The following is a 241,524-nucleotide window of genomic DNA, read 5'->3' as shown; positions in this document are numbered from 1 at the left end:
GGAGACTCAGAGCCTCTGGGTCCCTAGAATGGCCGGGTAGAGGTAGCAGTTAATGCAAGGCCAGCCTGAGCCAGCCTTGAACTGCTCGTGTATCCTCTCCGCCCCCGCAGAAGGGCCTGCAGGTGTCGATGGCTGCCGGCACTCTCATCCCTCGCGCTTGGCCGCGGCCCCACCTCCCTCTTGCCGTCTGCCCTGCGTCCTCCTCTAACCTCCGGGCTGGACCAGCCAGCCGCCGGGCTGGGAAAGTTTGAGTCACGCCGCGGGGCTGCTGGGGAGGGGAAGGGGTGCGGAGGCGGGGTGGGCGTTAGGAACCGCCTCGGGCTCCCACCAGGGGGACTCCGCCGCGCCCCTGTCTGGTGAACCCACTGAAGCGAGACAGCATTGCTACCTCTCACTGCGACCTGCGCGTCCCATCGCTGCTGCAGCCTCCGGCTCAGCATGACGCCCGGCGCGCGGCTCCTGTCGCTGCTAGTGGAGGTCTCCACGGTAGTGGCGGTGGTCGCGTCTGTCGCGCCCACGACGGCGCTGTCCCCTGCCACAGGAGGCGCCACCCTGGCCTTCGTCTTCGATGTCACCGGCTCCATGTGGGATGATTTGATGCAGGTGATCGACGGCGCCTCGCGCATTCTGGAGCGCACCCTGAGCAGCAGCAACCGAGTCATCGCCAACTATGCGCTGGTGCCTTTCCACGATCCAGGTAGCTCCCTGTGCAGTCTTCGAGGTCGGCCCCCATCCCCCACCCTGCGCGCGCCCTGGTTTCCCGGTGCACCTGGCCCTCTGTGGGGAGCGCGATGGCAAAGCCTGAATGCCTTCTAGCACATTCCCGCTGCCTGGTTACGCCCTCTCCTGCATCCCCCAGGTTGGCACTGTCCAGGTTGAGAGTTTCTAGTAGGCGACCTCACCCTTCTGAGCATCACCCTCCGTCTGTGAAATGAGAAAATTTGTTGAGAGGTTGGCAGCATTTGCCAGGAGCCTGTGAGGTTTTCGTTTCTGGACTTTCCTTCCTTCCTTCCTTCCTTCCTTCCTTCCTTCCTTCCTTCCTTCCTTCCTTCCTTCCTTCCTTCCTTCCTTCCTTCCTCCCTCTCTTTCCTCTTTTTGAGGCAGGATCTCATAGAGCCCAGGTGGTCTCTAATTTGCTACCTAGTGGAGGAAGACCCTGAACTTCTGCTGCAGCTTCTAGAGAGCTGGGATCACAGACCTGCACCAACACATCCTCTTATCCAGCACTGGGGATGGACCCTGGGGCTCCATGCAGGCTAGGCAAGCACTCTGTGGGTGCTGAGAATTGAACCCAGGTCCTTTGGAAGAACAGGCAATGCTCCCAACTGTTGAGCCATCTCTCCAGTCCCAACACTTTTTTTTTTAATGAAAAAAATTTCAGACTTACACAGAAGTAGGAGAGAAGTAGGGATTTGAGCTCCTCTACACTCCTGCCAGGCTTCTGAGAGTTCTCTTTGTTCTCTTTAAAGCCAGTTGCTCTGTCTGTCCACATGTCTATCCAGGCTAACTCTAAAGACGGTTATCACCAAGACAGATTCCATGCAGCGCTGACAGCAGAGAGTGCCTGAGGAGGCACACCAAGCTGTGTCAAGCTTCTCAGGGGTACATTTGTCAATCACAGAATCTTCCAGGGGTTTGACTCCCCACTCCCCCAGTCTCGGGCTCTGGTGTCTGAAGTTTTGCCCTCTGCTCTGTGGGGCTCCCTAGCTGTAAGCCTAGGAACCAGGGCTCAAGGAAAAGCCTCCTGGGATCCCAAAACGGATAGTGAGTTTGGATGCTCTGAGAACCGTAGGCCAGCCTCTGTCTCCCCAACTCTCTGTCCCCCACTTTCTGTTTCTTGGTCTTCTAAAGGCATTACTACACTGCATGCGAGGGCTGGGGGTGCTTAGATATGATCTTCTAGATGGAGTGACTAAGACCCAGGGAACCAACAAGGTTTCCTGAAGCCACCTGTTGGATGGATGATGCTATTTAGAGACAGTGTTTGTCTCTAAAATGCTTGGCTCCCATTGCAGGATGGGACAAGCAGGTTTGTTTGTTTTGTTTTGTTTGTTTTTTGTTGCTTTTGTTTTTAGACAGGTAGTGTCTTGAGCCCAGAACAGGGCTTCTGAAGGTTATCCTTGCTGCACCTTCCTGGCCACTAATTTCAGATGCCCTCGGGGCACTGAGTGGGTATGTGGCCACCAACCTTCAAGGCTTAGCCCTTCCCTCCTTTTCTTCCATTCTCTGTTCTCTATCCCTTTCCTTCCATGTTTTTCTCTGTGCTTCCTTTTATTTCCTTATTTCTAATTTTAGATACTCATTTGTGTGTGCATATGCACTTGCCATGGCATGTATGTAGAGCTCAGAGGACAACTTGCAGGAAACAGTTTTCTTCCAGCGTATGAGTTCTAGAGCTGGAACTTAGGCTGCCTGGCTTGGTGGCAAGTACCTTATCTTGCCAGACCTCTGTACTTCACTTTAAAACCATTAATTTTTAAATGATGCTCATCTTTTTAAAAAATTGGCAGTAAAGTACAAGTCCAACTTCTCATCAAAATGAAGTTTATCTCAGATGTAAAGGAACTTTTCCAATTGAAAATGGCCCTCCAGCTGCCAGGAAATGAAAGCTTGCAATGCAACTTGCTTAAAAAAGAATAGTAGTCATCATTAAGAGCAAACATACATACAAAGCTCCACAGCCCTGTTCGTCCTGTTCCCACGGCTTTGAAGGGACTGGGATGCTCTAGAGAGGACCAGGGATGCTCCAGAGAGGACCAAGGATGCTCCAGAGAGGACCAGGGATGCTCCAGAGAGGACCAGGGATGCTCTAGAGAGGACCAGGGATGCTCTAGAGAGGACCAGGGATGCTCCAGAGAGGACCAGGGATGCTCCAGAGAGGACCAGGGATGCTCCAGAGAGGACCAGGGATGCTCCAGAGAGGACCAGGGATACTCCAGAGAGGACCAAGGATGCTCCAGAGAGGATCTGTATGCTCTAGAGAAGACCAGAGATGCTTTAGAGACTTCTAGCTGATTTTGAAAGAACATATGAAGTTTTTGTTTGTTTAACACCCTGGAAAGCTTTGCCATAGCGACTCCATTTCTGGTGCAGAGGGGGCGGGCATCTGTAAACACTGGGGTAGACAAGAGTGTAATTGGAAAGAAAGCTGAACTCCAAATTTGGATGTGTAGTTGCAATGTACTCTTCTTCATGAAACCTTGTGTTTCTTTGGAGCTCAGGTTTCTACCATGCATTAGAATGCACAAACATTTATCCTAACAATTTTATGTTCAGTTTTATAACAGGGAAATAATTTTAGGGAGGACATGACCTCAGGCGGTGAATAAGGGGGCTGTCTCTGTTTGAATCTGCCGAGCATGTGCCCTCATCTGGGCACCTCACTTTAAAAAGTTAAATGACACGTATTTGTTATTTGTATGCATGTGTGTGTATGGAGGTCAGAGAATAACTGACCGGAGTCAATGTTCTCTTCCACCGTGGGGTCCTCAGGATTGATGCAGGCACCTTCCCCTGCTGAGTCATCTCACTGGCCCGGCACAAACAAACAAACAACCCCCCAAACAACAGTAACAATAAGCAAACAAACAAATAAACAAACAACCCCCTCAAACCAAACCGTCCTCCCTAAAGCTACCCCTAGGACCTATACTGAGGAGGCTGCAGGCTAGTGAGGGCAGTTAGGGGGTGCAGAACATGACGTGTGCTGCTGGGCATGGTGGCTGAGGCAGGAGGATTGCCCAACTTCAAGATACTGTCTCAAAATGAGAAGTGGAGGGAGAGTCACTGAGGTATAGCGCCTGGCCATCTCTCAGGTCACAGGGGAGACACTGAGGTATAGCGTCTGGCCATCACTCAGGTCACAGGAAAGTCACTGAGGTATAGCGCCTGGCCATCATCACCCAGGTCACAGGGGAGACACTGAGGTATAGCGCCTGGCCATCTCTCAGGTCACAGGAGAGGACACTGAAAGACTGAGGGAGCAGTGTTATAGGAGGGAACATTGGATGCTCCTGCTAGGGACGCACTGGGAACAAATGATTTCCTGGGGTGAATGGCTGGCTGGGTGAAGGCTGGAGACATGTGGGGACAGGTGTGTGTGTGAGTTCTGCAGCTCTCCTGGTGGAAATGGGACGGAGTGGGTCTGGCTATAGCCAACCTTGCCTGCTGCCTGCTGCCTGTAGCTGCCAAGGACTAGGAGGCCCTGAATTTCCTTGTATGGGCTTGGAGCGCTGTGTCCTGAGCAGGCATTGCAGCTGGGTTCCTGTTGTGTCTGCTGAATCAGCAAATGGAATGCCCTTCAGTAGGAGATGAACTTGAGATACAGAGGTTTCTGATCTGCTCCCCCCACCCTGCCCCGTCTGTGGGAGACACGGGAGGGGGTGTGTAGGGGTGTAGGGGGCTGCAGGGGATGTGGAGGGGTGTGTGGAGAGGGTGTGGAGAGGTATGCAGGGCCTCATTGGTGCTTCTAGGGATGCACAGCCTTGGAAACAAAGGTCTTAAGCTTTGGAAATAGCTTTAGTATGTCTTTCATTGCAAAAAGCAGGGCCAAACTTGACGGCCTAAGTTTGATCCACAGAACCTGGATGTTGGAAGGAGAGAACTGACTCCCAAAAGTTGTCCTCTGACCTCCACGCCTGTGTCCTCCCCCAATAAGTTAATGAAGAAGGGGCTGAGAGATGGCTCAGCAGTTGAGAGTGGACCCAGGTTTAACTCTCAGCACTCACGTGGGGGCTCATAACTGGAGTCTGTAGCCCCAGAGGCCTGAAATCGAAGGTTTTAAAAGCCATAACCGGGTGTGGTTTAAATTCCTGTAGTCCCTAGGACCCGGAAGGCACCGAGGCAGAGGCAGGAGAATCACATTAGAGAGTGGCCAAGCTACATAGCGAGCCCTACTTCCAGTGAACAAACAAACAAATGAGGCACACTGGACAATTTCCAGAGAGAGTAGTGGCATATTTTCTGTCACATTTGACTGGAATGTAGATAGTTTTCTGATTCCCTCCAGTAAATGATACACCTCCCCCCCATTCCCAGGGTGACATTGTCTGTGGCTTTGACTAGCTTTGGTGCAGTGGAATTCCTAGGTCATTTTTTGCATTGGAGGTGGGTGGTGGCTCTTCAAGTCTATAGAACGTTCTGGGCATTTGAGAGGCCATTCTTACCACAGCTGCTCCCACCTCCTGGGGGAGGGGGGTAGGTTTTTGTTTGCATAGCTCACGAGGCTCAGGACAGTTTGAAGTGCTCATTAGCGTGCCTGTCCCTCCCTCCCTCTCTCCCTCCCTCCCTCCCTCTCTCCCTCCCTCCCCCTGTGATTTTCTTCTATGCATTGTCATTTCACTGTTGGTTCTTGTTGGGGTTGGGGAAGCAATTGGTTTTCTTCCTAATTCACTTGAGGACATTATGTTGGTGGCGTAAACAACTTGTTTAGTATTCAACTGCCCTGGGTGGGGGAAGCAATGGGTGGAGCCCATGCCACCAAAAAGTCCTTCCACTGAGCTGTGTCCCTGCCCACTGGTCAGTTACCTTTCCATGTTGTTTGTGAGTCCGGGTCTTCAATTTTTGTATAAAGAAATCTACTGACTTTTTTTCTTCTTTGTGTTTTTTTTTTTAAATTTCACTTGTAGACTTACAATGATGCTTTTTATTTTTCCATCATAAAATTAGACACAGATTTAATTGTTTTGTTCTTGTTTTCTTGGCGTTGAATCCCTTTACCTGTAATTAAAAATGAACTGGCCTGCAGTGTAAAATATCTAATACAGAACCAGGTGATGATGACACACGCCTTTAATCCCAGCACTCGGGAGGCAGAGGCAGGAGGATCTCTGTGAGTTCGAGGACAGCCTGGTCTACTGTTCAAGAGCAGCCAGAGTTGTTATTCAGAGAAACCCTGTCTCGAAAAACAAACAAAAACCCTAATATAATTTTATATTATAACTAAATATAATTATTAAAAGCAATTACCTATTTCAGTTCATCTTATAAAACTATCCTTGCTCTGTGCCCATGTGCAAACGGGGTCTGAACTCCGGCCCTCATACTTGGGAGGCAGGCATGTTACTGACTGAGCCTTCTCCCCACCCGTATCCTTTCTTTTTCATCTCTTGGCTCTTGCTTTGTTCCCAGATTACCTAACAGGGTAGGAATATGCCTGGTTTTCCATTCTTTCTGTCACACTGTGATTCTTGTGCCAAGAACACACTATTTTAATTATTAGTCTTAATAACAAATGTTAAGGGAGCTGCCCCTGTTCCCTGTTATTATGACAATGATTCTTTGTTTTCTGAGACAGAGTCTCACTATGTAGCTCAGGCTAGCCTGAAACTCAAGGTGATTGACCTGCCTCTGCCTCTGAGTGCTGGGATTAAAGGCGTGTACCATTATGTCTATCTTTTGTTTGTTGGTTTGTTTTGTTTTTTTGAGATGGTCCTTATGGAGCCCAGTTTGGCCTGTAACTTGCTATCCAGCCCAGGGTGGCCTAGCACTTGGCCTTTAACTGCTGACCCTCCTGGTTCCACCTCCCAGACGTTTGCCACTGTGCTCCACTACTTTTTTCTATTTTTGTTTTTGAGCTAGTTTTGCTATGCAGCCCAGGCCGGCCTTGAACTCACAATCCCTCTGCTCAGCTTCCCAATTGCTGGGATCACATACATTCATGCTCTCTTACCCAGTTTTATGTTCTCTTTTTTTAAAAAAATGACATATTTTTATTTTATGTGCATTGGTATTTTGCCTGCATGCGTGCATGCCTCTGGGTGTCTCTGTGTGTGTGTTTGTGCATCAGATTCCCAGAAACGGAGTTACAGACAGTTGTAAACTGCCATGTGGTTGCTGGGAATTGAACCCATGTCCTCTGGAAGAGCAGCCAGTGCTCTTAATCACTGAGCCATCTCTGCAGCCCCTTATTTACCTATTTAGTTATTATGAAGTTATGTATGTCGCTTGGCATGGAAGTGCAGGGTTGTTTTTTTTTTTTAAATCTTGGTTCTACTCCAAGACTACTTGGTTTGTTTCCTGGCTCAGCCCCTTCATGCTTTCTTCCTTGGAAGTTTATTTGCTTGACTTCTATGTTGCCAGCTATATTCCGATGGAGCACAGAAGAGGTTTTAAAACGTTGTTCTTATTTACTAATACATTTATAACTCTGATACAAAGTCTCAAACTTTGCTGTCTAGCTCCTGAGAGTGACCTTGAACATCTGATTCTCCTGCCTCCCTTCCCTGAGTTCTGGGATCACAGGTGTGCACCAAATTCCCTCATGCCACTCTGGCAAGGAACCCAGGGCTCAGTGCATGCTGGGCAGGTGGCTCTGCTAACCGAGCCACAGCCCCAAGCCCTACATTGTTAACTTTGAACACTCCTGGACACTGAAAGATGCTGCCGGCACCCATTGTACAGAACTAGCTCTTTTCCCGAGGATTCCTGGTCGCTTTTGTTGGGGAATGGTGTTAGCAGCCAGGCTTTGGTGCTAAATGTGGTGTGGCTGCTTAGAGGGCTCCACTTCTGAGCCCCCTTCATGACAGAGCGGGGAGGTCTGAGCATAGGGAACTTGCATGTGCTTCTTTTTTTTTTTTTTTTTTTTTTTTTTTTTTGGTTTTTCGAGACAGGGTTCCTCTGTGGCTTTGGAGGCTGTCCTGAAACTCACTTTGTAGACCAGGCTGGCCTCGAACTCACAGAGATCCGCCTGCCTCTGACTCCCAAGTGCTGGGATTAAAGGCGTGCGCCACCAACGCCCGGCTGCATGTGCTTCTATCAGTATTTCTAATTAAAAAAATTTTTTTAGTCAGCAGACATGTGTCATGCATGCTCATGGAGGTCAGAGGACAACGTGCAGAAGTCAGTTCTACCATGTGGGTCCCATGGGGTCCAGTTCTAAGCCTTGGCGGCAAGCACCCCTATCCGCTGAGCCATCCTGCTGGCCACAGTGTTTCTAGATATAATAATTTTGACTGTCAGTTTGATTGGATGAAGAAACACCTCAGGCATTAATGGGGCATACTCTTGGTTATGCTTATGAGGGGGTTTCCAGGGAGGATAGACTGGGGAAGGGGAGGATCACCCTAAATGCAGACATCAAACCCTTTCAGTGGAGGGTTCCAGCTGAGTAAAAAGGGGAGGAGTAGGAAGCCAGCGGACGCTGGTGGATCATGAGTGTTCCCTGCGGGGTAGGTACTTCCTGACCTGTAGACACAAGGCGTCCTAGTACACGCTCTCCACACCATCAACTTTACCATTTCCTCCCAGAACTATGGACCACAGCCTCTTAACCATGGGTGCCAATGCACACCCCCCACCCCTGCTTCTGCTCTGTATCTCATCACAGCAACAGGAAGGATGCCCAACACACAGCCATGTTCCTCCAAGCGGAGCAAGCCTCATACTGCTGTCTCCAGCGCAAAATCACTACCACATGAGTCCTAGTAGGCTCTTCCCATGTAGAGCCAGGCCGGACACATGTGGCTTATCTCTAACCTCCCGTTCCAATGCTGACAAACCTGGCTTCCCGCATCTGTCTGCCGTCCATTTACATCATTATTCCATTCCAGCATGGACAGGCATGGGTTCAGAATCGTTAACTCCTAGCCCTGTGGGAAATGGCCTTACTAACTAAGGCCTGATTTATTCTCCTTTGTTCTCTAGACCCCTTTGCTAAAGTGACTTAAACCAATTTCTTCCCCTATTTTTAAACTTCTTTTCATTTTGTTGTTTTTATGGTGCTAAAGATGGAACCCAGAACCAAGCTCTTGCTTCCTATTGTTTTGAAACAGAGTTTCATGTGGCCCAGGCTCCCTGTGTTCCCAAGGATGATCCTGAACTCCTGATTCCTCTGCCTTCACCTTCCAAGCACTGGGATTGCAGGGTGCACTACCGTGTTGATTCCTCGTGCATTCTAAGCATGTATTCTGTTGCTTAGCAACATTCCATCCCTGCATAGTCTTCATTTTCAAACTATGCTGAAGTATTTATTCTTTCAGATGAAATATTAGGTAACAGAAAACCCCTGTTAACTTCTTTAAAAAATTCTTAACAGCTGGAGAGATGGCTCAGCAGTTAAGAACACTAGACGCTCTTTCAGCTCAAGTTTGGTTCCAGCAGCTACTCTGGGTAACCGACAACTGCCTGTAAGTTCAGTTCTAGGGGACCTAGGGCCCTCTTCTGGACTCTGGGGCACCTACACTCAGGTGCACACAGCTATATATTCGAGCTCCCACTGCACATGGGTGTGCACCCCCCCTCACATATACAAGTCAGGTGTGGTGATGCACACTTTTAATCCCAGCGGGCAGGAGGCAGAGGCAGAGGGACATCTGTGGGTCTGAGGCCAGCCTGGTCTACATAGTGAGATCCTGCCACATAAATAAATTTAATTAAATTAAAATCCTCTGAAAATTTCATCAATTCTTGAATTTAGCTATAATTTTCATTTGAAGGGATCCACCTGTCCCCCAAGTCCTCGTCCTGCTTGTCCCCCTGCTTCCATTTGCCAGACTCTATGTGTTTCCTACAAATTCCTCCAATTCAGGTAAGATTTTTTTTGGTTTCTCTGTAGCTGTGAAGACTGTCCTGGAACTTGCTCTGTAGACCAGGCTGGCCTCAAACTCACAGAGATCCACCTGCCTCTGCCTCCCGAGTGCTGGGATTAAAGGCGTGCGCCACCAACGCCCGGCTAGTTAAGATCATTCTGAACTGCATCCTCTCCCGCTTGTTCCCATTTTGGCCAGGATGTTTCTATCCATATTTCATTTTGAAAGTCTGTATTTCTGGAGTGTTGGTGAGCAATTTATTTTTATACATTTATTACCTTTCAAACTTTTTTACTGAAGGCATGTGTGTGTGTGAGCATGTGTGTGTATGCCTGTGTTTGAATATGTGCATCTGTATGCATGTGTGTGTACATTCATGTGTGTGTGTGTACATTCATGTGTGTGTGTGTGTGTGTGTGTGTGTAGGTCAGAGGTCGATTCTGAGTATGTTCCTTGGTCTCCCTCCACCTTGTCATGTACAGGTCGACTCTTTTAGTAGTTGGTGGGTTGTTTCTTGGTGCCGGGGATCAAATCCAGGGCGTTATGTGCTAAACACATACTCAACCACCGAGATACAGCCTGAGCCCTGGGACGCTGGCTCTTGATTTGAAGGTTTTTGTTTTGTTGTTGTTGCTGTTTTATTTTTTAAATCATTAGGTGAAGGATGACAGTTTTATTTCTAACACCCCAAACCAAAAGGTAGAAAAACTTAACCAGAAGAAAAACCTAAATAAATAAGAAGCAAAAACAAACAGAAAGAAAAAAGTCCAATGATAGAGTGGAGGGTGCTGCTCAGTGGGTAGAGAGCTTGCCTAGCATGCACAGGGTGGTTTGGTCCTTGGCACCACGGAAAGCTGGGAGTGGAGATCCACAGCTCTGCAATCCCAGCACTTGGTAGCTGGAAGAGACAGGATTGGAGATTCCAGGTCATCCTCTACTATACAGGGAGTTTGAGGCCAGCCTGGGCTCAACACACAATAAAACACCCACATACACAAAAGAAAATCCTCCGTGGAGTTTGGGAGTGGGTACTGACTTACAGGTAAATTCCCAGCTTTTGTTGTGACATTGCTAGGTTCTGTTTCCCATTGACCCACATATACAATCTCTTCCTTGTGGCTGGTTCCCACATTCCTTGCTTTAGTCCTGTGGTCCGGGTGGCTATTCTCTTCAATGCTAAGCTGGCTTCTCACCCGAGTACACGTGCAGGAGTTTTGCATTTGGGTTAATCTGTGCAAACCATCCAGGAAGCTCTTCCTTTCTGCTCTTTCTCAAAGCTTTGGCTCAGCGTTCAACTCTTCCAGTTAATAATCTGTTTCCCTCAAACACTGCCAGACTGGGACTGGGGTTGGAGCGCAGCAGAGCAAGGCCCTGGGCTCCACTGCAGCACCCAACCCCAGCCCCAAAGAAGCAAAATGAATATACATTTATAAAACATTCTAATAACACAGTGTTCAAGAAATGCAAATTTTAACATTCCAGGCCGTGTGTGTGTGTGTGCTTGTGTGTATGTGATTATGTGTGCATGTATGTGTGCATGTAACACGTATATAGCCAACTTACACACAAATACCCCCTCTTTAAACATTTATTTGCGTGTGCAGTTCCATGAATGTGGAGGTCAGAGGAAAATCTTTGGGAGTCCATTTCCCCCTTCACCATGTGGGTCATGGGAGTTAAGTTCAGGTTGTCAGGCTTGGTGATAAACACCTTTACCCACTGAACCGTCTCAGCTGCTCTTGTATGCATACACAACCTTAATTTTTTCAAAGTGATCACTTTAAAGTATACCTATACTCATTTTTATTTTATGTGTGTACGTCTGCTTATCTATATGTGCAGTGCATACATGCAGTGCCCACAGAGGCCAGAAGAGGATGTCAGAACCCCCTGAACTGGAGTTTCCAGTGGTTGGGAGCCACCTAGGTCCCTGTAAAAGAAACAAGGGATCTTACTGCTGAGCCATCTCTCCAGCCCCTATAATCTTAACTTTTAAACTTACAGAAAATGGAGTGTTTAAAATACCCCCACCCTAGTGAGCGCCAGATTATGGCTACCTTTCCATGTTGAGACATTCATTTTTTTTCTGCCTTGTTTTTGATGGCTATAGAAGACACCTCAGGAGACATTATCTTAACTTTTTGCACATCCCCTACTGTGTGAAGCTGGTTGCTCCCTGCCTTGTAGCAGACGCACATCACTGGGATGTGTCTGCAGGATGCATTCCTGGAAATGAAACCGCTCTGGGAAGAAGTGGCCCCTGGGAAAACTTCCCCGAATACTGCCCTGCCTAAGACACATTGGGAGCCTGTGTTTATCACATCCTGACCTACATCTGTCTGTTCAGTGTGCTATAAGAAGTTGACAGATGACGTAGGGTGTCCTGTGTTAATTTGCATATGTCTCCCAGAGTCCCCCTTGCCTTTGGTCTCCAGGTAGGCTGCCATCCTGAAGGAGGGGGTTTCTGTTGGCTGCACTGGACTCACGCTGCAGTCCTCGGGACTCTCCTGGACAGCTTTTAGCATGCATGGCAGCTACCGGAATGCATGTGTGTGTGGAGGTCTTTACTGGCTCCCTCCACCCTGATTTTGCGATTAGCTCCCCAGCCTGAGGAGCTTCAGTCCCTCAGTCTGGCGGTTCTCCCTCATTTAATCTAAAGGCTTTTACCCCCTTGGCCCAGGAGTCCCCCTCCCTCAGCCTTGGGTTTCTTTCCCTTAGGCTGGAGGTCTTCACCCACTTAGCCCAGGGCTTTTCCCTGCTTAGCACAGGGGTCTTCATTCCCTTAGCTTTGGGCTCTTTCCCCTGTAGCAGGAGAGGCCCACGGGATTCCCGGCCCTTAGCCAGGGGCTCCTCCTCCCTTGGTGCCTCTCCAGGGAGACTGGAGACCAGGTATCTGTGAGGCATCAGCCACATCAGGCTGTTCCCCGTCATCCTGGGGAAGTGAATCCTGAATGTATCCTGGGGACCGGGCTGGCTCACATCACATCAGCGGCGGGACTGGGCCAGACATTTCCTTGTCAAGGGGTTTTCCGGCCCGAGTCTTTTCAGGGGAGGGAGGTTAGGAGAAGGTGGAGGGAAAGGGAGAGGTGGGGGCTGGATGCCTGGGGGGTGTCAGTGGAAAGGAGTGATGGATCTGACAGTGGAGGCCCCCAGAGAGGTGGGGTGTGGAGTGAGCTCAGCCTCCTTGGGCTAACCTTACACAATAGGTAAGGCTGGAAGGATTACCTTAGGCCAGGCAGGTGCCAGCAGGTCCTCAGTGAAGTCAGAAAGGCCCAGAGCCCCACACTCCTGGTGTCTAGTCCTGGTGGCAGTTGCTCCTGAAATTGCATTGCTGAGTCGAGGTGTCAGCTGGGCGGAGAAGGAGGATCAGACAGGACTGGGAACAGCATCCTGGGTAGAGGGAATAGCAAAAATAGACTAGAAGCTCTGAGGCCAGCAGGACCGTGGTCCAGCACACACTGAACAAACAGCAGCGACTGAGCCAGGATCCACTGAGTATCCAGGAAAAGAAGCCCTGGCAGGGTCTCTGAGGAGTTTCTGGACTCCTGGGGAGAGGGGAGGCTCTGGGACCATTTCTGCCACCAGTTTAGTGGCATTGTCTCATCGTGCCTGTCATTGGGGGTATCTTCAAAGGTGTCATCTTGACTCCGGCTCAGGAAATGTCATAATCCCAGCAGCCTACATGCCGCTTTCTGCAATCTCTGCCTCTTAGAGATGGGGCAGCTGAGACTTGACTATGGGGAAGGGAGGATCTGGGAAGAGTCCCTGATGAGAGGAGAGGTTGTTACAGATGAACTCTGGGGGCCCAGCCACAGCCCTGACTATCTGCACTGGCACCTGCAGGGCCAGACAAGGGCTGGAAAAACACCTGGACGTTTCCAACCTTGCATGCTCTACACATGCCCCAGAGAGTTCTGGGTTCGCTCTTCTTCATTTTCCTGTAGAGAAGAAACCCCCTCCTGCAGAAGGATGAGCCTGGCCCAGGCTTCTGGGACTGTATGCGGGAGGGAGGGTGGGTGAGGGGAGTCACGGTCTTAATCATTCCCACGGCCAGTGTGCCCAGCTTTAAGGGGTTGCATGCTACATCTGCCCAGCTGTTTGGCAAACATCCTCCTTCAGTCACGAAGCTCACTCCCCTACAGAAGCAATGAGGTCCAGGAAATGAGCAGGGAACATCTGCAGCTTCTATCTTGGTTGACAGCTTGGAGCTGGGGTCAGAATGACCCGCATTCCAGCCCCATCTCTACTGATGCCCGCTCATAATTCCTTGGTCAGTCCACTCCCTGGACTCAGTAGTAGATTTTATTGTGCTAGGGATGTGGCCCAGTGGGTAGGGTGCTTACCCAGCATGCACAAAGCCCTTGGTTCCACCCAACACTGAACAAACTGAGTGAGATGGTGCACACCTGTATCCCAGAAACTCAGGAGGTGGAAACAGCAGGACCAGGAATTCAAGGCCATTATTGGCTATATAAAAAGTTCTAGGGTAGCCTGGGCTACATGAGACTGTCTCAAAAAAAAACCCTCCTCCAATAACAATAGACTCATGCCTGTCAACACTATTTCCATAGCCTGTGTCACCCCAAAGCTGATTTATGGAAACTTTACTTCTTCCATGTGGTAATGTGGAGCCCAGGGGAGGGGCTTAGGTCATGAGGCTGCACCCTCAGGAATGGGTTGCTAGTGTTTTTTCCTGGACTGAGTCAGTTCTCCTGCGACGAGCCTGCCCTCATGCTCTCCAGTTTGCTGGCTTCCCCTTCTGCTGTAGGACATTCCCAGAGCCCCCTGCAGGTGCTGTGTCACAGTCTTGGACCCATTACCCTCCAGAACTGTGAGCAGAAACAAACCTTTCTTCTTGATAAACCAGCTAGAGTCAGGTGTTGTCAGGTGTTAGGTGACAGCAGCAGGGAGATGAACGGACACCAAGCAGCAGCAGCCTCACCGGGAGGCCCACTGTGTCAGGAAGGGCCACCTCTGTGTCACCATGGGGGTTTGTTTGTTTTTTGTTTGCTTATCCAGAGCCAGCTTTTCCAGATAGGGTAAACTAGGGAGAGGAGGGACCCAGTGACACACACACACACACACACACACACACAGAGAGAGAGAGAGAGAGAGAGAGAGAGAGAGAGAGAGAGAGAGAGAGAGAGAGAGAGAGAGAGAGGTAAGCCTCAGAGTGACAAACCTGATGTCCTGCTCTGTCTGGCCCTCTACTCAGTGTCCTGCTGGAAACTGGGTGTGGGCGTGGCCAACCTGCCCAGCGGAGGCACAGGCAGCCTTCACTGATAATGACCGCCAGACTTCCGCTCTCTGCCCCTCCTAAGCAGCTGGTGGGTGATCTCTGCGTCTTCAGCCTCTTCCTGGTGTCTTAGCTGATCTTGCCTTGGGACTGAGAACTAGGGAACGAGGTGTGGTATCTACTGAGATGCAGCCATACATTGCTCACCGGGGCAGGAGGGGGCCAGGCGCAAGAGGCAGCTGCTTTGGGGTGGCATGCTCTCCCAGGGGAGACTGTCCTTGCATTTCTACCTCTGTGAAGAGACACCACAACCACAGCAACTCTTATAAAGACACACATTTAATGGGGTGGCTCGCTTCCAGTTCAGAGGCTCAGTTCATGACCATCACGGTGGGACATGGTGATGTGCAGGCAAATATATGATACCTCAAAGCCTGCCTGCATAGTGATGCGCTTCCTACAACAAGACCATACCCATCCCACAAGGCCACATCTCTTAATAGTGCCTCTCCCTGTGGGGCCATTTTCTTTCAAACCACCACAGAGACCCTCTCTCCCAGGATGGACTTCCCAGAACCTGGGGGTGGGAGGCTGAGCCTTAGATGTTGGGTCCAGGAAGCTCACCCCCCCCCCAACCAGGGGCTGTCCAGGTTATCAGAGTCGTGTTCCAGTAACCTGGTTAAAAACAGCTGGAGCTGGAGCTACAGGTCACTGGTTAAGAGCACTTGATGTCTTGCAGAAGGATCAAGCTTGGCTTCCCGCATCACATGGTGACTCACAGCTGTCTGCAACTGCAGCTCTAGGGGATCTGACGCCCTCTTCTGGCTTCTGCAGGCACTTGCACACATGTGACACACACACACACACAGGCACACATACACGTAAATAACAGTGTCTTTAAATGGACTGAGAGGATGGCTCAGGAGATGGCAGTGCTTGCTATGCAGTGTGAGGGATGGAGTTCGGGTTCCCAGCGCCCAGGTGAATGCCAGGTGAGTGGCAGCCCACCTGCAGTCTCGGGACACAGGAGACAGAGGGGTCCCTGCAGCCAGCTGGCTAGACTAGCTGAGTTCAGCAGAGAGCCTACCTTGATATATAAGGTAGAGAGCAATTGAAGAATCCACCTGATGTCAACTTCTGACCTCCACATACATGTATACATATGAGTACCCACACACATGTGAACATGCTTATACATGCATGCACACCATACACACACACACAGGCAAAAAGAGAACATTATTTTTATAAAAACCAATGACATAAAATATTCAAAGAAAAAGAAAAGCAGAAGAGAAGAGCTTGAGTGTTTTGTGACTGACATTTGATCTTGCCTTGTAGAGCAATGAAAAAGCCAAACCCTTTAGCTATTTCTGTCCTTCCAAGGAAGGGAGGGTGATTATCCCCCACCTATCATCTTTATCTATTCACCCTCCATCATCCATCTCTCCCTTCATCTGCCATCTGTCTGTCCATCTATCCATCCATATATCTATTCATATCTAATATCCATCCATCCATCCATCCTTCCATCCATCCATCCATCCATCCATCCATCCATCCATCCATCTATCATCTATTTATCTACCTATCTATAATTTGTCCTTCTGTCTGCCTGTATTTAAATAGCGCGGGCTATTATCTGGCACAGAAACAACCAAGGTCTGGGCAATGGTTCAGGGGACAAAATGTCACCACACAAGCATGACCCCTGAGGCTGTTAAAATATATCAAATCCACAGATAGCAGAATGTGTGAATCTCAGCTGTGTGCTCTCAACAGACGACACACCATGGAACCCACACTCTTTTCAGGGTCCAAGCCACTGCCATCCCCCTCTGCCCTCTTCAAGTTCCTCTGCTCCTCAGGCAACTTCTCTTCATGATGCCCTCCCAAGTCTGGCTTCTTTCTCGTGCTTCCTTCATGCGAGCCCCTCCCACACTCTTACCTGATGGTTTCATCTGTTTCATTGCTGAGCTTGGGAACTGATCACAGTAGTTCCCCAGTATCGACACCTTCGCTTCCCACACTCCAGTTCCCAACAATCCACTAGGAGCCAAGAAAATTCTAGAAACCACCCCCTAGTTTTAGACACCATACTATCCTATGCAGAAGGATGGGGCCCCACACCACCCTTCTTCTTCCTCCCCAGGAAGTGAGAAATGCCTTCTACATAGTATCCACGTTGTATATGCTGCCTGCCTGCCTGTAAGTTACTTTTTAGCCATTAGACTCAGCACTCAACAAACGCTGTTTGTCTGGCAGTTACCAGGTTCACCGAACTCTGCCTCCAGCTTGGACTGTTGGTACCTGATCTCTGTGAGCACAAGTGTTTTCAGTTCACTTGCTTAAATGGCTATGAGCAGAAATTTAAACAGCTATTTAAGAAACGTGTGTTCTCTTCTGAGGCGCAGTGACTTCGAGTTCTTCAAGTTCCACCAGCCTTGGAGGGGCATCCCCCTGCCCCACATTCGGTCCATATATCCAGTGTGTGGTTCTGCAGCTTTCCCCAGAAAGATGGACTCTCTGGGGAGCTTCGAGCTTACTGCGTGGCTTGGGGCTTGCTGCTCGCTGTGTGCTCCAGAATGGAGCAACTGTTTCCTGTTGCATTTGTTTTCCCAGGATCCCTTTCCTGGGAAAGGGGTGGAATGGCAGGGTGGGGATTTCTTAGCGGGGGCTTGAGACCACTTTTGGAATGGGGAATGGATTCGCTGGGAAATACACCCGTGTCTCTTTCTTCCTACAGATATTGGTCCGGTGACCCTCACAGCAGATCCGGTGGTGTTCCAGAGAGAACTGAGAGAACTCTACGTTCAGGTGGGCTGTCCACCATCTTCAGGGTTCTTCCTCTTCCTTGACAGAGCCAAGATGGCCTCTTCCCTTCCTCCCTCCCTCCCTCCCTCCCTCCCTCCCTCCCTCCCTCCCTCCCTCCCTCCCTCCCTCCGTCCCTGCCTTGCCCCTCCCTCAGCCTGTGGCCCATACCCCAGGTTGGGTCCTGGAAGCCTGTCCCTCTTGGGCTCCTCTCCTCATTCCTTGGAACAAATACGTCGCAGAGCCCTGATGTAGTGGGTGCTATCTTAATGAATGAATGAGTGAGAGGGAGGTGCAGCTCCACCTGAGGGTGTGTGTGGAGGCTTAAGGGACAGCTCAGTCCAGACCCCTAAGTCGGCTCTGAGCCACCTGTATGTCTTTACGAAACACCCGTGTCCTGCATCCGTCCTTTTCCTGACCACCGAGGCCTCCATGCTTCCTGACAGCAGGGGCTTCATAGGTGGTGTCTGCTTCTCAGCCGGGTTCCCGAGCACCTGGAGCAGAGTCCAGACCACCAGAGGCTCAGGACGTCCTCCTGGGGTGAAAGTGAACCAAAGAAGTTGTGTGGTGGGGTCCGCGGCTGCAGCAGGCAGGGCTTGTCAACAATGTGTGCTCTCACCCCACAAAAGCTGCGGGTGCTGCCAGGCAGGGAGGGCGCCAGCGTTGTCCCCTTGAGGACCTGGGAAGGTGACAGAGTGGGCCTTGCTATTTGCGCTGCCCAGCTCCACTCCAGTCTTCACCCCGTAAACCTAGGCTGTCCCAGGGCTTCTTAAGCCTGTCACAGTGGCTCCCGTTCAGCCTTCCCCTGTCACATGGTAGCGTAATGTGCCTGCCACACAAACATGAAGCTCTGAGTTCAGATCCCCGGCGTCATGTGAAAAGCCAGATGTGGTTGGCTACGCTTGTAATCCCAAGCAGGAGGCGGCAGAGACAGGAGGACCACTGGGTCTGCTTGGCCAGTGTGCCGAACAGAATGAACGAGCTCAAGGCTTGCACGGCCTTGGCTGTTCCATCCCCGTAGTCCATACCTCCCACAGGGTGGGCCTGTCACTCATCCGGGCGAGAGAATGAGTGACACTTGTCTAAAGTCACAACTAGGGCAGCTGCTGGGAGGGACAAACAGAGACCCCAGCCTGACCCAGTGAGCCACACTGAGGTGGTCTGAGGTGACTCCCAACTCCACTGGTTTTAGAGGTTTGCCCAGGCTGCTCGCTTGCAGATGAGGTAGGTGGCGGCTGCCGACACACTTCAACCCCCCAGGGAGGCGGTGACTGCCCAGAGATGAGCGTGGGCGCCATCAAGGCTGCTGTGGAAGTTGCCAACCCTGGGTCCTTCATCTACGTCTTCTCCGATGCCCGTGCCAAGGACCACCACAAGAAGAATGAGCTCCTGCAGCTCCTGCAGCTGAAGCAGTCACAGGTGAGAGGCCAGCTTTAGGGACGGGATGGGCAGCCATGCAGGAGGCCAGAGAGGAGCCAGGCCTCTTTGGTAGCCCCAGAGCCTAGCCCGCAGTCGCAGTCGCAGTCAGGCCTCTCTAAAGGCTCGCTCTTGGTGCGGGCCTCACCCCTTCCTCCTCTCAGACCCCATCAAAGCCCGTGCGACACTTCTCCACTCTCACCCTCAGGCCTGTCCCCTAGTCCTGTGTCACGGCTCAGAAGACAGGTTGGGGCTTCTGCCTCTGGCTTTTGTACCGATGGCTGGTGAGGGGAGAAGGACCAGTCTGTCTTGGGGAAAGCCTCAAGGTTTAGGATGACATCACTGCTCTAGACTGTTCCAGAGTTCTTCAGGGTTCTCCTCACAGTGGCCTCCGGAGGCCACTCAAAGGGGAGTCCAATTAGGTACCCTTCCTTGTTGTAGATGTCACTCTACTCGGGAAACACCCGCCGTGTTCCTGGCTGTGGGAGCGCTTGCCCTGTATCAGCTCCTGGTCCCCACCCACAGGACACTGTGGTTGTTCCCATGTCTCCCATGGTGGGCTCCTGCCCTCCTGTATAGCAGGAAGCCACGGGCTCATTTGCCCATCTTCCAGGTGGTCTTCGTGCTGACCGGGGACTGTGGTGACCGCACCCATCCTGGCTACTTGGCCTACGAGGAGATCGCGTCCACCAGCTCTGGACAGGTGTTCCAGCTGGACAAGCAGCAGGTGACGGAGGTGAGCCGCCACAGGGTGTTTCTCCTGAGCCCGCTGCCCCTGTGGGTGAGGGGGTTGGGTCTTGCTTGGTGATGTGTGTGGGAGCTTTGCCTAGCAGTTGTCACTGAGTGCTGTCGAGTGCCCACCTCCAGTCTCTGCACGCGTTACCGAGTCTCCAAACCCCCAGGAACACTCTGAAAGTAAAGGGTTGGAGACTTGGAGAGCACCCTGGGGTGCTGCCTTATGTCCCATTCTGGTAGACAAATTCTGGTGTGACTGTGAGGTTGTTTCAGGCTCTGTCCCAGAGTCTGGGGCAAGAGAACCACAGATTGGGTCCAGAATCCTAGGGATTTAGCAAAGGAGGGATTTGCTTTAACCCTATGAAGCTGAAGCTTCCAGATTCATTAAGCCCAGAGCATACCAGGTATCTGTGCCCCTGTCCTGCTCCCTGGCCAAATACCAGCTATCCCCTCTTCAGAGTCCATTTCCCTCTAATGTGTCCATCCTTCTCTGCAGCACAGGGCCTAGCCACCGTCTCTAGCTGAGCCAAGAGGCCTAGCTCAGTGTTGCAAATCCTCCAGTGTTAGCTGAGTGCAGGCCGCGGTCATGGGCTCGCTGGGCAGAGCTGGAAGTACCGCTCAATGCTGACACCCAGCTTCCTTGAGCCTGTCTAGAATGACCCCTGAGTTCACAGGGCACTCCATCAAATCTGACCTGTATGTCCCTGCTGCATATCCAGACTGTTACCAGCCCTCTGCCTGTGTTTCCTCAGCCAGCCTCTCTCCTGCTCTTCTGGCCCCAGGGTCTTTGCTCAGGCCTCCTTCCCTCAGCTCCTCGTTCCTGATATATGTGCCCTCCCAGGAAGCCATCCACGACTCCCTGCCAAGGTCAAGTCTCTTTACACATCCCTTCCTGGCTCCCTGTACTGCTTTACATAATTGTCTTCTGTGCTTGTGTGATGATTTAATGCTGCTAGGTTGGGTGCCCTCAGGGCTGGGCTATGTAGGGCACTTCAGACAGACACCCAAGAGTGGTAACGGGCACTGCCCGAAAGTCGCTAGGGGACAGAGAGCTTGGGATTCCTGTGCCCGCTGCTCTGGGAAAGAAGGTGTCTCAGAGGCAGGCAGTGGCCTCCAGGACGGATTTTGTGAGCTGTGTATTTATGAACTGAGAGGATTGGTCTCTGGGGCCGTGTTTAGATTAGCGTGCCTCAGCTCCCTGTTGACAGATGGCGTTTATGTGTCTCTGTGACACAGCAAGCTTTCATTTCTGGCTCGTCAGCCTCTCCTGGCACTGAGCCCCACATGAGGGCGGGAGGCACTTCGGAGTGGAGGGACAGTTTTTTTGTCCCTGATTTTAGGGGAGACGCTTGCTTCCTTCCAGAGACAACTCAGACAGAGGCAAGGCAAGTTGCCGAGGACAGTGTGCCAGGCAGGACCCTGTCTCCAGGCACCCCAGGCGAGCCCATCGGCTTTTTGTGGTGGTAGTCTCACTTGGTAGGACCACTAAGGGCTGGGTTGGGCTCCTCCAAATGGTGGCACGGATGCTCCCGGGTGTGGAGAGCTGCACGCCTTGGATCTGGCTCCTTCTAGATGCTCCCAGACACTCAGCAAGCCTGGGAAAATGGCTGGGACAGCCAAGGCCATGATCATTCCCCAGGGAAGCCAGGCCAGTGGGGCTCTAGCTGGGAGAAGTCTTCAGACTGCTGAGGAGGCATGTGAAGCCAACACTTTGACCTTCACGGAGTATGTTCCGTGCAGCAGGGTTGATACACTCTGCACACGCCACCATGGCTGTTAATTAAGTACCTGCTGCATGTACAGTCAAGGAGGACACAGCCAATCTGAACAACCCGGGGTGCTCTGTCCTGGCACTCAGCTTGTTTTGGTTGTAAACTTGGCCTCACAGGCTGAAGGAGCCCCCTTTTGGATTTTATTCTAGAATATACAGGGGGATTGAAGAACCTCTCTCCCTGGCAAGGCAGTTTTGAGCTCTGATCATCCTGTATTGGAGGCAGGCAATGTGACCTTGGGTTTGTCCCAGGGTGTATGGTGTGTGTGACAATATGTGTTCATGTGTAAGTGCATTTCAAGGCTGGGGTCAGCACTGGTCATCTTCTCTATTTGCTCTCCACTTTACTTTCTGAGTCATGGTATTTCACTAACCCTGAAACTAACCAGGGCAGCTGGACTGCCTGGCCTAGTCAGGCCAGGATCGCCTGTCTGTGACCTCCCACACAGAGCTGGGTTACAGGCCCGCGCCTATACTCCCGGCCTCTATGTGGTCCTGAGAATCTGAGCTCATGCACATCATGCATGTTTGTCTACTGAGCCTTGGTCCCTGGCCCCAAGGTGGGCATTTTTTGAAATCAAGCTTTGGGTAGGACCATGGCCTCCTATATGTGGCACCCACAGGCTTTGCCCAGTCCACCCAGTCCACACTCAGCTACAAACCGTGATGACGCAGGAGGGAGACAGAGACCACGAAGGGACAGAAGAGCTGACACACCTCATTGCCTTGCCTAGGAGCCACCCTGTAATTTCCCAGGAGAGCCCTAAGCTTCCTTCCCCTGCTGGCTCGCTGCCCCCCCCACTCCACAGCCTACTCCTCGGCTGAGCCCGTTTTGGGGGTTGAGACTCATCTCTTGTTCAGCAGCGGCGGGCACACCTGACAAATTACCCAGATCCTGCAAACCCCTTCCAAGAGAGGTGACTTGCCTTCTACACCCATGGGGGTGAGGAGGCTCCTAACTGGGTGGTTCTGATGAATGGATCGGGAGGGGCCGAAGATGACCTCATCCTGGACCCCTCCCAGCAGCGTTCGAGGGAGTGGAGAGGGTGAGACCTGGGCTGCTGGAGGAAGACAGGGACCGCAGCAAATCACAGCTCTGTCGCCTTCGGCGGGGACCTCACGCCCCACACTTAGTCCCATGGGACAGGATGCTGCTGCCCTCTCCCGTGTGCACAGCTGTGCTGATGGGACCTCTGCCTCTTGAGGTGGTTGCTGGGGTGAAGGAAGAGCACTGGGCATGGCACTGGGCATAGAGAGACCCGACCGCAGCTGAACTCCCCCAGACTGCCGGAGGGGTAGAGGTTTCTCCCCTTCCCCACCCTATCGAAGCCCCCTGAAGAATAGGGGTACACTCTCTAGAGTGTCCTCAGCAAGGCAGAGCTGGGAAGAGAATCTGGGGTGCACAGCCGGCAAGTGGTGGAGCCTTGGGACTGGATGGGTACTGCCTCTGTGACTCCAGGCTGAACCCTCAGTTTCCTCATCTGTAACTGTGAGCCCCACTCCTCTTCCTGGTCCCCTCAGCTTCTTCAGCTGCCCTGGCTGACAAGCATCCTGGCAGCGCCTCTGGGGATGATTTATCAGCCATGAAGGACCCAGAAGCAGTCATCTGGCAGAGAGTAACAAGGCCAGATTCTTTCCTTCCTTCTCCATCAGCGGCCAGAGCTCAGGCCAGCACATGGCAGCCTCCCAGGCCCCACCCCATAGACATCTGGAAGCTATCACGCTCGCCAAATAAACCCTGTGCTTGCTTAATGAAGGCCCTCTGCTCGGAAGGCTCCCTGATTCCGCTCTGGAGCCCTGAGGGCATAGCCGGATCCAGGAGGCCTTGACCCTCGGCCTAACCCTACATGGTGGTCTGGATCTGCTGTGAGCACGAGAGTCACACTCCCCCAACCCTAGACAGGCTGCCTCATGCTGGGGTCACTAGGGTGCTGTCATGTCCCAGCCATCTTTGTGGCTTGGTACCCTGAATCGCTAAGCATCCTCTCTCCCCCAGAACATTCCACAACAGCTTGCAGTAGCCCTGGTGGTACAGTAGCTGATGTAACCTGTCTGGGAGATTGTCACCTGGGGCAGCTTTTTTTTTTTTTGGAGGGTCACATCCTCTGCCCCCCACTGCGTGACCTGAGGCACAGAGTTGCTCCTTTACCGTCTGGCGGTGGCGTCCTGGCATCGCTGATTGCTTGGCGCTGCCTTCCTTCCATCCTCCCCCATGTAGATGAGGACCCTCGCCCTGGTCCATCAGCCAAGAACACCAGGCAAAGGCAGGAGAATGAAGATGCTCAAATACGGGGAGAAGGGAAATGTGGAATTCTTCTTCTGTGATAGCTCAGGTCTCCGAGCACATGCTCTCAGTCTCAGCAAAACATGCTCGTTCTTGAACTCTCTCGGGCAGATCTTTCAATTCCCTACCCTTCTGTGGCAGAGTAGAAGGACTGCCAGCCAGGGCCAGAGCGACCTGCAGGTAGCAGGCAAGCCACTGTTTCCTAGTCTCATATCCGTGGCAGACACTGCTAATCAACCACAGAGCTTTTCCTCCTTCAGGCAGCATTCTAGGGAGACATTTGTAGTCAACTGACGTTGGCAAGCAAACATCATGCCCAGCTGTATGATAAACTCACCACAACATTATCCTTTTTAGAGGACTTTTAAGCTGGGCATGGTGGTACAGGCCTTTAATCTTAGCACTCAGAGATAGAGGGAAGTAGATCTCTGAGTTTGGGGCCAACCTGATCTACATAGAAAGTTCTAGACCAGCAAGGGTTACACAGACCCTGTCTCAAAAATCAAGCAAGCGTACAACTTCCCCAACCCTCGCAGTTACCGACACTTCAGCACTCCCCTGCGTTTTTCTCTCCTCATCCCTCTGGGTTTTGCTGACTTGTGATGCTTTATCCATAAATAATTTATAATTACTTATTTTTCATTGTGGCTGCTGTGACTGGAACCCAGGGTCCCATGTGTGCTATGAAAGTGCTCCTCGCCTGAGACTTATGTCACCCCACCCCTGCATAGCCTAGATTGTTCTAATAGAATTAATGAACTTTATTACTGTGATCTAGTACTAAGTCCTCGCTTGGTTTCCCCCAGTTGGCCTCAGCATGTCGTTTCTTTTGCATGTATGTACATGCACACATTTGAGGGTGCATGTTCTGGGCATGTGGAAGCATGAATTGACGTCAGGTGTGCTCCCCGACACTCTCCACTTAGTTTATTGGTGCGGGGTCTCTGACTGTGCCTGGAATTCCCAGTGTAGGCTGGTCTAGCTAGCCAGCTTGGTCTAGGGATCCCCTGTCTCTGCCTCCCAAGCACTAGGATTGCAGGTGGGCTGCCACACCCACCCGCCTTTTTGTCTTCGCACTGGCTATCTGCTCCTTATGCTTGCATGGCAAGTGCTTTACCTGCCAAGCTGTCTCCCTGGGCCCTCCCGGCGTTTTCTGAAGACACCTTTGAGGCTCAGGTTGGAATTATTGCTGCCTTCCCCACTTGGCTGTTCTGTCTCTTACGGCCTCTCCAGCCTGGAGCCGTCCACTCCTTTCCGTGACACCAGCCGAAGAGGCTCTGCCACATGTTCTAAATTCTAGTCTTTGTCCCGAGGTGTCACGAATGTATCCCCCTGCTTTCTAATTCTAACCTGAGTTTGTCCCAGGGTGGGTGGGGGCTGGTGTGTGTGTGGAGGGGTGTCTTGGGGTTGGTGCTGTGGTTTCTTTCTAATGGATGACATCAAGAGATAAACAGCTACAGTTTTACTGTAGCTGATGACAAATTGTGTCACTGGGTAGAGTGGTGACAGGCAGCTGTGTATGGCAAGGCCATGTCTCCCCACCCCACACTGACTTCAGTGCCTGTGGTGTGACACCCTGGCTCTGTGTGGATATTTAGTCTCCATCAATCTTACACCCTGTGCTTTTAGCATCTGAAGAGGATCCTTGCCCGAAACAATTATTTCATTATTAGTTGCAAGATGCTGGTTTCCTAATTGCGTCATTCCTTCCACATTTAGCAGAAGGCATTTTTCCAAAAGGGCTCTGAATCCTCGGAGAGGGACACTCTGACCTCTGAGCACCATTCCTATTGAAAGCAAAAGTTGTAGTCAGAGTTTTCCCTCCAATTGTTGTAGTACAAGGAAGTCTTCTTTTCCAGTGCCGGGGATCCAACCCAGGACCTCCTGCATGCTAGGCAAGCACTCCACACAGTGACCCCCCAGCCACACATTGCAGATTTTTAGCATATCTGATTGACGATGGGTCTCCACAGTACTGGTTAGATGATTCGTACCCCGTGAGAAGCCTGTGGCTCCAGGAACCACACAGATGGAGCCTCCGGATCTCCTAGGCACCCAGTATGCACCAGGGGCTTCCTCATGGGCACCAGAGACAGATGAGAGGCAGGGGCGTGGCCTGCAGAGAAGCCTGTGCTTGGTCCTTTCTGTTTCTGAGTCACCTGGTATCAACATACAGCCACTGTTTGGAAGCCATAGAAGCCAATCAGGCCAAGTGTAGGACAGTGATGAGTCTGTGGCCTTGGAGACTGAAGAGATTGTTTGTCACTCCAAAATCCACAGGGAGTGTGTGGATTCTGCACACAGCGGAAGCCTGTTAGAACTGTATCCGGTGGCCAGACATGTCAAAGCCCGGACACACCCACTAGTTCAACTTCTGTACCTTTCTCAGGTGCTGAAGTGGGTGGAGTCAGCGATCCAGGCCTCCAAAGTACATCTGCTGTCTGCAGACCACGAGGAGGGAGGGGAGCACACCTGGAGACTCCCTTTCGACCCCAGCCTGAAGGAGGTCACCATCTCACTGAGCGGACCAGGGCCTGAGATTGAAGTCCGGGACCCACTGGGTATGTGCTCCTGTTTGGATTCAAGACTGAGCTGGAATCCCAGGAAGAAACAGAAAAAGGCCATGGGAGGAGGGGGCTTGGGGGATGCTCAGTCAATAAAGTGCCCACCTCACAAACACGAGGACCCGAGTCTGGATACTCAGCACCCATGTTAAAATCGTGTGTGGCGACCATCCCGTACCCTCGGCACTGAGGGGAAGGGTGGAGGCAGGTGGGTCTCTGAGCTCCCTAACCAGACAAATGGATGAGCTCCAAGTGTAGCAAGACACCGTGTCTCAAAAAGAAAAAAATGGACCGGTGAGATGGCCCAGTGTGTAAAAATGCTTGCTGCCAATTCTGAAGACTTGGGTCCCACTTGACGAGAGGAGGAAACTGACTTATGTACATGTGCGCATGTGTGCACACGCTCACATGCACACACCCTCAACAGATATATACCACATATCCTCCCACACCCTGCAAAGAGGCAATGGTGCCAAGGGGTTCATACTTAAGGGTACGGAAATTAGGGAGGAGCGAGGGGACACCTGCAGAGGTGTCCCTGCAGGTGAAGAAGCTGGAAGGCTGGTGGCAGCTGACCAACGGGGACTTAAAGTGATGACAATCTTGTCAGTCCCGAGGACTCTTGAGGCTAGTGTTGGGGGACCGTGGGTTCCTGGAGACAGGGTGTGGAACCTGGGGACCCAGGGGAGAGAGAGAAGACTGAGTGGCATCTGGCACTTCCGCAGGAAGGGTCCTGCAGACGGACGAAGGTCTCAATGTGCTCCTCAACATTCCAGACTCAGCCAAGGTCGTAGCCTTTAAGCCTGAGCGCCCTGGGCTGTGGGCCATCAAGGTAGGGACACTGGGTTTTCAGGTGGAGAGGCTGGGGTGTGTGGACAGCGATGTGAGTCTGTCTACAGGAGAGCAGGGTCAAGAGCCAAGGAGCAACCGGCTTTGCAATTGCAAGGGAATGGAGTGGTTTGGGAGGATGTTAAGAGAGGCCAAGACAGAAACTTCAGTGTCTAGCTAAATTGGCACGTGGCTCACACTCCCGTCTTGTGTAGGGAGTGTAAACAGAGCAAGGCTGACTTTGGAGATGGAGCTTAGAGAGACAGGGCTGGCAGGAGACTGCTGTATCCGGAAGATGCTGGAAGCCGGGCAGGAGGACAGGCATGGCCTGCTGGAGGGGTGGGAGCCCCTGCTGACTGAACACTCACTGGGCTCCTGTGAGCTGCAGGGCATTGTGGCGGCTGCTGCAGGTGAAGGGGCCTTGCTGACAGCTCGATGTTCCAGATCTGCGTGTCTTTGAGACCAGAGCCACAGCGCCTCCAGGGAAGGTGCAGTAGGATGGCAGACAAGTAGGAGAACAGGCAGGGCCTGCAGGAGTTAGGAGAGAGCAGAAGCAGAAGCTTCCAGCAGAGTGGATAAGCTGGGCTTCTGTGTGTTCACGGAGCAGGCACGTTGCCCGTGTGTTCACAGAGGTGAGAGGGCTATAGCTGCAGGCGTGGGGCTTTACCAGCTGTGGCCAGTGGCTTCTGGGCTGGAGTCCTGAGTTCTGATGCTCTGGTGTTGTGGGTGGGGACCTGCTCTAGGTATACAGCAGTGGACGCCACTCCGTGAGAATATCAGGCATCAGCAACATCAACTTCCGAGCCGGCTTCTCCATGCAGCCTTCTCTGGACCTCAACCACACCATCGAGTGGCCTTTGCAAGGTACCTGTCCTGGGCCCTGAGGATGGTGATGGAAGGTGGTGGGAGGTCCCAGGCAGGCCTGGCTGTGTGAGCCCTTGTTACTGTGGAATGGGTCCTGCTGGGTTATTGTTCCAGACCACTGGGTGAAAAACCAACTCTGAGCCAGCTTCCTCTTCATCTGCCCAGGAGGTGATGTTTACCTTCAGAGCCTCCTTCCAGTCACTGAAGGGGTCCTGAGGATTCCTTTTCTTGCTTAGTCACTGTTTCTTCAGCCTTTTTATTTTCCTGTATGCATATGTGTTTGGGTACATGTGCATGTGTGTACATGTGTGTGGAGGTCAGAGGACTTCCTCTGGGGTCATTCCTCAGGCACTGGCTGCCTAATAACTTTTGTTGTTTCATTTTAAAATTTTATGTATATGGGTGTTTTGCCTGCATGTATGTGCACCATGTGGGTGCAGTGCCCACAGAGACCAGAAGAGGGCATCCGTTCCTCTGGAACTGGAGTTGCAAGCTGCCATGTGGGTGCTGAGAATTGAACCTGGGTCCTCTGGAAGAGAAACCAGAGCTCTTAACCGCTGAGCCATCTCTCCAGTCCCCAACCATCAATTTCTTTTTGAAACAGTCTTTCGCTGCCTCAGGCTTACCAAGTAGGCTAGGTTAGCTGTTCTTCGAGATCTAGGAGTCCGTGCATGTCTACTTCCCCAGCACTAGGCTTACACTGCCGCTATGTCCCCACTTTTCCATGTGGACTCTGGGTGTTGAACTCAGGTGCTCATGAGTGTAAGGTGAGCATTTTACCTTTTCTCTTGTTTTCCTTGTTGACGCCTGTATAGCTATAGTCCTGCTTCCTTAGACTTCTTGTATGCACCCTGCTAATTCAGAGGAGGGACAGGTGCAGTGAGCTGCTGGCTTACCAAAAGCGTCTTGGTGATCATGTGGTGGAGACTGAAATAGAGGGGTTGAAATTGGAGGTGAGGTCCCCTCACTGGAATGGGAGGAGCCCGTAGGCTTCATTTAGCATTTATTTTTCAGAAAAAAAGGCGAGGAAAATGGAGAAACCGAGGCCCTTCTGACAAACTAATTGAGACAAGATACTCTAAGCAGGGCCTGGTGGCACAGGCTTATGACCCATCTACCCAAGATCCAGAAGCAGGAGGATTGCAAGCTTAAGGCTTGCTGGGTAACTTGGCCAAGACCATGACTTAATAAAAAGTAAAGAAGTGGGCCAGTGAGTTGGCTCAGCGAATAAAGGCCTCACAGCCTGAGTTCAGTCCCTGGGACCCCACTGTGGAGGGAGAGAACCAATCCCCACAAGTTGTTCCCTGCCCATGTGTGTATGTGCGTGTTCTATGGCATATGTAGAATCGATGTTCTTTAAAAGCCATTGTAACTGCCTGGAAAGGTCGAGACACATGCAAAGTTAAGAAATCAGGCCAGGAATGTAGCTTAGTGGTAGAATGCTTGCAGTGTGTCAGCAAGGCTTTGGCTTAGTCACCAGGACTGAAAGGGGATGGATAGAATGAAGAAGAGGATGGAGGGAGAAACTGGAAATATTAACGAGTGCTTTGTATTTAGCCTTTATGATGGGAATATTAGGGCTTGGGGAGTCTGTGTCTAACTGAACATTGGATGCCTGGACCAGGGCAAGCAGCTACCACATGCCATTAGTATATGTAGGAGATCGTCCTTACAATCCAGTGATTGACCTTGGAGAGCTTCTACATACTATTGGCTGAACGCTGCAGTGTGGGCCTGACCCCGATACTTACAGGCTTGGCTATCCCTGGGAGTCACACTTAGATTCTTCCATGCCATGTGCAGACTCGGCATTTCTTTAAAAGCCATTGTAACTACCTGAGAGGGGAAGAAGGGACCTGACCTACGCTCCCAAATAAACTAAGGACATGGCAAAGGCTCAGTCCAGCTCTGTGCTTCTGGGAGAGGTTGGAAGAGAGTCCCCACGCTGGGCTGATCACAGCCAACGCTGTGGTAAATAGGGGTGGGGATGGGGGCTTTTGATGTGTCCCATCTCGCCAGGGTCTGGGTTTGCAGAAGCAGGGATACAGCTAATCCAGGCAGGGTGGAGAGACGGTGGTGTTTCAGGACCACGGACAGCGTCCCACCTTCAGCCTCCGCTCCCACAGGGGGAGGTAGAGAAGATGCAGGGTGGGTGAAGGAGGGCCAAGCAGGCTGGGTCCCAAAAACAGTCCCAGAGCCCAGTGCTCACTTCCACCTTTCTCTTTGCAGGCGTACCCATATCCGTGGTGATCAACTCTACGGGCCTGCAGGCACCTGGGCACCTTGAGTCCGTGGAGCTCTCACACAGCTCAGGGAAGTCCCTCCTCACTCTGCCCACACAGCTTCTCTCCAACGGGTCCACCCATCAGCTGTGGGCTGGGCCACCCTTCCACACACCAAAGGAGCGCTTTTATCTCAAGGTGAAGGGACAAGACCATGAGGGAAATCCCCTCCTCCGTGTCTCTGGAGTTTCCTACAGTGGGGTGGCCCCAGGTGAGTGCATATCTTCCTGGAGGCCTTTCATGGCTAGATTAGCTTGGGAAAGCTTCTGTGGACAGCTGTTCCTGGTTAGGCATCATGGTGAATCCTGGCACGATCCAGACATGTCCTTCAGCTTAATGAGTCAGGACAAAGCCATCCATCTACCTACTAACTTACCTACCTTCCCATCTGTGTACCCTCCTGCCCATTTTCCCACCCACCCATCCACTTACCCATCTACCCAGCTGTATATTCATCAGCAGCCCACTCCTCCTTACACTCACATCTATTTATCTATCCATCTGTCTACTCATCCATGTATCCATCCATCCATCCATCCATCCACCCCACCCACCCATCCACTCTGCTTCAACCAACCAACAGAATGTCTACCATTGATTTCCCCACCCATAATTCAACTCCCTCTCTGTCCATCATTTTATCCACCCACCCATCCACCATTTTACCCTTTCATGCTCTCACCCATCTATTCATCCAACCACCTGGCTGTCCATCATCCATCCATCATTCATTCTGAGGCCCGCAAAGCTGAGTGCAAGCCGGGTTGCAGGAAAGTGCTTGCCAACACTGGCCCACTGCCCACTTGCAGCAGTACTTGGGCGTGTGGTGTGTCCCACTTAAAAGTGGACAAAGGGGCTGCCCCTCACTGAGCGTCCCACAGGGAAGTTCTGGGGAGTCATAGGAGATAGAGTCTACCCACACGCTGGAGTTGTTCCAAGGGCTCCAGAATCCAGTGTGCACAGAGCTATGCAGGGGTACCTGAGGCCACACTCAGCAGCTGCTGAGGCCATTATGTCACCCTACCGGCTCCCACATGTGTAGCTTTTTCTTGTTCCTGTGTCCTGAAGGCAGGAAGTCCCTAGGACAGGACAAAGTCTTAGGTTTCCCAGCTCCACCTCTGCTCCTGGCAGGGGTGTCTGGGTTCGTGGGCCACCTGACCTCATTGCTGGACACTGTTGCCCTTCCTAGGCCCACTGTCCCCCTTCCCCTAGAAGTGCCTGAAGGAGTCCACAGACATAAATCTCACGTGCATTCTTTGTGGAGCAGCCCCCATCCGCTTCCAATAAGGTTCGGGGAGGGCAGAAGGGAGAGCAGGAGGGAGGGCTGGCTCTTGAGGCTATCCACAGTATCCACACAAGGACAGCCCTTGAAGACCTGGCTGAGGTTCCTTCCTCTTTCCCCTCCTCCTCTTTCCTCCTGACACCCAGCTTCTGGCATCTGGGCCTCTCCACCATGCTGCTGTTATTCCTGGGCCTCTCTGATTTGCCTTTGCAGTCTGAGGGGAGGCTTTCTAGAGGGATTTCGTCAGTGGAGACCTGTCTTGTCCCCTCTGTCCTCTCAGATGAAACCAGGACCTTGGGGTACAGCTGTGAGCTTTGGTCTTTATCGCCACTCTAATGTGAATAGGGAGGGATGGCCCAGGATATTTTTTTGCCTCCCTACTTTTCAGAGCTGAGGAGGCTGGGATTTGCCTCAGAGCAAGTTGGCTCTGGGTTTGAAGGTGTGTGGTAGGTCTGGGGTGCCTAGGCCCTTTCTGCCCAAAAGAGGGGTAAGCACTGTGTGGGAGGGGCTCCAGGGTTGTGGGGAGGGGAGTAGGGGCTGCACACACAGCCGAGGACGTGGCTGGAAGTCTGACACCCCTCTCCCTGGGGATGTGGCAGGCAGCCCAGGGCATGATGTCACCCACCATGCTCCCCACCCCCAGCCTGGCCTCTGAGGCTGTCTGGTGCATTGTCTCACCCCTGGAGCATCTTACTGGGCTCCTGTCCCCTCTGGCTAGGATGCAAAGAAGGCAGCCGCATGGGCTGAGTTCTCGTCAGCCCCGTGGGCTGCAGCTGACCCTGCTGGGGACTTTCTCAGAGACCTCCTGAAAACAACTCAAACAGGGAAAGAGACTTGCTCCCAGGAGAGGCCAGTAGTGTCCAGCAGGGCCCCCAAGGGGCTCATCACAAACTGTGAGAGCGTCCTTGAAGCTTTTTGCTTTATCTCAAAAATGTCATGAATCTCACAGTTACAGCCATCTTCCCACTGCCCTTGGTTTCTCACTGGAAGGGGTTCCCTCTGCACAAATATGGTGGACTGAACTCTCCAAAGAAGAACCATTGCACAGCCCCACCCACACAGTGGGTGGAGCCTGGTCAGACCCCAGAGCTGGTCCCAGGCAGGCCTGTCTGCTCACTGGCTTCCTGGGAAGCCGTGGTGAGGCTGTGGGGCACCCTCCACTGACACCGCCGCCAGCTCTCGGAACAGGGCATCATGACCCCATTTTCACATCATCGTACTGATGCTGCCAAACAGAGTCCATCTTGAAACTAATTTGTTTGACAGTCTCCTAGCCTTTGCTCAGTGGGTTTCATTATGTCATTTCATGCATGTATACAATGCAGTTTGATCACCCCACCATTTCAATCTCTTTCTCTTGCCCTCTCCCCACTCCCACCGGCCCCTCCCAACTGCTTCCTCTATGGCTTCAGGTCTTTTTTTTTTTTTTTTTTTGAGAACCTGATGAGTTTCCTTGGGTTGCTTACAGGAAGACGAGCGAGGGTTTGCTTACAGGAACATGGACATTTTACCAATGTCTACACCACCAGAGAAAATGTTTCTTCCCCATCCACTGACCCTTGACTATGTGTAAGTCCTCACAGAAGAGAGAGGTCCCACAAGGCCTTCTCCACTCTGTGACAGGATGCTTACAGGCCCAGCCTAGTGCAGATCTTGTGCGTTCGAGGGCAATGGTCACGACGTGCCTGGCAGCATTAAACATCTTTCCCCTGCTTCCTCTGGCTCTTAAGCTCTTTTCTCTGGTGTTCCCTGAACTTTGGAGGGATCATTCCCATTTTACAGGAGGTGAAAACTGAGGTTCAGAGAGGTAAGTGAGCTGCCTTGAGTGACACTGAATGGAACCACACATAGTCTCTGGGCTGGCCTCTGTGTGACTGAGGCACCGGGGGCAGGCTCCGTGATGGTAGGGCAGAACTCTGATCTGTGCTTGCCCACAGGTGTGCCGCTGGTCAGCATGGCCCCCAGGATCCATGGTTATCTGCAGCAGCCCGTGCTGGTGTCCTGTTCGGTGTATAGCACCCTCCCCTTCCGCCTGCAGCTGCAGCGAGAGGGAGTGAGGCTGGGAGAGGAGCGGCACTTTCAGTGAGTGACTGACTGATGCCCAGCAGTTGTCCCTGGCCCTGGGGCTCCTGTGCCCTGGACAGACATCAAACAGTGGGCATTAGGAGAGAGACTTGGGCTAAGTTTAATTGTCATCCTGGCCACCCTGGTTTGGAATGGGAAGAGTGAATCCCGTCCATGAATGGACCCAGAAGTGGGGATCAGGAGTGGAGGGCCCCTTTCCTTAGGATGGGAGTCCAGAGTTCAGAGAGGTCAAGGTATGGGCTGAGCTCACTCAGTCTGCTGCAGAATGTTCCTGGATGTTCTTACTGAGCCTCAGTGACGATTTGGGGTTCCCTCTGTGTAGGATTTGGGGTCTGAGCCTCCCCAAGACTGGGAAGCCCTGGCTGGGGTCAAAGTAACCACACTGCCTGTTGCTTTTGCAGGAGTTCGGGGAACAGCAGCTGGGAGATCCCGAGGGCCTCCAAGGCTGAGGAAGGGATGTACCAGTGCATAGCAGTCAGCAGAGCCGGGACAGGACAAGCCAAAGCCCAAATTGTCATCACAGGTCTACCCCTTCTCTCTGTGTTTTACTCCTTCCCTCCCTTTGGGGTTTCTTTCCAAACACTCTCCATCCTCGGGGCAGGGTAGTAGCCTGCTGGCACCTGGCGAGTCTCTCACTCAGAGCCTGGCTACCCACGTGACCTCCTGCTCACTGACCCCACTTGGGGCTTGTAGGATGTCAGTCGCCCTGCTTGCTGTCAGTCCCATGCCTGGTGTTCTTTCAAGGTGACTGTACTCCCTGCCATGATGCCACCACTGAGCTCTGGAACACTGGAGATGCCATAGGCAGTCCCAGAATGAGATTCGATTTCCTCATTAGAGACCCACATCATCTTGTAGAGAAGAAAGGAAATGCAGTTTAATGACCCCTGGCAGAAAGATGGGAAAACATAAGCCAGGACACCAAAACCATCTGCAGTCCCACCATGTAGCATTTGATGAGCTTCTTCTGTGTGCATTACATGCATGTGTGTACAGGGCTCAGAGGCTGACATCAGGTCCTCCCTCTATTGAGCCCCACCTGTTCTGGCTTTGAGACAGGATCTCTCATGGAACCTAGGAAAGCTTGCTAATTTCATGAGGCTGGTGGGGGGCAACGAACCCCAGGGATCTTCCCATCTCCAGCCCTGGTGCTGCCACACCTGGATCTCGAGGGACTGCTGGAGCTGTCTCCCCGGCTCCTCCAAGGAATGTCTTTTCAGACATTTTTTGGGGGGGTGAGACTACAGGAGATTTCAGCACCCTGATTCCACAACTCGACAGTGAGTCAGTCTGAGCAGGAAGGAAGGCGGGACCAAGGAGCTGGTCTGCCGTGTACTGATATTTGGCCGCACTAGCCTTTTTCATTCCTGTCCATCTATGTTAGACTAAGTTATAACCACCTTGACATTTCAGTATATATCCCTAAAAGCAGGGCATCACCCTGCAAATATGAGATCCCCTGGCCAGAGATGGGTATAATGGCCACACCTGTAATCCAGGCACAGGAGGCTGAGGTAGGAGGGTTGCTACAAGATTGAGGTCAGCCTGGGCTACATAATGAGTTACAGATCCATCAGGGCTACAGAGGGTGACATAGTCTAAAACACACACACACACACACACACACACACACACACACCAATGTATGAATATTTCAGTACTGCTTAATTTTTATCTGTTGTCCAGTTTCCCTGTTTGTCCCCAAATGTCACTTCGAAGCATTTTCAGTGGCATTATATTTTTCTTTCTTTTTGTAATTGAGACAGAGTCTCACTAGGTAGCTCTGGCTGTGGTGGACCTGGCCATGTGAAGCAGGCTGGTCTTAAATTCACAGCAATCCTGCCCCTCTTTCCAAGCACAGGGGACATTTTCATCTCTTGTAGGTGCATGTGGCCTGTTGGTCCTGCTCTTCTGGCGGGTGGTGGTCTCTGATCTTGTCACTTTGGTGTCTTGTGCTCCTGGAGAGCAGACTTAGTGATGTTTCCTTTATGGCCTTGTGTCCATCTCAGGCTGCTCGGAGGCCACCCTGCTGAAGGACAGAGATGTTCCCACAGTTTCTCCCTCTCCTGGCGGGTTTCTTCCTGGCTGAGATGTTTGGCTGGGAGGGTGTGAAGATCTGAGTAGGGCTTGTTGAATGTGCGCTGGCTGTGGCTCGTGAACACATCCATGCTGTGGAGAGATCCAGGGTTTGATAGCACCCTAGGGAGTGTGTGATGGGGGACACGCAATCTCCCCAGGGGCCAGCCATCCCCGAATGGAGAGCAGATGCAGGCCGAGTGCTCTGCTGGCTGACGTGTCCTGAGTCTCAGGGGACAGCTGTTCTCTACCCCAGCTTCAATCCCTCCCATACCACTGTCCTTGCAGACCCTCCGCCACAGCTGGTCCCCAGCCCCAATGTGACCGTGTCCCCTGGGGAGACTGCCACCCTGTCCTGCCAAGTCTTAGGTGACATTCCGTACAACCTCACGTGGGTCCGGGACTGGAGAGCCTTACCAGCCACAACAGGCCGAGTCACCCAGCTGCATGACCTATCTTTGGAGGTCAGCAACATCGTCCCCAGTGATGGTGGACAGTACCAGTGTGTGGCCAGCAATGCGAATGGGGTCACAAGGGCGTCCACCTGGCTCCTGGTTCGAGGTGAGGTACCTTCCACTCTTGCTGGTCCCCTAGCCCAGCATTCTACCTTGTAGGACAGCATAAACCCTTCCCTTTGCTTAACCTTAACCTTTGGAGATTCTGTCTCCTAGCTAAGTTATGTTTGCTACTGGAGGTTCATCATATACCATGTAGGGCTGGGCAGGGTGAGAACTCAGAGATCCAATGTGCCTGGGCACAGATTGGGAGCCAGGCGGTGGCTGGATGGTGGCAGAGGAGGAAGAGAAGAGGGCATCTGTGTAGGAGTGTCAGGATGGGGTGTGGTTTCAATCTCCCCAAGACTCTCCTCCCTGGAGTGCTGGTCCACCAAAGGTAAAAACCCAGCAACTTAGCAAGTGCTCTTTATTGAGCCAGCAACTCCTAATGGTACCGGGAGTGTTGAGAGGACCTGTCTGGGCTCCACAGGACAGAGACTGATTAGTTATGTCTTCTGTGTCATGGAAGTGGGTTCATTTGCTGAGAGCTTGGTTTGAGCCTTACTGGTCTGTGAACTGAGGATGCCCAATTAAAGGAACCTAACTTTGGGGCAGTTTTAGGGCAGGACACGGGGTTCACATCATGGTCTCAGAGGTGTACTGTCCCCATCCCTGGCTCCTGCTGGGTACCAGGTTCTAAACAATTCCCCAGGGAATGAGAGTTTCACACTGGGAGGCTCTAGTGGGTTCTGGTCAGTGTCCGCACCTCCAGGGGTACCATATGCAGTCTCTGACTCTGGGGCATGTGTTTCATCTCCACTGACATCCCTACTGTGACTGAGGGTCAGTCAGGGCCAGCATGGGGAACTCAGGCTGGTCAGATAGACTCTTCTCATCCACAGAGGCCCCTCAAGTCAGCATCAATGCCAGATCCCAGCGCTTCTCCCAGGGTGTGGAGGTGAGGGTCAGCTGCTCAGCATCGGGGTACCCCACACCCCACATCTCCTGGAGCCGTGAGGGCCTCACCCTCCCAGAGGACAGCAGGTGAGTTGGGTGGAATGAGAGCTCCGGGCCTGGTAGCAGCTGGACAGAGTGCTGGGAGGGACTCTCAGCCTGCATCTTCTCAGGGAGGGGTGTGGCATCTTCTCAGGAAGGGGTGTGGAATCTTCTCAGGAAGGGGTATGGAATCTTCTCAGGAAGGGGTGTGGCATCTTCTCAGGAAGGGGTGTGGAATCTTCTCAGGGAGGGGTGTGGCATCTTCTCAGGAAGGGGTGTGGCATCTTCTCAGGAAGGGGTGTGGAATCTTCTCAGGAAGGGGTATGGAATCTTCTCAGGAAGGGCTGTGGCATCTTTTCAGGGAGGGGTGTGGCATCTTCTCAGGAAGGGGTGTGGAATCTTCTCAGGAAGGGGTATGGAATCTTCTCAGGAAGGGGTGTGGCATCTTCTCAGGAAGGGGTGTGGCATCTTCTCAGGGAGGGGTGTGGCATCTTCTCAGGAAGGGGTGTGGCATCTTCTCAGGAAGGGGTGTGGAATCTTCTCAGGAAGGGGTATGGAATCTTCTCAGGAAGGGCTGTGGCATCTTTTCAGGAAGGGGTGTGGCATCTTCTCAGGGAGGGGTGTGGCATCTTCTCAGGAAGGGGTGTGGCATCTTCTCAGGGAGGGGTGTGGCATCTTCTCAGGAAGGGGTGTGGCATCTGCCTCGCTTCTGCTGGGCATTGGCTGGGTGCAGCGTGGCCTGGGTGGTCAGTCACTCAGACCTGGAAGAAGAGCCCTGTGAGCTAACAGTGACAGACCCAGAGAAACCTGCTGCTGTCTGAATGCCATTGACTAGTGACAATAACTTGATATTCATGATGACTGTGGAGCCACCATATGTCACATGTTTTACCGGCACAACTCCAGAATCCATGTGGATGCCCAAGGAACGCTCATCATCCGGGGAGTAGCCCCAGAGGATGCTGGGAACTACAGCTGCCAGGCTGCTAATGAAGTTGGCACAGATGAGGAAACAGTCACCCTGTACTACACAGGTACTTGGGCCTTACCGTCTCAGGACACTGTTCCCTCCCCCCTGCCCCAGGACACCCAGCATGTGTGATGTTCCAGGGCCTGTGGGTACAGCTGTGAGCACACAGCTCCTGATATAGGGCTTGTAGTCTGGTGGGGATACACAAAACACCCATGCAAGGGGTTGGTATTCCGGGTAGTGGGGCCAGGGAAATAAACATGGAGGCAGGGTGTGGGGGGGCAGGTGGAGAGGGCAAAGGGATCTCTGCCCATTGAAGCTAGGGAAGGTCTGGCCTCTGAGTAGCCATCCCCACCCCCCTCCTCTGGCCCACACAGACCCACCCTCTGTTTCTGCTGTCAACGCCCTGGTTCTCACAGCTGTGGGGGAAGAGGCTGTGCTAATGTGTGTGGCATCTGGGGTTCCCCCACCCCGAATCGTCTGGTATCGAGGTATGTTTGATGGGAAGAAGTCATCAGGGCTTCCAGAAAGGTCACTGGCAGGCAGGGACTCCAAACGGGGAGATGGTCGGGGGTAGGGGTAAGGGGTGGATCGTGGGCGCTGTCTCAGGAGAGACAACTGGTTCCAGCGCTCCCTACCCTGTCAACCTCATAGCCCCCAGTACCCAGTCAGATCTGAGTCAAGGTTTCCCCTACAGGGACCCTAAGCATGAACAATACCTAGCTGAACTTAATTGATGGATATGGCTGCCTCCCATGCCTGGCGTGGAAGTACTGTGTGGTGTACTTTTTAATTCAGTTGAAGAAGAATGTCAAGGCGGGGAATGGGAGAGACATGACAGGTTCCTAGAGAGATGTCAGGAAGGCAGGCCTGACTGAGCTGTCTTCCTCAGGCACCTTCCACATTTTCCTGGGCCCTAAAAGCAGATCCCAGCCTCAGTGGGACCTGGAGTTGAGAGATGAGAGGCAGTGAGGAGGCCCAGATGTGGAGACCTTGGGGGAAGAGCCTGTCAGAGTCTGAGTGAATCCCAGGTCTGCCCAACAAAGGGAGTTAGGAAAGCCCGGCACACTTTAGGACTGAGCCCAGGAACCATGACTTTGGGGGGGACCACCTCCAGCCACGCAATCATGGCCTGTGCTGACGCAGGAGCCTGAGACCCGGCTCCGGGGCAACCGAGGACCCCAGCTAATGCCTTTTCATCTTTGGTTTAGGGGGTCTGGAAGTGATTTTGGCTCCTGAAGGCTCCAAGTCTGGGACACTGCGGATCCCTGCGGCTCAGGAGAGAGATGCTGGCCTGTACACCTGCAGGGCTGTTAACGAGCTGGGAGATGCCTCTGCTGAAATCCAGCTGGTGGTTGGACGTGAGTGTGTGCTTGGCTTCACTCACCCTCGCATCTCTCCCTCCCCTGGCCTGCAAGGAAGCTGGTAACTGTAGCACAGACTGCAACTATGGCACTTTGGAGAACTAGAGGGAGTAAGTTCTTGCCGGGTTGCCAAGTTGTGTGGCTGTGGCTAAGTAATGAGAGTTTTAGAAAGATCTCCGGTATCCCAGGCTGGTGTGGAACTCCTCAAGGCAAGCCATCTGAAGCATGGTGGGAAATAGCTACCGCCCATTACAGGATACCCCAGCCTGAGGGAGCTCCCTGGCTTTGTCCTGGGGGCCCAGTGAGAGGTTACAGAAAGGAGACACTTCATGCTTAGGTCGTCACCACCATGGCTGGCCTTACAGTAGCTCTAGACAGACGGAGCTTTCTTAGTCCAATAATAAAAACAAGAGCTGTCCCATCTGCAGTATTTGCCTGTGTTAGCATGCTCCAGGATCACACTCATACACTCTCCACAACCCGAGTGGTGTGAGGGTCACTAATATCCCATTTATAGATGGGGAAAAGAGACAGACACAAAGAAGGCTTGCCCACAGCCACACAGCTAGGCACGACAGAGTTGAGAGCCGAGCTGTGGCTCTGAGCCCTTGACCCTGGTGTTCAGGGTCAGTATTGGACAGTGACCTGCAGGGTGGATGTTTCCTTCCTCTCTCTGAGCTCCAAGCTCCTCCTTGACAAAATGCCTGATAGCGTGCATGGGATGAGGGAGGCTCGGGACATGAAACGCTGTGGGCGTTAGCCATGGCTCCATATATGACTGCTTTCAGCAGAGCCCTATATCGTCGGGGCCGAGGCTGGGATCCCCTGTTCCTTTGACGATGTGTCAAAACTCCGAGGAGGAGGCAGTGTGGACGCGTCCCAGAAGCGGGGCAGGACAGCTGTGGGTCTTGGGCAAGCCAGCCTGGCAGTGTGAGTGGGAAATCAATTTCCTGCTCTCCCTGACAGCAGCTGTGGTGCAGTTGTCCTGGCCAAGCTGGCAGGCACTGGGAACAGGTGGGGGCTGCGCCCGCTTCCTACTGCAGCTCTTGTAGTGTGTAGGATGCAGGGAGGAAGGCGGCCTGCCAGTCGCTCCAGCCAGAGCCCGCAGTGGCACGGTAACCGGTGAGGCCCCTGAAACGCTTCTCTGTAGCCCTGATGGAGGAACCCACATCTTGAGCTAGGCAAGTGCTCTGCCCTGGAATGCATGACACTTGTCAATTAAGGGCCCTGGACCACTTGCTTGGCTAAGTGGCTTGCTCCCAAGAGCCCCACTTTGCCCTCTGAGGATGGTTGTCACAGGGCCTTGACATGGGGGCCTTGGCAGACTGAATCGAGGCTGTGTGCTTGACTCATGGACCCCTAAATCTACATGCTTGGGGAGCTGTCTCCTATGCCCAGGCCTGGCAGCTGACAAGGGCTCTAGAAGGCTAGTGTGCCCCTTCAGGCCACCAGCATCCCAGTCCCAAGTTTTGTGTCCTGAGCTAAGCCGTCCACACCACCGTTGTTCGTAGTTTGAGAATGGATCTCATGGGGTCCAGGTTGACCTCAAACTTGTGATGTAGCTGAGGATGGTCTTGAGTTTCTCTTACCTAAATGGCTAGGTTCTTGGCTTCTTCTTCAAGGAATTGAAATATAAGTTCACACAGATTTACAGAACTATCAAGGAAACTTTATTAAGAGCAAAGCAATAGAAATGACCAGAATATCCTGCAAGAGAGTTAGAGGGGGTTGCTCAGGGAGCCCTGTGATTATTTGAGGTTTCCTTTCATGGGGTTCAAGAAAAGAAGCTTGGCTACTAAAGGAGAGAGTGTAGTTAGTTCTGTTTTGATTGACAGATTAGGTCATGTAATTGTTTTTCTACTGTGTGTGTCCCTTCCCATAATGCATCTGGTTTTAATCATATGCATGTCCAGTTATGCATAAGCATAAGATGCTAAATAGGATAGCCCTTAGATAGTCTACCTGAGGGCTCAGTTTTGCTTTACTGAACATGTGTCCAGAAATGATCCAGACTGGACTGGTCCTCTACCACGCTATACCCAGACACAACTGTGAATGTGTTTGGATAGAAACCATTGATGACGCTTGGAAGGGGAGAAAAGGGGTGCACATGCAGCCTGCTGGAGAGGTGCAGAGGTGTGTGTGCACCTAATGCAGTAATGCATGCAGGTGAGGGAGCTAGGCTGCTGTGTGCATCGTTTAAAAATAGTTCTATGTTTATGTTATTTTATGTGTGTGTGGGTATTTTGCCTGCATGTGTGTGTGTGTGGTCCACGTATATGCCTGGTACCCACAGAGGCCAGAAGAGGAGATCAGATGCCCTGGAACGGGAGGTAATGGACAGTTGAAAGCTACCATGTGGGTGCTGGGAATTGAACCTGGGTCCTCTAGAATAGCAGCCAGTGCCCCCCAAGTGCACAACCAAACTGAGTAGAGTCCTGAGTTACCTATTGTCTGTGCCTCCCTCCCTCCCGGCCCTTTTCCCAGCATATGCTCAAGGCCAAGGTAGAGAGACGCTCCCGGAGAAACAAGATGGAGGTGAAGAGATCACAGGGTCCCCGCCTGAGCCTTTGCAAAGGGTCATGGGAGTCAGCGTAGAAGTGAGGCCTGAAGACAGAGAAAGCTGAGCCCACTGACCAGGACCCAAGGAAGGTCCTGGCTGAACATGGAGCCCCATGCTGACCCACCACGTTTGACTCAGCCACCGCTTGCCCAATGAGAGACCCAACTAGGGAAATTTAAGCTGTGACACAACGCTGGGTTCTGGGGGCCTCACCTTAGCTAGGGAGTTCTGGGAAGGGAAGGGCAAGGCACCTGACCCTCACGTGCCAGTTTTCTGTGTAAGACCTACAGCAGGCATCTCTCTGACTGACCCCTGCAAGAAGGCAGACGTGGTGTCTGCTATTCAGACAGCCACTGGGAAGGGAAGAGCCTGGGCCTCGGCACCTGCCAGACCTGAGTTCTGAGCCCAGCTCTGCCACTGACCTTGGGTGGCTTCCTTAATCTCTCTGACCCCCAGTCTTTCGTTTGTGATGCCACCTGTTGGACTTCATGGACTCTTAGTGAAATGGCCTTTCTGAGAGCATTTTCTCCCGGCAGTCACTTAGAGGGTGTCCAGTGCCACCGCTGCCCTCACATTCCGGAGGGTGTGAGCTATCCTCAGCGGGCCTGCGGTGGGACAGCAGGAAGAGTCCAAGGCAGAGCTGAGGAGGGAAGTGGGTGGACAGACAGAGTGCCTCCCGACTGAGGCCTGCTTGGAGGAGGCTGTAGTTGATCCCCGCCACGGTCAACACTGCAGAGGTTTCAGGGGACTCAGGCCAGGGGCTACACGGGGTGGGGGGAGGAGGGTGGGGGAGGCCGGGGCTCGGTTTCTGGGAACCAGAGCTCTGAGCTAGGTTCTGCACTTGGGTGGCCTCATACCCACTGAACAAGGGCCCTGTCTCAAACTGACTCACAGGCCAGTTTGAGTCTTGTGGTAATTTTCCAAGATGGGAAAGTATCCCCCTTTAATGTCCCTAATCCCGAGGCCAGGAAGGGAGCTCCGTGTTATGTGACTACGGCTGGCAGTTTCTGGAGAGATGGAAGAGGAAAGAAGAGGCCGCTCTCCCTCTAGATTCTCTTTGTTATTGAAAGCCCGGACCTCCCGGGTGGATGGCTTCGGGACGTGGGAGAGTACCAGGGCGGCCGGACTGTCTGGGTTGGGGCCAGATCTGGGTCTCCTGGAGGACAGGAGCTGGAGTTTCCATTGAGTGTGTGGGGGGACGGACAGTTTGATTCTTTTTCCCTCCCAGTGAAGGCAGCAACGTACGTTAGACTAAGCTATAACCACCTTGACATTTCAGTATATATCCCTAAAAGCAGGGCATCACCCTGCAAATATGAGTTCCCTTGGCCAGAGATGGGTATAATGGCCACACCTGTAATCCAGGCACACTGGGTCCCATGGCGATACAGCCCCTTGCAGGGGATAGGCTCCTAAGGAGGTGCTGCAGCCGGGATTGCAGTGTCTGCCCCGCGTGGCTACCGTAGAGCAAGCCCACCTCCACCCCAAGGCTCCTGCGGGGGACTGAGAGATGCGACTGCGGTCCCCACCCTTGCAAAACTGCCTTGCTTTGCTTCGTTTCTGGAACTCTCTAGAGGTGGGCTAAGCTAGCCTCAGGTTAGCCATGGAGCTGTGAGCAGGGGTGCCTTTAAGTTTGCGGGGTGAGCCCAGACGGTGTTCCTGGAGATGAAACGGAGTAGACAGACAGCTCACTGGACTCCTCACGGAGCAATTGTCTCCCGCAGATGCACCCAGGCTGACGGATCCTCCCCAGGATGTCACTGTGGAGCTGGGCAAGAGTGTCTTCCTCACCTGCGGGGCCACAGGGCGCCCACGCCCCACTGTCACCTGGCGGCGCAGAGATGGCCAGGCCCTGGAGCCTGGGAGGGGTAGCAGGACTGGGCAACGGGATTCAGGAGTCTTGGTCTTTGAAAGTAAGAGAAGGGAGCGGGGTGGGCTGGGCTGGGGGACAGGGCTGAGGAGGGCAGGACCCTGATCCCAGCACTAGCTGTGTTCTTTTCTGTTGCTGTGGTATAACATCATGACCACGGTAACTTACAGAAGGAAGGATTTCTTAGGGGACAGATGGTCCAGAGGGATAAGACCCTGTCACCATCATGGCAGGGATGCCTGGTAACAGACAGGCAGGCATGGTGCTGGAGTAGGAGCAGAGAGTTCACATGTTCATCCACAAACAGGAAATAGAAAGAGGCACACTGGGAACAGTACATGTCTTGAAACCTCAAAGCCGGCTCCCAGTAGCACACCTCCTCCAACAAGACCATGCCTCCTAATCCTTCCCATGCAGTTCCACCAACTGGGGACCAATTATTCAAACATTTGGGTCTGGGAGGGCCATTCTCACTCAGCCATGGGCAGGATGATGCTGGCTCGCACGGGCTGGTGGCTCTGGATGCGTCATTCCGTTGTGAGCTGGGCCACCGCCCTGATGATACCAAGGGCCTCCTCAGTAGCAGGTCACCCGCCCCTCACTGCCATGTGGGTTGCACACGTAAGCAGCTCAGCCACATATCTATCCCTGTCCCCATTCCACAAATGAGCAAGTTGAGGCCCAGCAGCCTCCTCCTCCTCCTCTCCTTTGATGCCCACGTCCTCCCTTGCATGCGTGCGGGACCTGACTGTGTACCTGAAGTGTTACGGTCTGTGGGTTCCCAACAGCCAGCCTCATTCCTCTCCCCAGGAGTAGCTCCCGAAGACCAAGCCCTGTATGTGTGTGAAGCTCGCAACGTGTTTGGAATGGCCCAGGCCGAGGCCCTGCTGGTGGTCACTGGACACGGTCTGTGGGTAATCTGGAAGCTGTGGGAAGAGGGAGGCAGGTGCTCCATCCAGGCTGTGGGCACCCCAGGGGAGCTCCTTGTAGCTACCACACTGGACCAGTGCATCCCCGCAATCGTGCCCTTGCTTCTTGGGCCGTATCCTAGGGGACACCTGAGCTTCTAGGCTCTCCGGTCTAGAGTCAGCCAAGGGCTTTGTAGGGAAGAAGCAAGGGGTGGGTGTGTGTCCGTCAGGCCTGCGTGACCGGCTGTTCTCCTCTTCCCACAGCACCCCCACAGATCGCCAGCAGTGCCTCCATCATTCGTGTCCTGGAGGGACAGCCTGTGTCCCTGCCCTGTGTCATCCTGGCCGGGAGGCCCCTCCCTGAGAGACGCTGGCTCAAGGCTGGCCGGCCTGTGAGTGCTGGGCTTCCCTGGAGGCTGTGGGCGACGGAGAGCAAGGGGACTGTCACAGCCACACCTCAGCGTTGGCCTCTCAGCTACCCTGCTTTGGAATGTTCCCTTCCTCCTTCCTCTCTGTCCTGTCGAATACCGGAATCACCTGTGTCCTGCATGACCGGCACCTGCCATCTCCCTACTTGCTGCCCAGTGAGAGGGTCTGAGGAGAGCAGATTCAGGATGGACCTGAGGAGAGAGGAGGGGGGTCTGAGCAGAGACAATGGGAGGTCTGAGGAGAGAGGAGGGGGGTCTGAGGAGAGAGGAGGGGGTCTGAGGAGAGAGGATGGGGGTGTGTCTGAGCAGAGATCATGGAGGTCTGAGGAGAGAGGATGTGCTGTGACATTTCCAGGGAACAGCTATGCTCTGTATGGTTTAGCTCATAGCACAGCATGCTGGGGCCATTTATTCAGTCCTGGCATAGGGCTGTCTACACTGTCACCCTGGCGCCTTTGCTCAGCCTTGCCTCTGTCCTCACTCTTGGAGCCTCTGTGCCCTTGAGACTGTAAGTGATCTCCTCACTCCGTGTTCACACAAAGCGTCAGCGGATGGGAAGCTTCGGGGAGATGCCAGTGCCTCGCTCCTGGCCTGACCCAGCCACCAGGCTGCAGGGACGCCTCCAGCAACCCTGTGGCTCCCACCAGGACCTCCTGCCACCTGCTGCCTCAAGCATTTCTAAGCATCTCACCACCCGGCCACCCCGCCTCCCCGCCATCTCCCCATCTCAACTGCTGTTCCTGCCATCTGACCGCCATTCCGGTCACCCGCTTATCCTTCTCTTCCCTGAGCACGTGGCACAGAGGTCCCTCCTGCCTACGGGTCTCACCTTCTACCCCCACCACACCTTGCTGGGGAGAAGGGCCTGCCATTTCCTCATTTTACAGATAGGGAAACTGAGGCTTAGAGAGGTTAAGCCGCATGCTTAAAATCAAATAGCTAGCAGGTGACCAAGCTAGGCTTGAACCCTATGGCCACACTTCAGAACTTCAGAGGCGTGAGCCTGTGGGCCATATGTGGTCCAAGGTCTGTTTAGTTCTAAATAAAGTTTTATTGAAACACAGTCCCTCATGATTAGTCTACATGTATTAAATCGGGCATTTGAAACAGAGATCACATAGCCTAAAATAGTCTACCTCTGACGCTTGACACAGAAAATTTGTCAGTCTCATTTCAAGTAGAGCGTCACCCCTCCCATGCCTTTGATCAGCAACTTGAGATGGTCTCCCATGGTATCCCTGTAGGGCAGATGTACTTTGGAGTTTCTTTGGGAGTTTGTTGTTTATCCAGACCTCAACTTTACCAATGAAATCAGAACCTCTGAGGATGGCGATCATGCCACCCTGTGTCTGCTTTAAAAACTCCCTACAGTTTTCAGTGTGCAGGCACGTTTGTGAGCCACACTGCAGAATGGCATTGAAGGCTTCCTCTGCCAACTTGAACTTGAGGCCAAAATGTATAGTACTGACCTCCCTGCCCTGACAGCCCTGTACAGGGAACACTGGTGTGACCTGCCTGCCTGAATATATACGCTTGCCTGCCTGCTTCCCTCCCTCCCTCCCTCCCTCCCTCCTTCCTTCCTTCCTGCTGGACTCTGAGCAGGTGCAGCACACAGAGTGTGCTCTAGAGGCAAATGGGCTTGGCCTAGGCAACCTTTACCTCCTCTGCAAGCTGCGCAGTTAAATATGACTATGCAGCTGCAAGGTGCTGTCTGAACATTGGAGCCCCAAGGTCAGTCTGCCAGGCGTATGGACAAGGTGGGGAGCACTGTGCGGAACCCCCTTCTCATTTGCCATGTAAGCAGAGCCTCCTTTGGGCTCACTCAGCTTGGAACCTAGACAGCCTAGGGGTTCAACGGGGGCGGTATAGAATGTACAGTTGGGAGCTGGGAGGTGCCCAGGGCAGTCCAAAGGGGTCAGGCCTGTTGGAAACATCTAGAACTTCTCGGCAGGATTTAGTAGATGGACATCTCCTGGGCTGCCAGGCCTGCCCCCAGCAGTATCCCACCCGCCCTGGTGGATCCCCTGGGGAAGTCCCCAGAAGCTGCACAAGCTCTCTGCATGTTTGCATGGCTGCAGTCTCTGCTTGAAGTTCATGTCTTCTCTCTCTGGGGCCTCGGTTGCATGGAAGGGGCCCCACAGCCTGAGATCTCTGCCCCAACTCTCCATTCTTCGTACTATCTCTCACAGGGCAGCTTTGGGCTAGACCTATGTACCTGACCAGCTGGCTGAGGGAAGGGGGACCACATGGGTGGGGGCCCACCTTACCCTGCTGAGCTCAGGAGATGGCGAGTCTCAGGGAAGGGAGGGCTGGGAAGCTACACTTTTACCCCACCAGGCTCTTCTAACAGATCTGGCCCCTGGCCTCTCAGTCCTGTGTACTCCACAGGCCTGGGGGTGGGCAGAAAAGCTCCTGGAGGTGGCTCCTGCCCACCTAGGTGCCGACCCCTCCATCCACGCTCCTGCCCCCCTGTCCTCCCCAGCTCCCTCCAGGAGCCCGGCATACTATTCGTGCTGATGGCAGCCTCCACCTTGACCGGGCCCTGCAGGAGGACGCTGGCAGATACAGCTGCGTGGCCACCAATGTGGCGGGCTCTCAGCACCGAGACGTGGAGCTGGTGGTCCAGGGTGAGTCCTGGGTCCCAAGATGGTGGCAACGGGCTGAGGGAAGGCACTCAAGTCAACTTGATCTCGAACACTTTTGTTTGGAAAATTTGTGAAAATAGCATGTCTTCACTGCAGAGAGATTAGGGTTGACATAGTCCCGTGCTGTGAGCAGATAAAATATCAGTTATATCTTTTCATACTTCATGTGCTCTCTGTCTGCAGCTATCCGTTGGTATCCATGGTGAAATGGTTTCCCAATACACTGCGCTTAACCAGTCTGGACACACTCAAGTCCGGCACTGGAATGAATGGTATCTGAGCCAGGCATGGGGCTCAGTTGGTAGAGAGCTCATCTGGTATGCACACGGCCCTAGGTTCCATTCCTAGCACCACATAAAGCCAGCGAGGTGCTGTGCACCTGTAACCCCAGATCTTGGAAGATGGGGGCAGGAGGGTCAGGGGCTCAAAGTCATACTCAGATACATAGTAAGTTGGAGGCTAGCCTGGGCTACCTGAAACCCTAGGTAGGATTTGCATAGGAACTGCACACATTCCCTATAGACTCTAGGTACCTATAGATTTCTAATGCCTAGTAGAATGGGGACATTGCAAATGATCATTATACTTTATTATATTATATATAGATAGATAGATAATGTGTGTTTAGAACAATCATTTATGCACATACTACCAGAGAATACAGTTCAGGCCATCAGGCATAGTGGCTGGCACCTTTATGCACTGAGCCGTTGAGCAGCCTACCCATCACATTGTTTTTTGAGACAGAGCCTCTAACTGATCCCAGAGCTCACTGATTGCCTAGGATCTACCTCCTCCACCACCCCCACCCCCACTCCACCAACTCCTGCCCCGTGTGGAATTATATATGTGTCCAGCTTTTATGTGGGGGCTAAGATCCTACCTCAGGGGGGCTTTAATGACCAAGCCATCTCCCCAGCCCCACAAATTCATTAGAATAAACAAATCCATGTCTACTGCTGTCACACGCTCCTGGGATCATGCATCATGGCTGTGTCCCTGTCACTCTTGGCTTCAGGGGAATGGGTGTAGAACCTGCAGATCCCTATTTGGGATGGTGGTCCTTCCCTGTCCTCATCTCCCTGTGGGCCTACGTCCCTGTACAGCATGGACATGACCAATGAATGCATTCTGTGTTGAGAGTCTCGGGGAGTGGCACATTTTAGAGCCTCAAACTTGTTTTAACCAGCTGTCCTTGACATGCTGGGGTCCTCAGCTCACCCAACCAAGCACCGCTGAGTCCAAGATGAGGAGGTAGATGGGGGTGTAGTTGTCATTCGCCTGGGATAGTCTCTTTCCATGACACTTCTTGTGTGGAACTGTGGAGGGGTGAGAAGGAAGAAGCAGACCTCCTCAGGTGAGAGAGGAGAGCCAGACCCATCAGGAGCTGGGGCGGGCAAGGCTCGGCACGGTGTCTCTGCGATCAGAGTCTGTAGACCAAAACCCTGCTGACTCTGAAACTGGAACCCATGGCAGGCCTCAGTTGGGAAACACACTAGGCTCACGTGTTTCCACGTCACACACACTGCCTAGGGGCGCTATCTGTGACACCGGTGTGGTCCAGCCTGGTCTCTTGGCTTCGTCATGCCCATTCCACACATACCACTCATCTGCTGGAGCACAGGAAAGGCTTTCTGACATCCTCCCTGGACCTCCAGGCTCCTGGCTCCTGGCTTCCCTCCCGACTTCTTTGTGAATCCAGAGGGCTCCCAGGATTCCTTTGGCACCTGTTTCTCCCTGTCCTGTGAATGTTGTTTTCTGCTGTTTCTCATCAGCCTGTCCCCGACACCATGAGCAGGGAATCAGAGTCAGTTAAGCTTTCTGGCACATCCGGGAACCCAGAGACTGGAAGATTAAGTGGTTTACACAAAGTTCTGAGCAGAGAGACTGCACAGCTGTTCCCAGCACAGGCAGCCTGTGTCTGCATGGGTTCAATGACTGGCAGCCATGTGGCTACAGATACTGAGCCAATTTTATTCTCCTGCTGAATTTCGTTTCGACGTTAGACCAACAGGAGGTTGGTCAATCCCAGTGTTTTCTAGTACTGAAAGTGGGGTAAAGCACATTCATGGACACTACCCACTCTAAAATGTTTTGTCTCTGTCTCACCCTCCCTGCCTTCTCTCTTTGACTCTTACTATGTATCCCTGGCTGACCGGTAACTATGCAGACAAGGCTGGCCTTGAACTCACAGAGACCCACCTACTTCTGCCTCCCAAATGCCGGAATTAAAGGTGTGCACCACCACGCCTGGCTTAGAGCTTTCTCTTTTCTTTTTTTTTCATCATGTGTACACTTGCGTGTTTACACTTGTGTGTGTACACTTAGAAGTCTGAGGGTAACGCTGGCCTCGCCCTCCATCTCTCCCCACCTTATGTTAGGACAGACTAGCTGCCCAGGGGACTCCAGGGACTGTCCCAGCTCCTCCCAAGCACGTCATGGGTGCTGGGGACTGAGCCTATGCAGCAAGCCCTGTACAGACTGACCATCTCCCCAGTCTCTTTCTTTTGTCTCCCTCTCTCCCTCTCTCCATCCTCCCCTCTCCCCTTTCTTCCTTTCTTTCCAGTGGTAAGGGTGGAACCCCACGGACGTGTCTGTCTGAAAAGCACTTTGCCACCAAGCTATATCCCTAACCTCTCACTTGTTTTAATTTTATTTTGAGACGGGGTCTCACCTTATTGCCCAGGCAGGCCCAGGACTTAGGCTCCTCCTGCCTCAGCATCTCCAAGGTAGCTGGGACTGCAAACCTATACACCAAACCTGGACAGACTAGGTTATTGTTTTGTTTGATTTTTTTTTTACGGATTTTATAGAAAACCCCCCACCTGAGCCTCTCTCATTATCAACAACCCCTTCACTACTCAGAGTAACCCATACCAACAGCTGGCAAGGGCTGGAGGTCCAGATTTACAGAAATCTGTCACAACATGTCCCCATGTTGCGGTCTCAACTTAAGGTTATCCCTGTCTTGAAAACCCTCTGTGCTTTGCACCCCCACTCCTAATACCCGCTGACCACCAATGGGGTTAGGGTCCAGTTCTGGCTTTTCTAAAATGTCAGAGTTAGAATCAGCCCACATCCCATCTGGTTACCCTGTCATTGCTGGTGGATGCTGGGGCTGCTTCTGGGCCTCGGCCGTTAGGAACACTGATGTATAACATTTTAAAAATTGGTCTATTTATAAAAGTGCCACCTAGGATCCATCCGACTGCCACCCACCATGTCACCAAGGAAGGGGTACCAGCCTCCCTCCCCTGCACGGCCTCAGGCGTTCCCACCCCCACCATCACCTGGACCAAGGTAGGCAGAGCCTGTAACCTTGAGGGGAAGTCAGAGATGCCAACCTGGTACATCCTGGGACAGAGTGTGAGCTCCGATGTTGTCACCATGGTTCTGCCCTAGGAAACCAACACCCTGACTACCAGGGGTCACTACAACGTGAGCAGGGATGGCACCCTGGTCATTATCCAGCCGTCTTCCCAGGATGCGGGCACCTATGTGTGCACAGCCATCAACAGCGTGGGCTTCTCCAGCCAGGAGATGCGGCTGTCTGTTAATAGTGAGTAGTAAAGAGTCCTGATGTGAGAGCGGGTTAGTGGGATTCCACAGGGGCTCATTCAGCCTTCTGTGACCATCTGAGTCACAGTGTCAAGTCCTCAAAAGGCACAGGACCCGTCCATCCTGGTAGCCCCTCATCTGCCTCCCTCATTGCCCTTCTCTGACCCCAGGCCCTCTTTTCTTTGGAAGATCTAACCTGCCTCGGGGCCTTTGCACGTGAGGCTCCCGCTAATGAACTTCTTCCTCTTGGACCAATCAGCTTCTCTCATGTGTCAAGGTGGATCAAACCACCTTGTTGTAAACTCTGGGTAGGCCACACCCTCAGTAGCATCCCTCGCAACTGGGATTAAGTAATCAGTTGCAGACTGGTCTGTTGGGTCCTAGTGTTTCCTTTGAACTCTAAATGCTGCTAGAACAGGGGAGAGACTCTTCCCCGTCATCCCTCAGACCTGGGCCTTCAGGGGCTGAGTCTGGAACAGAGAGGTGATGCACAAGCTGATGGCTTTTTGTTATATACTTATAGATCTAGCATTTGATGTCAAAAACTGGGAGTCTGAGGCACACTGGGCACAATGCTTGTCTAACATGCATGACGAGGCCTTGGACTCCATCTTCAGCAACACATAAAAAAATCTACCAGGTGAACTGGGCAGTGGTGGTGCACACCTTAAATCCCAGCACTTGGGAGGCAGAGGCAAGTGATCTCTGTGAGTTTGAGACCGACCTGATCAACAAGAGCTAGTTTCAGTATAGCCTCCAAAGCCACAGAGAAACCCTGTCTTGAAAAACAAAAAAGAAAAAAATCTACCAGGTGAACTGGGCAGTGGTGGTATACACCTTAAATCCCAGCACTCGGGAGGCAGAGGCAAGTGATCTCTGTGAGTTCAAGGCCAGCCTGGTCTACAAAGTGAGTTCCAGGACAGCCTGTCTTAAAAAAAACAAAACAAAACTGGGTGTGATGGTGCACACCTGTAATCCCAGTCTTCAGGAGGTAGAGGCTGGAGGGTCATGAGTTTAAGGTCATCTTTAGCTACGCAGAGTTTAAGTCCAGCCTAGGCGCCACAGGACCCTACCTCAAAAAGAATAATGACAAGGTGGATTTGCTGTCAGAACTACCAATGTCACACACACAGGAAGCCAAGGCGGTGCTCAGATGCCCCCACCATGTGACCTCTTTCCTACCAACTTCCTTTAGTGTGTATGCTCTGGGCAAGCTGTGGGGTGGCGGATGGGTACTGGGGTACCTCGTCCATGGGGGGGGGTTGGCCCAATAGAGAAATGATGTGCGTAGATCATCCTAAATCCCCCTCTGGTGAGGAGCTGGAGAGAGTTCGTGCTCCATTCTGTGACTCATGTCCTGGGAATGACAAGGCTGACCCATGGGGAGATGGCGGGGCAGAGCGATGGGCGGTCAAGCAGGTGACAACCCTGTGGTTTCACGTGTAGTGAACCTTGACTTCACCTGCTCTCTGGACCTCCCAAAGGTCAAGGTGACTTCACCCTCTGCTATCCTCTCCTCTTGCTTCTGTTCCCCGCTGTGTTTACTGCTCCCTACAGCCAAGCCCAGGATCAAGATGAATGAGTCCCAGTCTATGGACGCCCCCCTGCGAGTCACAGTCAAGGCTGGTGAAGAGGTGACCCTGGACTGTGAGGCCCAAGGCTCTCCGACCCCACTGGTCACCTGGACCAAGGACACTCACCCTCTGCTGTCTGCCACGGACAGGTACCCAGCCTTAGCATGTGGGGCTAGGAAGGGACCAGGCTTGGTTTGGAGGCAGACTGGTCTTAAAGTGGTTGTGACCCAAGTAGGTGCATGTGACCTTAAGGACACTCAGGGAAGCTTTGAGGGCTTCTGCAAGTATGCCTCGTGACCTAGCACACATCTTACACATCCATCCCACATCCTGAGCTGCAGGCTTGAGCTTGTACATCCCAGGTACCATGCATGGGTCACCTTGATTCTTATTTTCCCAGTGACCTTTGCTTTCTGAGCTACACCAAGATGCTAAGGGTCCCTGGGGTGGGGTGATACTCTCAGGGTCACTGGACTAAGAAAAGCCAGAACTAGGCTGGGAATACAGCCTGACCAAGACATGAGTTGGCTCCGCAGCTATTCTGTGGACTTGTAGCTACTCTGGTGGCTAGCCTATGCTTCCTCACTGGGGACCTTGCAAGGGACTGTTGGTGTCGCAGAATGCTGGTGCAGGAGGGGCTGTGGGGTGCTAGTTCCAGAGAGTAAGTGCGCCTCAAATTCCTGGAGTCCTTGACCCGGGGTTGGGGAGAGGCACCACAGCTCAGGCTGTGACATCAGTCCTGGCAAAATCTCCGAGACAGTTCAGACTGAGAAGGTCTCCAGCAGCCGGCTCCCACCCCCACCCCCCCTCGGTCCCTCAGAACATCTGCTTGCTGAGTTCTTCCAGAACTTGCAGTCGTGTGTGCCTGTGTACACTTGGAGCATAGAGAACTGGCCCTGGGTGGGCTCTGCAGTGTCCCCGAGCACTCCGTGGGATGAGATGGGGGCGGCCGCATGACGGGAGGGCGGATTGGGAGAGTCTCTCCCCCAGAAAAGCTAGTCTTTGCTCCTTTCGGGGTGGTGGCTGTGGCCTGTTTGTTTATGGCTCGTTACTGAAGTGGGAAGCACATTCCGTTGTCCACTCCTCCACCCTGATGCGCTAATGGATCAACAGGGAGCCGTAAATTTCCCAGAGCCTTGTGAGCAATAGCGATCACAGAGCATGTTTCTTTTCCTTTGCTTTTGCTGGCATCCTTCTGGAAGGTTCCCACTGCGTCTCCATGGATTTGGGGTGCTCTGGGGGGGGTTACTTCCAGGGGTACTCAGTGTGCCTAGGATTGGGGTGAGGAGGAGATCTCAGGCCTGGGGAGAAACTATAGGCGCTCCTGGTCCTGTACTGACTGGGGGAGCACAGGTGGCCACTGGCTGCTCTCAGCCGTCTGTGACATCTGCAAAGTGGACATTCTGTAGATCCTGCTCTCTTGTGTGATGGGTGTGGCATGCTTGGGTGTTGTAGGTGGTGAAAGCCATTTGTTTTATATCTTTTCCTGATGTTGCTGGTCACAGATGCCCTGAGCAGCAGTAGCAGCTTTTAAACAGTTGTCACCGTGGGGCTGGAAAGATGGTGTAGCAGTTTAGAGCACACACTGCTCTTCCAGAGGACCCAAGTTCAGTTCCCAGCACCCAGATTGGGCAACTCACAAGTGCCTGTGACTCCAGCTCCAGGGGATCTATGGCCTCTTCTGGCCTCTTTGGTCACTATACAGACACACATGGACACACATAATTGAAAGTAATAAAATTAATCTTCTAGAAAGTTACCATCCTGGATCCAAGGAGATGGCTCACTGAGTAAAGGAGCTTGCTGCCAGGTCTCATGCCTGAGCTCAATCCCCAGGACCCACATGGTGGAATCAGGGAACTAACTCTCTCTGACCTCCATACACGCACCACGACATGTACTTACAGAAATACCTGCATACACGCGTGTGCACACACAATAAATAAATACATAAATAAATAAATAAAAGTCATTTAAAAGTTGTTTTAAATTACACCATCCTGGGCCTACAGAGATGGGCCAGTGAGTAAAATGTGTGCATGAGGCCTGAATGGATCCTCGGCACCCATGGAAAAGCCAGGCATGGTGGCTGGAGACTGGGGCTGAGGCAGAGACAGGAAGATCTGTGGGGCTGGCTCACTAGCCACTCAAGCTGATTCAGTGGGCCAGGCTCAGAGACAGCCGATTCAAAACAAGGTGGAGTGTGACAAAGACACTGACCTCTGGCCTCCACGTGAGTGTGCACGTACTTGCACACACACCAGCACAACTCTGGTCTTACTGTGCCCGTAGTCTTTTGAATTGGCCCCTGACTAGCCTTTGGGAGTTCCCCACTAATACAGGACAGCTCATGTCTTCCACTTGCCCAATTCAGTGGGTTTTGTTTTTAGTAAACTCATGATCATGCAGTGATCGCCACAATCAGTTCTAGAACGTTTCTGCTACTGTCTCCACGAGCTGATGCCATGAAGGTGTTTGTATGTCTCTGGGCCTCTGTTCTTTTAATTGCATTCTAAACAAGCAAGACATGTGCATTTGGGGTTCTTTTGGGCTTTCTTGGAGCCCAAAGCTGAGCGTGAGTCCAAAGGGCAGACACTCACAGACACAGAGGACAAGCCCCCTGCTCCCACCTCACAGACATTCAACCACAAAACGGAGATTGGTAAGCCTCATGGGACGCACAGGGACAGAATCAAGAACCTGCTGTGTGGTCTACTCCAGGTCGCCCCCTCCTGCCAACTCCTTCTCTTTGGCCTCCTGCTCCTTCTCGGAGCCAAAGGGTTCTAGGAACCAAGGGGTTCATTCACTTCCTCCTGTGAGCTGGAGGTGTCTGGCTGCCTCAGGATCCAGACTGGTCCCACCATGCCTCAGGTGACTCCTCTGTTCTCCAGTGTCCTCCCTCCCCTGGCCTAAGGGTCTCCACCCCAGAGTACTTTTGTCTCGTCTCAGCATCCCTGGTAAACCTGGGAAAGAGGCTGGTTGGAGTTGGAGTTAGGATACGCTGGGCCTGAATGGCCTCTTCTATCCCAGTTTGGCCAAGAGTGGTAGGCCCAGCCAGCAGGCCACCCCAGAGCTGGGTGCGGTGTATGGTGTCATGCCGGGGCCGCAGAGGGGGAGAGGGAACCAGGGCTGGGGGAGGGGAGACTAGGATGAGATCCTCCTCTCAGGGCTGGACACAGAGGGACAGCATACGCAGATGAGCACACTCAGGTGCCCACGGAGAGACAAGACACACACGCATGCACACACATGTGCAGGCCAGGCCACTGTTTCTCCCAAGCACCTGGAAAATAATGTTCTGAATCTGGGGGTGTCTTCAACACCTCTCAAGTCAGAGAGATTCCCGGAGAAAGTGAGCTCCAGGGACCGGAGGAGCCAAGAGACCCCAGCCCCCCCAGCCCCCCTTCTTTCTGAGGGCCTCAAGCACACGACATGCTCCTATATGAATTTGGTGGTCTGGCTTCTGCCCGGGACACTGGGTTCTTTCTTGCATGGCCAAATGCCTGGTGCTTCCAGTCCACTCCTGCTGATGTGTCTATACGCTGACACAGAGGGCAAGTCTGCACCCGGGCTGCCTGGAGTTACTAAGCGCCCTTCCTCTGTCTGGGGCACACGCTTCCCCGCCAGTTTCACTGTTAGAAATGGGGCTGCTGGCTGTCTCTGTTCACATGCTCCTCTGTGTCTCCCGGGGCACCTCCTTGGGGGATTGGGGCCCTAGGGCAAGCAGCTAAGGACAGGATTAGGGAATGGTCTTTGGCTGTCTGATCTCACAGTCCTGGAACTGTTGTTTTTGCAGAAGCTTCCTAGTCACCAATGCAAAACTAAAATGGGCTGTGTAGATTGGGAACAGCTCACACCAGCTTTGTGACAGCTCAGACTAGACACTGAAGGGCCTGGAGGACCCTGCCCAGAGTTACCCAACTTGTTTGGTGAACTCAAACAAGATCCATCTCTTCCTCGGGCCTCAGTCTTCCCATCTGAGATGTGAAAGGGTCCGGCGGGTGATGGCGGCCAGAGAGCATCTCTCTCCTCAGCTGGGATGCTGGGTTGGGGTGTGTTGCTAGGCAACAATGTTTAATGTTTGTTTTGGGATTCTGCTGTGGAGTGGGGGCAGCTGGAAGTGCTCCTGGCTTCTGCTCCCGCTCCTGAGGCGTCAAGCCAGGGACCCACACAGGGCCAGATCCCCAATTCCAAAAGGGGAGTGGTGTCGAGGGGACACGGCAGCTCCAAGCTTCCAGTTGTCACGATCTTTTAGTTCTCTGCCCACTCCCTAGGACCCTGCAGGACAGCCAGCCCACCCACCGGTCTCCTTATGGGGGCAGACTAATGAGAACCAGTGGCTGAGCGCAGACGCCGAGGGGCCTGCTGTGGGGCCTCTGGGGTGGTGGAGCCTGGGAGCTAGTGCTGGTGGCCAGTCTGCGGGCTCCGAAGTCTGGCTGTCAACCCGCCATGACCAGTGGATCCCTTTGTCAACCAAGCACCAGACCCCAAAACTTCTGGTCACCATGCAGTGATGGGGACACAGGTGGCAGGATCTGAGGGCAGGCGCCACTGTTTCTGGCCAGCTGAGTGGCGTGGACAAACAGAGCTTGTCCCCTTGACCTCTGCTTTGCTAAACATGGCGGCGGTGCCTAAGAGAAGCTCTGCCCTCAGGCCCGGCTGGGGAGCATCACATAAGAAGGCACCCGGTGGATGCTCAGTGTGTTGGCACGGACAGGGAGCACACCATAGTTTGGCAGCCGTGGCTGACATCAGCACCATCCCTGTTAGCACCCTGAGCTGAGTTTTCATTATCCGCCTGCCTTTGTGCCTCCCCCTTCTCCCGTCACTCCCCTCCCCCTCTGACTCCAATCATCCCCCTTTCTTCAGTTTCTCCAGCTCAGGTTTTCCACTCGTGACTTCCTGATGAGGGATTGGTGTCACTAGGCTGAAAGGTTCTTCATCCTTGGCTTAGAGATGTCCTGGCCCAGTGGACACGGCTACACACACACACACACACACACACACACCGGCACACAGTAGGCACATGCCGGGAAGTGTGGACCCTGTAGCCTCTCCAGCCTCCAGCCCTACTGTGCGCTCCTTTAGAGAGGTAGAAAGTACTGCAGAATGACTGTTCATAGCCAGAGGCAGCAAGATGGCCCCTGTGGCTATGGGAGAGGCCAGAGCAGACAAGCACCAAGACTCTCAACAGCCCCAGCCACCAGGAGCCCAGGGATACTCCCACTGGATGAATAAATAACAAGTGAGAGGATCTAGGTTCTGAGGCTTTAGCCTGCTAAAATGCTATCCGGGGGGCAGCGCAGCCATATTGAGATTCTGGGAGAGGGGACTGCGGAGTGAAAGTGGGGAGGGAGTGTGTGTGTGGACAGGGGGCAGCTGTAGTTTGCTGCCAAATGTTCATGTGCACCTATTATGTGCCAGAGGCTGGGATACAGTAGAGACCTGGGCACACCTGATTCCATCCAGACTTTGTCGGTGACTGTATGTATGATAAACACTCTGGTGACTTTTGGGAGCCGGCTGCACAGAGGTGCAGGCGGACAAAGCAGGCAGGTGTGAGCTGTGGATAGTTCCCACCAGGTGTATCTTAGCCTGTCTGGGTAGACCAGGAAGCTATCGGCCAGCCCTCTGCCTGAGGGGGTGGAGGGTCAGTGGGCCCTTTGCAGGTCCCCCAGCCCAGCATTCTGATGTGTGTGTTTGCCCGGTCCTGGACTGCAAGGCCCCAGCCAGATGGACATAATAAACAGGAAACTCCCCTTGAATCCAAGTGCTCCCTTGGGTGCTGTGAGGAGCCATCTGGCTGCAGAGCGCTGGAGAAGCCCTCCTGTTGAGGGAGCCCCATCCCCAGCAGCTCATCCTGTCCTCCCTTCCCTGGCCAGGGCTTCCCTGCTGAGCCTCAGGGACGGTACAGGGACGCTGAGAGCGCGGGGAAGGGCAGGTGGAAGCTGCTTGGAGCGCCCCTCCTTAACCTCACAGTCATGTTCAGCCAGCTGCAGACTCTTTACCTTTCCTCTCAGCCTGGTTGGAAACTCAAACTGGGTTGCTGTAAAGACATTCCCCGTGCAGGGTCTGGTGATAAAGGGTCTCCCATTGGAACCCCTGGCAGACAGGCTCCTGGTGTCATGAGCCGGGTGGAGCCACGGGAGACCACAGAATGGGCTTGCCAGTCTAGGGCATGAAGGCCGCCTTCTTGGAGGAAGTGGTACCTGCGTAACGGAGGGAGAGCAGGTGCATCCCGGCAGGCACAGAGCAGCCATTGCGGGCTGAGCCTGCGCTCTGAGGGATTTGACACGGCCTGGGGTGCGGGTGGCGATGGGGAGGGGATGCGCGGCATAGATCACTCCAGGCCATGGCAGTGTGCTTAAGATTTGTCCCTGGAGCTTCATATGGTCACCTCGGCACTCAAGCAAGAGGCCACTCTTCTGGGCAGGTCCAGGTCCCTTCAGCCCCTGCAAGTGTCGGCTTGCTTATTTGAATCATGGATCCACAGTTCTTCATTCCTTACGATACAGAGAGCACCCCAGCCCCACCCCCACCCCAGCACACAAGCACCAACTTCTGCAGCAAGACAGGGTGCTGGGGCCTCGGAACACAGTTCAGTTGGCACAGTGCTTGCTGTCTGTTGCCTTACATGCCCCCAAAGCTGCGGACGATGCCTGCTGCATACTCGGAACAGCTACAATGGTTCTAGGTAGAGGGGCTATCACCTCAGTTTGCCAGTGGGCGGATAGAGACGAAGTCAGTGCTGACAGCCCTGGGTGTGGTTGGAAACCATGCGCCCTGGCAACTGCATGGAGGGAGGTGGGGACTCAGGGCTGGCTTCCAAGGATCCCACCAGGGGCCCTGTGATGCCATTTTGAAGAGGTAGATGCTTGGTCTTAGCAGCAAGGGGATGGGGGAGCAGGTTGAAGGCCATCTGAAGAGCTTGGGCTGGCTCTAGGTTGACAGTTGACCCTGGGGTCCTCCGCCCCTGTTCTGGACACTTGTTCCTAGGCTAGTCAGGGCCACAGGCTGCAGCCGCCGTCCCTTGGAGCCAACACATATGGAGTTGACATCATGTCTGCAGGGCCCCTTGGGGTCCCTCACAGCTGCTGGAGCCTGGCTATGGTCCTGTAACCTTGTGGGGGGGGGGCTGGTAAGGTGGCCCAGGTTGGGGGGGAAGGAGGGCCTGTAAAGTTTCTTCTCATGTGTCCTCAAGATGCCTCCAGACAGCAACTCCCCAAGAGGCCCTGGATGTGAGTTCAGGAGAGCCCTGGGACTCAGACACGGGGACTTAGGGCTGGTGGACTTTTCTCTAGAAGCAGAGGGACTGTAGCCTCCTGACAACCAGCTATGCTGAGGGCAAGGGACATTGCCACCCGCTGTAGTGCGGCATGGAGAGGGGTGTTGTGCCAGAGCCCCAGGGATGCAGGCCCATCTTATAGAGGGTGAGATGGAAACCCGGAGAAGTAACATTTGTGTTCCGGGTCACACAGCTAAGTGGGTTGGGAGCGTGGATCGGGACCCCCCTCTCCACAGGCACCACACTGAGAGGGCCTGGCCTTGGCTTTCGGAGGCAGGGCGGGGGGCTGGAGTCAAGGCCTGAAGGTCGATACTGCCTCGGTCTGAGAGGGCCGCCTCGGGGAGGCAGCTGGAGCCATGGAGGCGGATCTCCGGGCCTCTCTCTGGTCAGGGTGGAACGAGATCTCTCGGTGTTCCTCTCTGCCACAGGTATGACCTCCTCCCGTCAGGCTCCCTGCGCCTGGCACACACCCAGTTGAGTGACGACGGCCACTACGAGTGTACAGCCAGCAACCCCGCAGGGGTCACCTCTCGTCGCTACACCCTCAGGGTTCAAGGTAGGGCCCGCCGGCGGCTGTCTCCCACTCCACCCGTGGGCGAGCCACGCCTTGCCTTTCCCTCTGCCTTCCCTCAGGCTCCTCAGGGCCACGCTAGACGTCCCTCCTCCTCGCTCTAGGCCCGAGGAGACTGTTAAAGAGGCCCACCAAGGACAGGGCCCAGTGGGGACCAAGAGTAGGGATACATAAGGAGCAGTGGTTCCCAGGGCCTCTCTGTCCAGATGGAGTCGCACAACCCATGGGCCCAGCCCCGGCTCTGCAAAGACTCATGGAGTTTAAGGCTCTTCCTGCCAGGAGCACCTGAGACCCCCTAAAGAGACCCTTTCCAACCCTTTCCGTCCCCGCAACAGACCTGCTGATGTTTGTGTGGGCTCCCAGGCATCGCCGCCGCCCCTGCTTTGTGGCCAAGATCTAAATTTACACCCAATGTGGTACTGGTCCCCGGCACAGTCCCATTAGGGGTCCCTGGGACAGTCCCATTCTGAAGAAGTCATCCCATGCCAGTCACACACCAGGGCCCTGGGGAGACCCTAAGACAGGACCAAGCGTGGTCCAGTCTACCTGCTACTCTCACGGGGCCCACACGGGACGGATGGAAAGATAGTGGATGTTCCACATTGTTGACAATGACTTGAAATCCATGCTCAAAGTCTCTGGGTAATGGGGACCAGCTGCAAGTGTACATTTATCTGTGTCCTCCGCACTCCAGCTGGGTGGCTAGACACGTCATCTGCCCCGCCAGCCAAGCATCCCAACCCTTCACAAATGCATGCCAGCCCCGTCCAAGTAAGCATCCCATTTTACAGACAAACGGGCTGAGGCCTGGGCTGGGCACGGAAAGCAAAGATTTGCCCTGACACATGCGAGGCATGGGGATGCAAGTGAGAAGCAGATCTGGGACCGGCGTAGCTGGATTTGAAACCCAGTCAACATCGCCACCAGCTTTCTGCGTGGCCGTAGGCAACTCATTTGATCTCTCTGAGCTGCAGTAATGCCCAGCCTGTAGCAGTCAGAAGGGATACATAGCAGTCAGGTGCTGAGAACAGTGTAAACCGAGGTATGGCAAAGACGGTGGGCATGGGACATTTCCATGCTCCTGCACTCCTTCCAAGTGCTGCCAGGCAGCAGGGCGTGGCCTAGGTTCCCGTGTCTTAGAAACTGGGACAATGTTAGGGTTCCTCAGCTTCCCTGATGGCCAGAAGCAGCAGTGTGGCCTGGGCTCTACAGACACTCCTGGTCTGCACAGGCTGGGCCTTCTGGAGGCAGCCTGGACTCTCAGACTCACAGGCCCAGGGCAGTGGTCTCCAACTCCTTTCATTTGGAAGAAGAGGGAAACCTTTATAAGCCTCAGTGTCTCCATCTTCAGGCTGGGTGTGGCATTCTCCATCCTGCAGGAGGATTCCCAGGGTGGAGTGTGGGAAGATGGCTGGAAAATACAAACACCGCCCATAGATGTGGCCGGGGGACACTGGGAGTGGGTGCCATCTCACCCCTCACTCTTTCAGCAACAAGGGGAAACCGAGGCTCAGCTGGTGCCAAGTGCCACAGTATGGGAAGGGAACGGAGCTGGGATGGTGTGGTGTACTGCTCCAACCTGGCTGGGCCATTCTGAGTCAGTCCTCCTCTAGTGCCTCAGTTTCCCCATATGCCCACTACACTGAGGTAGACCAGATGGCGCCTCTCAGGTGGCACAGGGAGCAATGGCGGGGCTATGAGACAAATGAATTGAGTGCATTCAGGTGTCCAGGTGGAAGCTAGAGTCCACCCTTTTGGGGTGTGGGGAAATAAGGCCCTGTGGTCCACAGCTCTTCCTTGTGCAGTGAGGAGGGTATGCCTTAGGTCTCCGGACCCCCCTGTGATGACTTTGTTGCCTGCTGGTATCGGGGCTGTAGCATGGGCTGGGGCCCCTGCCCAGGTAGCCTAGCTTGACGCCTCTCCTTGGAACCCTGCCAGTCCCCCCTCAGGTACAGTCTGGCCCTCGGGTCCTGAAGGTGCTGGCGGGAGAAGCCCTTGATTTGAACTGTGTGGCTGAGGGCAACCCAGAGCCCCAGCTGGGCTGGTTCAAGGATGGCATGGCCCTGAGAGGTGAGGGACCCCAGGGCTCTGTCCACTTTGCTGCTGTCCAGACCTCTGATGCTGGCCTGTATCGCTGTGAGGCCTCCAGCAGCGCTGGCACCGACACCTGGAACCTGGAGCTCCACGTGCTGGGTGAGCCCCCAAGCCCCAGCAAGGGTCCGCCATACCTCACCTCCCGCCCACACCTCCGAGGTGCTCTGCTTGTCCTGTCCTGAGCAGTCGGTGCTCAGAGGCACCACGCAGGCTCCCTGATTTGCACAGATGACCTGTGGCCTGTGACCCTAGGGCCCTCGTGCAAAGTGCCCGTGGGACCATGGTCAGGGAATCAGCTGTCTGACTCTCTCGTTTACCGCATGGGCAACTCAGTTTTTCACCTGCAAGTTGGTCCAGTGATAGGCAAGGCCGCAGAATATTCTGGACCGATACTAGCGTTTTCACTGTTGGGAACTAGAAGCAAGGTGCGGTTGGAAGGACACTGACACGACCCTATTAGACCTCTTGTGTTTGAGGCACAGGCCCAGCCTCTGATGCTGGCCTAGGTTGGGGATTGGGGTTCTGGGTGGAGACACCCTCCTCCTAGCTCATGCTAGAAGGGAATACAAGACCTGAGTGCTATGGACATGCCTCGCTACCTCCCACAGAGCCACCACACTGGGGAGCCGACGAGACCAAGGGCCTGCTGGAGCGAGTGGCTGGGGAGAATGCCAGTCTGCCATGCCCTGCCCGAGGTGAGGCCCAGCCCAGGGTGGGCCTAGGAAAGCACGGACTGGCCTGGGTTCGTGGAGCTTGATTATAAGGGGACTTCCTTGGGTTGTAGTAGCTACGGAATCACACTGACAATTCTGTGGGAAAGGTTTTGCCATCCATTTCCTTCTATTAGGGCTATCCAGTCCCAGAGAGGTTAATGGAGTTGCATAAGGACACACAGCCAGTGTGTGACTCAGTATGGTCTGCCCTTGAACCCCCATAGTCTTCAGTGTCTAGGAAAGTGACAGGTGGGGCTAAGGACAGCTCTTGAGTCCTTCTGAATGAAGACTGTGGGATTACTGTATTTCCCCAAAGTTTCCCATAGTGGTTGCAAGCCAGCCAGCCTTTTCTGGGTTTGCTTTGGGATGGTGATAAGGTTGAGCGTCTAGCTTGCCACCTTAGGATCAGGCGTCCAGGCAGAGCCCAGCTTTGGCCCTTCCTGGAGCCACAGTCTCCTCATTTGCATGGTGGGGGCTCTTCAGTCCCTGAGTGTCACTGCTGTTAGGTCTCAAGGCAGGAGGTGTGAGTTGTGGCTCCCAGACCTGTGCCTGGCACTCAGGAGGGCAAACACGTTCCATAACATGCTCCCAAGACCTCACTGCCCCGGCGACCTGCCTCTTGGGCTTGTCTGTGGCTGGTTGGTCAGTGTTCCCACAGGCTGAGAATATGAGGAGCAAGAGATGGGTAGAGAAGCCAGCAGGAGTCCGCTCATCCCCTTGCTTCCACGGCAGGGCATCTGGGAGATCCCTGAACAGCACTAAGGAGGCAGGCAGGAGCAGGGGGCTCAGGAGCTGGAGCCTAAGGGGGAGCTGGAAGCCTTGATTGCAGTGCCACCTAGTGTTGCACTCTAGAAACACAGCTACCTTCCATCTGTCTCAGTGTGGTCCACTTGTAGCTCTCCCACATTCAGCATTCATCCTTGAACCATCAGAGCCAGACTTCAGCATCAGCATCCCCACCCAAGGCCCTTCTGTAATGCGTCCTCCCTGGCTGGTCCACCCCAGGCTGTATTTGGCCCTTTCCCCAAGGGTGGACAGCAGTGGGCTCTGGGTCTGAGTGCTAAAGAGCACAGCACCAGAGCCTATCACAAGGACGCCTTTGGGATACCCAGGGACATCATCACCTCTCCTCCATGGCTGGGGTGTGTGGCCAGGGTGTGGCTGTCCCAAGTTTGGTCATACTATGAAGGGAGGGACAGGACAGACAGAGTCAGCATCTCCCACTGCCCGCAGTGCAGCCTGCCGATCAGAGCAGGCTTGTTCATTCGCTCCCACCTACTGTGTGTGAGCTGTGCTGGTAGCTTGGGCACAGCAGGGAACAGTGAAGACCCTGAGCCCCCAGGGAAAAGACACCGAGCAATAAAAGCTAATTGACAGGAGTGTTCTGTGGAATGTTTGAAAGTCAGCTGGCGGGGAGAGGAGAGCTCAGAGATCTGGGAAGGACACCTGGGTCTCCCTGAGGGTCAGAAACATGGGTTTGTCCATGGACCTATGGATACTCGGTATTGTGTGGGGACAAGGGACAGATGCTGCTGATCTGAGAGAGCTCCTCCTCCCAGCCCGGGGCTGACACAGAGCCCGAGACCACACACAACATGTGCAGAGGGGCCACATGAGGGGACAGTGCTGGCGTGGAGGGGCGGCGTCCGATATCTTGACTGATGATTCCGCATACCTTGCCAGGGACACCAAAGCCACAAATCACATGGCGGAGGGGCCCATCCTCGGAGCCCCTGAGTGGCCGGGCAGATGTGACAGTGCAGGATGACGGGTCACTGTTCCTGTCCGCAGTCTCTCTAGCAGACAGCGGAGAGTACGAGTGCCAGGCCACCAATGAGGTGGGCTCTGCATCCAGGAGAGCCAAGCTGGTGGTCTACGGTAAGCTGAGCCCTAGAGATGGAGGCCGGGGACACGCTCGTATCCTCCGCCCTCATGGAGACCCAAAATGGTGCCTGGGTCCCAGAGCCCAAAAGATCCCTACAAAGGAGACTATGAACCCCTGATCTCCACCTTCCAGGAGCCAAGAAGGATTAGGGCTTGAGGGTATTGCGCAGGACACCCCCATTTCACCAGGCGCATCTACGGGGACAGTGTAGGCTTTTGAGATGAGTCATCAGGTCCAGATCTGAGGTGACAGCCCAGTCACTAAAGCACTTGCTGTGCAACCATGAAGACCCGAATTTGACCTAGATTCATTCGACATAGCATCTGTGTAAGATGCTGTGCGCTGCAGTGTGCACCTGTTCTGGGCAGAGATAGGAGATGCTTGGGAACTGGCTAGACAGTCAGTCTACCCTGTGTTGCATGCTCCTAATCCCAGGGAGTGATCCCATCTGAACACAGAAGGTGGGTGGCACCTGAGGAATGACATCCCTAGTTGTTCTGTGGCACACACACACACACACACACACACACACACACACGCACGCACACACGCACACATGCACACACAGAGTTAATAAATGAAATAGACCTGCATGATAGTGTGCAGAGCTCTAGTCTGCCAGGAGCTGAGGCTTGTGTACCATCCATCGCCAGCAACAAGCACTCCTACCCTTGCAGCCAGGGAGCCAAGTGCAGAGTTGGGGGCTTCCCATTTGCTGGGTCTCCACGTGGACAGGACAGGCTGGGAGCACTCCCTGCTGCTGCCGGGATGAGCTGGACCTCTCAGTCTGAACAGCATTCACAGCCGCCTCGTGCTCCCAGTTTGCCATAGAGAGACTTCCCTGAGAGGTTGGCTATAGGCACACCTGAGCCGAGTCTCACTCAGGCCTCCAGGTGTGACGCCTGGTTGCGGGTAGAACTAGACGTGTCCAGGGATCCCGCCTCTCAGACTGGGTGTCAGTATCTGTTCACAGTGGGGGAGGGGCTGTGCTGGCCCCGGGGCAAAGCTGCTGTGACCCCGTGAGACAGGCAGTGCCCTCGTGGTCAGATGAGGGACCAACGTAGATGAAAGCAGGTGGGTCTCCCGGGGTCTCGGTGACAGGCTGATGACAGGCCTGAGGACCTGGGGATGGAGCGGGACGTGGGTGGCCTGTCCTAGCTGACAAGCTTGGGCAACGTGGGAGCCTCTCTTTTGCTTCTCCTTGCTCCCCAAGTGCCCCCCAGCATCCGGGAAGAGGGGCGTGTGACCAACGTGTCGGGACTGTCTGGGCAGCCTCTGACGCTGGAGTGTGACACAAACGGCTCTCCAGCCCCCGAGATGGTGTGGCTCAAGGATGGGCAGCTGGTGGGTGTCTCTGGGGAAGGCTGGGACGGGGACGGGGGGTTCTATGTGTGCTGAGGTGGCGTAGGGATGTGACATGTCTTCAGGGATGCCCGGGTTCAGGGGCAGGGGAGCTGTGATGCTGAGAGGACCTCCTGGATTGAGGACTCTCTGGGCTCTGGTCACCAATCAGCCCCACTGGCTTCTGTCCCCTCATTGCTCACCCTTACTCCCTCTGGCCTCTTGTCCTCAGATCCCAGAGGCAGGTGGCCATCGCCTCCTGGATGGTGCTCGGTCCCTCCACTTTCCCAGGATCCAGGAGAGTGACTCTGGCCTCTATTCCTGCCGGGCTGAGAACCAGGCCGGGAGTGCCCAGAGAGACTTCAATCTTGCCGTGTTCAGTGAGTGAGGACCATGTCCCAAACTCCCAAGCGTATGTGTCAGCAGACAGCAAGGGTCACAGAGCGGCCACCACAGACCTAGACCCTGTCCTCAGGAGCCTACGAAGCATACCACAAGGGACGGTCATGTGGTTAACCACAGTGACTTCTTAGCTGCTGAAAAATCTGACAAAAGCAATTTAAGGGGTGAAGGGCTTACCTGGGCCCACAGTACAAAGGTACCGCCCACCACGATGACAGGGGTGTCACAGCTGGTCTGTCACATCCACAGTCAGGAAGCAGAGAGAGAGGAATGTTGGTCAGAGCTCACTTTCTCCTTTTTATCCAGTCAGGGACGCCTGAGGGAGGTGACACCCACACTTAGGGTGTGTCTTCGTTCCTCAGCCCAGTCCAGAAAGTCCCTCACAGACGGTCAGAGATTTGTTTCCAGATCCCTCAGTTCTACACACATTGTGCTGCGCAGTCCAGGCTGCTGCTAACTCAGGGAAAGGGCTCGTTCAGCAAAGTCTGGGGAGCCTCTGGGGGGGGTAGGCTGTGCAGGCCCCCGGGAAAAAGTACTGTGGTCGGCGGGTGTGTGTGTGGACCCTGAGCCTCCCCCTTTCCCTCCCTTCCATCGCCAGTCCCTCCTTCCTTGCTGGGAGCCGGGACGGCTCAGGAGGTGCTGGGCCTGGCTGGTGCTGATGTGGAACTGGAATGTCAGACCTCAGGGGTCCCCACACCCCAAGTGGAGTGGACCAAGGATGGGCAGTGAGTGAGCCTTGATTGATTGTGTGGGGCTGGGGGCAGGAGCTAAGAAGCCTGGGATGCCCAGTGGGTGTGGTGCGTGTTACCTAGCACTGGGGCGGGGGAGGGCAGCCTCTGGGGGCAGGGTGTCTCTCACCCCTGGGTGATTCCCAGGGGCCCCTATTCTCACTCTGGTCACATCTTGCCTCGGTTCTGTCAACTCTTTCGTTTTTCTAATTCTGGGGATCAGCGGCCTGTGGAAAAACTGTGTAGTGTACAATTAACTATTTAAATGCAGCTACTGACTCTACAGCACGATGCTGTTGTGGCCACCATCTAATTCCAGAACATTCTATCATTCCCAAAACCTGAAAAATCCTATGAGCAGAGTCAGCCGAAGCCCGGCCTTGCAGTCTGGCTCCCTCATTTAGCAGAGTGTTTGGGAGATGTGTTCTCTTTGCAGTCAGTGTCAGAAACTTGAATCTTTTCAGGGCTGAATAATAATCCACAGCATGGGAGGCCCACATCCTGTCTATCCTCTCATGGGCATCCAGGGAGTGCCATTCTTTTTTTTTTTTTAATTTAAATTTAGATTAGAAACAAGGTTGCTTCACAAGTCAGTTCCAGGTCCCTCTCCGTTTCCCTCCCCTCCTCCCGTGCCCTCCCCCCCAAACCCCCCAATATCCCCTCATTTCCCCAGGGAGGGTGAGGCCCTCTATGGGGGTGTCCACAGTCTGTCATTTCATCCAGGGCAGGGCCTAGACCCTCCCCCCAAGAGTTCAGGGTGAGAGTGCATCTCACATTGTTGGATGGGAGTCTAAAGTCCATGTGTATACTCAGGCTCAATAGATTACCTAGGCCTCCTCACTGACACCCACATTAAAGGGGTCTTGATTTGGGGAGTGCCATTCTTATAAAAAGCTGTAGTCCCTTTGAGCAGCTGCCCCGCAGACACCTGGCCTGATCAGTGGCTTCTCTCCAGGCCCATCCTTCCAGGGGACCCTCACACCCTACTCCAGGAGGATGGCCAGGTCCTCAGAATTATCAGCAGTCACCTGGGTGACGAAGGGCGGTACCAGTGTGTGGCCTTCAGCCCAGCAGGCCAGCAGGTCAAGGACTTTCAGCTGAGCATTCACTGTGAGTTCAGTCCCTCCCAAGCCCAGCTGCTCCAGAGCCACCCTCCCTGCTTTGGGCCCACAGCCCCACATTTCCCCAAACTGCCATTTCTCTCCCTACTTCTAGTGTGTGCTGGATGATGGTTTGTTTGGTTTTGCTTTATACCAGTTGCGTTTGTTTGCATGGGAATGATAATAAGGCAACTAAGTATTTCAAGTGTAAGTGGGAAGCCGGAATCAGCTGCATTAATGGAAGGAACAGAAAGAACTGGAAGACCCAGGGCCTGGGGCGTGGCTCAGAGGGGAAGCCCTTAGTAACACAGGACAGCACCAACAAACATATCCGAAGAGCTACCTTTCCAGGGGTAGCTAAGCAGTGGGCACTTAGCCTGCATCCATGCCCTGCGCTAACAATGGGAGTTGAGGACTTGGGGAGAAAGTTCAGTTGGTAAATCCCCAGTACTCACGTGAAAATCTAGACGTGGCAGTCACATGCCTGTGCTGTCCAGGACGGTCACCTCTCCTGGACAGTCCCTAGGGAGCACTGAGGAGCACTGAGGAGGCTGAGACTCTTGGGGCTCTCTGGCCAGCTAGTCTAGCCGAACTAATGAGTTCTAGATTGACAAAAAGTGAGGGTCAGAGTCTAGTAAAGGAAGCCATCAGATGTCAACCTCTGAACTTCGTGTGTGTGCACCCACGTGAACATGTTCACACCCATTAGAGCATGCATGAGTGTGTGTGTGTGTGTGTGTGTGTGTGTGTGTATTACATCTCCACATCCCCATACAAATAAGCAAGCAAAATCAATTTAAAAATGAGAGTTGAGTAGAAAGTGACAGACAGGTTAGTGACATAGTGGCCCCAGGTGGAGCCATCAGGGGCAGAGTTAGGAGGGGTTCTGGAAGGCAGAGTGATGTCACACTGTATCCATATGCCTCATCCATCATCCTGGGTACCAGTTGTAAGTGTCCTGCCCTAGGGGAAGCCCTGATCAAGTTCCTCCACAGATGGGGACCCCGAGGCCCAGAGAGGGGACAGGACCTACCCCAGGTCATACAGTGAGTTAGAGGCACTGTGGGCTCCAGAGCCCAAGCCTGTGTGGCCCCTCTCCCCACCTGCACCATCCCTACCCGAAGTGACTGGGTTTGCTTCCCACACTGGCATGTCCCTGAACTGGCCTCTTCTGTTTGTGTCCCAAGCCCTTCCCCTATCCCTCGTGCCTGCCGGTCCTTACAGTAGAAGCCTGTGATGCGTGCATGCTGTTCAAGGGGCATCAGGGACAGACTCAATCAATATGTGACCACCCGCATATGTCCTCTCTGTCCCCAGCACCTCCCACTATCTGGGGTTCTAATGAGACAGGTGAGGTGACTGTCCTGGCGGGCCACACAGCGCAGCTCCTATGTGAGGCCCGAGGAATACCAATCCCTGACATCACCTGGCACAAGGACGGGACCCTGCTGGCCCCCGGCTCGGAGGTGGTTTACAGCAAGGGCGGCCGGCAGCTGCAGCTGGTGAAGGCCCAGCGCTCCCGTGCTGGGCTCTATACGTGCCAGGCCAGCAACCCTGCAGGGGTCACCAGGAAGTCCACCAGGCTGGAGGTTTATGGTGAGCAGCCAGGGGGCTGGCAGCAGCGGGGCAGCTGGCGTGGGCAGAGAGAGGTGACCTCTGCCTGTCTCTGAAGATCAGCGAGGGGTGGCCACTTCGAGTGTTCAAAGTGACTGAGGGACAGGGTTCATTTCAGCCTGCTGCCTTGTCTCTCCTGTGCAGATGGGGAAACTGAGGGCTAGAGGCAGCACCCAGGTGGAAGTCCACGCAGAGTCTAGCTCCCCCTAGAGGACTGTGGGAGCCCCCTCCCCAGCAAACTTCCCAGGGTGGCATGAAGATCCCGCTTTAACTGTGTGTAGCTTAGGACTTCGAGCCAGACCCGGGGCCTGTGGCTGATGTGCAGCGGAAGAAGCTGCCGACAGCATTTGGCCTCTTGTGTTCCCATGGGATGAAGAAGCTTGCCTGGTTCATACCTCAGGGACTCATGGGCCCGGTCCCTCCCTGGGAGGGTCTGATGTCACCTCTATGGATGGGTCATCCTGAAAGTGGGCTCAGAAAAAAAACGGGGAGCCCTTGCTGGATGGTGGTGATGCACGCCTTTAATTCTAGCAACTGGGAGGCAGAGGCAGGTGGAGCTCTGTGAGCTCAAGGCCAGCCTGGTCTACAGAGTGAGTTCCAGGACAGCCAAGGCTATTAAACAGAGAAATCTTGTCTTGGGGGGAAAAAGAAAAGGAAAATGGGGAGCACCCTTAGGAAAGGATGAGGGTGGGCCTGGGTAGGCAGAGCAGGCACTCTGGGGAGTTGGGGAACAGCCTGAGGGTCAGTCAGCGGGAGTCATTTGTCCCCTGGTGAAGAGGAAGGGAGCTCTAACCACATAGGTGCAAAGGGCTTGGGCTCTAGGGGAAGCAGTGACAGAGGAAAGGGCAGGCCACCGCAGCACTTGCCACCAGGGACTCCCATGAGGCTCTGACATCTCTGCAGTAGAATGAAAACCGCATGTCACTGGACCTTCTCCAAGAGCCTCCGGGCCCTAAGAAGGTTTGAAGCATCTTGGGTCCCGGTTCATGATGGCACAGGGTTACCTGGTGGTGATTGTATCAGCTCTACAACTCAGGGCCTGAGGTACACCCGCTCCCCACCCCCACACACCCCTCGGGCTTGGTTGCAATGAGCTCTGAGTATCAGAAGTCCCCAGATCATGCTGTCTTCGCCATCTGCCATCTCACTCTAGGGGTGAGGAGCCTAGTCCAGAGTCCTGGTACCCATCTATGTTAGGAGACAGGCAGACTTCTGGTGACAAGCTTTCTGGGGGGTAGTGGGAACAGAAGAGATACAAGCAGGAACGGAGGCGCGGGGGGGGGGGGCCCTCCAGGAACTGAGAGGTGAGGCTCTTCTGGCAGGGTCTGAGAGAGAGGCTGGCTAGAAAGGGCTGGGTCTGAGTAAGGCCCAGCTAAGAGTGAGGCTGGGAGCATAGCTGCAGCTGTTGATCCCTGAGATGGCCCCGTCTCTCTCTTCCTTAGTTTCACCCACCATCGAGGGTGCTGAAGGAGGGCCGTACCTGGTGCAGGCTGTGGCTGGGAGGTCTGTGGCACTGGAGTGTGTGGCCAGAGGCTATCCACCCCCTACCATCTCCTGGCAGCATGAAGGGCTGCCAGTGGTGGACAGCAACGGGACATGGCTGGAGGCAGGCGGTACCCTGCAGCTGGAGAACCCAGGAGAGGCCTCTGGTGGCCTCTACAGCTGCGTGGCCAGCAGCCCCGCTGGAGAGGCTGTGCTGCAGTACTCGGTGGAGGTGCAGGGTGAGCCAGCCGTGGATAGGTCTCCTCCCCTACCCGCTCCATGCTTAGCCCCAGAGGAGGTGGAGGGTAGCAGGGAGGCCATACGTGCCCTCTTCCTGTACGCCACAGGTGAACAGTGATACCTGGGTTGGGAGGACGGGATGGGAGAGGCGTGGTTGAGTTATGGGGCTCTGATCCTCACTCCTGCCCATGGCTCTAGGCTAGGTATCCAGGAAAGGTGACGTTCCACCTTCTGTCCACAGAATGGGCACGTTCCAGGGCCTATGTGAGACCCGAAGCTACTTTCCCAGGCATGACTCTCTGTGACATAGAGAGGGAGAAGATTGCAAGGCAGACAGGAGCTCCAGGCCCTTAATCTGAGGACAGATGTGGGGAGGCCACAGAGAGCTCTCTTGTGGCCTTTAGTGGCCCTCGGAGGCCTCTGGGGGAGGAGACTGGAAGGCTGTGGTGAGACTGGGGTCTCGGGAGCTCTTAATGACAGGATGAACACCCACCATCTAACAGCATGTCCTGCCCACAGTACCCCCACAGCTGCTGGTGGCCAAAGGCATGGGCCAGGTGACTGCCGTCGTGGGACAGTCTCTGGATCTTCCGTGCCAGGCATCAGGCTCTCCGGTGCCCACCATCCAGTATGTATAGAGCTGGCCAGCGTGGGGGCAGGCAGAATGTGGGTGGCGGTGAAGGGAGGGTGACAGGGAAGCCATTCCTACTCCTAGGGATGTAAATACGGTCATGGAGCCATGGAAAGGAGGCTCCGAGGTGACTTGACCCCCCTCTGCCTATCAGGTGGCTACAGAATGGCCGCCCAGCTGAGGAGCTGGATGGAGTTGAGCTGGCCTCACAGGGGACTATACTGCGCATTGCCCATGTGGAACTGGACCACTCCGGCCTCTTTGCCTGCCAGGCCACCAATGAGGCAGGGACGTCCGGGGCTGAGGTGGAGGTCTCTGTGCATGGTGAGCGGGTCCCTGGAGTGGGGGATCTGGAGCGGAACTATGGGCAACCTGAAACGTTGGGTTAGTGGAGCTGGAAGCCTGGGAATGACTTGGTACCTGTCTCCTTTGTGTGACCTCCAGGCGGGACTTCCCAAAGACATGGGTGGGAGATGCTTGTCTCAGCCACTTATCACACTTGTCATCTATCCTTTCCAACTGCCTGGGGACGTCCCGGCCCCCACACGCTGTCACGCTGATGAGCACATCTAACTTCACACCGCATTGCCTCCAAGTTTGCTTAGTCCCTCTTTGTTTTTAGTCTGCCCTTTCCTCTGGGTGGAAGTCTTCTTGATCCCCCCACATGTTTCATCCTCACTGTCCAGTCTGTCATGGCTACTGCCTGCCACCCCACTTCTCTGGAGTGGCTTGTGCCCTTCTCTATGCCAGCTCTGCGACCTCCAAAATGGCAGCATAGTGGTCTCCTTTATTTTATGAGGGGCCTACAGTAGTTCTGGTCATAGAATGGACACTAAACACCCTTATGGTGGACACATGTGGTTAGATGGTTTGTTGAATAGAATGGGTAGCTGGGTGGATGGCCGATTGGATTATGGATAGTCAGATGGGTGGCAAGATGGATGGATGGATGGACGGATGGATGGATGGTTTAGTTGGTGAGTGCATGAGCTAAATGGATGGGGAGGTGGATGAGTGGGTGAGTAGGTGGATGGATAGACAGGTAGATGAGTGGGTATGTGAATGGATGTACCAATGGATGTGAGGATGGATAGATGAATGGACGGAAGGGTGGGGGATATGTAGATGGATGTGTGGATGGGTGAATGTATGGTTGGATGGATGGATGGATGGATACATGCATGCATGGATAGATGGATGGGTGGATATGTGGATGGATGGATGGATGGATGGATGGATGGATACATGGATAGATACATGGATGGATGGATGGTTAGACAAATCTGTGAATGCATGGATTTAGAGAACTTTTGAAGGGATAGCACTGTTAGGTTTGCTCTCTGTGGGAAGCCCCTTCCCTTACCCAGGTGTTTGAGGAGCGGTGGTTCTAGAAGCCACTCCTTTGACCAGGCCTTCAAAGCCACACTTTCCTTGTAGCCATTTAGGGAATTACACAGGCCTCTTGAGCCTGACTCAGGCTCTCTCCATCTCTCCTACCCAGAGCCTCCATCAGTGCACATCGTGGGGGGTGAGAACCTCACAGCCGCTTTCCTGCAGCCTGTAACCCTCCAGTGTGTAGGTACTGGAGTGCCTACCCCAAGCCTCCGCTGGTGGAAGGATGGCGTACCCATGGCAACTTCAGGGGGCAGACTTCAGGTACAGTTAGAGACCCAGGGCTGGCTGTCAGACAGCACTCTATAGAGGTTCCGAGACCCTGAGCAGAGTCTTTACAGACAGCTAGAACAACAGAGCCCCCTCTGCATGTGCCTACTGAACAGGCCCTTGGGTGCTATGCCTGGGGAATGGAGGAGTCCTTTGCCCAGTCCAGGCCCTGGAAGCTTAACTGACAGAGGAAAAAGACAGAGATGGTATCTTGGAGGAGAGAGGAGCCCGGGAATGTGGGTGCTGGGCCCGCGGCTCACTTGCAATGCTTTGACCCTGCCTGTGGGGCCATTCCCGCATCCTGCCCTCTCTGACTGTGGCTGGCCCTGGACTCTGTGGCTTCCTCTCATCCCAGACCTTTCTCTCCCAGATCGAGAAGGCAGACCTGAGAGATGAAGGTGTCTATACGTGTGCAGCCACCAACCTGGCAGGGGAGAGCAAGAAGGATGTAACACTGAGGGTTCTGGGTGAGAACTGCAGCTCGGTTGGGGACCAAAGCCTGGGGTGACTGGTGACACCTTACGGGACCTTGGCACTGGGAGTGGACATTTTAGACTCAGAGCTGTGTGCTTAGCCTTGCAAAGGAAGGACAATGCCGAGATGGAGCAGTAGCAGTAGCTGACGGTCACTTTGCTCCCTTGCTGGCTGAATTCATGTTTGGGGGTTCATATGTGTCCCCGGGAGTGTGGACAAGCCCTGCCGGGCTACACCAAGGCTGCCTAAGGTTCCAGCTTCTGCTGTGCCGGCTTTGGCTTCTTCATAAGTCTGGGTTCTGGGGCCTAGGGATCCTGTGTGACCTCAGAGAAGATCTCATACCCCCTGCTCAGGTTTGAGCCTTTTCTAAGGACAAGCTCCCTGGCCCATGGATGTGAGCCTTGTCACTAGAACCCTTTAGGAGAAGTGAGGGAAGACAGAAGAATGGCTGGGATTGGAACTGCCCCGAGACCACACCCTTCAAGAGTGGTTTCTCCTTGTAACCCCCTAGTTCCCCCCAACATTGAGCCAGGCCCCATCAACAAGGCGGTTCTGGAAAATGCCTCAGTGACCTTGGAGTGTCTGGCTTCAGGTGTGCCCCCTCCAGGTAAGACCCCTCTCCTTTGCCAGAAGTTACCTCTCTCCAGTTCCAGTTCCCTGTGGAAGGGAGCTGCAAGTGCCCAGAGCTTTGTATGAAGGTCAGGAACAAACCTGTCAGAAGTTCTAGCATCCTGGGCTGGTCCAGGCTGCGGATGAAGACCAGGACCCCCTCTAGCTGGTCCTCCCAGATCAGCATGGAGGAAAATAACCGGGCACTTGGGTGACTCATAGAGTGCCCACATCCAGGCTAGGGTGGGACTTACCCATATTCCAGGAGGGAGGCCCATTTCCCGTCCCCCTCATGAGTTGGGGACAGTCACTTGCATTGGGAGGGTGAGCCCAGGAAGTAATTGCCTCCTGTGGAGTCCCTGGGCTCTGGGTAGAGGTAAGGAAGCCCAGGGCACAGTGTGCCATCGTTGTCTTCTGTGCCAGTGGTTCTCAACCCGAGGGTCATGACCTTTCACAGGATCACATATCAGATATCCTGAATATCATATAGTTACGTTATGATTCGTAACAGTATCAAAATTACAGTTATGAAGCAGGAATGGATATAATTTTATGATTGGGGTCATCACAACATGAGGAACTTCATTAAAGGGTCTCAGCATTAGTAAGGTTGAGAACCACTGCTCTCCTGGGTAAGGGCGTTGGCTATGGGGAAAGAGAAGAGGGCCTGGCTGGCTTTGTCTCTTCCTTACCCTGACTGACTAGCCTCCACCCTGGGCCTCCTGCTGGTCCCTGGTGTTGTGTCCTGTGGTGTCGCTCTGTTCTGTCCTTTCTCCCCTTCCCAAGAACACTGATTGTCTCTAGCATTGGAAGAAGTGTGTGCACACTCTGGAAGTTTCTCTGGCTGTCCCTACAGTCAACAGTCAACAGCTGATAGGATGCTTGCACATGCCTTTTCTCTCCCAGATGTCTCCTGGTTCAAGGGCCGCCAGCCTATCTCTGCCCAGGGAGGGGTGGCAGTATCAACTGATGGGAGAGTTCTTCATATTGAGCGAGCCCAGCTTTCCGATGCGGGGAGCTACCACTGTGTGGCGACCAACGTGGTGGGCAGTGCAGGGCTTCAGTATGGCCTGCGGGTCAATGGTGAGTGCTCAGCGATGTAGGGCCTTTTCCAGAACGCTTGGGCTTCAGTATGGCCTGCGGGTCAATGGTGAGTGGTCAGGAATGTAGGGCCTTTTCCAGAACGCTTGTTTTCTTTCCATTCATCTAGTCTTCTGACCCTTGTCTACTTGTTTTTCATCTTTAACTTATCTACCCAGTCACTCATCTTGGTTTTTCAGGACAGGGTTCCTCTGTGTAGCAGTCCTGCCTGGTCCTGCAGCCATTCAGTCCCAAATAAACACACAGAGGCTTATATTAATTATAAACTGTTTGGCCTATTGCTCAGGCTTATTACTAACAAGCTCTTACAACCATGTTTAGCCCCGTGGCTTGGAACCTTTTCTCAGTAAGGCATTCTCATCTTTCTTCCTCTGTGTCTGGCTGACGACTCCTCTCTGCCTTCTTCTTCCCAGAATTCTCCTAGTCTGGCAGCCCTGCCTATGCTTCCTGCCTGGCTACTGGCCAATCAGTGTTTTGTTAAAACCAATACGAGTGACAAGTCTTTGCGGTGTGCAAGAGCATTGTTCCACATCACCATTCCACATCTGTACGTCCATCCATCTACCCATCTGTCATTCACGCTTATGTCTTCACATTTACCCATCTACTTACCTGCGTTTCCATCCACTCACCCATGTATCTACCATATACTTTTCCATCTGCTCAAATATTTGCTATCTGCCCACACACCATCCACCCCCTTATGTACCCATCCATTTACTCATACGCCTGCCTATCTACCCACCCACCTATCTACCCACCAATTAATCCTTCCATTTACCCATCCACCGTCCATATACCTACCCACTGAACCACCATTCACCCATCTGTCCATCCACTCATACATTCATTCATTCATCTACCTACACATTTACTAACCAGCAAGCCGGCCTCTGTTGTTCATTCATATAAACAATTAATTGTCCATTCATTATCTGGCCATCCATTATTCCAGCCATCCATTTACCCAGCCATCCAGTCTTCCGTCTGTGTATACAAATATCTGCCCATCCATCATTGATGTGATTTCTATCCATCAATCCTGTGCCCAATAGATCATTGATCTATACCCCCATCTAAGCTACAGAGAGGTAGGAAAGGAGGCTGGGTTTTGAGTGAATTTCCCTGGGTCCATGTGAACAAATATTAATACATCCCACATAGAGCCCCAACAGCAGACCAAAGGAGTGATTCCACCCAAGTCTAGGTTGGGGAAACAATGAGTTTATTGGGCTTGCTTACAGGAGTATGGGTGAGGGGTTTCTCACAGAAGTATGGATGACCCCCCAAACAAGGATATCAGCAAAAAGCCCCATCTCAAAGGTCGCATGTGGTCTCACTTATGTCAGTCTCTTACCTCCTACAGCACCTCTAGCACCCCCAGAGACCATGTGCAGCTGGAGGGGGGAGAGCAGCCTTTCCCACCTTCTCCTTTAGTGAGGGAACCCCAGAAGGCCCAGTCGTCTCAAACAGGAAGTCACAGCTGCTCTGGTGAGGATGGTAATGGTCATGGCATGCATGGAGGCCAACATTGCCCAACACCGGGCATATCTAAGAGGGGGATCGGGGTGATGGTAGCCAACTAGAGCTGGACCGCTTGGGTCTCCTGGGCCATGAGAGAGAATAGCTTTTCTCCCGAAAGCCTCCTGGATACAGTGGGAACGTTAGCTGTGGTTTTTTTCCAGGGTGACAGTGTTACACGTCTGAGACCTGAGTCAGGAAGACCCTCAGCTCTTGCTTCCCATGCAATCCCCATCCCAAGGCCTGAGTTCAAGTGTAGTGTTTGCCACATTCTAGCTGATGAGCCTTGGGCAGGCGACCTCCCTCCCCTCGCTGAGCCGCGGTTTCTCATTAGTAGAGGCCCCTGGCGTTGCTGACACAATGTCTACGGCACGCCCGCCTGGGTTGGAATGCTACACCCGTGCTTTGGTTTGTGACTTGTGTCCCTGAAGGTACACCACCCCGCGTCACCTGAAGTGGAGCTCAACTCTGTCCCTTGCTTCCCTGCCACCCATCTTTGCAGTGCCACCCCGAATCACCCTGCCACCTAGCCTGCTGGGCCCAGTACTACTTGGTACACCCTTCCGTCTAACCTGTAACGCCACGGGCACCCCCAGCCCCACGCTGATGTGGCTGAAGGATGGAAACCCTGTGTCCCCTGAAGGCACCCCTGGCCTCAAGGTCAGTAGCACTGGGTGGCCCCTGAGCAACCTCTTGCTGGCAGCAGAGGTCAGGCCCTGGGAGCCCAGGGTGAGAGAGAGGCAGGATCCCTACTCACTGAGATATGCTACATGCCACCAATGCAAGCCAAATAATGTAGCCTGGAGTGTCTTGTAGCCACACTGAAATGAGGAAAAATGTAGCTAGCTATGATGGTGCATACCCAAACCCCCAGCACTCAGGAGGCTGAGGCAGGTCATGACTTCAAGACCAGGCTGATCAACATGGTAAGTTCCAGGCCAGCGCGACTACACATCAGTCTGTCTCAGTCCTCCCTCAAGAAGAAGTAATGAAAAGGGCTGGCATGTAGCAGTAGGTAGAGCCCTTGCACGCCATGCAAGAAGCCCTGGCTCCCTCCCTTAGCACCGTATAAATTAGGCACACACTGGAGTCACAGCACTCAGGGGGTAGAAACTGGAGGATCAGGGTTATTCTCTGATATGTGAAAAGTTCAAGATCAGCCTGGACTATGTGTGATCTTCCCTCAGAAAGAAAGAAAGAAGCAAACCAATTTTTGTCTCATTTCTGAACCAGTGTCTCACGATGTAACCCTGGCTGTCCTGGCACCCATTATGTAGTATGTAGAGCAGACTGGCCTTGAACTCACAGCGATCGATCTGCCTGTCTCTGCTCCCCTAATGCTGGTTTTAAAGGTGTGCCATACCTAATGCATGGCAAAGGCAAACCAAATTTTTATATTATCAAATCCAATATCAGAAAAAGTTCTTTTTGTCACCTGACCAGTGTAAAAAAAAAACAATCACTCACGAGACATCCCGTACTCCTGTTTTCACACCAGTTCTGATTATGTGTTTGATAGCCTCCTGAGGTCTCTGGGCTTCACACGGCAAGCAGCCACTGGGGTGGACAAATGGCTCCAAGTGGCTCATCTAGAGACAGAACTGCCACCAGCCAGTGTGGTCTTGAGGTTCAGGGGTGCGGCTTACGGCTCCCCTGCCTTGGAGGACCCCCAGGGGGTCTGGGACAGGATTCAAGTGGGTGTGGTACCAGGCTTGCTTGTCAGGGCAGGAACTGCATTTGATATGGACTTCCCTCTGTGGGCACAGATCTTCCCTGGAGGCCAAGTCCTCACTGTGGCCAGTGCCCACACTTCTGATGCGGGCAGCTACTCCTGTGTAGCAGTAAGTGCTGTGGGCGAGGATCGTCGGGACATTGTCCTGCAAGTTCACAGTGAGTCTCTAGCCTGGAGATGGGGGGTCATGTGCCCGGTCAGGGCAGGGGAGCAGATGGAAGAAATGGGAGTTACCACCTGACCTGTGGTCACCTGTCCCGGGGCATGAGCGTCCCCGTGGGTGGGCAAGTGGCAGGCAGGTGACTCTGCTCTGCCAGGGGCTCTGTGGTTAGGGCAAGGGGCAAGAAGCATGGAGCTACAGGGTTGGGACACTATGCAGAGTCATGAAGGAAGTCCGGGGTTCTCTGGCGCCCACATTGGGGCTCAGCGGGTCAAGGCACCTGCCACCAAGCCTGTAAAGCAGGATTGAGGTGGTGGGCCTGGGTTGGATGTGACTCTTGTCCCCTGGAGTTTGCCCTTGGCCTCGGGAATTGGCCAGGCCACCTCGATTGTGGCCTTTCCTGGTGTCCTGTCACTCACCTTAGGGGTTCCTTTCTGTCTGCACCCACAGTGCCCCCCAGCATCCTTGGAGAAGAGCTGAACGTGTCTGTTGTGGTCAACGAGTCGGTGGCACTGGAGTGCCAGAGCCACGCTATGCCGCGCCCTGTGCTTAGATGGCAGAAGGATGGGCGGCCCCTGGAGCCTCACCCTGGCATCCGCCTCTCTGCAGACAAGGCCTTGCTGGAGGTGTGCAGCTGTGCAGCTGTGCAGCTGTGCAGCTGTGCAGCTGTGCAGCTGTGCAGCTGTGCAGCTGGCTGCCCTGGGGGCAGGGCTCATGGGTGTCCCAGGTCCCTGGGAGCAGTGCTCAGCTCAGTGTGAGCAATGAGCACCTATCAGGAGACAGAGCCCTCAGAGTATCCCCAGCATACTGGTCGCCCCCTCCTTGCTCCACCCTCCCCACCTGGTGATACGACCACTCCCATCTCCAAGAGCCACCCTTTGATCTCCTCTCCTTTCCCATCCTTCTTCAAAGCCACGGTGCAGCCTCGCTGGCCCCGGGTCGGAGTCTGACCCCCCTTACCCATCGCAGGGTGAAGGGCTGGGGTGACTGGCTCACCACGTGCCCAGCCTCGGCAGATCTGGTGTAGAGGAGCCGGGAGGGTGACTTCTAGGAACCTCTTGATGTCCCAGCCTCACATTCCATGGGGGAGATCGAGGCTCAGTGAGGTCACATGACACGATGGCAGTGACACAATCCGCCTAGGGGTGATGCCCGCCGTCTCTGCTCGGCTCACTGACAGCTGCCTTTGCTCTTGGCCAGGTGGACCGAGTGCAGATGCGGGATGCAGGCCACTACACCTGTGAGGCTCTGAACCAGGCGGGCCGCTCCGAGAAACACTTCCACTTGAATGTCTGGGGTAAGGGTCTCCAGGTCCCCTCCCCCAGGGCTGGCTTTCAGGTCCCGGGAAGAAGGGATACCCACCTGGGCCCCAGAACACAACCCTCCCTGCCCCTCCCTCAAGTTCTGTCTGCTCTGAACCAGTTCCTCCAGCATTCCCCTCAAAGGAGCCACACACGCTGACGGTGAGGGAGGGGCAGACTGCCAGACTGTCGTGTGACTGCCAGGGTGTTCCGTTCCCCAAGATCTCATGGAGGAAAGACGGTAGGACGGCTGCCCTTACCTCCCCCAGTGCCCCTCACCCGGTGCCCCTCACCTGGCGCCCCTCACCCAGCGCCCCTCACCCAGCACCCCTCACCCAGCGCCTCAGTGAGGTCATGGATTCCCAGACCTTAAATGGGAACCAGCCGGCTACAGAGGGCTGCTTTCTGTGGCCTCTCTGCTCTGTTCCCATCTGTAGACCCCTTCTAGCCTGTGACATCAGGCTGTTCTTCAGGCCCCAAATCCCTGTCACTTCTGCCAGAACGACCCTTCCCCAAGCCCTGGCTAGTCGGGGCCTCCCCCCATGGCTGTCTGTCTGTCTATCCTGTCCTGTCAGTCTGTGAGCCATATGAGGCAGTTTTGGCCACTGCTGAGTTCAAAGACCAGAGCCTAGTGCAGAATACTGTGAGGGTTTCCCTTAACCCACATATGGGAAGCAGGTCAGACAGGGTTTTTCCTGGGACCCAGGAAAAACAAGCAAAGTGAACCAAGTGCTACCCTCACCTGGGTGTTCAGGTGACAAACAGAAAGTGAGGGAGTGACTCTGGGCCTTAGGGATGGAGTTACAAAGGGAAAAGGCCTGTGTGGCCAGGATTTGGAATTTTAAGGTGTGTGGCTGGGATGTTTGACCCAAGATGAGGGAGAACCCTGAGGACAGAGCAAGGGGAAGCAGAGGCCTTGGTAGGTGCAAAGGCCCCGGGGCAGGAACAAGCCAAGCGTACTTTGTGAACAGTGGAAGGGTTCAGTATGGCACAGTGGGAAATGGTCCACAGAGTGATGGGGACTAAACTGGGGGTCATTGCAGGGTAGGTCATGCTCATAAGTCCAAAGTTGGGAGTATGGTGGCTCAGAGAGATGCCAGGATCCAGGGATGGTTTCCTGGAGGAGGTGTCATATATTGAGCACGTAGAGGATGGAGCTAGTGGTTGGGAGGACCACTGTTCCTCATGAAAGGACCTCAGGTCCCTGGATCAGAACTCTTTCTCGTTGCCCCAGGCCAACCCCTGCCTGGGGAGAGGGATGGCCTGGAACAGGTATTGGCAGTAGGGAGGCTGCTGTACCTGGGACAGGCCCAGTCATCCCAGGAGGGGACATACATCTGTGAATGCAGCAACGCCGCTGGGACCAGCAGCCAGGAGCAGCAGCTGGAAGTTCTGGGTGAGCCCTGCTGGGACTGGGGGGTAATCGGTGAGCCCTGCCGGGACTGGGGGGCACTGGGTGAGCCCTGCCAGGACTGGGGGTCACTGGGTGAGTCCTGCTGGGACTGGGGTCACTGGGTGAGCCCTGCCAGGACTGGGGGGCACTGGGTGAGTCCTGCCGGGACTGGGGGCACTGGATGAGTCCTGCCAGGACTGGGGAACCTGTACATGATGAATGGATAGAGCTGATGTCTAGACCACACACGGGTGGGAACAGCAAGGCTGGGCACTTGCTTGCTCTTCTAGTCCAGATTCTGCACAGGAGAGACAGCAGGCCCTGTGTGCCCCCATGGCCTAGCAGGAGGGAGCATGCCTTGACATGGTTGGTAACTAGTTTGCCCAAAGCTCCTATAGATTCCACGCTGGTGGCATGAATCCTGCTGGAGAGATGGCTCGGTAGTTACCGTGCTTGCCATGCAAGCATGAGAACCGTAGTTTGGATCCCAGAGCCCATGTGAATGGCAGGGAGGCATGGCAGTCCACTCGGGTCCTGGCTTGGAAGGCAGAGGTGGGATCCCCAGAGTGAGCTGGCTGGTGAGACAAGCTATGTCGGTGAGCTCCGGGTTTGATTGCGAGGACCCTGCTTCAATGCGTGAAGCGGAAGAACAACCCAGGATGATTTCGTATGCAGACCTCAGGCTCCCACATGCACACACATGTGGATGTACATAAGCAAACATGCTACATGCACACACACACACACACACACACACACACACACACACACACACACACATTATCCTGACCTTGTAAAAACCATGCTAGCGGGACTGGGGACATTGCCTAGTTGACAGAGCGCTTATCTAGCATGTGATCCCAACACTTGGGAAAGGAAGTTCAGTGTCATCCTCAGTCACATAATGAGTTCAAGGCCGGCCCTAAGCTACATGACACACCAGAAGTGCTAAAAAATGAATCCCAGAAAGGTCCTGAGCACTGTAGTCCCTATTTGCGAGGCCAAGTTCAAAGCCAGCATGGGTAACTAGGGACTCTCCAGCCTGTGAGACTGAAACCACACAGACTAGGAATGGTTAAGTCTGTTCCCCAGGGAGCAGCCCACCTAGGTCCCCAGTGTGTCTGAGAGGTTACTGGTGGATACAGCTGCCACTCTGCCACAGAGATGGAAAGGCCACGGTCACACAGCTTGTAGCACAAGGAGGAACATAGGCCTGAATGGCTGTGTCCACTGAGACCCTAGCACCAGTCACCCCGCTGCAGGAGGCCCTAACTACTTCTGCTGATACCCTCCCTCCCACCGCAGTTCCTCCTCAGGTCGCTGGCCCTCGGGAGCCGCTCACAACAGTCTCCGTGGTCCAGGGTGGAAACGCCACCCTTGACTGTAATGCCACAGGGAAGCCCCTGCCAGTGGTGGCATGGGAGAGGAACGGTCAACCTGTCCTGATGGGGCCTGGCCTGTGGCTTCAGAACCAGAACCGCAGCCTACACGTGGAGCAGGCACAGCCCTCCCAGGCTGGTGGCTACAGCTGCGTGGCTGAGAACACAGCTGGCCGTGTCGAGCGGAGGTTTGCACTGTCTGTGCTGGGTGAGGACCCGTGGCCTGTTGGGAGGATGGAGCTCTGGGCCGGGCGAGAGTAGGGTCGGGCAGTCTCCTAAAGCCATGCCACAGACAGCATGGTGCCTCTTCATTCCAGGCTCGGATGAGGGCTGCCACTGGGGACCGTGGCCAGCAGGGCCCTCCTGGGGGCCGTTCTCAAAACACACATGTCCTTCCATCTCTGCCGTGTAGGCTTTCCTCCGCCCTGTTCCTGGCAGCCCACGTTCTGTGTGGCTCATGTGATGTTCTTGGGGGATGGGGTAGGAAAACCAGGGAGACCGTACACATTACAGAAGAACCAAGATACCTGTTTTGGGGAGGTGGCCTTGGGGCTGCCGCTGAAATGCTGAATAGGAGTTGAGTGTCTGCTGGGGTTATGGGAAGAGTGGGGTGCTGGGGTCCATTATCACCCTTGCCATGTACCTGGATCTATTTCAGGCGGAGGGCGTGTAGCCCCGGAGAAGTCTGGGGAAGGGGTAAGCGTGGCGAGCTGGGAAGGCTCCTCCCATCAGGTCCCACTTCCCTGGGGTTTTAGGCTTCCTGTGCCTCATCACCCCAGTGATTGAAGGTGGTAGATCTTTCCAGAAAGGCAGTATTGCCGCTTCTTCCGGACCACAGATTGGAGGGTGGATGTGGGCTCACTTTTGCAGGCATTCACCCTGCTCAGCTCCTACCCCATAATGGGTGCTGGACTATGGGATTCTGTGCATTTGACCAGGTATATCCCAGTTGGAAGGGTATGTCTAGCATTCTACTGACAAAGTCCTGGGTTCCACGACCAGAACTGAATAAACCACGCACTGTGGCATACCCCTGTCACCCAAGCTTTCAGGAGGCGGGAGCAGGCAGATGAGGAATTCAAGATCATCCTTGGCTATATAGTGTTGTGGAATATTATTTTAAGATGTGTTACATTTGTTTATGCCTTGGAACATTTGTTTTAATTATGCAAAAGATGTGTTGCATTCTTTTATGTTGCATCTGTTTTAACTCTGTGAAGCTGTGCTACTTGGCCTGTCTAAAACACCTGACCGGTCTAATAAAGAGCTGAACAGACAATACCAAGGCAGGAGAAAGGATAGGCAAGGCTGGCAGGCAGAGAGAATAAATAGAAGGGGCTATAAAAGCTGGGCACTTACAAGAATTAAGTTTCCATGTGTGATTATTTGGGAGCCAGGTGGGCGGGCCTCCAAAAGAGTCAAAGAATAAAAACCAACCAATTACAACATAGCAAGTTGGAGGCCAGTTTGGGATACGTAAGACCCTATTTTAAAAAAAGGAATCCTGTCCATATCCCTCTGAAAGGGTAGGGAAACTGAGGCCTCAGATTCTGATCCCAAAGCCTACTGTGGCCACATCAAACCCCATGTAGGTATCACACCTTTGAGGGGAGCAGCTGGGACCCCCCTCCCAGTCCTTGATCCCTCCCAGTTCACGAGAGGAGTCCCTGGGCAGACAGAGTGGAGTAGAAAGGAGTGCCTGCCTACACTCTGAATGCTGCTCTTCCCTGTTTAGTACCTCCTCAACTCGCCGGAGACTCACTGACGAATGTCACCGCTACCTTGCACGGCTCCTTGACGCTGCTCTGTGAAGCTACAGGGGTCCCACCCCCCACAGTCCAGTGGTTTCAGGAGGGACAGCCAATCAGCCCTGGAGAGGACACCTACCTCTTGGCAGGTAAGGCACTAAGCAAGAGTTTGCTTCAGGATCAGTCTATCTGTTAGATGTCTGTGACCTCTGACCCTGAGCTGCCAGGCCTGAGTGACCCATTAATTGTGTGGTTGCAAACACATTTCCCACACACTTGGTAGAGGTCACCAGACGCATTGTAGAGACAGGAACACAGAGACTGGAACTAGGCTGAGCACAAAGGGGACTGGCAATCAATTAGTAATGTCTGCCATGAGTGTAGGAATAGTGGTGATGATATGTGTGCATGTTATCTGGTCTTACAAGATCTGTGGTTTCTCTTTGAGGAACTAGCTATGCTTCAAAGATCCCTGGGAGAAGAAGCATCTGTGTGTATATGGCAGGTGGGGGAGGCTCTTGGGACAAAATGAGCATCTGAAATAACCAGGACTGTGTACCTCACTGTTGTCTCTTAGCCCTAGCCCAGAGCCACTGAGAGCCAGAATGTCAGTTCCTTATTGCCATAGCAGGTCCTCAAGTTTCGTTAGATATTGTGCTCTGTCTTTCTGTCTGCTCTCACTGCTTCAGATGCCCTACTAGAGGAATGGAACTCTGGGAGGCAGATACTTGTATATTAATTACTTGTATGTTAACGTTTGATATCACGAGCTGGGAGAGGCTGCTGAGCTTATACCGTCTCTTCCTTCCGCAGGTGGCTGGATGCTGAAGATGACCCCAGCCCGGGAGCAGGACAGAGGCCTCTACTCCTGCCTGGCCAGCAACGAGGCTGGGGAGGCACAGAGGAGCTTCAGTGTGGAGGTTCTTGGTAGGACACAAGTCTTTGTTCTTAGGAGCATCAGGAGCCTCTTCCCGCCGGGGCGCTTCTGGAGAGGGCAGAGATAGAGGAGGCTGGGCCCTGTTTTCCTTGCATCATCAGAACCTGTGCTCTGGGGGTGGGGAGACAGTCAGTCAATCAAACCTCTGCTGTGGAAGTGTGAGGACCTGAGTTTGATCCACAAATGCCGAGTAAAGGAAAAAATGATCTGGGTGTGCTGGCACTCCCTCAGAATCCCAACACTTAGGGATGGAAATAGGAGGATGCCTTGGGTTCACTGGCTGGCAGGCACAGCCTGCTTGGCAAATTCTGGGCGAGAGAGTCAGAACATTTTGGGTTTTTAAGGTGAATGGTTGCTGAAGAATGACACTTGAGGGTTATCTTTGACCTCCTTATGCACATGCGTTCCTACACACATGTGAACACACCACACATTCACACAACATTCACACACACCATACACACCACAAACCACATGCACCACACACACATGCACACACACCATACACACATACACCACAGACAACATACATAGGCATACCACACATGTACCTCCACACACATACATACACCACACACACATACACACTCCACACATGCCACATACCATACACATACATATCACACACACATATACACACCCCACACACCCTACATACCTCATACATACACACCATGCACACATACATACACACACACACACACACACACACACACACACACACACACTATACTCAACCTGCCCTGATATTTTCCAGAAACAGTAAGGATTAACCCAAAATGAGGGGAGCAAATATCCTCAACCCCACGCTTACTTGTCTGCTCACAGTCTTCCCAGAGAAATTCATTAAACTGACTTCTGGGTAGGAGCAGGCATGGGGGAAATGGGGAAACTGAGGCACAGGAAGCTGAGCTTTCTGCTCCATGGATGGATAGCCTGAGTGGTCTATCCAATTGGAAACTGTTTGCCTTCCTCCTCCTCCTAGTTCCTCCCCGTATTGAAAATGAAGACCTAGAGGAGGTAATAAAGGTGCCCGAGGGACAGACTGCCCAGCTGGTGTGCAATGCCACAGGTGAGGGCCACTGGATGGCAAACCTGGCTTAGCCGATACCCAGCCCCAAGGCTGCCCACCAAGGATCTCTACATTTTTGCTCTCTACATCAAGACCCAATTGATGGGCACTTGCTGAACACAGTCACCTGCCAGAACCTTCCATGGGGCCTCTTTGTCTGCTTCCCGAGCCCCACTACACTAGGACTTCCCTGCCCCTGCACTGACCACGCAGGACCATACTGATCTGTGATGTCCCAGCTCCTCTAGGACCCAGACCCTTGAGTCCATGGCTGCCCCGCTGCCTGGAAGGCTAGGCTCCCTCCGATGCTTGAGGGTTGGAGGGTGGGTGGATGTGTGTCTGGATAAAGAGAAGGGCAGTGAATGAGTGGGTAGGGACACAGACAGATGGGTTTTTGAATAAAGATGATGGGTGAATGAAAGGATAGGTGGTAGGATGTGGCTAGTATGTGGGTGGAAGGATGGATGGATGGATGGATGGATGGATGGATGGATGGATGGATGGATGGATGGATGGGTGGGTGGGTGGATGGATGGGTGGATGGGTGGGTGGATGGATGGGTGGGTGGGTGGGTGGATGGGTGGGTGGATGGGTGGGTGGGTGGGTGGGTGGATGGATGGATGGATGGATGGATGGGTGAATGGAAGAGTGGATGAATGAGGAGATAGATGGATGAATGGATGGATAGGTGGATTGACAAGTGTGCCTTAAGTGGGTAGGAAGATGGATGGCTAGGATGGTTCATGGGTAGATGGACAGAAGGATCCAAGCGTGAGTGAGCAGTAAGGTAGGAAGACGGATAGATGGCTGGATAGAAGGGTGGACAGATGAAAGGAAAGGTAGATAGATGAATGGGTCTTGCCTGTCTGTACCAAACTGTCCCTGCCCAGTCCCCAGCAAGCAGCTGAGTTCCAGATGAAAGGCCCCGGGATTTCCTGCTGTGCACCCTGAATGGGAACAGAAATTCCACATCTGTCCTGGCTGGAGTCACCTCTCACCCCTGAGCCCATCTGGTCTGAGCTTGCTGAATGATCTGTCCCCTCTTCACATAGGCCACCCGCCACCAAAGATCACATGGTTCAAAGATGGCCAGTTCCTGGCTGTTGGAGACCCCTATGAGGTGTCCCCAGATGGGACCTTCCTGTGGGTCTCCCAGGCCAATCTGTCCAGTGCTGGCCACTACTCTTGCATCGCTGCCAATGCCGTGGGGGAGAAGACCAAACACGCGCAGCTCAGTGTCCTGGGTGAGTGCTAGGCTTCCCCCAGCCTTCCGGGGTTTCTGCAAGCAACCACTGTCATTCCTTTTGCTACTCCAATGGTGACAGAAAAATCAAACAAATAGCAACCAGGTGTCACATCTCCATGGCAATCCCAGCTGGGGACCAGGCTTTCAGCATAGCCTTTCCTGGGATAATTCATGACCAAACTATAACAGTACCCACTGCAGGAGCAGGAAAAGGAAGTTTTGAATCCAGGAAGCAGTTAGCCAAAAAGACCCCCTCCTCAGCAGAACCATGAAGGTTTAGGTTGAATATCGAGTCAACACTGAAAGGCACCCCAGAGACTGACTATTCATCTTGTAGTGTGGCTCTGGGGCGGAGGAGGGCGTGGCCTCCCTGAGCTTCCATTCCCCATCTTCAGCACACAACTGCAGCACCAAGGATAAGCCTGGGGTCCTAGCTGTCCTGGTCCTGGGGTCCTTGGGCCCAGGGCTAGACCAAGGCCTTTCTGCTGCCCCTCACAGTGGTTCCCACCATCCTGGGAGCACCCGAGAATGCCAACGAAGAAGTGACTGTCACCATCAACAATCCTATTTCCCTGATCTGTGAGGCACTGGCCTTTCCATCTCCCAACATCACCTGGATGAAGGATGGGGTGCCCTTCAAGGCCTCTAAGAACATTCAGCTCCTCCCAGGTGATGCCCCTGGGGTGGGCTTTGAGAAGGCAAACTGTGACCTGTCCCCAGGCTGGGTCAGTCTGAGCTCATGTGTGGGCTGAAGCCCTGTTTTGGGGTAACTCTGGCCACGGCTCCCCAAGCAGGTACCCACGGACTCCAGATCCTGAATGCTCAGAAGGAAGATGCTGGCCAGTACACCTGTATGGTCACCAACGAGCTGGGGGAGGCCACAAAGAACTACCATGTGGAAGTCCTCAGTGAGCTCCCTTCCGTCTCTGGGACAGCAGCTGGGCAGGCACAAGAGTCCTGGTCACACTGGGGACCTGGGGCACCTTCCTGTGGCTATTTTCCCTGAGAGTCATAGGCAGCTGGGGGTGGGGGTGGGGGAATCTGTCGCTCCCCATTCTTGCCTTGGTGATAGTGTTGAGACTCTGCTCATGTCGACCCCATGCTCCCCAAGCCCCGGCTTCCTGCCGCCACTTCTGGTGTGGAGACGCAACCTGGGGTCCCTCAGTTTGACACCTGGTCCTCTCCAGAGGCCACTCCAGGAATCCTCCGCTTCATAACCCCTGGCCCTTAGCCCTTCCTCACCCTAAGTGGGTACAGATGGGTTCCCACCCGGAACCCTATTCTACCAGCCTTGTTAATCATTAGGGAACCGCCCCGGGCCAGCGGGTCGGGGTCTCAGGCCCCTCCCCAGGCCTGCTCCTCACACATCCTGTGGCTTTCAGTTCCCCCTTCCATCTCCAAAGATGACCCTTCGGGGGACATCAGTGTGAAGGAAGTGAAGACGAGGGTCAACAGCACCCTGACCCTGGAGTGTGAATGCTGGGCTGTGCCCCCGCCCTCCATCAGCTGGTACAAGGACGGGAGGGTGAGTGTGCAGGACCCCACGCAGCCTTACACTCTCACCTTCCGAGGCCCGTCAGATCTTTCCAGAAAGAAGAGCCCTGAAGGCACCTAGTTTGGGCTTGACAAAGTCACTGAGTGGTCCCATCACTTTATATTATGGTCTGATTTTTATTTGTTAAAATGTGGAGTCAGAGGTGGCGCACGCCTTTAATCCCGGCACTCGGGAGGCAGAGGCAGGTGGATCTCTGTGAGTTCAGGGCCAGCCTGGTCTACAGAGTGAGTTCCAGGAGAGCCAGGGCTACACAGAGAAATCCTGTCTCAAAACACACACACACACACACACACACACACACACAGAGAGAGTAGGGTGTGCAGTGACACATGCTTGTAATCCCAGCACTTAGGTAGCTGAGGCAGGAGGGTTAGAGGAGGGTCAGGAGTTCAAGGTCATCCTTGGCTGCATAGTTGGAGGTGGGCTTGGACTACATGAGGCCCTATCTCAAAACAAATAAACCATCTCCATTCTCCCCCAGCCTGTGACCCCCAGCCAGCGGCTCCATGTCTTGGGGGATGGGCGGCTGCTCCAGATCCAGCCCACACAGGTCTCTGACTCTGGCCGGTACCTGTGTGTGGCCACCAATGTGGCTGGTGAAGATGACCAAGACTTCAACGTTCTCATCCAAGGTGCGTGCCACTGTAGGGTAGGCAGGGTGATAGCAACCAGTAGGCCCTAGGACAGGATACTGGGCATTTGTTAGTATTCAGGAATCTGTACTGGCCTGTCCTTGGGATTCTGACAGGATTCCCCCTCAGCTGCAGTCACTAAGAGCACCACCTGTGCACATTCACTATGTTCCCTTTTTAAAGGGCCCTGCCCACCTCCCATCCCTCTCTCTCTCTCTCTCTCTCTCTCTCTCTCTCTCTCTCTCTCTCTCTCTCTCTCTCTCTCTCTCTCTCTCTCTCTGCTCCTCTATCTCTCTCTCTCCCTTCTCCTCTCCCTCTCTCTCCTCTCTCCTGCTGCTCCTGTCTCTGGAGGCTGGACTCCTCCCTTCCCATTCCCCTTTTTATGATCTCTTTCCCTAATAAAAACCCCTCTGCTTGAACCCTGTCACATGGCGTCTTTCTCTCGCATTGGCACTGGCTGGGCATCAGGAGCCCTGCACCAGCTTTTGGCAATGAGACACACGGGCATTCCCGTAGACCATCTGTCTCAACGTCTCAGAGGCAGAACAGTTCTGTCTCCTGTGGTTAAGGAGTGAGTTTCAGAAGAGGGGGCTCCTGACCAAATCAAGATTGAGCGGTCAGGAGGCAGGTAGGGAAGGAAGCAGGGAAAGGGGGGACCGAGAAAGGGGCGCAAGGGACTGGGGGGAGGCAGGGAGGGAGCCTGGGGGGCTGGAAGACAAGTCGAGCGAAGGAAGGACAGGGTTTTACCACACAGTGCTCTGCAGTGGCCTGGTTAAAAAAGCATATTTTCTCCTCTGCCACCGGTGACCCTCAGCCTGACTCTGTCACTCACTACTGGGCTGCATGACCTGGAGATGTCTCTGGTCTCCTCTGGGCCCTGGCTTCATCCTTTGCAAAATAAAGGTGTTCTAAGTCAGGGTGGTGCACTCCTTTAACCCCAGCGCTGCAGGACAGAGGCAGGAGGATCTCCGTGAGTTTGAGGCCAGCCTGGTCTACTAGTGAGACCCTGTCTCAAAGAAAGAAAAAGAGAAGATACAGGAAATCTGACTAAAGCAGGTGACCTCGGCTCTTTTGGGTCCTAACTGCTGAGGGCATGATGCCTCTGTGTACCAACAAACAAATGTGGGCCGAGGCTTGGCACCTGCCTAGCGTCCTTCAGAAAGCATTCCGTGTCTCAGAGTCATTTTGCCTTACTGCCTTTGGTTCTTTTGAGCCAGTCCAGGCTGGCCTGGCGTTTGTGACCCTTTTGCCTCAGCCCCCTAAGTGCTAGGAGGACAGGTGTGACCACCACACCCAGCCACCAGGATTCTCTGAGGTCAGTTAGAGGTGAGCTCCTCAGGGCAGGGGGTGTCTCCTGATGCTTACATGGCAGCTTCATAGGCTGGGGAGTCAAGAAAAGAAATGCCTTGATGGCCTGCAGGGTGTAGCTTGTGTGGCAGGGTGTGGTAGGACCTCCCAGTAGTGAGCAGCTTTAAGCCTTTATTCCTAATGGCTTGGTCTCCCTCTACGCAGTGCCCCCCATGTTCCAGAAGGTGGGTGACGTTGATGCAGGCTTTGAACTCCTGCCCCGCGAGGAGGAAGCCCAGGGCAGGGTGACAGAATACCGGGAGATCGTGGAGAACAACCCAGCCTACCTGTATTGTGACACCAACGCTGTCCCACCACCAGAGCTCACCTGGTACAAGGAGGGTCAGCCACTATCAGCTGCAGATGGGGTCTCGGTGCTGCAAGGTAGGCTGGATGCTGCCTGCAATGTGACCTCAGGTGGCGTGTGTGACAACTCCAGACCTCCACCAGAACTTACAAACAGAGAGTAAAGGTTGTGTGGGGTTGCTAGTTTTTGAAACAAGCTTCCCAGCCCAGGCCAGAGCCTGTACCTGCTTGGGATCTGGCCTGGAACACTCAGGAAAATGGCACGAGCCTCTAGGGAGAGGTGAGTCTCTTTTTGTGAAGGACTAGCCAAGCATGAGAACCCAAGTTCAGTCCTCAGAACTCACAGCATAGCTAGGAGTGGTGATCCCAGCACTGGAGAGGCGGGCTTGCTGGAGGTGGGCAGGCAGGAACCTGGAGCTTGCTGGAGAGGCAGCCAGGCTGGCTTAGAGATGCCTGGCTTTCCTTGGCCTGCCCTGCCCCCGCCACAGACCACTGCTATTGCTGTTCAGGGCCCCACTGACTGCGCCAAGGAAGCTGGGTGGTCTCCTGGCCCAGCATATGCATGGTGGCCTGCCAGGTCCAAACCAGCGCTGGGGCTGGGTGGGGGGCCGGAGGTCAGTTATGACCGCCTCTGATAAGCTCACCTTCTGTTAATCTAGACTCAGACTCAGTCATGGGTAGAACCCTAATGCAGACCCCAAACACAAGCTGACCCCAGCTACCAGTTAATCTCTGATCCTGGCCCACATGTATTAGCATTGACCTCCAACCCCACTCCTGACCTCTAACCCTGGCTACCAACCCTGAGCATGTTAAAGATGTGGTCACAAGCTGGACGCTGATCTCACCTGAGTCTCACTGTGGCCTTGGCCTCCCCCCATGGCTTTGCATGTCAGTAGACCTTGTTTCTGACATGGTCAAGCCACCCACAGCCTTGGCTGATGACTCCCACCTGGAATCCTTAGCACACAGTGACCCTAGGTGGAGACCAGGCTCTGCTTTTGGCTGCCTCCTAGTCACGAAGGGCCCCAGGCAACTTCCCCTGCCCCCAGCTGCCATTGCCCTAGAAGCTACCCCTGCCTCTGAGAATACCTCCTCTTGGATTTGCCCAGCCAGCCGACTACACCCTCTTGTTAACCCTGCTGGGAGCTTCATTTTTCCTCATCTGTGAGGTGCGCTACCAACAGAACCCACACTGTAGGACCTGTACCTGAGACCTGGCACACAGCAGGCCATTAACTGCACACGGACTTGACCCTCCCTTGGTCTCTGATCTGGGTTAGACTGGATCTCTTCACTTCCCAGATGAGGCGGGTGACTTGGGGTCCCTTGCTCTAGATCCAGGGCTCTTGTCCCTGAGCTCAAGCCCCTGTCCCGTGTCCCTGCAGGAGGCCGAATCCTGCAGCTGCCCCTGGTGCAGGCAGAGGATGCGGGCAGGTACTCCTGCAAGGCTTCCAATGAGGTGGGCCAGGACTGGCTGCACTACGAGCTGCTGGTGCTGAGTGAGTAGCTCTGGCCAGGAGGGACAGGGAGGCTCTGGTCCCAGAGAGGCCTCCTTCTGAAGGCCCCCGGGGAGTGGGGAGTTCAGTTCCTCTCTTCTCCTTAGCTCTCTGTACTAGGATTGCAAGCCTGGTCTCTGACGCCAGGCAAATGTAGCTTTAAAGTCCTAGATACTCACTTTATTACTGTGTGACTTTGAACAAACTCCAAAGCCCAGAATTCTTAGCTGTTCCCAGGCCTGAGAGATTTAGTGAGGAGGGCCGGTACCAAAAGCTTCCCTCATTTCTACCATGTTCTCTCCTAGCCCGACACCTAAGCCATGTCTCACTCTCCTCTCACACACAGCACCCCCGGTGATCCTGGGGGACACACAGGAGCTGGTGGAGGAAGTAACCGTGAATGCAAGCAGTGCCGTCCGCCTGCAGTGCCCAGCTTTGGGGAACCCAACGCCCACTCTTTCATGGTTCCAGAATGGGCTGCCTGTGTCCCCCAGCCCACGACTGCAGGTCCTGGAGGAGGGACAAGTCTTACAGGTAGGAATAGACCCCTCTCGGGGTAAAGGCACAGGGAACTAAGCGACATCTGGTCCATCAAAGGCCTATTAGAATATGGGGGTGTATCCTGCACAGCAAATGGCCTCTGTGAGGAGCCCAGCTGGTCATGTAGGGCTGCCTAGTGTTGACAAATATCAGTCACTCCTGCCAAAGCAGGAGCACATGTGCCCCACCCAGAGCCACCATGCCATTCCTGACCACCAGGAGGAGCTAGACATACACTCCCGAGACCAGCCCCCACATGGCCTTCTTGTCCAGGTATCTACAACCAACCAATACCAGTCTCCCACCCCGAAACACCTCCCTCTGGACAGGCCTCAGAGGGACTGCTCCTGGTCACTGTGAGCACCCGTGGCCCACGTGGCTGCTCCTGTCAGTGTGGGGATGAGCGTGGAACCCCTGGATCCACTCAGAGCTGTCCGTCTTGGCCTTGGCACTGCTTTCTGTATCCTAAGGTTTCCACTGCGGAGGTGGCTGATGCAGCCAGCTACATGTGCGTGGCAGAGAACCAGGCGGGTTCTGCAGAGAAACTCTTTACCCTCAGGGTCCAAGGTGAGCTGGCTGGGAGGGGCCTCTGTGTGTCCCTCGCCTCTCCTGGAGGGTATCCACCACCTACACTCAGAGTGCAGGGGTTCCAGCTTGGCCCCAGCCACATACCAGGACAGAGAACATTTGGGAGACTTTAGTCACATTTGGACCAACCTCAAGTGGCCGGGAGCAGCTTTGGGGGGGAGGGATGTTGAGGCCTCAGTTTTGGGGGTACTCTTCCGAGGCCTCAGCTTTGAGGGGGTATTCTTCCGAGGCCTCAGCTTTGAGGGGGTACTCTTCTGAGGCCTCAGTTTTGGGGGTGCTCTTCTGAGGCCTCAACTTTCAGGGTACTCTTTTGAGGCCTCAGCTTTGGGGGGGTGCTCTTCCGAGGCCTCACAACATCATTAATGAGCACTCGCTCTGCACCTGACGTGTATCTAAGGGACTCCTTCCAGAAGGAGTTGGCCTGGCTTTACAACTGTAAGATTACTCCTAGGGATAATACAGGTGAGAGGGTCTTATCACCCCACATCTGCTGTTGACCTCTATGTCGCCATGAGCACAGATGTGGGAACAGCTGCATCCCCGAGTATGGATGGGACGGTGCCACATCCTCAAAGTCACAAACTGAAGCCCAAATAGCTATCTGCGTGCTGCCGCCAACAGCTGTGTGGCTTTGGGAGAATGCACTGCCCTGCTCAAGCCACTGTGCGCTCTTGTGCAAAGTAACTCTGGCTTGTGAAGCTTGCCCTCCGCGGGCTGTGTGGAGACCCTCCAGAGGTGGCTCTGGAAGCTTAGGCCAGTTCCTTGGTGTGTCTCCCCCACCACCCTGGGTCTGTGCTTCCCAGCGTAACCTCTCATTCCTGCCTTCATCCAGTCCCTCCACAAATCTCGGGCTGGCACGCTGACAAGCTCACCACCACCCTCAACAGCAGTGTCTCCCTCACCTGCGAAGTCCATGCTCACCCAAGCCCTGAGGTCACATGGTACAAGGATGGCCAGCCTCTCTCCCTGGGACAAGAGATTTTCTTCCTTCCTGGTTGGTAAACTGAGGCTATGGTGGGAAATTTGAGATGTTGTCCCAAACCTGGGATGGGGCTGTTCAAGTGAGAAGATTGGGGTCCTATGGCTGCTGGTGCAGGGGTCCTTGTTCCGCAGGTACCCACACGCTGCGGCTGGCACGGGTGCAGCTGGCTGACTCCGGAACATACCTATGTGAGGCCCTCAATGCTGCAGGCCGGGACCAGAAGGCTGTACAGCTCAATGTTCTGGGTGTGTGCCATCTTCTGCTCTTCCCATGAGGCCCCAGGGAAGCCCTTGTCCCCCTCACGGGATCCTGTTTAAGAAGCACAGTGTTGCATGGAGGTTCAATTACGGTCTCAAGAGTTGGATACACCGGGGTTTGATGCAGCCGTGCACGGGCTTGCTCGGTGACCTTGGGCTAAGTGTCTCCCCATCTCTGAGCTCCAGGCGTCCTGTCTTTAAGGTGACAATCCATATGAAGATGGCATGAAGGGAAATGCAGCCCTTGGCCCCCCTGTGTGGCTCACAGTCAGCTCCAGGGGTGGCCAAGTTGAGGGAGCAGAGCAGTGGCAAGCCCGAAGAGCTAGGCCAGGAAGGTCCAGGATTCTTGGCCTGTAGCCTGTGACGGCACTCTGGAACCCCTGGGGGAGAGCTGGCCTGCAGTGCCAGCAGCCAGGGCTCTCTGGAAGGCTCTTTTCCGTTCTGGGGCAGGTTCATTCATTTGTGAATGCGTAGCTGAGGGCTCACAGCTGGGTGTGGGTGCCTACATTAGTGTCAGGGCTGAGGGACCACCATGGGGGTGCATTGTCTAGTCAGGAGATGAAAAGGAAGCCTGCTGTCAGCATCTTTCCTGCCGTCTAGGCACCAGGCCATCCGTGGCCACCAGTACGCTCTGGTTGGCTTCCTCCAGAAACCCTGGGTCAGTACTCGTCACTGGGTCAGGACTGCCATTTGGTCCATTTATCCATGGTGGCTTTGGGGCTATGTGGGCCAGGCCATGGTGCCTCACTGAACTCTTCTGCCCTTAGTTCCTCCCAGCTTTAGACAGACTGGAAGCCCCCAGGAGGCCGTTGTGGTCAGAGCAGGAGACAGAGCCATACTGAGCTGTGAGACGGACTCACTTCCAGAGCCAGCTGTGACCTGGTTCAAGGACCAGCAGCCCCTAGCCCTGGGGCAGCGGATTCAGGGTCTGCAAGGTGGACAAAAGCTGGAAATCATGGACTCACAGGTCAGTGACCGTGGGCAGTCTTGACAGTGGACACGGAATTTCTTGACTCTAGAGGCCTGGGGAAGGAGGTGGGAGGTGTGTGGTAAAATTTGGGGGTATCATCTCCTTAACCCAAGTAGATGATGCACACCCCCTTGAAAGTGACCTGGGAAAGCCCGAGGCAACTGAGAGCTAGACCCCAGTCCCAGCTAAGGTCTGCCTCGCAGTGGCCTTGAACAGAGCCCTTCCTCACGGGTGCAGGTCAGCCTCTCAAGTGTTTGTTGAATGAATGTGTGTCTCTCCCCTGGATGTTCCCTCTGGGCTCTTACCTTCTGACCCAGCTCCAGGCCCACAGCAAAGGGCAGACTAGGGACTACTGGGCAATTCTGCACTCCTGACCTCCAGGGTCTCTGCTTCCTAAGACTGAGAGAGGCCAGCGGAGCCTGTCTTCCATAGCTCCCCAGACACAGCCACTCTGTCTGGGGGATCTGCTCCACACACCAACCCCATGTGCTCTTCTGTCCCAGGCATCAGATAAGGGAGTGTACAGCTGTAAAGTCAGCAACCCAGCTGGAGAGGCCACCCAGACCTTCGTCCTCGCCATCCAAGGTAAGCCCGGCCTAGACCCCAATATTGTAAGAACAGAGCCTTTCTTGGCTCTCGAGAGTTTATCTTGGGGAAGCTAGAGTCCTGGAAAAGCTAACAACCCCTGAAGTCACTCTAGAACAATAGTTTTAGTGTTCCTGTCTCATGAATTCAGAGTACAAACTTCACAGACTCTAGAAGGTGAGTTTTAGAGTTTATTTTACATTCACAGGTGGGAGAGACAGACAGACAGACAGATAGACAGACAAGGAAGCCAAGCTCCTGTGCAGTAAGAGTTCTTCCCAGGAAACAGAGTACCACTGAGGTGCTAGTATGGGTCTTTTTAAAGGACTATGGCAGAAATTGAATGAGACACAGGGAGGGGTGAGCTAGCTGGTCAGTCTGGTCCTTTCTCCGTTTTTGTTACGTCATCATGTACAGTTTCCAGGTAAGGGTGAGCGGTCATGAGGAGCCAGGACTCTCCTGGCATCCCTGGCCTCCAGCAGGGACATTCTTGGAATCTCTGCTCTGAGTGAGGTCCCTGTCTCTCCTTGTTAGTTCCTATCCTCTGTCAGTCACCACCAAGCAGCTCCCTCCCAGGGCTAAGTGTACAAGATCTGGGATTTTAAAAACCAAGAGGCAGATGGGAACATAGCCCAGAATCAGGGCCCGGTGCATGCCTGTAATTCTGCTACGTGGGAGGGAGGTGGAAATGGGGAGTCAGGAGTTAAAGGTATGTAAACTACATCCTTAGGTGGACCAGACTGGGCTACGTGGAATCTTGTCTCAAAAAACCAACCAAACAACAGCAAACACAGGATTCTTCCTGTGACATGCTTTGAAGGACTTGGTGGGACAATTCTGTTGCTCTGTCTACCCAATTTCACACACAAGTGGGGCCTTATCACTGGGCAGGCTGACGGCCCTAATCCGCCACATAGATCAGGCACTGGGCAGGCTGACGACCCTAATCTGCTGCAGAGATCAGGCACTGGGCACATGCCTTGCAGCCAGGTATTGGGGTGAGGGAAATCTAAAAGATCGGACGCCCCGAAGGATTGTTGGTCTGTGAGCCGTGTGTACTTACTGTCTGCAGGCTAAGGGAATCGTCTGAAGCTCTGCTTTGTAGATACTTTGAGATATTCAGCTGTGGCTTCTAGTCCCATCTGTGACTAAAAACAGCTCTTGCCTCTGTCAACAGCAGGGGGTAAAATAGAAACCCCCAATCTTCCTGAGAGGAAGAAGCTAGGGAGCAGGGAAGAGTGCCAAAACCTGCCTTCTTTTTCATGCAGTGCCCCCAACATTTGAGAAGCCTGAGACAGAGACAGTGAGCCAGGTAGCTGGGCGGCCCCTAGTCCTGGCCTGTGACGTGTCGGGGATCCCGGCTCCCACTGTGACTTGGCTGAAGGACAGAATGCCCGTGGGTGAGTATGTGTGTCCTGCTTGGCGTTTGAATGCGAAACGCGTCTTCATTCAACACAGCAGCAACGAAAAGGCCGGGAGGGTGCCGGTTATTAATGTTCCTGTCACAAACCAGGGGCTCAGGGACTGTGGTGGCTCACACTCGAAACCCCAGCACTGGGGAGGCAGCTGAAGGACGAGAGGGTTTACTTCTGCCAATGGTTCCAGAAGCAGAGTCCATCGTGGCGGGCGGGGGGGGGGGGAACCGCAAGCTGCAGGCATGGTGCTAGGAGCAGGAAGTCGAGAGACCGAATCTTCAGCTGCAAACAGGAAGCAGAGAGAGTGATCCAGAAGTGGGGCAAGGCTAGGAACTCTCAAAGACCACCCCCAGCGGTGGCTGCCTGTAGCCTTCCCAAATACCACCACTAACTTCTCAAATACCTGAGCCTGTGCCACATATCCCCAAGTTCTCAGCTAGACTGGACTACATGAGATTCTCTCTCTCTCTCTCTCTCTCTCTCTCTCTCTCTCTCTCTCTCTCTCTCTCTCTCTCTCTCTCTGTCTCTCTCTGTCTCTCTCTGTCTCTCTCTGTCTCTCTCTGTCTCTCTCTCTCCCTCTCCCTCTCCCTCTCCCTCTCCCTGTCCTTCTCCCTCTCTTTGTCCCCCTGCCTCTCCCTCTCCCTCTCCCTTTCCCTCTCCCTCTCCCTCTCCCTCTGCCTCTCCCTCTCCCTCTCTTCCCTCTAGCAAAGACTGGCAGTATGGTAGAAACCCCACGCCCATTTGCCTTCCAATGTTTTTTATTGGCCACTAGAATGAACTCTAGTGTGGAGTCCTCTGGTGTCTGTACCATCCACCTGGAAGACAGGAGGCTATTCAGGCCTGGTTATCCCGGGCTTGGGTCTGGCCTTGACCCCTGAGCTGCTCCTCCGTCCAGTCAGGCCAGAGCTGACTGGCGTGGGTATCCCTTCTAAGCTCCCTTCCTTATCCTTGCCCTCACTTGCTAGGTCAGTCTGTGGATAATAATCCTGTCAGCTGGTAACTCCTATGGTGCTGTCCACCACAGCCCACAGGTGCTCACCCAGGCTGAGCACCTCTGCCCCCTGCCAGCGCCTGGTGAGGGTAGCAGCCCCCACGCTTGCCTCAGGCCCCTGGGTTCCTCTAGGACAGGCTCCACAAGAGGCAGAAGGTTCTGGCAGAGGAGCTCTGAGGGGTTAGCGACAGCTGTGGGGACCTTGGGTGGTGTAGCTGGACAACTGGTCTCCCTCACTCGTGTGTAGTCTCTCCCTGCTCCTCAACAGCTTTATTGGGCTACAATTTCCATCTTATACAGTCCTCCCATTTAAAGAGATCATTCAGGGCTTTTCGGTAAATCCACAGAGGAGAGCCGCTCACAGCCACGATTAGTTTTAGAATGTCTTCATTGCCTAATAAGGAACCCCAAAGCCGTTAGCCGTCACTCCCCATGCCCTGCAACTTGGCATGCCACTCCTGGCCACCGCCGTCAGTCTCTGTGAAGTGCCTGTTCCGGACATTGCTTTCTGATGGCGTCACATCACATGTCCCCTTCTGCCTCCGCCTTGCAACACCTTAGCGTCAGACCTTGAAAGCTCACTGGGTGGCCCGGATGAGTATTGTTTTCTCAGAAATTCATTTAATGATGTGTCAGTGTTCCTTTATGTATGATACTCCATAAGGCTATGTAGCCCTGGCTGGTTTGGAACTTGCTGTGTAGGACGAGGCAGGCCTTGAACTCACAGAGATCGGCCTGCCTCTGCCTCCCAAAGGCTGGCGTTTAAAACGCGAACATGTAGCACTGTGTTTTGGAGCCAGCCTTTGGCCTGTACAGGTGAGGCTGCTGTGAGCTCGGTGTGCAAATGTGCATGGGTGTTTGTGTTTTTGTCTCTCGTAAGTGGACCCTTGAGTTAGTCTGGCAGCAAACCCTGTCTGTCACGCCTCCAGTCCTTCCCACATGCCGTTCCCTGCCTGGAATACCTCGTGCTCTTGTCTGTTCGCACCTGCCTGGTTCCTACTCAAGCTGTGTCCTAGCAGCCCCTGTTGAGGAGCCCTTCCTGGCCCCTGCTGCCCCTCCCGTCCTCCCTGCCCTCAAACACCCAGCTCCCTGACTGAGAGCTTCACAGCTGTCAGCCCTCAGCTGCACGGTGTCTTTGCGACATCACATCTCATGCTTCTTGGGGGACAGGGACTGTGGTGCTCACCTTTGCCTCCCAAGTTCCAGGTGCAACGGGTCCAGCCGAGTCCCCGTAGCAGAAAGGCTGGCTGGACAGGGGGCAGGGTGGGATAAAGGTAGGGTCGGTACAATTAGAAACTCCTTCAGGACAGACCTGCAAGGGAGGATTCCAAGCTGGCGACAGAGGCCCAGGAGCCCCAGGGGTGACTTGTATAGGGCCACAGAGTGACTGATTCCCTCGATCAGCAACCTTGACACATGTAGAAGACATGTATACAGGAGGGCTGTGTCTCAGAGCAGGCCTGGACCTAGAAGGTGTGGGGAGGGATGGCCTGCGTGGGAGGTGGGGGTCGTAAGAAGTGGAATTCCGGAGGTGGGCTGGGAAGGCTGGCTGTGACAGTTAATTTAATCGTCAACTTGACATAACCTAGGATCACCATTGAGAATTTCAAATTCGGGCTTTATCTAGGTCATGTTGGCTATGAGCTTGTCTGTTGGGAATTGCCTCATGTCAACTGGTGTGGGAAGACCCAACCAGAGAATACATGGCTCTACTCCTGGGGTTTGGGTCCTGAATTGTATACAGGTAGAGAAAGACAGCTGAATACAGGTGTGCATGCATTCATTTGTGTGTGTGTTTTGGTTTTTGGTTTTTTTGTTTGTTTTGTTTTTTTGGTTTTTTGAGACAGGGTTTCTCTGTGGCTTTGGAGGCTGTCCTGGAACTCCCTCAGTAGACCAGGCTGGCCTCGAATTCACAGAGATCCGCCTGCCTCTGCCTCCCGAGTGCTGAGATTAAAGGCGTGCGCCACCAATTCCTGGCTGTGTGCATTCATTTCTTTCTCTGCTGTGGATGTCAATAGCTTCTTCTAGTTCCTGCCACCTTGACCTCCTCAGTGGCTGTCACCTGAAACCACAGGCTTAATAAACCCCTTTCTCCTCTATGTTGTCTTTGTGGGATGATTTATCACAGTGGCAGAAATGAAACTAGGCCAGTGGGAATCTACAAAGGTGCCTCAGACTCACTGGGCCTCAGTTTCTCTATCAGTACAGGGAGCACAGGACTCAAGGGCTTCCCTCCGTCCCACAGAGAGCAGTCTGGAGCACGGCGTGGTTTCCCGAGGTGGCCGCCTCCAGCTGAGTCGCCTGCAGCCCGCCCAGGCTGGTGTTTACACTTGTGTGGCTGAGAACGCCCAAGCTGAGACCCGCAAAGACTTTGTGGTGTCTGTACTAGGTATGTCTTGCACCCTATACTCTGTCCTGTTTGCCGTATCCCGGCAGCCCCTGCTGCTGCCAGGACCTCACCATAGCCCATGTTACAGTGCCTCCCCAGATCCAGAACTCAGGCACGGCCCAAGAACATAGCGTGTTAGAGAGACAGGAGATACGACTGGACTGTGAGGCTGAGGGTCAGCCGCCACCAGAGATAGCCTGGCTGAAGGACAGCAGCCCATTGGACCAGCATGCGGGGCCTCACCTCCGGTGAGGCTGGGTCCCGTGCCTCTTGAGACACCAGAGCTGCCAGCCTGTGTGTGCCTGCCCTCAGTGACTCCTCCCCATGCAGGTTCTACCTGGATGGCAGCTCCCTGGTGCTGAAGGGCCTAAAAGCAGCAGACTCGGGTGCCTACACCTGTGTGGCCCACAACCCGGCTGGCGAGGACGCCAGGCTGCACACGGTGAACGTACTGGGTGAGGAACCGAGGCTGAGGAGAGGCAGGCAGCCTCTGTGGGGATGAGTAGGTGGAGTCGGGAACCTGGTGATGCCCACTCTCCCTGGGCCAAGAGTCACAAGCTTCCCAGCCCAAGGCTTAGCAGGCTGCCCAGATAGGGGGAGGTCATAAAAAGAGGGGGTGAATCTGGGCCCCAGACAGTGCACCTCTTCTCTCCAGGGGGTGGCCCAGACTCTAAGAACCTAATCGCAATGTCTGGCAGTGGCAGAGGTTTAGGACCGAGTGCTGCCCTCATCACTTTGTCATCTACCCCCCCCCCCCCCCCAGTTCCTCCCACCATCGAGCAACGAGCTGGTGACACGGGGACCCTGGTGAGCAAGACTGGAGAGCTGGTGACCATGATGTGCCCTGTCCGGGGATCCCCACCCATCCGTGTGAGCTGGCTCAAGGACGGCCTGCCCCTTCCGCTCTCCCAACGCACCCTCCTCCACAGCTCGGGTCGCACCCTCAGGTAGGTGAGCGGTCCTGCCTCTGGTCCCTGACAGCAGCTGCTGACACATTCCCCAAGTGGCTCAGGCTCCAAATGCTTCCATATGGGTATTAAAATATAAATAGTACAGACACAGAGAGGTTTATGGTACCTGAGGAAACCAAGCCTGAGTGGAACCCCAGAAATAACAGAGGCCTTATCCTAAGGCCTGGTGAAGAAGGCACAGCCCAAGAGGACACCTGAGTGCACTGGCTTGGCCTGCGGAAAGCAGGGAAGGCTAGCTGCTCAGTCTGTGAGGGAGCGTGGATGCTCGGCTGGAGGAAGGTGGAGCCCTGCCTGGGCCCCATGGGAACAGTACTCGGTCAGAGGGAGGAGCAAGGCCAAGGGCCCCCAAGGAGATGGCAGGACAGGAAGACAACAGGGACAGACAGATGCTATGGGTGATGCCTTGGGGCTCCTGTCATGAAAGGGTTCTCTCCTTCCACCTTTCCACGGGTTCTGGGAATCAGTCAGATCATCAGGGCTGCACAGCAAGAACTTCACACACTGAGTCGCCTTGTCAGCCCAGAAAGGGGAGTTTCTAAAGACAAAACCAGGGTTACACAAGACACCCTGAAACCACAGCCCTTAACCTCAAGTTACTGACAGGAGTGGCCCCTGTCTGAAGCTTCATAGACCACTCACTACGGGGCAGGTGGGCTCACAGCGTTCCTCACACGTGCTCAAAGGTCTGTCAGTGTTCAGCGACGGCCGCACTGGGTAGTCATGCACAAGAACCCTTCCTTAACTGACTGCCTTGGGTTCCATTTTGAATCTGACTGCTGACGCTGAGGTTCCCAGGCACCCGAGGGAGATGCACCGTCTGCTCGGAGCTTGGAGAAATAGATTTTCAGGGATCGTCAGCACATGGAAGGTTCTGGAAGCCAGCTGTGTGCACCATGCCCTGGCTGCTTGGACTTGGCAGGGCCGGGGTAGTGGGAAGCCTCTGTCCTGGAGGGGAGAGTGACCTGGCTTTGGCTTCACGATCCTCTTTGGCCCATAGCAAGAGCAGCCCAGGAGAAGCTGGGGGACCAGGAGAAAGGGGGACTGAGAGGAGGACACAACCCAGGGGGATCCTGAGGACCAAGTGTGATTGTCTGTAGGAAGGATGTCTGTCCCCGTGGTGGGACTGTGAGCTTCCCGAATTTGGGAGACAGCGGGAGTGGGGCTCGGGGAAGAGCAGCTTGGGACTCTACCCGGGGAGCACTAGGAGGCCAGGAAAGGGGCAGAACAGGGCTGGAGGGCTCCCACTTCAGAATTAGCCCTTGAGATATAAGAAAAGGAAGGGTAGTGGTGCCACTCAACCTCTTCCTCTCTCGCCCCTCCCCTCCCCCCCACCTTCTCCCACTTTGGGGAGTGGGTCCAGAATTTCTCAGGTGCAGCTGGCAGATTCAGGCATCTTCACCTGTGTGGCTGCAAGCCCAGCTGGTGTGGCTGGCCGGAACTTCACCGTGCTGGTACTCGGTATGGGGCGGGGTGATGCAGACGGTGCCATTGGCTGTGATGAGAATAAAGTCCCCGTTCCCTGCTCATCAGGGCATTCTAATCCGGTTTCTTCTATTGTCCATTCATTTGTTCCCCAAGCAGTGAGCAGGCACTCTAGTGTGCCAAGCACTGACAGGTATAGTTTATGGTAGTAGAGCAGTGGCTCTGGACCCCAGCTCCATCGGGGTGGGGGGGTGCTGTGGGGAGGACTCACCTATCATGGCAGTTCCAAAGGGCTTATCCATGAGGCCACAGTTGGTATAAAGATCCAGGATGAGGACCACCTGCTGTGGAGTAAAATGGACCCTGCCCTCACTTTTGTTCCCCGCCAGAACCCCCCACCCTGGAACCTGTAGAGTTTCAGAATGATGTGATGGCTGTCCAAGGCTCCGAAGTGGTCCTTCCGTGTGAGGCCCGGGGAAGCCCCCTGCCCCTTGTGTCGTGGATGAAAGATGGGAAGCCCTTGTTGCCCCAGATCCTTGAGCAGGGGCCTGGCCTGAAGCTGGAAGCAGTGAGCTTTGGTGACTCGGGGACCTACTCCTGCCTGGCAGCAAGCGAAGCAGGGGAGGCCAGGAGGAGCTTCCGACTGACAGTGATGGGTGGGTGCCCCGTCCTCAGCAGCTTCAGTGGCTGGAGGGTGAGGGGAACAAAAATGGGGTGAGGGAAGGCAAGGCCCCCGGAGGTTTGGGGTCAACACTGGGAAGCCTCACCGGCCTCGTCTTCCAAGCAACTGTGGCTGAGAAATACAGTCCTCCTCAGCTCTATTCCATCGTTTTTTACAAGCAAACCTTGGTGTCAGAAGCAAACGCTACAGCCACCAGCATCTCTAGGGACACAGCCTCGAAACGCAACCCAAGAGAGTGCAATGTTGGACCAAATGTTGAGACATTTGCCTTAATTCTGTCTGTTCCTCATATACTGAATCCTTGTTGTGTCAAAGTACAAATAACTGTCCTGAGGACATAGATTTGTGATTTCTATGTTAAGTGACCACCCAGCATCGTCCCCATATTCGAATGTTTCTTGGCCCCTCAGCTGTGAACCACTGGCTGTTGAGGGAGGGGAGAAATGTCTGACCCAAGGTGGACATCTTGCAGATCCCCCCCACATTGTGGAATCCGGCCAGACTGCAGAGCTGTCACTGACACCTGGTGCCCACCTGGAACTCCTGTGCGAGGCCCAAGGCATCCCCCCACCCAACATCACTTGGCATAAAGACGGGCAGGCCCTGAGGAGAGTAGAGAATGACAGCCAAGCTGGCCGCGTACTCCGTGTGAGGAACGTGCAGGTATTGGCACCTGCCCAGCTGAGTTAGGACTGGATGAGAAGCTGAAACTGTCCTGTGGGCAGCTGCCAAGCCTCTCTTGTGTGCCTTGTGGCTAGGGACATGATCTCGGGCCTATGTCCTATGGGCTCCTAGGCAGGCCAGAGCCAAGAACAGAAAAAGCTGATAGCTGGGGCAAGAGGGATTTTCCTCTTGCATGCCTGTCCTGGTCGCACCTCAAGAGCAAGATGGAGAAGAGAATTGCAGGGAGGGATAAGCTGGCTGGAAGGCGGGGTGGCAAGAGGCCAGAAGCAGCTGATCTCCTTGCTCTGTTTCCAGGTGGACAATGCTGGGCTGTACACCTGCCTGGCCGAGAGCCCTGCAGGTGAAGTTGAGAAGAGCTTCTGGGTCAGGGTCCAAGGTAGGGGCCAAGGGGACAGGGGAAGAAGGAGCACAATGGGACCTGCAGGGTGGGTCCATCTTTCATAGTCTCTCGTTTCCCCAGCCGCTCCAAATGTTGTTGGGCCCCGGGGTCCCCGCTCTGTGGTTGGCTTGGCTCCAGGGCAGCTGATCCTGGAGTGCTCGGTGGAGGCAGAGCCAGCACCAGAGATTGAGTGGCATCGAGGCGGCGTCCTGCTTCAGGTGGGCCCCTTCATCGCCAGCTCTGAGGCCTCTGAAGGTGCTGGGGGTTTGTCCTGGACATCACTCTTCATGTCTGCATTGGGCACACCTTCTACCTTGATGATTATTGTCACTCCATATCGTGTCTGGGCACTGCAGCAAGACCAGGATTCACACCTGGTGTTCTCTCCGTGGTACCTTCAGGTTACACTGAGGGCTCTGTGACCCAAATCTATGACAAGCTGTCTGTGCCCATCCTTCCCTAGGGACCAGTTTGTAGTTATGGACTATGGCGTTGCAGGTCTTTGGGTGGGGGTTTCATGACAGTGCTCAGCCCCTCTATGTTCCTGGGGCTCAGTAGAGTGACCCTGTGATACAGGTCTGTTGCTAGCCTATGATGAGGCAGAGGCCATTGCTGCCAAGCCTCATAGGTTCCTCAGACCTCCTGGCCTGGTGCTTATTTGGGCCAAGACTGGTTTGACCCATGGGATCCATCAAGCAGAAACTAGGGGAGGTACAGACCTGCAGGCGGGACTCTGAGACAAGAGCTTCCCTTCTGCGCCACCTTGCTTTCCCAGCAAGAGGATGCCAACTCAGTTCCGAATCCATGGGACCAAGGTCGGGGGTCATAGCCAAGTGCCAATAAAGATCCCTCCCCCCCCACTCCGGGGGCTCTGCAGGCAGATGCCCATACTCAGTTCCCAGAGCGGGGCAGGTTCCTCAAGCTGCAGGCGCTGAGCACGGCCGATGGCGGGGACTACAGCTGCACAGCCCGCAACACTGCAGGCAGCACCAGCGTGGCTTTCCACGTGGAGATCCACAGTGAGTGTCCCCCTCCCTACCCCCATCCCCTCGGAGCCACAGGCTCCCAGCCCTGCCCTCTGCCCCTCCCCAGCGGCACCCACCATCCAGCCAGGACCGAACGCCGTGGACACCCCGGTGAACCGCACAGCCCTGCTGCCCTGCCAGGCCCACGGTGTGCCCACGCCCCTCATGAGCTGGAGGAAGGATGGGATTCCTCTGGATCCTGGGAGCCCCAGGTGGGAGCCAAAAGGGGAGGGCTTCAGGAGGATCGTGGGTTTAGGGTCCTCTTTGTCAATCACAAAAGGAGCTCTCTTGAGCAGTTGGAGCAGAAAAGTGACTTTACACAGGATGCAGGCGGCTCTCAGATCAAAAGGACAGGCACACGCCATCGTGAACCTCTGTTTCTCTGTTCCTCTCTAGATACGGTGTTCACTCCTCTGCTTTCCCTTTCTCCTTGCCTACTCTCTCTCTCTCTCTCTCTCTGATCATGGCAGGTACCCTTTCCCCACCCCAAATGTACAGCTTCCCCAACTCACACAATCTGTGGAGGCAGCAAGCCCTCTGTGAATATCAAACCCAAATTCCCAAGGCATGCAATGCCGTTGGCCCAGCCTGTGTGATGGACCATCTGCTATCCAATCCACTGTGTCTAAGGGCAGGATTGCATAGTACTGTCTGGCCATTGTGGCCATCCTCAAAATAGTGAGCATGCTGCCACCTGGAGCAGCCCCTCTTGACCTGGAGTCAGGTCGTGTGTGGTAGCCTTCTTGGTCTCTTGTGTGCAGGAATGAGTTTTAATCCTTTTGTAGGGAGAGCTGGGGGCAGACGGGAGTGTCTTGCTGAAGACAGAGTCAGGAGTCCAGCCCCTCTCAGAATCCCATCTGCCTATCTCCATGGCCACCTGCTCTCTGTTTCCAGACTAGAGTTTCTGCCTGAGGGCTCACTGCGGATCCATCCAGTCCTGGCACAGGATGCCGGACACTACCTCTGCATGGCGTCCAACTCGGCTGGCTCTGACCGGCAAGGCCTAGACCTCAGAGTCTTTGGTAGGTGAACAGGAAAAGGTGTTCTTCCTGCCCTTCAGCATCCACTGCTAGTCCCGCTTGGTTTCTGAGTTGTTCCAGATGTCAGGGTCCAAAAGCAATGATCCTCAAGAGGTTTTAGCCATGAAACCCAGGAGTGAACAGTCTTAGCCCTGCATACCCAGAGGACACGTGTCATAGACCCTTCCTTAATTAAGTGAATGGCAAAGCACAGGGTGTTAGAGGTTCCAAAGGAGCTGGCTCAAAGTCAGTGAACCAGGTCCTGTGGTCAGCCTCCTTCAAGGATGGGGTGTCAGGAAGGCATCAAGTTCAGGGACTCAAAAGGCCCAAACAATCTAGCATAAAGGCCTGTTGTCAGTGCTCCCTGGAGAGCCCTCCTGACCCCAGCTCCAAGAGAGAGAAGCTGAGTGTGGCAGTGAGTGTCCCAAGCCTGAGCGCCTACTCTGGGCACAGTCACAGAAAGCCCCCATGTGCCCATCCCATGCCTGTCTCCTAATAACAAACCTCTCCCCAGAGCCCCCAACCATTGCCCCTGGCCCCTCCAACCTGACCCTGACCGCTCACAGTCCAGCCTCACTGCCCTGTGAAGCCAAAGGTTCTCCCAAGCCCCTGGTGAGCTGGTGGAAGGACGGGCAGAAGCTGGACTTCCGCACGCAGCAAGACGCCTACCGGTAATGGACAGTCATCTTATAGTGGCAAGATATGGGGGTTCATCACAGAGTGTAGCAGGGTCGGTGAGGCGGCCCCCAGACCTCAGGGTGCCAGGGGCAATTGTGACACTGAGGCAGATAGGATCACCTGGCCAGAGGTGCTTGAACACGTGGCCCCCACAGAAAAACATATGTGATGTATTCAGCACGTTGAAAACAGGACATGGGGTGCTGGGATTGTGTGGGGGGAGGCCCAATAGCAGGCCATGTGTTTGGCACGCGTGAAGGCTGAGGCTGCCTCCGAGGGCTGTCTCACGTGCAGCCATTGGTTAATGTCCACCAGGAGTGTTTGCTGTGTGTCTCGTCTCCTGGTTGGAGATCAATTGTCATGATCTGAATCATTGTCCCAAACATGCAGGAGACAGAGAAACATGGGTGGGGACGAAAGTGAATCACAAGTCCAATAGCTGAGACGTCGTAAGAGTAGAAGTTTCCAGAAGATACTTTTTTCCCCCACTGTGCGTGATGCTTGTCTGTGTTAAATATATGGATCCCACGTGTGTGCAGTAGCCCACGAGGCCTGAAGAGGGTCTTAGATTCCCTGGATCTGGAGTTACAACAGTTGTCATCACCTGACGTGGGTGATGGGAACAGAAGTTGAATTCTCTGGAAGAGTAGGCGATGCTCTCAGCCTCTGAGCCGTCTCTCCAGCCCTCAGAAGATACTTCAAGTGTCATGTCTAGGGATAGAAGCAGGGGAGACCGATTTAGCTCACCCCGGGCCACTCACTTCAGCCACCATCTGTCCATCCCAGGCTCCTGCCTTCCAATGCCCTGCTCCTGGCAGCTCCCAGCCCTCAGGACTCAGCCCAGTTTGAGTGTGTGGTGAGCAATGAGGTGGGCGAGTCTCGCAGGCGCTACCAGGTGACCGTCCACGGTGAGTCCTGGCACAGGTGGAAATGTGGGTACAACGCCCTCCCTCTCAGGAGCTCTCCTGCCAGCAGGGACCTGCGCTGGCTTCACCCAAGACATCTTGGGATGCCTCCTTCAGAAAACCTTCCTGACGTAACTGAGGTTGTGGTACAGTTCCTGAGAGTCTAGTCTGACCTTGTCGTCACCCAGGTTTAAATTGTTCCTTCCTCAGATGCCTGGGCCCTCAGGGCAGACTAAAATTTCAGCAGGACCTGCAAGGGCCTGCAACCCCACTGATGCTCCTGGTTTCAGCTTGCCCCATGGCTTGCTCTGGGACCAGCTATGGATGTTCCTTGCCTCAGGAACTCTTCACATGCTGTTCCCTCTGCCAGGAACATGCTCCCTTCACCCAGCCAAACGCCTGCTTTTCCTCCAGATTTCAACAGAGTGTCATCTCCAAAGTCACCAGGCTATTCACCAAAAAGCTATACATGACTATGTCTCTGGGCCCCAAAATATGTGTTGCGTATACTAGAGTGACTTTGCCATCCCATAACTTCAGCCTCTGGCCCGTCATTACTCAAGCCCCTTTATGGCAGCCCTGTCCCATGGTCCCATGGCCCCTGCCCCCCCTGCCCCTCAGCAGGGACTTACTTTGTGTTTCAGTACCGCCCACCATTGCGGACGACCAGACACATTTCACGGTAACCAGGATGGCACCTGTGGTCCTCACGTGTCACAGCACAGGGTCACCAGCCCCAGTCGTGTCCTGGAGCAAAGCAGGCACCCAGCTGGGAGCCAGGGGCAGCGGCTACCGAGTCTTGCCCTCGGGTGAGTGAGGGTGGGCAGCAGAGAAGCCTCTGAGGAGGGAGGAGGCTGCAGAAAGAGCCCTGGGCGGCAGGGAAGAAGGGATTCCCTCACTTTGCTGTGTGGCCTGAGGAGAGACCCTTGCCCTCTCTGAGCCTCGGTACCTCTTCCTGTGCGCTGTGCTGCTATCTGAGGCCCGTCAGAGGAGCTCTGGGATCCTGGGTAAATCAGTGCTTTTCTGGCGAAAGGAGAAAAACCCCTGGGAATGTTGGAAAAGCTAGTTTCATTCAAGGGTTTCAGCCTTCATTTTGAAATCATGCTTTTGACTATTGGTGTTTGAGGGTTCCTATATTTGATGGGGTTTGGATAATGGGGGTGGTGATTTGTAAATGCCATGGCTGTGCTGAGAATATGGCTCACTTGGTAGATGGGCAAAGACCTGGGTTCCATCCCCTGAGCCACATAAGGTCAGCTTGGTGGTCCACACCTGTAATTACAGTACTTGAGAGGTAGAGGCAGGAAGATTAAAGCTTCAAGGGCATTCTTAGCTATGTATTTCCTGGGCTACATGAAACTGTGTCTCAAAAAAATTGCAGCTGGGTGGTGGCCGTGCACATCTTTAATCCCAACACACCTGAGGCAGAGGCAGGCAGGTTTCTGTGAGTTTGAGGCCAGCTCAGTCTACAGAGTGAGTTCTAGGACAGTCAGAGCTACACAGAGTAACCCTGTCTCAAAAAAAAAAAGCAAAAAAAACTTGCATTTACTTGTCAAAATGATTAGGGTAATTTCCCGCTTGAGTGTTAGGAAACCCTGTTCTCAAGACCACTGGGCAGGGCAGCCCCCCCCCCCCGATTTCACACTGTCTGGGTGCAGTGGATCCCTCCTTCCAACCTGGGGTTACAAGCCAGTGACCTCTCTCTCTTCCCCCTCCCAGCAGGCCTCAGGGGACCCCAGGTGGCATCCCCAAACACTCTGCTGTGAGGTTGAGCTCACTGCTGCCCCAGGCTGTGAGAGGGAAGCTGGGAGTCCCGGAGGCTTCTGGGAGGAGCACATAGAGAAAGCTGGGTTTCCCAGTGCTGACCCTGGGTTCCCACAGCCGGGAGGCCCAGCAGCCCATCTCGTCTGATTTCGTTGTACACATTGAGAAACTGAGGCCCAGAGAGTAGAAGGAAGCTGTCATAGTCATGCCTGGTCCCCATGCCCTCCGCTCCCTGTGAGGTTTACCCATGGGCAGCAAAGGCAGTTTGAAAGGGTGTTGGCAACAGCCCTGCCGGCCCCATCACTAGGGATTCCTGTCCCCAGCCCCTCCCTCTCCCACCATGCCTGGCTCCTCCCCCACACACAGGTGCTCTGGAGATTGAGCAGGCCCTTCCCATCCACGCTGGCCGGTACACCTGCACAGCTCGCAACTCTGCCGGGGTGGCCCGCAAGCACATGGTCCTCACAGTGCAAGGTAAGTCCTCCACTGGGCCACCTGAGGCCCCTGGGTAAAGGGAGCAGGTGAGGGACTGGAGATAGGTAGAGCTGGAAGTATAGGGGAGGCCTCAGCTCCCCCAATCTCTCTCTCTCTCTCTCTCTCTCTCTCTCTCTCTCTCTCTCTCTCTCTCTCTCTCTCTCACACACACACACACACACACACACACACACACACACACACCAGCCTACCTGAGAGGAATCCCAAGTATGGAATCTTTGGGAAAGAACAGGTTCCCTGCAGCCTTGTTGCTGGTCTGCGACTCGGGGCCCCTCTTCCTTTAGAAGCCCCCCTCTTTGACACACATCCTGGTTGAGGGGCTCCTGTGGGAGGGACCTCTGTCTTCTGTGCCTGCAGCCTCCCCTGTGGTGAAGCCGCTGCCCAGCGTGGTTCAGGCTGTGGCGTCGGAGGAGGTGCTGCTACCCTGTGAGGCCTCTGGCATCCCCCAGCCAGTGATCGTCTGGCAGAAGGAGGGGCTCAGCATCCCTGAAGGTGAGACCTCGCAATGGCCAGTTGGAAGGGCAAGATGGTGCCCCTTCCTGCCCAGGAGACCCCTCCCACCACCACCCCTGGGAGAGGGCCCACACAGCCCAGCCTGGGCCCAAGACACAGTCCCACCTTCTGCTCTGGCGGCCCCCTCCTGCCCTCCTTCCTGGGAGTGTCCCGTCAGCTCCATCACTCTGTCACGCCAGCAAATCAGACAGATCATCTCAAGCCACATCCGGTTTCTCTAGGCCGGTGGATCCCAACCTTCCTAATGCCGCAACTCTTAATAACAGTTCCTCATGCTGTGGTGACCCCAAGCACAATATTATTTAATTGCTACTTTGTAACTGTGGTTTTGCCACTGTTATGAGTCGCAATGTAAATATCTGGTATGCAAGATATCTCATATGTGAGCCTCCCCAAAGGGGTCCTGGCCCACAGGTTGAGAACCACTGCTTTAGGCACTCCCCGCACCGCAAGTGCCAGCCATCATTTTATCCTTCCAAATCTAGGAACACGTATACAGGTCCTTGCCAGCGGCCAGCTGTGGATCACACACACCAGTCCAGAGGACGCTGGGAACTACTTCTGCATTGCACAGAACAGTGTGGGCAATGCCATGGCAAAGACCAGGCTGGTAGTACAAGGTGGGTCCAGGAGGGACCTGCAGGAGACGTGGTGACCCAGGACTTTGAGGCTCTCTATCTCTTCATCGTCTATTCTAGCCCTGGCCGACCAACATGCCTACCTCTTCCCTACCCAGCACTGCTGAAGGAACTAGAGAGAACCCTCGCTTCCCTCTTGTCCACAGCCTTGCTCCAGGCATATATACTTACCCTCTGCCTTCTCCAGCCCCTCCTGGGGTGCACGCCTGGCCTTCCTTCTTGCATTGTCACTTGGTGACCGTAGCTATTGCTCCTGCTCAAAAGCTTCTACATGGCTGTCCCGTAGCTCACCGTACAGAGAGCGTTCGGTGGGGCTCAGGGTCCTCTGGCCCCGTGGTTGTTGTCTGGATGGCCGTGGCTCTGCAGCTATGGTCAGGCTTTGCCATGAATCCAGTGGCTCCTGCCTCTATACCCCTGCTGAGCCTGCTGGCCCAGCATAAATGCATGACATCTGACAAATGACACCAAATACACCTACCTGTGACCTTCACTCTATCCCTAGCATAGTCCCTGTGGGAACGAGGTGTACAAGCTTAGCTGCACATGGTCTCTGAGGTTGCCACACATAGGGAGCCTGGGCTAATGGGGACCTCCACAGTCTCTGTCCCCACTATAGTGCTTTAAGGTGTGTGTGTGTGTGTGTGTGTGTGTGTGTGTGTGTGTGTGTGCATACACATGTGGGCACACAGGTGCAATCAGGTCACACTGACATGACATCAACAACAGAATCCTCCAGTCACTCTGACCTCAGGCAATGACCTATGGCTGGGCAGGTGGTAGAAGTTGATAGGGGCTGTGGGAACCACAAAGGGCAGTGTCACAGAGCAGCCCACCCCACCACGGCTTAACCCACCCTCAAATGGGCATCCATCTCCCACAGTCCCGCCTGTGATAGAGAATGGCCTCCCAGATTTGTCCACCACTGAGGGCTCTAATGCCCTCCTGCCCTGCAAAGCTAAGGGCAGCCCTGAGCCAGCCATCACCTGGGAAAAGGATGGCCAACTGGTGTCTGGAGCTGATGGCAGATTCGCCCTGCAACCTTCTGGGGAACTCTTGGTGAGGAACTCTGAGGTGAGTGTGGCCCTAGCGAAGCAGATATCTGTGGAGTACCACCTGTTTGCCAAGCCTGGCTAGGCCTGTTAGCCCCTGGGAACCTGGGAGGGTAGTGTTGGCATCCCACCCAATAAGATAAACCAAGTCTCAGAGCACAATTGGATATCCCAAGACAGCTCCTGTCCATGATCAGAACCCAGGTTTGAAACTGGACTCCACCACCACCTGCCAGGGTAGCGTAATGATATCTTTGTGTCTCCAGAGTAATCAGTTGTTCTCAGTCAACCTGCGTGTGTCCTCCAAGTTCAAGAGTTGCTGCTGGGCCAGGGCTATGGGGTACCAGCGCCCTTGATTATCAGTCCTGCAAAAGGAGCCACATTTTCAATGGCGTGGCAACTGTATGGTGACATAGAAATGTGACCCTGCCCCACAGCAGTGAGGAGCACTAGCTCCATCCCAGTGCTCTGAAGAACGTCTCCCCTCAGAACCTCACTAGGTTTTCTTCATGAAGTCCCCCAAGGGAGGAGCCACTTCTTGGATGTTTCTAACATGGATAAACTGGCGTGGGTCAGCTTGAGCACAAGGGCTGACCACTCAGTAAATCTCAGGAAACAGGACTGGGTCAAAGCCTGGGTGGTTAAGGGGGGGCACTTCTGCCTAGCCTCAGGGAAGTCAGTCTATTGCTGACTGTAAGATCTGGGGGGAAACACTCTACTGTCTGGGTTGGGTGTTCCGTAGGATCCTTGGAGAATAGGTCTTTTGCCCAAGCTAGGTGCAGAGGCAGTCTCCAGCCTGAACACCCGTCTGTCCACAGGGTCAGGACGCAGGCACATACATCTGCACCGCAGAGAATGCCGTGGGCCGTGCCCGCCGCCGTGTGCACCTCACTGTCCTGACACTGCCTGTCCTCACCACCCTCCCCGGGGACCGCAGCCTGCGCCTTGGGGACAGGCTATGGCTTCGCTGTGCAGCCCGGGGCAGCCCAACACCTCGCATTGGCTGGACCATCAACGACCAGCCCGTGACAGGTTTGGGTCTCCTGGAGTCCGGGGTGATGAAAGCTGGGATCTGGGAGGTGGAAGAGGGTGGCGGTGGGATCTGGGCGGTGGAAGAGGGATGCCCAGGCCACACAAGGAAACAGAGAGGCCTGCCTGTGGGTATACATCCTGAGCCATGTGTCAGAGCTGGCAACAAGCCATCTGAACAAGAGACCCAGCCCAGAGACCTTGGGTCAGCAGGGGCTGCCTGTGTTCTGTCCCTGAGATGCAACTCTCATAGGGGTAACTCTGTCCTCCCTTCTGAGGCCCAGGGGGAACATAGGGTTTCAGAGTACATAGTAGGCACTTGGCAAACGCTTGCTTCTCTAGCGACTCGCTGGGTACCTCTCCTGAAAATGGCATTTTCTACTGTGGAGCGCATCACTATACCCAAGTCTGAGACCAGGGCTGCTGAGCACCCGTGTGCAGCTGCACACAGGCAGACAAGGCTTCGCTGGGCTCCACCCTTTCCAAGGGAGTTGCAGTAGATGTCCCAGCAATGTCTTCTATGATGCAGAGAAAAGCTGGGCTGCCAAGGACAGGATGATTCAATGCAGAAATACACGTGGCATCCCACATAAATCCCCCATGATGGCAGCGTCTGTCCCTTCCCTGTCCTAGAGACCATATCTAGGGAAAGTCAGTATGTACGGGTACAAGTCCTCAGCACCCTCGGAAAAGGCTGGGTATAGCACTGTGTATCTGTAAGCCCAGTTCTGAGAAGGCAGAGACAGGCAAATTACTGGACCTTACTGGACAGCCAAGCTAGTTGAGTGGTTCTCAACCCGTGGGTCATGACCATTTCATAGGGGTCACGTATCAGATATCCTGCATATCAGGTATTTACATCACAACTCATAACAGTGGCAAAATTATACTTATGAAGTAACAACAGAAATAAGTTTATGGTTGGGGATCGCCACAGTACGAGGAATGGCATGGGAGAGTCACAGCATTAGCAAGACTGAGAACCACAGGATAGCCCATCAGAGAGCTCACAGGACTTCGTATAGCCCACACTGGCCTTGAGCTCCCGAACACTTGGATTGCAGGCCTGCGATTCTTTGTCTGGCACCCTTGACTTGGAAATTATAAAACAGGCAAATTCTCTGGCCACATCCTCTGTGACTTGTAGACCTGACCCAGTCAGCCTGCCACCCATGGAGAAGGGACCCCCCCCATCGGTTTCTGCATCCCTGTTGAGCACCTTCTGGATACACAGGCCTCAGCAGACTGTGCAGGGATGGAGGCCCTGGTCCCTGGAGTAAGAGTCACAGACATCTCCTCTCCCACCACAGAGGGGGTGTCTGAGCAGGATGGGGGCAGCACACTGCAGCGGGCAACCGTCGCCCGAGAAGACAGCGGGACGTACGTGTGCTGGGCTGAGAACAGAGTTGGCCGGGTGCAGGCTGTCAGCTTCGTCCACGTGAAGGGTAGGATGGGAGCCCCTGCCGCCCTTCCCCGTAGACCTCCTGTAACCCATTTCCTGCTGTTTAAGAAGCAAGCTTCCTGCCTTCTAACCAGTGACTCCTCAACCTGTGTGTGTTGGAACCCCCTGGGGGACTTCATAAACTGCTGGGACCTGGGTTCTACTGTGGACTCTGTAAACTCATCCCCAGGGAGTGGTACAGAAAGCAGTGTCCGTCCCCTGACACCCCCACCTGTAACTGGACAATGGGGGGCGGGCAAGGTATTCCCAGTCTGCTACTGTTGTCCCCTTGGCACATAGGGATTTTTTGCTTAGCTTTGGGTGGGCCTTGTTGGAGGCAGTGTAGCCCACGAGGCAGTGAGACTGTCTGACTTTGGATAGATTCGACCTCAGGAACACAGGAATTGTGAACTAGCCAGCAGCGCTTGCAGAGTAGCATGAATCCCTTAGCTTCTGTGTCCCCCGCATTCCGGCTCCTATGGTTCTTTTCCCACGTGTCCAATGTGATCTGCAGCTGGGGTAATCCATCTGTGCAGACCAGTACTGTAGACACATATAAGACAAGATTCCCTCCTGTGTCCGCTCAGACATCACTAATCAATCATAGCAAAATTCCCATTCAGCAGCAACTCCCTTCCAGCACAGTTTCTGGTGGTCACTGCCAGTTGCCCTGTGCACGCCATGCTAGGCCAGCAGGAGCTTCTTTAGGCCTCAGGAGAAAGGCGGGGGCTGAGCAGCATGTGGTGGTGAGTTAGTGAAATGCTGGCCTTCAGGGGGGCCTCCCTTCTGTTTTTGTGCTGGGTCTTACAGAGGCTCCAGTCCTACAAGGGGAAGCCTTCTCTTACCTGGTAGAACCTGTAGGGGGCAGCATCCAGCTAGACTGTGTGGTTCGTGGAGATCCAGCTCCAGACATCCGCTGGACCAAAGACAGCCTTCCACTGCCCGTCAGCCGCCTCTACCTCCAGCTGCAGAACGGCTCCCTGACCATCCTCAGGACCAAGGCAAGGCGGGGTCCAGGCCTACACTTTTTACAACTGTTAAGGGGGCTCTTTAGGTTAGCATCACCCTCTATAGAGTGTCTACACTTGCCTGCTCATTCGTTAGGTATCTCTCCACCCCCACTCACTGCGTCTGTGCCTTACCGCTGTCCAGGTTATATCTGCCTCGCAGGCTAACAGTGGGAAATCGTCAGTAGAGAGGACTTACGCCAGCTATTTAAGAGTGGCCTGTGATAGCCGGGCGGTGGTGGCGCACACCTTTAATCCCAGCACTCAGGAGGCAGAGGCAGGCGGATCTCTGTGAGCTCGAGGCCAGCCTGGTCTACAATGCTACATAGAGAGAGAGAGAGAGAGAGAGAGAGAGAGAGAGAGAGAGAGAGAGAGAGAGAGAGAGAGAGAGAGAAAAGAGTGACCTGTGAGAAAAGCTGCCTTAACATTATTTTCAATATGATTAGGCTAGGTAGGTAATAAGTAACTCCAACCCCTGTAAATGAAGACACTGGAGATCAGGGTCACAGTGCATGCAGGAAGCTGACTGCTCAGTCTCTGCTGCCCGTTCCCTATGGTCAGCTCCCCATCCAGCTTTCATCAGCACCCCACGTTCCAGAAGCTCACCAGTCTGTCCTGGAACCATGTCGTCCTGGGCTTTGAACCTGCCCACTTGGGAACCATGCCAATAGTGATTAAAAACGGGCCTAGTACAACAACAACAGCTTCAGTGACGGCCACCCTGCCTGAGCCAGCATGAGTGCCGTGAGGGTTAGCACCTGTGACGGTCCTATAACAGCTTTGGGGATACCAGAAACCATTCTAGGGACACCTGCAGTAGTTCTAGGGACACCTGCAGTAGTTCTAAGGATACCTGCAGTAGCTCTAGGGACACCTGCAGTAGTTCTAGGGACACCTGCAATAGTTCTAGGGACACCTGCAGTAGTTCTAGGGACACCTGCAGTAGTTCTAGGGACACCTGCAGTAGCTCTAGGGACACCTGCAATAGTTCTAGGGACACCTGCAATAGTTCTAGGGACACCTGCAGTAGCTCTAGGGACACCTGCAGTAGTTCTAGGGACACCTGCAGTAGCTCTAGGGACACCTGCAGTAGTTCTAGGGACACCTGCAATAGTTCTAGGGACACCTGCAGTAGTTCTAGGGACACCTGCAGTAGTTCTAGGGACACCTGCAGTAGCTCTAGGGACACCTGCAGTAGTTCTAGGGACACCTGCAATAGTTCTAGGGACACCTGCAGTAGTTCTAGGGACACCTGCAGTAGTTCTAGGGACACCTGCAGTAGCTCTAGGGACACCTGCATTAGTTCTAGGGACACCTGCAATAGTTCTAAGGACACCTGCAGTAGCTCTAGGGACACCTGCAGTAGTTCTAGGGACACCTGCAGTAGCTCTAGGGACACCTGCAATAGTTCTAGGGACACCTGCAATAGTTCTAGGGACACCTGCAGTAGCTCTAGGGACACCTGCAGTAGTTCTAGGGACACCTGCAGTAGTTCTAGGGACACCTGCATTAGTTCTAGGGACACCTGCAATAGTTCTAGGGACACCTGCAGTAGCTCTAGGGACACCTGCAGTAGCTCTAGGGACACCTGCAGTAGTTCTAGGGACACCTACAGTAGTTCTAGGGACCTAAGGCAACACCTGCGACAGTCTTGGGGGCGCCTGCATCAGTTGTAGCAGCTCTTATTCTTGGGAAGCCGAGTCTTCAGAGACAGGGTGCTGTGGTAGCTGTGGCACTCCAGCCACGTGGGTCTGGCCTCCACCCTCAGCTCTGCATCGTGCAGGCCCCTTGGAACGACCTCCTGGATGGTTGGGAGGGTTGTTTTTTGAATTTTTAAAATATTTCTTTTGGTTTGGTTTTAATTTTGTTTGGTTTGTTTGGGAATGGTATTTTGTTATTGGTTTTGTTTTGTTTTGTTTTGTTTTGATACAAGGGCTCACTGTGTAGTCTCAGGCTGGCCTTAAAGTCATAGAGATCTGCCTGCCTCTGCTTCCTGGGTGCTGGAATTAAAGGCGTGCGCTACCATGTTCTGCTTTTTAAAATAACATAAAAATCTAGCAGCAATAGCATGAAGAAAAAAGAATGAAGGTGTCTCCCTGAATCACCACAGACTGGAGTCATGGACATGACACCCTGTGAACAGTGTCCTTAGCCACCGAGTGAGTGGGCTGGAGACCCTGGACTGGAGTCATGGACATGACACCCTGTGAACAGTGTCCTTAGCCACCGAGTGAGTGGGCTGGATACCCCGTGTGCTTCACACTCTAGTGCAAGCATCCTGAGGAGCCTCAGGCTTTAGAATGGACCAGGCCAGGCTAGGGAGATGGCTCAGTCGGCAAAGTGTTCATCATGATGCATGAAGACTGGGGTTTGATCCCCAGAACCCACATTGTAAAAGCTGGGCCTGGTAACTCAAATAATCCAAACCCTGGGCAAATACTCAGGCTGACCTTTTGCCTCACTGGCCAGCCAAGCCCAGGCGAGTTCCAGGCCAGAGAGAACACAGTGGATAGATAGAAGCTGAGGAATGACACCCAAAGTTGACCACTGTCCTCCACGAATGTGCATGTGCGCACGACACACATACATACACACACACACACACACACACACACACACACACACACACTCCAAACAGCAAATACATAGATAATTTTTAAAGTGTGCTTGATAGCATTTAGCAAACATATTCCCAGGGCATCCAAATCCCACACACAATGCACAGCAGAGCAATAGTAGCTCACGTAGACTTCTGGAAGAATCAGAACCATGCTTTCTCCAGCAACAAAGCCCGCATTCCTCACCTCCTGGTTCTGAGTGCAGAGGGACTGGATTCTCCGCATAGCAGATGAGAGGCCTTGGGCTCCCTCGCTGCCTCCAGGACTCCTTTTTCCCTGTCCACCATCCACCCTACACCCTCCCAGCTAGCTGAGTCTCGGTACAGTCGCCCGTCTGTGCCCAGCTGCCCCTTGTCCTCACCTGAGCACCTGCACCCTCTCCTTGCCACCTGCAGATGGACGATGCGGGACGGTACCAGTGCCTGGCCACGAACGAGATGGGTGCTGTGAAGAAAGTGGTGACACTCGTGCTTCAGAGTGAGTTTCAGCTGTCCCTAGCAGGTGGAGGTCAGGTGACGTGGGCCCTCGGGGCCAGCTGTAGCTGGGTACAGTTAATTATGCAGGAGGTGTCATTGAAGCCCGTGAAACATTTCCCAAATGTAGGATGAAGGTGATTCAGGGTCGGGCTGAAAAGAAATGTTGCTATTACTTCTATTGTCATTTCTATTTAAGACTCAAAACTGCCTTTGAGGTTAAAGTGACAACTCCTGCATTGGACACGAAGCTCAGAGCTTTCGTAGCACTGTCTGAGCCTCAGGAAACCCAGTGAAGAAGTCTTGGGAGTGTAGCAGAGAGCGCGCGCCCATGGGTAGAGTGGCCCACAGAGTCAGAGCTACAGGCAGTTATGAGTCTTCTGACATGGATTTTGGAAACTAAATTCAGTTCTCTGCGAGAACAGTATGCAGTCTTTTTTTTTTTAAGATTTATTTATTTATTATGAATACAACATCTGGCCTCCATGTATGTCTGCAGGCCAGAAGAGGGCACCAGATCTCATTACGGATGGTTGTGAGCCACCATGTGGTTGCTGGGAATTGAACTCAGAACCTCTAGAAGAGCAGTCAGTGCTCTTAACCTCTGAGCCATCTCTCCAGCCCCAGTATGCAGTCTTGACCACTGAGCCATCTCTCCAGGTCTTAAATAAATACAATGTAATTTAAACTAAAGTTTTAAAATAGAAGAAACAAATGATGAGGCGGGTAAATAAATACAATGTAATTTAAACTAAAGTTTTAAAATAGAAGAAGCAAATGATGAGGCGGGTAAATAAATACAATGTAATTTAAATTAAAGTTTTAAAATAGAAGAAACAAATGATGAGGCGGGTAAATAAATACAATGTAATTTAAACTAAAGTTTTAAAATAGAAGAAACAAATGATGAGGCGGGAAGACTAAATTGCTAGGACAGTCACCTTGCTCTAATCACCATGGGAGTCACCTCGCACATGCCCTGTGCCATGCGTAGATAGCGTGCAGCCCACACTTCCTCCACACATCGTTCCCCATGTCAGGCCTAATGACACTTTTCTCATGAGGGAGCCTTCGCCACACATGGTTAGTGGGAGCACAGGAATTAGGAAGCCCCAGGCTGCCCGACAATGCTGAGCCCTCGGTGTTCTGTGGGGTCAGCAGAGACCACGGAGGAGCAGACCTGACAGTGATCCTGTGCCATCTCCCTTCCCTGTGAAGCAGGGAGGTTGGCTTGAGACCCCCATCCTTTATCACATTGCTTGCGACATTTGGATCCTCAGGCTCCTTCAGGAACCAGGAAATGCTCAGCCTGAAGGAGCAATGACAGCTGACCCACACAGGGGAAAGTGCAGATATGACTCACCAAAGATCCGAAAGTGGCCATCACAAAACTGCTTCAACCAGACATTGCGATCATAGTCTTCCTCTACCTGCATCTTCCAGTCCACCTGGGATATAGGGAAGTGACCAGTCCAGGCCATTCACACCTCCCTTCCCTTTTTAAAGTTCTGGCAGGTTCTACGGTTTCCTCGGCTAGGCTGCTGGAGGGGCTGTTATCTCCTCCAGTCCGTTTTCCCCTACGCACTTCAGCCTCTGGGTATGTTTCTGTCTCCACTGAAAATGCATCCAGGCCCTGGTGACAGAAAGCTACTGGTTTTCACGGTGGACGGCGGGGATGCCACGTGGAGCGGGATGATCAGGGTCCTAGGCAAAAGGCTGAAGGCTGCCGCTGCTCTCAGTTAAAGTACCAAAAAGCTTTCTGTGTATTGCGGGTCTTTGGCTGGTTTCTTAGGCGCTGAAATAATTTCGTCAATTTTGTTGAAGCTTTGTCCTTTTTGGAGGGGGGAGGACCACTTTGCTTAGCCATGGCTGCAGGACAACCCCCCCTTGTTGTTTTATTTTCATTTTTAAGACTTACAATTTTTATTTTATGTGTATGAGATATCTCCCCAGCCCTTATATTCAATGAAGTAGAATCCGGTGCTGGGCAGGCTTGGTTGTAGAGCATGTGTCTAGTGTGGATGCGGCCCAGAGTTCCACCTCCAGCCCCACCAAAACCAGAGAGAGGCTCTACCTGGGATCATGTCACAGGTCCGGCTTCCTTCACTCAGAACTGTGACACCATCCTTTGTAAATGCCCACGTTTACTTAATGGGTCAAGGTCACCCGATGTGGCCACGGGGAATTAAATCAGGCAGGTTGGGAGGGCCACAGCACAATTGAGGCTGTGACAATTCTATTGAGAGCAATCAGATTTTCTATACCTTTATTAGAAACAGAATATAATGGCAGTTGCCAGCATCAGTACAGTTGTAGTTGCCAGGATACAGTGAAGTATGCCAGTCATACAGAGTACACAAGATTAACGTCTAAGACCAATTGTCCTGTCAAATTTCTATGCTTCCTTGACCGCTAAGGGAACACACAGAGAAGCACAAAATGGCCTGAACCTTTCACTGCCTGAGGGAGTGCTTCATTCTCTCAGGAACCGGAAGGTACACTGTACCCCAGGAGCCATGGACTCTCACCTGAAAAGCTACGACACACCATGCCCCTCAAGGGAACTAGGCCAAGCCAACTCCCTGGTTCCCTGCAGTCGACGCTATTGGAATAATCTCTCCCTTCCTTTTTGTGGCTGTATGGCTTTCCACCATGTGGCCACCATTGCTTCTGCATCCCCCAGAGGATTCTTTCCAGTTTGGGGGATTTTGAGCAGCTCAGGAAGGAGATTCCCATCCGGTCTTTGGGGAACACACCTACATTTCTGTTGCGATAAGTGCCAGAGCTGAGTCCTGAGGTCACACAACACACACCAGTTCAGCTTTTATAGAAAGCTGTGGCGAGCTTAGACGTGGCTCCCCCAGACAGATCTACCTGTGTCGAGCACAGTGTGATCAGGCTAAAAGGGCTAGAAGCCGTCTTAGACAATCTCAGCAGGTTCCAGAGGAGTCATGAGATGGGGATTAGGTAGCTGCAGAGGCACAGCCAAAGGCACAGGAGGGCATGGTACAGTCAGTCACCAGCCAGGAGAGCCACATCCACCAGAGGCTGGGCAGGGCCAGTCTCTGCAGAGCCTCTGGAAGTAGCGCTACACATTGGCTTCAGTCTAGTGAGACTGATTTTGGAACTCTGGCCTGTACAACAGTGAGAAAATAAACTCCCACTGCATTTGGCCATCAGATGGATGGAGGTCAACCTCCTGGGGCCATACCCTTAAAGAAAACCTACTCTGAAAAGCCACCAGCTTCTCCAGAAGCCCCTCAGGGGCGGGGCTCATAAGCCCATCCCCGGCTATGTTGGAAAGTTGATTGCTTTGATCCTGCAAACCACAGCTGCGGAGAGCTCATGGCCTCAGCAGTCCCGTCATATCCAGACTCTCTTACCTGTCTCACAGACTCTCTGCCCTATCTTCCGTGGTAGTCCGTGAGCCTTGGCATGGGGGGTAGGGGGACAACATAGATGTCTCATTTGTGACTGAGCATTGCACTGACCATAGTATAGAGAATAAGTACCAGGGGAGTGCCCACTTGGCTTTTTAAACGTGGGTGCTGAGGATTTGAACTCAGGTCCTCATGCTTGCACAGTGAATGTTCTTACCCACTGAGCTGCACCCAAGCTCTTAGTGATGTAATCTCATGGGGAGGGGCACCATGAAATGTGTGATGGCATTATGGAGCAAAAGCAGCCGTGTGCACACAGGACAGGGTTTTCACAGAAAAGGGCACGTATGAGGCAGTGTAGAGGTTAAACAGCAGGGACGCGTGAGCCTCCGCATATCCCTCCCACCTTCTAGTGTTTTCTATCTAAATGAGCACGGGTCACCGGATCCTAAAACCTGCCCTGACCCCTCCCACAGGCGCCCCGGTGTTCCTGGTGGAGCCTCGGGACCTGACAGTCAGGCTGGGAGAGGATGTGGAGCTGCGGTGCCAGGCCACTGGAGAGCCTGTGCCCACAATCGAGTGGCTACGGGCCGGTCGACCACTACAGGCTGACCGGAGGCTCAGGACCCTGCCAGATGGGAGCCTATGGCTGGGGCGTGTGGAAGCTGGAGACGCTGGGGCGTACGAGTGTGTTGCACACAACCTTCTGGGCTCTGCCACAGCCCAGGCGTTGCTGGCTGTGAGAGGTAAGGAGGGTCCCTGCCTAGGCATTTCCCACACACCTTTGCCAGGGAATCTGGCTGTTCTGGGTCATCTGGCATCATCCTACACACTTCATTTGGATACCCCGAGGCCCCATGCAAAGGGAAGAATCAAATAAGATTCCTCATGATGTCCTCAGAGAGATTGCTATGAACACCTGTGAGTCAGTGCTTATCTCAAGGCTTACACACAGCCATAGTAGGTCATCAAATGGATGCTACTAACCCCTGTAACTTGCCGATGTTTCTGACCCCTGCCATCTGGAAATCCCTAATTCGGCTCCCTTCCCCTTAGGGTCAGACTAAACTTGAATTTTGAAAAGGGTTGGCTGGGCAGTGGTGGCACACACCTTTAAATCTAGCACTCATGAGGCAGAGGCAGGCGGATCTCTGTGAATTTGAGGCTAGCCTGGTTTACAGAGTGAATTCCAGAACAGCCAGGGCTACACAGAGAAACCCTGTCTCAAAAAACCAAAACCAAAACCCAAAACCAAAAACAAGCAAACAAACAAAGAACATTAGAAAGGGGTGTCCTGAGAAACCACAGTAAAACAATTCAGACCAACATAAAGAAAAGTCACAGAATATTGATTGTTTCTTGGTTGTCTGCCTCTGTACCAAATACCCCAGGTATGTAGGTTTGTATCTCTTCTCTGTTAATGGCAGACATCACCAATCTATCTGCACACGCGCACGCACACACACACACACACACACACACACACACACACCAGGGTCTCTTTCCATAGGACCCTTCTCTAACCCTGCTATGGCAGACATCACCAATCTATCTCCACCCAGTGTCACAATCTCTCTCCATAGATCCCTTCTCCAGCCAGGACCTCTTAAGAAATGGGGATTGGACATTTTTTCAAGCAAACATGGGAACCTTTATGGTCTCTAGTTTCCTCATCTGTAAGCAGGAGCAAGGTGTTAGCAAATGTATCTAGACATCTCAGTGGTTCTTGGACACCAGAGGAAGTTGCTGGCTCAGTGGTGACTTCAGGTCTGAAGGACTTCCCTCTATTTCAGAGCTTGGTCCCAACTCCTTCTGTCTCCTGGTGACAAGCTCCCAGTTCAACTCTGTTTATATTCTTTGTGTTGGTTTCCAAGGTGGACACAACAAAGTCCACAGACTGGGGCGTAACTAACAGACACTGTCACAGTTTTAGAGGTGAATGGTTCAAAATTGGAGCCTTGGAAGACCTACTTTGTCCTGAGCCTATGCAGGAGACACTGCCCCTAGCTTTTGGAATCTTCTGGCTAGCATTGGCATTCCTTGGCTGCTAGAAGGATTGCCCAATCTCTGCCTTTATTGGCGTGTGGCAGTCTCCCTGCGTCCACCTGTGTGGTGGTCTGAATGAGAATGGGCCCCATAGGCTCATGTTTGAATGCTCAGTCAATGAACTGTTGGAAGGATTAGGAGGCGGAGGCCTTGTTGGAGGAGGTGCATCATAGTCAGGCTTTGAGGTTTCAAAGGCCCACACCAGACCTAGTCTCTCTCTCCTCTCTCTCTCTCTCTCTCTCTCCCCCCCCTCTCCCTCCCCCTCTCCCCTCCCCCTCTCCCTCTCCCCCTCTTCCTCTCCCCCTCCCCCTCTCCCCCTCTCTCCCTCTCTCTCTCCCTCTCCCTCTCTCCCTTCCTCTCCCTCTCCCTCTCCCCCTCTCTCCCCCTCCCCCCTCTCTCCCCCTCTCCCTCCCTCTCCCCCTGTCCCTCCCCCTCTCCCTCTCCCTCTCCTTCCCTCTCTCCCTCTCCCTCTCTGCCTGCCTCCTAGATCAGGATATAGAGCTCACAGCTACTGCTCCACATGCTTCCAGCCATGCTAATGGTGACCTTAGCCTCTGAAGCTGTAATCCAGCCCCAAGTAAATGTTTTCTTTTGTTAGAGTTGCATTGGCCATGGTGTCTCTTCACGGCAGTAGAGCAGTGACTAAAGACAGCGTCTAATTTCCTAATTTTTATAAAGCCGCCAGGCATCCTGGACCAGGGCTCACCCTGATGTCCTCCTTTCCACGTGCTGTCCTCTGTGAAGACCCCATTTCTGAGAGAGGTCCCAGGGTTAGATCATCGAGATGTAAAAGGGGAGGTGGGGGGAGGGAGGACCCAAACCACCACAGCTGTTTATTTAGTGGAAATACCTAGTTTCCTTCATACACGCTAGCCTCAGAAAGGCCTGAAGATATAGAATCTGAAATCAGAAAGCAGTTATTATCCATAACTCATTTATCAGAAAGCGCTTACGTGATCCTCTTTAAATTTTTTGTGTATTTGTGTGGCAGATGGTATGTATGTCACAGCACATGGGCAGAGGTCACAGGACAATTTTGTGCAATTGGCTGCCCCCCACCCTCCCACCCCCCCTCCCCCGTGCTTAGGTAACTGTTGGTGATTTAGTTTAGCTTAGTTTTGTGACACTGTCACTCTGTAACCCAGGCTGGCCCTAGAACTCACAATCCTCCTGCCTCAGCCTCCCCCCCAGCGCAGGTATTACAGGCACAAGCCTGGCTCCAGGTTTTTTTTGTCGGTTTCTCTCCAGTTGTAAATTGATGCGCTCTTGCTTCCTATAAAATGTACAGGCTAGCTTTAAAGTTGCCCCTCTGTCTCGGATGACATTCCATGATGATCTGCCTGGAGATACATCTTTATTGGCTTCATCTCATTGCACAAGGCGTTTCCATGTACCCTTCTGACTGTGAGAGACAAGCTATGGCTTCCTGTCCCAGCCTCCCTCCTACCTTCTCCGTGTGGGGACCTCAGGGCTTTCCCGGGCTGTTTAAGTTCCTTCAAGGGGTTTGTTGTGCAAAGGATTTCCTCTGTTGCTCTCCAAACCTTTAGAAAGATTTTAAGTGTTTTTACTTATGTGTGTGTGGATGGTTGTGCCCCCATGTGAGCACAGGTGCCTGCAGGAGCCAAAAGAGGGTGTTGGGTTCCTTGGGACTGGAGTCACAGGTGACTGTGAGCCGCCGGGTGGGTGCCGGGAACCGAACCTGGGTCCTCCGGAAAAGAATAACATGTTCTACATAGCCACCTCTCTAGCCTTCCACCTCATTTTTTGTTTGAGACAAGGTCTCTCACTGACCCGGCATTCACCAGTTTCCTAGACTGTGTCTGGCCAGCAAGCTCCAGGAATCTGTCTTTCTTGCTCCTCTTTCTCCCCACAGCACAGGGCTACAGGCACGCGTCACTAAGCCAGGCAGCTGTGCATGTGCATCCTGGCTTACGTCACTATGCCAGGCAGCTGTGTGAGTGCATCCTGGCTTACGTCACTATGCCAGGCAGCTGTGTGTGTGATGCATCCTGGCTTACGTCACTGTGCCAGGCAGCTGTGTGTAAGTGCATCCTGGCTTACGTCACTATGCCAGGCAGCTGTGTGCATGCATCCTGGCTTATGTCACTATGCCAGGCAGCTGTGTGTGTGTGCATCCTGGCTTACGTCACTGTGCCAGGCAGCTGTGTGTGATGCATCCTGGCTTATGTCACTATGCCAGGCAGCTGTGTGAGTGCATCCTGGCTTACGTCACTAAGCCAGGCAGCTGTGTGCGTGTGTGCATCCTGGCTTACGTCACTGTGCCAGGCAGCTGTGTGTGTGTGCATCCTGGCTTACGTCACTGTGCCAGGCAGCTGTGTGTGTGTGCATCCTGGCTTACGTCACTGTGCCAGGCAGCTGTGTGCATGTACCCTGGCTTACGTCACTAAGCCAGACAGCTGTGTGCATGCATCCTAGCTTAGGTTTTCATCCTTTCCCATCAGGTACTTTGCCCACTGAGCCAACTCTCCAGCCCCTGTTTTGTTCGTTTGTTTGTTTGTTGTTTCATTTGTCTGATTGGTTTTAGTTTTGTAGTCCTGGGGGTGGAACCAGCTAGGCAAGCACTGAGTTGTCCCCGCCCCCAGATGTAGCTCGAGTCTTTGAGGCCCCCTGACTACAAACCTGCCTCTCCTCCCTGCTGCTTTATGGGGGTGGGCAGTGGGGGGGAGACCAGATGAGAAGAGGCTGCTGAGACTCCTTAAGTCTGAAAAGTGGCCTGTCCTTCCAGGGCTCCCAGCTTCTTGGCCTCCAGGGACCTGGGTCATGCTCCCATCTTCCTCCCTGCAGATGCCAGCTCTCCCCACCCCACTGCCCATTGCAAAACAGATACTGATGGGAAGTATTCCAGGTGGGCATCACCAGACCCCAGCCGAGGGCTGCACTTCCTAGAACTGGCATTAGCTCATCCTGATTGGCCATTTAAGATCCTGGCCATGGAATGTCCTGTGTTATTTTTTTTTTGACAGCTCATCTGCAATTTGTTGTTAATTTCCCCTGAGGGATGGTGAGTGGAGAGCCAGGCTCCCTCTGTCTTGTGCCCCCTGGAAGGCCATCTGCCCAAAGGAGGCAGCTGGTTCATTAGGCAGAGGAAGCAGGGGGCCCCATGGGCCTGTGTCATCCGTTGAATTTGTGCAGGAGAGCATCTGCTAGGACTGCCCGGCAGCCTCTGGGCAGCTGGCCCACTCCAGCTGGAACCAGGGCCACTGATGGAATGAGGATGCTCTGGTGATGGCACTCAGTTCTTGGCATAGTGCCCTGTCCTTACAGCGCGCCAATCTCTCTCATCGTAGTGCCTGGCAATCTTGAGACCAGTAGGCCTTCTGTGTTTCTGTGGACCCTCCTCATTTTATAGACAAACCAATTTAATACAGCTCAGGGACCTAACCTGCCTGGCGTTGTGTGTATGTGTGCAAGCATGCGTGCAGGTGCATGTGTGGGTGGTACGTGTGCATTCAGGTACAGATATAGGACAGATGACAACCAGTGTCACTTCCCAGGAGCTGTCCGCATTGTTTTTGAGACAGAATATTTCACTGAGCCCATTAGGCTAGGCCAGCTAGCCAGTGAGCCCAAGGGAGCCACCTCTGCCATCTCTGCCCCCCCCCAAGCACCAGGATTACAAATACATACCACGACGGCTGACATTTTTATGTGGTTTCTGGGGATCAAGCTCAGGTCCTCATGCTTGTGCGACAAGTACTTTACCAGCCGAGTCATCTCCCCAGACTCAGTCTCCTTTGTTTTAGAGCCAAAATCTTCTACGCCTTGAGTCTGTTTCTTATTAGCTGTGTGTCTTTGAACAAGTTACAGTACCTTTATGAACCTCAGTTTCCTCTTTAATGAGATGGGAACAGGGACTTTGCCTGGACAAGACTCAGAATAGATAGTATGAGTCACTATTGTTTGTCTCCTGACTTACAGGGGAGCCCCGGGGCAGCTGGGGCAGCATGACCGGGGTCATCAATGGTCAGGAATTTGGTATGGCTACTCTCAACACCAGTGTGAAACTGGAGAGAAGTTCTGGGGTCCCAACCATCTGGAGCAGCATCAGCCACGTCCCAGCAAGTGTGGGTATGTGGGGGCCCTGGGACACATGCTGGACCCACAGGGCAGGAATGGCTGTTCCAAGGCTTGTTCAAGGCCTGGTACCTGGAGATAGGACTGCCTCGAAGAGTCGAGTCCCTCTCCTGCTCACAGACACCCATCCCCTACCACTATCATGAAGCAAAGTCACTGCGTTTGAAATCACACAGGGAGAGAGTGGTAGGAGCAGAATACTGCCTCAGGAGCTCAGAGAAGGACAGGCCATGCCACTTACTCTTGGGGAGGGTTTTTTTTTACCCCCATGAAAGCTGGCAGAAAGGTGAAGAATCACCAGAAATTATTAACAGACATGAGCTGCAGGGGACAGACAGAGGGAAAGATGGAGCGATCCATCAACTAAAGAAACAGGAGGCATGAACTTGCTCATCGGTGCAGGAAGCAGGGTGTCCTGAGCAGAGAAAATCCAAGAGGCTCACATAGGAGACCCAAGGCCTCTTCTGGGGACCCAGTGCAGGGAAAGATAGAGCTAGGTTCTCAGTAGGTAGGAGCAGCTGTTCAGAAGCCTCAGTTATTGGTTTCGTTTTGGTTATTTATTTATTTATAGAGTCGTTTCTTTTTATTTTATGTATAGAGTGTTTTGCCTGTGTACATGTGTGTACAATCAATCATGTGCATGCTGGTGGTGCCTGCAGAGGCAAGACAAGGCCACCAGGTCCCCTGGAGCTGGAGTTACAGGTGGTTGTGAGCCACCATGTGGGTGCTGGGGATTGAACCCAGATTCTCTGCAAGAGCAACAAGTGCTCGTAACCGGAGACATCTCTCCAGCCCTTTAATGACCTGACTCTGAGCCACTGTCAGCAGAAACCAAATTAAGTCAGATGGCTGCCTAGGTATGGCCACTGTTTCCAGCTGCACAAGCTAGGGAGAAGCATCTAGGCCCAGGCCCAGTGAGCTTGCGATTAGTGGAAAGTAGTTGGAAAAGATCTAGCTCCCTCCTGCCACCCCATAACCTGCTGCCACTGTCCTTGACCCTGAGGAAGCTTGACTGGGCAATGCTCCCATGGCACAGCCTGTTGCCTCTCATTGCCCAAAAAGGTCCAAATGTCACATGAGGTTCTGACAATCCACACCCAACATTCCTTCCTCTCCCGGGCTCTTGTAGAAGTTGTCTACAACACAGGAAACTTGGTTGATCACCTACTGGTCCCAACCAAAAGCCATGGGGACTGTCAATCTGCATGTGCTGAACCTGGCTAAATATCATGTCCCATGCATTTCTTTATTATGTTTGCTTTTGTGCCTGCACCATAAAGTATATGTTTGATTTTGCTATCTCCCAGGGTCTGCTAAATACCTGGCATGAGTAGTCACTAGGCTGAGTATAAGCAGGGAGGGAGAGGCTACACCTTCCGAAGCAAAGGGGAGCCGCAGAGGGATCTTGATCAGGAGAGTGGCTGTCCCAAGGTTCCAGTCCTAACATAGCCTCTGCATTCTGCTGTATCCAGGGCCTCTAATGCGGGTGCTGGTGGTCACCATTGCCCCCATCTACTGGGCTCTGGCTAGAGAGAGCGGAGGGGCCTTAAATGGCTATTCCCTGACGGGTGGCAGCTTCCAGCAGGAGTCACACCTGGAATTTTCTACAGGTGAGCATAGTCTCCTTGAAGGTGGCTGGAGGCAGGGCCTGAGAGAGCTCAGGACTGCTTCTGAGATGACTCCAGGCTGGGTGGGGATGGCTTGCAGGGGAGCTGCTCACAATGACCCAGGTGGCTCGGGGCCTGGATCCTGATGGACTGCTGCTCCTGGAGGTGACAATCAATGGCATGATCCCGGAGAGCCTGGCCGACGCAGATCTGCACATGCAGGTACTAGCTCTGGGCTGCCCCACCCTCCCACCCGGAGCCGACGGGCCCTCTTTCCTTCCTCATACCCCAGAAGCGGGTTATGGCAGGTCTCAAGCAGGAACTGTCATCCAGGAGCCAGCATCCCTCCACTCCGCTGCCAAGAACATCACAGGCATGGTGCTGCCCCTGGCTGCCAGCTGCTTGGCGGAAGAGGCGAAGGAGGCTTGCCCAGTGCTCTCTATGCAGCACCCTAGCTACCTCCTGGCTGCTCTAAAGTGGAGCCCTCCCCCACCCCCTCCCCCAGGACTTCCAGGAGCACTACGTGCAGACGGGGCCTGGTCAGCTGTTCGTGGGCTCCACACAGCACTTCCTCCATGACAGTCTCCCAGCCTCTCTGCGTTGCAATCATAGCATCCAGTATGATAAGGCCCGGGGCCCCCAGCCCCAGCTGGTGCAGCACCTTCGGGCCTCATCTATCAGCTCAACCTTCGACCCTGAGGCAGAGGCCCTGCGCTTCCGGCTCACCACAGCCCTGCAAGCTGGTGAGGCCCAGCTGTCCCGCCTCCACTGGACCAGCTAAGACCTGCCAGAGCCCCAAATTCAAATGGCCGTTTGCACTAAGCACAGGCTGGGGACAGGGGCATGCTCATGAGGGGTTTACCACTGACCAGGGAATGCTGGGAAGAGCAGGGCTGTGAGGCCACATGTTCTGACTCAGATCCTATCGGCACTGCTTTCCAGCTGTGGGCGTGAGGGGATGCCCCGTTTCCAGCTGCACTGTGAGCATGGCACTGCTCACTTTCCAGGGGCTCTGCCCCTAAAGCCCTAACTGGCCCCCAGGAACCACCTTACTAAGGGTGACTGTCCCTGCAGTTGCCAAGGCAGTCCTGTCTGTCTCCTTGCTGGCTGTTGAAGGCTATGGCGACCCTCTGTGCATGGCTGTTGGCTTCTCCTGAGTAGTTTTGGACATGTGACCTTGAACGGTCTATGTTTCTTTAATGGTTTCTCTTGAGTTTGCCTGGATCTCTGCCTAACCTTCCTTGAGAGCCCCCAGGGCACATCTACAAGACCAGGCATGCCCCACACCCACCACTTCCAACAAACCTGGGCCAGGAGCCAGCTTGCTGTCCCAGGGTCACACGAGTGTTTCAAGGCTGGGGCTGAGCTCCCAGCCAGGGGCCACTGCCTAGACCGGCCCAAGGAGCAAGCCCAAGATGCCCCGGGATCTGGCTTCCTCAGGGCCCTCCCCTTTGCCTTACAGAAGAAAATGAGATTGGCTGTCCTGAGGGCTTTGAGATGGACACCCAGGGAGCATTTTGTGTGGGTGAGTCCTTCCAGCCCCTGGTATGGACAAAGGTGACCTCTCCTGGGGTGCACAGCCCCACCAGCCAGCTGTCAGGAGGGCCTGTGACCATAGTCGAATGTCTCCCAACCCAGACAGGAACGAATGCTCAGCGGGCCCCAGCCCCTGCTCACACGCCTGCCACAATGCTCCTGGCCATTTCTCCTGCTCCTGCCCCGCTGGCTTCACCCTGGCCTGGGACCACAGAAATTGTCGAGGTGAGCAGCCCCAGGGACAATGTACAGTAGGCTCCTCGGGGCCTGAACTCCAGAGGGAAGCAGATACTATGGAGGGAATATTTTCCAGAAGATATTGAAGCTCAGGTGGTGGGGTGGCGAGGAACCCCAGAGGCAAACACGTGGTCCCTGTGTGTTCGGGACACTCAAGTCCAGAAGGTCTCCCAACAGCCGCTTCAAGTCTTGGTAGCACCCGCACCCCTCCTAATTTTCTGAGTAGTGACTGAATAGCAGGTCATACTCTGACACCAACCTGTGTCTTACCTGTCACTCCCAGTATGGGGCCAGGCCCTAGCCGGGCCCCAAGGGGACATGGTTCACAACCTTCCATTGCAACTGGCATTGGGGAACCTTCATGCCAGGGACTTCTAGGCTGTGTGAGTAGGCTGGGCCTGGGTGTAAGGATGGCTTCGGGGAGGGCACGTGTTCACATGACCCCCACATGCCCTCCCCCCAGATGTGGACGAGTGTGTGGGAGACACCCACCTCTGCCAGGAGGGGCAGCGCTGTGTGAACCTGCTTGGAACCTATGGCTGCCTCCCTGACTGTAGGCCTGGCTTCCGGGTAACTGCTGATGGAAGCAGCTGTGAAGGTGACAGGGGTACAAGGCGGGGCCTGGTCACGCTCCCAAGAGCCCAGAGAGCGTTGCTGGGATTCGGGGCATCTAGAACTCTCTTGGCAGAAGCCCAAGATCTGGGGTCTTCCTGTCTTTCCCATTCTTGACCTCTGCCCACCTGTGCTTGATGAAGGAGGGAGTAAGCCAGAGGCAGCAATAGGCCATTTCCCTTAGCGCCTATCCCACGTTGTGGTCCAGACTAGACACAGTCTCTGAGTCCTTCTCAACGCAGCTTCCAGGCAGCCACTGGGCATCAGTTGCAACTGGCCTCTGCGTGGACACCCAAGTGCTGTCCCTGGGCGGGGGACCCCTATGCATTCTATGGTTTCACGGCACTGGGTCCCTCTGTGCCGTGTGATGTTTTCCTGGGCAGAGTGGAACAAACATCTGTTCCTCCCAGATCAGAACCAGAGACTGGGAACAATCCCATCAGGTCTAGCATAGTGAACCAGGGAGTTTAGGAGCTACTTCCAGAGTAAGGGTGGGAGGGTTACTCGCAAGAACACGGTGACTCACAGGCAGTAGCCTCACGGAGGAGCCCACCCCAGCCTGGGTGCCGCTTGAAGGGTCTCCTCTTCCTTGGTAACCACTACGGTTTATATGGCCCTGAAGATTCGTGAATCTTTAAGTTTCAGGAACTTTGTGGGTCTTAAGAGAGTCCTTCTCCCTCCCTCCTCCCTCCTTCCTCCTCCCTCCCTCCTCCCTCCTTCCTCCTCCCTCCCTCCTTCCTCCTCCCTCCCTCCCTTCATGTCTTCCTGTATACACCAGAACCTTCCGCACACATGGCTCCCTTGCCAACACGGCAGGAAGAGGGCCTCTTCTTACCCCTCACACATGAGGAAATTGAGACTCGGGGAAGGAGTGCTGTTCACGCAGGGCCTAGAATGTATCAGAGCTCAGCTGGAACCCAGTTCTAAGCCCCTTCCTTTCTTTGGCGCCTGGGCCCTGTTGGCTTCTAATCTGTGCCACCGCAGGCAGAATGTGAAGGGCCAGCATGCAGCCTGTGCAGTCAGAAACGGGGACAGACAAGGCCTTGCTGTGGAGGGGAGGGTACGTCCTTGGAGGAGGCCTCTGAGCCAAACCACCTCCATGGCCATGCCTGTGGCCACACCCCTGCCACCCCAGATGTGGATGAATGTCTGGAGCAGCTGGACGAGTGTCACTACAATCAACTCTGTGAGAACACTCCCGGTGGCCACCACTGCAGCTGCCCCAAGGGGTACCGCCAACAAGGCCATGGCCTTCCTTGCCTTGGTAAGGGGACAGCCAGCCCCTCCCTGGGCCCTCTGTCTCACTCAGCCCTGGCTTAGGACCAGGAATGTTTATGGTCTGGTGAGTCTTGGAATGATGGAAGCAGCTGAGGCCACTCACCAGAGACTGTGGACTCCACAAGGGGGGGGGGGTGAAGACCAGGGCAGGACCGCAGAGAGGCATAGGGGTTAGCATGCATACCTGTCACTAAGGGCTGTGGAACGCTGTAGCCTGTGGTGGTGCTCAGAGCTTGGAGCTTGGAGGTGTCAGAGAGGTATGCTGGTGGACGGATCCTCAGGAGGCCACCCCTGTGGAATGGGTAAGGCATTGAATTCTGGGAAGATGACAGGAAGAGGCAGCTGGAGCCAGGCATAGAAGCACGTGCCTCTCATCTCAAGACTCGGGAGACAGAGGCAGGAGGATCATGGGTTTGGGAGCACTCTGAGCAAGGCTCTCTCTCTGTGTATATATGGGGCTCTGAAGCAAAGGCAGGCCACGGAGCCCTGTGCCACCCTCACATCCGACCTGGCCTCCTCCACAGACATCAACGAGTGCCTACAGCTGCCCACACCCTGTGTCTACCAGTGTCACAACCTCCAGGGCAGCTACCAATGCCTGTGCCCACCTGGCCAGACCCTCCTACGGGACGGCAGGACCTGTACCCCCCTGGAACGAAACAGTCAAAACATTACCACTGTCAGCCTCCGGAACCCACTGGTGTCCTGGCTTCGGTCCCGGATACCCAGGCCCAGGGGCTCCTACCATGCCTGGGTCTCCCTCCAGCCTGGTTCTGGAGCCCTGAGCAGTGTGGGTCGAGCCTGGTGCCCACCTGGCTTCATAAGGCAGAACGGCATGTGTACAGGTAAGGCGAGCCTGGGCTCCTAGGCTGGTCATGGAGCTGGGCAAACTCAGAAACCCAGCATTTGTGGATAAAGTGAGATGGGGGAAATTCTGTGAGGGACAGAGCTGTGACTATACTGATGGACCAAAGAGACTGATTCCAAGGGGGGTACTGGGGTGGTCCTTGACTTTTGGGGTGCTTTGTCCGGAGGGAGGTCCCTCCTGAAAAGATGCCTGAGAAAAGTCCACTTTGAGAAGCACTCCTCTTGAGGGAGGGAGGTTTTGGGGAGTGAGTGTCCCAGTTAGCTGTAAAGCTATAAAGAGGGATTAGGGAGGGCAGAGGGCGCAGCCTGGAGTCCATGAACAATGTGCAAGGGGTCCTGGCTGCACAGAGGGCCTGTGTGCCTCGGACAGGACCCTCAATAGCATGGCCCCTCTCGTTGCCTCATTGAAGGAGACAGAGTGAGGCTTCCTCCCTTCACCAGCCTCCTGCAGCAAGCCTGGGTGGGGCAGGCAGGGGAGGGGTTGCCTGGAGCAGGGAGCTTCCCTGACTGGTCTCGGAGCACGTGGCCACCTGGTAATCTGATTCAGCATCTCTGCTCTCCGTCCCCACCTGGACCAGACCTTGATGAGTGCCGTGTAAGGAGCCTGTGCCAGCATGCCTGCCAAAACACGGAGGGCAGCTACTATTGCCTCTGCCCCTCGGGCTACCGCCTCCTCCCCAGCGGGAAGAACTGCCAGGGTGAGCTGGCCAGGGCCAGTCCACGCCCCTCCAGAAGCTGTGCCATGTGTCCCTGGGCTATTTTCCTCTCCTCTCTGAACCTCACCCTTCTGATGGCTGGGACGAGACAGGAAGAGGGTGGTACAACGGCCTCTAAAGTTAGCCCAAGTGGGGGCACACCTTCCAGGAGGCACAGAGCCTGGGGTTGGCGGTCCTCCCTGTTCACCCTTGCTCTCTCACGGGTGAGACAGCCACTGGCAAAGACACAGAGGGGAAGCCAGTGCCACAACCCCTCCAGGCTCTCCAGCATGATAGGAGGAAATCCCCACAAGCCATCAAGCCATGCCCCGTAAAGACATGGTCCTGGGGAGATGAGAGGTGGCGGGGAGGGGGCCCTATCCTCGGGGATCCGCCCACAGAAGGCTGGTCTCCCTGCCTCCTCTGCTCTCCCTCTCCCCTCCCATGTTCTGTCAACTTATCTCCCACCACACCCTCCTCCCCAGACATCAACGAGTGTGAGGAAGATGGCATCGAGTGTGGGCCTGGCCAGATGTGCTTCAACACCCGAGGCAGCTACCAGTGTGTAGACACACCCTGTCCTACAGCCTACCGGCAGGGCTCCAGCCCTGGGTAAGGAAGGGCCTCGCTGGCAGAGGTACAAGAGGCAGGGGACACGCATGATCACAGGGCTTCTTCTACAGTTTGCCTATGCTTGGACCCCCCACCTCCAAGAAGGCTTCTCGAGGGTAGGGTTAGATGCCATGACAGAAATCCTGAGCAGGGGCGGGGGTATTTGTAAATCCTGCACTCCTGGTGAACCTGTACCAGACAGAGAGACAAGCTTGCCTCCAAGTTGTGCTCCCTGCTGGGTGATCCAGACAGCCCTACATGGCATGCTCTCCGGAACAGAGAATGTACCCCTCCCCCTTTACACACATAGCCTGGGACAGAAAGCACCCCCAAACATAGAAATTAGAGAAATCTCATGAACTCCAGGACTCAGCTCACTAAGTTCAAAAAGAGACACCAAGACCCGAGGGCTGTGGATCAGGTGGCTTGTACCCCTGGAGCATGTGATTTGTTCTGGAGCCTCGGAAGGGGAAAGGAGGCAGGCTGTGGAGGAGGCTGCTACAAGGCTAACCACGTGTCTTTACGCCCCCACTATCCCAGACAAGTGATTCAACCCCAGGCTCCTCAGCCCTGGGGTCTCTGAGTGGACCTGGGCTGCTGAGTTTTACCACTACTGTATGCTCACTGAGCTGTCCTAGGCTTTGGGCCAGGAAGGAGAGATGGGGGAGGACATGCTAGAGGGGAGAAGGCCCCTATCTGACCTCTGGGTCTCAGTTTGCTAATATCTGAAATGAGCTAACAGTGGCATCTGTAGGCAAGGTATTAGGGGTACACTTGGGGATGGACTGAGCTGTGCTGGATGGCAGTCCAACGAGCATGTCTGTGTCACCTGTAGGACCTGCTTCCGCCGCTGCTCTCAGGACTGCAGCGCCAGTGGCCCGTCCACACTGCAGTACCGCCTGCTGCCGCTGCCCCTCGGCGTCCGCGCCCACCATGATGTGGCGCGCCTGGCCGCCTTCTCTGAGGCCGGCGTCCCCGCCAACCATACTGAGCTCACCGTGCTGGAGCCCGACCCGCGCAGCCCCTTTGCTCTGCGCCAGCTGCGTGCTGGGCAAGGCGCCATCTACACCCGCCGAGCGCTCACGCGTGCGGGGCTCTACCGCATGACCGTGCACGCAGCAGCACCTCGCCACCAGAGCGTCTACGTCCTGCTAATCGCGGTGTCACCCTACCCATACTGAGTGAGCAAGGCCAGAGTTGCAGGTCCACGGTGACCTCACAGGGAGGAACAGGGCGGCCCTTGCCCATGACACCTTCAGTGACAAGAGGAACATCCTCTTCTCCCGCCTTGTGCGTCAGCGAGACCTTCAGTAAACACTGCTGTGCGCTGTGCGCAGACCTTGACCCCAGGGCAGGGACAGCTACCCCTTGGTGGCATAGCCTTTTGGGAAGGTCTGAATCCTGCCTCAAATCTCGGGGGGGCTCGGCAAGGTCTCAGGGGTCCGGGACCCCAAGGAAGACAGATCCAGTAGGGGTGGCAGCGGCTGGCACTGACCTGACCACGGGAAGTGTGTATTCTATAAAAACATTTTTTATTGACTTGATATCTTTGTCGAGTTACTTTATCTTGCTGAGGAGGGTGTTGGGAGGGAGGTGACCAGCCAGCCCCTGCTGTGATCCTGGATGCCAGGTCCAGCCAATCAGGGTCCTTAGGAATTACATCAATCACTAGCTAGGATGTTTGCTTGCTATAAAACAGAGCAGTGCAGCAGGGTCTCCCCTCTCCCAGAGAGCTACACCAATCTGTGGAAGCAAAAGCATCATATATTAATTCTCAATAATTTTAAATCTCCATGGATGGTGGCATACACCCTAAGTCCCAGTACTAGGGAAGCAGAGGCAGGAGGATGGCGAGTCAAGGTCATCCTTATCTGTTTGATGAGCTCCAAGTTAGCCTGGACTATAGGAGAGACCCCGCCTCAAAGCAATGGCAGCAGGAAAACCTGCTCCTAGCAACCGCGGCCCTCTTGACTCTTCTCCCTAGTACCCGCGTCTAACTGGCAGGCACACACTTGGCTCCGTTCCTCTGTTGTTTGGGAATCTTGTCACTAGAACATCAGGCCCTGAGCATAGGGTTGGCTTTTTGTTTGTTTGTTTGTTTTGGGGTTTTTGAGACAGGGTTTCTCTGTATTGTTTTGGAGGCTGTCCTGGAACTCGCTCTGTAGACCAGGCTGGCCTCGATCTCACAGAGATCCGTCTGCCTCTGCCTCCCGAGGGCTGGGATTTAAGGCATGTGCCACCAACACCCGGCCCATAGGGTTGGTTTTACAATCACTTCTGGCACCTAAGCAGGCCAGTGAAATAGTATACTTGAAACAAGCCTGTTCAAACGTTAAGTAATTAACAAATCAGCTACAGAAAGAAAAAAAGACTACCTGATTTTGTGCATGTGGAATGTCTTGGGAGAAACAGGCTGAGGAGGCGGCAGCATTGGTAAAGATTTCTGGCAAGCACAAGGTTGATTCTTAGAAGCCCTGTACTGGCACAGCAGCACGAGCGTGTAGTCCCAGCACTGAGGAGGCAGAGGCAAGCGACTCCCTGCCAACCAGATGGGCTCTCAAAGCCTAGGAGAGGCTCAGCAGGCAAAAGTGTGTGCTATGCACGCCCGGTAGCCTGAGTTTGGTGTCTAGATCCCATGGTAGAAGGGTCTACCCCCAAGAGTCATCCCCTGAAAGCTATACCTGGACCGAGGCACCCAAGCACCACACATACAAATAACAAATTACTTTTAAAAGTGGTCAATGTGCCTGGGGAACAACACCCGTGTTTGCACACATACAAACATGTACATACACATGCAAGGCAAATACATGGAAATAGAGATGAGGAGGGGCAGGAAATATAGAGATATGGTTACCGCACATAAATGCCTGCAGAGCTAATGTAATATACAATAGGATTGGGACTGAATAGATTCCAGATGCTCTTGTCCCCGGAGAGAGAGACAGAGACAGACACAGAGACAGAGAGAGACTTCATTATGTGTAAGCCCAATCAGCCTCTATACCTGACTGGCTGAGCTACAGCCCCAACCTGTCTGAGGCAGTTCTTAATAGCCTGATGGGACAGACTTCACTGAACACTGACCTTTGAGCAGCTAGTGATAAAGGGAAGGAGCTATAGGAAAGTTGTACTGCCCAGGGAGCAGCAGGGGGTCCAGGTCCTGAAAGGGGAGGGTCTAGCAGTAGGGGTGGGGATTGCTGAGGAAAGGGGGAGAGGGGGGAAGGGAACTGGAGTCCAGGGGCTCTGGCAGGTCAGGAATGTGGCTTTGTGCCCTGGAGGGTCTGAGGGGCTTGCTCCTGTGTGCTGGCCCAGGCACTGATTTCTCTACAGCCCCTGCTCTTCTTTCTAGGTGGGCAAGCCCCTGCCTCAGTGGCCTGCCTTTTTGCCAGCTGCCCCCAGACATAGCTGTGCAAAGCTTGTCTTTGGTGCAGAGGTGTGAGGGATGACTTATGTCTCCCTGCCTCTCTGGGTTAAGTGGACAGCTGTCTCTCCTGGCACATTCTTTTTTTTCCCCATCTAGAACTCAGAGAAAACAGTAAGACAGGGCTTTATTCTATAGCCCAGGCTGGCCTTGAACTCACCACAATTCTCCCTCAGCCTTCCAAGTTAACTACAGAGGTGCCTCACTACTCCCAGATATCTAGGCTATAACCTGAGTTACAGGTAATTGTGAGCCACTGTGTGAGTTCCGGGATTCGAACTCAGGTCCTCTGCAAGAGCAGTCAGTGCTCTCAACCATGAGCAGCTCTCCAACCTCTAGACCAGAAGCTGTCACAAGAGCCAACAGAATTTCTCCAGAGCATGTCTACTTTCTTTTTGGTTTTCGGTTTTTATTTGTTTATTTTGGGTTTTTGTTTTATTTTGAAACAGTCTGATGTAGCTAGGTCTGACCCCAAACTCACTGTGTAGCTGACAATAACCCGGAGCGCTGGGATTGCAGGTACATGTCTCCGTTTGTCCTGTTTAGCTTTCTGCTTTCCAAACAGATTTATGCTAAACGGGGGCTCTGCACACTTCTCTAAAGGATGGAAGAGTAAATATTTTTGGCTTTTCAGGACATCTCATTTCTGTTGCAATTCACTCTCTGTGCCTTTTGGAGTGCCAAAGCAGCCAGAGACAACACAGACATCTATGTGTGTTTACTGCTCCACTGAAACTTCACTACCGGGGCTGAGTTAGCTCAGTGGTAAAATACCAGCAAGTCCAAGGCCCTGGGCTGGGTCCCCAGCCCGGCCCCTCAGGGGTGGGGTGGCACTTCCCGATACTTACATTTCAAGTTTCTTTTCTTCTTCTTCTTCTTTTTTTTTTTTTTTTTTTTTTTTTTGGTTTTTCCAGACAGGGTTTCTCTGTGGCTTTGGGGGCTGTCCTGGAACTCGCTCTGTAGACCAGGCTGGCCTCGAACTCACAGAGATCTGCCTGCCTCTGCCTCCTGAGTGCTGGGAATCAAAGACGTGCACCACCGTCGCGGGCTCAAGTTTATTTTCACACCATGAAATTTTCTTCTTTCAGACACTTCTTAGGGCACGAGAGCTGTAAAAATCCTGACCCCTGGGATTCCAGGCTGGAGAAGGGGCAAGGTGACCGAAGGCGCACTGAGGGAGGGTGTCCCAGGCTCACCGCGTTCCATTAATCTTAGGCCCACCCCAGAGAACCTCCTTGAGATGAACACCCCTCCTCCTCCCGCAAGCACAGGTCAGGAATCAGAGACCGAGCTGTCTTTCTGCCGGGCTGTTAATTCTTTATGGACTTTGTAGCCCTAAGGAGCGGGACAGGGCCTCACTCTGGGGCCCAGGACCAGCAGGTTCGTTCTTGCAAGCTGGGTACAGCTCCCTCTCCCTACTGCTCTCTTGTCCACCCTTCTGGAATCTCACCCACGTGCTGTGGATTGTAAAGCTACCGTCTGGTGAGTCTCCAGCCATCTCTTCCTGAACTTGTTTACTGTCCCCGAGGCTCTGGAGGCAAGAAGCGATCTCCCCATTTCACAGATGCAGGAATGGAGGTTCAGAGGAGAGCACTATGCCTAAACCCACACGACCTTCTGGCTCTTCCTACAAGGCTCTTAGCCGCTGTCGGTCTCCATGTTCTATGAATCAGTGAGGTTGAGGAGAGAGGCCAGAGTTAGATGGAAAGAAAGAGCTAGAGGAAGGGAGTGAGGAGTGTCCACTCCAGAACCCTCCCCACTCTTTCCCCTCTTGTCTGAGACTGAAACACGCTAATGAGAAAAGAAGAGTCTCCCAGAGCACTCTTGTCCCCGGGCACCCCCAGGGGTCTGACCATCCTTCAGCCAGTGAGCGGGGGACTAAGCTTGTACCAGGCACCCCCAGGGGTTGTTGGCTCATAAAGAAGCCTCCAGAGGTGTCTCTGCTGGAGCCGTATCTGGATCCAAACCCACAAGAGGTGTTTCTACTTCTGCCCTGTCACTACCAGCTGTCATTGGTCACAGCCCCATCTAGCCATCCAGCCCCTGGGACACCTGACCTCTGAGGCTCTTCCCACTCTCCGTGATGGAAAACAGCTCTGCCTGGCAGGTCATTCATTAAACTTCCTGATGCAGTGTTTCCAAGAAGCCAACAACTGGACGCTGTGTTCCTCTGGATAGGAGGGGCAAGCCGAGGTCTGGCCTGGAGGTCATTCTCTGCTGTGGCCATTCTGCCCAAATCGGGGCAGTGACACAGTGGCTTCTGGTGCCAATCGTAAGAAGCTACGGAGCAAGGACCTTGAATACACACTCAGGCTCCTCTGACACCAGCAGCTACAGAGCCCTTTGGCGATAGAGGACACAAGAGAGACAGCTATGTGCATAAGTTGCTGGGGAGAGTCTGTGAGATCGCATACATTGAGGTTGGCCTTCAGTGGTCACAACAACCTGAGCCTGCACCTCAAGAGACCACCTGACTGCAATGCACAGCATGCCTTGGAGGGCATGGTGAGCACAGGTGGGAGCCAGGGGTGAGCACAGGAGGTGATTGATGCTAGTGGAGGCTAAGATCACAGCAGAGGGACAAGGGGGAGGGGCCAGAGCCCCATGCTCTTTGAAACATGCTGGTAAAGACACCAGGCCTCTGCCACGTGCTAACTTGACAGGACGTGATGGGAGGGATCAGACAGGACCAAAGGCCCTCTGTCGTGTGCAAAGAACACTGCAGAAAAGGGTCTCACACACAACAACAAGCCCAGGGACATCCACAGGAGCACAACAGACGATGGCCAAGAGGAGGGTATAGGCATCTCTCACTCTGATCCTAGGAGAGACGGTGGCTGTCAGTCTTTTTAAGAAATCCTCCTATCCATTCAGGGGGTGGAGAGATGGCTCTGCACCTGCTGCATCACAGTCATGAGGATCAAAGTTCGGATCCCAGCACCCACATAGCAAGCCAAGTGTCCCCTGACTGTAGCCCCAGCTCCAAGACAGGGATGGAGAGTGACAAGAGGACACCCAATGATAGAGGGAGACACCCAACACTCTCTACTGGACTCTGTACCGGCACCCACAAGTGTACACATACTCACAGTGTGTGTGTGTGTGTGTGTGTGTGTGTGTGTGTGTCATAAGTGCCAGGCTAGCCTCAAGCACATTATAAACTGAGGATGACCTTAAACTGCTGATCCTCCTGCCTCCATCTCCCAAGAGCCAAGATTACAAGTATGCGCCACCATGCTTGGTTTTCGCAGTGCTGGGAACTGAACCCAGGGCTCCGTGCACGATGGTTGAGCACTCTGCCTGAGCTACACTCCTCAGGCCTGCAGCTGATGGAGTCTTATGAAACCCCGTCTCTTCCAGAATTGGATCTTGCTCTCTAGACAGCATTTCTTTGTGGGTTTTTTTTGTTGTTGTTGTTGTTTTGGGGGGTTTTTTTTTTTTTTGGTTTTTCGAGACAGGGTTTCTCTGTATCGTTTTCGAGGCTGTCGGTCCAGCCTGGCCTTGAACTCACAGAGATCCACCTGCCTCTGCCTCCCGAGTGCTGGGATTAAAGGCGTGCGCCACCACCGCCCGGCCCTCTCTTTGTGTTTTGAAATGGGGTTTCACTGTTGCCCAGCTGGCCTCAAACTCAACATTATCTAGTCTCCACTTCCCAAGAAAAGAAATGGGAATTGTAGACTGTGCCACAAATCCTACCTTAGTCTATATGTTTAAAATATTCTTGCCCAGGAGTCCACATCCAACAAGGGACAGTGCCCTGACTCTCATGAGTGAATACTTCAAGGCCTAAGCTATCATGTGCTTGCCCAGCGTGTCCAAAGCCTTGAGTTTAATCCCTGCCACTAGCAAATAAATAATAAACAAAAGAAGTATAGCTGGATGCATGGACTCAGGCTGTACCCCAACACTCAGAACAAAGGGAAGAGGATAAGTGCAAATTTGAGACCAGCCCGGGATCCAGGGAGAGTACCAGGCTAGCCCAGAGCTGTATAATAGGCTGTGTCTCAATCCCATCTCCCAAAAGAGTATATACACCCATTGTTTCTTGGACACATCTCTAGTTTAAACTAGGAACCTTAATTCCCCAGTGTGAAGGTCACATTGGGATGTCACCTCCCACAGATTGACCTAACTCTTTTCATACCTTTCTTGTTGCTCATATTACAGCAATTAACATTTTGTTAATATTTTTAGGGTTTCTTTATGCTAAGAAAAATTAAGAAATTAGAAAGAGATATAAAGATGTGCCATGTTCATGTCCTGGAAAATGCAGTATTGTCTGCCTTCCTAGGCTGATACATAGATGTATGTGTACAGATTTGTGGGGGCAGCCCTGGGTTTGATTGCCAGCACCACACACAAAACCCAACAGGTAGGGAGCAGGTTCTCACGTAGCCCAGGCTGGCCTCAAACTCACTATGTAACCAAGGATGACCTTGAACTTCTGATCTGCCTGCCTCTACCTCCCAAGTGCTGGATGGCAGGTGTGGGGCGGGGGCTGGCACCCAGGGCTTTGTACACGCTAGGTGAGGGCTCTACCAACCAAGACACAGACCCAGTCCCAGCCCCAGATCCCCTCAGCCCCAGGCCCAGCCCCAGTCCCAGGCCCAGGCCCAGGCCCAGCCCCAGTCCCAGCCCCAGACCCCCTCAGCCCCAGGCCCAGCCCCAGTCCCAGGCCCAGGCCCAGGCCCAGCCCCAGGCCCAGCCCCAGACCCCCTCAGCCCCAGGCCCAGCCCCAGTCCCAGCCCCAGGCCCAGCCCCAGCCCCAGCCCCAGCCCCAGGCCCAGCCCCAGGCCCAGCCCCAGGCCCAGCCCCAGCCCCAGTCCCAGCCCCAGGCCCAGGCCCAGCCCCAGGCCCAGCCCCAGGCCCAGCCCCCCCCAGCCCCAGCCCCAGCCCCAGCCCCAGCCCCAGCCCCAGCCCCAGCCCCAGCCCCAGCCCCAGCCCCCCCCGCAGCCCCAGGCCCAGCCCCAGCCCCCCCAGCCCCAGCCCCAGCCCCAAGAGGCTTTTTTAGCAGACACTGGCAGGTTGTTTCAGCTATTTTATGGAAATGTCAAGAACATGAAATATTTCCTATACTCCAAGACTCACTGTAAAGCTACAATCAAGGCAGTGTAGACTCAGCATGACAACAGACAAATAAACCCATGCAACAGAGCAAGGGTGCAAGAAACAGACCCACACGTACACAGTCGCCTAGAAACAGTCTAAAGCAACATGGAGGAGGGAGTGATGAAACACCAAAGAATTTGCTCTTTTCTTTTTAGTTCGTTTGTCTTCGGGGGCTCCGCACGAGTGGGTGTTAAAGGAGTCAGTTGGATCTGTCCTTCCTCTATGTGGATCCCTTGGGTCAAATTCAGGTCATTGGGCTTGGTAACAAGTGCCTTTCCCCGTTGAATCATCTTGGCTGGCCCATCAAAGAGCTCTAAGAAGCGTTTTCAGGAAGTCTCTGGCTGCTGGATGGAGAGGAAGGGCTGGGGGTCCATCTAGTCAAGCAGGGGGATGAGCATGGGGATCGGAGCAAGAAAAGTCCGGTGGTCTGAGTGTAACAAGGAGGTAGAGTGTGGAGGTACACAGGAGGCAGAAACTGGTTAGTCTCCACGAGTTCAAGGCCAGCCAGGGATACACAGTGAGGTCCTGTCTTTGTCTCTTTCCTTCCTTCCTTCCTTCCTTCCTTCCTTCCTTCCTTCCTTCCTTTCTTTCTTTATTACTTATGTAGATCCTTGAGGAGCCCTGACCTTGGTGTGGGAAGGGTAAAAGGTAAAGGTGAAAGGTCACGGCGACTCATTTCCACACCCAAATTCCAGAGCTGGTTTTGCAGAGCGAAGATGGGCTGTACTGAGTGTCCACCTCAAAAATGGAGGGGTGAAGAGAACCACGGCTCGTCCAGAAGCCAGCTAGGCCCCTGCACTTGACCTCTGCCTCTTGGTGCTCATACGCCAAACTGCTGGCCCTCTGGCCTCCTGTTTTCTTCTTGCTGCTCCAGGGCCTATGTGTTGGTCTCCTGGGCTGCAGTCGTTTCAGTAACAAACAGTTAAAGGTCCCTGTTGCCTGTGGCCAGGGGAATCACAGGTCCTACCTCTACCGGCTCTGCTCAAACCTTAGTTAGAGCAAAGGGTTTGGGCCAGAGCTTCCGTGACACTGGATTCTAATTATGTTGCACATGCTGTGTGGCCTTGGGAGAGACACACCCCCTCTCGGTGCTGCAGTTCCTGACTGGAATGCGGATACAAATTATATACTTAATAAAGGTAGAGGTGACCATGGAAGATGGAAACAGGAGATTAACAGACATTTGTCCTGCCCTGGGCCGCCTGTACGGAGAGCAGAAACTGAGTCTGCACGTGGGGAAGACGGCCTCAAAGTAGCTCAAAAGCTGCCGGTGTGGGTGTGTTCTCTTTGCCGTCTCCTGCCAGTGCGGAAGGCTGCTGGTCCAGTGAGCGCCCCCGGGTCAACTGTCTGCAACCCCCAGTTTCATTTTACAAGCCAGCGGCTTCACCCCTGTGAGCCCTCCCCATCTTCTGATGGGTCAGCAGGCAGCCAGGCTTTGATTCACCATTTACTGCGAGCTCAGGGCAACCTGGTCAGGCGCCAGGCTGAGGGGAGACAGCCAGGACCTTAAGCTGGCTTCCCCGCCTTCCTCCGCCAACTCCTTTGGGTTTTCTCCTACAGACCCTTGGCTCTGGCTTAGGGGGAGGGCTACCGTTAGGGGAAGCGAGGGACTCTGGGGGGCAGATGCTTCAGTCGCTAAACCAAGTGGGTACACACAGCCTCTGAGCCTAGGCAGCTTCACTTGAAGCGCTTTCAAGGGTTCTTGCAAGACGGCTGCTATCAGCCCGCTAGTTACGCGGGCTCCAGACTCTGCCGCCCTCCGAGGCGCCACTCGCCGGTCAGGATCTGGGGACCCAGGCTGCAAACGCCCACGCCCGTGCGCCCTCGGCAGGCTGTGCTGGCGCCGCGGGGAAGAGGGAGGGGCCCGAAGGGCGAGAACGGCGGGCCACGCCCACCCACAGGTGGCCACGAGCGCTGAGAGGCTCCCGGCGGGGGCCGGGCCCGAGGGCGGGGCCTGCCGCGCGCCCGTTCCCACGTGTCCCAGGTTCCTGCACCCCCGCCCCCTCCCCGGCCCTGTGCTTATAACCCGGGATGCGCGCCTGCCCCGGCCCTGCTCCGCAGTCTGCCTGCCACTGCTTCCTGGGCTCGCTCACTGGTAAGAAGTTCCGGGCCCCTCTCGCTGTCATGGATCACGTCCGAGGAATCCTAAAGGGAGCGAGCAGCTGCAGGGGGGGGTGGGCACAGGGCGGCCCCGGAGTGACCGCGCAGTCGGTGGAAAGGAGGCTGATGCCCGGATTCCTATGACGCACACGTTCCTCCTGCCTAGGGGAAGGGCACAAGTCACAGGGTCCGAGGAGCAGGTGGAGTATGGAGGTCCCTTCTGGATCTTTCTTCTTGGAAGGCTCCAAGTAGAGACCTGTAGAGTCCAGAGGGTTGGGGGCTTCCGAGTCCCTCTCCCTGCCTCGGACTCGCCGTCTGTCCCCTGGCCTGTTTCTCAAAGTGACGCAGGAGGGCCAGTCCCTCCTTTCCCTTAGGGGCCTGGGTGTGTTGCTTCCCCGCCCGCCGCCCCCCCCCCACCCCGGAGTCTGAGGGTGTCCTGCTCAGGTGGACACGCGGACCCTGCCTACCTGGCCCCCATCCTAGGCTGTGACTGGCGTCCCTTCCTGGTGGGTTGCAGTGCAAGACTCAGTCTGGGTGGGGCTTCTAGCCAGATTTCCTGAAGGCTGGCTGACTGGCGGGCTGGCTGGCTGGCTGGCTGGCTGGCTCTTTGGGAGGAGCCCCTCTGCAGGAAACGTTTGCTTCTGGGTTGTTACTGCCTTGGGCCCTCTCCAGGGAGGCAGGGTCACTCTCATATGGAGGGAAATCTCCAGGAGAGCTCTCAGTTTTCCCCTCTGTGAAATGGGGCTTTCAAGCTGACTGCAGGTGCGGCGGCAGGAGCAGACTTGCCTTTTCCCCAGGGGTAGACCAGAAAACCCTTCCTTTGATCCCTCCCCTTGCATCTCCTCCACTTGGCCAGTGACCTGGCAGGTGATGCCTGACGTCATCCTCCCCGCCAGGAGCTGCCAGCCCAGCCTCGTGCTGTCCAAGAGCTCAGTAAGCTGTGGCCTGGGTCTGCTCACTCGCTCGCTGGGTCTGGGACATAGACTTGAAAAGACAGGTTCCCTGTCCTCTGGAGCAAGGCCTTCAGAAGGAGGGAGACAGCGGAGGGCACCAAGAGTTGGGCCAGGTAGAGACCAGAATAGTCTGCTTTTCAACCCCCCCATGCTCTCCCCCAGGGTCTTCCGTCACACTCCAGCCAAGGCTGGGAATCATCAGAATGGAGGGGGACTTCTGTTCACCACCCGCCTCCTCCAGCCTCGAGATACAGGGGCCAAGCCCAGGTAGACGAGGACAGGAAGCCCACAGTCCTAGCGCCCTTGGTCATACATGCCCCACCCCCACCCCACTTGCCTGCCTGCCTGCTCTGGGCCACCAAGGCCAAGGACTCATGGAGCCAATCCCGCCACCTGCTGCGTCAGCATTTTCTCCTGGTCCATCTCATCTTTACCTTGGATGCCCCTCAGCCAGCCTTTGTCCAGCTGTGAACACACAACTCCTGGAGTGAGTGGCTTGCTTGTGGACACCCACGTAGAAAGAGATGCCTTGCTGAACTCTGAAGCACCGATTTTTGCTTTGGGCAGAGTGGATTTCCCAGGTCCAGGTTCCTTGCCCCCTTCGAGGCTGGTTCCTGCCTGGACCCGGGGCACCCAGAGACACTGTTGGTAGCGTTAATGAGTGGATCAGTGTGCTCTTCTTGGATCAGTGTGCTCTTCTAGTGTAACTGGAGCTGTTAGCGGCAGAACATGGGTCCTGGCTGCCCCTGAAAAGCTAAGCCCTGCCAGCTTTCCCCCATAAGCCAATTAAAGAGACAGTTAACAGTGAAAGGCAGGCTGGGCAGTGGCGGAGCACGCCTGTAGTCCCTGCACTCAAGAGGCAGAGGCAGGCGGATCTCTGAGGTCAAGGCCAGCCTGGTCTACAGAAAACAGGGCAAGAGGCATTGCAGGCACGATGAATTGCATACTGAGCAATCCCGTTCAAGGTGTGGCCTGAGCTCTAGATAAGTGGTTGGAACTGTGTGATATCTTCTCTCAGTTTGTTTACTTATTTTTGAGACAGTCTCACTATGTGGTCCTAACTTTTCTGGAACCAGGCTGGCCTCAGGCCCACAGAGATCCCCCTGCCTCTGCCTTCCAAGAACTGAGATTAGAGGTGCGCACCACCATGCCTGGCCTCTTGGGAGAAAGGTTTCTCCTCTGGCTCCCAACAGTGCTTCAGCTTTTCCATTCCCGAAGCTTGAGGTCCCTGGGAAGCTCTGATTCAGTAGTCTGAGAGTCAAAGGAATGGATCCTAGTGTCTTCATGCTTGCCAAGACAGTTAGACTAGATAAGGGTTTGACTGCCTCTCACCAGAGATTAGTAAAAACCTTAGTCTCCCTACTGGTCTGCTTGGAGTATGAAGGTCAGAAACCAAAGTCTATCAAATGAAAACTTAGGCTGGATCCCGTAAGACAGTGGTTCTCAACCTTCCTAATGCTGAGACCCTTCATACAGTTCCTCATGTTGTGGTGACCCCCCACCATAAAACTATTTCATTGCTACTTCATAACTGTAATCTTCCTAGTTATGGATTGTAATGTAAGTGTCTGATATGCAGGATGTCTGATGTTTGACTTCTGTGAAAGGGTTACTGGACACCCCCCAAAATTGGTCGTGATCCCCAGGTTGAGTGAGAACCACTGCTATAGGAGGACAGTGTGCCCCCTGCTGATCAGTATTGGAATTGCAGACTAGCTTTCTCAAACACAAAGAGGGAGAGGTGAACTTAGACTCATCTCAGGGAAGCTGGGCCACATACAGTTAGACTTTTAAAAGGAAAGGAATGGCAAACCAATATGAGACGAATAAGGGCGTCATCAGCTGGACAGGGGGTGGAGGGACAGCCCAGGTAGCTGTAGTCTGGTGACAAGCTGTCAGGACAGGAAGTTAAGGGCAAAGCACCCTAGGAGCCAGCGCGTGGAGGGCAGTCTGCAGTTAGCCTGGGCTTGAAGCCACAAGCCTGTGGACTGGGCGCATTCCGTCTTGGGTAGGTGGCAGTGGCAGCCTGTACCTGAAGACAACACACATACATGTGAATTATGCATTCGCTCTTGTCACTCTAGCTCTGGCGATTTAAAGCCACTCAAGCTTCCTGGGTGCTGAGGAGCACCCTGGCTAGCCTGATATGTGTTTCCTGGGCACTGGCCACTCGGCTCTGGCTGAAGCCACAGAAAACGTCACCTACCTTGCCAACTTACACAAGCTGGCAGCCAACTTTGACGTGTGGTCATTTGTCCTCTTGCCTGGGTCTGTCATGCGAGGGCTGCCTATCCTGGCTTTGGGAGCCTGGGAGTTGGGAATGCGGGTTCCGTCCTTAGTCCAGCAGCCTTACCGCGTGCCTTCCCTGGGAAGGAAGCTCGGAGTCCTGAGCAAAGGGCTTTTTAGGTTGTGCAGATGGGGAAACTGAGTCTCAGAGAGTCAGGGTAAGCTGAGGTTTTCTTCAGAAGCGGTGTGGAGTATTTGGGAGGCCCCACACTTGAATTCCATCTCCAGCACAAGTGTGAGAGGTAAGATATTCTCACCCCTGCAGATGAGTGGCCATGGTTGGGTTACTAAAGCAACTTAAACCCATGTCCAGAGTACTCCATGGCTGCCCCTGTGCCTCTTCCTGTCTCCTCCCCAAGTCAAGGCCATAGCTTCATTAGCTTTTGAAGCTACAGCCTCCTTAACAGAGGTGCTGACTGATTTCTAGGCAGGCATGCACACACACACACACACACACACACACGGGTGTACACCCCTCAAGTACATAGAGACTCGGGTAGCCAAAGATACACACACAAGTGCGGACACACACGGCAAGCCTGTGTGCTTGCTTCGAGGCACACAGTCCTTGCTGGGCACGGCCCTTCACACTGTACAGCCCGAGTCCATACCCACACAGCCTGGCAGGTGGAGGTGGACGTAGAAGCCACATTTCAGGGCATCCTAGTCTCCTCCCCCACAGCAAGGAGCTGACTCCAAAGAGTAAGTATATCTGCATCGAAGTGCTCAGTGCCTGCCTGCTCCATGCAGCTCATGGCAGAAGCAGATTAGAATTCCGTGGGTGTGTACCCTGATGGGAGGAAACCTCCATGGGACCACTGAGGCAGGGCAGGCCAATGCAGATGTTTGATCTGTCTCTGTGGAGCCCCTACCCCCTTTCACCCTTCCAGGTGTCCTTGGAAGGGAAGGAAGAAATCACCATTAAAGATCTTGGGCAGTATCTATTCCCTGTGATACCCTGAGATACCCTGAGATGTCTGAGTACTCCCTTGCCCTTTGCTCTTCCCTCTGGTACCCTCAGAGCGATGTCCTTGTGTTATGGATGTGGTGTTTTGACTGCCCATAAGCCAGAGTATCCAGTGTGTGCAGTGCTCACAGAGGCCAGAAGAGGGCGCCAAATCCCCTGGAACTGGAGTTACGGGGAGGCGTGTGTGTGTGTGTGTGTGTGTGTGTGTGTGTGTGTGTGTGTGTGTGTGTGTGTGTGTATGCTGGGCATAGAACCTAGGTCCTCTGCAGGAGCAGCCAGTGCTCTTTTTTTTTTTTTTCCTTTGGTTTTTACGAGACAGGGTTTCTCTGTATTGTTTTGGAGGCTGTTGGCCCAGCCCGGCCTTGAACTCACAGAGATCCCCTGCCTCTGCCTCCCGAGTGCTGGGATTAAAGGCGTGCGCCACCACCGCCAGGCTGCAGCCAGTGCTTTTAACTGCAGAGCCATCTCTCCAGCCTCCTTCACCTTGTTTTTTGAGACATGGTCTCCCACTGAACCCAGAGCTAACAGATTTGGCTAGACCAGGGATCTGCTTGTCTCTACCTCTGGGGTTGCTAGGGATCTGAACTCGTGCAGCAGGTACTTTGCCAGCTAAATTACCTCTTCTTTTCGTGTATTTATTGTCTGGATTGTGAGGATGGCTTCCCGGGGGATGCATATAAAACTTGACGAACTGGATGACTGAAATGCATGCAGCTAGGAGCTGGAGTACAGCTCAGTGGCAGAGTGCATGCTTGGTAGACACAAGACTGTAGATGCCATCCTTGGCACCATGTCTCTTGCCTCAGGCAGGCCACTCACAGCACCGAGTGGCTACAGGGGCCAGATTTGTGGTCTCAGCATCACATTTGCTTTTACAGAGTTGTTCACCAGACCAGAAAGACAGACTACGGACTCCAGGAACCTGTACCTGAAACCCCAGGTATTTCCCAACTTGGCCCTTCCTGCCTCCCTTATCCTTCCTTCCTTCCATCCTCTATGGCCAGTTGCCTAGCTGCAGTTGCCATGGGTACCATCTTCTCGCCCCAGGGTCAGGGCCTGCTGAGTCACCGGCAGCCCAGGTCCAGGGCAGCTGGCTGGGCAGGAGCAGGCAGAGACTGTAGGCAGCAAAGAGAATTGGCCCCCCCGGACCAACCATTTTGTTCCTGAGGTGTTTGCATCCTTAAGTCCAAAGGGCATTAGGGCCTTCGAGAGACCTCCTGGGGCTGACCAGAGAGTGGGCCTGGGGGATGTATGGGGAACCGTATAGCCTTGGCTGGAGATCCAATGTCCTCATGCAGTCTGGGAAAGCCACTGGAGCCCAAGGGGCCGCACTCAACAGTCTTTCTTCATGGTAGTGGTGGCAACCAGGTGAGCCTGCTGAACTCCCAGGTTTGTGCAGGGCTGTCCATCTCCCTTCCCAGCTGACATCTAATAAGGACCCTAGCAGACGTTGCTCTAGAGCAAAGGTTCCCAACCTTCCTAGTGCTGTGGCCCTTCAATACAGTTCCTCATGGTGTGGTGACCCCAACCATAACTGTAACTTTGCTACTGTTATGAGTCATAATATAAATATCTGGTATGCAGGATATCTGAGATGTGACCCCTGGTTGGGAACTACTGCCCTTTTGGAAATGTGAGACTCTGAGGCCTGCGTCCAAATCTGGTCCTGCTGCCTACTGGACTGTTATAATCACCTGGGTGGTGGCTGAGTTTCCTCTTCAGCATGTTGGGGCACATGGGTGTCATACTGGAATGCAGCCTGAGGGCTCTCGAGGAGCCTTCTAGACAGGAAACAACTGCGAAGGCCAGCAGACAAGACAATCATAGTACCTTCTGGAAGGTTCTGTTAGTTGAAGAATGGGTTGTATTGTGGTAGGCTGCTGAGAAAGACCCCGGCTAAGGGGAGTACTCTGTCTGTCCTCTCTCTGGTCTATGGGGAGTACGCTGTCTGTCCACTCTCCAGGCTATGGGGAGTACGCTGTCTGTCCACTCTCCAGGCTATGGGGAGTACGCTGTCTGTCCTCTCTCCAGGCTATGGGGAGTACGCTGTCTGTCCACTCTCCAGGCTATGGGGAGTACGCTGTCTGTCCACTCTCCGGGTTATAGGGAGTACTCTGTCTGTCCTCTCTCTGGGCTATGGGGAGGTACTCTGTCTGTCCTCTCTCTGAACTATGAAGAGTACTCTGTCTGTCCACTCTCCGGGCTATGGGGAGTACGCTGTCTGTCCACTCTCCGGGCTATGGGGAGTACTCTGTCTGTCCTCTCTCTGAACTATGAAGAGTACTCTGTCTGTCCACTCTCTGGGCTATGGGGAGTACTCTGTCTGTCCACTCTCTGGGCTATGAGGATTATTCTGTCTGTCCACTCTCCGGGCTATGGGGAGTACTCTGTCTGTCCACTCTCCAGGCCTGTTTCTCTGTCTGCACACAAGAGACTTTGACAGATACTGGGGTCTCACAGGTCCCTCAGAGTTATCGCCCCCTGAAAACAGACAAGGTGACGGGACACCTCGAATTCCAATGTGTGCTGAAGGGAGAGTGGCCTGGGACCAGATGACCTGTCCTGTGGCTTCTTTTCTACCCAGATGCGGGAGGCAGCATCATTTACTAGGCAAAAAGTCAAGTTCCAAAGCCGGGCTCTCTTTGACCTCGAGCTGTTTGTTCTATGGCCTTGGCCGCCGACCTCCCTGAAATTCCACTGTCCACCTACTTCTGGGGTCCTTGTGAAGGCTCAGGGTGATACACACAAGGACCCCAGGGCCCTGTCTAACACATCTGGCTTGGCAAGAAACAGTTCTAAAGGGGGCGTGTCATCTGCCATGGATCCAACTCAGGCTCCCTCCCTGCCTCCAGTCACACGCATCCCTCAGACGCTGGCCTCTCTCTAACTGGTGGGGACTGGCTCCCAGATCTGCCTCCTTATCACCGGCCCCCACCCCTGCCATCAGCATTCTTGGATCCGATGTGGGACGTGTGTAGAACAGTCAGGTCAGGGTCTCCCAGGATGCATGCAGGAAGGTGGACATTCTGTTCCCAGTGGTTTGTCCAAGGGACAAGCTGCCCAAGGCCTCCCTGGGTGGGACCGGAGCCAGGAGGGACTTTGCAGGGCTGACACTCAACATTCCTTCGTGCTTCTCCAGACAAGATGTCCAGCAAGGGCTCCGTGGTTCTGGCCTACAGCGGTGGCCTGGACACCTCCTGCATCCTTGTGTGGCTGAAGGAACAAGGCTACGATGTCATCGCTTACCTGGTGAGGAGGGGCCTGGCAATGCCCGTGGGTCCCCAGCCCGCTCTTTGTCACTCTCTTTCCCTGCTGCCCGCATGCCACCGTCCCTCCACCAAGCCCCGCTGAGCCAGAGGGAAACAGAGAAGGCTGGCCCTCAGGAAGGTGACAGGATGGGCAGGATCACGCCCTCAGCTGTGCCTCTGCTGACTAGAGAGGGTCCTTGTGCTTCGACGTGGCACACAGTCCTGGCCTCTCCACGCAGCCTCCCTCCAAGTGGCCTTGAGTTCTAAGATGGCAAGGGGAGCGTCAGAGAGTTTGGTGCCTGACGCTACTTCTGCGCCCAGGGCCTAGCACAGACATCACTAGTTGAGTCAGCTGCACTCAGGATCCTCAGCAAGTCTTGGAACACACCCCACAGCCCTGCCAGTCAAGACTCTGGGTCAGAAGCCCTGGACTCCAGCCTAGAGCAGCTGAAAGCAAAAGAACAGAGCAAAAATCGAAAAGCAGTTTTGGCCTCTCACAGGGTAGGAAGGCTTCTAGCAGGGCCAGATCCGGGCACTGTCCCGAGCTGTCCTTACTTCATTTGGCCTCTCTGCAACAAGCAAAACAATCATAACCCAGCTGTGTCAGGCTCACACACCGGTGGTAGAGCTCAAGGCTCCTCCCAATGGCTGGAGTCAGGCCTTCCAGGAATTCTGCTCTACGGCTGCACCTTGAGAGCATAGGTCTGTGGGGCGTGGGGGAGAAAACAGTTCCCACCATCCTTGGGGAAGGATCCTCCCAGTGAGAAGAGCATATGAGAAGTCCTCTGAGGAAGTGAGTCCACTACTTTGAACAGTGGAGTTGGCCTCAGCCAGGAGGGGTCTCCGTGTATGGTCAGCTGACTGGCTACACGGGATGGGGAGAGTAAGGGTGTGGGAAAGCCCTTTGTGCAAAGCCCCCCAGTGACTGGCAGGTGTGTGCCTGTCAGGCAGGGCAGGACCCCAGACCTGGCAGAATGAAAGCTGAGTCATCCCAGACAGGGACTTAGAGCTGGGCTTGAGAGAGAGCAGAGCCTGTGGGTTCTGGTGGGAACAGGCAGTGGGTCCCAGTGCACAGGTAGAGCGTTACATATGCAAACTGACTGCCTCTGAACTCAGGCCTGCTCCCACTAGGGCACTTGGATAAGTTGGTCCCTGCCTATGGCCAGGGAGGCCTTGCCTGGCCTCAGAGGAAGCGGGGAGGGGGGCAGGGGGTGGCCGCTCAGGTCCCCCTGCAGGCCCTTTCCATTCTTCTGCCAACTCACAATCATGGGACACCACTTCTGTGACGGCTGAGGACAGCTGCATGTGGGCGGTGGCTGGCCCGGCTCACCCGGGAGCCTCACAATGCTCTTGAACCGCTCTGCCCCTTGGCTTACTGCCCCCCCCGCCCCGTCTCTGCTCCACAGGCCAACATCGGCCAGAAGGAAGACTTCGAGGAAGCCAGGAAGAAGGCACTGAAACTTGGAGCCAAGAAGGTGCGTGTGAGAGGCAGGGCTCAGGGCTGAGTGGGTTTGTGACGGGCGGGCGGGGCAGCAGGGCTCTTGTCCCCTACATCCATCCCTTCCGATCTGACCCCTTGCTTCCAGGAGGGTGGGGGCAAATGTGCCACTTTCGCTCTATGAACACCACCCGCCATCTGACCATCTTCTTATCCACCCATCCACCTACTTACCTGCTGACCGGCCCACCCAGCGGCCACCCACCCTGTCACCACCCACCCTGTCACCATCCACCCTGTCACCCTGTCACCATCCACCCTGTCACCATCCACCCTGTCACCCTGTCACCATCCACCCTGTCACCCTGTCACCATCCACCCTGTCACCCTGTCACCATCCACCCTGTCACCACCCACCCTGTCACCATCCACCCTACCGCCATCCACCCAACTCCCCGCTTACCCTTTAGTTAGTTTGACCACTCCTCTTTTCTCACGTTATCTTCTTTCCCATCTACTCCCCCATCATCCATCTGTCCATCCCTCTTTCAACTGCCTGTCCATCTGCCTATCCTTCCATCCTTTCCACAGGAAACAACATCTGGGCTCAGCGCTGGCTGTCTCTGACCTTGGATAGACACATCTGTGCTGGGTGTAGGCAGTGTGGATGGCCCACTCGGCGCCATCTATGAACTGCTCCCGGTGGGGTGGCCTTGCCGCTTGAACCCTTTTTTTAATTATTTATTTTTAAATTTAAATTTAAATTAGAAACGAGGTTGCTTCACAAGTCAGTTCCAGGTCCCTCTCCCATTCCCTCCCCTCCTCCCGTGGCCTCCCCCCAACCCTCCCAATATCCCCTCATTTCCTAGGGAGGGTTGAGGCCCTCCATGGGGGTGTCCATAGTCTGTCATTTCATCCAGGGCAGGGCCTTGACCCTCCCCCAAGAGTTCAGGGTGAGAGTGCACCTCACATTGTTGGATGGGAGTCCAAAGTCCGTGTGTATACTCGGGACGGGTACTGATCTGCTGCCCAAGGCTCAATAGATTACCTAGGCCTCCTCACTGACACCCACATTCAGGGGGTCTTGATCGGTCCCATGCTGGATTCCCAGGCTGATGCCTGGGATTCAAGAGTTAACCTTTGTCAGGTCAGCTGTTTCTGGGGTTAAACCAGCCCAGTCTTAATCCCTTTGGTCATCAGTCCTCCCTCTCTGTTACTGGCTTTGAGTTCAGCTCAGTGCTTAGCCGTGAGAGTCTGCCTCTGCTTCCATCAGCCACTGAATGAAGGTTCTGTTTCCCAGATTCTCTGGCCATGGGATTGTAGGCTGGCACTCCCCAGATCTATGTCTAAAATCCATATATGAGAGAGTACACGCCATATTTCTCTTTTTGTGACTGGGTTACCTCACTCAGGATGGTTTCTTCTGGTGCCGTCCCGCTTGAAGCCTTTTGCTTGGAGACTGAATAGGAGACAGACATTCCAGCCTGCTGCCTGGTCAGAACTGACCACGCTGTCGGTTACTTTTTCAGTTGCTTGGCAACGCAGGGCTCCACAAGCCAGTCAGAAAGATCACTCAGGGATGGAGAGTCACAGGCCCAAGTCACCGTCCGAGCAAAGTCTGCCATGAGAAGTTTCCTCCGTTCAGGGCTACCCAGAGGAGGGAAAGGAGGAGCCGGGAGGGTGGGGCTGCTTCCTCCTTACCTAGGCAGAAGGAAGAGCTCTCAGGACGAGTGTGAACTTCAGCCAGTGCCATGAGTGTAGAAGGAGACTGGTGGTGTGCTTGGCTGGAATCGATTAGTTATATGCACTACAGAGCAGAAGGAAAGGCAGGATGTGGCTTGCTCTGATCTCGCGTGGCCACTGGTATAGCCATGGGCTCCCACGGCTCTGTCTGTGTTCATGTTGGACGCCAATCATTGCTAGGCTCCCTCTCACAGCTGCTCCCTCTCCCTTTAGGTGTTCATTGAAGATGTGAGCAGGGAGTTTGTGGAGGAATTCATCTGGCCAGCTGTCCAGTCCAGTGCGCTCTATGAAGACCGCTATCTCCTGGGTACCTCTCTGGCCAGGCCTTGCATAGCTCGCAAGCAGGTGGAAATTGCCCAGCGCGAGGGGGCCAAGTATGTGTCTCATGGCGCCACGGGAAAGGTAAGGCTAGGGATGGCTGGATGGATCTGGTGACTGGGAGGAGGAAGGGAAGGCAGCTGCTGAGGATTACCGAGTTGGGGGGGCGGAGCTGGGCGGGGCGGGGCTGTGGGGCGGAGCTACCTGAGCAGCAGTGCTCATCCCTTCAGTCTGCCATGAGTGCTCAGCTTTGCAATGGGAGCATTGTCACCTGCTTGGTAGACCTGACAGGTGGTTTCACGCATCAGATAAAGTCACAGCATATGTTGCCATTGATGTAATAAAAAGGCCAGAAAGAATTGAAGAGCAGGGTGGGTTCTGACGGCCAGAACTTCAAGGATATAAAGACCTGCTCCTTCCTAAGGCCCGGAGAAGGGCTGTGTTCGAGACTGCCCCTGCCCAGCTCCCCAGGCTTCATTCTTTGCCTCATAGAGTGGTATTCCTGTGTCTGTGAGGTGTCTGTTTCTATGTCCTTTCTCTGGGGAGACACCCTAATGACCTCATCAAAACCCAGCTCCTCCGTGAAGACCAAACAAGGTCACATCAGAGATCTGGTGATTTAGACCGGGGCCCTGGCTGCCTTTTTTTTTTTTTTTTTTTTTTTTGAGACAGGGTTTCTCTTGGCTGTCCTGGAACATCCTGTAGACCAGGATGGCCTGAAAATCACAGAGGCACACTTGCCTCTGCCTCCTCCCAGTGCTGGAGCTAAAGGGATGTGCCACCATGCCTGGCCATGGCACCTGGCACATGGCACCGTTTGCCTGCAGGTGCAGCACAGATTAAAGAGAACCCTTGGGGACAGGCAGGACAGTTCCAGTTCCCAGTTCTGTCCCCAGATGATAGCCCTGGAGAGTCAGGGCTCCTAACAGCATTGATGACTCCTAAGACCAGAGCTCCTGAGCAGGTGGATCTCTGAGTTCGAGGCCAGCCTGGTCTGTAGGGCAAGTTCTAGGATAGCCAGGGCTACACAGAGAAACCCTGTCTTGGAAAAAAAAAGACACAGGCTCTCAAACAGTGTAGGATAGGGCACAGCTGCCAAAGCACTCCACTGTCCATACCGCATGAGGCTTGCCACCCTGCTGACGCGGGGCTGGCGATGGTAGGGCAACTGGAGCCGTGCAGCTAAGGCTCCCGTCAGTGGCCCTGGAAGCAGCTGACCACCAGGGTGGCGCTGGGCGTTTGGGAAAGCTTGGACACTCCTCCATCGCCTTGGACACCAGTTGAGCTGGCTTGCGTCTAGCATGTCAAGGGTAGGATACCTGGTGGGTACAGGCATACTGATTCCTTCGAGTCTGTTCCTACCCTTGGGAGACCCTAGAGAGAGGAGAATGTTGGCTGATACAGCTGCTGATGGTCAGAAGTCAGGAGCCTTGGGTCCAGGGTCAGGAGGAAGACCACTTCCTGTCTTCATGGCATCTGTACTCTGGCTACGCACACAGGTAGACACATTGCAGAACCAGGGAACAGTGTGTCCCTGAGATGAGAGGCTGTGACAACAAATGTCCTGTCTGGGGACGCAGAGAAGCTACGGGAGAGGCTGTAGGGTCAGAGCCCAGCTCTGGCAATTCTCCACAAAGGACATGGAGAACAATCCTCCTGGGTAGTAGCCGTGAAGCGGGGAGCACCCCAGGAGGGTCCTGGTTTTCACCGGCGCCCAGTCTGTTTAGCTGGGTGTTAGGGGACCACATGAGGAGTGGTAGGTGATGCAGGCTATCCGGGCAGCCCGTGCACGCCGTCTTCCCTTAGAGCCACGGTGGCAAGGGTGGAGGTCAGACCCGGGGCTCAGAGCTGCACACTAGGCTCAGAGCGAGCACCATAGTTTCCACTTTGTGCGTTTCCCCTGTGGGTCTCTGCATCCCCATCTGTCTGTAAGGCAAAGGGCAGGTATCAGTGCCGGATAAAAGCCCGGAGCTCCATATGTAGTGAGCAGGTACGGAGCTGCTTGGAGGCTTGCAGGCTGAAGCTGGGCTCAGGATTCTGAAGGTCCACCCCGTGCGGAGTCAGACAGGCCGCCTTCAGACTGATAGAACAAGGGCTGCATCTCCTTTTGGTCCTGTCTTGAGTGAGGTAGAATGGCTGGCTGCTGCAGAGTGGCCACATGCTGTGCTACATGCATATGACCACCAGAGGGCACCAGACGCTTAGGTTTGAGGATGCTACGGACACAGGGTGCCGAGATAGTGGGGACTGTGACCCGGGGCTTGAGTTCACGGCTGTGCTTTTTTCAGGGCTTCACCAGCAGGGTTCTAGATCTTTCCACGTGTGTTATACAGCTGCTTTGATTGAACTTGGGGTTGTCTCTACTGTGCACGGGGGAGATGGCCCGATTTGAAACATATCAGAGCCCCCTGAGGCCAGCGGCCAGAAGGCCAGAGAGACTGCTGGGAAGCCAGTGCCGCTTTGGTTCTGCTGTCCCTGGTCTGAGTGTTCACGGGTTTACTCCTATACCTGCCTCCACTCGTATACCTAGGAACACGCACCGCACCTCCTCCCCCAGCCCATGGCCTTCGGAGACAATTTCTAAGAACTAGAGAATGAGGGGAGGCCTGGGACCAGGCTAGGGCTTAGCACTTGACTGCAGTGTTTCAAGCCTACTGCTGTCTCCTCTTGATCTGGGTGGTCCTGGGAGCCATGGCCTGAGGTCATTGTTCTAGCCTGGCACTTGCTATGTAGACTAGCCCGGCCTTGAGTTCAGATTCCCATGCCCCTGTCTCCCGAGTGCTGGGGTTTAAAGGCGTGCCAAGCTCCTTGTTGTTTTAGTAGACTCACTATAGATCCAGGCTGGTCTTGAACTTGCCATCCTTCTGCCTTAGCCCCCGCCACTGAGAGTTCTACAATATTTTTATTTTTTTATTTATGAGGTCGTGTGTGTCCGTGGGTGCATATATATGCAGCACACGTGTGAATTAACCTGCAGAGCTCAGAAGGCACTGGATCCCCCGGAACTGGGGTTATGGGAGGTTTTGAGCCACCGTGTAGGTGCTGGGAACCTGACCCATGTCTTCTGCAAGAGCAGCAAGTGATCCTAACTGCTGAGCTCCCTCCCGCCCCAGCACTGAGATTTCCTCTGTAGATAGTAACTGCACAGCCAGGAGGAGGCGCTGTGGGGCTGAGGGACACTAAGCCAGCGGGAACACTGGCAGCATGTGTTCAAATAGCCCGGAAGAGCAGGAGGTAGCCAGGGACATGGAAAGAAGCGCAGCCCAGGCTGCAGGCACGGCCTGTGCAAAGGCCCATGGACAGAAGAGCATCAGGTAGAAAGGCGTCGTTTCTTATCCTTGGTTGCTGCACTGAGTGGGATCCCGTCCATACGGAGACATGCACAGAGCTCAAGCCCCTGAATTCAAAAGAAAAGCCAGGAAACATGAGCCTAAGGCTCTAGGGGTGCAGGGGGGTAGTTTGTAATGGCACCATCTGCAGGGCTATCCCAGGACAGATGGGAGGTGTTCCCCTCCCTGCCCTCCCATTCCCAAGAGCACTCAGCACGGTACACGCATGTGCACACACACCAGTGTGTGGACGTGTGTGTGATGTGACACTGTCTGCTTCCCCCACCCCTTAGGGATGCCGCTAGCGGTGCCCAGTATGGGGAGTCCCAGGTCAGTAAAGGGAATGCAGGGCCCTAGACTCTTGCCCAGGACAGACTGAATGAGGAAAGCCTGTTTGTCCAGCTTTTCCAAGGCTCTCGGCTTCTGAACAGATGGGTTTCTGTCCCCTGCCATGTCTGGGTCAGCAGACACCAGCCCAGCCGGGCCTGGCTCCGGAAGCACAGGCTGCCTTTTGTGTCTGTGAAACATGAAGCCACAGGGAAAGTGTGACCAGGCTAGGTAGCACTTGGCCATGCACAGTGCAAATCTAAGCTGCGTCTGCTTTGTGCTAGAATGTTCTGACTTCCTAAGGGTGCCTCATGTGGGTCCCTGGGGAAATGCTGCTCTCCTCACCATGTCTCAGTGTCCCCACCCTGATGGGGACAGTGCAGCCCACCCATGGGGTATGGAGCCGACAGGCTCACGGCACCTGCCCAGCCGGTGGCTCTCAGGATGGATGTGTTGCCTTTGTGACCCTAGGCACTGGTTTCCCGTCTCTGTCCTTCATTTTGCTCATCTGTCAAACACAGTTAAAGGCCCACTGCCCCCTGTGGCTGTCCCAGTGACAGCGGTAGTAGGTGTACAGCGTGGAGACTGAGGGACCCCAGTGGGACCCAGTGTCCAAGAGGCTCAGCAGCAGCTTCCTACAGCTCCTGGCTCTGTGGGGAGGGGCTGGGGCCAGGCTTCCCGCACCACCTGACAAGACTCTGGAAAATAACATGTTATTCCCGCTGCTGCCTGGCTGCGCCCGTGCAGTTTTCACAGTAGGCGGAAGGGGCCTCTATTATTTCACAGTGCCTGAGCCTCCCTCTCTGTGCGTGGCAGAGCAGGCAAACAGAGACAGCATCCCTGGCAGCCCGTGCCCACCCTACCCCTGTTTCTCTTGTCTCGCGGGGATGCTCAGGATGACCATCTACAAGCTGTGGGGCATGTGCCAGGGCGCTGAGGCCCTGTGGTTGGGGGTCTGCCCCAGGAAGACACTCATCTGTCCACCTTATCCACACCCCTTCTGGCCCTCGTCTCCCTGTTTGTGTAGAAAGAGGCTGAACGCAGAAGGCACGCCCCCTCCAACCACACACACCTTACCTAAGAACTGCATCTTACAAGTCCCGTGGGGAAGCCTCGGGGTCTGGTCCCGGCCCCTCTCATGGAGCAGAATCTGTGTCTTTGGTCTCTGCCCTTGAAACAGGCTGCACATGTCACAGGCTAGCCCATGTCATTTTGTCCTCCGTCCCCAGGGGCCATACTGTGGCACTTGTAAACCCTTGCTCTCTCTTCCAGGGCAATGACCAGGTCCGCTTTGAGCTCACCTGCTACTCACTGGCGCCCCAAATTAAGGTAAGATGTTGCTTCTTCCCCTACGGAGTGGACAGTGAGGGCAGGACATGGAGATCCAGGAAGTGACAAGGGCAGAGTCCTTGTGCTGTTGATATCTTCTCCGTGTCACTCCATGGTGCCCCTGGCTCCTGTAAAGTACGCCTGTAGACGAGAGATGGCAGTCTCTAGGAAGGCTGCGGTATTCCTGGCCGTTCCCTCTTCCTGGAGGTGCAGTCCAGGTACCTGATGGAGGGTGGCATTGATATCTCTGGTCACAGGCCAGTCTCTTGTTGCTACATTCTGACTCCTTTCTGGATGTTTGTGACTGACCTCTCCATGTGTCAGACCCTTCCCCAGGGTCTCGGAGATTAACTGCCCCTGCCCCTGCCCCTGTCCTGTCACCTGGGAGTGTATACATGAGTATGGACCTGACTGTTCCCTTCAGTCACCTGTGCCCCTCCAGCCTGACTGACCTGGGACTCTGTCTCCTCATCCTTCCATCCCTTCATTTCTTCACTCGCTCCCTCCTTCGGTATGTGGTAATACGACGCAGGCCTCATATGTAGTTGCTTCAGTCTTAAAAAATAAAATAAAATCCAGGCATAAAGATGAAGACCTTTAATCCTAGCACTCAGGAGGCAGAGGAAGGCAGATCACTATGAATTAAAGGCTAGCCTGGTCTACATAGTGAGTTCCAGGCCAGCCACGGCTATGTAGTAAGATCCTGAGAGAGAGAGAGAGAGAGGGAGGGAGGGAGGGAGGGAGGGAGGGAGAGAGAGAGAATCAGATGGCATAACCATTTAATATTTTATTGAACCCCATGTATCCAAAAGTTATGGAGTCAGCATTTCCCAAGCTGTCAAGAGGGTTTTCTGTCCCTTTCTGGTGCTGTTCCTCCAGGCCCAGCCTTGTGGACTATGACTGCATTCTGCATTACACAACCTCAATTTGAGCTCCTTGGTAGCCCCAGGAGACCCAATCCTTCTCCATCCCCTTGGGCTTCTTCCTCTCTGTGGCATGTCTTTCCCTGTCCCTTGCATGGACTGCCAGCTGTCCCCAGCCTGGAGATGGGGCCGGCCTGGAAGTGAGCAGTAACGAGCTCTGATACATTTGACCTCCGCAGGCCAGGCCTCCAAAAGCACCCAGCACGTTAGGTAGCTGCACTGCTGCAGTCTCTGGACCAGAGTCCATCCTTCAACCTCTACCTCTAGTTCCCACGACCCCTGGGGCGCTGGAGTAATTTTATTTACAGAGGTGAAGCCCAGGGACTGTGGTGGGCTGGGGGCAGGGGCCCAAGCTGGTTGTCTGGAGGTTGAGCGGCATACCCTGGTGCCCCACAGCCCCGTGTGTCCACCACACCAGGGACATGGCTTTGGGTTATATACAGAATTCTACTTCTCGGGGAACTGTCGCTAACCCTGAAGTCCAGCAGGGCCCAAGTGGAAGAAGTGTATCTGGGACTCTTCCATGATCCCCTTCCTCTCCAACCCACCAAAGCTTTATTGGGGGGGGTGGCAAAGTACACGTATGCTATCTCCTGCCTGCCCTGGTTCACCAAGGGCCGCTGAACCGGGAAGCTCTCCCACCTCAGACACTCAGGCCTCAGCTGGAGAAACCGAGGCCCAGAGGGATACACAGGCCTTCACCACCCAGTATTCCTTCCTCCGTCTCCCCGCACAGCCCACTCCCCAGGGACTAAGTCTTCTGAGGGACACAGCAGGAGACTCCTTACCCAGGTCCTGACCCCTTTGTCCTGCCCCTAGGTCATCGCCCCCTGGAGGATGCCTGAGTTTTACAACCGGTTCAAGGGCCGAAATGATTTGATGGAGTATGCAAAGGTAGGTCTGTGCCTTGGCGGAGCTGTGGGGATGGGGGAGCCAGTGTCATGACCCGATCCCCACACGATAAAAGATAGAACACCCTCCTGTAGCAACCGTCCCCCATTTCCCAGGTGGGCGTCTCTGCAGTGACCCCAGGTCACTGAGCCGGGAGGCGTTGGGTCTGCTCTGAGAGACCTGCGCCCCTTCTACAGTGTGTAGGTGTGGGTCCCCAGGGGACGGTCAGGAAGGGGGGGGCAGAGAAGCTGTTCTCTGCACCTCGATTACCTGGCCACTAATTGTCCCCAGTGCTTTCCCTGGCACACGTAGACACTCCCAGGCCAGTGTCAGACAAAGCCCTTCATGGCGCCAGCCTTTTTTTGAAATACAAGTTGCAATAAAACATATTAGAAGTTTTGCATCACGATCCCTAGCTGCTCCCCAGGGCACCTTTCTTTTTAGCGACTCGATGGCAGCACTTGACAAACAGCCTCAATCAGTCAGACAGGGGGAAAAGCAAGTCGGTGCACACACCAGAAAATTGCTCAGGTTTTTAAATAGCAGTCGCCGGGGCTGGCTGTGCGAGCTCGCCACAGCCAAGGTGCTGCGTGGTAGGGGACGCTGCGGGGAACACAGGGCTGCAGGGAACGCAGCCCTGCCCCAGCCGCCAGCATCCCATTAGGCCCCCTGAGCGCTGGGAGGAAAGGCGTCCTCCACCATCTGTTGTTTTATTATTAAGAGTGGAGTTTACAAGAGCAAACCCATATGTTGCCAAACAAATCGTCAAATAGTGGTGCTATTAAGGGAGTGGAGGTTGGCGAGGCATCTTTTTTCCTCCCCCCCTTGTCTCCTTGATGAAGAAGAATATGAAGCAGGCCCCGTCTTTAGGGATAATGAATTACAAGCCCTGTGCTTGGCCTCCCTCCCCTAGTCCATTGGAAGCCAGAGCCAGGCCGACCTGCAGCTGCGCGTACCCTCCCTCCCGGCCCCGCTGGACGGCAACCATACCCCAGCATAGCTGAGTTTGTGGTCCCTTTCTTCTGGACCCCGGGGGGAAGGCACTAAGCTGCCACCTCCACTAACCTTCAGAATAGGAAAAGTTTGTCTAGGAAGAGTGTGCCCCCCCTTCCTGGGTACTCGGTTATGGAAAAACTTTAGCACATCGAGCCAGCAAAGGAGACAGCACCCAGGAAATGAGCAGGAGCGCCGAGCAGCCGGTGACTTTGTGTGAGATTCACAGCCAGGCAGGATCTGAGACAGATGAGGGAGGGAAAAAAAATCAATGGGGCTTTGAAAATCTCTGCTTTCAAAACTCTTAAGTAGCCAGGGTCAAAGGGGGCTGCGGAGAGAGGCACGGGAAGCCTCTGCTTGGCTTCTGCCCCTCCCCAGACCACTTCCCAAGGCTCAAAACCACCCCATCATCGTCGTTATCACAACTGATTAGAAATAATAACAACCTGAAGGTGCAGACGTGCATTCCCGGGACGGAGAAGACGGAGCTAGGAGGATCTCGGGTGCAGGGTCAGCCTGGGTGAATTAGTGAAAGAAGGGGGGCTGGAGCAGAGGCTCATTCAACATGGGAGAGTCCCTGGGTTCGAGCTCCAGCACCTCAAAAAATTACTACTAAAGGTGACTGTGGACACTGGAGCAGCACCACCGCCACTTGCTCCCTGCCTGCACCCCGCCTTCCCCCTGTCCCACCGCCACCTGCCTCTCGCTGAGGCTCTTTTCTGTCCTTGGTTAATCTGTGGTCCGGAGGGTTGGAGTGAGGCACAGAAGTCAAGGAACCGCAGGTCGGTCCTGGGCTCGGCGCTAGGCAGCGTCTATGGCTCTGCTGAGCACAGTCACCCGCCCTGCCTCTCCCTGCTGCCCTTCCCACATGCCTCCCCTTGCTCTGTGCCCGAGTCCAACTGAGAAGGAGGCGAGGGTCCCACACCACCCCTAGAAACAGAGGCTCCAGGGAACCTGGCCAGCTGCTTTGCTCGGCTACCCAGCAACATGCCCTCAGATGTCACTAGCACTGTCTTGCAAAGTCCTGGTCCCCGGCCTGACAGCTCCACATGGAGAGAGCACAGTGCAGGTGTGGGCACTGGATCCGCATTGAGCAGCTGACACATGAAGTATTCTAGTTCCTGTACGGTTGAAGTCAAAGGACGAAGATGCCAGGGGCAGTTGTGGCTTTGCATTTGGGGGTTGCTGTATGTTTGTGTTGGTCTTACCCTGCAGCTCAGGCCTAGGACTCACCGCAGGCTGGGCTGCCATCAGATTCGAAGCCATCTTCCTGCTTCAGCCTCCCGAGTACTGGGATCCCGCCATGAGCAGCCTTGCCGTGCTTTTCTTTCTTAAGTTTAGCTAAAGGAGCAACCCAAGGGGCTCTCTCTTTTCTTTTTAGCAATGCTTGAAGCTTAGGCCTGTAATGAAGGACTGGCAGCAGCTCTAGACTCTTAGGTCTCAGCCTGTGAGCTGGATGGGCAAACCTCTCCTCAGAGAGACGGTCCTAAGTGGTGCCAGTGGAAGCTGAGTTTCCACTGTGACCACGGGGTTGGGGCGCCTGCCTGGCCTCATAAGCTTCAGGGGCCATTAACTTGGCCATCTATCCTGAATTCCACGCCGCCACTCGAGCTGAAAGGTGTAGCGATTCCTGAGCTGAAGTTCAGAGCGCATGCGGGGGTTGGGGGGGGCACAGTCGGATGTCCTCTTTCCCCTGGAAACTAAGCAAGGTAGACTTTCAAGGGTGGCCAGCCACTGCCTAGCCTGGGGTCTGGGTAGATCTCCTTCAACAATGGTGAGGACCATTTGGAAACCAAATAGCATCAAGCCACACCTAATGGAGGTGGGGGCTGGGTGGCTCTACTCTTAGGGTATGCAGAGTGATTGCATGGCTTGGAGGGATGGTTCCCGGGGATGCCTTGCAATGGAGGCTCCACTAGGTGCTCCTCCTTTCATAAGGTCCGCATGAAGGCTCAGGATAGATGCCTCTGTGGTCCACTTGAGGCTGCATGGTAGATACTTAGGCTTTCATAGCCCCCAGCTCTTAGGATATGGTGGGTATCAGTAGCAGGTGCCAGGAAATGCTGAGCCAGTACCTGCCACTAAGTGCCTCTAGGGAGTATGGGCTCATGATTTCTTCTGGAAAGAATTCCCCAGTCGGCCCCCATGCTTCTGTCTTCTGATTAATGGGGGCACTCAAGTGGTTAAGACCCTCCCCCACCTCCCTAGGTATCCTGGGGAGGGGAGAGGGACATGAATTGGGGGCCAACTGGCACCTTGAGGGACCCCAGGCAGTAGAGCATGACCTTCATGTGTCCTTCCAGGCTCACCATGACCATTTTGTCTCCATCTGTAGCAACATGGAATCCCCATCCCTGTTACACCCAAGAGCCCATGGAGCATGGATGAGAACCTTATGCACATCAGGTAAGTCCAGCCCCTCCTGGTACTGAGGAGATGGCCCAGGGGCTAAGAGTTTTGGCTGCTCTTGGAGAGGACCAGGGCTTGGCTCCCAGCACCCACATGATGGCTCACAACCAGCTTTAACTCCGGGGAATCTAGCGCCCTCTCTGGCATCCATGGGCACTGCACACATGTGGTGCACATACATACATGCAGGCAAACACTCTTACACATAATATACAAATAAATGGGAGAGAGTGAGGAAGCACAGCCCCTCTGGTTCCGGGGTTGACTTCACCACGTTCTCTTCCACTTGTGCAGGTAAGCCCTGTGTTGACCTGGCAGGTCTGGCTTCCTGGGGTATTGGGAAGTAGACGGTCTCTAAGGTCAAAACCTCAAGGATGAAAAAGGAATGAGTATTGAAGGCAGAGGTTCTCATGTGTGACATCCCAGGGCTGCACCCACAAGACTGAGTGGGGGAAAACCCCAGTCCTTCCTTGCAGCCTGGGGTGGCTCAGAATGTTCTGGGTAGGGTTGGCAACATATGCTTTGGTGGAGAGGAAAGGCAGACTGGACTTGTGGGTAATTCACAGGATGGTAGCTGTGTACACAGCATTACTATGTATACTCAACTCACCTTTCCCCTACAGCTACGAGGCTGGAATCCTGGAAAACCCCAAGGTAAGCCCCTTTGCCTGGGAGCTGGCTGCCTGTGGTTGTAGTCCTCAGTGCTCTTGCTATCTGATGCGTGTGAGACCTAATTGGAAATTTCATGAGGGCCCAGCGTAGCTATGCATGCCAACCTCCCAAACTCTCCCCACGGGCCACTCTGTCCTCTGTGTGCTCTGCTCTGAGTCCCCCCCCCCGGGGGCCCCACACACCCCACTCCCTCGGCATTCTTCTCTTAACTGCTGCGGAGATGAATAGTGGAAGGAAGCCTTTCAGGGGAGCAGAGGGAAAGTGTGACTGGAAGACAATAAAGAAGCGATTAAGCAGATGAGACGCTTGTGGGCGCCGCTTGTGCCCACCAGCTATGGGCAGGCGCCGGGCCGCTGCCTGGATTGGGGTGTGAGGGCTTCAGCCCAATGAGCTGTTTGTCTGGGTCTGTGTTCACACCCATCCTGGCTTGTCCTCCTGGGTTGACCAGGGTGAACCTGCAGACCCATTTCAAATGTAAGGTTTCTGTCCCCCGGGGGGGGGGGGAGCTTATTGTTTCCCCATGCCCAGTGTGGGAAGGGAGGTGGCAGGTTGAAGCCTATCATGGGAAGAAGAAGAAAATCTCTTTGTCCACAAGGGAATGACTCCAGTTCCTGGCCCGGCCCCACACCCTGGGTGGCTGCTTTGTGGGGTTAGTCTGCTTGGAAGCCATTAGAGAATTTGGGCAGCTGGGCCTGGGGGATCTGAAGGCTGGCTGGAGGAGAACTGGCCGGCAGTTTGAGTCAGGAACCCCTTGCCAAATGTCCTAGAGTACCCCCATGCCCAGGTCTGTGCTCCACTGACCCCGTCCCTGTGTTCCCTACCCTGGCAGCGCCAGGCTGTGATGGCTAACCTAAAATGTATGAGCCCAGCCCTGGCTCTGGCACTTTCCTGCTTTGACTTCCTTGGATTCTGACTGTGCCCAGTCTTGTTTTATGGGTGGGGAAACCGAGGCCCAGAGCAGCGACCCATTCGGTCAAGACCCGAACGGGGGCCCTGAGTCCCCTTTCTCTCCCCACACCTTCCCTCAGGCACCCATCCTGTCTGAGCCTCCAATCTCTCTTACACAAAGCAGAGATAGAAAGTGCTTAGCATGGCATGGGACAAGGTCTGAGGCAGGGGCATGAGGGTCTTGCCCTCTCTTCGGACCAGAGTTAAGACTGAGTGTCCCAGGTCTGCTCAGAGCTTCCCTCATCGAGCAGTGAGAGCAGGCTGGGCTAGGTGTGAGTGCAGAGGCAATGGCATGGCAGCCCACACTTGTCACTAGGGAAAGCTGGTGCCCCCGCCCCGCCCCACCCCGGGGACTGATGGGCCCATGGGGCTGCTGCCTGCTGGCCACGGGTTTTTCCAGTTCATGCTCTGCTGACCCCACGACACTCAGGCCAGCCACTGCTTATTAGACAGTCAGTCACACCAAGGGGGGCCCAGAACTGAACCACTGAGCAAGTGCTTCTAGGTACTTCCAGACTAGCTCCTGCGGGCCCAGGTACACTGGGAAAAAAAACTCCAGCCTTCTCTCAGCAGCCTGTGATTAGCCTAACCTCACAGAGAAGCAGAACCCCTGAAATGGCCACCTCAGAACTGGGGAAGTCGAGCTGAAGCCACATAAGAGGCTTGGAGCCTGAGATTTAGTGTGGTTACCATGTCACTAGGAACAGAGCTGGGTCCCAGGGCTAACAGGTCCCCATCAGGTCCCAGGGACAAGTACCCTGCATCAGAACCCCAGGTCCCTGCTTCTCACTGCTGCAGTCTCCAGCTGTGTGCCCTTCATCGAGCAGCAGGAACAGGCTGGGTGAGGAGAGGGCTGCTGAGGTACACTCCCTCCACTCTGGCCAGGGGACTGACATTGTCCTTCCTCTGTGTTGTCTTGGCCTTGGAGGCGGTCCCCATCCTAAGCACCCAGATGCTTTTGCTTCTATGTCCCTCTGCTCCATGCAGCACCCCCCACAGCCGTCAGCCACCCTTGGGGAGGAGCACTGAGAGCTTCAAGGGCCCCCCTCCCCCTCCCCAAAAAAGATCTGCGCCTGCGGAAGGGAGGGTTTGAGGCAGATGGCTGAGCCATTTTCTGCCTCCGCCAGGGCTGATTGAAGGGCAATGAGGCAGCTAATACGAAGAAAGATAGAAATTTACTTGCTTTAACTTCATACGGCCCACAGTGAAAGAGTTCATTCAGCCGCCGGCCGCCATATCTGATGGGTGAATAAGTCACCCCCACATCCATCATGCCTCTACATCACGGGTTAGTTCATGGGCCATTTGCTGCAATCCCTCCTTCGCAGGCCCTGCTCCATGCTTTCCTTCCACCCAACGCCCCTCTCTCTGTCTCTGTCTCTCTCGGTCTCTCTCTGTCTGTCTCTCTGTCTCTGTCTCTCTCGGTCTCTCTCTGTCTGTCTCTCTGTCTCTGTCTCTCTCTGTCTGTCTCTCTCTGTCTCTGTCTCTCTCTGTCTCTGTCTGTCTCTGTCTCTCTCGGTCTCTCTCTGTCTGTCTCTCTCTGTCTCTGTCTCTCTCTGTCTGTCTCTCTGTCTCTGTCTCTCTCTGTCTCTGTCTGTCTGTCTGTCTGTCTGTCTGTCTCTCTCTCTCTCTCTCTCTCTGTCCTCTCTTCCCCCCACCTGACCCAGATGACATTGGAAGTGAGCCCTCCCGCTGGGGTGGGTAAATGGCCCCAGATACTCAGCAATGAACTATTTGTCATTTGCACTGGGCTTTCAGGAGGGAGATTTAAGAAGAAGGCAGGCACCCCGTGAGCACAGAATGCAAAGTAAACACCAGTTTATTTAGATATTTGACGGAACGGGGCTGTCAGTTGCCCGCCCCTACCCTGACTGCTGCAGTAGAGTGTGTGAACTTGTCCTGTCCCAACGACCTTCCTGTCTCTTGTCTTTCCCAAGGCATCTGTCCTCTGCTGCTGGCTTGTGTGGCCAGAGAAAGAACAGGTTCAAAACTGAAGTGGCTGCAGTCACTACGGACGGGCATGGGGGGAAAGGTTTAGGGGTTTGAGTTAAGCCAGGGCCTGGAGCTCTGGATATGTGGGAAAGTGACCGCTGTGCTGGTCACCCTCAGTCCCCTTAACCTCTGAGCTGAGCTTCAGGCCTTTTTATGCCCAAGGAATCGTGGTCTTTGCACTGCCCAGAGCGAGTCTGGGAACATGGCATTTCTCTGCTCCATGATGAATGGTGTGACACTCAACCAAAGGCATCAAACTGTTTCTCAGCCCAGGTTGCCATAGCAGCTGGGAAGCAGCATGAGATGCTAAAGGTGTGATTTGGACCAGCCACTTCTCCGGGCCTTACTTTTCCTTCTGATTTCTGGAGGTCTCTTGCTGTGGTGTGTGTTTGGGGGGTGTGGACCCTTCACACCTCCCTGGGTCTGTCTCTAAGGCCATCCTGTGTCCATTCACGCAAATGGCACTTTAGGAGGCTGTGGCTGCCAGCCCAGGGTAGTAGAGTGGGAAAGATAAAACTTACCACTGTGTAGCACCAAGGATTCTTGAAGTATGACCCTTGGGATGTTAAATACAGGACGGCCCAGGAAAAATAAGGTTATTGGTCATTCAGCACAGAGCTGATGGGTAAGGGATCCACCGTAGGTGTCCCAGAGTGCCGTTCTGTGGTCTCTTCTGGAGAGAGGCACAGTGTCCGTCTCCAAGCTGACGTCCCACCTTCAGAGTGAACTAGTACCCAGCAGCCTTTGCTCAACACTTCATGTGTTACATTTGAACTTGGAGACAGTCAAGGGTGCACATCCTTTCCCCATATGGAAGCTGAAGTTCAAAGAATTACAGCCATCTTCTGAAGACACCGGCCTGACATTTGCCACCATCCTAAAGTCTACCACCATTGAGTATAGTGGTAATCACAGCACTTGGGAGTTAGGGGGAGCAGGAAGATCAGAGGTTCAAGGCCAACCTGGGACGTAAGACTCTATCTACATAGCAACACACAGTTGTTGAGGGCCTTGTGATTTCCCCTCCCACACGCTAGGTGGCCTGGACTGCTTGTGGTTGCGTAGAGCATGGTTTGTGCAAAACTTAGCAGCCTCCCTGCAGCCTCCATTTCTGCCCCCATAGATGGGACAGCATTTGTTCCTGCCAGGCAAGGCTACTCGAAACTCCAAAATGAGCAGTGGTGTGTGAATGAGCTCTCGAGGTTGTGAAAGGAAAAGCTGACGGCTGTGAATCCCAGACGTGGACAGAACAGCTGGGCACAGGATGCCCCCGGGACGAACTTGAGCAGTCAGGCCCACAGCTCCCGGCCTCATGGTGGCAAGCATCCAGGCTTCAGGCTTAGGTTGCAGGGGAGCTGGAGCCTCTAGAGGCAAGAGAGAATTTCAAGGAAGCAAGCAGCCCCTCCGCCTCCTCCTGAGGAAGAGGGGCCCATTTTCTAACGCACCCAAGAAAAAATATACATAAAGGTTGATGTGTTTTCAAATGGTTTTTTGCTTTGTTCTTCTCTTTTCTCCCCGTGAGTATTAACCTCGGGGACCCCAGGGACGGCTTGGCCCGCTAGAGCACCTGCTGGGGTCACGCGCAGTCATTAGCTTTGCGGTCAGTGCAGAATAAACCCCAATTCCAGGCGCTGACGCGAGCGAGCTGGCGAGGGAGAGAGTGTGTATGAGGCTCCCGGGAAGCCTGTGCGCTGCAGTCCTGTGAAGTCCTCTCTTTCCTGCCTGACTTGCTTCTCTCCTGCTATTCTGCCTCCAGCTGTGGGGGCGTCAAAGAAAAAGATGAGATCAAGTTGAGGGGAAAAATTGTCTGATTTCTTGAGTCCTTTGTTTCTCAGGCCCCTGGCAGGCGGGGCTGGCTGGGAGCTGGGAGTCCGCTGGACCCACTGGCTGCTGGGGAAGTGCCCAGGGCCAGCAGGAGGGACAAGGACAAGGAGGGACAGGTACCCGCAGGAAGTGACAAGCAGGTGTGTATGCTTGCTATGGCTCTTGATGTCCCAGCTTCCTCCCTCTCTCTTTTAGAGCCAAGCCCCCCCAGGCCTCTACACAAAGACCCAGGACCCTGCCAAAGCACCCAACAGCCCAGATGTCCTTGAGATAGAATTCAAAAGAGGTATGTGCCCACCCATCAACAAGGAAAGGGGGTGCTTCCCCTACCTGCCTGGGATCCAGGCCCTCTCACTCCCTGCATTCCTGGAAACTAGAGCACAGGCAGGGGCTTTGAGGGTTCCCAACAGTGTGAGCCGCCCAGCTTGGGAGGAGGGTCCCCCTGCTGTCGTCAGTGGCACTGACATCAGACCTAGTCAGAGAACCTTCTGCCCCAAAGTAGCTGGCTTTAGTCAAGTCACTCTCTACATCCTTGAGCCTCAGTTTCCCTATCTATAAACTGGGGGGTGGGAGCACCTGCCATTTTTCTAGTGTGGAAGGAGGTCTGTAGGGAGGGCATCCAGCCAGGTGCTGCCACCAGACTGCTTAGTGGTGGCAAGTCAGCCACAGAGCTGGCCTCAGGGACCCTGAAGACTCCACCGAGGCTCATAAAGCTCGGCTCATCCTCGCTTAGCTGTCTGGGGTTTCCTGTTGCTGCTCCTCTGGTTTCCCTGTCTTGCCCTGGAGGAAGGAATTGAGCATGGACATGCCTGGTGATTGGAACAGAGCCCAACTGAGAGAGGGTATAGGGATACAAGGAGGAGACTCTTCTAGAAAGCTTCCTGAAGGAGATGGTACCTACCTAGCAGGAGCGAGGGAGGCAGGAAGCAGCACAATTCAGGCAGGGAAGCCCGCCAGCCGCAAAGTGGCCCCCAGGCTGGGGCGCAACCAAGAGATGGTCTCTGATGCTCAGACTCTCTCCAAGATACCTCAGAATCGGGGGACAGGGTGATGAGGGCTGGAGATCAGCTCCAGGTGTCCCCGGCTGTTAGACTCTGGAACTTCACCTCTCCGGGGCTGAGTTGTACACGGCTGTAAAACAGGCTGTGGTAAGGTTCTTTGCAGGTACCCAGCAGAATGTGGGTGCAGGGAGGGCGTGTGTAGAGCAAGGGTGTGGTACCGTAATGGGCCAGCTACTCCCCCCAGCCCCTCCCAGGGAGCTGAGCTGGCTGACTTTCCTGTGGGTACCTTCTCTATGACTCTTCAACAATGTCACTTGAATCTCACACTACCCAGGGACCAGAGAGACCTTGGGTGGGATCCTAAACATAGTGGAAGCCTTGGCTCCCTCTAATTCCTTCTGTTGGGAGCAAGGAGCCTCCCTGGAGCTTTGCTCTGAGCAGATGGTAGGATGTGCCACGCCACACTGCAGGCTTCTCTCACAGGGCCTTCCAACCCCTGGGGTCTGGGAAAGTGAAGGGTGGAGGGAAGCCGGAGGTGCAGAGGGTCCCAGGCACGAGCCTCCCACAGCCCATCCTGGAGGAGCAGAGCAGCCCCAGGCGGAGTTGAAGAAGAGATGGCTATCTGAGAAAACAGGGAGGCGCCCGCCCGCCCTTGCCCAGTCCTCATTCACTCGCTAGTTAATTTATTTGAAGTTTTAATCTAATTATTAACTATTTTAAAAGCTAAGAGGCTTTCTCTGGCGGCAGCACCAACAATGTCAACCTCTCCTCCAAGGCAGGCCCCATCCAAGGCCCCAGCTCTGGGTGATAATAGGGCCAGGGATGGAGAGAAAGAGGGAGGCGAGGGGTAGGGGGTGGCGAGGGGGCTTAAGGTTCATTATTGGGCAGACTTACATTTAATAGCAATTTACAACCAAGTTATAAAACCCCTGGAAATGGGGGTTAAGAATGGTGAGGCTGTCAGCGCTCTGAGCAGAGCCCCTCCAAACGGCGCCTGGCTAATAAAGACTCCAAAGCCGCTATTGAGCCCTGATTGGCACCCGATGGCTCGCTACATGGTAATGAGCCAGGCAGATGGGTGGGGGATTAGCCGCCAACTTTGAACAGCTTTTCTTTGTCACTGTTACGGCTCTCTTGTTAGCCCCCTAATACATTTATTACCCATTTCACACCGCTCGAGAAAGTGCCCCTTGCTATTCAAAGTCAACCCCAAACCCACCCACTGCCCCCTCCCCACCACCCCCCTCGACATGGCCCTTCCCCGGCTGAGCCTGGGCTGTCTCCCTCCTGCCACCCCAGACAACACATTTCAGAATTCATGGGTGTCTGCTGGAGTGGGCACCACCCCAGCTCATCCATCAGGTGGCTTTCCGAGGGCCCGGGATACAAGACTGGGGCTGAGAAGTCCCTGTCCACCTGGCAATTGTCACGGAGCACTGCTCAGATGCATGTGTGTATGTGTGCACGCGTGTGCACACACGCCTGTGCATACTCTCAGGGTTTGGCTGCACCTCGGCCAGGCGGCCCCCGGGTAGCTGGTGGGGACAGAAGGTGCTCACTGGTAAGACAATGGCGAAGCGTGAAATTCAATTAGTTCAGGGCCTGGTTCCAATTTCACAGCCCCTAAATGCTAAAGGGGCAGAGAGAATGGGAGGGAGGGGGCGAGCGTTTTATTGCATTTTCCCTTTCATTCTGGGGGGCTTTCTCGCCCCTTCTCCCCCCCCAGCACAGGGCTTTGAAGGAGTCATTGGGACTCCATATCTGTCACATCCATTTAAGGCGATGTGGGTGGAGGGAGAGGGTGGGGTGGTGGGCACAGGCTGCTCTGCTGAGCCCCAACCTGGAGACCCAATGCTCTCTCTTTCCACCCCAGGAGTCCCCGTGAAGGTGACCAACATCAAAGATGGCACTACCCATCACACGTCCTTGGAGCTCTTCATGTACCTGAACGAAGTTGCGTGAGTGTCCACAGGCTGTCTAGTCTCCCAGGACTGCCACCTCCGGCAAGCACTGACTTGGGTCGGGGTGACTAATGGTCACAGCCGAGGTTCACGACCTGGAGGCCTGGCTGTTTTGGCCCTGCAGACAGAGAGTCTCCTGGACCATGTTGGTTTGGCAGGAGAATCCTGGTAGTCTACTTAAACCCACAACCCATGAAGATAAAAACTCTATGGCTACCACTGCCTCCTATGGTCTGCCCAGCTGGGGGGCTCCAGGCCTTTGACTGAGCCGGCCATCAGGACACAAAGAAAGACGAATCTTAGTGATGGCTAGGCCAAGCAAGTCCCAGTTCAGAGGTAACAGGTGAAGCAGGTGGCACCCAGCGTGACCCAGATAATCGCTTTTCTTTCAGGGCCTTCGTTCACCCACCTGTTTTCTTGGGCCTGTTTCCCTGGCTCAGGTGTTCCCTAAGTTGAGTTTTAGAGCCTTAGACAGAGCCAGGATGCCCATAAGTAGCTCTTTAGACAAGCCAAAGCCACTTGCTCAGTGGGTGGCCTCTGACCCCAAGCCTTGTGGCAACACCTGAGTCCAAATGACCTGTTCCTTCCCAGGGGCAAGCACGGAGTAGGTCGCATTGACATTGTGGAGAACCGCTTCATTGGAATGAAGTCCCGGGGTAAGTGTGTGCGGCGCCCCCTGGGGCCTGCTTTGGTGGCTCCCGAAACACCCGAACCGTTTGGATGTCACCGTTCACCCCATGCCACCGTGGCTTCCTCTTCTTTCTCCTACACCCCCATGAAGTGAGGACAGGGATGAAGCCGGCACTGTGCTCTTTGCCCCGACTTCCCAGGGTGCTGTGAGAGGAGCTGCCTCTGGAGTGGGGAGGGATCTAGGAAAGAGGTTGGCCTAGGGGTCAGACTGTCTTGTGTCACAGGCGGGCCAGCCAGGTTAAGAGGCGGACCATGCAGGGCCAATTTCGTGCTCATTAAGGCGTTTCTCTAACACCAGGCAGGCAGCAGAGTGGGACTCCTGCCAGGGAGGGCGCTGTGAGCTGCACACAGGAACCCTGACAGGCCAGACCAGTTCTGGCACGTCTCCAAGGTCTTTTTGCCAGGGACAGATAGGCCCTACCTTTCTGTGGCATGCCTGCCTCTTTGGCTAGTGTAGGCTGCCACCATGGGGCCATCAGATCCCCTTCTTGGCTGGGGGATGGAGAGTTGATCCCAGGGTTATATGGGGTTGGACCCCAGGCAAGCGCCTCTGTTGTCATGACTCCCTCTGTCAGTCATGTGCGATTTTACTGTCTATACCCTGGTCTCCTCAGTTTCTCCATCCTTTGAGCGTCTCCATCCCAGATCCCTGCCAGTCCTGTGGGGGGGGGTGACCAATGCTTTTAAGGGACTCTCATCATTTTGGCACTTAGGGCCCCTGAATGTTTAAATACCAGTGACACACTGGTAGGGGCTTCAGATCACTTTGCTTTGGTGTTGGCTAGAGATAACAGCCAAATAAAACCAGACCAAGCTTCAATCCCAGCCTTGGTCCTTGGGGACATTTTTAAATTGAGATTCTAAGTCCCAAGTGGGCATGCGTCAGATGAAGATCCCAGGACCTGGCCTGATGAGCTTGGACTGGTGATCTCTGGGCCTCAATTTCCCCTAGTGTATCCTGGGTCTGCCTGTGATAGTTGGGGCTGGCAGAGCTGGAGTTGCCTCTTTCCAGGTTGATCACCCGTGAGAATGTGCACAACCGCAGCTCTCTTGAGGCCTTGCAAAGAACAATGCGCTAATGAGTGTCTCCTTCTCTCCCAGACTACCTTTGTCTCTTACCTATTTAACATCTGATTAAATGCCCCTTTGTCTCCACCTGCCCTTGGGAGCCACACAAAGCAACTCCTCCAAGGCAGCTCAAGGGGCCTTGGGAGAAACTAGCACCTAGTTTTACAGATGGGGAGACCAAGGCCCTAAAGGGGCAAGGGATCCCTGCAAGTTACAAGCAGGACTCAGAGGAGGGGCATCTGCCCAGGGAGGCTTGGGGAGGAGGTCTAAGTCGGGGCTGTGGAGATGGACAGATCCAGGTTCAAATCCACCCAGGATGGTATGAACAGCTTCTGTGGAGTTATTTCATCAATGGCTTCCAGTCCCCAGGGGAATCCTGGGGGAGCACCAAGGCAGCCATAGGGTGTGTCAGGTGCCAATCGTACCCTTCCTATACCCATGGTGGACATCATTAATTGTTTGTGGCCATGTCCTGCTGACTCCAGATGCAGGCTCAGTGCTACTGGTGGGTACCACCACCCCAACAGGATAGTTCCATATGTCCCTTTCCTGAGAAGGGTTGGCTGCACCCGACTCTGAAATGCCATCCTGCCGGCATTCTCCACTGAGAATCACTTAGCCCCGAAGAGCCACAGCAAGAAGTCAAGTGTGTCCCACAGAAAAGCCTGGAGCTCAGTCCTCAGCTCTGCCTAGATATGGTGTGTGTGCCTCTTGAGTGTGTGTCCCTGAAAGCACAGGATTTTATAGTCTCCGGGAGGGAAATTGCTGTGTAACCTTAGGCAAGTTGCTTTCAGTCTCTGAAACACCGGTCTTCGAGAAGAAGGGGCCAGCCTAGGAGAGCTCCCCAGGAGTCCTCACTTGCCAGTTTTTATGCTTGGTAATTTTAGGGTACCCGGTTTTTATTTCTGCGCTCCAAACATTTCTCTGTGAGAAAGCAAAAACAGACAATTAATGAGGGTACTATGGACTCCTCTTGAGGAGTTTATTAGATGTACAGTGACAGCGACACCGTTAATCCTTGATTATGCCCAGAGCAGAGCTGGGGTTTTCAGGATCTCGGTGTATGTGGGGGAAATGTCATTTGTATTGATTTTACGAAGCTGGTAATTGGCATTCATTAGGAGCCTGATTTTTTTTTCTTAGGGGACAGGAGCACAGGAAACTGAGCAGCATCGGCACCCTGGATCTGGGTGGCCTGGCTAGAAGGCCTTTGGGGGCAACCACAGAGTCAAGGACTAAGGGCTGGGGGGCCTCAGATGGAATGGCTTGGCTTTATTGTGGCTGTTCATGTCCTTGATATCACGTTCTCTTTTTAACTCTAGAGGGGGCTAATTAAATGAAGTCAGTGGGGAGGGGGAGGAGGAGGCAGGCAGGAGGGAGCCCGGGAAGGAGCCTCCTGCCTGCCTCTGCGTGTCCTTTACCTCAGCCTCTCTGGCCTGGCCTTCACCCATGGCTGCTGCTCATCCTCCCCACTCTCCGCATGCTGGCTTCTGCTTCCCTCACCGTTGCCCCCCCCAGTTCCCACACCAGACCTGGTCAGCTGTCTTCTCTTTGCAAGCGTCCTTTTTTCTCTCATCTCCCTACTCTCTCTCCCACTTGCCCCCTGAACTTCATTTCCAAGAGAGAGTAGCACACTTGCTTTTATCCAGCCTCTCTGCCCATCCGTCTGTCCAGCCCTCCCAGAGCTGTGCTCGTGTGTAACATTACAGATGGACAGAAAGAAGACACTTGTAAAGCAGGAGAGTCAGCCCAGCAGGGAAGGGATGGCTAGTCTCAGAGACCCAATCTGATCTGCAGGATGGGCCACCTGGGCACAAGAGCCCAGAGAATAGCTAGACTCCCACTCTGACTTGCCTGCCATCACCATGGCAACCACCTCCAGCCTTGGCCCTGGTACCTAAGAAAGGAGCCCTGGGGCTCCAGTCAATCTATCCTCTATCATCCTTCTATGCCATCCACCTCCCCAAGCCCCTTCCACTGGATGCCAGGGCCTCAGGTCCAAGTACCCTAGCCTTAGGCTGGCTCCTGCAGGTTCAGTTGTACCACACTTCTCAGCCCAAGCCAGGCGCAGTCTGGAAAGCTGATAAGAATTTGGGCTGCCGCAGCTGTGTGGTCCCCACCTTTTCCTCTTGGTCCACTCTCTGCCTCCCGCCACCCCAGCTTCTTGGCCTCCCCAGCCACCCACCCTCTCCTAGCGGTAATTAGGGTGTGATTGAAGCTGCTCCGCAGAGGGCTGCTGACACCTCTGTCTTCCCCGTAAACACGGGGAGATGGAAATAGACACTTGGAGCCGCGGTGCATGTCACTCTGAAGATGTCTGTTGTCTGTTCCACAGCGGCGCCAGCCCAGCTGTCATTTCCTCTTCTTTGCACGGCGGTTTGTATGCCGACTGTCAAAAGCCCCAAATCTATAGCCTTTTAGAGTCAAGTTTCTGCCACTGTTTTTTTTTTCTGAAGAAATACACAGAAATCATCTGTACCCCCTAGCCCTGCCAAGAGAGGGGAGAGCTTTAAAACACATTGGCACACACACATGCAAAGGATAGCTAAAACCAGCCTTTTGATCAGTCATGAATAGCTTTAACACCGCCTGAGATGGGACCAGGAGTATTAATTGTGCTGCCGTCTCCGGGTTGGGGCTTTGCTGCACACCTGTGACCTCCCTGCTGCGGCCTCACAACCATGAGGCTGGTTCTGCGAGCTCCAGGGGAGGCGGGCTCTGCCCGCCCTTCTGCCCACTCTTCGCTGCTGGTGCCGCTGGCTTCATTTTCCCAGGGGACACTTGCAATGGGCAGTGCCTGTCGGACCTTGGGTGACTAGTGGCTCTTTCTAGAACTCTAGACACCACCTGTGTCCTCCTCCCCCTGGGCTGTTGTGGGTGATGCCGTAGAGACATCTCAGTGTTTCTCTGCAGGGATCAGGACAGGTTGTAAATCTAGATGCTTGCTCTTGGGATGTGTGTCAGAGGGTAGTGTGTAAGACCACAGTTACTTAGCAACTTCTTGTTGTCCCTGTCTGAGGCTCAGAGAGGGTGCTGAGAGGGACCAAGGTCACACAGTCAAACCAGATGCAATGTCAAGTGGCTAGGACTTCTGGTTCCAACTCCAGCTCTGGACAGATAGCTTGGCTGTGTCCCTAGTGGCCTGGGAAGGAGAGAAATGCAGAGATGGCACCTGGGTCCCTAGGACTTGGAAACATGGCAGCCTCAGGCCCGGGAGGCTGCCACCGCCACTATCTCTAGCCAGTGTGAGGACAGGCTTCTCCAAGCTATACAAAAATGGACCACCACAAGGCCCTGCTGACTTAGTGTTAGCGTCTGCCGTGTGTCCAGAGGTGACCCACAGGCCGTGGGAAATGGCTTTCTCGTGTTGTTGGTGTTCTAGAGTGACAGAACCTGCCTTGAACCTTATTTTCATCTCTGCCGTTTGGAGGCAGGTACTTCCTGCATCTGTCTGTCTTTCTAAACAGCTGCTGGGCCGCTGGGCCTTTCCTGGGTCACCCACAGACCCTGGTAGGTGGGGCCACCCTGCCCAGGGAGTGGCTTCAACCTCTGTACTGCTGTGTGGCTGGGTTTTGGTTGGGTTGGGTTTTGGTTTTTTGAGACAGAATCTCAGGTAACCCAGGCAGCCTTGGACTCCTGGTCCTTGGCCTCTACCTCCAAGCCTCCTGAGTGTCGGGATTGCAGGTGTGGAAGCATCAGCGGGAATTGTTGGGGAGGCTGCAGTACTGAGAACTGAACCCAGAGTGTATGCCAGGCAAGCGCCCCACCACATTGCTGTTGGTTTTCTCTGTTAGGGCTCACTGGTTGCTGTTTTTAGACACTGCCGTGCTCTGCAGCCCAGGCAGGTCCCCAACTAACAGACTCCACACCTGCCTCTGCCTTCCTAGTGCTGGAATTAGAGGCACGTACCACCAGGACCTGCTCTTTCCAGCTAGCTTCCTTACTCTCAGGCTGTCAGCAGTGGCTTTTCTTGGTCACCACGCCTGTCGCTACCTCCATCTGCCTTTCTGCCTCTCTGGACTCTGCTGTGGGAATGATGATACTGGGGTCTTGTGCACAAAAGTGAGGACATCAGGCGTTTGCTCAGTAGCTGAGGATGAACTTGAACTTCTGATCCTCCTGCCCCCACCTCCAAGTACTTGAATCACAGTCTTGTTCTATTATACCAGTTTATACGGTGCTAGGGTGGAACCCAGGACCAAGGCCTCCGGCGTGTTAGGCAAACACTGTACAGTGGAGCCCCAGCCCGGGTCTGGTTGTCGCCTGTGAGGTGGGGTCTCATTATGGAACCCAGGCTAGTCTTGCATTTGCTTTCCTGCTTCCTCAGCCTCCTTAGTGCATGGTGGAGACCAGCTAGCGTGGCGCTGTGGCTGGGTCCACGGCCCATGCAGGAGACAGCCTGAGTCACTTCAACTTTGGGCTTTTGTGAGCACGGTGCACACACGTGCACAGAGTCTCAGTGTGGAAAGATGGTGGTGAGTTGCCAGGACAACTGAAAAGCTGCCTCCTCAGTGCCCGTGGGGAGAAGAAAGGAAGCTTTGAGATCAAATTCATGGGGATGGTTCTGCCCCTGCTCCATCGGGAGAGTGGGCACAGGTTTTGTTCAAGGCCATACCAGGGTAGGGCCTGGCACCGGCACAGGTACAGTCCTGCCTCTGTGTCTCAGACACAGCATGGTCCAGCTGAAGCGACCTTCTTCTGGCTCACAGCTCAGCTAGGAGCACCCTGTCACGTGGGAGACCTTCAGACTGTTTTGCAAACAGGTCAGCTATGTGAGAAGATAGGAGGGGACTTGAGCAACCTCCTCCCCTGGCCTGGGCTTTATTTTCTATGGCCAGCTGACCCCACAAGACAGTGGGGCGCACGATCAGGGATCCAGGGGCCTGGGTCCCATTCCCTCTCCCCCGAGTCCACTTCCGGGGCTCAGCTTCCCCATCTGTACAGTGGAGCCATTGCTTAAGTTCTAAGCAACCCCATTGATCTCTGGAACGATAGAGCTGCCTCCGACATGTGTGTACTTCCATGTTCATGTATGTGTGTGTACGTGCGCACATGCAGCAGTCCCCCCCTCCCCGACTCCCTGGTGGAAGGGAGGAAGGGATATTTGGGGCCCTGGGCTCCACCGTAGTTGGTTTAATTACAGGTTTTCAACTGCAGGCCGGTGGGCATGCATTGGGGAGGGGGTGTGCTGCTCAGAAACCCTGTCATTTTCCCGTGTCTGAGGGCCTCTTCAAAGGGGGGCATCTAGACATTTTCTCCACAAGCCGCAGAGTGGACTGTCGTGGCCCCAGCATGAACATAATGACAGACGCATTTTGCAGCAAGCTGGGAGTGAATGGGTCCGACCGGCTTGTCTCCTGTCAGACGAGTCATTATTTTTTTTTTTTTGTCATTTGCTGACAGTTTGGGTTTCATGTGTTTCTTTCTTTTTTTCTCTTTTTCCCCCTGCCTGGAAAAATGGCTAGGTATCTACGAGACCCCAGCAGGGACCATCCTTTACCACGCTCATTTAGACATAGAGGCCTTCACCATGGATCGGGAAGTGCGCAAAATCAAGCAGGGCCTGGGCCTCAAATTCGCGGAGCTTGTCTACACGGGTATGTGCAAATCACAGTTACCCCCAGAGCCCCACCCCAACTCCCCCTTCCCCCCGGGACTCAGGCTTTCTCTGTCATCAGCCACGCCTTCCTCCCATCTAGCCCCGCCCACCGCATCTTCTGAACTCAGAAATACAAATGGAAGGTGTCAAGTTGAACCCAGGGTGAGGGAGAGGCAGGGACAGTGGGATTGGCCTTTGCATGGGTGCCAAGGGAGACATGCCAGCCTCCAGAGGTGTGCCATTGTATCCATTACAATGTCAGAGAAGGACTATGCATCATTGCCAGTGTCAGCCAGTCTGAATCCAACAGGTACCAGGCTTTGGCAAGATGTGTGGACAGCCTACATTGTTCGAACAAGTCTCCCAGATAGTCTGCAGACAGGGAGGTGGTGGGGGATACGGGGACCCCCGCCATCTGCCCATCGGAGATGCTCCTTACTAAACCTCCAATGTGGGACAAGCCCATGGTGACATGAGTACCCAGCATGGATGGCCATATCTTCCAGACAAGCAGTGCCTGCTCTGGAACTCAGACCTCCAGAGTCCAGCCTTCATAGCAGGAACTGAGGGGCCCTAAGCCATAGTCTCTGTCAGCCCCAGCCTGACGTCCATTTTTCTGCAACTTGTGAGTTAGGAATCATTTTAAGATTTTTTTTTTTTTACTTTTAAGTGGTTGGAAAGGGAAAAACTTTCATGACATATGGAAATTATATGAAATTCAAACCATAAATAGAGTTCATGTCCCTGTGATCTATGACAGCTATTTGAGCTGCCGTGGCAGAGTTGAGTTGATTCAGCAGAGACCTGAAGGCGCACACAACTATAATAATGACATCAGTACTGGGCATGGTGACACAAGCCTGTCATCCCAGCACTCATAATCTACAAGTTTGAGGCAAGTCTGGACTACACAGTGAGACCCTGTCTTTAAAAAGACTAAAACAGGGCTGAGTGTGCTATTGTACACCTATACCACAAGCTCATGTACACACACACACACACACTAGCTTGGGGGGATCCTAATAGGCTAGTTTAGAAGACAGGCTGCTACCTACAACCAACCTTGGCAGCTCTGAAGACCAGAAGTCTGGGTATCTGGATAGAGTATATCAGTCATAGCCACCTAGCTGAACCCTCTGGCCTGTCCCCATCCGCATCTCCCCAGGCCTGCTGGAATTCACCCAGGGTCTCAGGAGAGCACACTAGCTCAATTGGCTGATATTCCTCCTTGCTGCCATTGTTCTCGGTAGCTCTGGAGCCCAGTCTCCCCCTCTTCAGGTACAGACAGGTGTTTAAATATCATTGTTTCCTACTGGCTCGGCAGGATTTCAGTGCTTAGATGTGGATTTTGGTTACAAAGTCGAATTGACATTAAGACATGGCAAGGTGTGGGGGAGAACGGAGAGCACCTGGCCTGAGTACCCAGGAGGCATCCCTGAGGGCTGGGCAGGAGAGGACAGAGGGGGGGCACTTCCGGGTACCACTGTGTCCAAGTCTGCTGCTGTCCTGCTAGCCCTGGACTAGGCACCTGATGAGTATTACCTAATCTTGGCTGCACAGAGGTGGGGAAACTGAGACCCAGGCAGACAAAGATTTTATCAAAGGTTTTATGGCTGATAATTTACAGTGGCTGAGCCTGAGATGAGCAGGTTTCAAAAGTCAGGTTCAGGGTCACTCCCATAAGGCCTAGGAAGCTGTTAGCAAGGAATGAGTCGGGGGTACTGGGACATGCACAGGAAACCCTGATTGCAGGCACAGTGCCTGGGCTGAGTCCCTTCTCTGTCAGCCAGAAATGAGTCCCGTAAATCCCAAAATGAGGCTGAGCGATTAGGAGCTTTCAAAGGAAACAAAATCTTGGAGTGGAAAGAGGAGCAAGGCAGGGAGCAAGGCTTAGACCAGGCCGTTATTGCTAATATTAACTCTGCCCGAGTCCTGTGATGTCCAGGTGTCCACAGAGGGCAGAGCCAGCCCTCTGGCAGCCCAGAGTGCTGCTTGATTGGTCCCTCCCTGGAAGGAGACGTGCTGTAGACCCAGCTTAGCAGGATGCTGTCGCTCACCCTCTCTGCACCCCAGCTTTCTTAACTAAAGAGCAGGGATGGCCACTCTAAGGACCAAGGGCATGGATGCACCGTGCATCTGTGATAGTGCCCACAAGAGCTACTAGTTATATAGCGCTGGTGTGGTTTCTACTGTGCGAGCTGGGAGGCTTTGCCTCTAGTTGGCCTTATGGTCTTATTCCCTGAGCCTCAGTTTCCCTTCCTGTAAATGTCAATGGTGCCAGGCCTAAGACCTGGTGGGATCTCTTCCCCTCCCACCAATCATCCCTGGTTCACACACACACACACACACACACACACACACACACACACACCGCCCCTCCCCCACTTTGCTGTAGCTTTCTGCGGCCTCACAGCACCAATGGGGAGACTAGAGCAGACATAGGAAGTCCTGCTCCTGGATTCACAGGATTCCAAGACCGCTGTCACCATCTCTGTGTGCCTGGGTCCCCCTGGCTAGATCTCCCTCTGTATTCTCCATTTCCAGATTTCCCTATTGGCTACATGGGGTTCGGGGATACTCTCTTCTCCCAGGTCAGCCTGGTGGAGCATCTTACTTGGTGGCTGTAGCTCACCTAATAGACATGGGGCCCCCTTGCCTGTCCTCAACAGGAAATGGGTACAATGTACAACTTTAACAGACACTTGACCCTGTATCCTGGGCCTAGAAGAAGGAGCCTTTTGCCGCTCAGTCCCAAGCCCCTCCCACTGTACATCACAGGCCTGGGCATGCGGGATCCCCTTGCTCAGGGGGACCAGGCTCACTGGCCCATTTCAGGCTAGGTCCACCGGGAAAAGAAACTTGAGCCAAAGACCCCTGTGGGCTGTAGACAGATCCCAAGATAAAGTGGGGGCAGTGGCTTCTATCTGCTCTTCCTATCTACAGCTCCATCTCCACCTGCCTCCAGCCTGGGAGCATAATGGGCTAATTATCCCAATTGGGAAAAACAGACAGCAGGTGGCAGGGATGTCCCCTCCCAAGGAATCCAGTGCTGTGTTTTAGAAGTCCCTGGTTCAAAAGTCCTCCATCAGACCTGGCATCTGCCATGATCCTGCTGTGTGACTTTAGACAGGCCCTTTCCTTCTCTGGGCCTGTCTCCCTACACACAGAGGGGCTGTCAGAGGTCATAGTGCTTAAGCAGCAGAGTTAAGTTCTCACTGAATCCGCACATCCACGAAGAACAGTTAAGTAATCATATCTTGCTATATACCAGGGGCAACAGTCCTGAGGAAGTGTGTCCTGGATCCAGGTAGAAGTGGAATGTGAATATGGCCAGACAGCAGAGGCTAACTTTCTAATGCCTTATCTCCCTGCCTGGCTGTCCCCAACCTTTGCAAGCCACACACACACACACACACACACTCATTCTCTGTCTCTCTGTCTCTCCGTCTCTCTCTGTCTCTCCGTCTCTCTCTGTCTCTCTCTCTGTCTCTGTCTCTCTCTCTCTCTCTCTCTCTCTCATGCATACACACACCTCTTCCCCATGGTGCCCCTCTAGGCCTCTAACAGTAGCTGGGTCCTGCTGACCTACCATCTTATCAGGGCAGGAGATCACAGGCCATCTGGCCCCACAGCTGCCCAGGTGGGTTCACCTTCCTGGCTCTTTCAAAAAAACCTTGTGACTAACCTACCCCTCCCCCAACCCTGACTACAGCCACCTGCTGTCTCTTGGTTCTGGGCCCCCCTGCTGTCTCCTAAAGGAATGGCTATCCAAGGACAGTGGGCTCTAGGGGGAGGAAGTGTATTTCTCATGCACCTTCAACACCATGTGCGATAGTGGACGCTGTGGTCAGAGAGGAGAACACCTATCGTCACAGGAAACAGTCAATGAAACAAGTCAGGAAACAGACTTGGCTAGGGAGCCAAGTCCAGGTCCCACTCACAGCCTCTGTTAGCTTGGACAAACTGCTTGCTGTCTTGAGCCTCTTCCTCTCCTTCTGTGGGACTACGGGGTCTCGGAGTTGTTGTTCCCAGGCTGTAAGGTTGACTGTGAGCCGACTTGATATAAATCTTCACAGAGCAGAGAGAACAGTTCAGGGGCCCTCCCAGGACGCCACAGGCTTGCTGGGAAGAAGGGCTCCACATCCAATACTGCTGTGCTGTTCCTACTTTACAAGAAACAGCTGAAGACCACAGAGCCCCCATGGTCTGTCTGACCACAAACCAGGGTGACAGTCCTGGGTACCCTCACTGATTAGCCCCATGGCATGTACCTCTGAGCCCTGTGTGAGGACTCCTCTCTTCCTCCGCAAAAATGTAGTGCTCATGGGCTACGGTCTTTCCGTGACCCCTATGCGTGTCTGTGTACAAAGCAGGGGTGTTCCTCCTCCTCTTAGCAACGATTGCCTTTGGGGGACAAGGAGGTCACTTCTTGACCCATATGTCCCCTGCAGGATTAAGGGATGGGGACTCCGGAGTGGGTTCCCCAGTCCATTAAGTGTCACATGCCAGCACTCACAAGTGAGTGAGGCAGCCGTGAGGCCCAGGCCATCACAGGGTAAGACCTGGGGGTCCCCTCCTGTGTTCCCACCATCCCTGTGCCCTGGCCTGAGGCCCAGCAGAAATCCTCACAACACGTCCGTCGTTTCCTCCCTGCAGGGTTCTGGCACAGCCCTGAGTGTGAATTTGTCCGTCACTGCATCGACAAGTCCCAGGAGCGGGTGGAAGGGAAGGTTCAGGTGTCTGTCTTCAAGGGCCAGGTGTACATCCTTGGCCGGGAGTCTCCACTCTCACTGTACAATGAAGAGCTGGTGAGGTAGGTTCCTGGTGCCTCAGCCCGTCTGGTCTGGTCTGGGCAGCTTTCCCAGCACAGTTTTGCTGCTTTCGTGTCGAGCTGTATGTGGGGGGCCTGGGGGGTGGGTAGGATGGACACATACCTCTGTAACATCTTGGATCCTACAACAGGCCATTTGGGAAGAAAGGCATCAGTCAAACGGTAGCTGTGAGTCAGGGATGTGGCTCAACTGGTAGAGTGCCTGCCTACCGTACACGAAGTCCTGGGTTCCAATCCCAGCTCTGCACAAAGCAGGTGTGGCGGTGCATGTCACCCTAGCATGCAGGAGGTAGAAGCAGGAGGATTAAAAGTTCAATGTCATTTTCTGATGCATAGTATAAAGTCATTCTGGGCCACAAGGCACTGTCTCAAAAAACAAAACTACAAAAGAAAGGAAGCAGGCAGGCTGAAATGTGGAATCAGGAAAAATTGGAGAATTGGAAAAGGAGGAAGATAGTCTGTCTGGGTATAAAAATTAGACTGTGGAGCAGCTTCCTTGACAGTTCTGGAGGGTTTGGTGGATTCCAGGGGCAGCACCTCTTCCAGGGAAGGCTTGGAAGAATTCAGACATACAAGGACATCTGGAGAAAGGAAACTAAGAAGCCAAGGTGTGGGACTGAGTCAGGCAATAAGGAGAAGGGAAGGACAGAGAATGAGGGAAGGACAGAGAATGAGGGAAGGACAGAGAATGAGGGAAGTTCATGGTGAGCTCTCTGGTGAAGGTGAACACTGGCAGGGGTGGTCACAAAGATGCCAGCGAGAAATGTTGGCAGGCTGGACTGGGTTGATAATCTCAAAAAGCAGATGGAGTCAACCCATCTTTATGAGTTGCACTGGATGTGGAGGGGGATGGCAGGGTGCAGGAACACCCTGGGGATGACGGGGCATGAGTCGGGGGGAGGCTGCATTTTCCTTCAGCGGTGCCAACAGAACCTGAGGCTTCACACTCACCAGGCAAGTGCTGAGCCACTGATCCACACCCCAGCCGTAAGAGAGTGAGTGCTGAGGGAGACTCAGATGTAAGTGTAAGTACCTTGAATACGAATCCCATCTGAGATAGCCCAGGAGAACCATCCCGTCTGCTTTAGGGCAATGAGCACGGCACCGGGTGACACATTGGAGGATCTCAAGCCTGCTGTTCTCTGAGGTCGTGGACAGAGGAGGCCACCTAGGGCAGAGAGAGATGGGCAGGAAACCCAGATGGAGCCCCAGGAGCTTCCTTCTGGGAGAACCAAGCAGAGGGTGGCTGACAGTGAGCTTGCTAAGCACCCTCCGTATCCATGCCTAGAGTTTGTTTTGACTTGGGAGACAAGGGAGACACAAGATTTTCTTGTGACGGAGGGTAGCCTGCCCTGAGAAACCCAGCCATCTCCCCTGGGCATCACTTGGCCAGGCTGTGGATGAGAACAAACCCACAGGGACAGGCGGAACTACCTGAGGAGGACCGACCCCGGCCCCAGCTGGCTCAGGCAAGGCCTGACCTGCCCTCCCAGGGACCACTTGGAATTAAAGTACGAGTTTTGTTTGGCAGTCAATATTATTTTTCTCCTTCCCCTCTCTCTGCCATGTTGAGTTCCTTCCCCCCACTTCAATCTTTCTAAACACTTTATAAGCCATAAATATAACCGAATCAGTTTAGATCAGTCGGGGTAAATGTCAAATTATCTTCTCTCTTTCTCTCTCTGGCTCTTTCTCCCTTCCCCCTCCAAATGAACAGCCTCTAATAATCTGCCCAACCCTTCATTAAACCTTACAGTCTCACTCAGGGAGATTAAATGAATAAAGTAAAAAGGGAAAGGGGGGAAAAAAAGAGAAAAGCAGAAGCAGTTATTCTCACTGCGTCTCCGACCATTTCCCTTTTCTTTTTGATTTCTACATCGCTGACTTGAAAGCCCTTGAGTGACAGCGTCACAGGGACCAGCGAGGAAGCTGCAAGAGGTAGCAGAGCTGGAAATGCCGGGCGCAGTAGGTAGAAAGTAATGTAATTATAGAGCAGGTCAGAGCCACTCGAATGAGCAAAAATAAAAGCACAGAGGTTTTTCTGTAGACCGTCAGAGGCGGTAAAAAAAACCATTGTAAACTCTGCTTCTACACCCCACCCCCCCACACACACCAAAGCACTATTTGAAAAAGAGGTTTTCCGTTCCCAAACAAGCACCACTCGCTCGATCGGGACTCCAGGCAGCCTCATGGGGCAGGTCTGTCCTTGATGGGGCCCTCTCTGCTGGACTCCTGGAGCTGTTTGTCCAGCTTGTCTTGGAAACAGGCATGGGGGAGATTTTGTTGTTTTTGTTTGTTTTTGAGATGAGGTTGCCACAGATTCAGTATAAGAGGGTGACCTTGAACTCCTGTCCTTCAGCCTCTACCTCCCAAGTGCCAGGATTGTGATGTAGAGTTTGTTTTGACTTGGGAGACATGGAGGTAAAGGAAAGAAGACCCCATGGCCCAGGTGAGGGAAGGGCTCAGCCTGCTCCCATGACTGTGTGCAGGGCGCTTCTAAAGTCGAGGGCTTCGGACAGAGGTGAGGCTGTGTTTCCAGAGCCTGCTCAACAGGAGGGAGAGAGCGAGTGATGCTAAGACTTACGCGTTCCCAGAACCCTCAGATGTACCCAGGCAAGCAAGGCTTGCTGCATATTGCACAAGTTGGTACCCTAGTCTAGACCAGCTGTTCCTGACTATATAGGCACATTGAACGGGGCCCACTGAGAGCCTGGCATCCTCTCCCGCTGAGGGAGCACACTGGTCACTGGTCAGTTCCTGGTGTTGTCAGGTGTGTGTGTGTGTGTGTGTGTGTGTGTGTGTGTGTGTGTGTGTGTGTGTGTGTCCCATGGGACAAGTACAGAGACTTCGTTTGTTTTTTAAGAGGAGATGAAGGTGGAGAGATAGGGTTTTACTATGTATGTAGCCCAGGCTAGCTTTCACCTCTCAACCCTGGTTATAGGTGAGTGCCACCATTCCTGGCTCACATTCGTTCTTAGAAAAGGTCCAGAGCTGAGTTGGAGGTGTGGCTCGGTGATGTAACACTTACCTGAGTGTGCAAAGCCTTGGGTTCATTTCCCCAGGGCCATCAAAAATAGGGGGGTAGGTGTTCAAGAGAACCCGAGGCGTGGCCTTAGTGACATGGTGGCAGGTACTTCCTCCTGCTTCCCGCTCTTACCTCATGGAGAGGGCTCCTGAGGGGACAAGCCACCTCCTTGTCCTCAAGAACCTTGAGATTGCTGTGTCAGACTAAAGACAAGGGCCTGATTGAGAGCAACATGGGAGTTAGGGGTAGTTGAGACTGCAGTGCCCCAAAAGCCGGACTTATCCAGGTACTCGGTGACACTGATGTTTGCACCTGTAGTATGTGACACTCTTTTTGTTTTGTTTTTCGAGACAGGGTTTTCCTGCCCTGGCTGTCCTGGAACTCGCTCTGTAGACCAGGCTGACCTCTAACTCACAGAGATCCTCCTGCCTCAGCCTCCCCAGTGCTGGGACTAAAGGCGTGCGTCACCACACCACCACCCTGCACATGAGATGCTCTTGTCTTATTCTTGCTTCCTCTGCACTGGTCCAGCTGGCCCGAGAGTGCCTAATAAATGCCTGAATGGGTGAATGAATTATTTGGGAGCGGCTGGCAGTTCAGAGCTGATCTGCAGTCCCAGATGAAAAGTCTGCCTATAAATGAGTGGATGGATGGATGGATGGGTGGGTGGGTGGGTGGATGGATGGATGGGTGGGATGTCAGTCACATTCCCAAGGCGCATAGTCAGCCCCAGGAACCTGCATGCTTCCCTGGGCTCTCTTAGATGGCTGGCAGGCACGGTCGCCAGACCTGCTGGGAAGGAGGCTGCAGAGGGGAGGGCAGCTTTACTGAGTCACTCTCAGACCATGGGTACCGTAAAGTCTGTGTGACTGGACAAGCAGGGTGAAGGTAACTCTGTGGGACTCCTTGCTGCAAATGCCTCCCAGCCTCCCTCAGCTCCAGAAAGCCTATCATTTGCTCCAGTTTGTAAGCATTGGATAGCATAGGCCATTTCAGGCCCAGGCTCTGTGGAGGACCTCAGTTTATGAATGTCAGGAGGAATTCACAGAGCCAGAGTTAGCCAAGCTGGGACCCAACCTGGTGTCTCTTTGCACTCAGGGTAGAGGTTTCTGGGGTGCTACCTGGCCGTCAGTTGCCAGCATAGCGCCTGACCCAGTACAGAGTTCCAGGGATTAGACTGGGAGGAGGGACTTGGCAGGGGGAGTGGCCTGCCTTGCTAAGCTCTGCTCTCTCTTTACAGCATGAACGTGCAGGGCGATTATGAGCCCATTGATGCAACTGGCTTCATCAATATCAACTCGCTCAGGTGAGAGACTGGTCCTTTCTGATCATCGGGGCTCTCGGGCTAAGGGCAGCAGGGTTTGATGTGATGCTGACCCTTCCTTCACGCACCGTGCTCCCGTCCATCCACCTATAGCTCCTCCACCTGGCCAGCTCCTGTGCTCAGCAGGGCCTGATAGCCAACCGAATCTGAGTGGCCTGGACATTTGACTCCCTGGATTCTGCCCTGACCTCTAACAATTGCTCGAATGCCTCCAGCCACAAGGACACTGTGAGCTCCTAGACTGGCAGATCAGATGGGGAAATGGCCTGAAGTGCAAAGTAATCTTTACGCTGCTGTCCCCTGGCTGGAGATCAAGGCAGCAAGTCACTGAGGGGAGGGGGGTCATATGCAATATCTGGAGTTACTTGGACCTGGGGGCTCAGACCCCTTCCCAAGCTCCAGGTGGATCAAGGGAGGGTGAGGTGCCCCTCCCGCACAGGTTCAGTGAAGTTACCTTAGGAGCCTGTGGGAATCAAGCACACAGCTAAAGGTGCTAGTATACAGCAATTTATGTGTATGTTTTTGTATAAGGAAGTCAGAGAGCACTTTGTAAGGTGAGTTCTCACCTACCACCATGTGGGCCCTAGGATCAAATTCAGGCCTTTAGGCTGGGCAGCAAGCCCCTTTACCTACTGAGCCATCTCGACAGCCCCTAGTTTATCTTAATTCTTTATAGAGATTCTGAAGTTCCCAGACACAGGCCCAGAATGGAGCCACACAGAGTTGGTGGTGCTGAGCTGGAAAGACCAACTCTGGGTTTTCCATTGCCAGCTCCTGATTCTTGGGGCTGTGTCAGGAAGACAGAGGCGGCCTCTCCTTGCTCTGGCAGAGACCTCTCTGCAGCCTCTCCACCTTCTGTCTCCTGCTCGCCTGTGGTTTATAACCTCATAAACCTTTTGAAATGGCCCAGAACATAATGGCCTCTTCATTTCTCCTATTGCCTGTTAAATGCTTTATCTTCAACAATGACAAACAATGTTTTCCCTCTCTGATAAATTAATTACATTATCCTGATTGGAGGAGCCACGGGAGACTAGGGCAGGAGAGGGGACCAAAGAAAAAGACAACTTCACACATCTTAACAAACAGCTGTCCCCACCGCCCCCATCCTGCCTGAATTAATTGAACAGAGCTCATGTTGTTATTGTGAAATTACATTTTTCTTTGTTTTCCATCTGGTTTATAGGCTGAAGGAATACCATCGCCTTCAGAGCAAGGTCACCACCAAATAGACCCTGACAAAGAGGAGCGGGGCCTCCCCACTCCGCAGCAATCCCAGGCTTCAGCGTTAATTGTTGTGATAAATTTGTAATTGTGGCTTGTTCTCCCGCCACCTGACTGGGGCTGCTGCGTGCCCCCCCCCCAGGCTTTGTTCCCTAGTCCCCTACAGCCTACAAAAGTGGTCATCCAAGGGAAGGGGAGGGCAGGGGCAGCTGCGGAGAACATAAAATGACAATTAAAAGAAGTTACATTAGTCTTTTATTTGTCTCTGCCTGTGTGCATGTGTGCTCACGCCTAGTCCAACTTTTGTGCTTCCTTAAACAATGTTTTATGCATACACATACTCTCACACACATGGATACACACACTCACACTCACATGCACACACACTCACTCACATGCACATGCTGGGGTGGGGGGTGGACACTTGAGCGCAGGTGTCCACAGATCTTTGGAGCGTTGAGTCTCCCGGTGCCGGAGTTACAGGACATTGTGAGCCATCAGATGTTGGTCCTAAGAACCAAAGTTGGTCCTTTGCACAAATAGCAGGCACTCTTGAGCTCTTAACCACTGGGCATCTCTTCACATACCCCCAACTTTTGTATTTTCTAAGTGTGGTGGGAGTTTACCTTTGCCAGAGAGCCTGCTTTATCTGTGGGGAGGGATGGATCCCCTCTTTCCTCCAGCAAAAAACAGGAACACAAAGTGCCCCCTGGGGCAGACAGTACCCAAGCCACCTGAGGTTCTGTCACATTTGCTTTAGTTGATATCTGAGAACATGTTGCCACTCCTTCTACTGGAAACTCGCGTGTATGGTGGCACCACATCACATACACATACACACACACACACACACACACACACACACACACACACACACGTGCGCGCGCCCCGCCCCACCCCCACCTCCTCCCTCCACACAGCTGGGTGGCTTCAGAGTGGCTTCGGAGAAGCCTGGAAAGAGACAAAAGTGCAGAATCGAAAGACTCTTTGTGACACCCAGGCCACATGGTTCTCTAGAGAGCCACATCCCCAAGTGGCTAAACACCTGGGCTGAATCTTAGCCACAGGAGTTAGCCTGAGCAGTCAGTCAGAAGTGAAGACAAGTCACCTTAGATACTGCGGATGCCAGAAAAAGCAGGGAGAGGGGCCGGGGAGATGGCTTAGTGCATAAAGTGCTTGGCCTGCAGTTTGAATCCCCAGAGCCCAGGTGAAAGCCTGTCAGCCTGACAGCCTGCCCGCCATCCTAGCACTGGGGAGGTGGAGACAGCAGCAAACTGGTGGGACTTCCTGCCCCAGATTATTAGTCACGCCTGTGTCCCCTCATCTTGGGAAGGGAGTTTTTTTTTTTAAGTTTGCATTGATTTATTATGAGGAGATGCACGCATGTCATAACACGCATGTGGCAACCGGAAGACAGTTTACAGGAGTCAGTCAAACTCAGTGTGTCAGGCGTGGCAGCAGGTATCTTTACCCACTGAGTCAGCTCACCAGCCCCCAGAGCATCTTCATTGGGAAGACCCACACTGCTGCCTTGTCCACTGGGGTTCTTTGATTTGCAGATGCCCATGTTAATAATGAATGATCCCATCCCCACGATGTATTACTTTTGCAGTCCCCTCGCCATGAGCATTCATGGCTAGGTGTGCTGGTGCATGCCTGCCATCCAGGTGCTCGGTTGCTCAGCAGACAGAGGCAAGCCACTCATCAGGACCTCACTGCACTGCCATGTGGCATCCTGAGCTAGGTGCTCATCTCTGCTCTGCAGGGGAGACAACTACAAGGCAGAGAAAATGACGTGCCAAACACTCCTCAGCTGTACATCAGAGCCTGGCTCACCATCATACTAGCTTACCATCACGCAGTTAAAAGATAACACATTTTTAGGGTTGCTTGGTGCTGAATTCAGAATCTCTTACATCTAAACTCGATCACTGAGCTACATACCCAGGCCCACTCACTCACACACACAGGGTGAATATACACACAAGTAACAGGTCCACTTTTGGATTCTCTGTTTCCCTTCACTGATTTATATTGCAACCCTTGACCAAAAAAAAAAAAAAAAAACACTCTGACTGAGTTATTGTAGTTTTATGGTAAATCCTGAAGTTAGGTCACATACACCTCCAACCTTATTATTTGCCAAGATTTTTAAAAATTATTCCAGATCCTTAGTTTTTCCATATAAATGTTAAAAATATGCTGCCCATTTTTTCAAAAATTCTACTGGTATTTTGTTTGGCATTGCATTCAAATACTGGTTCAATTTGAGGACAGGTGCCAATCCATGAACATGGTATACTTCATCATAAATTCTCTTTAATACTACATAGTTTTCTTCTTCTGGTGGGAGATGTTATTCTGTGAATATGTCTATCTTATTGGTTAATGAATAAAACACTGTGGCCAATAGGACAGCATGATAGGTGGGACTAGAGACAATGAGGATTCTGGGAAGTGTAGGCAGAATTGCAGTCACCATATGATCCCAGGATGAGAGGACGAGAGTGAGTCATTCTCTGTTCTCCCATAAGAGAAGACCATGTGCCGGGTGTTGGTGGCGCACACCTTTAATCCCAGCACTCGGGAGGCAGAGGCAGGCGGATCTCTGTGAGTTCAAGGCCAGCATGGTCTACAGAGCGAGTTCCAGGACAGCCTCCAAATCAATACAGAGAAACCCTGTCTTGAAAAAGCAAAAACAAAAAAACAAAGAGAAGACCATGTAAAAATACTTAGATTAATAGAAATGAGTTAATAATTAAGACAGAGCTAGACAATAAGAAGCCCTAGCCAGCAGCCAACAGTATTGTAATTAATATAAGTCTCTGAGTGTTCATTTGGGGCCAACGGGGTTGTGGGACCAGGCTGGTGGGAAAGAACTATCTGTAACATTTTTCTTTTCTTTCTTTCTCTTTGTTTCAAGACAGGGTTTCTCTGTATAACAGCTCTGGCTGTTCTTGAACTCACAGAGGTCCACCCACCTCTGCCTCCTGAGTGGTATGTGCCTCCACCACCTGGCGATACTACATAATTTTCAAAGTGCAAATCACATATATTCTGTTAAATTTGTTTCCTGATTTTGTTTTATTTTTAAAGATTTACCTTCTTATTTTGAATTGTGTGTGTGCATGTGTGTGTGTGTGTGTGTATGTGTGTGTGTGTGTGTGTGTGTGTGTGTACATGCATGACTGCAGGAACCTGAAGTCAGAGGTCCCAGATCACCTAGAGTTGTGAGTCACTGAACAAGAATGCTAGGAAGTAAACTTTGGTCCTCTTTAAGAGCAATACACACTCTTAACCATTGAGCCATCTCCCCAGTTCATAATTTTAACTAATTTATCAATTTACTTTGGAGTCAGGGTCTCACTATGTAGCTGTCTGGCCAGCCTCAGACTCTCAATGAACCCCCCCCCCCACTTCCTTATTGCCGGAATTAAGCCAAGCACTACCAAACCTGACTTTATTTGTTTTGATTATGTTTTTTGTTTTGTTTTGTTTTTCTGGCTTGGTTTGGGGTTGGGTTTTTTGTTTGTTTCTTTGATTGATTATTATTGTTTTTCGAGTCAGGGTTTCTCTGTGTACCCCTAGCTGTCCTGAAACTTTCTTTGTAGACCAGACTGACCTAGAACTCACAGAGATCTGCCTGCCTTTGCCTCCTAAGTGCTGGGATTAAAGATGTGCCCCACTATACCCAGCTCAATTTTCCCCTCCAAAGTTCTGAAAGATAAAGCATTGGCTGAAGGGTCACAAAGGAAGAAGAGTCGTAGTCATACAAGAAGAGGAGTCACACAGGAAAAGGAGGAGGAGTCACACAGGAAGAGGAGGCGGAGTAACACAGGAAAAGGAGGAGGAGTCACACAGGAAGAGGAGGCGGAGTAACACAGGAAAAGGAGGAGGAGTCACACAGGAAGAAGAGGAGTCACACAGGAAGAGGAAGAGTCACACAGGAAGAGGAGGAGTCACACAGGAAGAGGAGGAGTCACATAGGAAGAGGAGTCACACAGGAAGAGGAGGCAGAGTCACACAGGAAAGGAGGAGTCACACAGGAAGAGGAGGAGTCACACAGGAAGAGGAGGCAGAGTAACACAGGAAAAGGAGGAGGAGTCACACAGGAAGAAGAGGAGTCACACAGGAAGAGGAGGAGTCACACAGGAAGAGGAGGAGGAGTCACACAGGAAGAAGAGGAGTCACACAGGAAGAAGAGGAGTCACACAGGAAGAGGAGGAGTCACACAGGAAGAGGAGGTGGAGTAACACAGGAAAAGGAGGAGGAGTCACACAGGAAGAAGAGGAGTCACACAGGAAAAGGAGGAGTCACACAGGAAGAGGAGTTACACAGGAAGAGGAGAAGTCACACAAGGAGAGGAGGAGTCACACAGGAAGAGGAGGAGTTACACAGGAAGAGGAAGAGTCACACAGGAAGAGGAGGAGTCACACAGGAAGAGGAAGAGTCACACAAAAAGAGGAAGAGTTACACAGGAAGAGGAGGAGTCACACAAAAAGAGGAGGAGTCACACAGGAAGAGGAAGAGTCACACAGGAAGAGGAGGAGTCACACAGGAAGAGGAGGAGTCACACTCTGGATCTGTGTCTGGGCATCTGTGTCCAAACCAACAATCAGATTCCTCCTCCAGTCTCTGCTACTCCTAGGAATCACCAAACATCTCTATGTCAGCCAGAAAATAGGCTTAGTTTTATTCAACTGTATGTGCCTAATATACATGTGCAAACATGTACACAAGCACACACTTCCACATATGTAACACATGTAAATTTGTGTGCACACAAGCACAGACATACCTGCACATGTGAAATATATGTACACATACACATATTCACATGTACAGCAGCATGCCTAGGACTTGGTTCAGCTGGTGGAACCAGCACCCAGGACCTCCAGTGTCCCCGTGGCCTTGCTGGTGTCACGGAGTATTTTTGACACCAACCGATCAAAGAAAGAGAAAATGAAGATACTTCTTCCTTTCGGGAATGCAGAAGGGCACACAAGGTAGGGGGGACAGTGGTTAGAGCCCAGCACCTCCGTGACAGGGCCTCTTGCTTATCAGAAGAGGCTGCAGCGCTCCTTGAATGCATGAATGAATGTGCAGTGCTTGGTGAACAGATGAAGGAAGGAAGGTAACTGTGCCCACCTCTGCTCTCAACTGTACTAGAGAGTGACCTTGTGTGTGACTCACATGTGGACCTCATGTCCAGTCTTGTGCTGGGGTAGAGCGGGCAAGCAAGGAGATACAGAGTCTTGTCTTCTGAGCCTGCTGGTTCCGAGGACAGGCTCCCAGAGCATCCTGTCCTCAGGGTCAGTGCCTGGATGCTGAATGGGAGCATGTAAATGACACCAGGCAAGCATGAGAGGAAAATACATTCTTGTCTTTTCTACTGGTTGAAGCAAAGACACGACCTTCTGGATGATGGCAGGGGGCACGATGGACATGACCCTGTGACCTCACCTCTGCCCAGGACCCACCAACTAAGGCTAGGCAGGTGGGGGGTACCCGAAAGGACAAGGCCCCACCCCACCCCTGCCACCCAAGTTCTGTCACCAGACTGTTCTCCATCCCATGGTAGATCTGTCCTGTCCTACTGCACCGAAAGTTCACCCTACCTCCCTTCTGAAATGAGAGTGGACATGGAGGGCTGAACTGTGGCTCTGCGGTACAGAGTTTGCCTAGCATGTGGAGTCCTGGGTTCCATCCTGGCACTGCACAAACAGGGGTGCAAGGACACACCCATGACTCCAGCACTGGGAAGGGGGAGGCAGGGGGACCGGGAGTTTAAGGCCATTTTGGTTACACAGCAAATTTGAAGCCAGCTTGAGACTGAAAAGGAAGGGAGGGAAAGAAGGGAAGAATGGAGGGAGGGAGGGAAGGAAGGAATGATTAAACAGAAGAGAGAGAAGGGAGAAAGGAGAGAAAGCAGGAAAGAGGGAGGAGAGAGAAAGCAGGGAGAGAAAAGATAGGACGGTGCACAGAAAAGAGCACAGGGCCTGCCTAGCCCAGGCCAGTCCACCTGCACAGCCAGCCAGCTCCATCCTGGGCCCAAACCTCCACACAGCGGAGGGCAGCAGGCCCCAGGGCCTTGAGGCCGGAGCGGCCAGGCGCAGAGCTGATCTGCAGGCCTCTCAGGCTGGGGAAAGGGCTCGCCTGAGGTCAGTGCAATCGATATCTCATCTGCAGCTCTCCTAGCGGAAGTGATGGCTATTGGAACAGGGTAATGGGTGTTGTCTAGTGGAAGAGACTAATCTTCCCAGCTGTGGAGGGCTCTGCAGGTGGCCGACACACCAGCAGGCTCGGCTCAGTGCCTCACTGCCGATTCTGGGGAGGTCCTGGCACCTTTAAAGCCACAGTATCCTCTCTGCATGCTGGCATTCACCCAGGCCTCCAGGTACAAAACCTGACTCACCCTTCCAAGCACAGTCAGGGAAACTGAGGCCAGCTTTTTCCCAGAGCCCGGACTTCAGCAGGATCAAAAAGTACACACTTCTAGTCCCAACACTTGGGAGGCAGAGGCAGGCAGGTCTTTGTGAATTTCAATCCAGTCTGGTCTACAAAGTGAGACCCAGAACAGCCAGGGCTATGCAGAGAGACCCTGTCTCCAAGAAGGAGAGAGAGAGAGAGAGAGAGAGAGAGAGAGAGAGAGAGAGAGAGAGAGAGAGAGAGAGAGAGAGAGAGAGAGAGAGAGAGAGAATAGTTCCACTCTAGAGTCCCATCCAGAATGTGACTCTAAGAACATCTCTTCCACCCTAGGTCAAATCGGACCCTTAAATGTGTCCCAGAAGCTTGTATTAGCTTGAACAAACAAACAATAAATAGGGTTCAAACAGCCTCATCAACACTGGCCACAGTCCCTAACCACTTCCTAGTGTCTGGCTCGGCCAGTATCACCCCTCTGGTCCCTGCCTGACCCTTCTGCGTGGGGGGCCTGGAGGAAGGGTACTTGACTCCTCTGCAGAGCCGGGGCTGGGGAAGGCTGACCTGTGGGACACCAGACCTTGAGCTACTGACCCATCCTCTCGTTCCTTTTGCTGTGATGGATCCGCTGCACAGACACAAACTGAGCGCCTGGGCCTGGGACATAACAGCCCTACCAGCACACAGTGCTTTATTCGCATGGCTTTACGGCTTCTCTCCAGAGCCTGGAGGACCTCAGCTTTTGGCTGTGAAGCTCCCAGACACCTGTTCCTGCAGCATGATGTCAGACACAAGTTGTTGAACCAAGTTGTCGCAGGATTACTGTATGTACTGGCTGGTTTTGTGTGTCAACGTAACACAGCTAGAGTCAGAGAGGAAGGCGCCTCAGCTGAGGAAATGCCTCCATGAGATCCAGCTGGAAGGCTGTTTCTCAATTAGTGATCAATGGAGGAGGGCCCAGTCATGGTGGGTGGTGCCATCCCCTGGGCTCCATGGCCTCTGTGTCAGCTGCTGCCTCCGGGATCCTGCCCTGTGTGAGCCCTGTCCTGACTTCCTTCAGTGGTGAACAGCAGTGCTGCAGTGTGAGCCAGTAAACCCTTTCCTCCCCACTTGCCTTTTGGTCATGGTGCTTCGTCGCAGCAATAGGAACCCAACTAAGACACTGTGTGACCCCAGGCAGGACCCTTCACCATCCTGGGCCTCAGTTTACCCAAATATGAAACAAAGAGCTAGAACTCGATTTTCCCTGAAACAGGTAAAACAGCCTTTTTGTAGATCCTGGAGGTTCATAAGTAACTGTAGAAGGGGACACTGTAGGGGTCAGTGAGGCCAAGCCACCAGCTTGTGTGTGGCTCTGAGGCCACAGGACTGGTGAGCAGGAGGCCAGTGAGCCTCGGGGAGGTAGAAGCCGGGAAGGCAAGATCCATGGTGGCTCCAAGAACCAAGGCAGGCTCGCAGCTTGCAGGTGTCCCCCACCCCTGCCTGCACCCTCACCCCTGCCTACACCCCCACCCCAGCCAAGTAAGCCTGTTCGACAGTCTCTCTGGATCACAGCCTCTGAGGGCTCTCTGAGGAGCCACAGACGAGCCATGGAACCACTAGTGAGGAGGAGTTCCTGTTCAGAATCCAGGCAGAACTAGAGCAATTGAATGCTTGCTGGTCTAAACTCACTCTTCCCATCTGTAAAATGGACCTAATACAGTGCTGATTCTGCCGGCTTGCCTAGTAGGAAAGTATGCATCAAAGGCTTTAAATGGGGGAAAACAATGAACCTACCCCACGGGAACGGCTGACCTGTCAGGCTGGTGCCTTCTCCCGGCCAGCAATCCATACACATGTCTTCTCCCTCACACCCAGGTCCTGGGAAGAGATCAAGCATGAACTGTGACTAATTGCGACATTAGTGTCCCTCCATGCCCCCAAGAGGGCTCACAGGAACCCATAGGCCACTTAGGTAAAGAATAAGAAAACAGTGACTGTGAGGCCTTTGCAACTGGCCTCTGGCCCCACCCCTGCCTGAGCTAGAGAAGTTGCTGGGGGACCAGCCAGCAACCCTTCCCTGGTGAGATTTGTTTACGTCCCTGTCGCCACTGGAGGGTCACACTGAATTCTGTTTATTTTCTCTTCTGTCTCATGGCACCCTGCCAAGCTCTGCTCATAAAGGCGGACATCGTGAGGTGCAACTGTACATGGGCAACCCCAACAAGGAGTGTGACAATGGGAACAGACCAGAGCTGGAGCATGGGGTACCCTTTACTGTCTGGTGGCCCCAGGGTGTCATGTTATAGCTGCGGACAAGAGATTCTGAGGTCTGGGAAGTTCTGGACCATAGCTCCCGAGGGCCCCACTGGCTGTGTTGTCTATATATCAAGTTCCAGGCCAGCCAGGTTACATAGTGAGGCCATGTCTAAAAGGGGGGGGGCATCAGCATGTACAGAGGCTGGGAGATCAAGGAACAAAATTGAACCATGGCTTAGGAGAGACCACAGGCCTGGAAGGTAAGGCTCTATCTAGGTTTCCTCCACAGCAAAAGAAACCAGTGGTACCTCTGGTGTCTGAGGAAAAGCCACCCCCCAAACACACACTCAGGAGCCCAGGAGTTCTGCCACTCAGGATCCCAGGCCCCTGAGCCCATCGGCCTCTGCCCTCACGTGCCCAGGGATCAGGGGAGCTCAGTGAGGCTAATGGCCTTACTCCTGAAGCAGCTGGCCCCATGCACCCTGGTGAGCCCCTAAGGGAAAGGTCGCCCGGGGAGTGGGGTCCCTGCTTCTCCAGGCCCTCCCAACAAGGCAGCTTTGTCTGGCAGTTCTGAGGACCCCCGTGCTCCTCCTCAGCCCCCCTCCCCTGAGGCAGCCTGCACAGAACTCTGAAAAGAGGCTTTATGTGTGTCTGAGGCCCGATCGCTGGGAAGCCCGTGGCTGGGGCTGGCCCACAGGACAGGAGGCAGGCAAGGCCCTGACTCCCGGGGCAGCAGACAGAGAAAAGCTGGGACAATGCCATACCCTGGGGGGTGGGGGCAGTCCAAGCCCCCTCCGGAGAGAGACAAGAGAACTACACAGGTGCCCTGCAACCCCACCCCCACAATCTGGTCACTCGATCGCAGTGGTCAGTGACATGCCCCTTTGTACAGCCTCTGTCCCGTGGGAGCAAAAAGCAGGTAAGGCGGGATTCCTGTAATGCGATCTCCAGAGCTACTTTCTGTCTCTGTCCTGGGAAGCATCAGGACGGGGCGTTTGTGGAAGAGGGCTCACCTTGCCAGTGGAAGAGTTGCTCTGAAGACAGCAGAGAGAAAGAAAAGCAAGAAGAAATGTCCCAAGGGCTCATGACACCACAGCCACATCTTTCTGGGGTCGTGGGAAGCTTGGCCTCCTGGTCACCCTGCTTAACCCCATTCATGAGGACAATGGCCACAATGATGTCCCTGTTGGATTATCTGAAGTCCATGTGGATCCTCTGGAGCACAGAGTACTGGTCTCATATACAGGTACAGACATAGAGGCACAGAGAAGTTAAACAACCTACCTGATGCTGCCCAGCTATGGGGCAAAACCAGAACTTAGCCCAGGATGCCTGTTAGCCAGGCCTAGGTTCTAAACTCTGGGCCTTTTGGCTCAGCAAGGTCTTCTTGTCTGCTAGAAGCTGCTCAGAGAACCCTCACCTGTCCCATTCCTATGTCCAGATGGTAGAGTTAGGAGAGTAGGGCATGGTGGTGCATACCTGCAGTCCCTTGGAGTAGGAGATGACTCAGTGGTTAAGAATGACAAGCTGCTCTTCCTGAGGACCCAGAACCTATATGGTCACTCATAACCTTCTATAGCTTCAGTTCCAGGGGCTCCGATGCCCTCCTCTGACCTCTGCATGCGATACACAGACAAACATGCAGGCAAAACACCCTTACACATAAAACAAAGGTTTTTAAAATGTATCTGTAGTCCCAGCACTTGGGAGGATGTGGCAGGAGGATCAGGAGTTCAAAGTCAGCTTTAGCTATACACCAAGTTTGAGGCCAACCCGGGATACATGAGACCTTTTATCAAAAAAAAATTTTTGCTATAATGGTAAATTTTATATCAACAGAATTTACCAGGCTGACCTTGAACTACTTTAAGTTTTTTATTTTATTTATGGTATTGTGTGTTTGGGCAGAGTGTATACATGAGCACGTCAGAGGCTAATTTTAGGGAGTTGGTCCCCCCTTTCACCCTGAGCTCTGAGGATCAAACTCCAGCCCTCAGGCTTGCAAGACAAACACATTTACCTGCCAAACCATCTCACCGCGGGAACTTCTGAAGTTTTCGACTCTACCTCAAGGCATGAGACATCGCGCCAGTTTTTAGTTCAGTACTGGGAATGGAACCAAGGGTTTCATACATGCCCGCGTTTCCCTAACACAGTGAGAAGGGGCAGAGGAGAATTCAAAGTATTCGTTTATCATAACAGGGTGCACCACTGCTTCCAACTCATCATCAGATGTGCCTAGTGCTTGAGGGGGAAAGCTGGTCATGGGAAACCAAGGCCTAGAAAAAAGGCAAAGCTTGGCTGGAACTAAGGTCCCCTACCTTTTAATGTGCCTCACCCAGGTCCTGGGAGGACAGTGGATACCAGGAGAGAGAAGAATTGCTGCCACTCTGACCTTGTCCCACCCAAGGAAAGGCCCAGGATAGAGACGATCTTGACTGGCTTCCCCTGTCTGTCTTTACTGTCACCAACATCCCAGGGGAGGGAGTTCCATCCCAGATTTACTAGGCACATTAACCATGTGGTTCGAAACCATCTCGAAGGTCAGGAGGTCATGGCAGTTTCCCATCGATCTATTTGTCCCTCCCTGGACAGGAGCCTTTTGCCTCCCAGCGGCCCCCAGAGCCATATCAAACTTCAGCAAGTTCTCCCCAGCCTCAAGAAGTCAAGACATGGGGCGCAGCTCTCAAACACGGCCCCCGGGCAGTTTACCAGCTGGGCTTGAGGACCCCTGACCTCAGAGATGTAACACATCTCCCTGGGTTCAGCTGGATCGATGGTGCCATGAAAAGAGCCCCATGTGGGCAGGGTGGGAAAGCAGCAGGGACTCCCTCCTTCACCAGAAACCCTCACAGTCATAAACTGGGAGCCTCCTGTACACACAGCCTCAGATGCCCCCCAGGCTTGCCCACTGCTGCCCAGAAATATCCCAGACACAAACCTAGAAAAAAAACTGGAGTTCAGAAGGGGAAATCGAGGCTGGTGAGCTGCTTAGGTCACAAAGAAAGTTCCAGGAGTCCCTGGTTTTCCCACAGTGAGTTCCTTGATTCATGCATCTGCTATCAAGGAAGAAGAGGAGGATAATAAGCCCTGCAGAGCACCATAGTGTCTGAGGTGCAATTGCAGTCTTGTAGAGTATTTTTGACATCATCATCCCCAGGAACAGGACCACAGTGAGCCACCGTACCATCAGATTAAGCAAGATCCCTGCCTAGGATGCTCCACTCTGCAGAAGCCAGACATCCAAAGCCCAAACCCTCCTGTTGTGGGATATTTGTACACTGCGTGAAGATGTGTTTCTGTGACTGGTTTAATAAAGACCTGGACAACCAATAGCTAGGCAGGAAGAGGTTAGGCAGGATTTCTGGGGACAGAGAGGACTGTGGGAAAAAGACAGTCATTGAGACTCTAAAGAAGTCGGTCATACAGTATAAGATCAGAGGTAACTGAGCCACGAGGCAGAATGTCGATTAAAAAAAATATGGGTTAATCAAATTATGAGAGCTAGTTGAGGAAAAGCCTAAGCTAAGGCGATGCTCACATAATTAATAAGTGCCCATGTCATTATTCGTGAACTGGCGACCCAAAGAAAAATCCATCTACTCCCTTCCTCATCACCAAATGGACCAGTCACCTTTAGTTTAGGAGGAGGTTAACCAGAATGAATGACCTCAAGCCATCTTCCCTGTCCTTCTTACTTGGCCTAGTAAATCTTTCGTGATCCCGCCCCGAGTTCTGCCAGCAAAAAGAGCAGTGTGCCTTGGTTTCTAGATACCAAGAAAGGTTCAATGAGGAACAGGGTCACCAGGAGCTATACAAGGAGGCACAGCAAGGGGTCTTTGCTCCCAGGCTTGTTGGCCACAATCTCTGTTTCAGTAGGATTCTGGGAGGTTATCTGAGAGGTACCAGTGAATGGCTCCTCCTACAGGAAGGGATGCTTTTGTGTGTGTGTGTGTGTGTGTGTGTGTGTGTGTGTGTGTGTGTGTGTGTGTGTGCGTGCATGTGGGGGCGGGTCTCATAGTCTCATAAGCCTGCCTCTGCCTCCAGAATGCTGGGATTTAGAGGTGTGTTCTACCAACACCTGGCCTGTTGTGATTGTACTGAGGAGAAATTAAGGCAGATCTTCTTTTCCTGGGGGAAAGAGCCTTCTGTTGCAGATTTCCTGATGGAGTGAAGCAAGGAGACACCCTGTCTCTCCCAGCTCACTTATGCTGCACCCCAACTGCCACACATGGCCAGTCTCTGGGACTTGCTCCCCCTGCCCCTCAGTACACACTGATTCTTCTGGGGACTGAGGCTTCTCCTGAACCTCTTCCACACCTACCTCAAGACTTATAGAGCTCCTGACTACAATTTAGATAACAAGGACCTCCTTGGGCTCAGCCCTGGGATGCCTTGATGACCAGACTTCTCCCCCCCTCCATCTGTCCATCAGAGCCTCAGCCCTTTTCACAGCTGTGTCCCCAACTGTCCTGGTTACCATTAACTTGACACAGCCTAGAGTCATCTGAGGAAAGCCTCAGCTGAGGAATTGCCTAGATCAGACTTGCCTGCAGGCATATCTCTGGGAGATTGTCTTGATAGTTAGTGTATGAGGGCCCAGCCTGCCGTGGGCGGCGCCATCCCTAGCCAGATGGTCCTATAAGTAAGTACAAGGAGCCATAGAGGAAGCCGACAAGCGGCATCTTCCATGGGTCGTGTTGTGAAGTGAGTTCCTTGGTCAGAGGTACTGCTGTGCGGCACAGTAAGCAGGTCTACCTTGGCCTTGCTCAGTGATGGGTGATGAGCTGAAGTCAACTCAACCCTTTCCTACCCTACGCTGTTTTGTCACAGCAACAGAAGTCAAACTACTAGAACACATGTCCTGTTCCTGCCTGCAGGGACTTTCCTTCCAACTCCCTCAGGGGCTGTGACAGGGGATGTGGCAGGCTTATGTGGCTTTGCATAAGCAAGTCACCACCACTCAACTCAATGATTCTTTCTGGAACTTGCTGCTGTTTCTTGCCTGCCCTCTGAGCAGCCTGTAAGGCCCCTGGTCACCTCAGAATTCCCCAAGACAATGCCTGCCTCGTAATCGCTGCTCAAAAGGTGTATATTAAATTAAATGATATAGAACTAGAGGAGAGGCAACTTGAAAAAGTGCTACATGGGCTAGTATGCCCAAAGGCCTTGAGGGCTGCAGCAATGACTCAGTGTTACCCAGTGGCTAAGAGAGCATGCTGCTCTTGCAGAGGACCCAAGTTTGGGTCCATGCACCCATGGTGTGTGGCTCATAACTGCCTACAACTCCAGCTCCAGGGGGTTCAACACCCTTTCCTGGCCTCTGTGGGCACCTGCACACGTGTTTGTTTTTGAGACAGGGTCTCACTATGTAGCCTTGTCTGGCCTGGAGTTGATTATGTAGATCAGGCTGGGCTGCAAAGCGGAGTCAAGGTGACCTGCTTTAAGCCCCAGCAGTTCTTCTACCCTTCAGACATGAGCTTCCCGAAGCAGGGGAAGGCCTGTGCCCAGTGTCGGTCAGATACCTACAGACCCCAGGCATTCTCACAATCTCCCAGGAGTAAAGGTGGCATGGAGCTCCCTATGTGGCCCAGACTGATCTCTAAGATTGCAGCAATCCTTCTCCTCTGCCTCACAGGTGTATACCACCACACCCTTGAATTTAATCTCTTTTTGTTTGTTTGTTTGTTTTGTTTTTCGAGACAGGGTTTCTCTGTGTCTTTGGAGACTGTCCTGGAACTAGCTCTTGTAGACCAGGCTGGTCTCCAACTCACAGAGATCCCCCTGCCTCTGCCTCTGCCTCCCAAGTGCCACCAATTTAATCTCCTTTTAAAGGAGCAGAAACAGAAGCCTGGGGAGAGGTGGAGAAGGGAACTGAAAGGGAGACAGGACTGATCTAAGGCCCCGGCAACGCTTCCCTCCTGCTGTGACCATCTACCTCATCTGGCAGCCTCTCGCTGCTGACTCCCTCCTCTGGGACACCGCTCCACTGGCAGCTACCTTCCCCATTACTCTTTTTGCCAAATCAGCAGCAGGAGCCCTAAGAGGGAAGGGTTGAGGAGATGGGACTCTTTGTCCAAGCCCAGGGTTGAGGGCCCCCTCTGCCATTTCTCCGGGTGACTTTTGTCCTTGGATGTCTGCGATATGGAAGTGGTTTCATTCTCTGGTAACTGGGCAGCCATTAGGAGGAGGCAGACGCATTACCCTCTCACCACACAATAGTTGGCTAATTCAGACATTCTATTTCACCTGAAGACCTTCATCTGTAGCTTGAGCCTCCTGTTGAAGCAGGGCGGGCCCCATCTGTCGGACAGTTTGCTCCAGTGTTCCTGGCCATTATGTCTCCACTCTAGACTGGATGGTGTGTGTGTGTTTGTGTGTGTGTGTGTGTGTGTGTGCAAGCCAGCAGGAGTGAGCGAGCCCGTGTCTGGCAGCCTGCACTCTCCATCCTCCTCCAGGGCCTAACAGAACTCACTTAAAACAGTGATGTCAGCCATGTGCAGAATGGTAAGGCCTAATGCACTCACCCTGCTTTGTCTGCTGGCCTCTCCCACCCCATTTCCCACTCAGAGAGCCACTCAAAACACATCAGCAGTAACTCCACAAAACAGTCACTTGTTGGCTAATTGTGTTCAGCAGCTGCTTGGGGCTGGGGGCAGAGTGGGTCTGGAGGAGGCCTCTGAATCATCCCTGAGCCTTCTGGAAGGAGCCTTCTGTCCCTAGCCACAACCCAGCCCTGGAAGGTGCTTATCCCAGCTGTACCACCAGGGCTTTCGTGGGGGAAAGCAGCTGTGCCTCAGGAGGGAGGCAAGGACAAACACAGGCCTACAGGATCCTAGGGAGTTACTGCCCGGTGTCCAGTTGCCTCAGTTTCCCTCTGCCTCATGAGGGCTGTTAGGGTCTCTTGTCTCCCAGAGGCAGTCTGGTAGTGAGTACCATGAGGTTTTGAACAGTCCTGGTTCAAATCCTGGTTCTACTGCAAACTGCCCTTGAGACTCGAAGAGCCACAGCCTCGGTGTTGGCTTCCTTGTCTCTAGAGTGAGGTCAGTGTCTGCAGCTATCTGAAGGGACTGTGAGAATGCCTGATAGGTATCTGACACTGGGCAAGCGTCTTCCCCTGCTTCGGGAAGCTCATGTCTGAAGGGTAAGAGCTGCTGGGTCTTAAAGCAAGTCATCTTGACTCCGCTTTGCAGACTAGGGTGGGTGAAGCTGAGGTCTGAAAGATAAGAACCTGGCCAGCCTAGGGTCTGAGCAGAATCTGGGGCTGCATATGCAAAGGTCCTGAGGTAAAGCTAGCTAGAGGGCCAAAAGAGGTCAGACGAACACACATAGAAGGACTGGAGACACTCTAAAGGCACTGCCAGAATGCTCCTTCAGGCTGAGGTCATGACCTTGGCTTTATCCTGAGGGCACCAGGGAGCCAAAAAATGCAAAAACCAACAAGACACCTTACTAGATCTCTGTCAAAGGTCCTTCCTGGCAAGACATGCCTGAGTACACCAGGGATCCTAGCAGTTGGAGAGGTGGCAGCAAGTATTTCAAGAATTGAAGGTCATCTTGAATTTAAGGCTAGCCTGGGCTACGTAAGACCCTATGTCAATCGTCATCATTATCATCGTTGTTGTTGTCATTGTCACAACAGTCCCTCTTGGTCTCCAGGGAAAGAAGGTGAGGTGGGGTTGGTACTGGAAGCAGAAGCAGGAGCCTGCAGAGATGACTCAGTGGATAAAAGTGTGTGCCACCAATCCTGACACTTAGTTCCAGCCCCGGGACCAGCATGGCAGAGGGGAGAAAACCCCCACAGGCTGACCTTCCCACATTCGCCATTGGTAAAAACCCGTAACACACACACCTGCGTGTATACTGAATAAATAAATACATACTTAATTGCAGGGGGGGTTGTTTTGTTTTTAAAGCAGAAGCAGATAAATAGTTCAAGGTGGGTGGCTGTTCCCTCCCTTGAGTGAACAGGGACCCCGCTGGCATAACTCAGCTTGGAGAAGTAGGAGTTAAATACTATAGCCGCAAAGAAATCAGAGGATTACAGGTTTGTGGTGGCTTATCCCTTCTGTCACACTGGAACCTGACGCACCCTGCTATCTCCGGGCTCAACTGTCACTGCTGTGGACTGTCTCAGGACTCCATTAGAGAAGCCCTCATGGTGGCTTGCAGCTGTCAGGCTGGCAGTCTTCAGGAAGGCAAGTTCTCACCCCTGCAACTGCACTTGGGGATGGCTCTGCTACCAGCCAGGGCCTCAGAGGACCTCAGAGGACAAGCCGCCCTTCCATCAGGGGTGCTGTAGCTGTGGGCTTGGTCGATGATGACACTTGTGGGTTCAGGAGTCTGAGTTATCCAGGTGTGAAACCCACTCCTGCCACTTCTCACTCGCAGACATCAGACACAGGCAGGGAAAGCCCAAGGGACTACTGGGAGCCGACCTAAAGAGCTTGCTAAGCAAGCATGACCACCTGAGTCTGGATCCCCAGCTCCCACATTAGCGCCTAACAGGCTGATCCAGAACCCCAGCACTCAGGCTGAAACAGGGCACCCTGTGGCTAGCTAGAGTAGCCACACTGGTGACCTCTAGGTTTAAGAGAAAGATCCTGATTTAATACAGAGTGGAGAGCAATTGAGAAAGACATCTGACATCAGCTTGGGGCCTACACACACACACACACACACACACACACACACCACAGAGAGAAAGACGCACACACACACTATACACAGAAATACACACACACCACACAGAGAAACACACACACCATACACACACACACACACACACCACACAGAGAGACACACAGACCACACACACACACCACACAGAGAGAAAGACACACACAAACACACATACACAAAGAAAGACACTCACTCGCATGCATGCACACACACTCATACACAGAAAGAAACATATACACAAACACACTCGCTCACACATACGTACACATACCACAGAAAGATATGCACAACACACATACACAGAGAGAAACACATACGCAAACATACACGCTCACACACACACGCACACGCACATGCACACACAGGCTCAAAGCCTCACGGGTACAGCAAAGAATGATGGTGTCCTCCTAGTGGGCCATAAGAAGCTTCCCCCTCCCGACTTCTTCCTTGAACCTGTAAAGCATATTGCTTTTTAAAGACAGGTTCTTAATAGCTCAGGCTGGTCTCAAATTCAGTGTAGCTGAAGACAACCTTGAACTCCTGATCTTCCTGCCTTCACCTCCTGAGTGTTGGGAGCAACAATGCCTGGTATCAAGTGTGTTATTTTATGACTCTGGCTGCTTTCCATTTGGAGTCTGAAAGCTAAAAAATCAAGGTGTGTCAGTCATCTGAATAACACTCTTCCTAGGTCCCTGATATAAGTGCCTCCTACTTCTGACGCTCTACAAACTGTCCTTTGTATGCCTAATTAAAAAAAAATAAAAAATTATTTATTTTTATTTTACATACACTAGCATTTTTGCCTATATGCGTGTATGTATGAGAGTATAAGGTTCCCTGTTACAGACAGTTGTGAACTTCCAAGTGGGCGCTGAAAATTGAACCCAGGTCCTCTGGAAGAGCAGCCAGTACTCTTAAGTGCTGAGCCATCTCTCCAGCCCCTGTTTTTTTAAAACTTGCAAATGAGCCAAGCCGACGGTGGTACAAGTCTTTAATACCAGCACTCAGGATGCAGAGGCAGGCAAATCTCTGTGAGTTCAAGGCCAGCCTGCTCTACAGAGTGAGTTCCAGGACAGCCTCCAAAACAATACAGAGAAACCCTGTCTTGAAAAACCAAAAAAAAAAAAAAGAGAGAGAGAGAGAGAGAATTAGTCCATGGTAAAGAGGCAGAAAGTGCCAGCAAAAGATCAAGCAACCTGTGGGCTGGGCCCCAGCTGTAAATCACCCTGGGTGGGGCACCCCAGGCTCTCTGAGCGGGAGGAACACGTGGAACGTACCTCGGAGGACAGAGCAGTGGGTGGGCAGCTGGCTCCAACATGGTGAGCCTTGTATATCTTATCAGGCACTTGGATTTTACCTTCAGGCTCCATGCAGACAACAGGGGAACCCAGAGGAGGGCAAAAATCAAGGGTGGCTGTGGGCCAGCTCCACCCCAGCCTCATGCAGGGGTAGAAGCAGGAGCTGTTCCCTTCTTGTTGGCAGTTCTGTCATAGTTCCCACAGTCTCGTTTGGAGGGTTTTGAAGCAAGCATGTCTGAAACTGCCCCTGCAGGCTGAGGAGGCCCAGAGCCAGGAGAGGCATGGGGAGGCTCCTTTTTTCTAAGTCTCTGGCTACCTGCCACCCTCCCTGCCCAGAGTTCTGGGGACAGTGTGTTCAGTCGATCCTGCCTCAGGCCTTCCACGTTCTAGGCCTAAGCTCCAGACTCTTGCGTCCCAGCCCCATCTGTGATAGCCTGACAATGGCCCCATCTGGATGACACGGCACAGAGCTCCCTGTGGCTGCATCCTGGAATTCTGGTCCTTGACTTTCAATAAGATCCAGGCCAGTGGCCCTAGACCGGATACAACCTTAAGGTCAGTTTGTTCTGTTCAAGATGGACTCTAGCTCCTGAAGGCCTATAAGTGGCTAGAACACAGCCTTTTCAAACATCAACAAAGCTACCGGGGCCACAACAACCACCCGTGGTACCTACACAAGGTCCCCCCTTCTCATGCCTGTGGCCTGTTTATTTATTTATGTGCATGTGCATGCCCAGACATGGCATGGTGTGCATCTGATCAGAGGACAGCTCGTAGAAATCAGTTCTTTTTTTTTCCTCCATGTAGGTCCTGAGGATCAGACTCAGGTCATCAGGCTTGGCAGCTTTACCTGCTGAGCATCTTGCCTGCCGCCTTTTAGTTTTGGAGACAGGGTCTTACTTAGTTAAGGTGGGCCTTGAGCTTGAACATGCAGCCAAAGACGTCGTTAAACTACGGGTCCTCCTGTGTCCACTTCCCATGTGGTTAGATGACAGACAGGTCCCACAGGCCGAACTGATGGCAATGTTGCCCCGTAATCACTCTACCAATGGAAACACATCCCTAACTCCCAGCCTGGAGATGTTTGTAAGGGAAGGGGGAGGTTGTGCTGCCAGCCTGAGGACTGTGCAGGGGCTGAGGTGCCGTGGGCCCTGCTCCCCACTCTGCTGGTTCAGCTGTGCTGGGAAGCTAGGGTCTACAGAGAGAGATGCCCAGGTGGGCAGCACTGCTCTGGATGCCACAGAGGTTCCGCTGAGACCCTGTTTCCCTCCGCCCCAGCTCTCTGTCTCACCTGATGGTATCCACAGGTGAGTCCCTGCTCTGTGAGCCGTCCTCTTCTCCCTGGACACGGCACTAGAAACTGCCAGGACTCCTGAACTGGAGAGGTGGGGAGTGACTCCAGGACTTTCAATCTCGATTTGCGCCAGGGTGGGACTCCCACTTGCTTCACATTAGCAGATCCAAAGGGAACCCCACTGCTACCTCAGGTGGCGCTCACAATGCACACTGGGCTTTGAGTTGAGAGCCCCTCCCAGTGCCCTCCCCCACGCCCAAAGACCCTGCCCTCTCTCCCTGGCTCTGCCCCCACCACCCCCAGTAGGCACTGGGGTCTCTATCTTCCTCCACCTCTCAGAGCAGCCAGGAGCCATTGCTGCTCCCCGGGGCAGCCTCAGCACAAGTGAGAGCAGCCGTGTGCTCTGACATGGGCTCTGGAGAGCGGACCCTGAGGGACACATTCAACATGGAGGCAGCAGGTTTCCCCAGCCCTGGTGTCGGATGAACCATGGGCAAACACCACACAGGGAGCCCTGGTCAGAGAGTGGGCTCCCTTCCCGGGGGCGGGGGAGGGGTCAGTCCTGTTTCACAGCTCTGCCTTCACGGTGTGCAGCTGGTGGAGTTGTTCCGGAATATTCTCTTGCACAAGGAGTCCGGTAATCTTGTTCACAATAACCACACCTTTCTCCTCCTCCTCCTCCTCCTTCTCCTCCTCCTCTTCTTTCTCCCCCTCCTTTTTTAGACAGGGTTTCTCTGTGTAGTCCTGGTTTTCCTGAAATTAGCTCCTGTAGACCAGGCTGACCTTGAACTCAGAGATCTGACTGCCTCTGCCTTCTGAGTGCTGGGATTAAATGTATGGGCCACCGTGCTGGGTCATACCTTTCTTTTTAAGAGGAAAACAATTCAAACAGCTTTTTTAAAATGTAAAAATTGAATGTAAAGAAACGAACCCAGGCCCCCATTTGTCTTGCCGGCACCACCACTCAGTTGCATGTCGCTGGGGGGAGGCACCCGACCAGAGTGAAGGGTCCCAAGAGAAGCAGGAGAGAACTTAGAAGGTGAGGTCAAGGGTGAGCTTTGTAAGACCATGGTGCCAAGATCAGGGATTTGGGGACCCATTGGAGGGTCATGCAGAAGAGCAAGTAGCATAGCCCACCATGAGCTTAGAAAAATCTCTCTATCCCCACATCTTTAATCCCGGCACTTGGGAGGCAGAGGAAGGTGGATCTCTGAGTTTGAGGCCAGTCTGGTCTACAGAGTCCTGGACAGCCAGGGATACACAGAGAAACCCTGTCTCAAAAAAAAAAAAAAGGGAAAAGATAAATCTCTCTCTGGAGTCTGGGAAGATGGATCAGTTAGGAGAGTACTTCCCTTGCAAATGTAAGAACTTGACTTCAGATCCAGGTAAAAATCCAGGCACAATGTGGCATGTGTCTAATTCCAACCCCTGAGAAGACAGAGAAAGGTGAATCCTGGGAGCTCCTTGGCTGTCCAGTCTAGCTAAAGCAAAGAACTTCGGACGCAACGAGAGACCTTGCCTCAAAAGTAAGATGAAGAGTAAAAATGCCCAGTGTCAACTTCTGGCCTTCACATGAATGTGCACACATTCACTACACATCGGTAAGCACGCCACAAAACACACACATGAACGAGCACACACTCACTACACATCGGTGTGCATGCCACAGAAACACACACATGGGTGTGCACACACTCACTACACATCAGTGAGCACGCCGCAGAAACACACACATGAACGAGCACACACTCACTACACATCGGTGTGCATGCCACAGAAACACACACATGGGTGTGCACACACTCACTACACATCGGTGCGCACGCCACAAAAGCACACACATGAACGAGCACACACTCACTACACATCGGTGTGCATGCCACAGAAACACACACATGGGTGTGCACACACTCACTACACATCAGTGAGCACGCCGCAGAAACACACACATGAACGAGCACACACTCGTGCACACGCCGCAGAAACACCACATGGGTGTGCACACACTCACTACACATCGGTGCGCACGCCGCAGAAGCACACACAAGCCTTTTCAGAGAAGCATTTCTAATGAGTTGTGGAAGTTTCAGGAGCTGGGGTCCCAAAGTCCTAGTTCTAGCTCTATCCATGGCTAAAAGCGGTCTGAGCAACTTGTCCAACTTCTCTGAGTGTAGGTTCTCCTGTTGTTGGATGGAGATGAGCCCGGTGTCTTCTGCTGAGGTGCAAACAAGTGTCCATGAAATGCAGAAGTGCTTCCTGAGTGGATGGTGGGCAGGCGGGGTCCCTGTGGCTGCCAAAGGCTAGAGGGTGATAGCAAGCACTAGGCTGGTAGTCACAAAGGGTTAGCAATTCTCACACATTAGTCCTATCAGGTCCCCCTTGTTCTCACGGTGACAGACAAGGACACTGAGGCCCAGTCAATTGCCTCAAGAGTTCTGAGCCTTGAGTTAACATCCAGAGCGTTTGACTCTGAAGCCTCTGGGATCAACCATGACGACACATGCCCTACCAGATGTATTCGGGTCAATTTACGGCTACATGCAGTAAGGTGCCCAAAGGTACAGGCACGGTGGGGGCTGGGGACACAACTCAGCAGGTAAAAAGCTTTACACTCGGGTAAAAAGCTGGGCACGTAACTTCAACGCTGGGGAGGATGGGAAAGAAGAGACTGGAAACTCCCCGGAGCTCAGTAGCTAACTAATTAGCCAAGGATTGGTAAGCTCTGGGTGTGGTGAGACAGTCTCAAAAAAAGTAGGGCAGAAAGCAACAGGAAACACTTGGCATTGACCTTTGACCTCTGAACATGTCCAACATGTGCATACACACTGTACACACAAATGTAGCAGTCTCCTGAGAGGCACCGGTCCCAAGGGCCTTCTGCTGTGTCAGCGAGGTGGGGTAGGGGTCTACAGGCCAGTGGGGGTGATGGATAGACCATCCCAAACAGCTGATGGCCAAGGCCCATGGACTCACTGGCAGCCATGGTGAATAAAATATGTTTCTATGACCATTCCTGTCACCAAGTACGCACCTTGCTGTGGCCTCCAGGTTCTGGACTGAGCCAAAATCTGTGCGGACAGCTGTGCCCTTTCCACGGGGCCCTCAGGGTTCTGAAATTACTGGAATGGACAGAGACAGTGGGAAGAGGGGCGTGGGTGCCATGGGGGGTGGAGGCTCTCTCCCACAGGCCCCACCTACGGGGTCCCCGGCTGACGCACAGGCCACTCCACAGAGTCAGACACATTCTCTGGAGCTTGCCACTGACTGCACAGCACACCACATGCCTGGCAGGATGGACAAGTGCTGAGAGCAGCCACCGCCAGCCCCGGCTCCCTGGAGCGCCAATTCCGAAAATGACAAACGGAGACAGGAGAAAAGGGTTGGAAAATGGGTACCTCTGAGCCTCCCTGCGTCTATTGCAGGGTTTGGAAATAGCCGAGCTCAGGGGAGAGCCTCTGGGAGGGGTGCCCACCGGGCAAATGAAGGCCCCTGGGAGTACTGGGATCTGCGACTGCAAAGAGCCAGGGGAGGGGCACCCCCAGGAGAGGAGAGGGTCCACAGGGGAAAGTCTGGAAGACTGGCCATGCAAATGTCAAAATGGACACCTACAAGGAGGCCAGTCCTGGTCCATGGAGGTATGACTCTGTGTCTGTGTGTGTCTGTCTGTCTGTCTGCCTGTGTGTACCTGTGTCTATGTGTGTCTGTGTCTACATGTATTTGTGTCTGTGTATGTCCTTGTATGTCTGCATGTCTATGTGTTTGTATGTGTCTGTGTGTCCATGTAAAACCATGTAAGTCTGTGTGTGTGTGTATGTGTGTCTGTGTGTGATTGTGTAAGTTTATGGGTGTTTGTGTATGTGTGCATACTTGTATGCATTTCTACGTGTCTATGTGTTTGTGTGTATGTTTGTGTCTGTGTGTGTTCATGTATGACTATGTAAGTCTGTGTGTCTGTGTGTGTTTGTGCTGTCCATGTGGGTCTACGTGATATGAGCTTTGAGGAGTAATTCCAAGGACTCAAGTCCCTCAATCCATCTGAACACCCCTTTCTCTCCCCCCACCCCATCAAAAAAAAAAAAGGAGATCAAGAGAGAGCGAGAGAGAAAGAAGGAAAACAAAATATCTACAGTTGTCGAGACAAGAGAAGAAAAATAGAGGCAAACATCCGTAATTTTCTCTGTGGGGCTTTGCGGTAATTGAGCCATTTGGATAAAAATAAAGGCAGCGGCCCCTTAGGTAAGCAGAGCTTGCGGCTAAGACGCTTGATTATGCGGCTTGTGTCACTTGAAATCCCCCGGTCCCCCCCTCTCTGCGCGACCCAAACCACTTTCCCTTTTCTTATTATTTTTTAAGTACCCTGTCAAATGTCCTCAGTAGAGGATTTCAGCTGTCACAACTAATTTCAGTTTCCCCCGGCGCTTCCCCCTCGGTATACTGAGAAGGGACCTGACTGAACCCCCTACCCTTCCCACTGGCACCCACTCACTCTTTTTATTTCTCATTATTGCTATTATTTCAAAACCAAATTTACATCATCAATCTGTTGGTGGGAGTGTTTAAGGACTGGGGTTAGCTTCTGCTGGAGGGTGGAGGGCCAGGTTCTTATGTCTCTTCCCTTCCCCCACAGGATGTGCCTTCACCTCCACCAGCACCACCCCAGGCTCCGATTTCCACCATCCTCCTCCACTGACCACACACAGAGGAAAATTCACAGTCAGACAGAACATGGAGTCTGAGGTTCCTCAGAAACCTGGTCCGTGTGTGAAGAGAGCCAGAGAGGACAAGCTACACCTACCTCACTTGGAGTCACCTTTCCCATCTGCTATCATTTCTCTCTCTCTCTCTCTCTCTCTCTCTCTCTCTCTCTCTCTCTCTCTCTCTCTCTCTCTCTCTCTCTCTCTCTCTCTGTGTGTGTGTGTGCGCGCGTCTGTCTGTCTCTCTCTATCTCTCTCTGTCTCTGTCTCCCTGTTTCTCGGTTTTTCTAGGCAGAATGTCTCCAGTCTTAGAAACTTGATCCTAGTCCTAGATTCAATCCCCAGCACCAATATCAGTAAGTGAGAGATGAGTTAAATTAGTTTAGTGCCTGGTCCCTGGTACCTTGTTAGAGCAGGAAAATGGGAGAGGCCAGTGAGGCAGTTCAGTAGGTAAAAGTGTTTGCCACCAAGCCTGATGGCTTGAGATTGATCCTGAGGATCCTCATGATGGAAGGAGAGAACTGACTCCTCCTCCAAGTTGTCCTCTGAGCTCCACAGGCACGAGTACCCACCCTTGTAAGCATTTCCACAGATCAGATGGGACGGACAGGGATGGATTATGGCACTCTGGAGCCAAAGAATACTGAGTGTTACAGCTCGGATGGAAAGGTATTCTGGCACTCGGGAGTCCAGGAATACCACAGGTCACAGTAAGCATAGCCCCTCACAGCCTTGCTTCAGGGAAAGGTTTCCCTAGTGTATCAGCTCTGCTCCAGCAGGAGAGAGTCTTCCAGCTGGGGATATTTGCCCAGTGTAGCAGTTTTGCTCTGGCAGGAGGTTTCCCCCAGCGAAGTTGCTACAGTTCAGCTCTGCTCCCGGGAGAGTGGAGAGCTCAGTGTAACAAATCCACTCTGCCAGGGGAAGGTTTCCCCCTGGCAGAAGTGTTACAGCCCTGCTCTCTCTGCTCTGCCCAGGGCCATCTCTGCTCCTCCGCAAAAGATCTTCACCCAAACCTCATTCAAGAGACTTTTGGGGAGGGAACAATTCAGGAGAGGGCAGCCTGGCAGCTGGAACAGTCATAAGCTGAACAGACACAGGGTCTATATAGGACTTCTTAGGGGGCAGAGTTTTCTTGAGTGGGGGAATAGTCAGATTTCAATACCTGAGTTTAGAATGACTAGATCTCCTGCTCAGGGATTGGTTAGTTTTCTGCACAGGGTTAGGGTCAGATTTGGTTTCAGGCCAAAGTGTGTTTCTTTCTCTGATCCTTTTTAGCCTTTTGGCTCTAATTTTAGGGTCAGGGTGTATTTCTTTCACTGATTCTGATTCCAGGGACAAAGTGTGTTACTTTGGCACTGGTTTCAGGGTCAGGGTACATTTCTTTGGTTCTGGTTGCAGGGCCAAAGTGTGTTTTTTTTTTGTCTCTGCTCAAGGTGTGTTTCTTTGGCTGGACCCTTTTCCCTACAAACCCCACCTGCACACACATCATACACTGTCTTACTTAGGGTTTCTGTTGCAATAAAGCACCGTGACCAAAAGCAGCTTGGGGAGGAAAGGATTTATTTCATCTTATAGTTTGTAGTTCATCATCCAGGGAAATCAGGGCAGGAACTCAAGGCAGGGACTGATGCAGAGGCCACAGATGAATGCTGCTTACTGGCTTGTTCCTTGTGGCTTGCTCAGATTGCTTTTTTGCTTGTTTGTTTTATTTTTCAATACAGGGTTTCTCTGTGTATCCTTGGCTGTCCTAGAACTCACTCTGTAGACCAGGCTAGCCTGGAACTCACAGAGATCCGCCTGTCTCTACCTCCCAAGTGCTGGGATTAAAGGTGTGTGCCACCTCCCTCTGGCTTCAGTCTGCTTTCTTATAGCACCCAGGACCACCTGCCCAGGGATAGCACCACCCACAGTGAGCTGGACCCTGCTATATCTATCATCAATCCAGAAAATGTACCACAAGCTTGCTCACAGGCCAACCTGTTGGAGGCATTTTCTCAGGGTAGGTTCCCTCTTCCAACATGTGTTGTGAGATGGGGTTTTATAGGACAATGAGGTCACACTGGGACAGACATTGCTGGAGAAGTGACTCACCACTAAATAAGGGCTCTCATGGATGAGCCAGAGTTCAGAGTCCAGCCTAGCTCTCAAGGAACTGCTTGGCTGTCTGGGTGGTCCTATGGGGACAGGGAAGAGCTTAGAGAAGCTCCTGAGCCATCTCTGTGGAATCTGCACGGTGATGTTACAGTGTGGCAAACTGGAGAGCTGGAGTCTCAGAGCCAGCAGCTCCCCTCCACCCAGGCTGGGGTAGGTTGGGTAACTGAGGTCCTCCCAGCCTCCTGCATGACATCATATAGAGAATGACTCTCTTGCCGTCTGCTAGCCTCCTACCCTAGTGTTCTACATGAACTAACTAACCTCATAAGGGTCTTAGATGACAGGCAGTGATCGTCCCTGCTAGTCAGAAGGGACAACGGATCTACCCTAAGTCACACTGCCAGTAAGAGGAAGACCCAGGAGCTAAACCCAGGAAGTGTGGACCAGAATGTTCACTCTCACATCTGTTTCTTCCCCTACGTGTTCAATGTAACACTCAGCATCTTGAGAGGCAGCATGGCCTGCTGTTTAGCCTGGAGCCTGAGCCCCAGCAATCCCTGCTTCCAACTTGACTGCTTCACACCTGCTCCTCACCTGAGAAACTTGAACGCTAACTTCCCTCATTAGTGACAGACCATGTATATTAGTCAGCATTCTTCCTGTACTCCCAAATAACAATGTACTATATTTCCCAGATATCCCTACAGGTGTGGTCATGTGATACGTATTAGCCAATAGAATGCAAAGAGGAAGTGGTGTCACCAACTCTAGGCTTGCCTCCTAAAACTTCCTGCCCCTAGACCTCAGTCTTTGCACTCTGGAGCAGATCCCTCACCTGGATGATTCCCTCCCACAGGCTGTGGGCTGAACAGCAGCCGAGCAGCACTGTGTGTCCCTCAGTTTTCTTCACTATGAAAGAGGCTAAGAGAAGAAGGTTCAGGCTCAGCTAGAGACATTACTCTCAGGCCTGTGGGAAGACACTGTTAATTCCACCAGGCAAGAATAAGACCACTACCACAATCCTTGAGACAAATTTGAAATAAGCTTTATTTTGTTTGGGTGCACCCAAGATATAGCCAGTGGCTGCCTCGTAAATTAGGTTAAAGATACAGCTCTGGGATGAGCAGAGGTGTCGCACGCCTTTAGTCCCAGCACTTGGGGGGCAGAGGCGGCGGACCTCTGAGTCTGAGGCCAGCCTGGTCCACATAACAAGTTCCAGGACAGCCAGGGCCGCATGAGGAAACCCTATATCAAGAAACAAAAACAAACAAACAAAAGGCAGCTCAGGCCAGCGTCCCTGGAGGAGAGGGCACTGGCAGATCTGGAATCCATCACTGGGCCTTTTGTAGATGTATTGTTCCATCTAGAGGTCAAGGTTGGTGCTGCCTAAGTGGTTCCTGAAGCAAGGAATTTGAGAACTTATTTTTCTTTTCGAGACAGGGTTTCTCTGTGGCTTTAGAGGCTGTCCTGAACTAGCTCTTGTAGACCAAGCTGGTCTCGAACTCACAGAGATCCTCCTGCCTCTGCCTCCCGAGTGCTGGGATTAAAGGCATGTGCCATCATTACCTGGTTGAGAAAAATTTTCAAGAACTTCAACTCCAGACATTGTGTGGGAATTTTCCTTAAGTTACACATAAACTTCTTTAAAAACTACTGTCTTGGCCCAGCAGTGGTGGCACACACCTTTGATCCCAGACAGCACTCAGAAGGCAGAGGCAGGTGGATCTCTGTGAGTTCGAGGCCAGCCTGGTCTACAGAGTGAGTTCCAGGACAGACAGGACTATACAGAAAAACCCTATCTCAAAAACAAAACTACTGTTTTCTAGCTGGAGGGATGGCTGACATGGCTCCCCACTTAAGAACACTGGCTGCTCTTCCAGAAGACCTGGGCTCACTTCCCAGCACCCACATGGCAGCGCACAACTGTCTGTATTTCCAAATCCAGGAGATCTGACACCCTCACATACACATATATGCAAGTAAAACACCAATGCACATAAAATAAAAATAAAAGATTTTAAAAATTAAGTGTCTTAGTTGGGGTTTCTATTGCTATGAAGAGACACCATGATCTCAACAACTCTCTTTTTTTTTTTCAAGACAGGATTTCTCTATGTAGCATTGGAGCCTGTTCTGGAACTTGCTCTGTGACCAGGCTGGCTTCAAATTCACAGAGATCCACTGTCTCTGCCTCCTGAGTGCTGGGATTGAAGGCATGCACCACCACTGCCCAGCCACAGCAACTTTTATAAAGGTATAAAGGAAAACATTTAATTGGGGCTAGCATGTAGTTTCAGAGATTTAGTTCATTATCATCATGACAAGACATGGCATCGTGCAGGCAAACATGGTGCTGGAGAGGTAGCTGAGAGTTATATATCTTGATCTCTAGACAGTAAAAGGAGTCTGTGACACTGGGCTTAGCTTGTGCATGTAAGGCCGCAAAGCCCACCTCCACAGTGACCTACTTCCTCCAACAAGGTCACACCTCCTAGTAGTGCCACTCCCTATGGGAGTTCTTTCAAATCACCACATAAAGTCTAAAAACAAACTACTGTCTCACCAAGTGTGGTGGCTCACACCTTTAATCCCAGCACCCAGGAAGCAGAGGCAAGTGAATCTCCTGTGAGTTCGAGACCAGCCTGTTCTACATAGTGAGTTCCAGGACAGCCAGGGCTACAGAGAAGACCCTGGCTGAAAAAAAAAAAACTACAAACAAAGCTCCTGTCTCTTTCAGTACCCATCTCGGTCACAGCTTTCAACTGCTTATGTGTCAAACTGCACATTAAAAAATGTTTTTATGTGCATTGGTATTTTGCCTGTGTGTACGTCTGTGTGAGGTTGTTAGGTCCACTGGAACTGGAGTTACAGACAGTCGTGAGCTGCTAGGTAGATGCTAGGAATCAAACTTGGGTCCCCTAGAATAGCAGCCAGTGCTCTTAACTGCTGAGTCAAATCTCTATCACCGCCCCTCTTTATTTTGGTTTTTCAAGACAAGGTTTCTCCGTGTAGCCCTAGCCATCCTAGAGCTCATTATATAGACCAGGTTGTCCTCAGATTGACAGAGATCCATCTGCCTCTGCCTCCTGAGCACTGGAATTAAAGGCGTGTGCCACCAATACCCAGCCCAAACTGCACATTTTCTGCCCAACTTTTTGCAGTTTTTCACATAGTCTTGGCAAAATGCAGTGAGCAGTAACCATGCGTCAGCCTGAATGCACTCTTGTCTTGAATTTTCCTCTGCTACACAAATTAGTCCATTGTTTTTCAGTCTAGCCTCACTCAAGCTCTGAGGATTCGGACAGAATGCAGCCAGGTTATTTGCCATCCTCCCAGGAACGACCTCTAGCCTGGTTTTCAGTACAGTCTCCCCCTCGGAAGCTCCAAAGTCCCCTGTGCGGGCACGTCACTGTACACTCGGCATTCTTATCTCCCAAACTCCCACCAGAACGGCCCAGGAAGTTCTGCTTGCAACATGCTCAGGCTGCAGTCTCTCATATTTTGTCTGCAAATCAGCTCTGAAGATGTTCAAACTACACTGATTTACACAGCAACAGCCCTGCTGCCCAGTACTGCTTTTCTTATGGCTGCAGCAAAGACTCCTGTCAAAAGCAACCTGAAGAAGGCAAGGTTCGTGGTCCAAGGGCACTGTCCATCATGGTAGGGGAGTCACCATGGCAGGAGCATGAGTTCACACTGGACCCACCGTCAGAAGCAGAGAGAGATGAGTGCTGGTGTTTAGTTACCGCTCCTTTTGTATGTGGTCTGAGACCGCAGCCCAGGGAATAGCGCAGTACACAGCTAGGGTGAGTCTTCCCACACTGGCTGGCCTAATCTACATAAGCTCTCACAGATGTACCCAGAGGCTTGTCTTTTCGGTGAGTCTAGAACCTGTCAAGTGGACAAGCAGTATTAATCATCACACCTTGCACATACGGGTTGCTCAAGAAGTGTCTGGTTGAGAAGCAGGAAGACAGCTAAGTTGGTAAAAAAAAAAAAAAAAGCTTGCCTTGCAGGCTTACAAACCTTAGTTGGATCCCGAGAACCAACACTAAACGCAAATTAAGGGGATGGTGATGGCACATGCCTTTAATCCCAGCATTTGGGAGGCAGAGGTAGATGGATTTCCGTGAGTTCAAGGCCAGCCTGGTCTACAGAGTGAGTTCCAAGACAGCTGCAGCCACACAGAGAAAAAAAAATTTAAAGCTGGGCATGGTGGCAAATTCCAACACAGGAGATGAAAACAGGGGAATCCTTCAGTCCTGCTGGCTAGCCTGACTTAGCCTACTTATTCAGTTCCAGGCCAAAGGGAAACACTGTCAAAAAAAGGGGGGGGGATGGGACCTGAAGAACATACCTAAGGTCCTAAGGTTGTCCTCTGGCCTCCATATACACGCATACATATGCATATGTAGACCTGCACACACGTGCGAGTGCCCACACACACACACACACACACACACACACACGGAAAAAAAGAAAAATCTCTGTCAGTGTAGCCCTGTCCACCTGCGTCTGCCTTTGTCGGGGCTCCCCTGCCAATCTCCAGGCTCTGGGAGCTGGGTGTCTTGTCAGTCTCCTGTTGGAGACACTCAGCCTCTGACCTTCTTCCTTCTCTGCCTGGCCTCCAGTCCTGATGCAAAAGGACACGAGACACTTGCCACAGAGACCCCTAATCACTCCACTGTAGATCCCTGTGCAGTCTCTGTGCCACCCAGCGCTGCACCCCCTGGACAGCCGTACCTTCCTATGAGTCCCCACCCAGCAGGGTGTACAAACGGAACCTCTCTGTGCCTGGGTCCTGCACACACAGTGGGGTGCTGGGCTCACCTTTCTCATGAGTCCCCAATGCCCAGGAGCCACTTTTAGGAAAGCATCTCAGTGGCCAGCACAGGGGCAGAGGACGCCAGTCCCCCACAGAACCCTGAGTTCTGCTCTGCATCCGGAATTTGTTCATCTGGGAAACAGTCAGTGCACAAGCCAAGCCTAGCTGCAGAGGCGAGCTACCGTGAGGGAAATTGCCCTGAATGTGAATCTGCAGCTGAGCTGGGGAAAATGATTTCGCGGCTCTCGGGCAGATTGCAGGAGCCCTTCCCTGCACAATGTTTCAGCCTGTCTGCCTCCAATCACTCCTAAATACTATGTTATATTTAGTGTGACTGCTCAGTGTGGCCCTGCTCCACCCAACCTTGGTAGCCAAAGCAATCATATCTCTGCTGTTCATTTGCAAAGAATGAAGTAGGCCTTGGACTCCCCCAGCCAGTCACACAGCACTGAGGAGCTTAAGTCTCCAGGATGGCTTTGATCACTGGCAGGCTTGTCACCGAGTGAGCCCCAATGTGAGTTGCGGTTATGTGCTGCATACCTGAGGAGAGGGCTTGGGCTAGCTGGACCCCAGAGTTTCATGAAGCAGCCCTGGGATCCAATTTTAACTGCTCTACTCCCAAGCTGTGTGACGTCAGATACACTGCTCAGCCTCTCTGAGCTTTCCTTCCTCATCCATAAGCTGGGTCGTGATAAGATTTTTACTACCTTGAGATTCTCCAAACCAACAAGAAGCCAGTAGCAGCCAGGCCTGACAGCTCGCATTTGTGATCTCAACACTAGAGAGGCTGAAACCAGAGGAGGACTGACAGTTCCAGGCCAGCCCGCCCTATGGGATATCCTGTCTCAAAAGCATGAAAGAGGAGACTGGAGAAACGGCTCAGTGCTTAAGGGCACTGGCTGCTCTATCAGAACACATGGGTCCAGTTCCCAGCACCCCCATGGCTCACAGCCACCTATAACGCCGGCTCCAGAGAACCTGATGCCCTCTTCTGGCCTCAGTGGGCACTGCACACATGTGATGTACACTCTTAAATGCAGGCAAACATTTTTTTAAAGGAAGGAAGGAGAGAAGGGAATAAGAGAGGAAAGAAAGAAGGGAAAAGGAAGCCAGTGGGGGCAGCTGGAGGAAGTTTTTGTTTGTCCCCTCCATAACAATGTTTTCCAAAGTCAGCTTCTATAAGTCCACACACCCATGTCCACAGCAGCACAGTTCATAGTAACCAAACGTGGAAGTGGCCAGCATAAATAGATCCCTGGCAATTATCGCTGTGTTGAACGGCTTTGTGTTTTTAGATAGGCTCTCACCAAATAGCCTAGGCTTCCCTGGACCTGATGGTCCTTGTGCTTCAGCCCCCTGACTGCTGAGATGGCAGGGATGAAACAACCACTCTCAGATTACATAGTTTATTCAGCCCTAATGGGGGAAGAACCGGGCTGGAGGGATGATTGAGAACACTGCTTCTCTCCCCAAGGGAGGATCCAGATTGGGCTCCCAGCACCCACATGGAGGCTCACAACTGTCTGTAACTCCAGTTCTGGGGGTGGGAGTGTCTGACGTCCTCTTCCGGCCTCTGTGAGGACTGCATGCATGTGTGCACCAATATTCCTGCAAGAGCACCCTCATACACATAAAATAAAAATAAATAAATATTTTACAAAGGGAGGAGGTGTTCTAACAGCAGCTGGTTCATGAAGACTCGATGGCAAGTGAAACAAGAAAGGTCAAACACAGAGTTGGGTGTTGTGACTCACCCCTGAAATCCCAGCACTTGAAAGGTGAGACAAGAGAATAACAAGTTTGTCTACCCTAGGCTACATAGCAAGATTGTGTGTGTGCAGGTGTTTGTGGGGGGGGGAGAGGGTATGTGGTGTGTGTGTGTGTGTGTGGTGCGTATGTAGTATGTGTGGTGTGTTTGTGGGTATGTGTGTGGGGTGTGAGTATGTGGTGTGTGTGGTGTGTGTGTGGTGTGAATGCCTATGTGTAGCTAGATGGATAAACGGACAGACACACTGTAGGTCCCTACCCTAAGAGATCTCACACTAGTCAGGAAGGGAGTAGACACCTGATTCAGATCTTGCTGCAAAGACTGACTGGATTCAATCTGGAGACACATAGGATGGAAGGAGAGAACCAACTCCTGTGAGTTGTCATCTCTCTCTCTCTCTCTCTCTCTCTCTCTCTTTCTCAAATACAGAGACAGACAGACAGACAGACAGAGAATACATCAAGATAAAAATTTAAGGGGTGCTGCATGGCTGGGGCTGATGTGTGGGGATGCCTAAGGGGGCTAATAGTCAAAAAAGCTTCCTACACATCCAGTAATGCCAAAATTTACTACAAGACTAATGCTTATGCCCCTAAAGTCATCATTGTCAGGGTGTTCACAATCAGCCGTGTTTACTGGCAGCTGGAAGGGTTGGTGGCCTCCAGTTTAACTGAGTGAGCCCTCATCCCTAAACCCAAATAACACCTCTCACAAAACATCGTATGATTTCATCCACAAAAAGAAATTCTTCATAGAAAGGTAAGTAATCCCACTCATTTATTTCTGACACAATTTTTAAAAAGTGGGGCTGGAGAGATGGCTCAGTGGTTAAAAGCACAGACTGCTCTTCCTAAGAATTGGGGTTTGATTCCCAGCACCCACATGGTGGAACTGTAACCCCAGTTCCAGGGGATCTGATGACCTCTTCTGGATTCCATAGGTAGTGTATACATGGGGTGCACATACAGACAGGGACACGGATACCCACACAGAAAAATAAATAAAAAGTATTTTTTTTAAAAAACTGGACATGAAAGCTGGGCTTTGGTAGTACACGCCTTTAATCCCAGCACTCAGGAGGCAGAGGCAGGCGGATCTCTGTGAGTTTGAGGCCAGCCTGGTCTACAGAGTGAGTTCCAGGACAGCCTCCAAAACAATACAGAGAAACCCTGTCTCGAAAAAAACAAAAACAAAAACAAAACAAAATGTTGCCACTGCCTCCTAACAGCTGGAGATAAAGGTGTGTGCCACCACTGGCCAGCTATTAGATACAGAAAATTTTTTGGAAAAAAAAATTATGATGGAGCCCACAGGGAAAGGCTTGTCTTACCCTTGGTGTCTACATCTCTACCTGGCAATATGCCAAAGGTCAGGGACAGGAGTCACATGGAGGCTTCTAGAATGGCATGCCTGTACTGAGCTGAGATGGGGTAGCTCACTGAAATTCCTCTGTGGCCTCTTCATGTGATCTGACCTGGCCACCCACCAAGAACAAAGATGGTGGAAGGCTCCCTAGAACACTGCAGTATTTACATCCTCACCTTGGACAAATGTCACATCCTTTCTGCTGTGTTGGCAGAAGCAGTCACAAGCCATCGGATTCAAGCAAGCAGGACCTTCATGGGAATTTGTGGATGTTTTTCCGAACGTGCCCACCTCAAAGGATACTGTAACTCTTCCCTGTCTTCTGGACCCTCTGCTTCCCCTCACTACAGCACCCGGATGCTTTTCTCAAAGGATACTGTAACTCTTCGCTGTCTTCTGGACCCTCTGCTTCCTCTCATTAAAGCACCTGGATGCTTTTCTCATGTGTCCTCCTTTCTTATTCTTTGCTGATATTGGGTAGAACCCAGGACCTTATGCATTCTGGCCACGTGCTCTGACGCAGAGCTGTGTCCTCCAGTGCATCTCATGTGTCTTTCTGAGGTAGTCTCAGCCACTCGCCAGTCATGTAAGTTCCCTAATGTCTTCCAAGCCTTACTTTTCTCCCCAACAAAGTATTGGCATAAATGTTCCTCTTCCAGAGCCTCTGTGCACACCCACACACCATCACCACCCCCAAAAAGCACAGCTGTCACAGAAGAAAACACAAGATAGTCAAATATAAGCAACCACAATGTATCAGTGGGAACACCAGCAGGTGGGTTACAGCAAATCAGTCAAGTCCCTGGGGCAACATGCAGATGTGATCTGATGGTATTCTCAGCTTTAAGGCTGGTGGAGATAGTAAGCTCTTTGTTAAGATATTCTAAAAGAGAGCCGGGTGTTGGTGACACACACCTTTAATCCCAGCACTCGGGAGGCAGAGGCAGGCGGATCTCTGTAAGTTTGAGGCCAGCCTGATCTACAGAGCAAGCTTCAGGACAGCCTCCAAAACAATACAGAGAAACCCTGTCTCTAAAAACCAAAAAAAAAAAAAAAGATATTCTAAAAGAATTTACACCATAATCACAACTATGTTATGTCATGCACAGGGGTGGCCAATGAATCACTACTAAGGGTCTATAGAGACCTCCCCCCAAATGTGGCCTTGGGCCTGCAATATTCCAACTCTCCACAATCATGATATTCTAATCAATCAGCCTTGTTGAATCTTTAACACAAGTGTGGCTTTTTTTTTTTTTTACAGCATTCTATCATTGAAGTATAACCCCACCCCCACACTTCTTTTTTTAACTTTATTTTGAGAGGGGGTCTTACTAAGTCATTTAGGTTGCACTTGATCTTACTCTGCAATCCAGGCCGGCTTTGAACTTGTGATCTTGTATCAGCCTCCTAAGTACCTTTATAAGTGTGTTTTGTCTTGGCCTCCTGTTCTTTTTAACTCACTCCACAGACCAGGCTGGTCTTGAACTCACAGAGATCCACCTGCCTCTGCCTCCCGAGTGCCGGCATCAAAGGTGTGAGCCACCAACGCCCGGCTTCCTTTCCTCTCCTGCAGGCTGTTCATTGCCTGGGCCTCAGTCTTCTTTGGGACACATCTGCTCTCACTCCCAACTCTGTAGCTGCAGAGGGCGAAGCTGGACAGAAGCCAGGACAGAAGGACCTCCTTCCTTTGTGGGAGCACTTCGCTGAAGCTTTTTGAGTCAGACTAAGGACATATGAGAAAAGCAATCAGACTCACTCTCCTCTGTGTCAATGAGTGGACATGCTCAGTTCGGAGCCCAGCCCTTGGCACTGCTGGTGATGCCCATGCTAACAGGCTGCCAGGGCACCCGCCTTCTTACCATGTTCAGTGTCATGTTTGGAATACATCAAGTCAGCTTATGTTAAAACACATCAGGGGCTGGAGGTATGGCCTGGTAGTTAACAGCACTACTGCTCTTGCAGAGGACCTGGGTTCCCAGCACTCACATGACAGCTCACAGCCATCAGTAACTCCAGTTTTAGGAGATTCAATATCCCCTGCTGACCTCCACCGGCACATGATACACATACATAACATGCAGACAAAATATTCATATAATACAATTAAAATAATAAATATTTTATAAAAACATAGCAGCGGCAACTTCATCCCACCTGAGAGGCTGAGGAGACCTGGTAGTCACTTGGTGCTTGAGACTGGATGCCTCCCTCAGTGGTCGGAAGAGTCCCTCAGTGGCTAGACAGCCTCACCGGAGAGGCTGACAATCCATAGTTTCTCAGTCTACAAGGCGGGAATCATCAGAGATTCCCAACCTAGCACTGAAGACCAAGAGAGCCCTGGAGAGCTGCTTGTCCTCAAATAATGGAAGCCTGGAGACTATGCTCTGACATCAGTCAAGGACTCAGTCACAGTGGGGTAGATCAGTCTGGTGGCAAGTGAGAAGGCCGTAGAGCAAACGTCCAATAGTTATTGTCACACACTTTTTTCTTTCTTTGTTTTTATCGAGACAGTTTCTCTGTGTAGCCCTGGCTGTCCTGAAACTCACTCTGTGGACCAGGCTGTCCTTGAACTCACAGAGATCCGCCTGCCTCTGCCTCCTGAGTGCTGAGATCAAAGGTGAGCACCACCATGCCCAGTTTGGCGCACTTTTTATCTGGCCTGTGAGCAGAAGGTGCACCCACACTGGGAGTGGCCCCATCCCTTAGGCAGATGGGTCTAAGCTATACAGGAGAGCTAGCTGGACATAAGTCAGTGATGGAGACAGTAGGGGCAGTCCTTCTTGATGTCTGCTTCAGTTTCTGCCCTGACATCCCTCAGTGATGGATTATGGCCTCGAAGTGTAAACTAAATGAGCCTTTTTTCCTACTCATGATGTTTTTGGTCCTAGTGTGCTATCACAGTGACAGGAAAGCAAACCTGAATGTCAGCGAGGCACTGATGGCCAGTGTCCTCCTCCTTGAGGTCAGGTAACAGGATCACATCTTTTTCTCAATATGGTATGTTCAATAAACTCTTGAGCCTGGTTTTCTTTATTTTATTTCAGTTTTATTACGGGGGTCATACTTGTGCTAAGGCACACATGTGGAAGTCAGAGGACAACGTTTTGGAGTCAGTTCTTTTTGCCTTCAGAGGCAGCCTCTACCTTATGTTTCCGACACACAGCATGCTCCAAGCTAGCTGGCCCTGGTGCTTCAAGGATATCCTCCTTGTATAGAGTCATTGTGCCACCAGCCAGCTCCCAAATAAAGGACATGGAGATTTCTTATTAATTATGAAACCTGGGCCAATAGCTTAGGCTTGTTTCTCACTAGTTCTTGTAAGTAAAATTAACCTGCTTCTATTATTATTGTATGTGCTGCCACGTGGCTCATGGCTTGTTACCTCATCTCCTACATGTCATATTTCCTCCCTGTCTCATGACATGACTTCACAGTCTTCTTCCCAGCGTTCTCTCTGCCCTGAAAAATCCTGCCTAGCTATTGGCCATTTAGCTCTTTATTAAACCAATCGCAGGGACACGCCTCCACACAGTGTAAAGGAGTATTCCACAACACCTCCTGTCTCTACCTCCTGTCTCACTGAAGTGCTAGGGTTGCAGAACACCGCCACATCCAGCTCCGAATAATTTTTTTAATTACATTTCTCTCGCCTTTAAGCCAAGCCAAGCACTCGTGAGGATCTCAAGGACAGCCTGGTCTACAAAGTGAGTTCCAGGACAGCCAGGAATTTTATATAGAGAAGCCTTGTCTTGGAAAACCAAAAACTCTCTCCTTCTCTCTCTCTCTCTCTCTCTCTCTCTCTCTCTCTCTCTCTCTCTCTCTCTCTCTGTCTCTCTCTCTCTCTGTGTGTGTAGGCACACATGTATCACACCTTGTGTAGGGAGATTAGAAGATAACACACTCAATTCTGATCTTCCTTCCTCCATGAGAGCTCCAGTGTCAAATTCAGGTTATCAGGCTTGGAGGCAGTGCCTTTAGCCACTGAACCATCTTGCCAGCCCCCCTGCTCTCATTTTGATGAACTGGTTATGGGATTTCCTTCTCATTTTAATGTCCACCCAGCTGTACTGTGAAATGACCCCTGTGGTTGGTGTGCTTGTTGCATATAAAGGGGTCAAACAGCAAATACTCATGAAAGCATCCTTTCCTGGACACAGCGATGCATGTCTGTAGCTCCAGACTTCAGGAGGCAAAGGCATGAGGGTTAGCACAAGCTTAAGACTGGCCTGCTTGGTCTATGCAGAAAGTAGACTAGCCAAGGCTTATAACAAGTTCCTTTCTCTACAAAACAAAACTACACAGGGTTTCTCTGTGTAGCCTTGGCTGTCTGGAACTTTCTCTGCAGACCAGGCTGGCCTCAAACTGAGGCTCCACCTGCCTCTACCTCCCAAGTGCTGGGATTAAAGGCATGTGCCACCGCTTCTGACTCTAAAAAAGAAAATACTTTGATACATGCCAAAGCCAAAAGAAGGAGGGGTCAGTGCTCTGAACCAAGTGGTTGGCATATACAAGCCTAGACAGAATTACCCGTGCCCAGCATGGTATCACACACCTGTAATGGCAGCACTTGAAAAATGGAGGCAGGAGGATGAGGAGTTTGAGGTCATCCTTGGCTACATATGTAGTTAAAGCAAAGCTAGGTTACATGAGACCCCCCCACTTGAAAAGAAGAGGTGGGGTTCAGGCACATGGGGGCGGGGGGGGGAGGACTGGCAAGATACTTATTGGTTAAGGGCATCTGCTGCTCTTCCAGAAACCTGCAGCCCCCAGTTCCCAGCACCCACACGTGTTCCGAATTTCAGTTCCTGGGGATCTGATGTCCTCTTCTCACCTACTTGGACACCAAGCATGCACATGCATGGTCTGCATACATGCCTGAAGACACTCATACACATAAAATAAGAACAAACCTTTCCGTTTTAAAGAGATTACTCGCAGCTGATTAACTTCTTATTGGTCTACTGGGACTCTTGACATCTGGAGGCTCATCCTTGTTCCTCTAATGCCTTATTTACTCTGAATTTGCAAACAAGCCATAGTCCCTGGGTCTAAATACCTGCAAGCCTCAGGGTCTCTTCTCTTCCATCTATCTAGCCCGACTTGGGGAGAGGCCTCTCTAGCAGGCCATCTATTTTTCCTTTAGACTTTGGAAGATGGCTCAGGAAACCTTCTCAGCCCAGGCTTTGAGCCCTGAGTCCCTTGGAAAAAGTGGTGAGCAAGAAAAACCAGAAAGGCAACAACCCAGGCATGACAAAGGTCACCTATGCTCATATCCTGCAGCCTGCCAATATTTTAGGGACCACGGGGTCAGAATAGACCTAGACCTCAGGGGCTTTATTCCTTGGGGCATCTAAGCCACTGACTTGTGCAGAAGATGAATAAATGGCATGCGGGGGGACTGTGTCATGTCCCTGCAGTGTCCACACTTGGGAGTAGTGGGGGGGGTGGACAGAGGTTGAGCTATGCAGTGAACTCCAGGCCACCAGAGATACTAAGTGAGACCCGGTTAAAAACCAAAAAAGGCCTGGTGTAGTGTCTGAATGCAGGTAGACTTGTGCCACAGTGTGTGTGGAGGTCAGAGGACAGTGTCTGGGAGCCAGTTCTCGCCTTCCACTGTGGGTTTTAGGGATGGAAACCAAGGCACCCGCTTCGCACGGTAAGTGCTTTTACTCACTGAGCCATCTGTTTGGCCCAGTGTGTGTGCAATACTGAGTGAGTGTGTCTGCAGAGAGTGAGGCAGGTCACAGGGGTTCTAGGCCTGGCCAGGGGCCTCCTGGGAACACCGTTTTCTGTGCTGCTGCCTGACTGTTGTGCTTGGCTTGTTCCTGGCCCTGCTGTCAGGGGGAACAATGACTGTTTCACCAGAACAAGGCTGCCATGAAACAGGAAAAACGCAAAGCTTCCAAAGAAAATTCTAACTCTGTGACTGCAGGAAGGAGGGGGAGGAAAGGACCAGATCCACTCCTGGTTGACTTAAAGCCTTGCTCTCCACTCCTATGTCTTCTGCTTTTTATTTTCCTTTCATTGTTTTTCTGGGGCTTTGTTTTGTTTTGTTTCTTGAGACAGGTTTTCACTGTGCTGCCTGGCTGTCCTGGAACTCACTCTGTAGACCAGGCTGGCCTGAAACTCATAGACATCCTCCTACCTCTCTACCTGCCAAGCGCTAGGATTAAAGGCACGCACCACCACTGCCTGGCCCACCTTGTCTTTTGATGAAAGGTTTCTTGCTGCACTTGGATCCTTCTGTCTCCATCTCCTCAACACTGGAATGGCAGGCACGCCCTTTCATCGTGTCTGGCTCTTATGTGGGTGCTTGGCACCCTCTCCCTACCCACTGAACTTCGTATCCTTTCTCTCTCAAAAAACAAACAAACAGGGGCTGGAGAGATGGCTCAGCAGTTAAGAGCACTAACTGCTCTTGCAGAGGATCCAGGTTCGATTCCCAGCACCCACATGGCAGCTCACAACTGTCTATAACACCAAGATCTGGCACCCTCACACAAACGTACATGCAGGCAAAACACTAATGAACATAAAATAAGAATTAAAAAATTATTAAAACAACAACAACAACAAAGACCAAAACAATCACACAAAGATATGTGAAGATGTGTTGCTGTAATTGGCTTAATAAAAAGCTGAATGGCCAATAGCTAGGCAGAAGAGGTCAGGTGGGACTATCAGGCAGAGGGAGGCACTCAGGGGATGAATCTAGGTGTGCTGAGAGATGCTAGCAAGACACGAAGCAAGTTAGACATACAGAATAGAGGAGCGGTAAGCCATGTGACAGAATGCAGACTGACAGAAGCAGGTTAATGTAAGTTGTAAGAGCTGGTGGGGAACAAGCCTAAGCGAAAGACCAAGTTTTTATGATTAATAAAAAGGCTCTGTGACATTATTTGGGGGATGGCAGTTCAGAAAAGTCTGATAAGGAAGTCCAACTACACAACCGCAAAAGGAAAAAAAAAGACAAAATCCACAAAATTATAACAATGACAACACAAAGCATACAAAAAACATGGAATCCTCAGGCGGTGGTAGTGCATGTCTTTTAACCCAGCACTTGGGAGGCAAAGGTGGGCAGATCTCTGTGAGTTTGAGGCCAGCCTGGTCTACAGAGCAAGTTCCAGGACAGCAGGGCTACACACACACACACACACACACACACTGAGTCTTGTTTTGTGTTGGCCAATTATTCCTGGGTATGGAGCCTGCCCTGAGGTGTGGTTGGTTGATAGGCGCAGTGACACTCTCAGAGAAGACTGATTTTCACTTTCCCAGCTTTTCACTGCAGATAGCTTCGCAGTTAATGGTTTAGACCTGTGCAGGTCTTGGGCTTGCTGCCAGTCTCTGTGAGTTCGTATGGGTATCAGTCCTGTTGTGTCTGCTTCCTTGGAGTAACCCTCCACCTCTGGCTCTTCCAGTCTTTCTGTCCCCTTCCACATAGATCCCCAAGCCCTGGGGAGAGGGGTTTGGGGAAGACACTCCATTTAGTGCTGAGTGCTGCAAAGTCTCTCACTCTCTGCACACTGTCATTTGGGGCCTCTGTGCTAGTTCCCATCCACTACAAGGAGAAGCTTCTCTGACGTGACCTGAGCAAAGCAATGATGTGGTCCCCAGCTAAGTGTAGCAGCTGTGGGGTCCCACTTAGACAGTGGTTCAGTGGGTCGGTGTGAAGTCAGAAAAGAATGTTTTTTGTTTTTGTTTTTTACGAGACAGGGTTTCTCTGTATTGTTTTGGAGGCTATCGGTCCAGCCCAGCCTCGAACTCACAGAGATATGCCTGCCTCTGCCTCCCGAGTGCTGGGATTAAAGGTGTGCGCCACCACCGCCCCGGCCGGAAAAGAATGTAGGTGCACCAAGAGTTGTGGCTGAAGGGCAGAAAGAAAGGACTAGTGCTTAGGGGGTTTCTTGAGACAGGTCTCACACCGTGGTCCAGGGTGACCAGGAACTCACAGCAATCCTCCTGCCACAGCTTCCCCAATGGTGGGATTATAAGCATGGTTTATCTTTCTGGAGATTAGCATGCCTTCAAGAGAACATAAATCAAATCAGGGATGTTTGCTTTTTTGTTTTTGTTTTGTTTTGTTTTTTCAAGACAAAGTTTCTCTGTGTAACAGCTCTAGCTCTCTTGGAACTAGCTGTATAGACCAGGCTGGCCTGGAACTCACAGAGATCCGCCTGCCTCTGCCTCCCAAGTGCTGGGACTAAAGGCGTGCGCCACCACCATCTGACTCAAAATCAGTTTTATAGAAAGCAGAGTCTCCATCAGGTGTCTGTAATCTGTGTCCGTTGCAGTGACATTCACAACAGCCCAACCTGAAAGCCACCCAAGGGCCCACCAGCCAATGAGTGGAAACAGATGTTAAAAGACTAGAGATGGATTACTATTGAGTCCTAACAAAAACTAAAGGGGCAGAGGTGATACTTCAGTAGGTAAAGTCCTATGAAAGCCTGAAGCCCTGAGTTCGGATGCCCAGCATCCACATAATGACTTGTCATCTCCATATTCAGGAGGCATGCAGGGGCTCCCCAGAGGAAGCTAGTAAATAGACTAGCAGGAGTCCACAAGTTCTGGGTTCAGTGAGAGACAATTCCTTAGTAAAGAAAATGGAGAAGAGGTGCTGCTGATGGTGGTACACACCTTTAATCCCAGCACTGGAGAGGCAGGCAGATCTCTGAGTTTCGATCAGTCTGGTCTACAGAATGAGTTCCAGGACAGCCAGGGCTGCACAGAGAAACCCTGTCTCAAAAAACAAAAAGTAAAAAGAAAAAGACACAAGGTCTGCACATGAACATACATACATCTGCCCACAACCTACAAATGTGTACACACTCAAGCACCACCCACATACACATATTTCTAAAAGGAAATAAATTCGTTGGTAATAGTTGCATGTGCCTGTAATTCCAGCACTTAGTGGGGGCATGAGGATAGTGAGTTCAAGGTCAGTCTGAGCTACATACATACTCACACCAGGTCTTGAAAAACCAAGGACTAGCTTGATGGCTATCACCTTTCACCTTAAAACGTTTTTTAAAGAAAAGACTTATTAGTTTTATATATGAAATTTTTGCCTGCGTGTGTGCGTGTGTGTGTGTGTGTGTGTGTGTGTGTGTGTGTGTGTGCGCGCGCGCGCGCGCGCACGCCATGTGCGCACTTGATGCCTTGGAGGTTAGAGTGGGTATGAGATCACTTGGACTGCAGTTTTAGATGGTTGTAAGCCATCAAGTGGATTCTGGAAATCTAACCTGGGTCCTCTGCAAGAGGATTAAGATCTCTTAATCACTGAGCCTCAGGAGTCATCTTTAATCCTAGCACTTGAGAGGCAGAAGCAGGCAGAGCTCTGAGTTTTAGGCTACATAGTGAGACTCTGTCTCAAAAACAAATAAGAACAAAAACAAAAAACAAAACAAGGATTAGGGGTGTAGCTCAGTGGTTGGTAGAGTTGTTGCCTGGTATGGGCAAGGTCCTGGTTTCAATCCACAACACTATGCACGCGCGCACGCACACGCTCGCACACACACAC

The 241,524-nt window shown here is 53.3% G+C and overlaps 2 protein-coding genes and 1 long non-coding RNA gene across 5 annotated transcripts; 2 read left to right on the top strand and 1 right to left on the bottom strand.

Moving 5' to 3' along the window:
- The first annotated feature begins 409 nt into the window (after positions 1-409).
- On the top strand, positions 410-140,909 carry Hmcn2 (hemicentin 2). 3 transcript variants are annotated; one of them, XM_040745007.1, is made up of 99 exons: positions 410-697; positions 17,510-17,580; positions 18,835-18,993; positions 19,604-19,726; positions 26,170-26,341; positions 27,070-27,176; positions 27,916-28,036; positions 30,266-30,529; positions 33,538-33,682; positions 34,087-34,208; positions 36,050-36,322; positions 37,158-37,299; positions 38,158-38,285; positions 38,599-38,712; positions 39,433-39,582; positions 43,873-44,061; positions 44,829-44,924; positions 45,191-45,318; positions 47,837-47,981; positions 51,187-51,299; positions 51,402-51,558; positions 53,115-53,280; positions 60,845-60,972; positions 62,926-63,180; positions 63,690-63,776; positions 65,478-65,672; positions 66,893-67,023; positions 67,253-67,400; positions 68,021-68,147; positions 69,106-69,260; positions 70,246-70,296; positions 70,568-70,846; positions 72,307-72,585; positions 73,106-73,214; positions 73,372-73,541; positions 74,719-74,873; positions 75,250-75,346; positions 75,865-75,960; positions 76,869-77,045; positions 79,087-79,244; positions 80,351-80,474; positions 80,927-81,102; positions 81,677-81,773; positions 81,899-82,018; positions 83,012-83,173; positions 84,476-84,757; positions 86,285-86,446; positions 87,111-87,224; positions 88,220-88,306; positions 89,359-89,550; positions 90,051-90,221; positions 90,347-90,460; positions 90,935-91,077; positions 91,589-91,739; positions 93,252-93,470; positions 94,781-94,894; positions 95,238-95,425; positions 95,902-95,998; positions 96,852-97,013; positions 97,133-97,246; positions 98,026-98,225; positions 98,732-98,813; positions 100,082-100,213; positions 103,465-103,608; positions 103,697-103,856; positions 103,939-104,063; positions 104,372-104,555; positions 105,940-106,037; positions 106,391-106,657; positions 107,156-107,346; positions 107,662-107,743; positions 107,828-107,964; positions 108,624-108,765; positions 108,839-108,983; positions 109,666-109,793; positions 110,305-110,461; positions 111,255-111,376; positions 112,018-112,182; positions 113,504-113,611; positions 113,990-114,124; positions 114,631-114,765; positions 115,664-115,854; positions 116,651-116,864; positions 118,172-118,306; positions 119,113-119,303; positions 122,323-122,404; positions 126,257-126,526; positions 131,766-131,915; positions 133,394-133,531; positions 133,629-133,750; positions 134,034-134,271; positions 134,991-135,053; positions 135,167-135,289; positions 135,765-135,899; positions 137,049-137,177; positions 137,716-138,036; positions 138,637-138,756; positions 139,239-139,365; positions 140,201-140,909. In XM_040745007.1, exons 1-99 carry the CDS (start codon positions 439-441, stop codon positions 140,544-140,546), a joined length of 15,264 nt encoding a protein of 5,087 aa, XP_040600941.1. In that variant the 5' UTR covers positions 410-438; the 3' UTR covers positions 140,547-140,909. The 3 variants fall into 3 exon arrangements, 2 of the variants coding, with proteins under 2 accessions (XP_040600941.1, XP_012980243.1); XM_013124789.3 differs by lacking the exon at positions 70,246-70,296; XR_005877070.1 differs by lacking the exons at positions 134,034-134,271; positions 137,716-138,036; positions 138,637-138,756; positions 139,239-139,365; positions 140,201-140,909.
- LOC121140301 lies at positions 2,528-23,966 on the bottom strand. The gene is made up of 3 exons (XR_005877071.1): positions 23,646-23,966; positions 12,753-12,917; positions 2,528-2,976 (listed from the first exon to the last, which is right to left on the bottom strand). It is a non-coding gene; the product is annotated as an uncharacterized LOC121140301 (long non-coding RNA).
- An 8,978-nt stretch (positions 140,910-149,887) lies between the features above and the next one.
- On the top strand, positions 149,888-197,569 carry Ass1 (argininosuccinate synthase 1). Its single transcript, XM_005085514.3, has 16 exons — positions 149,888-149,993; positions 155,083-155,144; positions 157,344-157,453; positions 158,859-158,927; positions 160,847-161,035; positions 165,880-165,936; positions 167,679-167,753; positions 171,079-171,149; positions 171,776-171,806; positions 176,784-176,874; positions 179,463-179,547; positions 180,142-180,206; positions 186,774-186,905; positions 191,564-191,720; positions 196,004-196,069; positions 197,274-197,569. Exons 3-16 carry the CDS (start codon positions 157,349-157,351, stop codon positions 197,317-197,319), a joined length of 1,239 nt encoding a protein of 412 aa, XP_005085571.1. The 5' UTR covers positions 149,888-149,993; positions 155,083-155,144; positions 157,344-157,348; the 3' UTR covers positions 197,320-197,569.
- The last annotated feature ends 43,955 nt before the right edge of the window (positions 197,570-241,524 follow it).

Source organism: Mesocricetus auratus, unplaced genomic scaffold (assembly GCF_017639785.1).
Source record: "Mesocricetus auratus isolate SY011 unplaced genomic scaffold, BCM_Maur_2.0 Super-Scaffold_100004, whole genome shotgun sequence".
Classification (NCBI taxonomy): Eukaryota; Metazoa; Chordata; class Mammalia; order Rodentia; family Cricetidae; genus Mesocricetus; species Mesocricetus auratus.
The sequence above is the reverse complement of the archived record's forward strand: the minus strand, read 5'-3'. Positions and strand labels throughout refer to the sequence as shown.

Bases quoted from the DNA above. Each gene is read 5' to 3' on its own strand.
- Hmcn2 (XM_040745007.1), top strand. From the start codon at position 439: ATGACGCCCGGCGCGCGGCTCCTGTCGCTGCTAGTGGAGGTCTCCACG. The intron at 30,530-33,537 runs GTGAGTGCATAT...GCTTGCCCACAG, and splicing joins CTACAGTGGGGTGGCCCCAG to GTGTGCCGCTGGTCAGCATG. The intron at 51,559-53,114 runs GTGAGTAGTAAA...TGCTCCCTACAG, and splicing joins GATGCGGCTGTCTGTTAATA to CCAAGCCCAGGATCAAGATG.
- Ass1 (XM_005085514.3), top strand. From the start codon at position 157,349: ATGTCCAGCAAGGGCTCCGTGGTTCTGGCCTACAGCGGTGGCCTGGAC. The intron at 157,454-158,858 runs GTGAGGAGGGGC...TCTGCTCCACAG, and splicing joins ACGATGTCATCGCTTACCTG to GCCAACATCGGCCAGAAGGA. The intron at 179,548-180,141 runs GTGAGTGTCCAC...GTTCCTTCCCAG, and splicing joins ATGTACCTGAACGAAGTTGC to GGGCAAGCACGGAGTAGGTC.